General features: G+C 32.9%; 13 protein-coding genes and 2 long non-coding RNA genes across 18 annotated transcripts; 7 read left to right on the top strand and 8 right to left on the bottom strand.

The window, feature by feature from the left end:
* Positions 1-3,680: 3,680 nt before the first annotated feature.
* On the bottom strand, positions 3,681-7,702 carry LOC135131686 (uncharacterized). The gene is made up of 2 exons (XM_064059531.1): positions 7,482-7,702; positions 3,681-3,801 (listed from the first exon to the last, which is right to left on the bottom strand). The coding sequence occupies exons 1-2, from the start codon at positions 7,700-7,702 to the stop codon at positions 3,681-3,683; spliced, it is 342 nt and encodes a 113-aa protein (XP_063915601.1).
* Positions 7,703-14,573: 6,871 nt separating this feature from the next.
* LOC135131685 (uncharacterized) lies at positions 14,574-19,243 on the bottom strand. The gene is made up of 7 exons (XM_064059530.1): positions 18,910-19,243; positions 15,827-16,076; positions 15,300-15,778; positions 15,146-15,250; positions 14,992-15,097; positions 14,777-14,932; positions 14,574-14,630 (listed from the first exon to the last, which is right to left on the bottom strand). The coding sequence occupies exons 2-7, from the start codon at positions 16,034-16,036 to the stop codon at positions 14,574-14,576; spliced, it is 1,113 nt and encodes a 370-aa protein (XP_063915600.1). The 5' UTR covers positions 16,037-16,076; positions 18,910-19,243.
* LOC135131683 (uncharacterized) lies at positions 16,819-18,926 on the top strand. Its single transcript, XM_064059529.1, has 4 exons — positions 16,819-17,623; positions 17,681-18,165; positions 18,225-18,329; positions 18,378-18,926. Exons 1-4 carry the CDS (start codon positions 17,411-17,413, stop codon positions 18,694-18,696), a joined length of 1,122 nt encoding a protein of 373 aa, XP_063915599.1. The 5' UTR covers positions 16,819-17,410; the 3' UTR covers positions 18,697-18,926.
* Positions 19,244-20,516: 1,273 nt separating the features above from the next.
* On the top strand, positions 20,517-21,097 carry LOC135131735 (uncharacterized). The gene is made up of 3 exons (XR_010280931.1): positions 20,517-20,628; positions 20,693-20,818; positions 20,871-21,097. It is a non-coding gene; the product is annotated as an uncharacterized LOC135131735 (long non-coding RNA).
* On the bottom strand, positions 20,955-42,451 carry LOC135131734 (odorant receptor 98a-like). 2 transcript variants are annotated; one of them, XM_064059584.1, is made up of 4 exons: positions 41,885-42,451; positions 21,610-21,715; positions 21,394-21,552; positions 20,955-21,339 (listed from the first exon to the last, which is right to left on the bottom strand). In XM_064059584.1, the coding sequence occupies exons 1-4, from the start codon at positions 42,415-42,417 to the stop codon at positions 21,283-21,285; spliced, it is 855 nt and encodes a 284-aa protein (XP_063915654.1). In that variant the 5' UTR covers positions 42,418-42,451; the 3' UTR covers positions 20,955-21,282. The 2 variants fall into 2 exon arrangements, with proteins under 2 accessions (XP_063915654.1, XP_063915653.1); XM_064059583.1 differs by having other exon boundaries at positions 20,955-21,552.
* On the top strand, positions 25,045-33,441 carry LOC135132922 (uncharacterized). The gene is made up of 7 exons (XM_064061147.1): positions 25,045-25,888; positions 26,303-26,397; positions 26,476-26,659; positions 26,816-26,901; positions 27,157-32,417; positions 32,473-32,669; positions 32,721-33,441. The coding sequence occupies exons 1-5, from the start codon at positions 25,045-25,047 to the stop codon at positions 28,423-28,425; spliced, it is 2,478 nt and encodes an 825-aa protein (XP_063917217.1). The 3' UTR covers positions 28,426-32,417; positions 32,473-32,669; positions 32,721-33,441.
* On the top strand, positions 40,300-41,051 carry LOC135131736 (uncharacterized). The gene is made up of 3 exons (XR_010280932.1): positions 40,300-40,394; positions 40,459-40,584; positions 40,987-41,051. It is a non-coding gene; the product is annotated as an uncharacterized LOC135131736 (long non-coding RNA).
* A 3,644-nt stretch (positions 42,452-46,095) lies between the features above and the next one.
* Positions 46,096-46,998, bottom strand: LOC135131682 (carboxypeptidase N subunit 2-like). Its single transcript, XM_064059528.1, has one exon. The coding sequence runs from the start codon at positions 46,996-46,998 to the stop codon at positions 46,096-46,098; it is 903 nt and encodes a 300-aa protein (XP_063915598.1).
* A 1,196-nt stretch (positions 46,999-48,194) lies between these two features.
* On the bottom strand, positions 48,195-49,589 carry LOC135131733 (leucine-rich repeat protein SHOC-2-like). Its single transcript, XM_064059582.1, has one exon. It carries the CDS (start codon positions 49,527-49,529, stop codon positions 48,342-48,344), a length of 1,188 nt encoding a protein of 395 aa, XP_063915652.1. The 5' UTR covers positions 49,530-49,589; the 3' UTR covers positions 48,195-48,341.
* An 8,171-nt stretch (positions 49,590-57,760) lies between these two features.
* LOC135132336 (reversion-inducing cysteine-rich protein with Kazal motifs) lies at positions 57,761-195,553 on the top strand. Its single transcript, XM_064060406.1, has 9 exons — positions 57,761-57,965; positions 72,637-72,689; positions 135,847-135,930; positions 161,902-161,938; positions 192,066-192,425; positions 192,473-192,856; positions 192,912-193,863; positions 193,993-194,147; positions 194,202-195,553. Exons 1-9 carry the CDS (start codon positions 57,881-57,883, stop codon positions 194,960-194,962), a joined length of 2,871 nt encoding a protein of 956 aa, XP_063916476.1. The 5' UTR covers positions 57,761-57,880; the 3' UTR covers positions 194,963-195,553.
* LOC135132878 (uncharacterized) lies at positions 153,924-155,192 on the top strand. The gene is made up of 2 exons (XM_064061092.1): positions 153,924-153,955; positions 154,005-155,192. The coding sequence occupies exon 2, from the start codon at positions 154,005-154,007 to the stop codon at positions 155,073-155,075; it is 1,071 nt and encodes a 356-aa protein (XP_063917162.1). The 5' UTR covers positions 153,924-153,955; the 3' UTR covers positions 155,076-155,192.
* Positions 195,554-200,644: 5,091 nt separating the features above from the next.
* LOC135132465 (mitochondrial glycine transporter A-like) lies at positions 200,645-203,285 on the bottom strand. 2 transcript variants are annotated; one of them, XM_064060574.1, is made up of 4 exons: positions 202,919-203,285; positions 202,178-202,290; positions 201,678-201,768; positions 200,645-201,599 (listed from the first exon to the last, which is right to left on the bottom strand). In XM_064060574.1, the coding sequence occupies exons 1-4, from the start codon at positions 203,015-203,017 to the stop codon at positions 200,964-200,966; spliced, it is 939 nt and encodes a 312-aa protein (XP_063916644.1). In that variant the 5' UTR covers positions 203,018-203,285; the 3' UTR covers positions 200,645-200,963. The 2 variants fall into 2 exon arrangements, with proteins under 2 accessions (XP_063916644.1, XP_063916645.1); XM_064060575.1 differs by lacking the exon at positions 202,919-203,285 and adding an exon at positions 202,374-202,874.
* Positions 203,286-208,866: 5,581 nt separating this feature from the next.
* LOC135133152 (tetratricopeptide repeat protein 39C-like) lies at positions 208,867-216,915 on the bottom strand. Of its 2 annotated transcripts, none has more exons than XM_064061438.1 (8): positions 216,558-216,915; positions 210,781-211,123; positions 210,341-210,731; positions 210,081-210,290; positions 209,865-210,033; positions 209,364-209,811; positions 209,097-209,317; positions 208,867-209,051 (listed from the first exon to the last, which is right to left on the bottom strand). In XM_064061438.1, the coding sequence occupies exons 1-8, from the start codon at positions 216,741-216,743 to the stop codon at positions 208,944-208,946; spliced, it is 2,076 nt and encodes a 691-aa protein (XP_063917508.1). In that variant the 5' UTR covers positions 216,744-216,915; the 3' UTR covers positions 208,867-208,943. The 2 variants fall into 2 exon arrangements, with proteins under 2 accessions (XP_063917508.1, XP_063917509.1); XM_064061439.1 differs by having other exon boundaries at positions 210,620-210,731.
* Positions 216,916-217,036: 121 nt separating this feature from the next.
* Positions 217,037-225,696, bottom strand: LOC135133153 (apyrase). Its single transcript, XM_064061440.1, has 4 exons — positions 224,929-225,696; positions 217,660-217,807; positions 217,373-217,606; positions 217,037-217,322 (listed from the first exon to the last, which is right to left on the bottom strand). The coding sequence occupies exons 1-4, from the start codon at positions 225,528-225,530 to the stop codon at positions 217,119-217,121; spliced, it is 1,188 nt and encodes a 395-aa protein (XP_063917510.1). The 5' UTR covers positions 225,531-225,696; the 3' UTR covers positions 217,037-217,118.
* Positions 225,697-225,877: 181 nt separating this feature from the next.
* Positions 225,878-229,132, top strand: LOC135133154 (luc7-like protein 3). Its single transcript, XM_064061441.1, has 6 exons — positions 225,878-226,083; positions 226,131-226,570; positions 226,710-227,042; positions 227,089-227,252; positions 227,302-227,374; positions 228,875-229,132. The coding sequence occupies exons 1-5, from the start codon at positions 225,979-225,981 to the stop codon at positions 227,331-227,333; spliced, it is 1,074 nt and encodes a 357-aa protein (XP_063917511.1). The 5' UTR covers positions 225,878-225,978; the 3' UTR covers positions 227,334-227,374; positions 228,875-229,132.
* The last annotated feature ends 6,986 nt before the right edge of the window (positions 229,133-236,118 follow it).

The raw sequence follows: 236,118 nt of genomic DNA, 5'->3' as shown, positions 1-236,118 counted from the left end.
CCGGTTCAGTCTACAACTTTTTCTTTGATTGAAACCGAGAAAATTGTCAATGAGGTCTCGGAAAGGGAGAGACGCAAGAATAATGTAATTATTTACGGATGTACTGAAGGAAAGTGTAAAACTAATGCTGAGCAGTTGAATGTTGATACGGTCTTTGTTAAAGATATGTTGTCGAGTTTGGGTATTAATGATACGGACAATTTAAAAATTAGCAGACTTGGAAAATTTGATGCAACCAAAGATGATAGACGTCGTCCAATTAGAGTAACACTGCATTCTGAAAATTCTGTTATGTTGGTTCTACGAGCTTCAAAACAGTTAAAGACCTCTAACAACTGGAAAAACATTTATCTATCGAAAGATCGCACACCTATGCAGTTAGAAATCCATCGTAATATTAGAAATGAACTGCATCAACGTCTGGCTAATGGGGAATCTAATCTGCGGATCAATTACAAAAATGGAATTCCTAACATTGTTTCTTCGTTAAACTAACTTCGCCTAACAGGTCACTGGTTTCGATTGAAATATATTACCAAAATGTGCGTGGATTAAGGTCTAAACTCCAATCGTTTTATAAAAATGTATCTGAATGTTTTTTTTATGTAATAATTATAACGGAAACTTGGCTAAATGATTCGTTTCTTAATTCTGAACTGTGTCCATCTTTTTATAATGTAATCAGAAATGATAGAAAATGTTCAATAATTGATCGAATTATTGGTGGTGGAGTATTAATTTTATTTTCCAAAACTGTTACATATTCTGTAGTAGACACGACGTGTATTGCAGAATTAGTACCCGCTATAGACTTGATTGTATGTAATTGTTTTTGTAATACTTTTCAGTTTTATTTAGCAGCTGTTTATATTCCTCCAAATATCTCATGTAGTGAGTTTGAGTCATTTTTTGAAGCTCTGGAAATATTATTATTGAACAAGCCCACACTGTTTATTGGAGATTTTAACTTGGCAAATTTTAACAATAATTTAACTTATAATACACCAGGCAGTAAAAACCACGTATTTTCAACTTTTTCCAGTTCCCTAAATTTTATTCAGCATAATTGCATATTTAATACCCACAACAGACTTTTGGACTTAATCTTGTCAAATTTTGATGGTTCAGTTAACGTATCTCATGAAAATTACCCAATTGTACCAGAAGATATACACCATCCCTCTTTGTCAATGATTGTGAAATTTCCCAACTCTGCAAAAGTTAGTAATTTTCCATCTGGTAACAACTTAAGATATAATTTCAGGAAAGCTAATTACGTAAATTTATATAATGATATTCTTGTTACTGACTGGTCTTCTCTAAGCTTTACCAATGACGTGAATGCCTGTGTGAATCTTTTCTACGATAAATTATACAGTATCTTACACTCTTCTGTTCCTGAGTTTCATGTAGTTAAATCAACGTACCCTTCTTGGTTTAATAAGAATTTAATATCCACTTTGAAACTGAAAGATTATTATAGGAAGAAATGGAAAAAAACATCTAGTGAGTTTTATCATAGTGAGTTTAAAAGACTTCGGGCTATTTGCAAGCAGTTAATAAATTCAGCTTATCAAGCTTACCTTAGTTCAATTGAGCAGTCGTTGTATACCTGTCCTCAAAATATGTGGAAATATGCTCAGGCAAAAAAAGGTACGACTCGCATTCCTGGGAAACTGTCACATAATGGAAATGAATATGACCATCCTCAACAAATAGTAGATATATTTGCAGAAAATTTTTCAAGCATGTACAAATCCAAACTTGATGTTTCACTTACTGATGTTGTCACAAATAATTCCTCCTTTATAATGCAAAATGTTTCTGAAGAAGAAGTTTTGTCTGTTATGTCATCTTTCCCTAACAAATTAACTGCTGGTGATGACCTAATACCTAGTTTTATTATACGTGACACAAGATTCGCATTGGCTAGACCTCTTACTACAATTTTTAACTTAGCTATAAAATCATCCACCTTCCCTGACACTTGGAAGATAGCCAGAATTACTCCCGTATACAAAAAAGGTGATGCTTCTATGATAAAAAACTACAGACCTATTTCTATACTTTCGAATTTTGCTAAAATTTTTGAGATACTCATTTATAGAAATATTTATCACAATGTTAAAAGTCTCATCTCTATACATCAACATGGATTTTTACCTGGACGATCTACAATCACTAATTTAGCTATAATAAGTCAATTCATTTCACAACAAATAGATAAGAATGGACAAGTCGATGTCGTCTATACTGATTTTTCCTGTGCGTTTGATTCCATTGATCATCATGTTCTTTTATGTAAATTAAGTTGGTTTGGATTTGCATATAGTTTCTTAAAGCTAATGGAGTCTTACCTTGACTCCCGACAAAATTATGTTTTCTACAATGGTTTTCAATCTAAAAATTTTGTTTCCACCTCTGGAGTGCCACAAGGGTCTAATTTAGGGCCTTTACTTTTTGTAGTGTTTGTCAACGATCTTTTGGACTCATTACGTTGTAAAGTGTTAGCATATGCTGATGATATAAAACTATACTCCTCAATAAGATGCTTAGATGATAGCATTTTGCTTCAAAATAATCTTGAAAGGATGGTAGACTGGTGCAAAGAATTCAAATTACTATTAAATACTGATAAATGTTTCATTATGACCTATACAAAAAAATTAAATCCAGTTTGCTTTTCGTATCTTATAAACGATAAATCAATTAAAAAAATACAGTTAGTAAAAGATCTAGGTATCACATTTGACTCACATTTATCGTTTACTCAACATATGCATAATATATGTCTATCTTCTTCGAAAATGCTTGGCTTTACATTTCGACTTACAAAAGATTTCACTGACCCACAACTAATGAAAATGTTATACTTCTCATTTGTTCGAAGTAAACTAGAGTATGGGTCTATTATCTGGTATCCGTATTATGAATCACATAGACTTGCCATAGAAAAAGTTCAACGTCGTTTTTTAAAATGTTTATCGTTTAGAATAGATGGAATCTATCCAATTAGGGGAATAGAATATAATTTGTTATTAGCACGACACCAAATTCATAGCTTAAGTAGCAGAAGACAATTGTACAGTGCTAATTTTTTATGGAATTTAATTCAGGGAAAAATTGACTGTCCTATTTTATTGGCCAATGTTAATTTTCACGTACCACGTATCGTCTCACGTCATGCATCTTCATTTCTGCCTTCAATACCAAGAACAAATCAACTACGTAAAGCCCCACTGGAACATATGTATCAGAATGTGAAAAAGTTTTATGATGATGTATTTTTTTGTAAAATGAATCAGCTGCGTTAAATTGTTGTTTTTATTATTAATGTTAATTTAATTATACACGTATTGCATGGTAGGCATAGTGTGTTGGTTTTGATCCTTACGATCCTTAAATTGTTAGTTATTTTATTTAATTTTTTATTTTTATTTATTATTGATTTATATTGTCCTGTAATAGGGTTATCTGTTGGGCAATAAAGGTTATTATTATTATTATTATTATTATTATTTATTGATTCACAATAGTGTTCACAAAAGTAAAAAACGATGCTGCATTTTTCACCACCTTAAAAAAGATTATGAATGTTTATTACGTAACTATTACGTTTTATTGTCAGATAGTTAAAAATAAGGTTTACAGAAGACAAAAAATGTGTAAGAATAATATTTTTAACTACCTGAAAAAAGCAAAAATGGCATTTTAATACACACCACTGTGAAACTGTTCAAGTCCAAATTTCGGAAACCCGCTAGTGTTAGACAAGCGGCCCGTTGAGATCTTTGCATTACTATGATTGTTCCCAGCTTACTTTGGGACGTGTTAAAAAGCCAGTCTTGGTAAAATACTTCATCGGAAATTTCAAGTGACTAAAATATAGATTGTAGCAAATAACACTTATTTCTAACACAGATTTATAACATACCCAAGATGAGATGAGATCACCGATAAAGCAGTACATCCACACTTGCAAAAAATACAAAATTATATAAGGCAAATATTTTACCAAGTGTTCGAAATCCGGTGGCATCCTAAAAGAAAGTTAGTCAAAATCAAACCTGGAATTAACTGAAATTTACCCATTTTCTATCAAAAGATAGGAGGCAAAACAGAGACCGAAAGTAAAACTAAACTGTTGATGCATCAGCATCAGCGAATAAACACGATCAACGGATTCAGTAAACCTAAAATCACCACATTTAGATAAAGCATTCAAAAACTAGTTCTTCATACTTTAGCAAAAATCTGTGGTGCTCGGTTGCCTTTCTAAATCTTTCTTCACTATTCCACTGGGTGCGAATAGGCGAATTTCCAAAAGCAGCTTTAACCATCTTCAGCTCCGACAAAATGTGAGCTATTATATAAAAAAACACTCCGTCGTATCCACACACGACGGACAGAATTACAAAAAGATATACAAGGTGAAACACGAAATAAAAGATACGAAATTTGAAGTTCAGACCATGGGTTTCACCGTAACTCAGCGTCATTGGTTGTTCGTTAAAAATCGCACCCAGTATGTATTGTACAGCTGAAAAATATAACAAGCGCCTATACATTTGAAAACTTTTCTCTAAAAGTTTATGAATTTTCGAATTCGTGTTGTCGTGAGGGTCTCCAAATTCGTCCAATTCCCAAAAGTGTGCGCTTTCCTTTAGAATCACTTTTAGTTTGTTCTTGTGTTTAGTGACAACGAAAAATCTGCATGCGACCTGTAAGCGAAAATTGTACTACGAGTATAATAAATAATGTTTTGTTACCTGGTGGTAGGGACTTAACAGTTCGCACCCACGAATAATTGTAGCTTTATTAAAATTCGTTGACAACTCCAAACATGACTAAATCACCACACATTGATAAATAATAACAGACAAAATTCTCTTGATACATGACGAATTTTCTGTTTGATAAGGGCTAAGTCCTAAGTTTATTACAAATCGTAGAGGTTCTGAAAACTGTACTTTGGCCATCGTACTTCGTAGATGAACTGAATTCTCGCCGCAGAACTGGCTTTTAAATAAGTTATTAATAGCACAATCGTAGTGAATTAACCCAATATTTAAAAAAACGGAACTATAATTTTATCAAAAATTATTTATGGTGGCGTTACGAAGACAAAGAACAAAGGGCTAAGCAAAATTATTTATTATAGAACTCTTATACATATGTATGCAATATTTTTGGTCGGAAATTGAAAAATTCCCAAAATTCAATTGTTGAAAAATTGAGAAATCGAAAAACCGAGATGTCGAGAAATCGACAATTCAAAATATCGAAAAACTGAAATATTAAAAGACTTGGAAAACGGAACATGAGAAAATCTTATTGATTTGACAATGTAAAATTTTAAAAACCGAAAAACTGAGATATCGAATTAAAACATTTTGAAAAGATCGAAAAATTGAAAAATCGAAAAATTTGAGAATTTTAAAAATCGAAAAATCAAAATTTAGATAAGCGAAAAACTGAGCAATCGAAAAATAAAGAAATCGGCAAACCACAACATCTTAAAGTTAAAAAACATGAAAGGCTGAAAATTCCAGAAATAAAAAAAAATCCCAAAATAAAACAATTGAGAAAATGAAAACCTGAACAATCGAAAATCGAAAATTCAAAAAACGAAAAAACGAGAAATCGAAAACTGGAGAATTCAAAAATTTAAAAAAAACGAAAAATTGAAGACTAGATAAATTGTAAAAGTAAGAAATCGAAAATTCCCAAAAACTGAAATGTAGAAAAATTGGGAAATTGGAAAATTGAATAACCGAAAAACTGAAAATCTGAAAAATCAAAAAATTGGGAAGCTGAACAATCGAAACATCGAAATCTTGAAAAATCAAAAAAAATTGGAAACCAAAAAATTTAAGAACCGAGAAGCCGAAAAATCGTAGTATCGAGAAATCAGAACATTAAAAAATGTATAAACTGAAATATCGAAAAATGTAAAATTTAAGACATTGAAGAATTAAAATATCGAAAAATTTAATATTCGATAAAGCGAAGAATCGAGAAATCGAAACATTATAAAATCGGGAAATTGAAAAATCGAAAAATCAAAGACAAGAAGTTCGAAATTTGAAAAATCAAAAAATGAAAAAACCGAGAAATCCAGAAATCGAAAAATGGGAACTAAAACTTAAATATCGAAAAATTGATAAATGGATAAATAAATAAAATAAAACTCGAAAATCAATAAATTAAAAAAAATTTAAAAGTGCAAATAATCCCAAAACTGAAACACTGAAAAATTGAAATAAGGAGAGGGTCAACCGATGGACTCGATTACAATACCTTCTTCGCTTACGCACGGAAAAAAATCGAGAAATCGAAGTCGTAAAATGGAAAATTTGAAAAATCAAAGAGTCAAATATTTAAAAAATTTGAAAAACTGAAAAACTTAAAAATCGGAAAATGGAAGAAATAAAAAAGATCGAAAAGTCGAGAAATCGGGAAATGAGATTATCAAAAAATAGAAAAAGCTTAAAGTTCGCGTTTATAAAAAAAAAACGTCGAGTAAAGATGAAAGTAGGACTCGATTACAATACTTCCTTAACTTACGCTCGGGAAGTAAAAATATTGTCGGAAATATTTTCTCATACTCAGATTTCATGCTCGGTCTTCAAAATTAACCCTTCAGTCGCTAACATTCACGTAGCTACTGAATGTGAGAGACGATGTTTATTGGATTAAAAGGAGAAAAAAGGGTAATGAAACTAAATACAATGCTTAACACAAATTTACTCACTTGATGAAAAATTTTATTTACGACTATAGAACATTATTGAACATACATAACCAAAATCTACTGTCATCTAGATAGGGAAATAGTTACGCTAGCTTCATTTATTTACCATGGTATTTACAAAAGTAAAAAACGATGCTGCACTTTTCATAACCTAAAAAATATTATTTTTATGTACCTACTGAGGTACTGACGATGCTTAAAATCGGGTTGATACCCAATACCAACCACTGTAAAGTTTTGCAAATCCAGATTTCGAAAACCCCCCAGTGTTATACGTGCAGAACGTTGACTTCTTTGTATTATTACGATTTTATCCATTATATTTTGGTATGTTCTGGGCAGAAGCCAGTCCTCGTAAAATACTTGATCTGTAATTTCCAGTGACTGAAAAACCATCCACATTTCGGTATCCCAAAAACCAAAGTTTTTTGTCATATATTTTAGAAATTCTACAACTTACCCAAGAAGTAATGAGATCACCTGCAAAACAGAGCATCCACAGTCCTGAACAATACGTCACAATATAAGGAACATATCTTGTTATTTGCTGATAATCCGGCGGCATCCTCAAAACAAAAAGTAAATTTAAACCAACTTACAAAATTACATTTTTGCTCCTCACCCATTTTCAAGCAAGAGATAAGAAGCAAAACACAAGGCAAAAATATAACAAAACTGTTGACACAGCAGCATAAAGGAATATACTTTGTTAACACTTTCCACAAACCTGAAATAAAGATAATTAGACAACGAATTCAAAACGTTAACTTCACACAACTGTAACACAAATATGTGGTGTTCAGTTGCCCTTCGAAATCTTTTTTCGTGGTTCCACTGCGGCTGAATGTTAGAGTTTTCAAAAGCAACCTTAATCAACTTCATTTCTGATAAAATGTGGCCCACCATGTAAAAAAATAGCCCATCAAATCCCAACACGATATAGAACATTACAGTAATATAGAGAGTATGAGCACTAAAATAGAAGAGCCAAAGTCGCAACTCTAGACCTTGTGTTTCTCCATAACTTAATATCATGGGTTTATGGCTAACTATGGCAGATGTTGCGTACTGAGCAAGCACAACAAAAACTAAACGCCGGTAGAATCGAAAACATGTTTCCAAAATTCGATGATATTTGGAATTAGGACGTTGATAAAGTTCTCCAAACATATGTAAGGGCCAAAATTTTTCGCTTTCTTTAATAAGAACTTTTATTTTTTTCGAGTGCTTCAGTAGAACAAGAAATTTGCACCAAATCTGGAAACAAATAAACAAGTCTGCAAAAATAATCACAGTGATTTTTTTTTACTTGGGAATAAGGAAGTAGGACTTCGAATGCTCGCACCATTGTGTTCTTGTTGAAGTTGGTGAAAAGTTCTAAACATATTGACGTCCCAACAAACAAGCAGATAATTAAACACAGAACTTTCTTTATGTGTGAGAAATTGTCTGTCTGAAAAGGGTTAAACCCTATTCTGGTTAAAAATCGCAAAGGTTCTGAAAACTGTACTTTACTCATGGTAATAACTGCACAAATGAACTGCGCTGCAGCAGGAACGAGTTATGAATCGAATAGTCACGTTAAAATATCGTCATGTTTTTGTGAAAACAGAACTGTAATCTAATCCGAAATTATTTATGGTGGTGTTATTACTTGTAATGGCAATGGGCAAAAGACCAATGAAATTATAGCATATTGCGTGTGTGCGCATTGGTTTAAAAATTTATAAATTATTAGTAAATTAAAGAAATAGACACTGTAATTTCTTCAGAGCTTTGGAGCTTTGTTGATTTCTAATTTCTTTTGAACTAAGCGAAAATTCTTTTTTTTTTTCGATTTTGATTATTTTTTTTTGTTTGGAATAAACATCACTAGATAAAAATATAAAAGACTTATTGTGTCACAATAAAAAGAGAAAAACAATTTAAAGCAGGTATTACAAATAATTTAATATTAAAATTTTTATAAGAAAATTGGTCTAAAGAGTTTAGACAGTACTTCCCTCGCTGTCGGAAACTTGACGACTGCATGCCTATTGTGTTTTTTTTCTCGTTACATTTTTGTAGTGGGAATTTAAAAAAAAATTGCGATGACGTCATCAACATTTTTGCAAGGACACGTATATCAGTTGGGATAGATGTAGTGTAATACTAAGAATAAAATTATTATATTCTCAAATTTTCGGGAAAATGAATTGGATCGTTTGAATATTGATTTGTAATAATCAATAAAATAACGAAACAATTTACTCACGTATACCTACGTATCAGAGGCAACTGAAAATCGTGTATGTATAAACATTCTTAATTTAAGATGACAGGCGTAACAGCATACGTGAGAACCAAACACAGAAACTGTAAACAAAACGACCGTCGGTTTTATTGCTTCGACTTCCGCTTATTATATAAAACATTGGGTTTTATTTTAATTCTTGACGGTGAAATTCACAATTGGTTGATTATAAACATGTCTATTTCACATTCGCGGAATCAAGTGAACGCATAAAACAAATGCAGGTCTGTAATGTTAAAGTCGATGTAAATAAGCGTGCTACCCTTATGTTTCAACCGAGTTTTTCCTTTAACAAATTTTGTGTCTACCAAATTGGGTTGGTTGGGGTGTAATACTAATAATAAGTGTTGCCTTTAATTTAATCAATAAAATAAATTGACTTCATTAATTTTTTTGAACCACCTCTTAAGAAAATCTAAAAAATATGAATGGAATGATAAATCACAAGTACAAACTCATCATATTTTTTGCATTTTAGAGAGGATTTATTCAGCAAAATTTAAGGGTGACGTCATCAATTTTTTTAGGAGGGATGAACAAATACATTTTGAACAAAAGTTTACCATGCTTATAATAACTTTAAAATATTCCCAAGATTTCAAAGCATTCGGTTTTGTAATTCCTGATTAAATCGATAAAATAAATTCACGCCTTCATTAATTTTTTTTGAGTCACCCTGCATATGCAAATCCAAAAATATGAATGGAATGATAAATCACAAGTACAGACTCATCATATTTTGTACATTTTAGATACGATTTATTCGGAAAACTTTTGAGCTGACGTCATCAGTTTTTTGTAGAAGATAACCAAATATATTTTGACTAAAAATTTATTATGCTCTTTATAACCTTAAAACATCTGCAAGATTTCAAAGCATTCGGTTTTGTAGTTCCTGATTAAATCAATAAAATAAATTTACGCATTCATTAATTTTTTTGAGTCACTCTGTATATGCAAATCCAAAAAATATGAATGGAGTGATAAATGACAAGTACAGGCTCATCATATTTTGTACATTTTAGATATGATTTATTCGGCAAACTTTCGAGCTGACGTCATCAAGTTTTTGGAGGGGATAAGCAAATATATTTTGACTAAACATTTATTATGCTCTTTATGACCTTAAAACATCTGCAAGATTTCAGAGCATTCGGTTTTGTAGTTCCTGATTAAATCAATAAAATATATTTACGCATTCATTAATTTTTTTGAGTCACCCTGTATATGCAAATCCAAAAAATATGAATGGAGTGATAGTTCACAAGTACAGACTCATCATATTTTGTACATTTTAGATATGATTTATTCCACAAACTTTTGAGCTGACGTCATCAAGTTTTTGGAGGGGATAAGCAAATATTTTTTGACTAAAGATTTATGATGCTCTTTATAGCCTTAAAACATCTGCAACATTTCAAAGCATTCTGGTTAGCAGATTAAAAATTAAATTTCAAAATGTTGTTTTATAATTTTGATTTTTTTTCCAAAAATCTGGACGTTTCGGGTGAAAAGTCGATTCAGAGTTGTAAACTACATGTGTAGGACTATGTTATTTTATACAATTGAAAACCCATTTACTATGTACAATTTTGAAGTGACGTCATCGCTTTAGTGGTGGGGATGATTCGACAAATTTTGGTTAGCGTTTTACCATCTACATGATATTCTTAATATAAGTACAAAATTTCACAACAATCGGTCGAGTACTTTCGGAGATTATCTGTCTAATAAAAATCCGTGACAACAGACGGACAGACGGACAGACGGACAGACGGACGGACAGACGGACAGACGGACAGACGGACAGACGGACAGACAGACGGAAATGGGAGACCTATTTCTTCGTCTTCTAGGGGTCATGAAAGATCGAGAAAACGTAAAAGTAGAGAGTCGGCCGACGGACTCGATTACAATACTTCCTTTGCTTACGCTCGGGAAGTAAAAAACCATAATTTCGGTTATTTTTCCCATAATAGACCTATTGTCAAAATATTATACTCATTATATACCAAAGTGTTTCCTTTTTGTACGAGTTGAGTGGGTACAACGAAGAAAATAAAATTTTAAATTTGAAAGTCTTCATAATACGTAAGTATTTTTTTATTTTAAAATTTTACAACAATTACTCCAGTAATTTCGGAGATAGTTGACAGGTGACAGACAGACGGAAAAGGGAAATTGCCACTTTGGTGTTATTGAAGCTTAAAATGAAATTAGACATCTGTCAAAATGAATCAAGCGAAAAGCTATAATTTCAGGATTGAAACTGAAAGAAGAAAGTCAGAATTCTAGTCAGTTCGTGAAGAATCTAGACGAATTTTGTACACAAAAATTAGGATATTAGTAATTTTGTTTTACTACGAGAAAAACCTAACAAAAGAATTTGGAAGATGACAAAATATTGTTACAATGATCGTTGATTTAAAATCGGCGTAGGTTAAACTCAACAATTTATTTCTTAATAACTCGAATTACACGAGTGATTACTTATTACACAGCGGTGGCCTCTATTTAAACCTATACGTTCATCTCGTGAGTTCGAGAACGCCGCTTCGAGGGTTTTCTGGGTTGTACATCGCGACTTCCGCTTCCATCACCGCCGTAGATACCAGAATAAACACATACATACTAGAAGGCCCATAGACGTCGTACCGGGGCGGCGTATGGGTTTCTTTCGTAACACTATGAAATTAGACATTCATTAAAATGTTATATGTAAAAACAGAGAATTTCAGGATTGAAACTCAAAAATTGGCAAAGGGTTATTTTGACAGAACTTTTTTTGAAATACAATAAAACATATTCAGCTTTTTCGGAAAATCACAAAATTCATAAACGGATTTACTTTACCATGTTTCCGATAACCTTAAAAAGTGCAGTCAAAGTTAAATTGTAAAATGTTTTTATACAGTTTTGATTTTTTTTATTCTGAAAACTTGCACGGATTCATAAGCTACAAGTGGAGGAGTATGTTATTTTATAAAATTTTACTTGACTATGCAGAAAAAGTTAAACTTGTTTTAAATCTTAGATTCTACGACTTGTCAAAATATAATTTAATTCCCACTGTACCGTAAATAAAATAAGTCAGTGAAATAGAGAAAAAAGGTGGGCGGAGCTGAGATTAGCTTTTTGCTTAAGCAGTAGCCCCGTCCAGTGAGAAACTCTTCATTCCAGTGACTATTCTTATTATTATGCAGTCTTGCCTTACCAAATACTAGACCCGCCCACCCGGCCTCTATTTTCTTAAAGTCCATGCCATCTGCCAAAATGAGTCTTATCTTAGCATGTACTAGGCCCGCCCACCCACCCTCTCTTTTCTTGGAGGGTATGTCATTTACCAAAATCAGTTTATCTTAACGAATACTAACAAAAAAAATGAAAAATTGAAAAAATGCAGTTCGGAAAATTGAAGACGTCAAAAATTGACAAATCGAAAAGTGAATAATTAAAAACTGAAAACTCGTGAAATTCTTTCTTCAAGGCCACTTTTTACTTTGTTTTAAATCTTAGATTCTACCGCTTGTCAAAATTTTACATTTTACAGAAAATAAAATAAGTAAGTAAGCGAAATAGAGAAAAGAGGTGGGCGCGGCGGAGTTAGGTTTTTTCTAAAGAGTCTTATAAGCAAATAGTAGGCCCGCCCACTGACCCCCCTCTTCATTCCAGGACTACTCTTAATACTGTTTAGTTTTACTTTAGCAAGTACTGTCCCCGCCCACCCACCCCCTCTTTTTTTGAGGATATGTCATTTGCCAAATTAGTCTTATCTTAGCATATACTAGGCCCGCCCACCCGCCCTCTATTTTCTTGGAGGGTGTCATTTGTAGTAGAATTCAATTCCCAGTATACAGTAAATAAAATAAATCAGTGAAAAGGAGAAGAAAGGTGGGCGGGGCTAGTACTTGTTAAGATACGACTGATTTTGTCAAATGACTTCTCTGAGAAAATAAAGGGCGGGTGGGCGGTGCTAGCACTTGCTAAGATAGGCTGATTTTGGCAAATGACATAGTCTTTAAGAAAATAAGGGCCGGGTGGGTGGGGCTAGTACCTGTCAAGGTGAGACTAATTTTGGTAAATGGACAAATTTTGGTTAATCTACACGATTTTCTTAATATACATATAAGATTTGACAACAAGCGGTCCGGTAGTTTAGAAGATTATCTGTCTAATAAAAATCGACGCAGACGCGGACAGGCGGCAGACGACAGACGACAGACGGCAGACATTCAGACGAAAAGAAATTTTTCTTTGAGTAGGAGAAGGCAATAACACAAGAAATTCAAGAACAAACTGTGACTGGAATTTAAGAAAAATTAAAACGATTGACGAAATTCAGTCGAGGTTCTAGAATTTTAGAATTGGTCTTTTCAAAAATGACTTGAAAGACGAAAATTTTGAGGGTAAACTCTATCAATGAAGAAAGTTGAAGATACAAAAGATATCCCATAGAGTGACTCGAGTTGTTACAATGAATTCAATCTTCAGATGAAAGATAAAAAAAAAAGTAAAAATCAGTGAAAACGGATTGAATTTAGTCACTATATCTTTAAGATATCTGAAACAAACAACAGAAAGAATTTTCAACTGTTTCAACATTGGGTAAGAAGACCAGAAAGGGAGGTAATGGAGTCGAAGAAAAGAAGAAATGATTCATAACAATAAAGGAGGATAAGACAGCTGTACTAAAGACAGTGAAGGAAGGGTTAAAATGATTAGTTCCAACTTTAGCAGTTGGAGGTTAGCATCTAACCATAGAAGCATAATTAGAGAAAAATATGAAAGATTTTTATTAAATTTCTCTGTACGAGTATAATCGCATATTTAGTAGATGTAAATATGAAAAATGAATTGAAATTGATATAATTCATTCTCCATACTTCTAATCGGTATCTTTATTTGCCAAGAACATTCATTTATGTTAAAAAAACTTATCGTTACCAGCTATAATGTATTTATTAGTATTAATGACACACACGTGCATTCTTAGTTTAAGTACTACATATAATTAATTTCCGGGTTTGACTATTCACGTAATAATCTTCTAGATTATACGAGATAAAAAAAAATCAGTCTCAAATTATTTAAATAGAACTTCCCACGCCCCTGAAGTCCATTCGAACAAATAAAGCTTCTTCGAAAATAAAAAAAATAATTCTGCCAATTTTATTTCGTTTCTATGACAACCCCTGTAAGTTAAAATAAAGATATGTGTGGCACAAGCACTGACAATGTCAAATATATTGAAAGCAGAAAACGATTAAGCATGTAGCAAGCTGGGTAAGGAGTGATTAAATTGCTTTTTGTGCGAAAATTTGGACTCCTGGTGAAAAGCAAGGCGGATTTATAAACCACAACTATTTTATAAAATTTAAATGGCCTTTGCGGGAAGGAAGATCTATTTTTCCGTACTCTAGGAGTCATGAAACGTCGAAGTCGCTGTTAAATAAAAAATACAGTTATTCTTGTTTCTAATTAAGAATTTATTTTGACAAAACAGTAAACAGTTCATTGTAGATAACTTTATTGATTCACAATAGTGTTCACAAAAGTAAAAAACGATGCTGCATTTTTCACCACCTTAAAAAAGATTATGAATGTTTATTACGTAACTATTACGTTTTATTGTCAGGTAGTTAAAAATAAGGTTTACAGAAGACAAAAAATGTGTAAGAATAATATTTTTAACTACCTGAAAAAAGCAAAAATGGCATTTTAATACACACCACTGTGAAATTGTTCAAGTCCAAATTTCGGAAACCCGCTAGTGTTAGACAAGCGGGCCGTTGAGATCTTTGCATTACTATGATTGTTCCCAGTTTACTTTGGGATGTGTTAAAAAGCCAGTGTTGGTAAAATACTTCATCGGAAATTTCCAGTGACTAAAATATAGATTGTAGCAAATAACACTTATATCAAATAACACAGATTTATAACATACCCAAGATGAGATGAGATCACCGATAAAGCAGTACATCCACACTTGCAAAAAATACAAAATTATATAAGGCAAATATTTTACCAAGTGTTCGAAGTCCGGTGGCATCCTAAAATAAAGTTAGTCGAAATCAAACCTGAAATTAACTGAAATTTACCCATTTTCTATCAAAAGATAGGAGGCAAAACAGAGACCAAAAGTAAAACTAAACTGTTGATGCATCAGCATCAGCGAATAAACACGATCAACGGATTCAGTAAACCTAAAATTACCACATTTAGACAAAGAATTCAAAAACTAGTTCTTCATACTTTAGCAAAAATCTGTGGTGCTCGGTTGCCTTTCTAAATCTTTCTTCACTGTTCCACTGGGTGCGAATAGGCGAATTTCCAAAAGCAGCTTTAACCATCTTCAGCTCCGACAAAATGTGAGCTATTATATAAAAAAAGACTCCGTCGTATCCACACACGACGGTCAGAATTACAAAAAGATATACAAGGTGAAACACGAAATAAAGGATACGAAATTTGAAGTTCAGACCCTGGGTTTCACCGTAACTCAGCGTCATTGGTTGTTCGTTAAAAATCGCACCCAGTATGTACTGTACAGCTGAAAAATATAACAAGCGCCTATACATCTGAAAACTTTTTTCCAAAAGTTTATGAATTTTGGTATTCGTGTTGTCGTGAGGGTCTCCAAATTCGTCCAATTCCCAAAAGTGTGCGCTTTCCTCTAGAAGCACTTTTAGTTTGTTCTTGTGTTTAATGAGAACGAAAAATCTGCATGCGACCTGTAAGCGGAAATTGGACAACAAGTATAATAAACAATGTTTTGTTACCTGGTAGTAGGGACTTAACAATTCGCACCCACGAATAATTGTAGCTTTGTTAAAATTCGTTGACAACTCCAAACATGACGAAATCACCACACATAGGAAAATAACAACACAGAAAATTCTCTTGATACATGACGAATTTTCTGTTTGATAAGGGCTAAATCCTAACTTTATTAAAAATCGTAGAGGTTCTGAAAACTGTACTTTGCCCATCGTACTTCGTCGGTGAACTGAATGCTCGCCGCAGAACTGGCTTTTAAATAAGTTATTAATAGCACAATCGTGGTGAATTAACCCAATATTTAAAAAAACGGAACTATAATTTTATCAAAAATTATTTATGGTAGCGTTACGAAGACAAAGAACAAAATGCTAAGCAAAATTATACATTACTCTATATACTGAGCACTGGTTTTAAATATTCTATTTGCTCTATTTTTGCCACATTTAATGATACTTACTTCGCTTTTGCTACTTCATAAATTAATTAGTTCATTTCATTTATGGCTTTATTATAAGTCAACGTATCGTGATTTTTTATTTTTGATGCCCAAATCAAAGTCACAGGAGTATGTTATTTTATAAAATTTAACAGTATTTACCATGCAGAATCTTGACATGATGTTATTAAATTGTTCGTGGAAGTAATTAGACAAAGCTTGGTTAACGTTTTACCATCTCCACGATACTCCGAAAATACATATAAAATTTGAAGACAATCGCTTCAGTAGTTTCGGAGATTATCTGTCTTATAAAAATTGACACAAATGACAAATACGCGACAGGCGACCGACAGACGGGAACGAAAGACAAATTTTTCTCATACATAGATTTTGTAACTGAGCCAATAATTCTGTTTTTAATTAGTTCCCCAAAAATAAAAGTTTGAAAAAGAACTCAAAATATAATTCTTAAATAACCATTTCATGAAGGATTTTTTTTCTGTGGTATAATATTCCACATTCAGTGTTTTTATCTTCTTGCATTATAAGAACTAAACGAATGCAAAAACTTTGACATCAAGACACAGAATCTTACCGTTTATTTAAATTTTTCTGTTTAGTAATAAATAAAGCCAGTGAAGTATAAGAAAAAAGTGACCTATGAAGGGATTGCGAGATATTCGGTGGTTGCCAAAATCGACTAGGATTAAAAATCAAAGCTGACTCATAAACCACAAGTACAAGAGTATATGATATTATAAAATTTAAATACACATGACAAATGACATGCGTTAAATTTTAATCTTTTGTCCTTAACATAAAAATTTTACAAACGCTTATGCCTGTAAACTTGGTTCAACTAATAGAACACACTCATACATTTTTAACTCAACAAACCCTTAAATACCGAAAATCACGACATGTTCAGCCACACTGCCAATTCCCACGCGAAAATAATTAATTCAGCAATTTAGAGAATTACCCACCCCAACAATTTTTCCATTAAACTTGCAAACCCCGTTCAACTCTAAGCCAATTTAAACCATTAAATATTAACCCCAAAGCACACACTCAAGTCTCAGCCATCAAAAATTAAAGCCCCAATTACGCCACGGCGGTTTTTTTAGTTCAGCAAAAACCCAACATGAGCAAGGTCGACTTTTCAGATCCCCTTTTTTTCTTAAACGTGATCGGAATGCACCCCTTCAAAAATGACCGCGTTTCGAAGTTAAGACGAGCGTTTTCACTCACAGTCTACGCGATCACTATTTTTTCTGGGGTGATGGAGCTCGGCTTTAACTCTGAAGGATTAGAAACGTATGCTCGGGCTTCAGAGTCTATGGTTCCTCAAACACAAGTGAAGAACAAAGACAACACAAATCTGGATTAAATATTATACTCCTATAATTTTCAGCTGGTGGTTAAAATGGTCGTTTTGATAGTCCATAGGAGACAAATTGGGCAACTTTTGAAAGACAGTGGACGATTTTGGGCTTTAGATGTATTTGGATCACAGTACAAAGACAGTTTTAGTAGGGTGCACCATTTCTTAAAACGCTTTTTTCTTCTGTACAAGACCATGATTATTTTCACGTGTTTGCAGTTTTTGGCGGTTAAAATTGTTTTCAAAATAAAGAAACCTGTCTGTATCAGTTATGGAGAGAGTGAAGGACTGGAAGCCCCCTATGAGCAAATGTACCTAATCTTACATATTTCAATTACACTAGTTTCTATTAATGTAATCAATGGTTTTGATGGTCTATTTTTTTATTTTATTGGCCACATATTGTCGGAATTACAGATGGTGAAGGTCGCCTTTGGAAACTACAACATTGGAACTCCGTGGAACGAAAGGACGAGATTTAGAATGACCGCAAAACATCACAGTCGTGTTTTAGAGTACGTTTTTACTAAAACCTTGAGATATTAATGTTATTATTGTTTCAAAATTTTTACAGATTTGTTCAAAATTTCAACAGTGTATTTTCTGTAGTTCTTTTGGTGCAACATATGTCTTGTCTTTTTGGAATATGCTTTGGACTATTTCTTATGAGCAAAGATGGGTGAGTTTAAACTAAAGTATTAGTTAGTGTTTTAATGATGGGTTGTAGATTACCACCAGATGTAGATCGTGCCAGCAAATATATACCCTACATAATTTCGTTTATTCTGCAGACTTTTACTTTTTGTTTTGGAGGCCATATCTTAACCGACTGGTCTTTAGAAATACCGCAAGAAATATTTTACAACGACTGGGACAAAGATTATGATTACGAAAACAGACTAGGGAGGGTAATTTCTATAAAAAGAGGGCAAAAAGCAGCCAAACTAACCCTTGGGGACTTTGGTGCTCTGGATTTAGAAAGTTTTAAACTGGTCAAAACTACCAATCCAGTTGTGGTGAAAGCGAATTTATTATTTGTGTTTTAGGTTATGCAAAAGGCGTTCTCTTTTTTTACTTTTATAAATACAATGATCGCTGAAGGTAACAACTGATCTAGAAATATGAAAATAGTGAAATTTTTGACACATGCACGTGTGGGTATTTACAATTTAGTTATTTTTTCATTTTCGTTATCTGCATTGAAGTTGTTGTGTGAGTTCTTGTAATAATGTGATTAATACTGTTATTAAATTACTTACCTGCTTTATGTGTTTACACATCTCAATTTTATCTGGTTTACAAAAAGCTTATTTTAAGCTCTGGGAACACAAAAGTGAATAATGTTCACACATGACTTTAAAGAATGCAAAAATAGTTCTATTTATACCTTGTTCATGATTTAATTATCGCTATTTATTTAAAGCAAAGTCTTTGAGTGGTGTCCTCGGACTGCATATTTTCCGAATGTTAAATAACAATAATCCTACTAGAATATTTACTGGAAATTAGACCACAGGAGACATGGTGGTAATTGTTGTTTTGGATGGATTTTTTTATTTTTAGTTTTGTTTAAAATATGAGGACGGATTCATAAACCACATCTGTATGAGTATGCTATTTCATAAAATTTAAATAACATTTACTATGGAAAATTTTGATGTGACACTTTGTTAATATTTTAAATCTAAATGATTTTTTGACGTATATTCGAGAGTGCAGTGAAGGCCCATTCAACACAAATAACAAGATTTCCCTGTCTTAAAAGATATTTTTATAACTATGTTAACGCGTAGCGCACGTGTGATATTTCAAGAAAATAATGAATACCTAGTTATAAATAGTAATAAATAAATATGTACAGTGCCGATAATTATCACCAATTTAGCGAATACAATATATTTGAACTGGTATACAGAGTGTTACAAATTTTGTCATGCCATATAATATACCGGGTAAAGAATTTTTAAAAGTTGCGTTTTCTTTTCGTTCATTTAATTCTTAGATAAGTATTTTATGAGGGACATTTTTCTTCTGGGGTATAATAAATTCATACTGTAGGAGTGGTGCAAGCAATTTGTTTTTATATAAATGTACAAGTGAAATATAGGGATTGATGAAGATCAGCGTCCGGATGAAATTCTCGTCACGGGTAGAGTGGAATTGCGGCTCCTTTATCCTGGGCCAATGTAGGGCTGACAACCAATGAACGCGTTTTCGGTGAAAATAAGGTCAATAAATAAATCAACACATTGGTCCAAAACAATTGAATATTTAAATATTACGTCACACATTTTTTTACACTAAGGCTTGTCACAACTAAATAATTATGGAATTTTTCCAGAACGTATCCTTTTATGGGTCTATTTATTCCATAGTCTAGAATATTGTATATACCTCTATGGTAACCTGATAAAAATTCTGAAACTTTGTTCTCTTGGTTCATGTGACAATCATGTTACATCAAAAACTAGCAGTTTGTGTAGTGTGCAGTGACCACAACGAATGAAACACGCGCTATTTACAGAATGATTCACAACACACTGAAGTCACCATGTATTTCGCGAATGGATTAAAATATTAAAAGTGTTAATTTTTCGCTTGAAGTTACAATCACCTAAGAACATTTGCCATCTGCTTGACTTTACAGGATTTAATGTCTTAGCGAAAAGTAACACAGCAACAGTCCGTCATGAATTTAGCTGGAAAATTTACAACGTATGCGTTTGTGTCACCTGTTTTTTATTATTGCATTTAAACTAATCTATACTGACGTACAAAATTTCAAACTTCTTAACCATTTTCCCCACTTATTAAAGTACAAAATATTTGCTCTGGATTAAACTATTGACTCGTGAATTATATTAAGAGTTATATATAGAGAGAGTGTCCGCTAAAGAATCAGTTTCAATTCAAAATGGCCAAATTACTAGTAGTACTCATTGCTTTAAGCTGCATTTTGTTGCCACAGAGCCACTTAGGTGAGCAAACCCATATTCCTCTTTCTTAATATAAACTATAATTTATCAAAAACTATCCTTCCAGTGGCTTCCCTTCAGTGCTATTCTTGCTCAGGGGTGATAAATTCTTATTCCAAATGTACAGATTTGCGTAATGTTCATTCTTCAGTTTGTGGAAGTGATCAAGTTTGTGCTACTTTTGTTTTGCGAAGTATGTATTTAAACATTGTGGTTTTTCGTTTGTTTGATATAGATGTTTCTAGAACCAAATGTAGATGTTTTGCAAAGAAAGTGTGCCCCCAGTACTATATGCAGTGATTTGGAAAGAAAATATCAGCGTAATCCAGTTATTACAGTTAACGAATGTAATGTTTGTAATGAAGATAACTGTAATTCTGCCCCTGCTCTGTAAGTTAATGAAGATCCTGAGATAATTACTGCTGATGTATTTGGTAAATGAATTTAATTAAATATATTGATTGAAAAACTACATTACACTATTTCTTTTATAACGTGTAATTGATAATAATAAGTCAAATCAGACATATCAATGTAAAAAATGTCATGGCCTGTTCTACGTGATTAATAGAATTATAGAAATTCAGTTGACGTCTACACACTTGTGGTGTCCCGAATTGAAAAATTAAATTTCATTATTCATTATTGTCAAAATATTTACTCATCTTGGATCGTGTTGATAAAGGTAAAAAACGAATAAGCGTTTTTTACAACCTGAAAATGTAAAACACAATGATTCAACTCATTTTCAAATTTTAAATTTCTTACCAAAGTGAAGCTAATTAAATCTAACTTTCCAAATCCTCCGAGTGTTAGTTTAGTCGCTACTTGAGCACGATTTATTGCAAAAATTTTTTCATGTTTGTACCCATAAGCCTCAGATTTATCCCATCCGTTGTAAAAAATAGCATCTGCAATTTCTGAAGTCTAGTAACACAAAATTTTATTACTTATTAGTCTACAGAAAAAACTACGATAACTTACCCAACTAATAATCAGAGATCCAATAACACAAAACGTGAAAGTTTGTACAGTAAACGACAAAATGTATGGTATATATTTACACATATGACTTAAATCTGGAGGCATTCTGAAACCATATAGTCAAACAAAATTTTTAAAACTACATACAAAATATTACCCATCTTCCGATAATAAAAATAACCCGAAACATATACCAAACAAGCAGCTTAAGTGTTGCTGTAGAAGCAAGTCCGAGTAAACTTGATTCATATTGTGAATATAGCTCAAAACAAACTGATGATGTTTAATAGAAATCACGAAATCGTTATCCTTGAATTGCACAATTTTGAAAGCACTTTGAAGCATTTGCACTTCAGACAAAATATGTCCGATAAAATAAAAGAACAAACCATCAAACCCAATTATAACATGAAGCACCATAAAAGTCGCAACACAATGAAACACAAAAAGGATCAAATCTACCGTTGGCGAGAAACCTTGAGTTTCTCCATAAGTACTGGCTAGAGGTAAGTCAGATTTGAAAATAATTTTGCGTAGGACATACTGTAAAGTCATCAGTAACATCATACTCTTATACACCCGAAAAAACCTCCCCAGTAATGTGTGAATGTGACCACACTGCCTTTTAAACCGCCCATCAAAACTATCAAGATTCCAAAATTTGGAGCTGCTTTCTATCAATCGCGCCATTTGCGATTTGTAGGTTAGTAAAACTTTGAATTTCTGTAATACCTGCAAGCAAAAATTAAATATTTATGTACTAAAAATTACAAATCGTGTTACTTGATACTGGACGATTAGGGATTCAGATGCCCTTGAACAGGTCTCTATACCCTTAAAGTGGACGAAGAGTTCCAACAGACTTATAATAACGAGAGTCGCAATAATCAAAGGCGACAAACATTTTCTGATTTTTGAAAACTTGTTTTCGATGGATGGATGAAAACCTACAACATGTAGGAACTGCAAAGGCTCCTCAAACTGTACTTTACCCATGATCGTTAGCTCAGGACTCGACTAATGCTCGAGCTATAATTTCAGAAAGTTTAAATCGATTTGCACAAAAACGTTTTCGTGTTCGAACTTTACAGTCTTCAATTAGAAATAAGAAATTTATAAACGATCTCTTATTGACCAATAACTGTTATTACCTGGTCTTAGTCTTCGTATTAACCAAAACTTATCACTGACGTATCAAATTTTATAATAATAAAAGAAGGTGTAAATTTTGATACAAGTTTTATTGGTAAACTAAAATGCCTATAATTATCAATCATATAATTTAACAAGGGCAATTTGTTTATAGTAAAAAGTAGATTGACAAAAATCTTTCTTTGATGAAGACTTCCTAAAATTGTCGAGCAACTTTCTAGGAAGACGATCGTCAGTACATTTGTCACGGTAGGATTTTAGTACAACACAGTATGGAAGCACTCCTGTGCTAAAAACTTCCATATCACACATAGCTTGACGAAGCAATGGTGTAGAATTGTGTAAGATGCGAGCCATTTTGTCGAAGCATTGACAGTTCCAAGGATTACCATGTAAAATGAAAGTTATATTCGTAGCTGAGGATTTAATTGGTTCTAGATTCAAACGTCTGAGTAGGTTGTTTGCTAAAGACAACAACAAGTGTTTATTATTTTTTAGGAATGAAGCAAAAGAAAATTTGACAATATGGTTGTTGTCTAGTTTCAACCGAGCAAGTTTTTTTAAATTTTTAAATTCGGTAGTGATGGAACTAATTTTGTTAAAAGACAAATCCAAAAATTCTAATATATACAATGAATCTATACTGATGTGATTTACTTTATTGTGGCTAAGACTTAATTGAATTATTGTAAAAGCGTGCTGAGATCCAAGTGTAAATGTTTCAAATTTATTGTAATCTAAATTAAGAAAAATCAAACCAACAGGCAGCGAATAATTACCAGTAAGCGGAAATTTATCTTACGGATGCAATTCCCCAGTTGAAGCAAGGTGTGTTTTACGGCGAGTAGCGGGGACGCTTTGATCTGGTCCACAAGGTCGTAGCCAGTGCGTCGCTAGGAGTGTTTACAGCTTGTTAAAAAACTACTTCTATATTACTATATTACTTAAAAAAATAATACTTGATGCCCCTTTTAATTTTTCAAACACAGGACCACAGATTTGTGATCTTGAAATGTTATATTATGTTGATATAGTCCAAAATAAAAATATATTTGTAATCAAAGTATCGCCGCGACAGCACTGGATCTAGCGTATGAAACACAATTCCGCCCGTTGATAATTACGAATGATGGACAAACTGTTTAATAACTAATTTAACAGTGCGACATCTGTAAAAAGAGTCAGTGGAAAGACCGTTTAGGTTGTTATAAGATAAATCAAAAAAACTGCACGAGGAAAATCCAAATCTTCTTATACGCCTCACATTGTTCTTCTTGAGGTGTACACTTTTAAGAGTGATATTCTCTAATGCATCTTTCCTGATAGTAGTCAGATTGTTTCCATACAGAGTTAGATCGCTTAAGCTAGATAGATCACGAACGAATAAAAAAGAGAGCACTTTTTCGAGTTGTCTAACGATGGATAGGCGTTTCAGTCGTACCAGTCCTAGACCCTTGAAATTTTTCCTGGTTAAGGTGTATTTGTAGGATTCATTGCTGGGTTGAATTAATAATTCACGCCAAAAAAAGCGATTGTCGTCGAAACGAACGTCGTGAATTGATTCACAGGTCACTACGTAAGAATTTTTACACTTAGGTGTCACTAATTTTATACTTGTGGCACAGGCGGATAGTAAAAGAAATTGTTTAAACAGAAACATGGTTCCAATTTATGGTTTATTTTTGGTAAAATATCAACTTGACATTGGTAACCTTTTACCAACGAATTGGGTAATTGTCAAAATTAAGTATATATAAGCTGTTCATAAAGGTATACTAGTAATGTGATAACAATAAATTTTCATTTTAATTCAGTTAAAAAAATAGTTCAGTAAGGCAATTTATATACAATATTTTCCAGAACAACAAAATTTTGTTAAACCCAAGAGTCATCAACGCAGTTGAATGACTTCAAGGAAAAACAATCATCACTTTTAGGTAACGCACTCTGGAATTCATGAAAATACTCTTCTGGAGAAACTTCTACTTCGGGACAGTCTTTGTAATACAAAATTGAACCTATCATACAATATGGTCCTGTTCCACTTTCCAGAAATTGTTTGTCGCAGTATCCTAAACGAATCGTAGACGTAGAATTATAAAAAATGTTTATCATTTTATTTGCACATTTACGGTTCCAAGGATTGCCCATTAGTCCAAACTCAATTTGACTGAGCTTAATAACATCCAGATCAAAAGATCTTAGGCGATTATAAGCTAACGAAATACATTTTATTATCCTTCGATTTCTTATCACGTGCATATGTATATCAAAATCCAGATTATGGAAACCGACAACAAAAAAAACACTGAGGAAGTGCCTTCGGGTGCACCGAAAAAAGAAAACCCAGCCAACGTGGGGTCGCAGCCTCCTAGGAGGAAGCGAATTTGCGGGGCTGAGGTAAAAAGGCGGAGGAAGGCTCGTTTGCAGGCGGAGGCGGCGAATACCTACCCGCCGAAACGGGGTCCATCCTCCTCCGGGATACACCCCAAGGGTAAAAGGCAGGCTACGATAGCCAACCCTAAACAACCCGCGGGGAAAAAGACCTCAGGGTCAAAAAAGAGAGTGAGGTCTTCAACCTCCACACCTCCGGCAGCTGAAAAGCAAAAGAGGATGAGGAGGCAGGAGACTACCTCTAGAGAACAGAGCTACAGGGAGGCGGCTGCAAGTCATCTCCGTGTAGCTGTGATTGATGTGCAGCATCCACTTGGTAAGCTGACTGCTGACCAGGTGGGGATAGTACAAAAGGGCCTGATGGGAGCGCTGGACAGGCAACTTGACCAGTGCGTGGCATCAGGTAGACAGGCAGCTACTTTCAGGGGCGTCAAGTATACAGGGGAAATCCTAAGGATAACCTGTGAAGACGAGTTGTCCCTGAAATGGCTGCAACAAACAGTGCGCTCCCTAACACCCTTGTGGGACGGCGCACAACTTAACGTGGTCCCCTTGGCTGAGCTACCAAGGCTGGTGAGGGCGACCCTGTGGATACCGGGACCACCGGTGGATGCAGGAGTCGTACTTTGCCGCCTGGAGGGTCAGAACCAATGGGCCCACGTCAAAAAATGGCTTCTTTTCCATCGCGAGGCCAAACCCGAGGCTGCCTCTCCAGGCAACCTCTTTGTGTTTGGTCTTGGGATGGATGAGGCCAAGATAATCAGGGAGAGAGAGGGCAGAATCAACTATATGCTGTCCTCTTTCAACCTGAAACTCAAGGAGAACGAGGCGTCGGCTCAGGAAGGGCGGACCCCTATGGAAGAGGTAGAAACCCCAGGGGATGAAGCCTCTACCAGTGAGGGCGGGCCCGCCTGAGACATATGCCTCGTGTCTCCTAGGACAGGTATGGGATTTTTTTTTGTTGCAGAGATGGCGCTGCAGCAGATAAATTTCATTTAGATTAACCTGCAGCATTGTCGCATGGCGACGACTGTTTTGTGTCGTCGTCTAGACAAGATGCAGAACACTATAGCAATAATCCAAGAACCATTGATAGTAAAATCCAGGATCGTAGGGTTGAGCAATTTAAATGGCACTGTTGTTTCAGATACCACAATAGAATCTCCAAGGACATGCATCTACATTCCCAGGAAAATTAAAGCCGTCCTCCTACCTCAGGTCAGCTCCAGGGATGTGACTGCGGTAAATGTTAAGTGTAACATAGAAAGAGGCGAAGAGCAACTGGTAATAGCATCCGTGTACTTACCACAGGGAGCACAGGAATCATGTCCAACATGGGAAATGGCGAACTTGGTGGAACACTGTGATACCGGAAATATAAACCTCATCATCGGTACCGATGCGAATGCCCACTCTCTGCTGTGGGGGAGGAAAGACACTAATGATAGAGGAAGAACACTAGCTGAATATCTTTTATCAACAAATCTAGAGATTCTCAACCGAGGCTGCGAACCAACTTTCGTAACATCGCGTAGTCAGTCAGTAATAGATATTACACTGGCTACATGGGATATCTCACAATATATAATGGGATGGCACGTCTCTAAAAAGGCGTCAGTGTCAGACCATAGATGAATCAGCTATACATTAAAATGTATAGACATGGAGACAAAGACGTACAAGAATCCTAGGCTGACGAACTGGGCTTTATACAACGAAGACCTGGACGACAGACTGGGGACCTCCGTGCAGTCTATACCAACCGAATACAGATCGACAGAAGACATAGAGAAAACCTTGACCATTATCAACGACTCTCTAATGTCAGCGTATGAGAAAAGTTGCCCCCTAAAGAAGGAAGGTCTGGGCAAAGGTACACCATGGTGGAACCGAAGGCTCAGCCTACTTCAATCGGGGCTAAGAAAACTTTTCAATAGAGCAAAAAACACTAAGAAAACTGAAGACTGGGAAGCCTATAAAGAGCACCGGAAAGAGTTTAAGAAAGAATTAAGAAAGAGGAAACGGGAAACGTGGAGATCCTTCTGCAGCGACGTAACGTCGACTGCTTCGGCCACAAGGCTGAAGAGAGTTCTCTCGAAGGACCACACACATCAACTAGGTTTCCTAAAGAAAGAAGATGGCACCTTTACAGCCACCTTAGAAGAGTCCGCAGACCTTTTGCTGCAGACCATGTTTCCAGGCAGCACAAGGACTACCTCCCATTCCAAAAGGGATGTAGCCGGTACTCAACCTTCCCCGAAGGACTGGGCGCTGGCGGCAAAAATAGTCACGGAGGCAAGACTGGAGTGGGCAGTGGACAGCTTTTCCCCATATAAATCTCCAGGAGTTGACGGTATTTATCCCGCCCTCCTGCAGAGGGGAATGAGCAGACTACGCCCTATTTTGTTGCCAATGCTTCGGGCGTGTCTGACTTTCAGCTACATACCGAATGCATGGCGAAAAGTAAAGGTTATCTTTATACCTAAGCCAGGACGACAAGATTACACCTTGGCTAAATCCTACAGACCAATTAGCTTAACATCATTCTTGCTGAAAACGCTAGAAAGACTAAGCGAAAAAGAGATTCGGGAGACTGCTTTGAGCAAGCAACCTCTACATCCGAACCAACATGTCTACATCCAAAGAAGATCCACCGATACGACCCTACACACAGTTGTAAACCGTATAGAGTGGGCGATGGAGAACAAACTCTTCACCTTAGGAATGTTTTTGGATATTGAAGGAGCGTTTGATAAAACGACCTTCAAAAGCATAGAACTAGCCCTACGAAAGCACGACGTGGACCCCACCCTAAGTAGGTGGGTGGCCGGTATGCTGAGGAATAGGGAAGTAATGATTAATGTAGGTGGCACTGAGATCGAGGCTGTTGTAGACAGGGGATGTCCTCAGAGAGGAGTTCTCTCTCCTGTACTGTGGGATACTGTCGTTGACAGCCTGATACGACGCCTCAATGATCTTGGTTACCACACAATTGGATACGCGGACAATCTAGTCATTCTGCTAACGGGAAAAAGCGCAGATACATTATGTGAGATAATGCAAACTGCAGTAAAAATAGTCGAGGAATGGTGCAGCAGGCATACCCTCTCCGTTAATGGAGAAAAGACGAAACTAATCCTGTTCACTAGGAAAAGGAAAATTGGCACACTACAGATGCCAAAAATATTTAACGCTTCAACTTTCGCACGAAGTCAAATACCTGGGAGTTGTATTGGACTGGCGGCTGAATTGGAAGAAGCATGTAGATGATAAAGTGGTAAAGGCACGCTCGGCTGTTTGGCAATGTCGTAGGGTGGTGGGAAGGTCGTGGGGTTTAAATCCCAAGATCGCCCTCTGGATCTACACGGCAATAGTCAGACCGCTGCTGTGCTAAGCTCTAGTTTGGTGGCCCAGAGCTAGACAAAAAACAACAGCCCTGCAACTTGAACACGTTCAGAGAATGGCGTGTCTCAGTGTTACAGGAGCAATGAGGACCACTCCCACAACGGCTCTGGAGACTCTTCTTTGCTTAGCACCTCTTAACCTTTACATAGAGGAAGCGGCAATGACGACGTCTCTAAGACTTCACTCTCTGGGAGTATGGAACAAGCAAGGCCGCATAAGCACACTCGTACGGGGGCGTTCAACAGAATACCCTTGTTAAGGATGGGTTGTGACCGAATGGGCACAAAATTAATATATGAGAAGACATATAGAATATCAATGAATGATAATTCAAAAGGACGAGCCGACATAGATACCTATGTCGATGGTACCAAAACAGATAGTGGTTCAGGAGCCGGCATCTACTCCGAACAACTGAACGCACAAATCAGTGTACGTCTCGGCACCCACACGTTTGTCTTACAAACAGAACTGATGGGAATAATGCTGGGAGCTAGAATCATTGCTGAACGTGAAATCGGCAACAAATCAATACGCATACTTACTGACAGCAAGTCTGCACTACTAGCCCTGGACAGCTGTATGGTTCGATCCGGGCTGGTTTGGGAGTGCAGACAAACGCTTAAGTATGTAACGCAAAGGAATAGTGTGGAACTTTGTTGGATCAAAGGATACAGTGGCAACGAAGGAAACGAGAGGGCAGATGAGATGGCGAAGCGAGCCGCGCGCATGCCCTTCTGGGGACCCGAACCGGAAATCATGCCTTTGGTCGCCCTCTCGAACGAAGTCGTAAAGCAATATACCCAGAGAGGCCATGAGCAGATATGGGTGATGTTGAGCAGCTGTGGGCATAGTAGAGCTTGTATGGCGACACCAGACCGTAAGTTGATGAAATTTTATCTCTCACTTTCAACGGACAAACTGCGTAAACTGATAGGATTCCTTACGAAACATTACCAGTTTAACAAACATCTACATACGATAGGGGTGGTAACAGACCCAATCTGTCCTGGATGCAATGAAGAAGAGGAAACAGCTGAGCACATTCTTCGTGAGTGTCCAGCCCTAGCCTCCTACAGGGAATTCATACTAGGGGACATCTGGCCTAGTATAGCAAATATCAGGGAGTTTCCACCCTCTGCATTATTCAAGTACATTCAAGCAGTTGGGTGGCTTGACGAGTAGAAAAGCGGGAAAACACCCTGATATGGACTTGGGGAAGGTACAATGGGCCCAAAGGCGAGGCCTAAGTGCCGGCTGGCCACAGTCAGCCCCCATAAATTAAGAATCCAGAATCCAGAATATGTATATCAAATGTGTATAAATTATTGAAAGATAGATCTAATGTTTCTATGCTGCTGTAAAGATGGAATACATCGACTGTATATAGTTTGTTGTGACTAAGTTTAAGATCTGTAACCGTCGAGCTCCTATTTAAATTTGGTAACGAGAAACTTTGAAATTCGTTGTACTCTAAATTTAAAAATTTTAAACCCAAAGGCATCGCATTACCCTCTATTTTCGACAGTTTGTTGTGCGTTATCACCAGTTTTTTAATAACAGAACCCTGGAAAATTTCGCTGATTAGAGTCCGTAGGCTATTATGGGATAAGTCGACAGTGTCAATTTTACAAAACGATATACTTAAACTTTCCATGTGTTCGATAGCATTGTTCCTCAGATCTAGTTCTTCTAGTTTTTCCAGTTTTGTAAACGTTTTCGCTTCTAGAGTTTTCAGGTCGTTATCATACAGAGTGATACGTGTTATTGACTCAAACTGGTCAAAAAATAATGGCTCAATTTTGTTCACGTGATTTACAATAATCAGTCGTCGTAAATGTGGGATAGTATTTAGATTACGTTGTGTTAAGCTTAGATGAAATACTCCTATTGTGTTTTGGATTAATAGTTCCGTCCAAAAGTGCCTTTCACTAGATGCCATAACGTCTTCAAGTGAGTTACATATCACCATGAACGAATCTTCACATACACAAGACACAACGTTTACCTTCAATAGGTTGGTAAAAATTAACAAAGAAACAACTCTTAGGAACATTATTGTCGATGTTCTTTAGTTCTGTGATTACAATGTAGTGCGATTTATCTTAAAAGTGAGTTTCATGAGACGTATAAATTTCAACATAATTATAAAATGGAATTAGCAGTGACAGCATAACAATAATAAAAAAGTATTTAACCCATGGTACTGCAGAGACCAATATTAACTTCCTTATTTTTCTTGATACATATTAATGATCTACATTTCAGTGCTAAGAACAGATGTGTTATCTATGCAGATGGCACCACCATGTCTTCTGCTCATTTATGTACTTACTTTCTTTATGATGACGTTAGTGCTATTACGTCACTGATATTTTTAAACAAAAAACTCTGTTTTTTCCAAATATTTTCGAAGAAGGGTAGAAATTTAACACAAAACGCAAATAAATATCTTTAATTCAGTAACCCAAATAACAACATATTTTTTAATAGAACTAACAGGTGATTAACTTCTGGGTATAGCCCAAGGCTATGAATAACAGTCATCACTTTTAGGCAACGCGCTCTGGAAATGATGAAAATACTTTTCTGGAAAATTTTCTACTTTGGGACAGTCTTCGTTATATCACATTGTTTCCATAATGCACTATGGCGCTGCTCCACTTTGCAAAAATCTTTTGTCACACAAACTTTGGCCAATCATGGACGTAGAGTTATTGAGAACCTTTTTTATTAATTTGCTTGCACATTTGCAGTTCCAAGGATTGATTGCCCATTAGTGCAAACTCAATACCACTCCCCTTAAATACATCCACATCAAAAGATCTTAGACGATTGTAAGCTAACGAAATAAATTTTATATTTTATATTGTGTCGGTTTCTAAGCAAGGACAGAGACGTGTATAAATTGTTGAAGGATACATCTAAAGCTTCTATCTTGTTGGAAATACGAAATACATCGACTGTATATAGTTTGTTGTGACTAAGTTTGACATCTGTAACAGTTTCTGTCCGCTTTAACTTTGATAACGAAAAAGTTTCAAATTCCTTGTAATTTAAATTTAAAAATTTCAAATCAAAAGGCATCGCATTATCTTGTATGTTCAAGAGTTTGTTGTGTGTTATCACCAACTTTCTAACAACAGAACCCTGGAAAATGCCGTTGATAAGGATTTGCAGACTGTTATGTGATAAATCAACAGTGCCAATTTTGCAAAACGATACACTTATATTTTCCATGTGTTCGATAGCATTGTTTCTCAAATCCAGTTCTTCTAACCTTTCCAGTCTTGTAAACGTTTACCTTCAGCATAAATAGATTGGTGAAAATTAAGAAAAAATAACTCTTAAGAACACTATTGTCAATGTTCTGTAGTTCTATGAGTAACGTAGTGCGATTTATTTTAAAAGTAAGGGTCATGAGACAGCATTGCAAAATATCTAATCAGTATTTATAGAATGTTCGTAATGTAAATGTATAAATTTAGACAGAATTATAAAAATTTGCCTTTTTCACAAAACTGCAATGCTTACCTCCAAATTTAAGAAAAATATACCATATTAATAAACTTGGCTCTGTTTGTGAGCCAACATAATACAAGGAAAGGTGGCACACTGCAAAATTATACTTAGTTCATAATATATACAGGTCATGGAATGTTGATAAGAGTGGATACCCATAATGCATTTGTCGTTTCTCAGAACTATAAAAGAAGAGTGATGGCATGAGACGAAATTACAACACGAGATCTTTTCACAAGAAGCAAATTGAACTCTAATAATTATGAAAAGTTTTGATACATTAATTTCTGGAATTATCTTCCTTACTTTAAATTATGCAAAATGTCAGGACGTGGGTAAGTACTCTAACTCAAACGCATTGTAAACATCACCCAATTTTTCCGTTTTTAGATTATTACTGGAGGGACTACAATGGCGTAGTTCCATTCGATGCGTTTCCAGCTGGTAGAGACATAAATGGAAATGATACTTACATTGGGCAAGTATATGTTCATTTACTTGGTCTTTTTGTTGGTCAGATAATACCAGGAACAACCCAAGTAGATGTACCTTGCTATGGCGTAGTAAAACGTGATTATCTCGTTAAGGTATACAAACTGTCAAAATTATGACTGGGGAGCTAAAATTTAAGCTTTTAGATTCTGTGTACCCAACATAAGGAAAATTTTCGTTGGTTATCGACAACATCGACGTCGTTCAATGTAGATACCATCGACAAACACGCAGTGGTGGGAGGATACGACCATTTTTTTAACAAAGGAGCACTAAATATTGGACGTGTCATGCATCAAGGAATTTTGAAAATTGGTCAAGTTGCATCCTATACAGTAGAGCACGTTTATTTTTATTTTGCCCACAAGTACATAGTGCAAAAAGCTAAAGCATATCATGTCTTAATTTACGATAAAAATGAAGTTTCACTAATAAATCCTAGGACATTAATTGTTCCAGAATAACAAATTGATTGCATAGATTATTTTTATGGTGTTCTCACTTAACAAATATGTCTATATCGTTCAATATATCGCAGAAACTGTCGTTGCAAGCTTTTTTAAAATTGTCCAACACATAATTGGAAATCTTTTCTTCAGAACATGTGGGATTATGATCAACTATGCAGTATGGGTTTTTTCCAGATGCAAGAATCCGGGAATCAGAAGTTGTTGTGGTGATATTGTAATTGCGAATCAGTTCAAAAATTTCGTCCATACATTTGCAATTCCAGGGATTTTCAAAGAGTGTCGTAGTGATTTCTATATTCTGTATCCTACGTAAATCTATATTTCTTAACCAATTGTGAGCCAGCATTATGAAGAACTGATCTTTAATATTCTCAATAAACGGTATGGTGAAAACAAACTTTTGTATTTTATTGCTGCTCAAGTCCAGATATTTTCAGTTTCGTAAACTGTTGAACTTTGAACTGATTATTTGAAGAAAAGGTCGATTCTTCTTTAGTGACGTAAGTTGATCGAGATCTGGAACGTTGTTAAGCTTGTTGTTGCGGACTGTAAAAACAAAAAAAAAATAATTCTGCGAATTTTATTTATGTTTTATAACAACCCCCCTAAGTTAAAATAAAGATATGAGTGGACTGGTAGTGTACAGGTAGAGAAGCATGTTCTGCAGTGGCTCAAATAACACCCCCCGCATTCCCTGCTCTGTGGAGGGTGAAGTCCGCACACGAACTGACAATGTCAAACATATTTAAAGCAGACACCCAACGTGAAAAAATATGTTATCGATATATGCTTATCGTCGATTATTATTAGAGATGTACCGACTGTAGATCTGGCCGACTATCCGACTAGCCGATTGTTCGGCCAGTAAAAACCGACTAGTCGGCCGACTGTTCGGCTTTGCTAAAACCGGTTTACAAATGCGACAGCCAGGGTCTTTTTTTTTTCTATTTCTCTGACTACCTTAAAATTTTGTTTTATTTTAATAAAAGGAATAACTAAAGTTCCTTTGTTTTCCAAAAAATGTGTTAAATTTGTTTGGATAATTAATTTTTTCAGTAACTCACTACAAAAATAAAGAACAACACCATTTTGGACCAGTTGATGTGTGGGTATTGTTGGTGATTTAAAAGCGACGGTACGGTTTTCAGATTTTATTTCGTTCTTTACTGTTCGAGAGTGTCAGGGAGAAGAAGGAAGGGTGTTTTATAGTGAACCAAGAGCTATAAGGTTATATGGCCATCATAAAATCATCCCATTGTGTCGAAGTTAAGTTGTTTACAATAGAAAAGGTTTTAGGGTCGTAAATAACGAGTCCACTACAGCTCGACCGGCTCTTGCGGTTTCGTTCAGGGGCGGATTTCACTAAATATGAAAATCCACCACTCCACTATTTCTTTCCTACCTGCAGCCGCTGAGGGTTCCGAAATAACCACTCGCTTTGAAAGCCGGCCCTGTTAAATATGAGCAAGAAATGTTTAGAAGATGATTTATTGCCAACCGGTAAGCTTATTAGTGCGAACCACACAAAGGGGGTATTTATTTGCGGTCAACTAATTTTATAATGGCCATATAACCTTATACCTCTTGGTTCACTATATATTCTTTGCTCCATGGTCAAAACTAATCTTTTTACGATCTTGTTTACACAAATGGCGTAAAAGTGGAGATTGGTATGTAGGGACTTAGCAAAGGAAACGAGGTAAATTATTCATTCTTTCGTATCTACAAGCGCCTCATTAACAGTGTGAGCCTTCAAAAAAGTTCTGAATGAAAAAACATCTTTGGTTTTATCATGGATTAAAGATAATTCAGAACTAATTTGTAGTGACCAAAAAATTTTCTGCAAAGAATGCAGTAAACACCAATAAAGATTAATTGTTAATATATAATTTCAAATTTCTTTGCACCAAATTTATAAAAAATATATATATTTAATTTTTTAAACAATCAAACGTAATGAAAATAATACTTTTCCACTTAAAATTGTAACGAGAGTTTTTTCACGATTTCATTGATTATGATAAATCTATCAATTTTTAATTTGATAGTTGTAATAATTTTAAAGCCATTTTTTATTTAAAAAAAAAAATGACGTGTGTAACACGTTTTGAAAGCCATTTTTTTCACTCGTTTAATTTAACTTTAAACTTGTGAGAAAAAAGCATGAATCACTTACTTGAGTGTCTAATTAATAAGACGAATAATCCAAATGAACGTTACAGTAGCATACCGACGAAATATGTGTTAGCATTAAAAAAAATATTTTACAATATTTTCACTTTTTTGCACTTTGGTTTAGTCGGAAATGAGCCTAATAGTTACTGTTTTTATGGAACTCGTATGTATTTATTTTGAGACTTTTTTAGAAATAATGAAATTTTTGAGAATATAGCACTTTATTTTAATTTCCTCATTCATAACAATTACTTATTTTCTCTATCAACGCCATCATTTTTCGCCTGCGATCAATTGTCGCATGCGACCAGTTGTACTTGCGACGAATTGTGTTGCGATGAATTGTGACTGCGACCAGTTGTCGCTGCGACCAATTGACGCTGTGATCAGTTGTTTGCGATCAATTGTCGCGCGACGAATTGTGCCCGACGAATTGACGCGTACCCCACAATGGATGCCCCTGGTTGCTTGTAGGTCACAATGGATGACACTCTGAACTAATGGGGTTCAAAGCAGCTGCAAGACGTCTGCACTTTCACCGTTTATTCTCTTACCTTAACAGCATTTAACCGTCTGCATGATATTTCTAAAATACATAAAAAATTTAACAACAATCGGTCCAGCAGTTTTGGAGAATACATGTTTAATAAAAATGGATACACACAAAGGGACAGAGAGACAGACGGAAACGGGATACTACATTTTTCATTCTCTAAGGATCTTGAAACTTAGAGAAAATATAAAAGTGGCCATTCCTTCAATTGGCTCTATTACTATATTTTCTTAGTTTACGCTTGGGAGGTAGCAAGAACTATGATAGTAACCGTTACATACCCAGCTTCCTACATGCTTAATCGTCGAATTCTTTCAATACATAAACATAAATAATAATTAGGGATGTACCGACTAGTGGCCGACAGGTCGGATAAGCCGACTATTCGGTCGTTTTTCATCGTCGGCTGGCAATCGGCGACTGGTCGGCTAAACAGCCGATCCGTCGGCTTTTTTAATTAAAATTAAAATAGTATATAAAACAATTAAACCCGCTTTACAGAACCTCAATTAAATATTTAATTGCGATTTAATTTTTAGCCCCGCGTTAAAGTACCATGTGACCGACTCTACGCCAATCAGACGTCGCTAATGGCCTTGTTGAATGCGCGATCAACTTAATCTCAGTTAAAATATTGCATCTGTAGGAACAAGAGTTCCCACAAAATCAGGTGTTCTACCTGAGGGCATTCATAGTTCATAGTAATTGTAAAAATGTAAATACTTCCGGTCTTTCGTCTACCTGCCCTACGCTCCTACACACTTTCTCTTCTCGTTTCTAGACTTTTCTATACTCCTTCTTTACCTACTTCCACCTCTTCGAAACCGAGCTTACCTGTGTACCATTTTATAGTGAACCAAGAGGTATAAGGTTATATGGCCATTATAAAATTAGTTGACCGCAAATAAATACCCCCTTTGTGTGGTTCGCACTAATAAGCTTACCGGTTGGCAATAAATCATCTTCTAAACATTTCTTGCTCATATTTAACAGGGCCGGCTTTCAAAGCGAGTGGTTATTTCGGAACCCTCAGCGGCTGCAGGTAGCAAAGAAATAGTGGAGTGGTGGATTTTCATATTTAGTGAAATCCGCCCCTGAACGAAACCGCAAGAGCCGGTCGAGCTGTAGTGGACTCGTTATTTACGACCCTAAAACCTTTTCTATTGTAAACAACTTAACTTCGACACAATGGGATGATTTTATGATGGCCATATAACCTTATAGCTCTTGGTTCACTATACTCATACTGGAGGAAGTGCCAGACTTAAAATTATGGTTTCGAGCCAAACCGGTAAAGTGTCATAAACAGAACCCCTCATTACACAGATAAGACTGCCGATGACAGTGACGTACAGTTTTTTTTTTTTTTTGAAGCGGCGAAGTTTCTTGAATAAAACAACGCACATAACAGATTTATATTATCTAAAATTAATATTATTTAAAATATTTAAATCAGCCAATACATCACGAGTAACAAGTAATACAAACAGTGAATACCGTTAAAAAGTAGAAACAACCAGGATGACGACGCCACTGAGTAGTGGTTATTCGCAATAGCGTGACTAATTTTTAGCTTGGGAAGTTTGAAAAGTTTATTGAGGGGCATTTCACTCGGAAGGGTGACTATTCACTCAGAAATATTTGCCTAATCTGCCGGATGTAGGTGAGCAGATGTAAACTGCAGCTTTAATCTTGTCCAGCCCATGTTGTAAATTTTTGTAGGATGCAAAGGACGGAGAATAATAAAATCAGGTAGCAGCACGTAGCAGGGTCATTTATGGAAAATTGCGAACCAATTATTTCTTCCCTTTTTTTAGATCTAAGAGCTGTTTTACACGTCACAGAAATATCTAGAATTGTCAAAATGACATTGCCAAACTCAAAGCAATCATGGATTAAGCATTTCATTTTAAATTCAGTTAGTGTCAAGTGGTACACGGTATTCGTATTTTGGGTTGCGTAAAAATAATTTTCAGAAGTAATTTTCTCGTGACTTACCCTGTATATGTATTTTTTCCACCCACATATGGTACAACTGAATTTTTGTTCAGTACAATACTCTTCACATAATAATAATTAAAAAGTCAGTTTTTAGTTGCATAAGTACCTACATTTCTTAGATTTCCCGGTGACACAAAATTATTCTTGACGCTCTAACAAAAGTTTTTGCAATATATATTTACAATACACCGAAACCTTTCTCAAACCCTGTAAAAGATCCGCTGCAATTTGCAAGGGATTAAAATAAATATTATATCCTTCCAGTGCATATGGATACTATAGATGTACTATTAGTTCATAAATTTTATTGTTTTGTGACATGTATAAAGGCAAGAATAGACAATAGAGACAATTCTGTATCAAAATGTGTTAAAATTTAAAGGTTGTTAAACATATGATTTTTTAAATAATCGTATGATAAATCTAGTTAAGAACAATAAACACTTTCTTTATGTTGAGTACTTATTATAATGAAGCTAGTTCCTGTAATATAATAGGTAAAATAAGCAACGACATAAATAGTAACAATCTCTTAAAAAAAATTAACCAAAATGACAATTTATTAATAAAAAATATTATGTAACAAGGTGTTTACGCTCGTATTTTTTAGTTTTTAAAGTACAACTACAAACTTCGTCACTTATCTATATTCAAATTGTTTTTAAGTCGATATTTACACCTTACCTCATTGCTAAATTTATTGCAACTTAAAATTCAGAATACAAAATATTTAGTTTTAATAAAAGAAAATACTTCCCGATGAATTTTACCTTGCGATCAATTGACGCTACGATAAATTTACGTGCGATCAAATGTCGCTGCGATCAATTTACGTGCGATCAGTTGTGGCTGCGATCAATTGTCGCCGCGATCAATTGTCGCGTGTGACCAATTGTGCTGCGACGAGTTGTTTGCGATCAATTGTCGCGCGATCAGTTGGTTGCGACCAGTTGTTGTAGAATCCCATTGTGGCCTACAAGTTGGTCATCCAATGACGCGTTCACCGCTTTGGATCGGGTCACAAGCAAAATGCAAGACGCCACCACATTTTTTGGGTCTACGAACCGCATACCCATCAACTAGATAGGGTAATTTCTATAAAAAGGGGGCAAAAACCAGCCAAACTTCCCCTTGGGGACAATTGGATTCTACAAATACAATTGTGGTGAAAGCGAATTTATTATTTGTGTTTTAGGTTATGCAAAAGGGTTCTCTTTTTTCACTTTTATTAATACAATGATCGCTGAAGATAACAAAAACTGATCCTGAAATATGAAAATAATGAAAATTTTGACACATGCGCTCGTGGTTATTTACTGTTGGGTTATTTTTTTCATTTTCGTTATCTGCTGCTCCTCCTTCACTGAAGTTGTTGTGTCAGTTCTTGTAATAATATGATTAATACTGTTATTAAATTACTTACCTGCTTTATGTGTTTACACATCTCAATTTTATCTGGTTTACAAAAAGCTTATTTTAAGCTCTGGGAACACAAAAGTGAATAATGTTCATACATGACTTTAAAAAATGCAAAAATAATTTTATTTATACCTTTAGTTATTGTTATTTATTTAAAGCTTTACTTTGAGTGGTGTCCTCGGACTATGTATGTTCCGAATATTAAATAATAATAGTCCAGGACACATGATGGTAATAGTTGCTATAACAAGATTTCCCTAGGTTACGCTCGGAAAGTAACAAGTTCGAGAGGAGTATATTTAATTGTTAAAATTTTAATTCTAAAATGATTTTTATATACTTAATATATCTACGTATAAATATTATGTTGTTTTGAACATTAAATTAAATTTGTTGACTATGCATATTTGCCTAATATTGTTGACAAAAGGAACAATTTTTTGTCTAAATATTTGCGGCCGAAGGCCCATTCAACACAAATGACAGGATTTCGATGTCTTAAATATTTACACATATTTTTTTACACCAAGGGTTTTGATTGGACAATATGACACATCTAAAAAATTATTGAATTTTTCCAGAACTTATTCCTATTTATTCCATAGTCTAGAATATTGTATATACATACCTACCTCTATTTTAACCTGATAAAAATTTTGTAACTTTGTTCTCTTGGTTCATGTGACAATAAAGTTACTTCAAAAACTTGCAGAATGTGTAGTGTGTGGTGTCCACGACTATTTACAGAATGATTCACAACACATTGAAATCACCATTTATTTTACGAATGGATTAAAATATTAAAAGTGTTAGTTTTTCGCTTAAAGTTACAATTACCTAAGAACATTTGCCACCTGCTTAACTTTAGAGGGTTTAATGTCTTAGCGAAAAGTAACACAGCAACAGCCCGTCATTATGAATTTAGCTGGAAAATTTACAACGTTGCGTATGTTTCACTTGTTTTTTATTATTGCATTTAAACTAATCTATACTGACGTACGAAATTCCAAACTTCATAACTATTTTCCCACTTAATAAAGTACAAAATATTTACTCTGGATTAAACTATTGACTCTTGAATTATATCAAGAATTATATATAGAGAGAGTGACCGCTAAAAAATCAGTTTCAATTCAAAATGGCCAAACTACTGGTAGTACTCATTGCTTTAGGCTGCATTTTGTTGCCACAAAGCCATTTAGGTGAGCAAACTCATATTCCTCTTTCTTAATATAAACTATAATTTACCAACAATTATCTTTTCAGTGGCTTCTCTTCAGTGCTATTCTTGCTCAGGGGTGATAAATTCTATTTCTGAATGTACAAATTTGCTTAATGTTTATCCCTCAATTTGTGGAAGTGATCAAGTTTGTGCCACCTTCGTTTTGCACAGTATGTACTTAAGCATTGTGGTTTTTCGTTTGTTTGACATAATAGTAATTTACGCAACTAGTTCGGGATAGCCTGCTTCCCGCATGAACGCTTGTTTGAGGCACGACCGAAGGGAGTGCCGCATTTGCGTGAATGCGGGAAGCAGGCTCACGAACGTGTTGTGTACAATATTTTTTGCGACGAATAAACCTTTAAACTGAAGAGATTAACTGTGAGTTATTTATAAACAACGCCATTGACAGCGCCGTCAACACGTCACAATGTTGACACTACCCGAGTATTTTAAGGTTACCATGGCAACGGGAAGTTAAATGCACGTGTGCGGGAAGTTCGACCTCCCGCACTCTGGTGAATGCGCGAAAGCTATCAAAAAAGGTCATGAGTGCAAAAAGATGTTTTCAGAATCAACTGCAGACATTTTGCACAGAAAATGTGCTTCCAGTAATATATGCAATGATTTGGAAATACAGTATCAGCGTAATCCAGTTGTTACAGTTAAAGAATGTAACGTTTGTAATGAAGATAACTGTAATTCTGCCCCTGCTCTGTAAGTTAATGAAGATTTGAGATAATTACTACTGATGTATTTGGTAAATGAATTTAATTAAATAAATTGATTGAAAAACTACATTAAACTATTTCTTTTATAACGTGCAATTGATAATAATAAGTCAAAGTCAGATATATCAGTGTTAAGGCTATTACCATGGCCTGTTCCAACGGTTAAAAAAAATATATAGAAATTCACTTACGTCTACTCTTGTGGTGTCCCGATTTGAAAAATTAAATTTCATTATTCATTATTTTCAAAATATTTACTCATCTTGGACCGTGTTGATAAAGGTAAAAAAAGAATAAGCATTTTTTACAACCTGAAAATGTAAAACACAATTCTTTAACACCTTTTCACATTTGAAATTACTTACCAAAGGGAAGCTAATTAAATCTAACTTTCCAAATCCTCCGAGTGTTAGTTTACCCGCTACTTGAGGACGATTTATTGCAAACATTTTTTCATGTTTGTATCCATAGGCCTCAGATTTATCCCACCCGTTCTAAAAAATAGCATCTGCAATTTCTGAAGTCTAGTAACACAAAATTTTGTCGCTTATTAGATTACAGAAAAAAGCTACAATGACTTGCCCAGCTAATAATCAGAGATCCAATAACACAAAACGTGAAAGTTTGTACAGTAAACGACAAAATGTATGGTATATATTTACACATATGACTTAAATCTGGTGGCATTCTGAAACCGTATGGTCAAACAAAATTTTTAAAACTACATACAAAATATTACCCATCTTCTGATAATAAAAATAACCCAAAACATATACCAAACAAGCAGCTTACGTGTTGGTGGAGAAGCAAGTTTGAGTAAACTTGATTCATACTGTGAATATAGCTCAAAACAAACTGATGATGTTTAATAGAAATCACTAAATCGTTATCCTTGAACTGCACAATCTTGAAAGCACTTTGAAGCATTTTCACCTCAGACAAAATATGCCCGATAAAATAAAAGAACAAGCCATCAAACCCAACTATAACATGAAGCACCGTAAAAGTCGCAACACAGTGAAACACAAAAAGGATAAAATCCACTTTTGGCGAGAAACCTTGACTTTCTCCATAAGTAATAGTTAGAGGTAAGTCAGATTTGAAAATAATTTTGCGTAGGACATACTGTAAAGTCATCAGTACCATCATACTCTTATGCACCCGAAAAAACCTCCCCAGTAATGTGTAGATGTGACCACACTCCGTTTTAAACCGCCCATCAAAATTATCGAGATTCCAGAATTTCGAGCTGCTTTCTTTCAATTGCGCCATTTGCGATTTGTAGGTTAGTAAAACTTTGAATTTGTGTAATACCTGCAAGCAAAAATTAAACATCTATGTACTAAAAATTAAAAACCGTGTTACTTGGTACTGGACCATTAGGGATTCAGATGCCCTTGAACACGTCTCTATACCCTTAAAGTGGACAATGAGTTCCAATAGACTTACAATGATGAGAGTCACAATAATCAAAGGCGACAAACATTTTCTGATTTTTGAAAACTTGTTTTCGATGGATGGATAAAAACCTACAACATGTAGGAACTGCAAAGGCTCCTCAAACTGTACTTTACCCATGATCGTTAGCTCAGGACTCGACTAATGCTCGAGCTATAATTTCAGAAAGTTTAAATCGATTTGCACAAAAACGTTTTCGTGTTCGAACTTTTCAGTCTTCAATTAGAAATTAGAAATTTATAAACGATCTCTTATTGACCAATAACTGTTATTACCTGGTCTTAATCTTCGTATTAACCAAAACTTATCACTGACGTATCAAATTTTATAATAATAAAAGAAGGTGTAAATTTTGATACAAGTTTTATTGGTAAACTAAAATGCCTATAATTATCAATCATATAATTTAACAAGGGCAATTTGTTTATAGTAAAAAGTAGATTGACAAAAATCTTTCTTTGATGAAGACTTCCTAAAATTGTCGAGCAACTTTCTAGGAAGACGATCGTCAGTACATTTGTCACGGTAGGATTTTAGTACAACACAGTATGGAAGCACTCCTGTGGTAAAAACTTCCATATCACACATAGCTTGTCGAAGCAATAGTGTAGAATTGTGTAAGATGCGAGCCATTTTGTCGAAGCATTGACAGTTCCAAGGATTACCATGTAAAATGAAAGTTATATTCGTAGCTGAGGATTTAATTGGTTCTAGATTCAAACGTCTGAGTTGGTTGTTTGCTAAAGACAACAACAAGTGTTTATCATTTTTTAGAAATGAAGCAAAAGAAAATTTGACAATATGGTTGTTGTCTAGTTTCAACCGAGTAAGTTTTGTTAAATTTTTAAATTCGGTAGTGATCGAACTAATTTTGTTAAAAGATAAATCTAAAAATTGTAACATATACAGTGAATCTATATTGAGGTGTTTTAATTTATTGTGGCTAAGGCTTAATTGAATTATTGTGAAAGCGTGCTGAGCTCCAAGTGTAAATGTTTCAAATTTATTATAATCTAAATTAAGAAAATTCAAACTAACAGGCAGCGAATAATTACGAATGTTGGACAAACTGTTATGTTTAATAACTAATTTAACAATACGACATCTGTAAAAAGAGTCAGTGGAAAGACCGTTTAGGTTGTTATAAGATAAATCAACTTCGTAAAAACTGCACGAAGAAAATCCAAATCTTCTTATACGCCTCACATTGTTCTTCTTGAGGTGTACACTTTTAAGAGAGATATTCTCTAATGCATTTTTCCTGATAGTAGTCAGATTGTTTCCATACAGAGTTAGATCGCTTAAGCTAGACATATCACGGACGAATAAAAAAGAGTGCACCTTTTCGACTTGTCTAACGATGGATAGGCGTTTCAGTCGTACCAATCCTAGATCCTTGAAAATTTTCCGGGTTAAAGTGTATTTGTAGGATTCATTGCTGGGTTGAATTAATAATTCACGCCAAAAAAAGCGATTGCCGTCGAAACGAACGTCGTGAATTGATTCACAGGTCACTACGTAAGAATTTTTACACTTAGGTGTCACTAATTTTATACTTATGGCACAGGCGGAAAGTAAAAGAAATTGTTTAAACAGAAACATGGTTCTAATTTCTGGTTTATTTTTGGTAAAATATCAACTTGACATTGGTAACCTTTTATCAACGAATTGGGTAATTGTCAAAATTAACTATATATAAGCTGTTCATAAAGGTATACTAGTAATGTGATAACAATAAGTTTTCATTTTAATTCAGTTAAAAAAATAGTTCAGTAAGGCAATTTATATACAATATTTTCCAGAACAACAAATTTTTGTTAAACCCAAGAGGCATCAACGCAGTTGAATGACTTCAAGGAAAAACAATAATCACTTTTAGGTAACGCACTCTGGAATTCATGAAAATACTCTTCTGGAAAAACTTCTTCTTCGGGACAGTCTTTGTAATACAAAATTGGACCTATCATACAATATGGTCCTGTTCCACTTTCCAGAAATTTTTTGTCGCAGTATCCTAAACGAATCGTAGACGTAGAATTATAAAAAATGTTTATCATTTTATTTGCACATTTACAGTTCCAAGGATTGCCCATTAGTCCAAACTCAATTTGACTGAGCTTAATAACATCCAGATCAAAAGATCTTAGGCGATTATAAGCTAACGAAATACATTTTATTATCCTTCGATTTCTTATCACATGCAGATCTATATCAAATGTGTATAAATTATTGAAAGATAGATCTAATGTTTCTATGCTGCTGTAAAGATGAAATACATCGACTGTATATAGTTTATTGTGACTAAGTTTAAGATCTGTAACCGTCGAGGTCCTATTTAAATCTGGTAACGAGAAACTTTGAAATTCGTTGTACTCTAAATTTAAAAATTGTAAACCCAAAGGCATCGCATTACCCTCTATTTTCGAGAGTTTGTTGTGCGTTATCACCAGTTTTTTAATAACAGAACCCTGGAAAATTTCGCTGATTAGAGTTTGCAGGCTATTATGGGATAAATCGACAGTGTCAATTTTACAAAACGATATACTTAAACTTTCCATGTGTTCGATAGCATTGTTCCTCAGATCTAGTTCTTCTAGTTTTTCCAGTTTTGTAAACGTTTTCGCTTCTAGAGTTTTCAGGTCGTTATCATACAGAGTGATACGTGTTATTGACTCAAACTGGTCAAAAAATAATGGCTCAATTTTGTTCACGTGATTTACAATAATCAGTCGTCGTAAATGTGGGATGTTATTTAGATTACGTTTTGTTAAGCTTAGATGAAATACTCCTATAGTGTTTTGGATTAATAGTTCCGTCCAAAAGTACCTTTCACTTGATGCCATAACGTCTTCAAGGGAGTTACATATCACCATGAACGAATCTTCACATACACAAGACACAACGTTTACCTTAAATAAGTTGGTAAAAATTAAAAAAGAAATAACTGTTAGAAACATTATTGTTGATGTTATGTAGTTCTGTGATTACAATGTAGTACGATTTATCTTAAAAGTGAGGGTCATGAGACAGCATTACAAAATATCTATTATCTAATTAGTGTTTATAAAGTGTTCATAATGTAGATGTATAAATGTCAACATAATTATAAAATGGAATTAGTAGTGACAGCATAACAATAATAAAAAAGTATTTAATCCATGGTACTGCAGAGATCAGTATTACCTTCCTCATTTTTCTTGATACATATTAATGATTTACATTTCAGTGCTAAGAACAGATGTGTTATCTATGCAGATGTCTTCTGCTCATTTATGTACTTACTTTTTTTACTGATGACGTTGTGCTATTACGTCACTGATATTTTCAAACAAAAACAGTCTGTATTTTCCGAATATTTTCGGCGAAGGATAGAAATTTAACGCAAAAAGCAAATCAATATCTTTAATTTACTTAGTAACCCAAATAACAACATATTTTTTGATAGGACTAACAGGTGGTTAACTTCTGGAAATAGTCCACTTTCTATTAAACTCAAGGAGGCCATGAATAACAGTCATCACTTTTAGGCAACGCACTCTGGAAATGATGAAAATACTCTTCTGGAAAAATTTCTACTTTGGGACAGTCTTCATTATACCACATTGTTCCCATAATGCAATATGGCGCTGCTCCACTTTGCAGAAATTTTTTGTCACACAAACTTTGGCGAATCATGGACGTAGAGTTATTGAAAACCTTTATTAATTTGTTTGCACATTTGCAGTTCCAAGGATTGCCCATTACTGTAAAATCAATACCACTCCCCTTAAATACATCCACATCAAAAGATCTTAGACGATTGTAAGCTAACGAAATAAATTTTATATTGTGTCGGTTTCTAAGCATGGATGGAGTTATAGGAAACGTGTATAAATTGTTGAAGGATACATCTAAAGCTTCTATCTTGTTGGAAATATGAAATACTTCGACTGTATATAGTTTGTTGTGACTAAGTTTGACATCTGTAACACTTTCTGTCCGCTTTAACTTTGATAACGAAAAAGTTTGAAATTCGTTGTAATTTAAATTTAAAACTTTCAAATGAAAAGGCATCGCATTATGTTGTATGTCCAAGAGTTTGTTGTGTGTTATCACCAACTTCCTAACAACAGAACCCTTGAAAATGTCGTTGATTAGGATTCGCAGACTGTTATGTGATAAATCAACAGTGTCAATTTTGCAAAACGATACACTTAAACTTTCCATGTGTTCGATAGCATTGTTTCTCAAATCCAGTTCTTCTAACCTTTCCAGTCTTGTAAACGTGTTTGCCTCTAGAGTTTTCAGCTCGTTATCATACAGTGTGATACGTGTTATCAACTCAAACTGGCCAAAAAATAGTGGTTCAATTTTGTTCAGGTGATTTACAATAATCAGTCGTCTTAAATGTGGCATATTGTTTAAATTACTTTTTGTTAGGTTTACATGAAATATTCCTATTGTGTTCTGGATTAACAGTTCCGTCCAAAAGTACTTTTCGCTTAATGCCATAACGTCTTCAAGTGAGGTACATATCACCATAAACGAATCTACACATGCACAAGACACAACGTTTACCTTAAGCAGATTGGTAAAAATTAAGAAAAAAATAACTTTTAGGAACATTATTGTCGATGTTCTTTAGTTCTGTGATTACAATGTAGTGTGATTTATTTTAAAATAAAGGGTCATGTTTGTCATGAGACACCAAAATATCTAATCAGTGTTTATAGAGTGTTCATAATCTAAATGTAAAAATTTAGACAGGATTAATGAATATTAATGGACTGGCTCTGTTTGAGTCAAAATAATATATGGAAAGGTGGCACACTGCAATCGTTATATCTGTAACAGATGGAATTGTAAAATTATATTTAATAATATATACAGGTCAAGGAATTGATAAGAGTGGATAAACCGTGCTACCGATAATGCTTCAAAGCTATGAAAAATTGACTGAAGATTGGTGTCATGAGACGAAATTACAACACGAGATCTTTTCATAACAGAATGAACCAAAACGAAGTCTAAAACGGTGTCGTTATGAAAAGTTTTAGTATAATAATTTCAGGAATTATCTTGCTTACTTTGAATGATGCTAAATGTCAAGACGTGGGTAAGTACTCTGACTCAAACGCATTGTGAACATCATCCAAATTTTCCGTTCTTAGATTATTACTGGAGGGACTACAATGGCGTAGTTCCATTCGATGCATTTCCAGGTGGTACAGACATAAATGGAAATGATACTTACATTGGGCAAGTATATGTTCATGGACATGGTCTTTTTATTGGTCAGATAATACCAGGAACAACACAAGTAGATGTAGCTTGCTATGGTGTAAAAAAACGTGATTATATTGTTAAGGTATACAAACTGTCAAAATTATGACCGCGGCACTAGAATTTAAGTTTTAGATTCTATGTACCCAACATAAGGACAATTTTAGTTGGTTATCGACAACATGGACGTCGTTCCATGTAGATACCATCAATAAACACGCAGTTGTGGGAGGATACGACCATGTTGGTAACAAAGGAGCACTAAATATTGGACGTGTCATGCATCAAGGAATTTTGAAAATTGGTCAAGTTGCATCATTTAGAGTAGAACAAGTTTATTTTTATTTTGCCCATAAGAACAGAATGGAAAAAGCTAAAGCATTTGAGGTTTTAATTTACGATAAAAATGAAGGGTCACTAATAAATCCTAGAACATTCATTGTTACAGAATAAGACCTAATATTTTTATAGTGTACTTATTTAACAAAAATGTCTATATCGTTAAATATATCGCAGATGCTGTCGTTGCAAGCCTTTACGAAATTGTCCAACACATAATTCGGAATCTTTTCTTCAGAACAAGAGGGATTATCATCAACTATGCAGTATGGATTTTTTCCAGCAGCAAAAATCCGGGAATCACACGCTGTTGTGGTGATATTGTGGTTGCGAATCAGTTGAAAAATTGCGTCCATGCATTTGCAATTCCAGGGATTTCCGAACAGTGTTGTAGTGATTTCTGTATTCTGTATCCTACGTAAATCTAGATTTCTTAACTTATTGTGAGCCAGCAGTAGGAAGAACTGATCTTTAATATTCTGAATAAACGGTGCGGTGAAAATAAACTTTTCTATTTTATTGCTGCTCAAATCCAGATATTTTAAGTTTCGTAAACTGTTGAACTCTGAACTGACTGTTTGAATCCCGTTGAAAGAAAGATCGAGCTTTTTTAGTGACGTAAGTTGATCGAGATTTGGAACGTTGTCCAGCTTGTTGTTGCTGACTGTAAGTTCCTCCAGTTGTTTAAGGTTGTTGATTTCTTGCGGTAGAGAATTCAAACTGTTACCGTCCAAATGAAGATTCTTCAAATCTCGTGGGAGGGAATATAATTCTACATTCCACAGTCTGTTGTTAGTGATTTTTAATGTAGTTATTTTACATTTTTTAAACAAATCTGTTGGTAGTAATTGTATCTGATTATAGGAGAGATCGAGCACTTCAATTGTTGATAAAACAAAAGCGTTCTTTTCCAGGTGGTCAATATTGTTGTTCTCCAGAGCTAGTTTCAGTAAATTCCGAAAGCCAACAAACGTTTGTTTTTTTATAGTTGGCAAGTTGTTTCCATAGAGAATCAGTTGTTGTAAATTTTTGCAGTAAGTAAAGGCATTCTTTTGTATTTGTGATAACTGTTGGATGATTATTAACCACTTTAAATTGGATAGGTCGCGGTTTAGTTGTAGCGATGTTAATGTGTAGCGAGGTTTATCGTCATTGTAGTCTTTTTGTTGAATTAGTAGTTCACTCCATGTTTTCCTCTTTGGGTTGTACGGAACATCTGATAAATTGTCACATATCACAACAAAGGAGTTTTGGCAGGAGCTATTTATCAACTGGATATTTACAAAACACAATAGAGCTAACAAACCAACTTGGAACAGAAACATTTTGCAATAAATTCGGTGGATGATGAGCTGCGGTTTTAGTGACACTAAGTTGTTGGGTAATTCCGATAACTAATGACCTTACACCCGTCGGGAAAATACTATCAACGGTGTCTAAAATAACTTTTAATTTTTTAGGCTATATTTAGTCGTTTGTGATATTATACATATTTGCTACATTTTATGGAAGTGTTAAATAAATTCGCTTTTGTTTAAATAGGTAGGTATACTATCAGCGACATTTGTAAATCTCAAGATCGCACAATAATGTTAATATATTTATTTACCTGATTAGCAAATATTGAGAATATTGCAATGCAACGCTTTTAAAACTTAAACTACGACATAGAGATGGGAAATATCGTTACTTTGGTGTACTCGTACGTATTCGTTACTTTTTAAAAAAGTAATCGTTATTTATAATCGTTACTTCGGGTATTGATTACTCAGTGAAACTCGCTTTGGTTTGGTTTTATTGCGGTATGAAAATATCTAATAATTTATGAAATGATAAAAAAAATATATTTAAATCGTAAAAAATACAAAAATAAATCAAATAATATGTATTACATAGAATAAAAAAAAAAACAAAAACAAAAAACTCACTTTATAAATCTATTATTATTTAGTAACTTTAGTTACTTCATTAAATTTTTGTTAGAGAGTAATCAAGAGTTAAGCCCGAAGGCCCGAACTAACAAAAGGCCGCATTATTTTTAACTTATTCCTTTTTCTATATTCAACATTCAACTCAACTTGAAAGCGAAGTGTTAGTAAATAAAAGTAAGGGTATTTGATTTATAGATTTAGGAGGTCGGTAGTTCTCGGTATTTCGGCAATCGGTTCTCGATTCCTTAGTATTTGAGTCCAGAATGCATACTCGAAATCATGAAATGATCAGTAATCATTGACGAATAGTAACGATTACTTTTCAACTTCGGTACTCGGTAGTTCGGGTCTCATCGTGTACCGAATACTTTGTAACGAATAGTTACTACCCGTCCCACCTCTACTACGACACTGTCAAAATTTTGGAATTTAAATTAGGGTTTTGAGACATGCAAACGTCTCCGACTATAGACGTAGACCTTGAAGACGATTATTCAATTTATAGTTTGCTATTAATTTGGGGATCTCGTCATCTTTCAATTTGTTTAAATTACAAAAGAGAGCAGTGAGAATTGTTGCGGGTATTTTAGTTGATATATTTTCAAATGTGTTAAGCAGACTGGTTCGTTTGATTTTATTACTGAGTGACTAATAAATAATGTTTCTAATTTTTGTTGTCAGGTTGGCAACATATTTAAAATTTTATGGCTGCATACATGATTTTAATTTAAATTTTAGTCATTAACTCGGCAAATATCAAATTCTGATTCGTTTTAGCATGCTAACATTGCTGCCAATAATTTAGTAATTGTCAGCCGGTGCTTTCAGTATTTACTGACAAAATAATGTGTGTTAATTGGGTTGCCTATACGAAACTATATTAACGCAATGCTGGAACACTTGAAATGATACTCCTGAAATGTCACTTTTATTACATTACAGACTTCCGTTATATTCTATTTAATTTGTTATTTTTTATTGTAGAGAAGCAAAAGATCAGGAGACGCAGTCGCTGTTAGAACCTTCGTCTCCATCTTCACACAATCAATAATAATGTAGGAACAAATAAATTTGTATATATTTTGTAATAAAATGTGATAAGTGATAAGTTCCTTACCTCGACATGTTATTTTGTGCATGTCCGCCTAACCAACATTTTGTGCAATATAACCACAGTATAGATATCAATACTGTGATATAACTAAACAGTTTAACGGTAGGCAACCAGTCCTACTTTAGTCCATGACAGGATGCATAACAATATCTTCATGCTTGGGTATGATGGAGCATCACTGTTCCAGTTTTTCTCTAGCTTCCACAGTATTTCAATTTCGTAAGCTATGATTTAGTTTTCAGCTTCAATGTTGGCGTTGGCGAAACTAGATTTCTTTGATTGTACTTCGCTTATTTGGACTGCATTTAATATACTTTCCACTTCTTGTAATTTGATTTCCTCTTTTTCATTATTTTGTTCTTCTGTTTCATGTCTTTCTATAGTTTTCAGGGGCGGATGGGACCTGCGCGGGAAAAATTCGGATCGGCGATTTCCAGACAGCCCCTGCTCTTGTTTTTTGTCTTTAAAGTAATTTGAAAGAATCTCGGGGACCGTTTGTATATATTTTATTTCTGGAGTACATGCAGGAATCTCGAGGACCTCTTGTGTTTTGTTTTTGAAGTAGGTTTAAAACAATCTCGGAGACTCCTTGTGTCTGGTATTTGAAGTAGTTTGAAAGAATCTTGGGATTCCTTGTCTTGTTTCTGAAATAATTTGAAAGAATTTCGGGAACCGCTTTTGTTTTTAAAATAGTTTGAAAGAATCTCGGGCACTTCTTGCGTCTGGTTATTGAAGTAGTTTAAAAGAATCTCGGAGACCTCTTTTGTTTTGGTGTGGCAAGTAGTTTGAAAGAATATCGGAGACCCTTTGTGCCAGATTTTTGAAATAGTTTTAAATCTCCGAAAATCTCTTGTGCTTGGTTTTTAAGTAGCTTAAAGAAATTGCTGGCACCCATTTTGTTTTGTTTTTGAAGTAGTTTAAACAAATCTCGGGGACTTCTTGTGTTTTTTAAAATAAAGTAAAATGAAAGAATCTCCACAACCCATTGTGTATTGTTTTTGATGTAGTTTGAAAGAATCTCCGAGATCTTTTGTGTCTGATATTTGAAGTAGTTTGAAAGAGTTTCGGGGACCTCTTTTATTTTGGTTTTGAAGTAGTTTTAAAGCATCTTCAGGATCGCTTGTGTCTGGTTTTTGAAGTAGTTTGAAAGTATCTCGGGAATTCCTTGCCTCGTGTTGAAGTAGTTTGAAAAAATCTAGGAACCCCCTTTTGTTTTGGTTTGGAAGTAATTTGAAATAATGGGGGGGGGGCTCTTGTGTAGTTATATAGTGGGGCTTCTAGACCAGGTCAAATGAGGTCAAACTGGTCCAGCAGCCCCATTACTTTTTATCGATCGTTCATTGATCTCTGAGGTCGGTCATCGTCTTATCCTCTGTTGAGCTGATCTCGGGTAGTGTCGTACTTGGCACATGTCGATTGTCATCGTCTAGTCCTCGGTTGACCTGAGTTGAATTTTATGTGAAAATACCAAAAACCCATCAAAAAATATACAATTAAACAAGCACCAACAGACACCAAACAGCATAAAAAGCAAGAAACAAAGAGCATTAAAAAAGAAAAATAAAACATCAAAAAACATCAAACTTTGTTTAGAAATTATGTTTTTGTTCACGTTTTGACTGAATTTTATGTGAAACCACCAAAAAAAACATCAAAAATAAAAACATCAAACAACCATCAACAGATACCAAAAATCTTCAAAAACCGAATGAAAATCATCAAAGCAGTTTAGTTTTTGAAGTAGTTTGAAAGAATTTTGGGTAGCCTTTGTGCCTTGTTTTTGAAGTAGTTTTGAAAGAATCTCGGGGACCCTTTGTGTTTTGTTTTTGAAGTAGTTTGAAGGAATCTCGGGAATCCCTTGTATCTGGCTTTTGAAGTCGTTTGAAAGAACCTTAGGAATCTGTTTGTTTTGTTTTTGAAGTAGTTTGAAAAATCTTGGAGATTCCTTATATCTAGTTTTTTAAGTATGTGGAAAAATTCTTAGGAATCCCTTGTGCCTGGTTTTTGAAGTAGGTAGTTTGAACAAATTTCGGGAACACTTTTGTTTTGAAAGAATCTTGAGAAATCCTTATCTATTTTTTTAAATTAATTTGAAGGAATCTCGGGGATCTTTTTTGTTTTGTTTTTGAAGTAGTTTGAAAGAATCTCGAGGGCCTCTTGCTCCTGGTTTTTGAATCAGTTTAAAAGAATCTCTGAATCACTTTTGTTTTGTTCTTGCCGTAGTTTGAAAGAATTTTGGAGATCCCTCGTCTTTTTTTAAGCAATTTGAATAAATCTGGGGTACCTCTTTTGTTTTGTTTTAGAAGTAGTTTGAAAGAATCTTGGAACCCCTTGTGTCTGGTTTTTAAAGAAGTTTCAAACAATCTTTAGAACCCCCTTAGTTTTGTTTCTGAAGTAATTTGAAAGAGTCTTGGGTATTCTTTGTGTCTGGTTTTTGAAGTAGTTTTGAAAGAATCTTGGGAATTGCTTATGCTTGGTCTTTGAAGTAGTTGAAAAAATTCTTGGGGATCCCTTGTGCCTGGTTTTTGAAGTAAGTAGTTTGAAAGAACTTCGGGGATACATTTGTTTTGAAAGAATCTTGAGGATTCGTTGTCTTTTTTTTAAGTAATTTGAAGGAATCTCGGGAACCACTTTTGTTTTGTTTTTGAAGTAGTTTGAAATAATCTCGAGGGCATCTTGTGTTTAGCTTTTGAAGTAATTTGAAGGAATCTCGTGGACCCCTTTTGTTTTGTTTTAGAAGTAGTTGGAACGAATCTTAAAACCCCTGGTATCCTTTATGCCTGGTTTTTGAAGTAGTTTTAAAAGAATCTTGGGGACCCTTTATGTTTTGTTTCTGAAGTAGTTTGAAAGAATTTCGGGGATCCCTTGTGCACGGTTTTTGAAGTAGTTTGTAAGAATCTCGGGAATTTTTGTCTCTGGATTTTAAAGAAGTTTGAAGAAATCTAGGGGACTTCTTTTATTTTGATTTTTAAGTAGTTTGAAAGAATCTCGGGGATTGATTGTGTTTGGCTTTTGAATTAGTTTGAAGGAATCTTGGCAATCTATTTCTTTTGTTTTTGCAGTAGTTTGAAAAAATATTGGAGATTTTTTATGCCTGGTTTTTGAAGTAGTTGGAAAAATTCTTGGGACCACTTTTGTTTTGGAAGAATCTTGAGGATTCGTTGTTTTTTTTAAGTTATTTTGAAGAAATCTCGGGGACCTGTTTTGTTTTGTTTTTGACGTAGTTTGAAAGAATCTTGGGTATTCTTTGTGCCTGGTTTTTGAAGTAGTTTTAAAAAAATCTTGGGTATCCTTTGTTTTGTTTTTGAAGTAGTTTGAAGGAATCTCGGGGACTCTTTTTGTTTTATTTTTGAAGTAGTTTGAAAGAATCTCGGGAATTTTTGTCTTTAGTTTTTGGAGTATGTAGTTTGAAGGAATCTCGGGGACCTCTTTTGTTTTTTTTTTGAAGTATTTTGAAAGAATCTTGGGTATCCTGAGTGGCTAGTTATTGAAGTAGATTGTAAGAATCTTGGAAACATTTTGTGTATGGTTTTTGAAGTAGTTTGAAGGAATCTCGTAAAGTCCTTTGATTTTGTTTTTGAAGTAGTTTAAAAGAATCTCTGGAATCCACTGTGTCTGGTTTTTGAAGTAGTTTTAAAAGAATCTTAGGGACTTTTTATGTTTTGTTTTTGAAGTAGTTTGAAAAAATTTTCGGGGATCCCTTGTGTACGATTTTTGAAATAGTTTGTAAGAACCTCGGGAATTTTTGTCTCTGGTTTTTAAAGAAGTTTGAAAGTATCTCGGGGACTTCTTTTGTTTTGACTTTTAAGTAGTTTGAAAGAATCTCGGGAATTCATTGTGTTTGGCTTTTGAAGTAGTTTGAAAGAATCTTGGCAATTGATTTCTTTTGTTTTTGAAGTAGTTTGAAAAATTTTGGAGATTCCTTATGTCTAGTTTTTTAAGTATATGGAAAAATTCTTAGGAATCCCTTGTGCCTGGTTTTTGAAGTAGTTTCAAAGAATCTCCAGAACCCCCTTAGTTTTGTTTCTGAAGTAATTTGAAAGGCTTTTGGGTATTCTTTGTGTCTGGTTTTTGAAGTAGTTTTGAAAGAATTTCGGGGACACTTTTCTTTTGAAAGAATCTTGAGGATCCGTTGTCTTTTTTTTTAAAGTAATTTCAAGGAATCTCGGGAACCACTTCGGTTTTATTTTTGAAGTAGTTTGAAAGAATCCCGAGGGCATCTTGTGTTTGGTTTTTGAGGTAATTTGAAGGAATCTTGTGGACCCCTTTTGATTTGTTTTAGAAGTAGTTGGAACGAATCTTAAAACCCCTTGTATCTGGTTTTTAAAGTACGAGTAGTTTCAAAGAATCCCCAGAACTCCCTTAGTTTTGTTTTTGAAGTATTATGAAAGAATCTTGGGTGTCCTTTATACCTGGTTTTTGAAGTAGTTTGAAAGAATTTCGAGGATCCCTTGTGTACGGATTTTGAAGTAGTTTGTAAGAATCTCAAGAATTTTTGTCTCTGGATTTTAAAGAAGTTTGAAGGAATCTCGGAGATTTCTTTTGTTTGATGTTTAAGTAGTTTGAAAGAATCTTGGCAACCTATTTCTTTTGTTTTTGAAGTAGTTTGAAAAAATCTTGGAGATTCTTTATACCTGGTTTTTGAAGTAGTTCGAAAAATTCTTGGGGACACTTTTGTTTTGGAAGAAAGTTATTTTGAAGAAATCTCGGGGACCTGTTTTGTTTTGTTTGTGTAGTTTGAAAAAATCTTGGGTATTCTTTGTGCCTGGTTTTTGAAGCAGTTTTAAAAAAATCTTGGGTACCCTTTATGTTTTGTTTTTGAACTAGTTTGAAGGAATCTCGGGGATTCCGTGTGTGTTTTTTTTTTTTTGAAGTAGTTTGAAAGGATCTCAGGGATCCCTTGTGTCCGATTTTTGATGTACTTGTAGTTTGTAAGAATCTCGGGAATTTTTGTCTCTAGTTTTTGAAGTATGAGGGAATCGCGGGGACCTGTTTTGTTTTGCTTTTGAAGTATTTTGAAAGAATCTCCAAGGCATCTTGTGTCTAGTTTTTAAAGTAGTTTCAAAGAATATCGGGAATCTCTTTTGTTTTGTTTTTGAAGTAGTTTGAAAGAATTTTATGGACCTTTTTTATTTTGAGTAGTCTAAAAAAATTTCGGGGATCCATCATGTCTGGTTTTGCAAGTGGTTTAAAATAATCTAATAATTTTAAGTACAGAGTTTGAAAAAGTCTCGCGAACCTTTTGTCTCTGGTTTTTGAAGTAGTTAGAAAGAATCTTGGGGACCCCTTTTGTTTTGGGTTTAAAGTAGTTTGAAAGAATCTCAAGAACCCCTTGTGTTTGGTTTTTGAAGTACATAATTTGTAACAATTTCGGGAATCTTTTGTCTTGTTTTTGAAGTAATTAGAAAAAAAATCTCTGAATCCCGTGACTGTGTTGTTTGTTTGTCTGTCTGTCTCTTTGTTTTCGGATTATAGTAATAATCTTTTCATCTAGTTAATATTTCGTCATCTACTTTTGACGTTCTCTAGTGCTTTTTAAATATTTCTTCCACAGAGTTTTCTTCTTTCAGCCCGTTTGTTTCATTTTCATTTACAATTTAATAACTGTCAAAATTCAAAAAGTTGTGTGGTCAAAACATGTTATATTGTTCGTAAGTTTCACGAACAGTCTGATCATATTAGTCAGAGTAGGTTAGCACAAGTAGATCAGAGTAGTGCAGGTAGTTTTTCAAGAGATGGGAGCCTAGTCGGTAGTCACGCTACACTTGATTTTTGAAGGTTTGTCTTTAATAGAATCTTCAAAAACCATAGCTGCCTCGAATGGTGTTTTTTTTGCTCTCTCAAAAGTTGCATATCATTACTTAATAGAAATCTTATCTGAGTGGCGGTCATTTCCGGGTTAGTGGTGGGGTCTAAAAATAATTTTAACAATTATAAAGTCTGTTGATTTGACACCTAGAAATATCCGTGTGATATATAGGGTTATTTAAGTAGTCGTCACATAAATAACGCTAGTGATAAACCAAGCAAAATTTTAATTTAAATCACTGTTCATACCACAGAGCCGTCCAACTGTCAATGCAAATTACAAGCTATGTAAATAAAAATAATTATGTAAAATTATGTACATAAGATATTGTCACATAAAATAAACTACAATTATATTTCTTTGTTGTTTTATGCCCCCAGGCACCACGTTGTTACCGCAGACCCGTTCTCGTATTTAAAACGTACATTGTCACATAGTTCACTATCGAACCTCCGACAGCTCCAACAATGTTCAAAAGTCAAGTGCAATCCCTAAAAATAAAAACATCCGGCAACAGGTTGCCAAACTCGCAACAGCCATTTTTTATTGTTCAATAAAGAAATTTTGCAACATGACAAGCCGTATAAAGCGCCACTAAAAAAAGTTTATTTATTAACATTCTGGTTGTTATTCGCACTTGTGGGTGGTTTTGAATCAGGATTCTCCCCGCTCCACCACTGCATTTGAATACCAGCTCTCGGCATCCCACCAGCTCACGACTTCTGTCTCTTCTTGTTTACTTTTAGAAATTCAGTCGCTCAACAGTCGTCGATATGAGTGTGTGACGGTTTCCCCTGCAAACGCGCGTTCACGTGCTTTACCATGATGTCGGTTCAGACTTACGAAAGTGCCGTTTTTTGCGTTTTTATCTATTTGATTGTGGCTTGTGACGGGATATCTGCACAAGGTGAGTCGATGAAAAAGTTTCGAACGTCGTGCGCTGAAAATCAGAGTTGAAAGAAATTTGTCATTGGAAATTTCAAAAAGTGGTCAAATTTGCTGCACACTCGCATCGTAACGTTGACTTTTAGGCATAGATGGACGTAACGTCAAAGTGACAAGTTGATTATAATTGCCGTTTCGACAAGGCGGCAAAAATAACGCCTACTTTGACGTGACAGTCATTATATGACATTCCGTACCTCCTACTTTTAACTGGAAAAATTTGCAAAGCACCCTAGACTGTATAACTGACAGTTTATTAATTCAAATGAAAAGTGGTATTTATGTAAAACAAAGATGACAATCATTTAATTAAAGACTATATTTACATATAAGCAAAAGAAATAAAAACATCAATTTCAAATTTATATACAAATTAACTCGATTTTACATGTATAAAGAAACATTTAAAAAATTGTATTCATCTATTCATCACTGCAGAAAATTAATCACTAGTTTTGGTTGAAAAATGTTCCTTATATATATGTAGTTCTGAAAAAAACAGTGACAAACAATTTTAGGAATTCTTTCTTCGCAAATATTTTCAATAAATTTCTGAAACGAATAATGAACTTAGTAATATTGAAAAATGGTATTCCTAAAATTTATTGTTATCCTATTTTTACATAATGCATAATGGATAACTCAAATTACATAGTAATTTTTGACTGTGGCTTCATATTTTACTCAAATACAACAAAGTAGTAACAAAGTTAACGTTTACTACATTCTGTAACACACTCTGACTCTCGAAAATTAGATAGATATTTTTTCCAAACAGTTCGATACAATCTAAATACAGTGGAAGCAGAATATCAAAATCATAAAATTTCGCTACCTCAGTACGTAATTTTAAGGATTCGAAAAATTCTAACAACCAAATAAATACTTATCTTGTGATAAATTGGGGAACTGATCATTTTTAAGATGATGTCACCTTAAAAATGATCAATTAATTAAAATTTCGGTACCTCAGTACGTAGTTTTAAGAATTCGAAAAATTCTAACAACTAAATAAGTAATTATCTTGTGATAAATTGAGGAATTAATCATTTTTAAGTTGATGTCACCCATTTTTGCAGAGAATGAGGAAATCATGAATAGTTATAAAGCGTATGAAATCAGAGAGTAATCTTTGAGTATGGCTTTATATTTTATTCAAAAACAATAAAATAATAAGAAGATTAGTTATAGGTTATAGCACATTCTGACAATCGAAAAGTAGATAGAGAAATATTTTCTCCAATTAGACATCTAGATGTTATAGATCTAGTTGAAACAGAACCATGATGATGTTAAATAATACGTCAAAATCATAAAATTTTAGTACCTAAGTATATTAAAAATTAAGAGTTTTGTTTTTCACCTCGTATATTTGTTAAAAAAAAAGCATTAATTTTTAAGTTTTTAGGTTCCCACGATTTCGGTAATTTTGACGTAATTTGGCAAATTCCGGGTGATAATGTCATAGAGCATATTAATGTGAAGAATGCAAGTATAATGCCGGATTTTTAACAAAGAATTCCAGTGATTTTAAGGAAATTTCAGTGCACAAAGTAATTTTAAGAATCAGGTAACTAAATATTTTCTAGAAAAGTATAGTAATTCCCACGAATTTCAGTAATTCTAAAATAATTCTTCAAATTCCGGATAATATTGCGAAAGCGCATAATAATTTAAAGAAAGTAAGTATAATTCCGGAACTTCTAAACGGAATTCTAGAGAATTTCGAAGAATTTTAAATAAATTTCAATCATTTCCGTGTAGAAAGTAATTTTAAGAATTCGAAAAACTAAATAAGTTCTAGAAAAAAATTTGATTCCGGATAGTTCCAAATCCATTAAAATTCGAGTAATTCCGGCGAATTTCAGTAATTCTACAATAATTTTTCGCGTAATAATGCTAAGGAGCGGAATAATGTGACGAAAGTATTATTCCGGAAATTCTGGAAAGAATTCCAAAAAATTTAAATAAATTTCAACAATTTCAGTATACAATCTTAAAAATTCGAAAACTAAATGTCTTCTAAAAAAGGTCCAGGAGTTGATCATTTCCAATGTTGCGAATAATATAATTTCACACATATATAGCTCCAAAACAATTGAAATTTTAGTAATTCCCACGAACTTCAGTAATTTTAAAATAATTTTTCAAATTCCGGGTAATAATGTTAAAGATCTTTATAATGTGAAGAATGTAAGCATAATTCCGGAAGTTTTACAAAGAATTTTAGCGAATTCCAAAGCATTTTAAACAAATTTCAGTGTACAAAGTCATTTTAAGGATCAGGTAACTAAATATTTTCTAGAAAAATCTAACATTTCCCACGAATTCCAATAAACCTAAAATAATTCGCCAAATTCCGGGTAATAACGCCAAGGAACATAATAATGTCAAGAAAGGAAGTGTAATTCCGGAATTTATGAAGAGAATTCCAAAGAATTTAAATCAATTTCAACAATTTATACATACAGTTTTAAGAATTCGAAAACTAAATATCTTCTAAAAAAAGTCCAGGAGTTGATCATTTCAAATGTTGGCAATAATATATTTCTGATTACGAATAGTCCCAAAACCATTGAAATTCTACTAATACCTACGAATTTTAGTAATTTTAAAATAATTTTTCAAATTCCGGGTAATGTAAAAGGGCAAAATAATCTGAAGAATGTAAATATAATTCTGGAAATTTTACAAAGAATTCCAGCGAATTCCAAAGGATTTTAAGCAAATTTCACTGTACAACGTAATTTTAAGAACCAGATAACTACATATTTTCTAAAGAAGTCTAATATTTCCCACGAATTTCAGTAATTCTAAAATAATTCTTCAAATTCCGGATAATAATTCGAAAGAGCGCAATAATTTGAAGAAAGTAACTATAATTCCGGAACTTCCAAACAGAATTCCAGAGAATTTCAAAGAATTTTAAATCTATTTCAATCATTTCCGTGTAGAGAGTAATTTTAAGGATTCAAAAATTAAATGCTCTAAAAAAAAATAGATTGCGGAGAGTTCTAAATCCATTGCAATTCGGGTAATTCCGGTGAATTTCAGTAATTCTACAATAATTCATCAAATTCCGGGTAATAATGCCAAGGAGCATTAATAATGTGAAGAAAAGAAGTATAATTCCGAAATTTTTGAAAAGAATTCCGGGGAATACCAAAGAATTTAAATAGATTTCAACTATTTCAGTATGCAGTTTTAAGAATTCGAAAACTAAATATCTTCTAAAAAAAGTCTAGGAGTTGATTATTTCCAATGTTGGCAATAATATATTTCTGATTATGAATAGTCCCAAAACCATTGAAATTCTATTAATAAATATTTTTCTATTTCAATCATTTCCGTGTAGAGAGTAATTTTAAGGATTCAAAAATTAAATTCTCTAAAAAAAATTAGATTGCGGAGAGTTCTAAATCCATTGAAATTCGGGTAATTCCGGTGAATTTCAGTAATTCTACAATAATTCGTCAAATTCTGGGTAATAATGCCAAGGAGCATAATGATGTGAAGAAAAGAAGTATAATTCCTGAATTTTTGCAAAGAATTTCGGGGAATACCAAAGAATTTAAATAAATTTCAACTATTTCAATAAGTATACAGTTTTAAGAATTCGAAAACTAAATACATATCTTCTAAAAAAAGTCTAGGAGTTGATCATTTCCAATGTTGGCAATAATATATTTCTGATTATGAATAGTCCTAAAACCATTGAAATTCTATTAATAAATATTTTTCTATTTCAATCATTTCCGTGTAGAGAGTAATTTTAAGGATTCAAAAATTAAATGCTCTAAAAAAATTAGATTGCGGAGAGTTCTAAATCCATTGAAATTCGGGTAATTCCGGTGAATTTCAGTAATTCTACAATAATTCGTCAAATTCCGGGTAATAATGCCAAGGAGCATAATGATGTGAAGAAAAGAAGTATAATTCCGGAATTTTTGAAAAGAATTCCGGGGAATACCAAAGAATTTAAATAGATTTCAACTATTTCAGTATACAGTTTTAAGAATTCGAAAACTAAATATCTTCTAAAAAAAGTCTAGGAGTTCATGATTTCCAATGTTGGCAATAATGTATTTCTGATTATGAATAGCCCCAAAACCATTGAAATTCTAGTAATTCCTACGAATTTTAGCAATTCCAAAATAATTTTTCAAATTCCGGATAATGTAAAAGAGCAAAATAATCTGAAGAATGTAAATATAATTCTGGAAATTTTACAAAGAATTCCAGCGAATTCCAAAGTATTTTAAGCAAATTTCACTGTACAACGTAATTTTAAAAACTAGATAACTATAAATTTTCTAAAGAAGTCTAGTATTTCCCACGAATTTCAGTAATTTTAGAATAATTCTTCAAATTCCGGATAATAATTCGAAAGAGCGCAATAATTTGAAGAAAGTAACTAAGGTATAATTCCGGAACTTCCAAACAGAATTCCAGGGAATTTCAAAGAATTTTAAATCAATTTCAATAATTTCAATGCACAAAGGAATTTTAAGAATTGGAAAACTAAATATCTTCTTAAAAAAAGTCCACATTACGAATAGTTCCAAAACGTGAATTTCAGTAACTCTAAAGTAATTCTTTATATCCTGAGTAATAATGTCGACGAGCATAATATTGTGAAGAGAGTAAGTATAATTCTGGAATTTTTGAAAAGATTTCCAGGAAATTCCAAAGAATTTTAATACATTTCAACAATTTCAGCATACAATTTTAAAAATTCGAAAAATAAATATCTTCCAAAAAAGTCCAGAAGTTGCCAATAAATACATATAATTCCAATTATGAATACTTCCAAAACCATTGAAATTCTAGTAATTACCGCGAATTTCAGTAATTGTAAAATAATTCTTCAAACTCCGGGTAATAACATGAAAGAGCATAATAATTTGAAGAAAGTGCATACAATTCCGTAACTTCAAGAAAGAATTCCAAAGAATTTTAAATCAATTCCAATAATTTCAACGCACAAAGCAATTTTAAAAGTTCGAAAACTAAATATCTTCTAAAAAAACAGATTACATAGTTCGAAAACCATTAAAATTGCAGTAATTCCCGTGAATTTCAGAAAATCGTAAAGTAATTCTTCAGATGCTGGGTAATAATGTCGAAGATCATAATAATGTCAAGAGAGTATGTATGATTTCGGAATTTCTGAAAAGAATTCCAGGGAATTATAAAGAATTTAAATAAATTTCAACAATTTCAGTATAAGATTTTAGGAATTCGAAAACTAAATATCTTCTATAAATGTCCAGGAGTTGATCTTTTCCAGAGTTGCGAATAATACATATAATTTCAAAAATGAATAGTCACCAAACCACTGAAATTCTAGTAATTACCGCGAGTTTCAGTAATTCTAATATAATTCTCCCAACTCCGGTAATAACGTGAAAGAGCATAATAATTTGAAGAAAGTACGTACAATTCCGGAACTTCTAGAAAGAATTCCAAAGAATTTTAAAACAAATTTAATAATTTCAATGCACAAATGAAGTTTAAGACTTCCAGGGAATTTCAAAGAATTTTAATAAATTTAAACAATTTCAGTATACGATTTTAAGAATTCGAAAACTAAATATCTTCTAAAAATGTCCAGGAGGTGATCTTTTCCAGAGATGCGAATAATACATATAATTCTAATTATGAATAGTCCCAAAACCATTGAAATTCTAATAATTACAGCGAATTTCAGTGATTCTAAAATAATTCCTGAAATTCCGGGTAATAATGCGGAAGAGCATAATAATTTGAAGAAAGTACCTACAATTCCGGAACTTCTAGAAAAATTCCCACAAATTCCAAATAATTTAAATAAATTTCGCGAATTTCAGTGTACAAAATAATTTTAAGAATTCGAAAACTAAATATCCTTTAAAAAAGTTGAAAAACCAGTAAATTTTAGTAATTCGCGCGAATTCAGTATTTCTTAAGTAAATTCGAAATTCCGTCTAAATATGCCAAACAGCACAATAATGTGAAAAGAGCTCGGAAAAGAGTAACTATAATTCTGAAATGTTTGAAAAGAATCTCATGGAATTCCAAAGAATTTTAAATAAATTTTAATAATTCTAGTGTCCAGTACTTTGAAAAAATCGAAAACTACATATCTTCTAAAAAATGCAGGAGTTCATTATTTCCGATAATAAAATGCCTGTTATGAAAAGGAATTTTAAATATATTTCATTAATTTCAGTGTAATTTTAAGAATTCGAAAATTTCAGTAATTCGAAAACATAATATTCAGAAGAAAAGACGCAGATCAAAAAGAATTTCAACGAATTCCGAAGAATGCCTGTAATGTTCTAAATAAATTTCAATAAATCTAGTGTATGGGAAATAATTCTAACAATTCGGAAAATTCAATATGAAATACAAAAATTAATAAGAATTAATTAAGATTATTTTTTTTCAACTTTCATAACGCTTTTGACTTTTTTTTTCATTAATACTGTAATAAAATGAACAAACACAATTTCAAAGAACCGTGGTAATTCCAAATAATTTCTAATAATTCCAACATGTGCAAACCAATTTCAAGAAGTTTAAAACTTCAGTTAAAAATTAATAATTCCGAAAACATATTTTTTTAATTTTATTAAAGCTTGTAGTGGAATTCCGTGATGAGCAGCGTCGAGGGACTGGCATTTCCAGAATCGGGAGCAATATATCTGTAATTCTGATTATTTCCAGAAATAGGGTCAACTGTCACCCTGAAGCTGCAATAATTCGTGTGAATTCTATTTCTATTTCACTAAAAATAAGTACATCATTTATTCCAGTGATTTCTATGTTTATTATTTATTTTGAAGTTGACGAAAATAATATAAATAAATATATGAAAATAAAAAAGTGCTTCAAATTTAAAACTAAAACGAATACCGTGTAAGAATCAATCTAGAAAAGAAGAACAAGTTTTTTCTGGTTTCTATCCCCCCGCAAAAATCCATCGCTTTGCATAATAAATAATCCCTGACGAGGTGTAATGCATGATGAGTGGTTAATGGCATTCGTATCTCTGAAATGGCACAATAAGAATTAAACATCCGAGTATCTGGCGCCGTTGTTATTAAAAGACCAGAATATATTATTGGAACGGAGTGAGAAGTCCCTTATTTAATTAACAATGTCATAAATAAGCAGTAATTAACGTTCTTGCCAGCTGGGCTCTTAAATTATTTAATTATTTTTATATGTCCTCAATGGCTCGGCCTGTTAGTCGACACCGCATTAACGTTAATATTTGAAGAGGTGATTATACACATCGATTTTAGGGACGAAACTGGATCAAGTTTATCCTCCCATGAAAAGTCGATGCTGTCAGCTCTGGAAGTTTTGGTGGCCCAGTATTCTCTTCAATTAAAACCGTCGCTTTGTGTAACTAAATAGCACGGCCTGTTTCAAGCAAGGCTACACGAGTTTATTTACGCTGTTTTTTCATTCGGTTTCAGTTTTATGAAGATTCCAAACATTAAATTTATGACCTGTTTGATGATTTATGACCGACTTTTACTCGTTTACACAATGAGTCATAGTGTTTTTTGTCCGGGTTTAATATAAAATCTGGTCGAATGGTTCAGGAAGGGTCGATAAAGGACGGTTAATTTTTAATTGTTTCTGAGCTGATCACCCCAATTCTTTATCGACGCTAGTAGCGTTGAAAATTTACCATTATGGCTTCCTTCGAACTTTTATCGAGAAGTATTTTTAGACGGCTTTGCTTAGAGGCGGTTGTTTTTAATAAACGAGTAATTAATTTTTATTAAAAAGTTAAATTTATTGCTGTTTAGAAACAAGTATTAATGATAATTTATGTCTTATTTTTAGTTTTAGTGAATATTAAGATTTTATTTTTTTGTTATCTATGAATGGAAACATTTCAAGCCTAATCAATCCGTTTGCATAAAATTAATTAAAGTGCAATTAAAAATAATTTATGATCACGCATGACTCGGAAACATGGAACGCATTATTGAGTAAGAATTACATATATTAACTGATACCATCCACTAGAGATAAAAGTTTCTGGTTTCGAAAATCCTTTTACACTCTCGTGTAATAAAGTCCAAGAATTTTGCAAAATTAACTCTCTGTGAACTAACGGTTGAAAGAAAATTTCTAATAAAAATTTTATTGACAGTTAAAACTTTAGTGCCTATGCCTAATAAAACTTTAAATAAGTTAAAACTTTGTGTTAATAACTGGCTATTGATTGATTTCAACATCGTAAAATATGCTAGCATAAAATTTTGATGTGATTTGTTCCACACGTGATACTGAAGAACTAGAAATAACTTAATCATAGCAAGTTTCTAAATTTAAAGTTTCAAAACCGCCACGGTCTATATATTTATTGTGCTAACGTTCTTATTTCTAAAGCCATAAATATCTTTGCTTATTGTTTGCTGTCATTTTAAGTGAGACCAATTTATCAAGTTCACATGTAGCGAAAGAATGGCCAGCCATTATCGACACCGCCCAAAAGCGAGGAGAATGTCGTCATTAGTCATGATGGTTAAATACATAGGGACGAAACAATGGCACTGAATGTTTTTTTTTTGCTTTGTTTTTACAAAATTCGGTTGTTTTAATGAGGTCCAAATAATTTGAGTCGAAAATAATACAGCATCCATTTTTTTCAGACGTGTTAGTTATTATCCCCGCAACACCGAACAGATTTAGCACATTTTTGTGACGTTTCAACATGTGTGAATGCTTTACAAATCGCGTTAGAATTTTAGCTTCACGTTTTCTCGATGTTTTATGAGTCCAAGAGTGCGAAAATAAAATTACATACTCTTGTACTTGTAGTTTATGAATCCGCCTTGAGATTTTAAAATTGCATCATCTCATTTTATACGAAGAGCACTCTCGTCGCATTCTTGCGATGCATAAACATAAACAATCGAAGTTAGGCATGTAATGTAATTTTCGTTTTTTTAAATATCTGATATTTCGTTTTTGAAGGAGAAATCAAAATATTTTAAAAACCGAAAAATTGAAAAATCAAGAATTTTAAAAATCTAAAAAACCAAATATTCAAAAATAAAAATATCGCAAAATTAAAAATGTCTAAAAATTAAGAAATCGAGAAATCGAAAAGTCGGAAAATTAGCATACACCTTAAAAAAATTAAAAATCCGGAAATCGAAATATCAAAAAGTTTAAGACATCGAACTGAAAACTGAAACTGAAAAATAAGAAAAAACGAGAAATCGAGAAATTGAAAAATCTCCAAACTATACTCTCACAAAATTGACAAATCGAAACATCAAAACATTGAAAAATTGGAAAATCGAAAATGCCAAAAGTCGAAGATTCTAAAAACCGAGAAATCGAAAAATTAAACTTCCGAGACAACGAAACAGAAAAAGATGGAGAAAATGAGAAATCGACAATTCTAGAAGTCGAAAAATCGGAAAATCGGGAAATTAAAACAGTCCAAAATTGAAACATTTTGAATTAAAAAAAAATCGATAAATCAAAAGTCGGAGAATGGAAAATCAGGAAATTGAACAATCGAATCATTGAAATCTCGATAAATCGAGAATCGAAAAATTGAAAAACTCAAAAATTAAAAAATCGAATAACTGAAAAATTTAAAATTTTAAAAAATCGATAAATCGAAAATTGGAAAATGGAAAAATCGAGAAATTGAATAACAGAAACATCGAAATTTTGATTAATCAAGAATCGAAAAATTGAAAAATTGAGACATTGGAAAATTAAAGAATTGAACAATTGAGAAACTGAAACATTGAAGAATTGAAAAATTAAAATTTCGTATTTTTTGATTTTTCAGTTTTTTGATGTTTCAATTGAAAAATCTCCAAACTGAATTCTCGAAAATTGAAACATCTAGAAGTCGAAACATAAAAAGATCGAGAAACTGAGAAATAGAAAATTCTAGACGTCGAAAAATCTAAAAATCCAGGAATTGGAACAGTCCAAATTAATTTTTGAAAAATTTAAAATAAAAAAAATCGATCAATGAAAAATCGGAAAATCGAAAAATCGGGAAATTGAATAATAGAAACATCGAAATCTCGATTAATCCAAGAATTGAAAAATTGAAAATTGAAACATTGGAAAATTGAAGAATTGAACAATTGAAAAATTGAAACATTGAAAAACTGAAAAATCAATATTTCGTGTTTTTGATTTTTCAGTTTTTCGATGTTTCAATCGAGATATTGAAAAATCTCCAAACTGAATTCTCGAAAATTGGAAAATCGACACATCGAAAAATTGAAACATTTAGAAATCGGAACATAAAAGAGCGAGAAAATGAGAAATCCGGAAATTGAAACAGTCCAAATTAATTTTTGAAAAATTTAAAATAAAAAAATCGATAAATGAAAAATCGGAAAAAGGAAAAAAGAAAAATTGAATAATAGAAACATCGAAATCTCGAATAATCCAAGAATCGAAAAATTGAAAAGTTGAAACATTGGAAAATTTCGTGATTTTGATTTTTCAGTTTTTCGATGTTTCAATCGAGATATTGAAAAATCCCCAAACTGAATTCTCGAAAATTGGAAAATCGAAACATCGAAAAATTGAAACATCTAGAAATCGAAACATACAAGAGCGAGAAAATGAGAAATCGATTATCCTAGAAGTTGAAAAATCGAAAAATCGAGATATTGAAACAGCCCAAATTAATTTTTGAAAAATTTAAAATGAAAAAAATCGATAAATGAAAAATCGGAAAATGGATAAATCGAAAAATCGGGAAATTGAATAATCGAAACATCGAAATCTAGATTAATCTAAGATCGAAAAATTGAAAAGTTGAAACATTGGAAAATTGAAGAGTTGAACAATTGAAAAATTGAAAAATCGAGAAAATGAAAATTTCGTGTTTTTGATTTTCCAGTTTTTCGATGTTTCAATCGAGATATTGAAAAATTTCCAAACTGAATTCTGGAAAATTGAAAAATCGAAGCGTCGAAAAATTGAAACATCTAGAAATCGAAACATAAAAGCGAGAAACTGAGAAATCGAAAATTCTAGAATTTGAAAAATCTAAAAATCGAGGAATTGAAACCGTCCAAGTTAATTTTTGAAAAATTTAAATTAAAAAAAAAAATCGATAAATCAAAAATCGGAGAATGGAACAATCGAAACATCGAAATCTTTATAAATCGAGAATTGAAAAGTTGAAAAACTGGAAAAAGTGAAAAAATTAAAAATCGAAAGTTTAGAAAATCCAAAATTTAAAAATTGAAAAAATTGATAATAGAAAAATCGTAGAAATAAAAAATCGAGAAATCGAGAAATTTAAAATTTAAAAAATCCAAAAATTAAAATATCGAAAAATTGAAGAATCAGAAGATTGAAAAATCGGGAAATCGAAAAATTCAAACAAGGGACGGTCGAAAAATTGCGAATTTTAAAAACCGAAACATTGGAAAATCAAGGAGTTTAAAAATGGAAAATTTGAAAAATCAAAAATTCAAAAAATTGAAAAACCGAAAATTCGAAATCCTGAAAATCGATAAATCGAGCAGTTGAAATATCAAAAAGTCGAAAACGTATTTATTTAATACATCGAAAAATTGAAAATGTAGAAAAATTGAAAAATCGAAAACTTGAAACCCTAGAAATTGAAAATTTCCTTAAACTGAATTCTCGAAAAATTGAAAAATTGAAACATCGAGAAATCAAATCATAAAAAGAACGACAAATTGAGAAATGGACAATTCTAGAAGTCGAAAAATCGAGAAATTAAAATAGCCAAAAATTGAAAAATCAATAAGTAAAAAATTTAAAATTTTAGAAAATCGATAAATCGAAAAAGGAAAATGGATAAACCGAAAAATCGGGAAATTGTACAGTCGAAACATCGAAATTTCAATAAATCCAGAATCAAAAATTAGAAACTTTAAAAGATCGAAAACTGAAAAATTGAAAGATCCAGAAATCGAAAAAATGAAAATTCAGGAATTTCAAAAATCGAAAATTTGAAAAAACAAGAATTTTTAAAACCCAAAAAATCGCAAGCCGAAGAATGAAAAGATCGGGTAATCGAAACATCAAAGAATCGAAAAATCTAATTATTAAAAAAAAAAATCCGAAAATTAAAATATCGAAAATTTAAAAATTCTGCAGAATTGACAAATCGAAAAGTCGAAAAATTGAAATATTAAAAATTTAAAAATTGGGAAATCGAAACGTCAATAAATTTAAGAAATCGGATAACTGAAAACCCAAATAAACTGAAACATCAAAAAAACGAGAAATTGAGAAATTTAAAACCCCCCAAACTAAAATATCAGAAAAACGAGAAATGGAGAAATTGAAAAACCCCCAAACTAAATCTCGAAAAATGGAAAAATTTAAACATCGAAAAATCGAATCATTGAAAGATCGAGAAATTGAGAAATCGATAATTCTAGAAGTCGAAAAATTGAAAAATCGAGAAGTTAAAATAGCCCAAAATCTAATTTTTTGTAAAAAATTTAAAATAAAAAAAAATTGATACATCGAAATCCGGATTTGGGAAAAACCGAAAAATTGGGAAATTGTACAATCGAAACATCGAAATTTTAATAAATCGAGAATCATAAAATTAAAAAATTGAAAAACTTAAAAATTTAGAAACCGAAGAAATGAAAAATCAAGAATTTTTAAAATCGAAAAGTTGAAAAACCGAAAAATCGAAATCCGAAGAATGCAATGATCGAGCAATCCAAACATCAAAAAATCGAAAAACCTATTTATTAAAAAAATTAAAATATCGAAAAACTGAAAATGTTGCAAAATTGAGAAACCGAAAACTTGAAAAATCCAGAAATCGAAAAGTCGGAAAATTGAAATATAAAAAAAAATTTAAAAGCGGAAAATGGAAACGTCAAAAAATTTAAGAAATCGAACAACTGAAAACCCAAAAAAATTGAAAAATCAAAAAGACGGGAAATCGAGAATTGAAAAGTCCCCAAAATGAATTCTTGAAAAATTGATACATCAAGAAATCGAAACAAAAAGGTCGAGAAATTGAGAAATCAACAATTCTAGAAGTCGAAAAATCGAAAGATCGAGAAATTAAAATAGTGCAAAATCGAAAAATTAAAAAAAAATTAATTTAAATAAAATATATAAATCGAAAATGGGAAAATGGAAAAATCAAAAAACTGGGAAATTGAAAAATTGAAAAATCGAAAAACTGAAAAATTTTAACAATTGAAAAAATTAAAAACCTCAAAATTGAGAACTCGAAAAATCTAAAATTTTAAAATTCAAAAAATTAAAAATTATCTAAAACTTAAAAATTGGAAAAATTGACAATAGAAAAATCGAAGAAGTGAAAAATCGAGAAATAGAAAAATCTAAAAATAAAAAAAATCTAAAATTCGTAAAATCGAAAAATCTACAATTTAAAAAATCGGTTAAAGGTTGTTTCCCGCGCCCGTGAAGCACAGTACAACAAATCCAGCTTTTTTAAAAGATTCTAATATTTAATCTTGCAAATTTGATTTTTTTGCAAATCTATAGGAATACATAAAAAATTTAACAACAGTCGTAGTTTCGGAAATATGTGTCTAATAAAAATCGACACAGACAGATATACAAACAGACAGACAGGCGACAGGCAAATGAAAACGGGCGACCTATTTTTCGTGTTCTAGGGGTCATGAAACGTCGACAAAACGTAAAAGTAGTCGGTTACGATACTTGTATGTATCGCAGGTGAAGCAAAAAATGGTCAAATAAAAATATTAAAAAAGGTACGATGACTAAGAAAACGCTTTACTACAAAAAAATTTAAACTTGGTCGGAGAGTAAGTAAATTTTACAATGACCTTTTAGCGTATCCGTACATGGGGCTCCACGCTGGTAAATCCGGTCCTGTCCGTGCATAATTTTTGGGTTCCGTTACGCAAAAACGCTTCCGAATTTGGCGTCCACAGTCTGTATTCTCCACAGCTGCCGTTCGTCCCGCTCAAGATAAACGGCAACCTCTTGCATCCGCGTTAAAAATCCAAAGAATGTTGCAAGCAAGATGTAAAGCTGTCTGTAGACACCTGATTAATTTCTGTTAAAAGTCGACCTTGGTTACGTGATCGTTTTACTTTTTTCCAATTACATTCCGGTACGGAATAATAAGTTTAATAATTTATTATGGTAATAAGCTCACGTGAACCTTTCCGCGTGCTGGAGCCCCGGAATGCCAATAAATGTCGCTCAAACAATCGCCTCCGATCGTTTGTTCTATTTTATAGTTTCACTTTCGTCGACAGAAGCCCATCATTCATCCAGTCACGTTTTGCTCTCAGTGATAACTTACTCCAGCTGGCCAATTTGGCGAAAGAAGAAAACAGTGATTGACAGGCCATTATGGGCATAAATAAGCCCCCGGCCCGACAACTTGTTAGTTAACCTTTCCGATCGCAGGAATATGCAAATTATTAATATGCCATCGCGCATTCACAATTTATTGACGCAATTTAATTTGCTCGAGCGCTTTTGCTCGTTTTTTCCGAATTTTGCAATTTGTTTTCGAATGGTTGATTTATTCCGCCACGACTCGCCTGTCAAAAAACAACTCAATTATAAGTTGATGATTGATGTGACAAATGTGAGCTTTTTTGCTGAGACGGTTTTATGTGTTGCAGATTTAATGTGCTGTTCGCATACCACGGGCTCCTGCAGAAGTGTGTGCGAGAAGGTGAGTCAATCTTCATTTTTGGGTGGAAATGGACTATGCAAATTGAATGGGACGGGTTTCGAGAGGAATTGCTTTTATCGAGGTGCACCTCTGGAACGCGATTGACGAGCTTGTACGCCGAAATGAATGTCATCAACCAGAACAAACACCGGACTCGACTTTTTTCGACTCGACATCGCCTCGCGAGCTGAGATTTAGTCGAAGTTAAGCTCGTTAATGCGAAAACAAAACGCAACTGGTTTTGGACAAGGCGCGATCGGTGCGAAATAACAGAACTTAAATTAATGGGACGCTTGATTTGCACAAAAACTTTGCAAGCTTTAAAGCCAGTTTTGATTAACTGTGCGTGGTTTTGGCTCAATTTGAGTTGGCAAGGACGTCTTCAATATCCTGATATGTTAAAAGCTTCGAACATGTTCTGGAAAAAAGCTTAGGAATAAATTATGTAACGAAGCATTCATTCCACTTCAACTTGACCTTTAAGACGCTAGGTTAGTCGGTTTAGACAACCTTTGTTTGCTGTAAAGTGTACACGCTGAGTCGCTATGCGCGATACCTCATTAATTATTATTATTAAAATCATACAAAAATTGGATTAAGGTAGGTCAGGTGAGGTTAGGATAGGTTAGGGTTGAGCTCAAAGTGAGCCAGAATCCTCACCATATACTACTAGAAGTTACTCAGGAGCTAGTAACCTGGTTTAGACTACCTGTGTTATTCAATTTTCAGGATTAAAAAAAATATATATTTTCAAACCGAATGTTTCAATTTCAGTAAACACGCTACATTTTTCAATCAGCTTGTCGAAATCCATACCCCAGAATTTTTATAATTTTCCCAAAAGCTCAATTTTTCCTGTATGAAAGTTTTGACATTTTGCCGAGTAAGTATTTTCAATAATTATGATTCATTTCTGCAAAAATTTCAACCATTTTTCCAGAATCGTCGAAATGAAAAATTATAATTCTTGAGATATTCTAAAAACCCGAATTTGAAATTGCTTCTTTTGAAAATCTTGGTTCGAGATCGTCGACATGCTATATTTTTCGAATCGACTTCCCAAAATCATGTTTCAGATTTTTTGTGGATTTTTAGTCAATTTTCCTGAAAGTTCAATTTTGCAATACCCTCCAGTACCCGAAAATTTGACGTTCCTCCTAGTAGCTTCGAAAATTACCAAAAGAGTTCCTTTTCCAAATTTCTTCATTCTTAAGTGTTTTTTGGCTTTACATGTCGTCTAAAATTTCAACTATTCTTCCAGAATTGTCAAAATGAAATATTACATTTTTTAAGATATTTTAAAAATTTGAGTTTGAAATCGAATATTTCCCGGATTTTTTGAGCAAACTTTTCGAAAAATTTAACTTTTCAAAATCTACCCTCCTGCATGAAATTTTTGACATTTTCCCGAGAGTTTTTGAAAATTACAGAAGGAGTTCATTTTGCTGATTTCGACCTCTTCAAGTGTTTTTCGGATTCTTTTCTGCGAAAATTTAATTAATTTTTCTAGAATCGTCAAAATAAAGAAAATATAATTCTTTAGATATTTTAAAAATTCGACTTTGAAACTGCATATTTTGAAAATCTTGGTTCGGGGTCGTCAACATGTTATATTTTTCGATTCGACTTCCCTAAATCTATGTCTCAGATTTTTTTGTGGATTTTTAGTCAATTCTTCTAAAAGTTCGATTTTTCAATACACTTCAATACCTATGAAATTTTTTAAGTTCCTCCGAGTAGCTTCGAAAATTGCTGAAAGAGCTCCTTTTCCAAATTTCGACATCCTTAAGTGTTTTTTGGCTTTACATGTCTCCAATTTCAACTGTTCTTCCAGAATTGTCAAAATGAAATATTACGTTTTTTAAGATATTTTAAAAATTTGAGTTTGAAATCGAATATTTCCCGGATTTTTTGGGCAAATTTTTCGAAAAATTCAACTTTTCAAAATCTACCCTCCTGTATGAAATTTTTGACATTTTCCCGAGTGTTTTTGAAAATTACAGGAGGTTCATTATGCTGATTTCCACTTCTTCAAGTGTTTTTCGGATTCTTTTATACGAAAATTTAAATAATTTTTCTAGAATCGTCAAAATAAAGAAAATATAATTCTTTGGATATTTTAAAAATTCGACTTTGAAACTGGCTATTTTGAAAATCTTGGTTCGGGGTCGTCAATATGCTATATTTTTCGATTCGACTTCCCAAAATCTATGTCTCAGATTTTTTTGTGGATTTTTAGTCAATTCTTCTAAAAGTTCAATTTTTCAATACTCTCCAATACCTATGAAATTTTTGACGTTCCTCCTAGTAGCTTCGAAAATTACCGAAAGAGCTCCTTTTCCAAATTTCGACATCCTTTAGTGTATTTTGGCTTTACATGTCGTCTAAAATTTCAACTATTCTTCCAGAATTGTCAAAATGAAATATTACGTTTTTTTGAGATATTTTAAAAATTTGAGTTTGAAATCGAATATTTCCCGGATTTTTTGGGCAAATTTTTCGAAAAATTCAGCTTTTCAAAATCTACCCTCTTGTATGAAATTTTTGACATTTTCCCGAGTGTTTTTGAAAATTACAGAATGTTCATTTTGCTGATTTCGACTTCTTCAAGTGTTTTTCGGATTCTTTTCTGCGAAAATTTAAATAATTTTTCTAGAATCGTCAAAATAAAAAATATATAATTCTTGAGATATTCTAAAAATTCGACTTTGAAACTGCATATTTTGAAAATCTGGGTTCGGGGTCGTCAACATGCTATATTTTTCGATTCGACTTCCCAAAATCTATGTCTCAGATTTTTTTGTGGATTTTTAGTCACTTCTTCTAAAAGTTCAACTTTTCAATAGTCTCCAGTACCTATGAAATTTTTGACGTTCCTCTTAGTAGCTTCGAAAATTACCGAAAGAGCTCCTTTTCCAAATTTCGACATCGTTTAGTGTTTTTTGGCTTTACATGTCGTCTAAAATTTCAACTATTCTTCCAGAATTGTCAAAATGAAATATTACGTTTTTTAAGATATTTTAAAAATTTGAGTTTGAAATCGAATATTTCCCGGATTTTTTGGGCAAATTTTTCGAAAAATTCAACTTTTCAAAATCCACCCTCCTCTATGAAATTTTTGACATTTTCCCGAGTATTTTTGAAAATTACAGAAGGTTCATTTTGCTGATTTCGACTTCTTCAAGTGTTTTTCGGATTCTTTTCTGCGAAAATTTAAATAATTTTTCTAGAATCGTCAAAACAAAGAAAATGTAATTCTTGAGATATTTTAAAAATTCGACTTTAAAACTGCATATTTTGAAAATCTAGGTCAATATGTTATATTTTTCTCATTTGCCAAAATCAGCTTTATCTTGGAAGCTACTAGTACCGCCCACGCACCCTATCTTGTTTTAGGAGGTACATATGTCATTGCCGAAATTAGTTTTATCTTAGCAAATACTGATGACTAATTTTTCAAAAATTACATTTAACGTTTACATGATATTCATAATACACATACAAAATTTGACAGCAATTGGTCCAGTAGTTTCAAAGGTTACTCGTCTTATAAAACTAGATACAGACACTCGACAAACAGACAGACAGACAGATGGAAACGGCATCGAAAAACGAAAAGGCGAAAAATCCAAAAAAGTGAAAAATCAAAAATTTAAAAATTTGGAAAATGGAAAGACCAAGCAATGAAAACATAAAAACAATAAATCGAAAAATGAAAATATAGAAAAATTGAAAACTCGAAAAATTGAAAAATTCCCAAAACTGAAATGTTGAAAAACTAAGAAAACAAAAACTTGAAAAATCGAGCTATCCAAATAAAGCAAAGTCGAAAATTTTTAAAAATCGAGCCACAAAAATGTCGAAAAATCGAAAATTTGGAAAATCGAAATGATGAAAATCCAGAAACTGAGAAATCGAGAAATTGGAAAATCGCGAAATGGAAACATCAAAAGATCGAAAAATCGAAAAATTGAGAAATTGAAATAGTCCAAAATCGAAAAAGGGGAAAAGTCAAAAACGAAAGATCGACCAATCGAAAATTGAAAAATCAAAATTGTCTAAAATCGAAATTCACAAAGTCGAAAAGTCGAGAGATCGAAAAATTGAAAAATTTAAACTTAAAAAAGCCCACAAATCGAAAAACTGAAAAATTAATTCCGAAAAATTGAAAAACCAAAAAATAGATAGATATAGATTGAGAAATCGAAACAACAAAAAAGTTAAAAATCTAAAATTTAAAAATTCGAAAATTTGAAAATTTAGAAAATTGAGAAATCAAAACATCAACAAATCCAAAAATGAAAAAATTTAAATATCGAAAAATGTAAGATTTAAAAAGTCACAAAATTTTGAAAAGTCGAATAAGTAGAAAATAACAAAAATCGAAATATTGAAAAATCCCAAAATGTAAACATTGAAAATTTGAGAAGTTGATAAATTGGAAAGACGAAAAATCGAAAAGTTGGAAAATTAAAAAATTGCCAAAAACTGAAAAATTGGCAAATCGAAAATTCAGACGCACAAAAAGTTGAAAAAGTTGAAAGCTCTAAAAATTGAAATATTTAAATATTGAAAACTTGAAGAATTAAAAAAGAAAAATCATAAAACTGAAATATCGGAAAATTGAGAAATCGAAAAATTGAAAAATCACGAAATCAAAACGTCGAGAAGTCGAGATGTCGAAAAAGCGAAATATGTAATCCAAAATCGAAAAATGGAAAAATTCAAAACTGAAAAATTTAAGCTACAAAAAACCGATAAATCGAAAAACTGAAAAAGCTAAAAACGAGAAGGCAAAAAATCGAAGGATTGAGAAATCGAAACAACAAAAAAGTGAAAAGTTTAAAATTTAAAAATTCGAAAAATTGAAAATTTAGAAAAATAAAACATCAACGAATCAAAAAATCAAAAAATTGAAAAATCGAAGAATGTAAGATTTAAAAAGTCGCAACATTTTGAAAAATCGAATAACTAAAAAATCAAAAAAACAGAAAGTCGAAAAATGTAAAAATTTTAAAATCGTAAAATTGAAAAATCCCAAAACTTACAGATTGAAAATTTGAGAAATGGAAAAATTAGGAAATCGAGAAATCCGAAAATTAAAAAATCGATCAATCGAGAAATTGAGAAATCTAAAAATGCAAAAATTGAGAAATCTAAAAATCCAAAAATTTCGAAACGCCAAAAATTGAAAAATTTGAAAAATCGAAAAATTGAAACATTAAAAGATCTAGAGTCGAGCAGTGGAAAAACTGAAAAACTAATTCCGAAAAATTAAAAAATCGGTAAATCTAAAAACGAGAAGGCGAAAAAGAAATATTGAAAAACTGAAAATTTTCAAAATCGAAGCATTGAAAAGTTCCAAAATTGAAAAACCCTAAAATTTTAATGTATATCGAAAATTTGAGAAATAGAAAAGACGAAAAATCAAAAGTCGAAAAATCAAAAATCGATTCAACTAGAAATTGAAAAATCGAAAATCCAAAAATTAAAAACGCCGAAAGTTGAAAAATTGAAAAATCGAATAATTTAAGAATCGAAAAATTGAAAAATCGTAAAACTGAAATATCGGAGAATTGAGAAATCGAGGAATTGAAAAATTGACAAATTGAAAAATCCCAAAACTGAAATAACGAAAAATTGGAAAATTGAAAATTTAGAATCATAAAAAGTTGAAAAATTTAAAACCACCAAAAATTGCAAAAATTTGAAAATCGAAAAACTGAAAAATCAAGAAAGAAAAATCGTACAACTGAAAATTCCTAAATTTCAAAAATCGAGCAATTCAATCGACAACTGAAATATAGAAAAATTGAAGTAATCAAAAAATCCAGAAATTGAGAAATCAAAAATCGGAAAGCCAAAAAATTGAAAAAATGTTATTCAATTTTAAGTTATTTCTCCGAAAGCCTATATCTGAAATAAAAGTGACTATTGTAAAATTGGACATGACGTCATTCCATTGTTGGTGGGGATGATCAGGCAAATTTTGATTCGTTTTTACCATTGAAAAACAAAATTCGACAACAATCGGGCCGGCAATTTCGGATATTATCTGTCTAATAAAAAGCGGACAGACAGACAGACGGACGGCCGGAAACGGGAGCCATGTTTTTTCGTACCCAAGGGGTCAGTAAACATCAAGAAAACATAAAAAAGTTGTTATACAATTTGCATTTTTTGCGAAACTTTGGATGATTAGTGTAAAAAAATCAAAGCGGATTCATAAACCACAAAAAGAGGTGTATGTAGTTTAGAATATTATCTGTTGGTCCCATGAGGGTAACCCTTCATAACCCATCGTGTTAAGTTGCAGTTTATGTAAGTAACTACGCTTGAATTAACATAATGTACGTTATCATTTATCAGTTGTGGTTCTTTCAATATTGTCCTCCATAAAGCTGAGTTTATAATGCGATTTATATCTAATGAACCCTCTTACCATACAGTTACACGTGAAGGTTAATCGCTCCGACGTGAGGATCACTATCTTGTTTTGAAAGATACATAAAATTAACTAATAGGGTGGTAAGTTTCTGCAACGTTGTTTTCGTTATTTTTGTCAAATAGTACTCCCGATATATTTTACGATTCCTCTGAACTTTTAAAAGTTTTTGAATTCAAAAATACATATAAAATTTTATTTAATGGAAGAGTTACAGTTTCATTATTAACGCAACAAGTACTAAAATAAATCTCAACAATCCTGAAATAAAAAAGTACTTAAATCCGGATCTGAAGTACCTAGTTGTAAAATCCAAGTGTTCTGTTCTAGAAATAAAACGATACAAGTTTAATCACTGTATAAATAACTTGTAGTAGCGTGCAATTTTTCATTCATTAAAATGTTAAAATTACGCAACGAAAAAAATAAGTGAAACATCCAGTAGAATCGTAAATAGTTAGATTGGAGACCTAAATGAATCTCACTACGCAAAAACGTTTCTTCCGGAGTCCGCAGGAAATGAATAATCATCCATTATCAGCAGTTTGAACTCTGTATAGTTTCATTTAAATAGGCAAAAAATGCAGATAAAGACGTTAATGGGAATTCTTTAGAAATACTAACAAAAATATTTTTTTAATAAAAAATCTTGTAAAATTGTGCACGGTTTTGACATCTGTGTATCAGAAAGTCTACAAAAATGCAAATCTCGCTTGAAATTCCACAGTCCATTTTCGAGCAGCGCCACCACTATTCTCCATACTTTTATCGCTTTTCGTTTCACGATATTTCAATTTATTACGCCAATAAAATGTTTAGTATCAGCCTAGACAACCTAAACCGCATTCAAACAAGCAAAACCTTGCACCGTGGCATTTCACTATCATAATTTAGCCACGCTGGAAAGATAAAAACCAACGCAGCGATAATTGCCGACACCCATCTGTTTGTAAAATAAACCAGAAACTTCCTTCTAAGCTCACTAACGTCTTTATCCGTACCACACTCACTGGTCGTGGACTAATATTTGAACAGAGATTAGAACGGCAGTGTTAAATTGTTTTCTCTTGATTCTACTAATTATTATTTATCTTTGTGCTCAAACATGTTTATCCATATCTGTAATTTATGCTTACGGTTTGGTTTGATAACCTCTTATCGTCAGAGGTCCGCTTAATGCGGTTTACTGCAGAGGTCTGACTTGGGGCCTTCACTGTGTTTTATGACGTCACGGTCTGACTACTTCATTAAACCAATTACTGTTTGCTAGTTATGCGGGGGTGACTTGTTTACACTACTTCAGTAAAATCCCTTGTTACATATTTATTTAATTTAATTTATTGAAACTAATTAATTTTTTAGTGGCGCTGCTGCATAAATTTACCATAAATTACGCCTTAAGTGTATTATAATTGTAACACTGACTTTAATAATGCGTTTTATTGCATTCTTTTGTTGCCTTGTACTAATTAATTCAGTGCAAAGGCGGCCACCATACGGGTTATAAAAATGCAGTTTAGGTAGGCACTGGTTTTATTGTGGTGCTACTTTTGGCTAACACAGTTTAATGAACCGGCTAAGTTTATATCAATCAGATTCGTTTTTTGTTACTTGAGTTAGTTTTGTTTGAAGCGTGTTGTTTCAGCTTGTTAGTTTATCGGTTTATCGGTTGTTAACGTTCTCTAGAACAAGTGGCATGGTCTGTTTGAAAACTTCTCTACCGTGTTATGTTTATGGATGTATTGTTTAATTTTACGCAAATTCGACAAAGTTTGTGTGATATGGTTTCTACGATTTAGTTTGCTTCTGAGAGAAACCGGTTTACATATTCGTCTTCTTTGCAGTATTATTATAGGACAATGATTTTTTTTTAGTAAATACTTATTTGATAATTTTTAGAAGTGACGTCATCGATCTTTTAGAGGGGTTAAATTAGCATATTGTTATGTTGTAATCTTTAACGCAGCCTTGTTTTGCTAAAAATGATTGTTGATTTAAAGGTCCAGATCATAAAATGACAAAAAACACATAAATCTAGATTTACAAACGGTTTTATTATATTTAAAACCTAAAATATCTCTAAATTAATAAGCCGTCTTTATGTGTTTTTAGGAGGAGATATTGTATAATTTTACCAATTTGTTTGTTATGACTTAAAGTTATGAAAAAACAGAATATTTTAAAATTATAGAAAAAAGAGCAAGAGATTTTCTTTTTTTACATCAAATAGTTTTTGATTTTAACTTGATTTTTTTGTAATTTGCGGGTATTCTTTCAAAATTCTCGGGAGTTGTTTATTTAATTTCATGATTTTTACTTCTCGAACGTAAACTAAGGAAGTATTGTGATAGGGTCCATCCGACGAATGCCTACTTTCATGTTTTCTCGATATTTCATGAATCCTAGTCAGATAATCGTCGAAACTACTAGACCGATTGTTGTCAAATTTTGTATGTATACCTATTGGAAAAATCATGCAGATGGTAAAACGCTGACCAAAATTTAGCTAATCATTCCAATCAACAGCGGGGGCGATTTTCGGACAACTGTTTTAAAAACTCAATTCTTTAATGAAAATTATGGAAATTTCGACCTTTTTTCCATTACCTTCGGAAATTAATTAGTTTTCGACCTCATTTGTTCAAAAACTCCTACCATTTTTCCAAAATCGCCCAGTGAAATATGGCAATTTATAGTATGTAAGAAAAAAATTGAATTTAAACCGACTATTTGTAAAATTTTGCTCCGGGATCATAAACACGATATTTTTTTGGAATCAGAACGTCGAAATTTATGTCACATTTTTTTTATTTTTTAGACAACTTTTTCAAAGGTCTAATTATGAAAATTTCGACCTGTTGAAATCTGGTTCGAAACCTTCGAAAACTCCTACTATTTTTCCAGAATCATGCAATGAAATGTCCATTTTTGGATTTTTTTTTTTAATTTAACACTCAAATCGAACATTTCGCAAAACTTGGTCCAACACAATAAGCACTCAGTATTTTTCGAATAAGTTCGTCAAGATCTACCTACATCCAAGATTTTTTTTGAGGATGCTTAGGCCATTTTTTTAATACAAAATTTTTGATTTAAGAGATACCACATTTTGGTCTATTCCCGACCACTTTCGCAAAATACCTAAAGAGATTTTTGTAGATTTTGATATTCCACTTTCTTTAGGTATTTCCTATATGAAATATGACCATATTTAAGATTAAAAAAGAAAAAATTCAAACGCAATGTTTTGAAAATCTTTTAGAATCAACTCGTCGAGATTTATATAATAGAATTTCATTCAGATGCTTAGGCAATTTTTTGAAAGATTAATTTTTTTTATACAAAATTTTTATATTAGGAGTACTTATAATAATTTTTATCTTTTCTCGAGCACTTTTGAGAAGTACTTAAAGAGATTTTTTGTAGATTTTGACATTCGGAAGTTATTTTCGGCTTCAGTTTTTCAAAAAATCCAATAGTTTATTAAGAATCAGCTATATGGCCATATTTGGGATTAAAAAATATATTTTCACACACAATATTTCGAAAATCATGGTCTATTACCTTAAACGCGCTTTGTTTTCACAATTAGCTCGTCGAGATTTATATCAGTTTTTTTTGCGGATGCTTAGGTAATTTTTCTGGAAAATGTTTTTTTTTAAATACAAAATTTTCGGGTCTGACAATTTTAACCTTTTTTCAAGAAATACCCAGAGATTTTCTATAGATGTCGACGTCAATAAATTACTTTAGGCCTCATTTCTTCGAAAACTTCTACTATTTTTCCAGAATCGTCAAATGAAATGTCAATTTTTGAATTTTTTAGAAAGATTTGATTTTCAAATTGAATATTTCGCAAAAGTTGATCCAACACAATAAGCATGCAATATTTTTCGAACAAACTCGGCAAGATATACATATTTTCAAGATTTTTTTGAGGATGTATAAGCCATTTTTTAAGAGGTCAATTTAATACAAAATTTTGATTAAAGGGATACGACATTTTTGACTTTTAAAGAGATTTTTTGCAAATTTTGACATCCGAAAGTTATTTTCAGCTTCAATTTTTCGGAAACTCCTATCGATTTTTAAAAATCGCTTATATGAGGTATGGCCATATTCAGGATAAAAAAAATCATACCCAATATTTCGAAAATCTTGATCTGGGTTCATAAACAATTTTTCGAAAACTTATCAGACTACCGTTATTGAGAAGTTGTCCATGAGAAATATGACCATACTCAGGATTAAAAAAAAATTCAAACCAAATGCATATTTACAAAATCTTGGTCGTTACGTTGATCCGTGAATAAAAATCGGCGTGGTTTAAAATCAACAATTTATTTTTCAATAATTCAAATTTATAATATACCCCAAAGAGATTTTCTATCGATTCCGACGTCGATAAATTACTTTTGGCTTCCTTTTTTCGAAAATTCCTGCTGTTTTTCAGGCATCGCCCAATGCAATGTCAATTTTTGGATTTTAAAAAATTTTGATTTTCAAATCGATTATTTCGAAAAACTAGGTCCAACACAATAAGCACGCAAGGTTTTTCGAATAAGCTTGTCAAGATCTACCTTCATCCAAGATTTTTTTGAGTATGCTTAGGCTATTTTTTAAGAGCTCAATTTTTTAATACAAAATTTTAATACGATATTTTTGATTTTTTCCAAGCAATTTCAAAAACTACCTAAAGAGTTTTTTTTGTAAATTTTGACATCCGGAAGTCATTTTCAGCTTCAATTTTTGAAAACTCTTCTCGTTTTTTAAGAAGCGTCTATATGATATATGGCCATATTTATTTATAAAAAAAAACACAATATTTCGAAAATCTTGGTCTGGGATCATAAACGCGCTATTTTTTTAGAGTCAGCTCGTCGAGATTTCCATCACAGAGTTTCATGTGGATGCTTGCTTACGTAATTTTTCTGGAAGATTAATTCTTTTAATACAAAATTTTGGGTGAGGGCTATGACATTTTTGATTTTTTCTCCAGCACCTTCGAAAAGTAGCTAAAGAGATTTTTACATTTCGACGTCGGGAAATTAATTTCGGCCTTATTTATTCGAATCAATTTTTTAATTATTTTTTTAAATTAAATTTTCAAATCGAATATTTCGCCAATCTTAGTCCGAAACCATAGGCACGCAATGTTTTTCGAGTAAACATATTAGAATTTTTGTGGATGATGAGGCAGTTTTTCAAGAAGTTAATCTTTTAATATAAAATTTTTATTTAAAAGCTACGCCATTTTTGATATTTTTCAGAGCACTTTCGAAAAATACCTAAAGAAATTTTTTTGTATATTTCGCGATCCGGAAGTTATAATCGCCCTTAATTTTCCGAAAACTTCTATCGTTTTTTAAGAACTGTCTATATGAAATGTGTTCACATTTAGGATTAAAAAATCAAATTCAATATTTCGAAAATCTTGGTCTGGGATCATTAACGCGCTGTTTTTTTAGAATCAGCTCGACGTGATTTCTATCGTAGAATGTCATTTGGATACTTGCTTACGCAATTTTGCTGGAAGATTAATTTTTTTAATACAAAATTTTAATGTGAGGGGTATGGCATTTTTGAATACCAAGATTTTTTTTTAGATTTCGACGTTGCGAAATTACTTTCGTCCTTATTTATTCGAGAACTTGTATTATTTTTCCAGAGTAGTTTAATGAAATGTCCCTTTTTTTAAATTGATGTTCAAATTGAATATTTCGCAAATTTTGATCCGAGACCCTCAGCTCGAAATGTGTTTCGAATAAGCTCGTCAAAAAATCTACATTTTTTTTCTTAGACAATTTTTCTAGGAGGTCAGTTTTTTAATACAAAATTTTGATACAAAGGTTGTGACATTTTGGAACTTTTCCCGAGCACTTTCAAAAAATATCCAAACAGATTTTTTTAGATTTCGACATCCTGAAGTTGTAACCGCCTTCAATTTTCCGAAAACTTCTAATTTTTGATATTTTTCCGAGGAGGTTCGAAAAACACTTCAAGAGATTTTAAACGCGCTATGTTTTTACAATCAACTCGTCGAAATTTATGTCTCAGATTTTTTTGTAGATGCTTAGGCAATTTTTCTGGAAGATACTTTTTTTTAATACAAAATTTTGATATGTGGAGTACAACAATTTTGACATTTTCTAGAGCATTTTTGAGAAATCCCAAAGACATCGTCAATAAATTACTTCCGGCCGCATTTCTTCGAAAACTCACCGTATTTTTCCAGAATCACCCAATGAAATTTTGGATTTTTCAAAAAATTGGATTTTTAATTCTAAAATTTCGCAAAACTTGGTCCGACACAATAAGCACACAATGTTTTTCGAATAAGCTGGTCAAGATCTACTGACATCCAAGAGTTTTTCGAGGATGCTTAAGTCATTTTTTAAGAGGTGATTTTTTTAATACAAAATTTTGATTTAAGGAATACGACATTTTTGATCTTTTCCCGAGCCACTTTGAAAAATTCATAAAGAGATTTATTGTGAATTTCAACATCCGGAAGTTATTTTCGACTTCAGTTTTCCAAAAACGCCTACCGGTTTTATAAGAGTCGCTTATATAAATATATAATAATGGCCACATTTAGGATAAAAAAAATCAAACCCAATATTTCGAAAATCTTGGTCTAGGGCCATAAACTCGTTGTTTTTCGAATCAACCCGTTGAGAGATTTATATCGCAGAATATTTTGTGGATGCTGCAGCAGTTTTTCTGAAAGATTAATTTTTTTAATATAAAATTTTGATGTGAGATGTATTACATTTTCTGATGTTTTCCCGAGCATTTGCAAAACATACCTACAGATCTTTTTTGATAAATTTGGGAAACGATAAATTACTTTCTGCCTCATTTCTTTGAAAACACTATTTGTCCAAAATAGTTTAACAAATTGTCAAATTTTGGATTTTTTAAAGAATTTGATTTTCAAATCTAATATTTCGCAAAACTTGGTCCGACTCAATAAGCACACAATGTTTTTCGAACAAGCTGGTCAAAATGTACCTATATCCAAGATTTTTTTGAAGACGTTTGCCCTATTTTTAAAAGGTCAATTTTTTAATACAAAATTTTGATTTAAGGAGTACGATATTTTTAATCTTCTCCCGAGCACTTTTGAAAAAATATTAAAGAGATTTTTTGTGGATTTCAACATCCGGAAGTTATTTTCGGCTTCAGTTTTCCAAAAACTCCTACCGGTTTTATAACAATCGTTTATATAAAATATGGCGCCACATTTAGATTTAAAAAAAAAATATAATTTCAAACCCAATATTTGGAAAATCTTGGTCTAGGACCACAAACGCGCTCTTTTTCAAATCAGCTCCTTGAGATGAATATCACAGAATATTTTGTGAATGCTTCTGAAATTTTTCTGAAAGATTAATTTTTTTAATACAAAATTTTGATATGAGGTGTATGACATTTTTGATGTTTTCCCGAGCACGTTCAAAACATCCCCACAGATCTTCTTTGATAAATTTGGGAAACGACAAATTACTTTCTGCCTCATTTCTTTGAAAACTCTTACTATTTGTCCAAATAGTTTAATAAAATGTCAAATTTTGGATTTTTTAAAGAATTTGATTTTCAAATCTAATATTTCGCAAAACTTGGTCCGACCCAATAAGCACACAATGTTTTTCGAATAAGGTGGTCAAGATGTACCTATATCCAAGATCTTTTTGGGGATGCTTAGGCCATTTTTAAGAGGTGAATTTTTTAATGCAAAATTTTGATCTAAGGAATACGACATTTTTTATCTTTTTTCGAGCGATTGTGAAAAATTCTAAAAGTGATTTTTTGTGGATTTCAACATCCGGAAGTTATTTTCGGCTTCAGTTTTCCAAAAACTCCTATCTGTTTTATAAGAATCGCTTATATAAAATATGGCCACATTTGGAATTAAAAAAAAATTCAAATTAAAAATTAGGAAAATCTGGATCTAGGACTGTTTTTCGAATCAGCCCGTTGAGATTTATATCGCAGAATATTTTGTGAATACTTTGGCAATTTTTCTGGAAGGTAATTTTTAATATGAGGGCTATGATATTTTTTATCTTTGATTTTCAAATCTAATATTCCGCAAATCTTGGTTCGAGGCCACAAGCACACAATATTTTTCGAATAAACTCGTCGACATCAACATTAAAGAAACTTTTAGTCAATTTTTTAATATAAAATTTTGATTTAAGGTGTACGACATTTTTGATATTTTCCTGGGTATTTTCGAAAAATACCTAAACAGATTTTTTTGTAGATTTTGACATCTGGAAGGCTACAGTTTTTCAAAAACTCCTACTATTTTTCCAAAATCGCCCAATGAAATGTTAATTTTTGGATTATTTTTAAAAATTTGATTTTCAAATCGAATATTCCGCAAAACTTGGTTCAACACCATAAGCACGCAATGTTTTTTGAATAAGCTTGTCAAGATTTACCTACATCCCACAATTTTTTGAGGATGCTTAGACCATTTTTCTAACAGGTCAATTTGTTAATACAAAATTTTGATATCAGCGATATGACATTTTTGACCTTCTCCCGAGCACTGTGTACCAATAAAGACTTTTTGTAGATTTCGATATCTGAATGTTATTTTCGGCTTCAACTTTTCGAAAATTCCTATCGTTTTTTAAGAAGCGCCTATGCAAAATATGGGCACATTTAGGTCTCACAAAATATTTTGTGGGTGCTTCGTTAATTTTTCTGAAAGATACATTTCTTTTTAATGCAAAATGTTGATATGAGGGGTACGATATTTTTTATCTTTTCTCGCGCACTTTCGAAAAACACCCAAAGAGATTTTTTTTATAGGTTTCGACGTCGAGAAATTACTTTCGGCCTTATTATTTCGAAAACTCGCAGTAATTTTCCAGAATAGCTTAATGGAAGGTCAATTGATTTTTGTGTTTTTTTTTTTCAAATTTGATTTTCAAATAATTTGCCAATCTTAGTCCGAGGCCATAAGCCGACAATATTTTTCGGCTAAGCTCGTCAAGAGCTAGTTCGCAGACTTTTTTGGGGGTGCTTAGGCCATTTTTCTAAGGTATCAATTGTTTAATACAAAAATTTGGTTCAAGGGGACGACATTTTTGATCTTTTCTTGAGCATTTTTTGATTTTGACATCCAAAAGTTATTTTCGACTTCAGTTTTTCGAAAACTCCTATCGTTTTTTAAGAATCGGCTATATGAAATATGGCCATATTCAGAATTTAAACAAATTGTTGTTCTGGGACCATTTATATGTCAAAATTTTTTGTATAATAGTCCATGTTAAAATGATTTAAATGTTTTACAGTAATATGCCCCTACAAAAGTTTCCTCTAGACATCTAAATTTTCGCAAAAAAATCCAAATTGTATTATCACTTTTTTATATACAGTTGTCTTGTTCGAAGCGCTGACTGGGTGGTTTCTATAGATAAAAATATAGATAATAAGGTTCAGATAAAAAAAAAACTTAAACTGTGAACCTTATTATCTATATTTTTTTATAGATTAAATTTAAGGAACGTACAACTCAGTCTTTTATTATTAGTATTACAGTGTACGTGTCCGTTTTAGTGACAAGTGCACTCCTGACCAACAAGTGTATTTTCGTAACATAGTGCGTTCGAACCATAGACAGTGGCGGATTATGGGTAATTAAATATGAATTGCTGATGAATTTAAAAAAAACCTTGTTCGATAAAATTGTAAAACATATTGTCATTAAAGCAAAATTTATTGAATTGTACTTAAGGGGTGTCGAAATAACCTTCGGCCAACTTTTACTTTAAATGAATGAAAAAACCGTACGGTACACGACAACTCTAATACACAATAACGCATTCAGGTCTGTTTCGGCGACACTATCCCCAGAAACTCGTGGAATTTTTAATGAACCATTGTGGATTGGATCGAACATCGGCTCGGCCGGTAATAAAGTTCTTATTAATTCCGATCGAAACAATGCCGGCCCTCCTCGGCTCGCATAATTAAATATTAAAATTGCAAATGCTCTACCAGCTAGTTATGAAGAGGTATTACGTCGATAAATTATTAAACAATTACCACCCACAACGTACTTGTAATTGCGAGTTTGCTAAACGTTCGCCTAACGTGACCGGATGTATGGCGCTGGCTCGGCTCAGAAGGGTTCCGGTGATGTATGTTAGCAGAATAAGAGATTGTCATTTACTCGATGCAAAAATGCACCTTGCGTTTTCCCGTGTGGGGGGTTGGAGGAACTGACATGATTTATTAGCGCTGCTACGACGGCTGAAAGCTGAGGCTATGCCATGCGATCCTTCTCCGTTTGCAGTCGACCTAAAATCGAAAGTGACTTTGGTCTTGACTTGCTAACGAAGGAACGATGAAATTACTGAGAGGCGTTGATTGAGGGTTTATTTAAATGTGGAGGCGAGGAGGAATTTCAGTCATTTTGAGTTCAAATTGTACAAGAATTTAATCTCATTGTTAAGACGGTACTTAGTCTAGGCTTTATACTTTCGTTGACCTTGTTATAGAAACTATTTAAAGAAATGTGTAATCATAAGAACCTTCCTTGCTCCTGAAGTGCAGACCAACAAGTCCCGTTTCTCTGAAAATTATTTGCGATTTTTGTTTCCTAATAACCTCTATTAAAGTAAAAATCAGTGGCATAAATAACACTCCCGCAGCATTTTTGACAAGAATTTTTCAATTCTTCATTTTTTGTTTTCCTTAGTTTTTCGATTTGCAATTTTTCGAGCTGTTTAGTTTAAATTTTTCAGTTTTTCAATTTTCCAACTTTTGAATTTTTCAATTTTTAATTATTCAGTTTTTCGATTTGCACATTCTCGTTTCAGTTTTTTATTTCCTTTATTTTTTCAATCATGTATTTGATTTTTCAGCGTTTCAATTTTAAAATTTTCTATTCTTTAATTTTAATATCTTCAGTTTTTCGTTACTTAAGTATGTAATTCTTCAATTTTTAGATCTTTTAATTTTTCATTTCTTCAAATTTTCAATTTGCAGTTTTTCGTTTCGGTTTTTAATTTTCTTAATTTATACAATTTTTCAATGTTCGCCTTTTATAATTTTTTTTTCAATTTCAATTTTTCCGATTTTTCGATATGCAATCCTTTATTTTTGAATTTTTCACTTTTTCAATTTTCCAACTTCTGGATATTTCAATTTTTAGATTCTGCGATTTTTTCAATTTAAATTTTCACCAGTTTTCAATTTTTAATATTTCAATTCTTCGAAGATTAAATTTTTCGTCACTTTAATCTTTGTATTTATAATTTTTCATTTCGATTTTTTATTTTCTTTATTTTTCCAAATTTTTCCTTTTTTCAATTTTAGATTTTTCAGTTTCATGACTTTTCAATTTTTCATTTCTTCAATTTTTTATTTGCAATTTTTCCACTTTAGGATTTTAAATTTCTCCATTTTTCAATTTCTCAATTTTAAATTTTTCGATTCTTCAATTTTTCATTTCTTCAAATTTTCGACTTGCAATTTTTTGTTTCGGTTTTTCATTCTCTTTATTTTTACAATTTTTCGATTTTTCACTGTTCTGATTTTATAATTTTTTGTTTTTCCAGTTTCAATTTTTCGTTTCTTTAGGTTTTCGATCTGCAGTTTTTTTTTGTTTCTTCAATTTTATCATATGCAACTCTTCGAGTTTTCATTCTTGACTTTTTCAGTTTTCCGATTTTCCAAATTTTGGATTTTTCAATTTTTCGATTTACAATTTCGCAAGTTTTCAATTTTTTAATTTTTCTCGTCTTCGGGTTTCGTGATTTGCAAGTTTTCGTTTTTTATTTTCTTTATCTTTTCAATTTTTCGGTTTCTCAACGGTCTAATTTTATAATTTTACTTTATTCAGCGAAATTTTTCAACTTTTAGATTTTTTAATTTTTCGTTTTTTCAGTTTTAGATTCTTCAATTTCATAATTTTGATTTTTCAGTTTTTCGTGTCTTCAGTTTTTGTTTTCAATTTTTCTAGTTTTCATTTCAAATAATATGTAATAATAATAATTTTTAAAATATTTCACCTTTTTTCCATTTTTCAGTGTTTCAGTTTTATAATTTTTTGTTTTTTCAATTTTTCTATTTTCAGTTTTTCATTTCTCAAATTTTCGTTGTGCAATTTTTTGTTTCAGTTTTTTATTTTCTTTATTTTCACAATTTTTCGATTTTTCAGTGTTTCAACTTTATAATTTTTGGTTTTTTCAATTTTAATCTTTTCAGTTTCTTGTTTCTTCACTTTTTCAATTTGACGATTTTAGAATTTTTCAATTTTTCGATTCTTCAGTTTTTCATTTCTTTAAATTTTCGTTTTGCAATTTTTTGTTTCAGTTTTTATTTTCTTATTTTCACAATTTTTCGAGTTTTAAGTTAATTTTATAATTTTTAGTTTTTTCAATTTTAATTTTTTAGAGTTTCGCTCCTTCACTGTTTCTTTTTTACGATTTTAGAATTTTTCACTTTTTCGATTCTTCAGTTTTTCATTGCTTCAAATTTTCGTTTTTGTAATTTTTTATTTCAGTTATTTATTTTCTTTATTGTCACAATTTTTGATCATTCATTGTTTCAATTTTTTCAATTTTAAGCTTTTCAGTTTCTCGTTTCTTATTTTTTTAATTTTACGATTTTGGAAATTTTCAATTTTTCGGTTTTTTTCAATTTTAATCCTTTCAGTACCTCGTTTCTTCATTTTTTCAATTTTACAGTTTAGTATTTTTCAATTTTTCGATTCTTCAGTTTTTCATTTCTTCAAATTTTCGTTATGCAATTTTTTGTTCCATTTTTTTTTCTTTAGTTTCAGAATTTTTGTATTTTTCATTGTATCAATTTTATAATTTGTGGTTTTTTCAATTTTAATTTTTTCAGTTTCTCGTTTCTTCAATTTTTTGATTTATGATTTTTAATTTTTTTGTTTCTTCATTTTATATAATATAAGTAAATACGATTCCAACAACTGTTTTCACAGTCATGATACACGAAACAAATCAAAACTAATTACACCCTATCACCGTTTAAAAAAGTGTCAAATTGGACCTAATTATCTCTCTATTAAGTTTTATAATATTCTACCAGAATCGGTGAAAAGCTTGCCATTGCCTAGATGTAAAAGCTTCATCAAATCTTTTTTAATTAAAAAGGCTTTCTACAGTTATGAAGAATTTTTAAAATGTAAAATTGTGATGTTTGACTAAGATCTTTGTTACAAGAATAATATAACATTGTATGTATACATTTTAATGACGTGTATAAGCAATTTAAGTGCAAAAATACGAAATAAATTATTATTATTATTATTACTATTATAGATTTTGCAATTTTCGATTTAAAATTTCTCGAGCTAAGTTTTTCAATTTTTAGTTTTTCAGTTTTTTGATTCTTTAATTTTTTATTTCTTCAAATTTTGGATTTGCAGTTTTTCGTTTAGGTTTTTTATTTTCTTTATTTTTAACGTTTTTCAGTTTTTCAATGTTCCCTTTTTATAATATTTCGTTTTTTCAACTTCGATTTTCTTAATTCAGATTTTTCAGTTTTTCGTGTCTTCAATTTTTCGATTTGCAATTTTTCGTTTCGGTTTTTTTTTTATTCTTTCAAATATTCTATTTTTCAGTTTTAGACATTTTAACCGTCTTTTCTATTTTAGATTTTTCCTAATAAATATAATTTAAAAAAGTTTTCACTTTTTCAGTTTGACGATTTCTAGAATTTTTCCATTTTTCAATTAATGGATTTTTAAACTTTTTCACTTATTCGATTTTTAATTTTTTCGTTTCTCAATATTTAATTTTTCAATTTTTTGATCTTTCAGTGTTCAATTTTGACGATTCTAAAATTTTTCGATTCTACAGTTTTTGGGTTTTCCAATTTTTCGATTTGATCCGTTTTTTATTCTTTCAAATTTTTTGACTTTCAAGTTTCCCGATTTTTAGTTTTCAATGTTTCAATTTTTCGTTTCTTAATTCTTCGATTAGCAATTTTTCGATTATCAAATTTTTCGTTTTTTCAGTTTTTCAATTTTTCATTTTTTCAAATTTTCATTTCTGTCTTTTATTTCTTTAGTTTTTTCAATTTTTCGGTTTTTCTATGCTCTGATTTCATAATTTTTCTTTTTTTCAATGTGAAAATTTTTAATTTTTGGATTTTTCAATTTTTCGATTTGCAATTTTTCGTTTCAGTTTTTTATTTTCTTTATTTTTTAAATTATTCCATTTTTCAGTTTTAGACATTTTAATTGTTCGTTTTCTCTATTTAAGATTTTTCAGTGTCTCGATTTTTCAATTTTTCGTTTCTTCAATTTTTGATCTGCAAGTTTTTTAGGTTCTTTTTTCACTTTAAGTACGTAATAATACATATAATTTAAAAAAGTTTTCATTTTTTCAATTTGAAGATTTCTAGAATTTTTCCATTTTTCAATTAATTGATTTTATTTTTTTTATTTATTCGATTTTTAATTTTTTCCTTTCTCGATATTTAATTTTTCAATTTTTCATTGTTACAGTTTTTCGATTTTACAATTTCTGGATTTTCCAACTTTTCCATTCGATTCCTTTTTTCGTTTTTTCTTCTTTCAAATGCTTCGGTTTGTATGTTTCTCGATTTTTAGTTTTCAGGGTTTCAATTTTTCGGGTCTTCAGTTCTTCGGTTCGCAATTTTTCGTTTTTTCAGTTTTTCAATTTTTCATTTCTTCAAATTTTCGATTTGCAAATTTTCGTTTCGATTTTTTATTTCTTTATTTTTTCAATGTTTCGGTTTTTCAATATTCTTATTTTATATATTTTTTCAATGTGAAATTTTTCAATTTTTTGATTTGCAATTTTTCGTTTCGATTTTTAATTTTCTGTAGTTGTTCAATTATTCCATTTTTCAATTGTAGACAATTTATTTAAATGCTCATTTTTTCAATTTTTTGATTTTTCAGTTTATCGATTTTTCAATTTTTCGTTTCTTCAATTTTTGATTTGCAGTTTTTTATTTTTTTTTATTTTAGGTATGTAATAATAATAATTATAACTTAAAAAATCTTTCGCTTTCCAATTTGATGATTTCTATAATTTTTCCATTTTTCAATTATTCGATTTTATTTTTTTTTAATTTATTCGTTTTTTAATTTTTTCGTTTCTCGATATTTAATTTTTCAATTTTTCAATCTTTTGGTATTACAATTTTTCGATTTTACAATTTTTGGGTTTTCCAATTGTTCGATATGATTCGTTTTTCTTTCCTTCAAATTTTTCGATTCATTATTTTTTTCGATTTTTAAGTTCCTCAATTTTTAGTTTTCAGTTTTAATTTTTCGTTTCTCCAGTTCTCCGAATTTTTCGATTTTCCACTTTTTCTATTTTTTCGTTTTTTCAGCTTTTCAGTTTTTCAATTTCTTCCCTTTTTTGATTTTTAATTTTTCGATTATTCAGTTTTCGAATCAAAAAAATGAAAAATTACAAAATTGTAGAATTGAAAGTTCAAAAATGAAAACATGAAAAAATATAAAATGAGAACTTTGTAAAGTCTAATAAAAACGGGAAATCATCAACTTTACAAATTGAAGAAACAAAAAATTCAAAAATCGAAAGATTAAAAATTAAAAATTTCGAGAAAGTGAAAAAACGAAATATGCATTGTACAACGGAAATATTGAAAATTAAAGAAATCGGAAAATTGGGTAACTGGAAATCCAAAAATTGCAAATTTGAAAAATTTTAAAATAGGAAAAAACTGACTGAAAGGATGAAATTTTCAAAAATTGAATTAACGAAAAATTATAAAAACGAAAAATTGTGACAAAATCCAGAAAATGAAAATTAAAAAACCGAGAGAATGAAAAATAAAAAAAACTTGAAACTTTCTAGAAAAATTATGTCAATTTGCGAATTTGACTTTTTTAATAAAAACCCATATACATCAAAACAAATAAATGTAAAGATAATTTTGTGATGACGTCATCCAAATTTATACATGTATGTCATATAATATTTTTTTTGATTCACATTGTATTACATTAATATTGATATAGAGTCATACTACGATTTTCCATATTTCAGAGGATTTATTAGGCTAAAATTAGGAGATGACGTCATCCCATTGGTGGTGGGGAGGATTAGTCACATTTTGGATAGAATGTTACCATCCACATGATATTCCTAATATACATACAAAATTTAACAACAATCGGTCCAGTAGTTTCGGAGATATGTGTCTCATTAAAATTGACACAGGCGACAGACAGACAGACCGATGGACTGACGGGAAGAGATCTTGAAAGTCGAAAAAACATGAAAGAGACAAGTCGTTCGTTGGATTAGATAAAAAAAAACGAAAACCACCCAAGATTAACCTGTGGCTTTGATAAATGGTAGTGTAACCCAGCCACAAATTATGTAAAATCTTGCGGGCCTCCTACCATCACCATGACTCAGATCAACGCCAATCCACAAACTTCATTAGAAATTCCACGATTTTGACGAACGAAACCGACTCGAATGCGTTATTGTCTATTAAACTTAATATGCTTTATCAGCAAGACGGAGGGTCAAAGAACCCAGCAATAACGACCCATTAGCGCAATTATTCAAAGGCAGGGACGTTGGTTTGGACAAATCCTACATATTGTTTTGGGTACGGGCTCCAAGATATTCCGAAAATAATAACAAGATCAAAGAATGGCGAAAATATCAACAGTATATCAAAAGAGTGTTGGCTGCTTTGTTGTTTTAGGTGTGATAAATATGCTTTGGAGTTTCATCTTTTTTTACGGACACGGCTGCTCGTATATCTCGGTTATTTATTAAAAAAATACGTACGAGTAAGAGACGTGCAGAGAGCAGGCCAAAGACTTTATAGCCAGAAATACATTTTGGAATTTTGCCAAGTCGCGACCGGTCGCTAAATCTAAATCATCACTTTTATTCGTTTTTCATTCTTGAACGAGTGTAACTTAACGAAGTGCTACCTATGTTGAGGTACACCTGGTTCGGTGTAACTTTACGGTGGAAGTCGAAATGGCGCCACGAGAATCAAAATCGGGGATTTTGGGGTTTTGGGTCAGGTTTCAGACGAATTCCAGGTGGTAAATTTAGCGGCGAGTTAACCAAACACGTTAACTAAATGAGACTGGCGGTTAATTATAACACAATATTAAGACTTTACGGAAACATAAATACGACAGGAAATTACATTCTGAAAGATAGTAAGCTAAGCAGAACCACTCAAGTTGTTTGCATTCTTGAGAATGGTGAAATTGAGTCGTTTGGTGTTAAAATTCACTTAACATTATCACGTTAACTCAAGATATTTAATAATTTAACGCTTCAGGTATGTGCAAGTAATTTTCGACAAAGGTGCTAACTGGTTTGAACTAGTTCTTATCGTGGTAATTTTTGTAAAATTACTACTTTGTAACTGGAGATAATTTTGATGGAATTCATAATTGTATGGTTAACGTTTTATTTTTCTCTTTATCTGTCTATAAATAAGTCAAAAAGTCGCCATTCTTATGAAATGCGTAGACGCAAATTTTTGCGTTCGTAATGGTACGACGTTAACGAATGTGACTTTTAAATGGTGAACATATGTAACTGTTTAAAAAAAAGTTTATACACAACGTAATAAATTTTGAATGAAAACAAGTTATCAAGTTGTTATGACACATTTATTCATCTATTTATGTACATTTTTTTTTAAATGATGTTTTTGAGTCAAGAGAATAAGAGCAATATGAAGTAATGTTGTCGTTAAATCGTCTTTAATGTCATATTTTATCTTTTTTGTAGTATTGTTTTTAGTGTGTTAAACTCTTATCTCCGTTTGTTTTTTCTCTTTCTGTTTTGTTGTCTTTCATCTGAATTTTTTTTCCCCCTCACTCAAATTTTTTCTCTTCATATTCACCTTCTTTTGAACTTTTTCTACCTTTTCTTCATATATCTCTATATTTCAACTCCATATATTTATCCGTTTCCCTTCAATTTTCCATATCCCTGCTTGGTTTGGTCCTTTTTCTATAAAACGAGCTAAACTTTTGGAGTAAATACATAGAGTAGGTCTAAGTAGATAACCTTGACTTAGACCCTCAGCAGTTCAAAGTTGTTGTACTATGTCTAAATCTTACAGTTTTTCCTAAATATCACATAGTTCTCTTATCTAGGCCCTCAAAAGCCCTTTCAGGTCTAACGTTTAGATTTCTATTTACTAAATACACATAGGTAAAACTTTAACCTAGCGTCTTCATTTCTCCACATTTATTTTTTACATAGTTCGTTTTTCTATTCTAATATTTCTCATTTTTTCTTTTTATCATTAAAAAAGTATTCATTGAATGTTACTGATTAGAACATTACATTGCTTACGTTGTCTATGCTTTCTATTTCGCACTGGTTGCTGTAAGTCGCGTAGGAAATGAGATCATTTCTTGTAGATATAATAAGACACTGGTGTTAGCTTGAGTGACAGGCATGAACTAATCTAAATTCTTCGTTATAAAGTAGCAATAATTATTGTTTCATTGCTGCAATTAAAATTAATTAACAGACGAAATTCGTTACCAGTTAATAGTCGTTAGGTGTGATTATCATAACATAACTATTTAGTAATTAATCGGGTAATTAGTCAACTTGTTAAAAAATAAACTAGCTCTAGATTAATGTAGAACTAATTAGTTAAGTATGGTTTCAGCGGAGAAATTATTACCTTAGTGGTTGTTCAGTGTGGTTAACTATAATTAATTAGTAATTCATTGGGTAATTAGTGCAATAATCGAAAAATTAATTAATACGACATGAATAGCTGTTAATAGATATAGGTAAAACATTTTCACCTCAAAACAAAGAATAAAAAGCCTTATCTCCAGATTCTCACTAATTAATGAAAAAATAGTAATAAAGTAGTAATTAGTTGAGTTAGTGTTGTTTCAATGGAGTAATTAAAATTAATTATAAAGAACAAAATGCATTACCAGCTAAAGTTCATTCACTGTGATTAGCAATAATTAATTAGTGATTAATTGGGTAAGTAGTCTAATAATCGAAAAATTAACCAATACGAAAGCAGTGTTAGTAGATTTAAGTAAAAGATTTTCGTCTGACAACAAAAAATAAAAAACTTTAGTTCGAGATTTTCATTAAACAACAAAAAAATAGTAACAAAGTAGCAATTAGTTTCATGCAGCAGTTAAAACTAATTATAAAGGACAAAATGTATTACCAGCTAATGGTCGTTCAGAGTGATTAACAATAAATACTATTTAGTAATTAATTGTGTAATTAGTCCAATAGTCGTAAAATTAACCAGTAAGAGAGAAATAACGGTCAGCAGATTTAGGTAAAAGATTTTCACTTCGAAAAAAAAAAATACAATGCTTTAGCTCAATATTCTCAAAACTACAAAAAATAGTAATAAGGTAGTAATTAGTGAAGTATTGTTTCAATTGAGCAATTAAACTTAATTACTGGACGACAGTTATCCCGATTTAATGGTCATCCAGTGTTATTAACACTAATTAATTAGTAATTAATCACTAATTAGTCCTATAATTGAAAACATAGCCAACACGAGAGAAATAACTGTTACTAGATTTAGATAAAAAACTTTATCTCAAAACAAAAAAACAAAATGCTTTAGGTCAAGATTAATAGTAGTAAAGTAGTACTTAGCTGAGTAAATTTTCAGTGAAGTAATTAAAATTAATTATAAAAGAAGAAATGTGTTACCAGTTAATGATCGTTCGTTGTAATTATGATTAGCAATAATTAATTAATTAGTAATTAATTGGGTAATTAGTCTAATAATCGAAAAATTAACCAAAACGAGAGAGGTGTTAATAGATTTAGGTAAAAGATTTTCTTCTCAAAACAAAAAAATAATTTTAAAGAACAAAATGTATTACCAGCTAATGGTCGTTCAATGTGATTAACATAACTAATTAGTAATTAGTTGAGTAGTTATTACAATAAACGAAAAATTAATCAACACAAGTAAATTAACAGTTACTAGATGTAGGTAAAAGATTTTAACCTCAAAACAAAAATAAAATTCTTTAGTTTCTTTAGTTCAAGATTCTCATTAAGCAACAAAAAAATAGTAATAAAATAGTAATTAGTGAAGTATTGTTTCAACTAGGCAATTAAAATTAATTACTGGACGAACTTTCCATTTAATGGTCGTCCAGTGTTAGTAACAATAATTAATTAGTAATTAATTGCATAATTAGTATCATAATAGAAAAATTAACCAATACGAGAGAAATAACTGCTTCAAAATTTTCATCTTGAAACAATAAATAAAAAGCTTTAGCAAGATTGTCATTAAAAATAACAAGAAAATAGTAATAAGATAGTAGTAATTAGTTAAGTATTGCTTCAATGGAGTAATTAAAATTATGTATAAAGAATGAAATGTATTAGCAGCTAATGGTCGTTTAGTTGATTAACAATAATTAATTGGAATTTAATTTGTTAATTAATTGGGTAATTAGTCTAATAATCGACTAATTAATCAATATGAGAGAAAACGAGTTGTACGTTTAGGTAAAATATTTTCATCTCAAAGCAAAAAATATTAAAAAATTTGTAGCTCATGATTTTCATTAAACAACAAAAACTAGTAGTCAATAAAGTATAAAGGACGAAATTTGATACCAGTTAATGGTCGTTCAGTGTAATTAATTGGGTAATTAGTCCAATAATCAAAAAGTGAATCAAATACGCGAGAAATAAAGGTTAGTAGATTTAGTAAAAGATTTTCCTTTCGCAACAATAAAAATATCTTCAGTAAACAACAAAATAGAGTAATAAAGTAGTAAATTAGTGAATTATTGTTTCAACTGGGTAATTAAAATTAATTACTAGATGAAATTTATCTCCATTTAATGGTTGTCCAGTGTTAGTAACACTAATTAATTAGTGGTTAATTGCATAATTAGTACCATAATAGAAAACTTAGCCAACATGAGAGAAATAACTGTTACTAGATTTAGATATCTCAAAACAAAAAATAAAAAGCTTTAGGTCAAGATTAATAGTAGTAAATTAGTAATTAGCTGAGTAATGTTGCAATGGATTAATTAAAATTAATTATAAAGGACGAAATGTATTACCAGCTAATGGTCGTTCAGTGTGATTTACGATTATTATTAGCAATTAACTGGGTAATTGGTCCAATAATCTAAAAATTAACCAATACGAAAGAAATACCTGTTAGTTCATTTAGGTAAAAATGTTCATCTTAAAACAAAGAATAAGATCAAAGTGTTAATTAATTAACAAAAAATAGTAATAAAGTAGTACTTAGTGTATGTTGTTTCAATGTAATAATTAAAATTAATTATAGAAAGAAATGTATTACCAGCTAATGGTCGTTCATTGTGATTAGTACTAATTAATTAGTAATTAATTAAGTAAGTAGTCTATTAATCGAAAAATTAACCAAAATGAGAGAAATAACTGTTTTAAGATTTTCATCTTAAAACAAAAATAAAAAGCTTTCGCAAAACTCTAATTAAATAACAAAAAATAGTAATAAAGTAGTAATTAGTTAAATTTTGCTTCAATGGAATAATTAAAATTATTTACAAAGGATGAAATGTATCACCAGCTAATGGTCATTTAGTTGATTAACAATAATTAATTATTAATTAATTCCGTAATTAGTCCAATAATTGAATAACTAACCAATATGAGAGAAATAACTGTTTGGACGTTTAGGTAAAAGATTTTCACCTAAAAACAAAAAATATTAAAAAATTTTTAGCTCATGATTCTCATTAAACAACAAAAATTAATAGTCAGTAAAATATTAATTAGTTAAATATTGTTTCAGTGGAGTATTTAAAATTAATTAAAAAACGAAATTTGTTACCGGTCGTCCATAATTATTTAGTAATTAATCGGGTAATTAGTCCACTCATTGAAAAATTAACTAATTCGAGAGAGGGTGTTGGCAGATTTTCATCCGAAAACAAAAAATAAAAAAATTTATCTCTTGATTTTATTTAAGCAAGCAGATTGCCTGAAAACTGAAATGATTATTTTTTTTAGTTCAATATGGACACTGACATAGATCCAATTTTACTTGTTTTTAGCGTTTCGCAGGTTTTATTAGGACGTAATCTTTAAAACCACCAAACCGACTATTTGGAATTTTTTAATGTAGGATTAAACAGTAATATTTTGGGGGGACATAAAGCAATTTCCGAATACAGGAGAAAAAATTGAAAAATTCAAACAAATTCAGTTTTTTGCTTAACGCTTTTGTTATACCTTGATTTTTTTTTTTTAATTTCAACAGTACTACGCAAAATTTTTGAATTGAGTTGGAGATGGGTAAATTTGGTGACTGTTGAAAGAACCCCTCACATTTATGTTGGGGTTGTGTAAATAAGTCAAATCTTGTATGAAACAGCCCTTCTTTGTTCAACTTTTACAATAGCATGATATCTTCTAATCTAAAAAAATAAATCAAAAGTTCCTCTGACCCTTCGTGATCTTAACCTGAATCAAACCGCCGTTAATGTCATCATTACGAACACACTAGAAACACTCGTATAATCAGATCTAAATTATCCACTGATCTTTATGAATAATTTATTAATGATAAACAGCCGTGGACCTGACGGACGATTTTGTGGTTCAAGCTGCACCATACGTCCCCGCTCTTGTTTTCCCAAGCCTTTTTATTCGAATTCCCCCAATCACAGCCCCCCATCTCCACATTACTCCTTTCCGTTTTTATTTTCTCAACCTGCGAGTCCTCCACCGGAACGCACTGTACACCGCTGCAACCCGCCGCCTCTCCACCGCCAAGTACCACCGGCCCCTTTGATCTTCAAAGCGTCGATGCGTCGGAACACTCTGAGCTTTATCGGATGTTTCCACAGAAATGTGGAAAGTCGTTTAGGATCGTAAGCTAATAAATCCACGTTAGGCGTATGTTTGTTTTAACTACATAATTTGTAGAGCCGCCGTTTATTTCGGGAGCTTTTTTATCAACTCGGTGGCTTATCCCGCTATTTATTTTCGTTTATCTCACGACACACGAGACGCGATTCCGCCACACCAACGAGCTCCCAATCATAATCATAAAAACATGTGTTCCCTGTGAACTGCGTAACTTAATCCGGCATTAATCAGAAGGAAAAAAGGGAAAGAAGACGCCGGCTGGACCATGTGTGTAGTACTTTTTGATATCGTACGCGTTCGTTCGGACGGTGAATCGTAAATTTTCTCGCTTTGTGGATTCGGCTGGCTGGTTCGCAATGATCCTTCAAAATGGTTGTGGTCTTTCTGGATTTCAAGCGGGCGATTGGGGCCGGGAGGACAGATGCTGACACTTGAGACGCCAAGATGGTGGCATTTCCGCGAAGACGCAATTGTCACATTTGTATAGACCACTTCTTGTGGAACGAGAATAGACGGATTTTTTACATGAGTGGTAAGACGTGGGACCACAAGCGATCCCTGCGAAACTCTTTTTTGACGTCTGTGATAAAGCGCGACACATTGTGTGAAAGGCGAGGGACGAAGGTGGTGCCGTGAGTCTATCCGCTCACTCATATTTCGGTGGTCGCAAATCACTAGCACTTAAGTCAAAAGTCACACTTTACGAATTTACACGTTTTGATGGAGAAAGTAGGGGGATGAAAGTGGGTCCCTGCGGCTGTTTTTTTTAATTAATTGGCGCGGTGTTTGTGTGAAGGCGGCCCGCAAATAAAGTGCAGAGTACTGAACGGTGGCACTAAATATACTCGGCACTTAACATTCTTGTCTCTCTATGATGTTGCTTTACGAAATTTAAAATACCAAACACGTAATTATTCAAATAACAACACAACAGCCATAATTCGTCGTGCCAGTAGCTGTAAACAAAGAATTTCTGTGTTTTATTTATGTTGGTTTGTGAACATACGTTATTACCGAAATGATTTTGCGTAAGTAGTTTTGGCATTGTTTTTAATGGGTGTTAGGGGCTTTGGTCATGTTTAAAAATAGTAAAAGAAAGTTTGAGTTTCGTTTGGGATTTTCCGTTCCCTTGGAATCTTATTGTTTGACGATGACAATGATAAATAATATATGAATAATAATGGATGGACAAATAAAAATAGACGTTTGAGTGACTTGTCAAAGTCAAACAATGTATTGTTTATGTGAAATGTTGAAATATAAAATAACAGTTGTGGGTTATAGAAGAGATGTTTCAATTTTCTTTTGAAGTTTTGGGAAGGCTGGCCGACCGCCAAAATGTGAATGAATAGTGTTACAAAATTTGGTTTTAAATATATTGCATAGCTTTGTTTTCCGGATTGGAGAGTGAATTAGCCAATAAATCTCAAGGGAGAATGTAGTTTTTATGGAAAACCGTCTAAATTTCGACGTTATCGCACTAAATATTTTCAGTTGGCTGAAATAATGGAGTATAAACATTTGCATACATTTTTATTTCTCGACGTTTCACAACTCGAAAAAGTAGGTCTTTCGTTTCTTTCTGTCATCTGCTGGTTATTTTTGGACTGATTGTTATGAAATTTTAGCTGTATTTTAAAAATATCTTGTAGAATGTAAAACGTTAGCTAATTGCTTAATAATTCCCTCCAACGAATTGATGACGTCGTCTCACAATTTTGCTAAATAAATTGAATCTAAATTTTAGAACATATCTAATATGTTTTTGTGGTGACATTGAGATCTTTGGGAAAAAACTGAAATTGTACACGAATATTTTGTAATTTAACTCGAAAACTACAAAACGCGTTGCCGTGGAATCTTATAAATGTTTGAAGGACATAAAATGTAGAACTCGGGAAACATTGGTGTTTTATTTATGACAGAGTTTGAAAGAATCTTGGAGCTCCGAGTGTTTTTTTTTTAAGAATGTGAAATAATCCTCGGAGCCCTTGTGTTTTATTCTTAAAGATTTGGAAAAAATGTAATTGCCCTGGTGTGTTATTTTTGAAAGAATTTGAAAGAATCTTGGGAACCACTAGCGTTCCTTTTTTCAAGAATGTGAGAAAATCTCTGGGGTCGCTTGCGATTTGTCGATGCAGGAGTATCTCGGGTGTTTTATTTTTGAAAATGTTTGAAAGAATCTTGTAGATATTAGGAACCGATAGTGTATTTTTTAAATTGTGAAAAAATCTGAGAGGCCCCTTGTGTTTTATTTTTGAAAGAATCCTTGGACCTGTGGTGTTTTATTTTTGAAAATGTTTGAAAGAATCTTGTGGACCTTAGGAGCCATAGTGGATTTTTGTATCATTGTGAAGATATCTCTGAAGCCAATTTTATTTTATTTTGAAAGAATCAGAGAAAATCCCTGAAATCCCGGTGTTCTATTTTTGAAAGAGTTTGAAAGAATCTTAGGAACCCCTAGTGTCTCTCTCTTCAAGAATGTAAAATAATCCCTGGAGTCCCTTGAGTTTTATCTATTAAAGAGTTTGACAAAAATTTTGGGGTGTCATAATGTTTTTTTTTAAGAATGTGCAGGATCTTCAGAACCTTCTGGTGTTTTATTTTTGAAAGAATCCTTGACCCATGGTGCTTTATTTTTGAGAGAATTTGAAAGAATCTTGGAGACCTCTAGTGTCTGTCTTTTCGAGAATGTAAAAGAATTCCTGGAGTTCCTCGAGTTTTATCTATTAAAGAGTTTGAAAAAATGTTGGGCTGTCATAGTGTTTTGAAGTTCTGAAGCTTCTGATGTTTGATTTTTGAAAGAATCACTGACCCCTGGGGTTTTATTTTGGAAAGCGTTGAAAGAATATTAGGAGTCGGTAGTCTATTTTTTTTAAATTGTGAAAAAATCCCTGAGGCCATTTATCTTTTATTTTTAAAGAATTTGAGGAAATTTCAGAGACCCCTGATATCTTGTTTTTGAAAGAGTTTAAAAAAAACTTGTGTTTTTGTCTATGAGGGAGTTTAAAAGAATCATAGGGGCCTATAGTGTCTTTTTTTAAAGAATATGAAAGAATTCTGGGACCTCTGGTGTTTTAGTTTTGAAAGAATCTTGTGGGTCTTTAGATTCTTTTTTGAAAAGGTTTGAAAGAATTTTGTAGTCGATAATGTATTTTTTTAAGAATGGGGGCGAATCTCCGAGGCCAAAGGTGTTTTGTTTTTGAAAGTGTTTGAAATAATGTTGTGGACATTTGGTTTCTTTCTTTTATAAGAATTCGAAAGAATCTTAGAAGCTGATATGTTTTTTTTTTTTTAATGTGAAAGAATATCTGATGCCCCTTGATTTTTATTTTTGAATGAATTTGAAAGAACCCAAGATTCTTGTCTCTCTCTTTTCAAGAATGTGAAAGAATCCCTGGGATTCCTTGAGTTTTATCTATTAAAGGGTTTGAAAAAAAAGAATGGAGTGTCGTAGTGTTCCTTTTTGAAGAATGTGAAGGGATTTCTGAAGCTTTTGGTGTTTTATATTTGAAAGAGTCCCTAACCCCTGGTGTTTTATTTTTGAAAGGGCTCTAAAAAAATCTTGTGTTTTGTCTATGAAGGAGTTTGGAAAATCTTAGGGGCTTTATGAAATTCTGGGACCTCTGGTGTTTTATTTTTGAAGAATCTGTGGGTCTTTAGATTCTTTTTTTGAAAGAGTTTGAAAGAACTTTGGAACCGATAGTGTATTTTTTTGAGAATGGGAAAGAATCTCAGTGGCAAAAGGTGTTTTATTTTTTAAAGAGTTTGAAAAAATCTTTGGAACCCGTAGTGCCTTTTTTTCAAGAATGGAAAAGAACCTCTGGTGTCTTTTGTGTTTTGTCTATGAAGGAAAGAATCGTAATAGCTCATGATGTCTTTTTTCAAAGAATGTGAGAAAAAGTCGGAAACTTCTGGTGTTTTTTATTTGAAAGAATCCTCGGAACTCCTGCTGTTTTATTTTTGAAAGTTTTTGAAATAATGTTGTGGACATTTGGTTTCTTTTTTTTTGTAGAAGAACTTGAAAGAATCTTAGAAGCCGATATGTTTTTTACGAGTGTGCCCTTTGTGTTTTATTTTCAAAGAATTAGAAAAAATCTCAAAAACCTCTAGTGTTTTATTTTTGAAAAAATTTGCAAGAATCTTGGGGACCCCTAGTGTCTTTCTTTTCAAGAGTGTGAAAGATTCCAGGGGTTCCTTGAGTTTTATCTATTAAAGAGTTTGAAAAAAAATTCAGGTGTCATAGTGGTTTGTTTTTTAAAGAACGTGAAAGAACTTATGACGCTTCTAGTGTTTTATTTTTGAAAGAATCTTTGAGCCCTGGTATTTTATTTTTTAAAGCGTTTGAAAGAATATTAGGAGTCGGTAGTGTATTTAATTAAAATTGTGAAAAAATCTCTGGGGTCCTTCGTGTTTTATTTTTAGAGAATTTGAAAGAATCTTGGGGACTCCTAGTGTCTCTCTTTTCAAAAATGTGAAAGAACCTCTGGGGTCCCTTGAGTTTTATCTATATATGTATTAAAGGTTTTGGTGTTTTATTTTTGAAAGAGGTTGAAAAAAGTCTTGTGTTTTGTATATGAAGGAGTTTGGAAGAATCTTCGGGGCTTTTAATGTCTTTCTTTAAAGAATATGAAAGAAATTCTGGGACCTCTGGTGTTTTATTTTTGAAAGAATCTTGTGGGTCTTTAGATTGTTTTTTGAAAGAGTTTGAAAGAACTTTGGGGCCTTTAGTGTATGTTTTAAGATGTGGAAGAATCTCAGAGGCCAAAGGTGTTGTATTTTTTAAAGAGTTTGAAAGAATCATGTGAACCCGTAGTGTTTTTTTTTTTTCAAGAATGTGAAAGAATCTCTGGTGTCTCTTGTGTTTTGTCTATGAAGGAAAGAATCGCAGTAGCTCATGACGTCTTTTTTTTAAAGAATGTGAGAAAAAGTCGGAAGCTTCTGGTGTTTTATATTTGAAAGAATCCTCGGAACTCCTGGTCTTTTATTTTTGAATGTGTTTGAAATAATGTTGTGGAGATTTGGTTTCTTCTTTTTTGAAGTGAAAAAATCTTAGAAGGCGATGGTCTGTTTTTCTAAGAATGTGAAACAAGCTCTAAGGCCCCTTGTGTTTTATTTTTGAAGGAGTGAAATAGTCTTGAGGGCCCTTGGTTTTTTTTTGAGAGAACATATGGGTCCCTGGTGCTAGGATTTTAAAGAATTTGAAAAAATCTGGGGAATCCTTAGATCCTGGTGTTTTGTTTTTGAAAGAGTTTGAAAGGATTTTAGAATGTTAAACAATCTCAGTAGCCGTCAATGTATTTTTTTTTCGAATCTCTGACACCCGATTCAATTATTTTAGTTATTTTAATGAAATAATTTGAAAAAATCTCAGCGACTCCTGCTGTTTTATTTTTGAAAAAATCCTCGGGACTTTTGGAAGTGTTGCTTTTGGAATAGTTTGAAGAAATTTTCGACACTCGTAGTAGCCTCCTTATATTAACTTCAGGAGTACACTTAACAAAAGAAAAAAGAAAAAAATTACAAACACTATCAAATTTATAATTTATCTAAAAAACTGAATTTGTTTTTTTTTGCTAGTTCTGCAGGGCTAAAGAAGTTCTGCCTACATAACTTTAGACCCTTTTTTAAAAAAAGTGTTTGTTACATTAATTTTACATTACTATTTTGTTTTATACTCTTCTTATGAAGAAGCGCGGACAAATAAGAAAAATAGGGTGAAAATTAATGAGAGAAAAGTGGTTCGAATGTGCACTAAACACGCCTAAACCCACAAAACACAGGAAAGGACAATATCAAAGAAATTATTGATTATTCCAGCAAAGAGATAAAACATCAGACATCCTGTACATAAATATCTCGTAGCACGTATTTTAAAATTTACCACGACTTCAAAAACCCCTATTAATTACAAACGTCTCCACAAAGTCCTCCCTCTGTCTTGCACGTAAAGCGGGTATTTCCTAGAAAGCACCCGCTCATATATTATTCGGAATAGGTATTTATTCAACCGGCATCGAAGTAGGAGTATTCTCACAACGCGACATGTTCTTCATATTGATAGTCGCATAATGGCCGCACTTAACCATTAATATTAATGAGGCAGGAGCAAGACACTATCCATAAAACAGTTTTATTGGTTTAGAAGGAACAATACAAATGAGAAGTGGATTAAAGCCGGAATGTTCGTGTCTTATTAGTTATTACCGACACGTGCAGCGCCAGAATTTGACGGAAACTCAGTTAGAAATCGGAAAAAGTATTTAGTTAGTTTTTCCTCTTGATGTTCACTCCTCCGCTTTCGCAACAGCTGCACCGCCAATACATTCGATGATGGAATTAAAGAGATCCAGTAAATCGAGCCTACAATTCCATTCATTGCTTTTTCTTGCACGTTTCCGCCTTGAGTGACAGATTTAACCGTGCCTAAAGACCCCATGCCGGTCTTATTTATGCTACCAGAAAGAGCCGGTAATCCTACACTAAACACTCGACAATCGTTGCATTGTGTGCCTGAAATGCTGCTATTCACCCGTTTTTCACGATTTTTCATTGTGGAAATAGCCGAAATGGGGCGCTAATTGTTGGTATTAAATGCTGCATTGACGAACACATGTGTAAATTTGGAAGAGGCGTTGTCGAGGAGCAAGATGACATCTCGTAGTTGATGTGTTTAGTATTCCGAAGATTAATGCTTCTTGGAAATTATTTCCTAAAACCATTTCCTGCATTATTTCGTTATTTGAATGCTTATTTTTTATTCTAGTCGCTGGTTTGGTTGGGAATTATTCATCAGTTAAATTTAGTTCGCTGCGGCGGTTTTTCCAATCTTGAGTAGTGTGTCGTCTTTTACAGTATTACAACGGAGGCATTGGAGCGATGAATTTAATTTAACAGTGCAATTGTTTGAAGCTAACCACATTTTTTTTCGTAGCGCAAACAGTTTTTCTAACTCCTGTTACAATACAATAAAATTTCCAAAATAAATCCAAACTGATTTATTATGCCATCATCGTGATTTCTCTCAGTTCTATTCTCTCTCAAAACATCCTGTGCCCGACGAACACAATTTATTTATCGAAGGTGCCACTATTTTTAAGCCCAACAAAATAACCCTTTTCTTCCCGTCCAAAATTTTGAACAGATGCTCTTGTCAGGCCATACCAACATCACTTTGATAAATCAACTCCTGCTGGCAACAAACTAGCGTGTGAATAATGTGCTTTCCAGCCGATAGGAACAATATAAAGCCCCTCACTTAAGAAAATGTGTGGCTCGGCGATGAAATCCGTTAATTCTGTTTAGACTGTAGCAATTATTTGTAAACACTCATTAACCCAACGCAAACACGTCGACATTAATGGGGTTGTTACATGATGCAACAATGAAAAATGGCCCCGTTGTATTCAAACCAGTGTCACCAACCCGAAATTAGCCGCTCAGGCAGTGGCGGAGCGAAAGGGTGTGAAGTGAGTGGAATTGTTTTTGAGTGTGGACATCCGGCTCAACGGACTGAAAGTTCTTTTCTTGACAACATTAAGTGGTCATGCGAAAAATGTTTGCACAGTTGTGTTTAGGGTTTTTCCGTGATCGAGATAGTTGCCAATGCTGAAGAAACACTAACAACTTTATTTGTTATTAAACCGCTAGATGTGACTGTTAAAACAAGTAAATATAAACCGTATTTGACATTAAACAAATCTGAGAATTGTAATGTTAAACAAATAATTTATTTTTACATGGAAAAAATCCAAATGGATTACCCAAGATTAACTATAATTCCTGTCTTGTTTTATTACAAAATCTAAAATGTTTCAGACGGGTAGGAGTTTCCAAAAGACAGTAGTCATTCATTTTTGCAGTAAACTACATCAATATGAGACCTAAACGGTCAGCTGTAGGAGTGTTCTTAATTGGTTAGACGCTTGTTTCCTTGATATTTATAAAAAAGATTAATCATTTATTCACTTATCCCGCCTGCACCCACTAATTTTGAGATTATTGATGGCTCGCCTTTTTTATAAAGTTGTGTTTTTTTTTCTGATCTTTATTCTTCGTGTGCTTTTTTTTAGTATCATTGCATATTCTACGTTGTCCTAATTTTTTTTCAGTATTTCCAATTTCTTGGTTTATCCGATTCTATTTTTCACAAAATCTTCATGTTTGTGCTAGTGAATTGTCTAAAGGGCAAAGTTTAACACCTATAATTTACCACCACCTTAGTTTACAGCTACTTACATATTCTATGCTTTTCTTAACTTGTATTTTTTTTTAGGTTCATTTATCTCATTTCGGTATAGTTGTTCTTAATTCAAGAATGCGCTTTTGCTTTAATTTTTGTTTTTACCTATTCTTGAGAAAAAGCGTCCGGGTGAATTATGGTTAACGCGGATTCATGAACTACAACTAAAGGAGCATATTATTTTATAACATTTAAATAATGTTTAATGTAACGGATGTTCAACTGAAAAAAAACCTCAGAATAAGCGTTGGAATTTCATTTGACACAAACATCCATTTGGCGGAAACATAACCTTACATTTTAAAACAAGTTTCTGTCACATTAAAATGTGAGGTTAGGTTTCTGCCAAATGTATGTTATAATATAAGAACAGATATTTCCTTTGTGTCAAATGAAAGTCCAAAGTCTATTCTGAGTGATTTTTCAACCGAACACCCGTTACAGATTTTTGAGGTACATCATCAAAATGTTGGTGCACATGATTATAGATGTAAATTTTGGTTACCGTTTTACCCTCTACACGATATTCATAACATACATCTAAAATTTGAGGACACTCGTTGCAGTATTTCAAATAAAAATCGATATAGATGGCGGACAGACTGCAGACAGGCAGACAGACAGACGGAAATCGAAGATCTATTGTATCACACTCTAAGAATCACGAAACATCAAAAAAACGTGCAATTAGCCATTAGTTGGATGGACCTTACTCGGGAAGTGAAAAAAATATATGAAAATACAATTTTAAAGTCACTTTTTCGTTAAGTCTCGGTAGGTTGTACACCTGAATTTGTTCATTTTTTTTTACTCTTTTTATCTTAATCATTCCGAAAAATTCGAAAGAATCCAAACAATCCAAAACGTCCAAAAAGCAAAAAATCCAGAAACCCCAAAAAATGCAACAATTGTAAGAAACTTAAAAAACGCAATAATCCAGAAAATCGAAAATACACACAATATAAAAAAAAATCAAAAAATTCAGAGAATTTAAAAAGTCCAAAAAATTAAAGGAATCCAAAAAACTCAAAAACTCCAATAATTCCAAATCCGAAAAAATCCAAAAAAATAAAAAATTCAACGAAATTAAAAAAATCTAAGGAAATCCATGAGAATTAAAACAAAAACAAAATATCCAAAAAAATCCAAAAAATCCAAAGAATCCGAAAAGTTCAAAAAGCAAGAGTTTCAAAAAATCCAAAAAATCAAACAAATCTAAGAAACTCGAGAAAACTGAAGAACTTCAATAATTCCAAGATTTCAAACAAATCGAAAATATCTGAAACATCGGAAAAATTCGACAAATCCGAAAAAAATACAAGAAGCCAAAAAATCCAACATTCAAAAAAATCCAAGGAAATCCAAAAGAATTAAAAAAACAAAAAAAAATCTAAAAAATCCAAAGAACACAAAAACTAGCAATGACAAACATTCCAAAAAATCCAAAAACCGCAAGAAATGCGAGAAATGTAAGACTCAAAAAATCCAGAAAATCTAAAATATCCATAATATAAAAAAAATCAAAAGGTTTAAAGAATTTAAAAAGTCCAAAATATCAAACAAATCCAAGAAACTCAAGAAAGCTCAAGAAGTCCTATAATTCCAAGATTCCAAACAAATCGAAAATATCTGAAACATCCGAAAAATTCGACAAAACTGAAAAAATCCAACAAACCAAAAAATCCAACAAATCCACAAAAAAATCCAAGGAATAAAAAGAAGAAGAATAAAAGAATTCAAAAAAATTTAAAAATTCCAAAAAAATCAAACAAATCCAAGAAACTCAAGAAAACTCAAGAACTCCAAGATTCTAACCCAATCAAAAATATCTGAAACATCCGAAAAATTTGACAAATCCGAAAATATCCAAAAAACCAAAAAATCCAACATCCAAAAAAAATAAAGAAAATCCACATGAATTAAAAAAAAACAGTACATTAAAAAAAAATCGAAGAATCCAAAAAGTTCAAAAAGCAAGAACGCTAAAAAAATCCAAAAACCCCAAGAAATGCAAGAATCCCAAGAAACAAAAAATCCAATAACCCAGAAAATCGAAAATATCCATAATATAAAAAAATTTCAAAAACTCAAAGAATTTAGGAAATCCTAAAAAATCAAACGAACCCAAGAAACTTAAAAAAATTCAAGAACTCCAATAATTCTAAGATTCCAGACAAGTCGAAAATATCCGAAACATCCGAAAATTCCAAAAACTTAAAAAAATCCGTAAAATCCAAAAAATCCAAAGAATCAAAGAAGTTCAAAATGCAAAACTTCCAAAAAATCCAAAAACCCCAAGAAATGTAAGAAATTCAAAAAATACAATAATCCAGAAAATCTAAAATATCCACAATACATATATAAAAGAATTCAAAAAATTTTAAAATTCTAAAAAAATCAAACAAATCCAAGAAACTCAAGAAAACTCAAGAACTCCAATAATTCCAAGATTCTAAAGAAATCAAAAATATCTGAAACATACGAAAAATCCCACAAATCCGAAAATATCCATAAAACCAAAAAATCGAACAAATCCAAAAAAATTAAAGGAAATCCACATGAATTAAAAAAAAAAACAAGGAAATTCAAAAAAATCCGAAGAATCCAAAAAGTTCAAAAAGTAAGAATTGCAAAAAAATCCAAAAACTCCAAAAAATGCAAGAACTCCAAGAAACAAAAATCCAATAACCCAGAAAATCAAAAATATCCACATTAAAAAAAATAATAAAAAAATCAAATAATTTAGGAAACCCTAAAAATCAAACAAACCCAAGAAACTCAAAAAAATTCAAGAACTCCAATAATTCCAATATTCCAGACAAATCGAAAATATCCGAAACATCCGAAAATTCCAAAAAATTTAAAAAATCCGTAAAATCCGAAAAACATTCGTTTAATCATCCCCACCAACAATTTGATGACGGCATCTCAAAACTGTGCTTAGTAAATGCCATTTAGATTTTATAAAATAATAAAGCCCTGTACTTGTGGTTTATGAATTCGCCTTCACTTTTTATTCTAGGCGTCCAGATTACCCATTTGTAAGAGATATTAAATTGACTCCTCTATTGTTAGAAGAAACTCAAGTAAAAGGTGCTGCAATTTCAAAATTATTATCTTCTTGACGTCTTATATCTTTGACTACACAGTTTATTAGTTTATGGTTCTGTTTTTAGGACGTTCTTTCTTTTTGTGAGTTATGTTATGAAGTTGCTTCCAAAATGTTTTGATTTGTCATACTTTTCTTACATCGTTGCCACAACACCTTCATCTTATTGTCCATCTATTCTTTAATATGACCTAACCTGCCGTGATTTGACTTGATCTGGCCTGACTTGACTTGACTTGATTTGACTTGATTTGACCTGATTTTAAGTAATTGACCTGACCTGAACTATCGTGATCTGACTTGACCCGATCAAACCTCACTTGACCTAATCCGACCTAGCCTGACTTGACCTGACCTGCCCTGACTGTCGTGGTCTGGCCAGACCTGACCTGACCTGGTTGTCCAGACCTAACCTGACTTGACCTGATCTGACCTGACTTGGCCTGAACTGACCTGACCTGAATTATCGTGACCTGATCTGATCCGATTAGACCCTGACCTGCACAATTGTGACCTGACTTAAAATGAGTACTTTTTCAGTTTTGAAGAGCTTGCTTTCTTAATCGCATGTTGAATTATTAAAACTAGATGGTTTTTGTGAGATTATGTTTTAAATACAGATTTTTTATTTTCCACTTTTTAACAAGAACAGTGCAAGAAGTAGCTTCCAGTAGACGATGCAATTATTTCAGTATTTATAAAATTTTGAAAAAGCCTTTTTGACCCGTATAGTTTCCATATAGCGACCTCCTTTCCGGAATGAAATTCTGCCCCGCCACTGCCACTCATTCCAGGTATTGTAATTGACCCATCCATCGGAATTTTTTCGAGGTGCGTCATTTTATGCAAACGACCCGGTATCGACAGACCCTCCCGTCACATAAAATAAATTGTAGATGCGTATCTGCAAGACTCCAACCTTCATTGAACAAACGCTCCATTACCATAAGCCCCGGCGACTTCCGCCCTCGCGACACCCAGAACCTTCCAAAACCACCATCTCTGGAAGCCGGTTTAATTCCATTTTCACCTCCCAGGCACGTAAACGTCGCTGTAAATTACGCGCAGGCCCAAATAAAATTTCAGACGTTTACTGCTTTAAAATAAACAAAGATCGTTAAGATCATGTGAAATTTTTAATACTTTAACACTTGTTAACCTCGCAGCCCATAAAAGCTCTCAGGTTTATTTATTCGCTCGCATGGCGGAAAATTGAACTCGCACCTCTTTATGGGCGCTATTATCGTAACAACCCTTTCATACGCACTCGATTACAAGTCCATTGGTCTGGGCGTAAGAAAGGGGCCACTTGTGGCACCGCGCGGAACGCGGGGTGCTATTCAGCCGTCATGGAACTGCCATAACACTCGAAGCTAGCGAACGGCTAATCTATAGGTTTCACAATATAGGTCCCAGAACCGCCCCATGGGGAACACATTCGAGTGTGATTAATTTAAGTCTGATGGAAGGATTGTCATTGTTGCACCATATCTGCGGCCTTGAAGTCGTGTTCCGGATACAACAGGATGACTGATAGTGAAGGTGATAAGTGGCTAATGCAAATGTGTACCACCAGGTTTATCTTTGTTTTTTTTTTGCAAATTACGTGAAGTGGAGGTAATTGGTATGTGTGAAGGTTGTTTCCGCTTTTTGATACGATCAGTTCATTTAAATATTTACGTCGTTTAAAGAAACATACGGTAGGTGTCGATTCTTCCGATGGCTGAGTTATAATGGGAAAGGACTTGTTATTAGTTAATCAAAGTATCAAATGATGGCGTGAGAAATGTAAGGTCAACGAGTTAAATGGCATCGTATTGTCATCATTATTTTACGCTAATGACGAAAATGACGTCTGATTGTACTAATTTTGTAATAAAATTTTGGATAAATGGATGTGTTTGGGGAATTAAGGAAAGAATTTTAAGGTTCGGTTGTTATTGTGTGAGTGGTAATGCATTTTTAGGTGATGAATGTCACCTTGTTTCGCGTGTGTCCAGTCTTATAATTTAAAAGTCTCTAGTAATCACTTTGTTTTCAAATAATTCTGCCTAAAAGAAGCAGGGTTATTGTTACGAATGTCTGATCAGATGGTTATCTGTCATCTGTTGGTAGCTGTATTAGGAAGATAATATCAGCAATGACCGAACGTATTACTTTATTATTAATTTTAGGTGATGTTAATTAAGATTCTTGTCCAGGTGATAGAACGCTAATCGAACTTGATTTATCATCCTCGCTGAAAAATCGATGACGTCATTTAAAAATACTGTCTATTAGTGAACATTTTAAACTAAGTTTAAGTCATCAAATTTTACAGTTTTTGTGACAATCAGATACTTAGGTACGTATCAGATTTCTTCGCCGTTTAGTAAAAGTCAAACATTGTGGTTGAGTGGTTTTTAAGGTAACAATACCATGCTTAGCAAACATCTAAATGTAAACACAGTGTCAGATATCAGGTTTTCAATTTAGCCGCTTCGGTGAGTATTTGAAGAAACATCAAATAAAGCGAGGACGCCAAAATCAAAGACTCATCCTTGCTAGCTTATCTACAATCAAACATAAAATTAGTTGTGTTTTGAAGTTCTGACTTAAAAGTCGGATTCTGCTAATTCGGTAGATGGACTTGACGATTATACGTAGAATTTTCCAGGCCTGAGAGTTGATGATCTCATCTCAAAAAATTATTAAATCGATCTACGTGAAAAATACCTGGTGAAATGCGGTAGTGCTTATGTTTCAGCATTAAGTTTTATTTTTTATAATTGCTAAAATAATGCTTCTGAGACGAGGAAAATTTTATTTAAATAACATTGAACCTGAATGTTTTTTGTTGAGCAACCGATTCGAATACAGTTGAAGAAAAATATTATAATTTATATTTTTAATATTTTCAGCAGTTTCAGAATCATCCTGAAACGACTGTAATATTTGAAAATGATTAATTGCCCTGTTTGTTTACCAGATTTTTTTTCTGTTTATTTAAGTAATTTCCTTCTCATTTTTTCTACAGACGAGTCGTAACTTTTGTTCATATTGTGTTTTATTGTTCACACTTTAATTGTTTTTCTGTGTTTTAATATTTTCGTTTTCTTATTTCCTTTTATTTTCTACTATTTTGCGTTTTCTTTTACTTTTTTAGTAATTAGTTTTTTCTTCTCGCTTATGTTCGCTTGTTCTTTATATCTGCATTGATTCTACGACAACTGGTCGCAAACAATTGATCGTGCGACAATTGATCGCAAGCAACTCGTCGCAGCACAATTGGTCGCACGCGACAATTGATCGCGGCGACAATTGATCGCAGCGACAATTGATCGCACGTAAATTGATCGCAGCGACAATAGATCGTACGTAAATTTATCGCAGCGTCAATTGATCGCAAGGTAAAATTCATCGGGAAGTATTTTCTTTTATTAAAACTAAATATTTTGTATTCTGAATTTTAAGTTGCAATAAATTTAGCAATCAGGTAAGGTGTAAATATCGAATTAAAAACAATTTGAATATAGATAAGTGACGAAGTTTGTAGTTGCACTTTAAAAATTAAAAAATACGAGCGTAAACACCTTGTTACATAAGATTTTTTATTAATAAATTGTCATTTTGGTTATTTTTTTTAAGAGATTGTTACTATTTATCTCGTTGCTTATTTTACCTATTATATTATAGGAACTAGCTTCATTATAATTTGTACCCAACATAAAAACAAGTGTTTATTGTTCTTAACTAGATTACAATTATTTAAAAAATCATATTTTTAATAACCTTTAAATTTTAACACATTTTGATACAGAATTGCCTCTATTGTCTATTCTTGTCTTTATACATATCACCAAACAATAAAATTTATGAACTAATAGTACATCTAGAGTATCCATATGCAGCGAATGTAAATTCCACTGGACGGATATAATACTTATTTTAATCCCTTGTGAATTGCAACGGATCTTTTACAGGGTTTGAGAAAGATTTACGTGTATTGTAAATATATATTGCAAAAACTTTTGTAATAGCGTCGAGCATAATTTTGTGTTACCGGGAAATCTAAGAAATGTACTTATGCAACTAAAAACTTACTTTTTAATTATTATTATGTGACTTGTATTGTACTGAAGAAAAATTCAGTTGTACCATATGTGGGTGTAAAAAATACATATACAGGGTTAGTCACGAGAAAATTATTTCTGAAAATTATTTTTACGCAACCCAAAATACGAATACCATGTACCACTTGATACTAACTGAATTTAAAATGAAATGCTGAATTCATGATTGCTTTGAGTTTGGCAATGTCATTTTGACAATTCTGGAGAAGGAGGTTACGCGAGTGTCCATGGTGGGACCGCAGCCAGTTGGAGATCTCCGCTGGCGCCGCTAATAAGTTTGTCAGGGCTTGCTTCGAGTGCCTCTTGATCTTTTGCAACCGATTAATGACGAGAAAATTATTTCTAAAAATTCCTTTTACGACAGATATCTCTGTGACGTGTAAAACAGATCTCAGATCTAAAAAAAAGGAAGAAATAATTGGTTCGTAGTTTTCCATGAATGACCCTACTACGGCTGCTACCTGATTATTCTTCTCCGCACTTTGCATCCTACAAAAATTTACAACATGGGCTGGACCTTAGATCATATAATAAATAGATACCAATACTTAAACTGAAAGCTGTGACTAGACATGAAGCTATCTGTTGTCGTTTTCTACGTCAAGGGGAGTAGTATAATGCTATCCTTGTGTGATCACCACATCTTCATCTTTGTTATATGCATTTCAGCTGTATATGTCTATTTCACTTCCATCCTTGTACCGCACCAGTGCAACAAATCGCTTTTGACAGATGTTTCTTTTAACCTCTCTTTCGAGTTGTTGTACAAAAAATAATTTTAGAATTTAGAACAAAGATCCTATTTTAAGTGATGTAATCATAAAGGATCACAATTGCTGCCCAATAATTTACTATTCCTTTCGTTATCTACTGTGAATTATTTATAAAATCAAGCTGTCAACATATTTCGTATGAAGCTAGTTCAGACATACTTCCTAAAATTTAGGCGCGCAAAATTCAAATAGTGATCAGGCAAGGATAGCTTCATTGTAATCCCTCCATGCATAAGAGAGATGTGTGACAGGAGGATGTCGTCACAGGCTCTCCTAGGGAACGAACACGGCGTGGTGGTATCTATTTATTATATGATCTAAGGGCTGGACAAGCCCACCTACCTACGTCCGGCAGATTAGGCAAATAATTCTGAATGAATAGTCGGCCTTCCGAGTGAAATGCCCCTCAATAAGCTTTTCAAACTTCCCAAGCTAAAAATTAGTCACGCCATTGCAAATAACCACTACTCAGTGGCGTCGTCATCCTGGTTGTTTCTACTTTTTAACGGTATTCACTGTTTGTATTACTTGTTACTCGTGATGTATTGATTTATTTAAATATTTTAAATAATAACAATTAATAGAAAATATAAATCTGTTGTGTGTTGTTTTATTCAACAAATTTTATTCCATGAGCCGCTTCAAAAAAAAAACACTGTACGTCACTGTCATCGGGAGTCTTATCTGGGTAATGGGGGGTACTGTTTATAACACTTTACCGGTTTGGCTCGAAACCATCATTTTAAGTCTGGTACTTCCTCCAGTATGAGTATATTCCTTTGCTCCATGGTCAAAACTAATATTTTACGATCTTGTTTACAGAAATGGCGTAAAAGTGGAGATTGGTATGTAGGTACTTGCAAAGGGAACGAGATAAATTATTCATTATTTCGTATCTACAAGCGTCTTATTAACAGTGTGAGCGTTCAAAAAAGTTCTGAATGAAAAAACATCTTTGGTTTTATCATGGATTAAAGATAATCCAGAACTAATTTGTAGTGAGCAAAAAATTGTCTGCAAAGAATGCAATAAACTCCAAGATTAATTGTTAATATATAAATTCAAATTTCTTTGCACCAAATTTATTAAAAAATATATACAGGGTTAGTCACGAGAGAATTACTTCTGAAAATTATTTTTACGCAACCCAAAATACGAATACCATGTACCATTTGATACTAACTGAATTTAAAATGAAATGCTTAATCCATGATTGCTTTGAGTTTGACAATCTCATTTTGACAATTGTGCAAAAGGAGGTTACGCGAGTGTCCATGGTGGTACCGCAGCCAGTCGGAAATCTCCTCGGGCGCCGCTAATAAATTTGTCAGTGTGCCTCTTGATCTTTTGCAACCGATTAATCAAGAGAAAATTATTTCTAAAAATTCCTTTTACGGCATTTTATTCAAAGGTTAGAACACAAACTCAAACAAGTAAGTAAATAATTTAACTACTAATCTGTTGAAAATGTTGGGCATTTTGGGGGGATGCTACGGCTTTTTTGTAAATGGATGGCCGAAGAAGTCCAGAGGTTGCGGATTTGCACTTCGAAGAGGCTCTAGGTGACGCAGAGATAGCGAATTAACACATGCACATTAGCGGCGAACAACATTGGTAGAGCACTTACGGCTTCAGTATAGCCCAGATTGATCTGACTGTATGTCGTCGATCCAATGGGGCTCTAGAGGCGAGTCAACGATGAAAAAAAATGTTAAAAATTAATTAACGTCAAAGTGACACTGTCGAAGTCAAAGCAATCATGGATTAGGCATTTCATTTTAAATTTAGATAATATAATAGGGTATAGTGTTTCCACCGATAGATTAGCTGACAGAAAAGTCACCAAATAGACCGCTATAAAAAGTAGTGCCAAAGGCGCTTTATTTGAAATATAAGGAGATTTGAAAATAATGTTCAACTACGTAAAATTACTTTTCATAATAACACAATTTATTTCCAACAGACAATATTATCTATACTGGAACATACACTTCGAATAACATTACGTACTTTATATTGAAGTAACAACCTCCGTAGGTCATCTTAAATTAAAATTTTCCTTCTTGAAAAATGAATACGCATTGGCAATCATTTTCTGTGCCACGATGTTGTCAACAACAGTCATACTACACCGGGTTTAAGGGGGCTACAAAATATAATGGTATATAATGATTGCACAGAATAAATCAACAAGTCACTCTTGCGTAATTATGAATTTTATTCGTAATGTCTTCCATGAGGTCCATTTGAAACGTTTTTTGACACAAACAACTTAACCTAAAATGTCCAAACTTCAGCCACTATACCAAAAACAGCACAAAGGTCTATAATATCATACCTAACAAATCAAAACAAATAAAAAAAACACAAACACTAAACGCAAAAAACACACTTTTTAACTTTTTGAACCAAAATTTTAAATTAACGTCAATTAGCTGATCGACCAAAACACAGGTTAAACGAAACCGGCCGACTGGCGCAGGCATAGAGGCGTAGGAAATTCGTTGCGCGGGAAAAGGAACGTTGGTTGCCAACTTAAACTACAACTTTTTAACTGCTTTAAGCGTATAATGTTAGTATATTTTGGATTCTCTGGTTGGCGATTGTGAATTCAAAATTTTCCAATCTATCGTTGGAAATATGTAGGATATTAGTATTTTGGGTTGCGTAAAAATAATTTTCAGAAGTAATTCTCTCGTGACTAACCCTGTATATTTAATTTTTTAAACTATCAAACGTAATGAAAATAATACTTTTTCACTTAAAACTGTAACGAGAGTTTTTTCACGATTTATCTATAACTTTTTAATTTGATAGTTGTAATAATTTTAAAACCATTTTTTATTAAAGAAAAATGACGTCTAACACGTTTTGAAAGCTATTTTTTTAACTCGTTTAATTGACAAACTTTAAACTTGTGAGAAGAAAAGCTTGAATCACTTACTTGAGCGTCTAATCAATAAGACGAATAATCCAAATAAACATTACAGTAGCATACCGACGAGATGTGTCAGCATTAAAAAAAATATTTTACAATATTTTCACTTTTTTGCACTTTGATTTAGTCGGAAATGAGCCTAATAGTTACTGTTTTTATGGAACTGGTATGTATTTATTTTGACACTTTTTTTAGAAATAATGAAATTTTTGAGAATATAGCACATTATTTTATTTTCCTCATTCATAACAATTACTTATTTCTCTATAAACGCTATCATTTTTTGCCTGCGATCAATTGTCGCATGCGACCAGTTGTACATGCGAAGAATTGTGTTGCGATCAATTGTGACTGCGATCAGTTGTCGTTGCGACCAGTTGTCGCTGCGACCAATTGACGCTGCGATCAGTTGTTTGCGATCAATTGTCGCGCGACGAATTGTGCACGACGAATTGACGCGGTACCATCTGCATTACACTTTTCTTGTCCTCTGTTATGGATTTTCACAGAATATGTTTTTTTCATTCGGTCCTTTTTTTATGTAGACTCCTTTTGTTGTTATCGTGGCTTTTGAAAAAAATCATCACTCTAGATTTATTGTGTTCTATTGTTATTGTTTAATTGTTTTCCTTTGTGTTTCAATTCTTTCATTCTCTTATCTTCTTCTATTTTTTACTATTTTGCGTAATATCATGACTTTGGGTTTTTTTGCCTTAGACTACTCTTGAATATTTTGAAGTGAGTTTTCACTGTTTTGTTTGACTTTTTTTAGTTATTAGTTTTTTGTTCTCGCTTATGTTCAGTTGTTTTTCATATCTGCATTACACTTTTCTTGTCCTCTTTTGTAGATTTTTCGCAAAGTATGATTTTTTCGTTGTTGTGGCTTTTGGAGAAAAAATCACTGTAGATATATCGTCGCCTGAGAACTTGTTTGATCTAAAGACCAGAGCGCACTCAGGCCAATATCGTCTCTAAGCGATTTGTCTATAAGCCAATTTTTGTTAGAGCTGATCTGATACGCATCCACTCCGACGAACTAACCCGTTTCGACCATCTGGTCAGACTTTACAACGAATAAGTGAACAAAGCTCAGGTTTTTTGATTTTTCGATTTTTTAAGCTTACGTTTTTTCGACTTTGCTTTCTTAGTTTTTCGATTTGTCGTTTTTCTAATTTTTTAATTTCTCAATTTTTTTGGATATTTGAGTTTTGGAATTTTTCAATATTTCGATTTTTCGACTTTTCGATTTTTGGACTCCTGGATTTTTAATTATTGGATTTTTCAATTTTGTTTCTGTTTTATCTTTGGATTTCTCATTTCAACTTTTCGATGTCTCAATTTTCCAATTTTCCGAACTTTTAAATTTTCTTTTTTTCCAATTTTTCTTTTTTAAAATTTTTCAATTTTTTGATTTCTCGATTTATCGAATGTTTCAATGTTTTGATTGTTCAATTTCTTGAGTTATCAATTTTTCAATTTTTAACTTTTCTTCTCGGCTTTCCACTATTTCTCGATGTCTCAGTTTTTGAATTTTTCCATGTTTCGATTTTTGGATTTCTCAGTTATTCGATTTTTTACTTTTGGGCTTTTCAATTTTTCGATTTTCCGATTTTTACATCTTTCGATTTTTCAATTTTTTAAATTCTGGAGTTTAGATTTCTCGATTTGTCGATTTTTTTGTTTTTAGATTTTTAAGTTTTAGATTTACAAATTTTTATTTTTTGATGTTTGGATTTCTAGATTTTTCAATTTAGGGATGTTTTCAATTTTGGATTTTTCGATTTCCCGATTTTTTGATTTTTAGTCCATCAGATTTCTATTTTCGATTTTTTTTTTGATTTTTTGATGTTTCCATTTCTCCATTTTTTAATTTTTCAAATTTTGACGGTTCTGAATTTTCAATTTTCCGATTTCTCAATTAATCTATTTTTTGATTTTCCCATTTCTCGACTTCCCAAAGTTTCATTTTTTCAGTTCTACAGTTCTTCAATTTTTCAGGTTTTTGTTTTTTTCATGTTTTTTCAATTTTTCGGTTATTTAAGTTTACTATTTTTCGACTTTGCCTTTTTGACTTTTTGATTTCCCAATTTTTCAAGTTTTTAATTTCCCAATTATTGGATATTTCGTTCAGTTTGGCATTTTTTAGTATTTCGACTTTTCAATTTTTCGAGTTCTGAATTTTTCGATTTCTCGACTTTTTACTTTTTGGATTTTCAATTTTTCGTTTTTTGAACTTTCGGTTTTTCAAATGTTCGACTGTTTTAACTTTTCAATTTTCAATTTTTCGATTTTTCAATTTGATGCGATTTTTCAATCATCCGATTTTTCAATTTCTCAATTTTTTAAATTCTGGAGTTTCGATTTCTCGATTTGTCGATTTTTTTGTTTTTAGATTTTTAAATTTTAGATTTACAAATTTTTGTTTTTTGATTTTTTGATATTCGGTATTTTTGTCGATTTTTCAATTTTTTAAATTTAGATTTCCCGACTTTCTTATTTTTTAGTCCTTTAGATTTCTATTTTTCAATTTTTCAAATTTTGACGTTGCTAAATTTTCAGGTTTCCGATTTCTCAACTAATCTATTTTTATTTTCTCATTTTTGGACTTCTCGATTTTTCGACTTTGCTTTTTTGGTTTTTCGATTTTTCAATTTTCCAATTCTTTTATTTCTCAATTTTTGGATATTTCTTTCAGTTTTGGGATTTTCCAGTACTTTAATTCTTCGTCTTTTCGATTTTTCGAGTTCGGAATTTTTCGATTCTTTATTTTTCGGATTTTCAGTTTTTCGTTTTTTAAACTTTAGATTTTTCAATTTTTCGACTGTTCTATATTTAGATTTCGCAATTTTTCAATTTCTCGAGTTTTCAGTTTTTCTTTATTTTAATTTTTCAAGTTTTTGAGATCTCGTTTTATCGAGATTCGGATGTTTCGATGTTTTGATTGTTCAATCTCTCGGTTTATCAATTTGTCCATTTTTAACTTTTCGATTTTGGCCTATTTCGGTTTCTCAATTTTTCGATTTCTCGATGTGCTAGTTTTGAAATTTTTCTATGTTTCGATTTTTCGATTTTTTACTTTTCGGCTTTTCGATTTTAGAATTAACTGATTTTTCAATTTTCCAATTTTTGAAATTTTCGAGTTTCAATTTCTTTATTTGTTGATTTGTGAATTTTCGATTTTTAAATTTTCGATTTTCGAATTTTTATTTTTTTGATTTTTTGATGTTTCCGTTTCCCCATTTTTCAATTTTACGATACATATTTTAAGTTTTTAAATTTTGACGTCTCTGAATTTTCAGTTTTCCGATTTTTCAATTTTCAATTTTTTGATTTTCCCATTTCTCGACTTCTCAAAGTTTAGATTTTGTCAATTCACCGGTTTTTTAAATTTGTGATTTTTCGACTTTGCTTTTTTGACTTTTCGATTTCCCAATTTTTCATGTTTTTAATTTCCCAATTTTTGTATATTTCGTTCAATTTTGTGACGTTTCTGTTTTGGCATTTTTTAGTATTTCGACTGTTTTATATTTCGATTTCTCAATTTTTCAACTTTTCGATGTTTTAACTTTTCAATTTTTAAAATTTTATGATTTTCAATTTCTCGAGTTTTCACTTCTAAGTGTATTTCAATTTTTAGAATTTCTAAACGTTTAGAGTTGACATTGGCCTGAGCACGCTCTGGTCTGTAAATCCAACAAGTTCTCAGGCGACGATATAATGTTTTAGTGTCCATAGTTTAATTGTTTTTGTTCGTGTTTCATTTTTTCATTCTCTTATCTCCATTTATTTTCTACATTTTTGCGTAACTTGTCTTAGCTTTTTTGTATTGGAGTTTTTTTCAAGTATTTGTATTCTTAACTTTTCTAGTTGATCAATATTGTTATCGTTCTATGATATTTGATTCAATTTTTTTGTATTTTGTTTGGATTTTTTCGCAGACTACGTTTTTTTTTTCATTTTGTCCCCATTTTTTATGTAGATTTCTTTCGTTGTCGTTCTCGTGACTTTTGTAAAAATTATTGTTATTGTTTAATTGTTTTTCTTTGTGGCCAATTCTTTAATTCTCTTATCTTCTTTCATTTTCTACTATTTTGCGTAGTATCATGTCTTAGCTTTCTTGCCTTACATTAATCTTAAATATTCGTCTTTTTTAACTTTTCTAGTTGATGCAATATTGTTGTCGTTTTGTGATATGTGCTTCACGTTTCTTGTTTTTTTTTCTTTTGATGTTTTCCTGCCCCACCATGTCTACCTCTTTCACTTTTTTATTTATCATTTACTTTTGTAGGGTCGCGACTTTATCGTTATTTATTATACAAGTCAAATATAGGGATTAATGGATGGAATTGCGCTAATTTACACACTCCGGGCGGTATTCTCGTCACGGGTGGATTGAATTGTGGCTCTCTGTGTGATCTGCTCGTCATAGAAAGAATTGCGTCAGTCGCGGCAGTAAGTGCAGTTTGTAAGCCCTCTTAATCTTCTTTATTATATCGTTTCGGATGGAGTAGAATTGCGGCTCTCTGTCCATAATTTTCTGGTTTTTTGCCATAGACAAATCTTTTTTATTGAGCAATATTCGCGTCGCTTTGAGACGTTTACTTCATGTTCCTTGATTTTTCTTCTCATTTTATTTTGTCTGTTTCTGCACAATTATCTCTGTCATCTTCACGATTTTCTTTCACTTTTTCGTTATCCGCAACCATTTTTCTGTTCCTGCGTATGTTTAATTTTATTTTATTCACAATTATCGATGAGTAAATTTTGCAATTATCGTTCTCTTAATTTCTTCTTTTCTGATTTTCTTAATTATTTAGCTGTTTCGTCCGACATGTCCTCTCCTATTTCCAACCCTTTACATACCATTGTCATAGGTGTCTGTCCTGAAATTCTCCCCACATTTTTGGAATTGTTTCAAACCACAAAATGACTATTTTAAATAATTGTAAATGCGATTAGTTTAATCTTCAGTTTCCTTAGGCCGCTTAGTGTAATCTTCTTATCATTAGATTGCTCTTCACACTTCACACGAATCCAAATCCTCCTTAACACCACAACGACAATAAAAAAATAAAGATGGTGACCTTTAACTTAAGCTGAAACAGAAAAGAGCATTTTCCGAAAATGATTCTACTTTGAAAACAACTACCAAAGTTTTTCAATGGAATCAAATTTATTTTGAATTGTTAAATTTCCATTCCATTTATTATCCTTCATCGTTTTTCGCAAGAATGGTATAATAAATCATGATATTGCGAATCCTGATGGCTCCAGGGCCTTAAAGTCCTCTTTTTCTGTGCTTGAACCCAGAAACTATTTACATTTCAATTACTTTACGTTGTGGTTGACATTGGCTTCCAAAAAAGGTTTAAACTGTTGGTAGATTGACAAATTGTTTGTCGTTCCAATAAATTATCATACGAACTCGTAATTCTTATTTTACGAATCGCATTCGCCCGTACTGGAAAATTCATTATCTATTTATTTATGTAAATTACCAAACCAGATTGAAACGCATATTTTACTCGCGTACGATTTTGGAAGTAATGAATTCTGCCAAGTCGTTGCTTCGAAAACGTTGGAGGGTATTCGCAATTTTATTTATTTTCCAACTCATTATAAATCGTATAATGTAAAATAAAATCACCAGTCACGTTTCTTCGTATATCACAAGCCCATAAACGTCCAAAGGTCAATCTTATCAGATAATTGTTCCGAATTTTTGCGGCTACCACATGTTCCGAACTAATTTATCAAACATGTCTATCCACGCTTCTCCAATAATAATCAATTACGATATAGCCGAACATAATTCAGATTAAAAAATCTATGTTAACATATTAATTGGTTACTGACACAAATATTTGTTTTTGTAACGTCAACACTAAGCATGAAGTTTCTGTTTAAAAATAGCCAGTGATGCATTTTGGAATTTGAAATAAGGACGTCTTTTCGGTGAACTGTTAATCTCGTACATGTGTGTTTCCTGCATCAGTTTATGAAAAATTGTCATTCAATTATAAATTCGGATAATTCCGGGCCTTCAGCGAGAGGAAATGTATCCCATTTATCTTTCAGCGCGCTTGAAATAACCGAACTCTTACATCTGCTGGTATCTTCGTGTTCGGAAGAACTGCTACCACCATAGAAAACACTTAACGAAACACTAAACACTCGATAAACCGAAGAATAACATTCCTCTGGCAGCATATAATTCAGATATCACCGGAGAATGGTACCATTGATAAATTGGGAATATTTTAACCTGGCGTGAAGCAATTGCGACACGTAGACCGTGGGCTGGTAAAAATAAAAGGTCCTTTACGAAATCTACATAAACACAGCCATCATAAATATACGCTGCGACTCTCAGGAAGATAGAATATATGGTATTTCTCACGCTGGGCTCCACATGTGAGCGACCATCCAAAAAAAAGCCCATCGCACATCGTATCTCCGCACTGCGAAATGTATCCTTTTATTGAAACGGATTTAATGAATTATGGGCAGTTTTACGACGCCTGGGAGGAATTTATTATCGCGATTATCTCCGGCTATCTGCTAATAAAAGTCACTTTTTACTTCTCTCTATTAATCGAATGAGAAAAACCGTTTTCGTTTCGACTCCTGACGCTTTGACAGCTCCATTTTTATAGATCATCAACAGCGTATGTTATTGATCGTGTTGTTCGACAATGGACGAAGAGTGGTCTTGGGGCTACTCGCCTTCGTGGGCCGGATTGTGCAACAATTTCGATGGGAATGTGCCCCACGCACTTGTCGCGATAAATAAAATTGATATGTTTATGTAAAGAAGTGGACACTAAGACGTGTTCGGATAATTAATTGAATTATTCAATAGCAGGTAGGGCCTCCGACAAGTATCTCCACAGAAAACAAAAGAAAAGTCGAGAGAATAAGATGAAGGTCGGTAAACACCATGACAGATGGGAGTGCGTTCGATGTGTAGCTTCTCGTTGGGGTGTCGTACCTGCTGAGACCATCTTACATTTATCTGTGTCTTTTATCGGAACGACGATTTTAATCATATTGGTTTTTTAGCCTTGAAGGGGCTCTCACTTGAGCTAGAGACACGGACTGGTACTTGGTACTAAAAGGTTTTCGAAAAAGTTAACAATGGGTGGATGGTAATTACCGCGATTGCTCAATGTGACTGAAAATAGAAATCGAGAATTGCAAGTGACATGTGAAATCAATTTGTCTTTATAATAAGCATGATTTCTCTACGTCTCTAATTCTATCATTTAAACCGACTCTCGATTGTCGTCGTACTTTTGATTGAGTGAGTAGTAATTGATGCTTCTACTTTATTGCATAAGTCACCTTTTAATGATATTTATTTTCAGTCAGCTTGACCTTCGTTTCGAGATTTTTCTTTTTGATCTGCCAATCTTTTTAAAATTCCCTTTCGTTTTCAAGATTGTGTTTATTTACTTATTCATTTGAAGTGTTATTCGTCATACAGGTACTTTAGATTTGAATGATATAAATAAGTGCACTCTACGTCTCTTCCTGATAAAATTTAACTGCAATCTGAATTATGTTCTGAATCTCCAAATCAGTGTGGTGTTTTAGTAAAATTTCAAAATTTGTGGACACGAATTTGATATTTTACATTTTTACAAAAAAAAAAACATTTGAGATTCTTACAAATTCTTCCAAAAAAGGAGACTAAGGGACTACAAAATTCTTTCAAAGTCTTTCCAAATACAAAGTGCCAACCTAAGATTTTTTCACATTCTTTAAAAAAAGAAAAACGCTAGGGGCCTCCCAAGATTTTTTTAAACTCTCTTGAAAATAGCATCAGGGATCACTAAGATTCCTTCACATTCTCTAAAAAATCGGTCAAAGTAAAGTAAGGAACTCTTTCAAAAAACAATCTAAAACACGTATAAGATTCTTTCACATTCTTTAAAAAAATTGTCAAAATTATTTAGGCAACCCTTTCAAAAAAAAAAAAAAAAACAAAGAGAACAAAATTTTGTTGAACTCTTTTTAAGAAATAAAACACCAACAACTCTAAAGATTGACAAGATTCTTCCACTTTTTTGGAAAACTAGAGACCCTCAAGATTTTTTCAAACTCTTAAAAAGAAAAGGAAAAAAGGCACAAAGGACCCTTAAGATTCTTTTAAAATAAAAAAAAGGGACCTCAGAATTTTTTTCACATTTTTTTTATAAACAGACATTATAATCCATTAAAATTCTTTCAAAAAAGGACACTAGAAGAAGTAAGACTTTTTTATATTTAAAAAAAAAATGTCAAAATTATTTAGGCAACTCTTTCAAAAAAAGACATTAAGAGATAACCAAAATGTTTCAATCCAAAGGAAAAAAACAGCATGGACCCCTAAGATTCTTTTAAACTCTTTAAAAAATAAAACACCATGGTACTTGTGAATTATTTCAAAATAAAAAAAGAGGCCTTAGAAGTTCTCTCACTTTCTTTAAAAACAGACATTATAAGTCATTAGGATTCTTTCAAGCTCTTTCAAAAATAAAACACCAGGAGCCGCTAAGATTTTTCGAATTCTTTCAAAAAAAGAACACTAAAAGACGTAAGATTTTTTAACATTTTTGAAGAAATTTATCAAAATTATTTAGGCAACTGTTTAAAAAAAAAACATAAGAGACAACAAAATTTTTTGAATCTCTTTTCAGAAATATAACACCAGAAACACTAAAAAAAGGCAAGATGCTTCTACTTTTTGGGAAATTAAGACTGTAGAAATCCTCAAGATTTTTTTAAACGCTTTCAAAAAAAAGGAAAAAAGACACCAAGGAGCTCTAAGATTCTTTCAAATTCTTTCAAAAATAAAACACTTTGGAACCCGTGGAGTCTTTCAAAATAAAAAAAAGGCCCCAAAGTTTCTTTCACATTCTTTAAAAACAGATATTAGAAGACATTAAGATTCTTTGAAGCTCTTTCAAAAATAAAACACCAGGGGCTCTTTAGATTTTTTCAAATTCTTAAAAAAAGAAACACCAGAGGACGTAATATTCTTTCAAATTTTTTCAAAATTATTTAAGCAACAGTTTCAATAATAGACATTAAGGGACAACAACATTTTTTGAATCTCTTTTCAGAAATAAAAACCAGAAACCCTAAAGAAAGACAAGATTTTTCCATTTTTTTGGAAAATAAAACACTAGAGACCCTCAGATTTTTTCAAACTCTTTCAACACGAGGAAAAAAGACACTAAGGACCTCTAAGATTCCTTTAAACTCTTTCAAAAATAAAACACCATGGGACCCGTGAATTCTTTCAAAATAAAAAAGAGGCCTTAGAATTTCTTTCACATTCTTTAAAAACAATCATTATAAGACATTAAGATTCTATCAAGATCTTTCAAAAATAAAACACTAGGGGCTCCTAAAATTTTTTCAAATTCTTTCAAAAAAAAAACACTACAAGACGCAAGATTCTTTTACATTTTTGAAAAGAATTGTCAAAATTATTTAGGCACCTCTTTCAAAAAAAGACATTAAGAGACAACAAGATTTTTTCCATCTCTTTTTTCAGAAGTAAAACAACAGAAACCGCAAATAATGACACAAGTTTTCCAGTTTTTTGGAAAATAAGGCACTATAAACCTTCAAGATCTTTTCAAACGCTTTCAAAAAAAGGAAAAAAAGACACAAAGGACCGCTAAGATTCTTTCAAACTCTTTCAAAAATAAAACACTATGGGACCTGTAGATTCTTTCAAAATAAAAAAGGAGGCCCCAAAATTTCTTTCACATTCTTTAAAGAAACAGATATTATAAGACATTAAGATTCCTTCAAGTTCTTTCAAAAATAAAACACCAGAGGCTCTTTCGATTTTTCAAATTCTTTCAAAAAAGAACACTAAAAGACGTAAGATTCTTTCAAATTTTTGAAAACAATTTGACAAAATTATTTAGGCAACTCTTTCAATAAAAGACATTAAGAGACAACAAAATTTCTTGAATCTCTTTCCAGAAATAGAACACCAGAAACCCTAAACAAAGACAAGATTTTTCCACTTTTTTGGAAAATAAAACACTAGAGACCCTCAAATTTTTTCAGATTCTTTCAACACGAGAGAAATAGACACTAAGAAACCCTAAGATTCCTTTGAAATCTTTCAAGAATAAAACACTATGGGACCCGTGAATTCTTTCAAAACAGAGAAAGAAACCTCAGAATTTCGTTCACATTCTTTAAAAACAGACATTATAAGACTCTCTCAAGCTCTGTCAAAAATAAAACACCAGGGGCCCCTAAGATTTGTTCAAATTCTTTCAAAAAAGGAGACTAGAAGAAGTAAGAGTTTTTACATTTTTGAAAAAAATTGTCAAAATCATTTAGGCAACTCTTTCAAAAAAAAAACATTAAGGGAAAACAGGATTTTTTCCATTGCTTTTCAGAAATAAAATATCAGAAACCCCAAAGAAAGACACGAGTTTTCCAGTTTTTTGGAAAATAAGACACTAGAGATCTTTAAGATCTTTTCAAACGCTTTAAAAAAAAGGGAAAAAGACACGAAGGACCTCTAAGATTCTTTCAAACAGTTTCAAAAATAAAACACCATAGGACCCAAAATTTCTTTCACATTTTTTAAAAACAGACATCATAAGACATTAAGATTCCTTCAAGTTCTTTCAAAAATAAAACACCAGGGGCTCTTTCGATTTTTCAAATTCTTTCAAAAAAAGAACTCTAAAAGACGTAAGATTCTTTCAAATTTTTGAAAAAATTTGACAAAATTATTTAGGCAACTCTTTCAATAAAAGACATTAAGAGTCAACACAATTTTTAAATCTCTTTTCAGAAATAGAATACCAGAAACACTAAAAAAATACAAGATCCTTCTACTTTTTGGGTAATTAAGACAGTAGAAATCCTCAACATTTTTTTAAACGCTTTCAAAAAAAGGAAAAAAGACTCCAAAATTCTTTCAAAAATAAAACACCATGGAACTCGTGGATTCTTTCAAAATAAAAAAGGAGGCCCCAAAATTTCTTTCACATTCTTTAAAAACAGATATTATAAGACATTAAGATTCCTTCAAGTTCTTTAAAAAATAAAACACCAGGGGCTCTTTGGATTTTTCAAATTCTTTCAATAAAAGACATTAAGAGACAACAAAATTTTTTGAATCTCTTTTCAGAAATAGAACACCAGAAACCCTAAAGAAAGACAATATTATTCCACTTTTTTGGAAAATAAAACACTAGAGACCCTCAGTTTTTTTCAGATTCTTTCAACACGAGGAAAAAAGACACTAAGGACCCCTAAGATTCCTTTAAACTCTTTCAAAAATAAAACACCAGGGGCCTTTAAGATATTTTTAAATTCTTTCAAAAAAGAACACTAGCGGACGTAAGATTCTTTCACATTTTTGAAAAAATTTGTCACAATTTTTTAGGCAACTCTAAGGCAACATTAAGAGACAACAACATTTTTTCAATCTCTTCAGAAATAAAACACCAGAAATCCCAAAGAAAAACAACATTCTTCCACTTTTTTGGAAAATAAGATACTAGAGATTCTCAAGATTTTCAAACTCTTTCAAAAAAAAAAAGAAAAAAAGAGGTTTCAAAATTTCTTCCACATTCTTTAAAAACAGGGATTATAAGTCATTAAGATTCTTTCAAGCTCTTTCAAAAATAAAACACCAGAGGCCCCTAAGATTTTTTCAAATTCTTTCAAAAATAGAACACCAGGGAACACTAAAATTCTTTCACATTGTTTAAAAAATTGGTCTAAGACCTTCATAAATAGAAAAAAAGATAGCCAGGGTCCCAAATGCTTTGGAAAACAAAACCGTAGATTTTTTCAAATTCTAAAGAAAAACATCAGGGAACACCAACATTCTTTCATATTTCTGAATAAATAAGTTTAAGTTATTTAAGCAACTTAGGAAGGTACCAATGGACTTTAAAACACCAGAGACCCCAAAGATTCTTTCAGATTCGTTAAAAAAGACACTAGGGGTCACGAGGACTCTTTCAAACTCTTAGAAAAGACACTTGGAGCCCTTAAGATCCATTCAAACGCCTTTAAAAACCGAAGATCAGGGGACTCAGATTCTTTCAAACTCTTTCAAGAGTAACACCAGTGTGATCAAGATTCGTTCATGTTCTTGAAAAGATTTGTCTAAATTATTTATACAATCTTTTAAAAAAAGATACTAAGGGACAACATTCTTTCAAACTCTTTTCAAAAATAAAACACTAGAGCCTCCAAAGATTCCTTCAGACTCTTTAAACCAAAATGACATTAAGGCTCGTTTAGAATCTTGCAAATTCTTTCAAAAAGACAGACTTGGGGTCGCCAAGAGTTTTTCAAACTCTTTCAGAAAAAAACACCAAAGACCCCTAAGAAGAAGACACCAGAGGCCTCGTAGTTTTTTTTAAACACTTTCAAATATAAAACACCTGGGGGTCCTCGAGATTGTTTCATTCTTGAAAAAAAAAAAACACTCAACGCCATTAGGATGTTCTTAAACGCTTTCGTAACACGAGGAGCACCAAAGATGTTTTCAAAATTTTTCAAAATAAAAGGCCTTCAAAGTTCGTTCAAATACAAAAAAAGGTGTAAATTATTTAGGCAATATGTCAAAAAAAGATACTAAGAGACTACAAAATTCTTTCTCTTCAAAAATAAAACAGCAGGGACCCTAGAGATTATTTCACATTCTTCAAAACAGAAAGACAGTAGAGGCCCCTCTTTCAAACTCGTTTCAAAAACAAAACATCAGGGGTCCCAAAGATTCCTCCACGTTCTTTAAAACAAAAGGACACCAAGGCCCCTGAAGAATTTTTCAAAAAGAGAGACTTGGGGCTGCCAAGACTTTTTCAAACTCTTTCAGAAAAAAACACCAAAGACCCCTAAGATTCTTTCAAACGCATTCAAAAGCAAAACGCCAGAGGGCCTCGTAGATTCTTTGAAGACACTTTCAGGTATAAAACATAAGAAGTCTTAGAGATTCTTTCACATTCTTGAAAAAATTGATCTACGTTATTTAGGCAATTCTTTCAAGAAAAAAAAATCTAGGTCCCCTAAGATTCCTTCAAACACCTTCACAAACAATTATTAGTGGTACAAAACATTAGGGACCCGAAAGGTTCTTTCAGATTTTTTGAAAAAAAAGCCTAGGGACCACAAAATTCGTTTAAACTCTTTCAAAAACAAAACACCAGGATCCTCAGAGATTATTTTATATTAAAAAAAATGGTTCTAAGTTATTTAAATAAAATTTCCATTGCCCCTTAAGCCAGTTTTCTAAAATAAATGATAAAATTTGATGCTGGAACTTTTAGTTTCCTTTTTGATAACCCCGTACGCTAAAATAAAAAGTAGATCTGAAACACGAAACTACAGATTTCCTTAATAATGACTTTGCATAGGTAGAGTATAATATATATAAGAAGGGTAATGTTTTCCCAGAATTTCTGGAGATGAGATAAACCGTCTTTAGTTGTAGTAAGCTTTTTACCATATGCTTAAAATTTCACAACGACCGTGCCAGTAGTTTCAGATTTTACTTATATAATAAAATCATCAAGAGACGAAAAACAGGCGGAAACGGGACCTACTTTTTCATATTCTAGGAGCAATGAAACGTCGAGAAAAGAGGCGGACTAGCCATTCGTCAAATGGACCCTAGTGCAAAAAAAATTGAAATAAATTTTAAACCACAAGTAAATGAGCAAAACTATGATGCGCACTAAAAATTATATTTATTTATCATAATTTAACTGACGTCATCAATTTTTTGAAGGGAAGAAACACAAATATTCTGGTAATAATTGCATAAATTATTTTGTCACTGACCCCGACATTTTGAGGTGAAATAATGTTAACAGGGTATTTAATAACGACAAAAATCTGAAATGAAAATGGAGTGCTAGTTAATATAGAAACAAGATTTTCCATTTTCAAGCTTGGGTATCTTCGGTATTTATTAATTATGATTTTGATTTCATTTCTTCTTTATTTGTTTCTTCTTCAGTTTTTAAAAACCTATTATTAAATCCGTTGCATGTTTTTTCAATTCCGTCTCTGGAATCTCGTTCCTTTAAATCCACCTTCTTCTTTTTGCTCAAAAATCCCCCGTCAAGGTTTAAATTCGAACCCACTACCGAATCTTCCTTTCAATCTCAGCAGAAACCTGACAATTTAATCAGTATACATTTAACAACTTATTTCTGAAAAACGAACTCGAATTAACGTGTGTTAATTTAAGCTACGTAAACAAGTAGTTGTTTTTTGAATAAAACAACCTGAACCGAATTCAGCAGCTTTAAATCGGCGAATCAATCAAACCAGTAAATTATATTCGATCCCCTCGGGTTACTTTCACGCGCTTGTTATAAATTCAATAACAGTCCTAACGGACTAATGGCGCATAAAGAATTCCAGGTGTTAACTGCTAATACTAATAACCATCTAAATTTAGCCTTAATAAGAGCGCTCCAACTTGAATAAACAGCAAGAGGCTGTTGGTCTTATTATAACATCCAAAGTAAACAAGTTATTGATACGGATATTAAAGTCAGCACTCGCCTAAAAACGATCTAACGCCTTTCTAAATATAAACCGTCCGCCTTCGGATTTTATAACGAATTCCAATTAAGTTGTTCGGTTTTATTGTTTCAGATATCATTAGCGCAACTAGCCGCCGATGGCCGCTTGAGGAACCAGACGATCCAAGAAGTACAGAAATTCTGTTCCCCTCAGCTGGTAAGGCATCTTGTAGTTGTCACTTAACTAAACGTTTGATTGATGTGCTAGAGATAACGCCGGTTTTTAGAAATAGCTGGTCTTGGATGTCATTTCTTTTAAGACCTGCGATATTTTTAAAATACCTTGTTTACGGCCTACGATATTTCACGCGGGTTATCGTTAAGTGTTCGAGATGGCTGATAAGGAACGAATAAAATATTTCAATTTATTGTTCGGGAAGGATTATTGTCTCGAACGGAGTTTTATTACTTCATTTGTGTGGCAAACTGCGAGCAACGGCCGGATAATGTTCGAGTGTCAAAATGCAGAGTGGCTGGTGTCAACCGGGGTTAGCGGACCTCACATACAGTCGAATTTCTGCTCAGCGGACGCGATAAATACTAGCAAATTTAACGAAGGTAATAATTGTTCTCCAAGTTAGTGAAATATATATGTGATTGTTTAAAGTAACTTATAAGTTACTAGTGAAATTAAAACCTTCTAATTTTAACCCGTTAATATATGAAAAATTCAAATATGTACTTATAAACCAAAACATTTTTATTTTGTTAGCTTTTTCATGCTTCACAGGATCTTGTTTTTTTTTGTTTACTTAAGTGTTATTTAAAACTGAACTTTATATACCTGACTCATTAAGCACATGTTCCTCGATATTTTGTTAATTTTTAGAAATCCAAAAATCAGTCAAAAATTACAGTGTGGTTCTTTGAGCAGCATACACTGATTTTTTTTTTTTGATTTATTCAGATCGTTCTATTTGAGGCGTAACGTACAACGTCTTGTTTTTATATAGAATCATCTATATAAAACACACTCTCATCAGCTTCTTCTTAGTGCTTAGTACTTTTGAAACTCCAACGCGACGTTGTCACGTCATTCCAATTTTTTTTATTTTTTACTTCTCGAGCGTAAGCGAAGGAAGTTTTGTAATCGAGTCCGTCGACCGATAAAATAAAACTTTATTTTTACGTTTTTTCAACTTTTCATGATCCCGACAGTATGAAGAAATAGGTATCCCGTTTCCTTCTGTCTGTCTGTACGTCTGTCTGCCCGTCTGTCTGCGTGTCTGTCTGCCTGTCTGTCGTCCCGGATTTTTATTAGACAAATAATCTCCGAAAGTACTGGGCCGATTGTTATCAAATTTTGTATTTGTATTAGGACTATCATGTAAATGTTAAAACGGTAACCAAAATTTGTCTAATCATACCCACCAATAATGTGATGATGTGAATTCAAAATTGTACATAGTAAATGGGTTTGAAATCGTATAATATAACGTAGTCCTACACACGTAGTTCATGACGCCGTGTTGATTTTTTACCCGAAATGTCCAGATTTTTGGAAAAAAAATCAAAACTGTAAAACAATATTTTGCTATTTAATTTTGAATCTGCAACCCCGAATGCTTTGGAATCTTGCAAATGTTTTAAAGTTATTGTAAGCATGGTAAATTGTTAATAAAAATGTATCTGTTTATTCCCCCCAAAAATTGATGACGTTATCTCAGGGTGGGTGGGCGTTTCTAGTACTTGATAAGGTAAGACTGTTTTGGACAAATGACATCTCTGTCAAAAGAATAGAGGGCGGGTGGGCGGTGCTAGCATTTTATAAGATATGACTTATTTTGACACTTTTGACATTTTCGACAATTTTTCAACCATTTTCGAAAATTAACTGGATATTTTATTGTAGATTTCGACATCCAGGAGGTATTTTCGGCTTTGTTTCTTCGAAAATTTCTATCGTTCTCCCAAAATGGCTAATTGAAATATAGCAGTTTTACAGTTCCAGTAGCAAGTAGTTTAACAAAAAATTTACCAATAACGCTTTTTTTTCTATTTTTTTGACATCTCTGTCAAATGACTTATTTTGACACTTTTGACATTTTCGACAATTTTTCAACCATTTTCGAAAGTTAACTAGATATTTTATTGTAGATTTCGACATCCAGGAGGTATTTTCGGCTTTGTTGCTTCGAAAATTTCTACCGTTCTTCCAAAATCGCCAATTGAAATACTTATAGCAGTTTTTACAGTTCCAGTAGCAAGTAGTTTAACAAAAATTTACGGTTAACGCTTTTTTGTTTTTTTCACATCCTAGATTCTATTAATTTCCACTACCACTCCATAGGAGAACATAATTAGCCCCGCCCACCCACCCTGCCCTCATTTCAGTGATTAATTTTAACCGATCTGAATAAATGAATGATCTTATACTGAGCAGAAATAAAATTCATTCTGAGGATGAGAAGGTGGGCGGGGCTTTTACTTGCTAAGATAAAACTGATTTTGACAAATGACATAGCCTCCAAAGAAATACAGGGCGGCTGGGCGGGGCTAGTACTTGGTAAGACAAGACGGTTTTTGGCAGATGACATATCTGCCAAGAGAATAGAGGAGGAGTGGGCGGGCCTAGCATTTTATAAGATATGATTGATTTTGGCACTTTTCACATTTTCGACCATTTTCTAAAATTAGCTGGACATTTTATTGTAGTTGAAACACTTGTTCAAAAAATACTTTGTGTCTGAGCACATTTTTGCTCTTTTTTAATAAAAAATCTAAAATATTAAAAAAATACAAGGTGTTACTTCAAACTTTTTTTAAGTATTTCAGAAGTAATGCTTAATTTTCCGTCGCTCTGTGTATATATAATATCGTATTATCGTAAAAAAAGTTCCCTAGCAAGCAGGGAAATTTATTTTCAAGATACTATTGTAGGCATTGTTGCTGTTTGACACTTTGACAGTTTTTTCACCTTGTCCAACTGGACAAGGAACGTGGTATTGTTGCCAACGTATTTTTTTAAACATTAAATTTCAAAGCTTACTAGCAGACTTTGTTTCAGTAATATGGTACCATAATGTCCTGAACTATACTTATAATAAGGAAGAGGATTTCAGCAACATGACGACACGGTTAATGTAGGTATACTTTGAAGACATCGATAAAAATACTTTGATGATTAGACAATGACCAATAAAGTCAATTGTTAATAAACTAAACGGTGAATTAAAAAAAACAAATATAACAAATTTCCAACTCACATTTATTACAATATTACAAGTTAAGTATTTTGTAATTCACATATAATCTACATCAAACCCCTATTATACCCATGTAAGCAGCTTTTATTTCCTCAATCCTGGCGGGATCACAGTTTTTATCAGCATGCAACTCCAAAACTATTTTCCTAAACCTGTTCTTCACTTCGTCGATAGAAGCTTGAGGGTCCAGTCCCAAAACAGAATGGAAATTTTTTCCGTGTACCACATCTTTAACAACAACTTCACCTATATCTTTTCCCTCACTCAAAATTTTCTTCATCATCTCCAGCATCTGAGCCGCTACTTTAGAACAAATTTCGTCAACAACTTCCTCAACGTTGTTGTCACTTTCGCCACCACTTAGTTTCTTGTCAAGCTCTTCCGCAAAGAACGTCCCGTAACGAAGAAGTTCTGACAAATCAATTCCAGCAGTGACAGCGATGGATAAAATTTGGACTTTTGAAGCAGACAATTTGAGCTTCTTCTTCAACATACTTATTAGTTTAGGAGCGAACTTTTGCACCTTCTCTTCAAAGAAATTCATTTCCAAAAAGTCTTCAACAGCTGCGTCTATCTCTTCACGTTTCGTGGCTTTTAGTGTCTGGAGCACTGATTCATGTTGCAGGGATGTCTTAAGGGATTGTGTAATTTTTTCTAAAATTGTTGATGTAAAGTTATGTAAAGCTTTATCTACGAGCGGTTCGACAATTTGAGTTTTAACAATCGACTGTGTTAAAGATTTCGCGGTTTGTTTAGAAACCGTTTTTACAAAATCGACGAGAAGGTCTGTTCTAGTCATTTCCTCAAGGTTCCCAATTAGACCTTCCAATTCGTTTAATTTCTTTAGACCTCCTAGTTTGTTCAGTTCGTCTAAGTTATTCGCGTTTTTCAGTTGTTGCATTTTGTTTAATTGTGCAGCTTTGCTCAACTTATTGAATTTTGCTACTTCAAGAAGCTTCTCTAGATATTTTTGGAGCTTTTCCACAAGCTTCGCTAACGACTCACAAACTTTCTTGAATTTGGTAGCTCCTTTCAAAAAGGTTGTCAATTTACGACAATAATTGATAGCTTTTTTTAGTATTCTGGTGCACTGTGTGACTGCACTGAACCCAAGAGTGACAAGTGACTTTCCATATGAAATAAATTTCGTTTTCATGTAGTCATGTGTGTTGACCTCTTCTGGAATTATGATGGCCATTACCACGTCGATTATTGCTCCGGAAATTAGATCTGCTGCTTGACCACACACTGTACCAAATGCTGGTGGGAAAATTAATCCTATGCAAAGTAGACTAATCCCTGCTATAATTTCAGATCTAGCTGCATCGATTACCACATCAGGAACATCAGGAATTTCTTTCAAACAATATAGTGCATCTACACCGATTGATTGGAGCTCAGTTAACTCACTATCAAAAAGTACTTCTTTAATCGCGGGATCAGCTTTTTCTAGATTTTCTAAAAATGTTGGTACCTTTCCTCCAATGTCTAATTGTACAGACCGGTCTTTAAGCTTTTCTAGTAGTTCATCAATATTTTGTTGGTGAATTTTTAAAGCGAAATATCTTGAACAAATGTGATCCACAAAAGGATTATCTTCGGTTACTAATATGTTCTTTAATTCTTCACTCAAATTTTCTTCTGCATTGAAAAACTGATTTTTGAAGTAATTCATTTCCGTTTCAATAGATATCTTAGCTTTATTTAAGTATTCACTTGCTTCCTTTTTGTAGGCTTCGGTGTCATGTGTTTCAATAAAAAAAATTTTACCAATTGCTTTCTTGAATCTTTCTTTAAATTGTTCTCCGTTAAGAATAGCAACTTCAAACAGTTTTACATTCGCCCCTATCAGCAGTTCAGCGTGGTTTTTACCCACGGCAATGGCATGCTTTAATTCTTCCATAGCTTTCTCTGTGTTGTCAGTTTCAAGATAAAATTCAGATAACCCTATGCTATAGAAAGGGTTGTGACTAATTTTCCCATTTGTAATAGCATCCGCTTCTTTCAAGAAACTATGAAACGCGTCATCAACCTTGACGCCTTGTATATTCTCTATATTATAGTTTTTCTTTTCCAACCAAAACGCCCAAAATTCCTTCATATCGTTGGCTACAAACTCATCTTCTCTTTGACTTTTCCCGTCTTTCCACTGTCTGTAAAATTTGGAAAACTGTTTAAATAAATCGTCTTTGAAAGCTAACTCTTTAACAAGAACTTTGTTTATATCTTCTAATCGCCTTTTTTCCAGATTGTCGCGTTCTCTCTTGATCTGTTCGAAGTCTGCGTTCGCATTGATTTCAAGTTCATCAACTTCACTCTGTCTTATTACCAATTGACCACTACCACTGTTACCCTGTCGTGATGTTCTTCCAAAAGCTTGATCTTCCACTCTTTTATTGCAAGGGAGGAAAGCAACGAGAACATGGAGACCACCAGTTTCTTCAAGGCTTCCTTCAGTACGGAAGTTGGTACCACGACCAGCGATATTTGTAGCAAGAATGATGTCTCCTACCTTCACTTTCTCTCCAGTTTCTTCGGCGTCATCTTCATTAGAATAGATTCGAACTCGGAAATCTTTACACTGCAGCAGGTTCAGATTTTCTTCAATGGTTAGTAGATCTTGCTCGGTCTCAAAGATGGCCAAAACTGCTCGTTGTTGGTCGATTTTTTTCAAAATTTCAATGGTTGTTTGGGTAGACCATAAATCATCACTCACTACCACTCCACACAGTTCTTCAAATTTCTTTTCCTTGTAAGTTGGTAGTTTGGCGTAACTAACCTTATAAATGTGTGCAAGAAGGTCTTGTTCCGCTCGAGAACCCAGAGTACCCGTTAATCCAAAGATATTCTTAGAGTCATAGTTTTTAATGTAACCGATATTTGAGATGAAACTACTAGTCAAACTTTCAAATGTTAAATACAGATTGTGTTTAAGTTGTACGAATTGGTGAAGACCATTTGACCAGATAGTGTTCTTCATAGTAACTCCTGTGTTAAGATAGTCAACAGGTGCAACAAACTTTTCTTTAGTAGCCTCGTTCTCTAGTATCCTATATTGCTGGTGCTCATGACAGTTATACTTAGCGTGAATAGCGTTCTTGATCCAAGTGTCCAGTTTACTTTCTATGTAGTGTTTAAGGTGCAGTGGTACTAATGGAACATTTGTCGGATTGGAATCTTTTATTTTTTTCTTTAAAACCTCGTGCTCATCTTCAGCCATGTCTTCAATAAACCTTTCGTACTCCTCTTCACTCGGAGACCCCTCGAGGAACTTTGTAAATTTCGATTGGTTTTCTTTCACAAACTCTGCCTCAGCCTTGTATAAAGCTTGCCATATTTTGATATAGATGTACCTCAAACATTCCATGCCCGGAAACGGTGACGCTAGTTTGGCAATGTGTCCCCCATTATCCACCAGCATACTGTCAACTTCATCCAGTATCACCTGTCCAAAAGGTCTGTTTCTTCGTATGGTGTACCCCTCGAACGAATCTTTGAGATAATCAAACTGGAAGTTGCTGATAGTCCCATACAGAATATCAGCGATATACCCAATTTTGCTTTCACCATTTGTAGAAGGGTTGTTAGTCGAGACTGTCAAATTGAAGACGGAGTAAAAGGTTTCGGTTTCTTTTACGCCATCATCAGCCAAAAGGGGATTACTGGTAATGACGTCTACTTTAAACCCTTGCAGTGCTTTCACGACTGCCAGCAACGAAACGATGTTAGTTTTGCCTTCACCTGTTTGGATTTGGCACAAACGCCCTTGGTTTTCTTGTTTGTGCAGAAAAATCAAAGCAGCTAAAATTTGCGTGTCACGAAGACGAAAGCCTCCAGACAATAGATTGAAAGCTCTGTCCATTATAGCGATCGCTTCAGAAATATCGTCTGTGCTGCCTGTTAAGTGACCTTTTATTTGAACAGCCCATGTACGAATGTCTTCAATATTTTTACGCTTCCATTGTGCATACTTGCTTTTCACGAGGTGATATTTTGCTTCGATTTCTTCTTTGTCTTGCTGTTGTTCACTTGAATCTTCTGTTTTTTCTTTATCTTGATTTGGGTCGACGGGATAGGGGTCCATTCCCAGACGCATTTCTTCCATTAATTGATCGAAGGGCGTGCAAGCATCTGGTGAAGGTTTCTTCAATTCTGGAAGTTCTTGAATAATGTCGCTAATACTTCTCGGTACCAGTTTATCTTCACCTTTTGGGCCTTTTTCTTTGTCGAATTTATAATATGACTTCAATTTATCAGCATCGAGGTGCAAAACTTTACTTATGAACTCCAAAGCTTTATACAAGGTGTCATCTACTTCTATGTTGTTCAAAAGTTTTAGAACGTTCTGCAACTTTTTCATTTCTGACGGAAATTTTTTTTCAATCTGAAAGCTGTATTCAAGTTCGTCTTCTGCTTTGTCTATTTTAAAAGAATCCTTAATCTTTTCCAGATTTTCCTTACTGTAACAGGCCTTTCTGGCTTTCAGAATCCTTTCGTGGTCAATTTCTTCTTTCTTTAACTCTTCTTCAAAAATTGTATTATAATCATCCGTAAATTCTAACGACGGAATACTGTTAAAAAACTCTCGCAGTTCTTCAAGAAACTCTTTGTTTTTGCTTAACTCGTTTACGCCGTTATTCACATTCCACAACTTATCTTGATTAAGGTCAGCGGTGCTGTAAAACTTCTGTTGCAAAAACTCATTCGCAAACTTCTGCGCGTCTTTCTTTATGCCATTTAGGAAAATCGTCAGATTTCTCACGCAAACGGGACCATAACTATAATCTTCATCTACTCTATGACCTCTCTCTGTGTTGGCCAAGATATCCACACTTACAAGCTTTCTTCTTAAACGGTCTTCAAGATTCTGACTAATATTACAGCCAGAAGAATCCTTGTACAGCACCTTCTTTGTCTTTTTTTCAGTAAGCAAACAAAACAGCACCCAGCAGTTTTTGGACTTACCATAAATGAAGAACACAGGCTTAGGATCTTTGGTCAATGCTTCGTCAAATTCATCTATGTTTTCAAAAACTTGTAGCTGTGTTTTGCAGTCGTAGCCAGCCCTTTGTAGAAGGGATTCTGCTGTTGTCACAATATCATTTTTCTCGTATGGGCTACGACCGAATAGCTTGGCTAAAGTTGCTTCTTGTGCTTCAGGGAAGATTTTGTGCGATTGAAAACCGGCATCGGCGATTTCTTGTCGCTCTCGATCGTGCGATTCTTTATCGCCACGAATCATATTTTTAATATCGACTGAAAAATATTATATGTACTATTAATAAAATATATTGAGCGTGCTGTACTACTTGCAAGTAGTTAAACCAAAATTGAAGAAATGAATAAATAAATAAATAAATAAATAAAGTAACAATCATCTCACCTTGTTGATATATCACTTAACGCAGGTGTATTGGATCTAGGTGAACTGTTTGTTGTTAAGTTCTTTTATTTATATGATTGCTTTATCATATGTCTTATCTTGATAACATTTTTCTATTATAACTATGTCAAATTATAATGTTGTTTGAATTTGACGAAGAACATAAAAATACATTATGATTTAAAAATTGCAAAGATTACGACTGTATCGTCAGTTTGGAGGTACTTAAGATCAAAATCAGTACAATTAAATTAAGTTATAATCATGACCTCATCCAATGTATTCCTAGAATTTTTGATTTGCGATAGTATTGAAATGGTTATCAGCACTTATAATATTAAAAAAATATATTATAGGCCTCCTGATCATTCCTAAATTTAAACTTAAAAAGTTTCCTGTCCTGTCCTACCTTCGGCCAAACTAGAACATTGTATTCGTCCATTGTCGCTACCTTTGCAACTCAATGTGACTACAAGTCTCCTACGGTCAACATAGTGCAACCTATTATTCTGGAAAAATTGGGAAATTTTACTAATAAATACGGTTTGGCTCCTACTCAACAGTATGGATTTACTAAAGCTAGATCTGTTGAGGTAAATTTGTTATCTTGCCTGAATGACTAGGCATTCAGATGTAGATGACTCCGAAAATTTGGAGGTGTTGGATTTAGCTTTTTTGTTAAGCAATTGGTGAAATTCCATAGATGCACTTAACGCTGAAATTAAAATCTTAGGTGGTAAGACAACCTGTTTGCATGAATAGGATGCTTTCTTACTAAAAGAAAATTTTTCGTCAAAGTTAGACCAACTTTCACTGATTCGTATGATGTACTAAGTGAAGTGCCCATGGGGATCAAATTGAGTAAATATTACTAGAGACCTTAAAACAAGGCTAAGTTAGATAAATATTCTTATAATACCAGGTGACTATTAAGCAAATTTATGTATGGGCAATTCTGAATTATTGGAATCCGCGCTAATACGTCAGTTCACAGTTGTCTATTTTGACATGGGCACGCTTAACAAACATATTGATGTTGAGACCATGGCAGCTGTCATTAGTGTTACTTTGACATCAACTACATATGCCATCGTAAAATTTTAAATAAGTTGCCAACCAGACAAAAAAATCACAAGGATTAATAGTCACTCGGTATATATCTAATATACAGGATGTTATTGAAAGGTAGGTACAACAAAATTGAAAAACTTATTTTGTGTTATCAAAATTATGAGGGGAAAATTTACCCCTATCCAAACTTTTTAGACGCTACTGAAGGCTAAAGTTAATTTATTTTAGTAAATCCTAGCAATTGTAACAATAATAAAAAAACCCTTTTGTTTCTATAGAAACGAAAGGGATTATCAGAGGCGTACAACGAATTTGGACATAAATTTTAATAATTTGTATCTCTAAAAGGAGAACAATTTTACCTGAAGTTTTTTTTAATTTTAGCAGCCATACTTTGAGACCAATTGCCGATTTTATTTCGTACGTACCTTTCGATAACACGCTGTATATTAGATTTTGAAGTTCAGGAAATATTCTAAAAAAATATATATTGGTGAAAAGAGATTTAAATGGGCCAATAAGGGGAAAAATACGATTTCCAAATTATAAAAATACCAATTGCAATATGTCATTGGCAGTTTAAAGCCACTTAAGATTTATATCAATACAATTAAATTAAATCATAATAATGACCTATTTATAAAACTCATGTTGTGTTTCTGGTAAACAAATGATTGATTTTGCGATACTATTCAAATTCTTATCAGTACTTAATGATGTTAAAAAGATCTATGATATTTATTCACTTCGTTCTGAAACTCTTGCCGGTTCGTCATCATTTTTGTAGTATTTAAGTTGGAGAACTCGTTGAACTTTTAGTACACCCATAGAGTTTGCACAGCTTCAAACATACTTCAAGGCAAATAATTCTGTAAGAACTTGATTGAAAATTTGACACTTATTTTTAGATGCTGACCAAAGAAACTCATCTTTGTATTAAAAATGAAACAGAGGTTGACATCATTAATACGAGTGTATCGGGTACAGACAACTACGATTGGGACAAAGGCGCAGGTCCTCACAGAAATTTCGTTGGCGTCAGAATTAATGCAAAAACAAGCGTGTCAAAAAGGGAAGAAGTTAGAAAGCATGCATCAAATTGTCCATTTACCATGACGCTACATTTCCAAGATGGCACTAAAGATATTTTCAGAATTAACCAAAAGTTTGCTATCGGTGATGATGGTGCAGATTTCTCTCACCAGGTTAAATCCCATGAAATTTTCTATTCGCGTGATGACAAAACACTTGTTATCTCTGTAAAATAGATCTCAGTCCAATCAGAAGAACTTATAGGCGAACATATACGCAAAGGCTACACCTATAAACTATATCTTGATGTTGTTTGTTAGTACTATTTTTTTTTTACTGTTTAAACTACCTTGTTCTTTACCAATATAGAAGGTGACGCTCTTATAGCAAGTATAGCTCAGTGGTAGAGTAACTCCTTCATATAATTTTATAGTGTAAGTTTAATCAAAATCGTTTTGTAAACAAAAAATGTAAATCCCCCAGATTCTAATACGAAAGTAAAGAATTTCAGGGATACTAACTTTAAAATAAACAAACATCTATTTTATTCCGACATTTTATTCCGAAACATACGAACAACTCAAAAAGTTAAAAGCTGAAATTTTTGATAATTGTCAGTGTAAATAGTCGCTAACGGTTTTCGTATGACTTTTGCACATAGGTTTGGCACATTTTGACTGTCTCGACTCTGAGTCACACAAAGATCTAATCAGAAACTTAAGAAAATCGAAAAAATTTACTAGACTGTCACACTGTGATGTTCAAAAACGCAACGTAAGTAAACGCAAGGGGGTCAGAATAACTCATCAGAAAAAATAGCATCTTTTACTGAAAGTTCTATACAACATTTTTTGGTTTATTGAAATATTGTCGTGGGAAACTAACTTTTAGAAAAATCTGGAGACACTGTTCCGTAAAACCAAAATTTTCCAGAGTTGCTAAATTTATATTTCTCAGTATCAATAGAATGACCACCTAGGTTTTCAGATCTGACACCTCTCGATTTATTTTTATGGGGAGATTTAAAAAGTCGTGTTTACATGAACAGGCCCGATAATTTAAACGACTTTAAAACACAAAGTCGTCATGAAATGACTCGTATAACTCGCCAGATTATTGAAAATTTCGTCAATCAGGTCGACCATCGTTGGGTTTGTATCAGATTGTGAATGGGGAACAGTTTGAGCAGTTTCTATAGCATATTTTTTTTCCAATGTATTGTTCTGTTTATTTAACATTTATCATTAAAGTCAAGTTTATTTTGTTTGTAATATCAATTTTCTCAATGTTTTTGTAATGCAACTCCTACATCAATTTACATTTTCATATGCAGAGAAATAATGCAATTAAAATGGTACATTCCGATAAAAAAAAAACATTGACGACGTCAGAAACTTTTACAAATTCGACGTATTTTATTTTGCTGCACTTTTTATGAATTTATGCATTACTTTATCATACATCTTTTGTCTAGATACTTTTGAGCGTGACTGGCTGGAGTTATTTAATATATTTTTTATCGTAAAGAGTAAAGACCCTTTTTTGGTTTTAGAGATGAGTCAACTATTATGGAAATAATGAAGTAAAAGTGGTAAATAAATAAAGGGAGACATTTAAGAAAGATTTGAGAACTAATAATAATTAATAAAATTGTTACGTTGCTCGCTGAATAAAATAGGTATGGGTAAAACTCAACAATTTATTACTTAATAACTCCAGTTTACACGACTATGCGATTATGTACTAAATAATCTCAGCGCAGCTTCTCTTGACTCAACTGGTTGAACGAATGAATAATCGTTCCCGAAGGCGGCCTCTATTTAAACCCACACTTCGGCGATCGAGGTTTTTCCTGAATGGGTATTCGCGACTTCCGCTTCCAGGCTTTTTGAGCGCTGCTTCGAGACTTCTCTGGGCCCATCGCGACATCTGCTTCCAGGCTTTCCTTTACATACTAGAAGACCCATAAGCGACGTTCAGGGAAAAATCTAAAAAAGGAACTAGATTAGACAAAAGAGATTTAAATGAGCGAAAATTACCAAATTATCTTTCGTCTTTTACCGACCAACTCCCAAAAAAGTCATGAATAACGTGATTTAAAAACTGAAAAAAATCCGATAACAACATGACATTAGTATTGACTAATTGTTTAAAAACACTTAAGATCAATATCAAAATAATTATGTGCAGTTATGGATAATAATCTATTTATAAAACTCATGTAAGAGGTTACTAATAAAGAAAAAGATTTATATATACTATTCAAATTCTTGTCACCACTTAATAATATTAAAAAGGTTTATGACAATTCGTTCACATAATTCTGAGAACCCTTGTAGGTTTATCATTATTTTTGTAGTATAAAGTTTGCACACCACCACCAAACATTTATAGGTAAATAATGTAAGAAATTGACTGAAAATTTGACCCATATTTTTAAACGCTTACCAAAAAAACTCGTTTTTGTATTAAAAATGAAACAGAGGTAAACATCCTTAAAACTAGTGTGTCGAGTACAGCTGACTACGATATTTCGTTGGCGTCAGAATCAATGCAAAAACAAGCGTCTCAAGACGAGAAAAAGTTTGAAAGCATGCATCAAATTATCCATTTATCATGACGTCACACTTCCAAGTCAGGAGGTGTTTTCCGAATTAACGAAAATCCAATGAAATTTGCCATATTTTGATGTAGATGTATCTCAAACATTATCCACACGCATACTGTCGACTGCATCCAGAATCACCTGTCCAAAAGGTCTGTTTCCTCATATGGTGTACCCTTCGAATGAATCTTTGAGATAATCAAACTGAAAGTTACTAATAGGCCCATATGGAATATCAGCAAGATACTCATTTTTGCTTTACCATTTGTCTTTTACGCCATCATTTCGTCCACTTTAAACCCCCTTGCAGTGCTTTCACGACTGCCAGCAACGAAATGATGTTAGTTTTGCCTTCGCCTGTTTAGATTTGGCACAAACGCCTTGATTTTCTCGTTTGTGCAGAAAAACCAAAGCAGCCAAAATATGCATGTCACGAAAACAAAAGCTCTGTCCATTAGGGCGATCGCTTCACAAATATCATCTGAGTTGCCTGTTAAGTGACTTTTTATTTGAACAGCCCGTGTATGAATGTCTTTAAGCTTTTTACACTTCTATTGTGCATATCTGCTTTTCACGAGGTGATATGTAGCTTCGATTCCTTCTTTGTCTTGTTATTCACTTGAATCTTCTGTTTCCTCTCTATCTTGTTTTGGGTCAACGGGATAGGGATCCATTCCCAGACGCATTTTTTCCATTAACTGATCGAAGGGCGTGCAAGCATCTGGTGAAGGTTTCTTCATTTCTGGAAGTTCTTGAATAATGTCGCTAAGAATACTCGGTACCAGTTGATCTTCAACTTTTATGTCTTCTTCTTTGCGGGATTTATAAAATTACTTTAATTTATCAGCATCGAGGTGCAAAACTTTACTTATGCTTTACACAAATTGTCATCAACTTCGATGTTGTTCAAAAGTTCTAAAACGGCCTGCAACTTCTTCATTTCTGACCATTCGGTTTTATAGTTCCTGATTAAATCAGTTAAATACATGCACGCATTCATTGATTTTTTTGAGTCACCTGCAAACCAAAAAAATATGAATGAAGTGATAAATCACAAGTACAGACTCATCATCATATTTTGTACATTTTAGATTTATTCGGCAAACTTTTGTGCTGACGTCATCAATTTTTTGGAGGGGATAAGTAAATATTTTGTGATTAAACTTTTATCATGTTTATCATAACTGCAAATCATTTGCAAAATTTCAAAGCATTCGGTTTTGCAGATTCCAAATTAAATGTCAAAATGTTGCTTCCTAATTTTAATTTTTTTTTCCAAAAAGGTGGACGCTTCGGGTAAAATCTCAATTCAGAGTCATAAATTACGTGTGTAATACTATGTTACAATCGGCCCAGTACTTTCAGAGATTGTCTGTCTGATAAAAATCCGGGACGGCAAACAGACGGACAGACTGATGGACAGACAGACGGAAACGGGAGACCTATTTCTTCGTCCTCTAGGGATCATGATATGTCGAAAAAATGCAAAAGTAGAAAGTCCACCGACAGACTTGATTACAATACTTCCGTTGCTTACGCTCGGGAAGTAAAAAAATATAGTAGTCAAAAGAGATTTAAATGGACCAAGACTACCGAAATATCTTTTATTTTTTACAGGCAAGTCAAAAAACATTCTTATTAATAAGTCATTGGTATTGGCAGTTTAAAGCCACTTAAGATTTATATCAATACAATTAAATTAAATCATAATAATGACCTATTTATAAAACTCATGTTGCGTTTCTGGTAAACAAATAATTGATTTTGCGATACTATTCAAATTCTTATCAGCACTTAATGATGTTAAAAAGATCTATGATATTTATTCACTTCGTTCTGAGAACTCTTGCCGGTTCGTCATCATTTTTGTAGTATTTAAGTTGAAGAACTCGTTGAACTTTTAGTACACCCATAGAGTTTGCACAGCATCAAATATACTTCAAGGTAAATAATTCGGTAAGAGCTTGACTGAAAATTTGACACATATTTTTAGATGTTTACAAAAGAAACTCATCTTTGTATTAAAAATGAAACAGATATTGACATCGTTAATACGAGTGTATCGGGTACAGATAACTTCGATTGGGACCACGGTGCAGGTCCTCACAGAAATTTCGTTGGCGTCAGAATTAATGCAAGAAAAAGCGTGTCAAGGAGAGAAGAAGTTAACAGGCATGCATCAAATTGTCCATTTACCATGACGTTACACTTTCAAGATGGCACTAAAGATATTTTCAGAATTAACCAAAAGTTTGCTATCGATGATGCTGATGCAGGTTTCTCTCACCGGAGTAAATGTCATGAAATTTCCTATTGGCGTGATGGCAAAACGCTTGTTATCTGCGTCAACCATACCAAACGAGTACAAACGGACACAGTATATGCGCTGACATAAGCGCAAACACTAAACTTGTAAACTAAGCACATTTTAATATTGTTAATACTTTTTAATTATTTTCTCTTCGAGCTTAGCGAAACAAGTTAGTATTGTATCGAGTCCCTCAACCGTCTTATTATATTGCATAATTAACGTCACCGATGTTGTATGAAAAAATATACTCTTGTACTTGTGGTTTATATCTTGATTTTATTTATTACTATTATATTTTATTGTTTGAACTGTCTTGTTCTTGCCAATATAGAACGTAACGCTCTTATAGCAAGTAAGTATAACCAAGTGGCAGAGTAACTCCTTTGTAATTGCCTTCATATAATTTTAAAGTGTCATTTTAATCAAAATTCTTTTGTAAACAATAAAAATGTAAATCTCCGAATTCTAATACGAAAGTAAAGAATTTCAGGGATACTTACTTTAAAATAAACAAACATGTATTTTATTCCAACATTTTATTTCGAAACATACGAACAAATGAAAAAGTTAAAAGCTGAAATTTTTGATAATTGTCAGTGAAAATAGTTTTCGCTAACGGTTTTGTATAACTTACACCTAGGTTTTGTACATTTTCACTGTCACGACTCTGAAGCTAATCAGAAAAGTCGAAAAAATCAATGTCATCATTAACTGAAAGTTCTATACAATATTTTTTTAAGTAATTGAAATATTGGTGTAGGGACGTGACGTTCCTTAAAACCAAAATTTTTCAAAGTTGCTGAAAATACATTCTTCGGAATCAATTTGACCCCTCCCCCCGGGCCAAGGGGTTTAATGTTTAAAAACATGTCTAGCCTTTCATTTTACTTTCCATGTTCAAAAAAATTTTGCGTCAAATTGGTAAAGGTTATGACGTCATCAATGATTTCTTTAAATGAGACGCTGTAATTTTGATCGGATTATTTGATAAATCTTATTTTTCTACATATGAAAATGTAGCTTGATGTAGGACTTGCATAACAAAAAAAATCGAGAAAATTAATAACAAATGAAATAAACATGATATGAAATCCAAACAAGTAAAAATTGAAACAAAAATCTTTCAAAGAGAATCTCTTTTGTCAGTTCCTTAAGTTGGTTTAATAAAATAAAGAATACATTTTGGCTGTATGCAATCTGGTAGTTTGAGACTTGTAAACAAATATGTTTTTTGTTTATCTATATTTCTGTCAAAGTCGCATAAAATGGCTCGTTTAACCGAAAAGAGAAGCAATCCTAATTTATGGCGATAGGTTTCGAAGTCATCAAGAAGTGTGTTCACCGAAGCACATTTTGAACGACCACCAATTGCTAGAAGCACAATTAGTAGAATTGTTGCAAAATTTAATCAAACAAAAAACGTGAGAGATGTTCCAAGATGTGGAAGACCACAAATAAACGATAACACCAAGTTGAATCTCTTGTTACCATTGGAACGACGGAATGGCCTTACAAGAAAATGTTAGCCAGTCGTTTGTGGTAAAGTTTTTAAAAAAAGAGAAACTGCAACCATATAAAGTTTAACCCATCCATGAACTATCAGAAGATGACCCTGACAGACGATGGAAATTTTGTGAAAGCTTTATGTAACATTGTGACGATAATCCCAATTTTTTAAATAGTGTCGTATTTTCGGATGAAGCAACATTTTACTAAAGTCGATAGAACTGCCATTACTGGGCTCGAGAACAACCTCATTGGGTTCAAGACACACACCCAATGTCCCTAAAAAATTAATGTTTGGGTGGGAATAATAAACAGAAGATTCATTGGCCCCTACCTTTTTCACGTAAATTTAACAGCAGGTCGATATTTAGATCATCTGACGTTAATATTGAATGACTGTTTAAAGACACTTAAAATCAATGTCACGTAAATTTAACAGCAGGTCGATATTTAGATCATCTGACGTTAATATTGAATGACTGTTTAAAGACACTTAAAATCAATGTCAAAACAATTAAATTAAGTCATGATAATGATCTATTTATAATTATAAAACTGATATAATATGTTTCTAGTGAAAAAAATTTTGCAATACTATTCAAATTCTTATCAGCACTTAATAATATCAAAAAGATCTAAGATATTTATTTACATAATTCTGAGAAGAGAACTCTTTTAGACTCGTCATTATTTTTGTAGTATAAACTTTGCACACCATCAAACATACTTGAAGGTAAATAATTCTGTAAGAAATTGACTGAAAATTTCATACATATTGTTAGATGCTTAACAAAGAAACTCGTCTTTATATTAAAAATGAAACAGAGGTTAACATCCTTAAAATAAGTGTATCCAGTACAGCTGACTACGATTAGGACAACGGTGCAGGTCCTCATAGAAATTTCGTCGGCGATTAAATTGATTGATTGATTTTACGATACTATTCAAATTCTTATCATTCTGAGAACTCTTGCCGGTTCGTCATTTTTTTTGTAGTATTTAAGTAGGAGAACTCGTTGAAATTTTAGTACACCCATAGAGTTTGCATAGCATCAAACATACTTCAAGGTAAATAATTCTGTAAGAACTTGATTGAAAATTTGACACATATTTTTAGATGCGGACCAAAAAAACTCTTCTTTGTATTAAAAATGAAACAACGGTTGACATCATTAAGACGAGTGTATCGGGTACAGATTCCTTCGATTGGGACAAAGGTGCAGGTCCTCACAGAAATTTCGTTGGCGTCAAAATTAATGCAAAAAAAAGCATGTTAAGGAGAGAAGAAGTTAATAGGCATGCATCAAATTGTCCATTTACCATGACGTTACACTTCCAAGATGGCACTAAAGATATTTTCAGAATTAACCAAAAGTTTGCTATCAATGATGCTGATGCAGGTTTCTCTCACCGGACTAAATCTCATGAAATTTCCTATTGGCGTGATGACATAACGCTTGTTATCTCCGTAAAACATACCCAACAACAACTAGAAGATATGTTAGCCGAAAAGCTACGCAAAGATGCAGCCCGACTGCTACAGCAAAAACAGTACGAAGCAACTTTAAAACAACTAGACGAAGCTCTTAGCCATGCCAATCAAGCATCAACCAAGACCAACATTCATAACGACCAAGCTAAGGTTTTATATCAGTATGGTTTGAGTCTAATGACCGAAGGCTTCGATCTGGAAGCCAAAAACAACGCCCAAGAGGCTGAGAAAAAGTTCAATGATGCTAAAGCAAAGTTACAAAGAGCCGAGTCTTTGCACCACGACACCAACCACCAGACGAACATCAACCTCATTAATTTGAAAATCGAAGCAAATAAAATTTTCAACGAAGCTTCGAAGCAGGAGAAGGAAGCTTACGATTTGTTCACGATTGCCAGGAAATCCGGGATATTTAATGATTACGCTTCGGCCCAAAATAAATATAAAGAGGTGTCAGCTAAGTATGAAGAAGCGTTGAAGAAATTTGAAGAAGGGGCCAAGACTAATTCGAAATTTGGCGAGTGTGTAAACATTACCAAAGAAGAAATTGAAGCAATAGAGAAAGTGGTTGACGATATTGATAAAGCGCAACTAAGTTATACTATGAGTCAGGTTCAGGTCAGTGATGATAAAGAAGAAGAGAATGAAGAAGCCCAACAGGTTAATACAAATCTTCAGGAACAAATCGACGCCTAAAGTACTTATAGAACGCTTACAGTTTAACAAACTAATTACATGTACATAGTTTCTAATGCATCTGTTAAAATAATAAAACCTTGTCTATTCATAGAAAATAAAAATAATTTGGGCTAATGTTTTGTCAAAATTGTTAAACGCATAAACACTTGAAACCAAATTAATTATGAAAATTACACATTTCACGAAAACATCGTGATTAATTTAAGATTCCAATTTACGTGTTTAAACCGCTTTAAAAAAGTTTCACTGTATTAAACTAGTGTGCTTAAAATGGCACCAGTTTCTGAAACCAGATGGTATTTTTTAATGGAAAACTACAACAACTATTGAATAACGGACACATAAATATTTGCATGTAAAAAATAATCTGTGCATATTTTTCCGAAAAGTGTTCCAGTTAAGATTTGAATTTGTGACTACATGATTAGCACACATCAATCGCCTCCTAAAAACAAAAAAAAACTAATTCCCGAAAGTTAACAGAAAGATTATTATAATAATTATGAATTTAACAGATGAAAAGATTAAACTGTTGTTTTACCTTGCGTTTAATCCTGATGTTCTTAAGGAACCTGTTTAACAAGACTTTTATTAATTATTGATAGATTGGAGATAGGAGCTTTCAAAATAGTAGCACGGTCACTAAACAAGCGCTAGCCGTTTCATAATTTTTTACCGCATTCGTTTTTTAATGCAAATTTCACGCAGAAAAACAACCGTAATTTTGAATAATTTCCTACTACATCAAATTCTTACGATTTCCTTGCCCATCGACGCGGCAATAATTTTGTTTTAGCTGGTCGTTTCATGTCTGCAAGGTCTTAACATGAAAACGCATTTTTATTAATTTAGTGTCGTCAAAAATAAACTCTAAATCTAGCGTAGACGGCTTGCATTCGCAACGGAAGCTCAATTCTTTCCACCGCCACCACGCGTTATTCTTTTTCTGCCTTCATTCAACAGCGGCTGCAGCTACACCCAAGCACGTCATCTCGTGTTTACGTCGTTTGGACAATATGAAGTTATTCTAAGCCAATTAGCCTCATTTAGAGGCCTGCATTAAGCTCTTAAAATTGCTCCGCCCACTCTGAGACCATTACCAATTTGTCAATTGGGGCCGCAAACCTTCTCCCTCGAGTGGCATAATATTTATGGGTCTACCTCACAAGTGGCTGTCGAAGACATGGTGCAGAAGCGAAAATCCCGAGCACTTCAGGTTCGTGCACCCTAAACAGTGGAGGAGGTATCGGAATGTTGAAACCGAAAGAGAAGATCAAATAATAATATTTTTTAACAACTGCATAAAATTCTTTGTCTGTGCTACGAGTTTTGACCGTGTCATCTTCAGATTTATTTATTTTTTTGTTTTTTAATTAATTTTTGGTAAAATTTTATTTTCTGTTGCTTCTGGTTCGTTATTTATAATCACTGAGATCAATTGTGGCTCGTTATGCATAGGTCACTGTAAATTAGAGGTTAATTGGTCACACAATATAATCAGTTAATATTGATACTACGGATTACAGTAATTTTAGATTTTTGAAACAATTCATTGTCTTGTTATTGCTAAAATGAAAATTAGTCTAAACTTATTTAGGCAGAACTTTACAACTGAAATTTAATGTCGACGAGCACCATTTTTGTGAAGTAATTGTGATTAAAATTCACGGCGTGTTCATAAACCACAAGTACAGGAATATATTATTTTATCAAAATTAAATAGTAGTTACTGACGTCACTTTATCAAATTGTTAGTGGGGATCCTTACACAAATTTTAGTTAGCGTTTCGCCATCTATGCGGTATTCTTAACATACCTACATTTAATTTTGACAACAATCGATCCGGTAGTTTCGTAGATAATTATTTATCTAATTAAAATCAACACACCTACTATTTTTCCATACTCTAGGGGTCATGAAACGTCGAGAAAACATGAAAATAGTCATTCACCCGATTGACCCTATTACAATACTTCTTTAGCTAACCGTCGGCAAGTAAAAGTGGCATACAGGTGAACATTTATTGTCAAATACTATATCGATTGAACTTTTTAAGCTGGATGAAATTTGTTATTCTCAAAACTGACCTAAATTTTATTTTTTTTTTGTGCTGTAATAAGAATTCGTTGATACCAATTGAAACAATAATTGTTGATCATGTTGTACAAAATATAAGTTATAAGTATCTGTTTGGTATAAAATCCACCTTTCATTCTAAAAATAAAGTAAATCACTTAAACACAAGACGGGGTGGGTGGGCGAGGCTAAGTATATTCTTCTGTCGAATGGGAGTGGAAACTAATAGAACCTAGGATGTGAAAAACGTAAAAAAAAGCGGTAATCGTAACAGTATAAAGAACTAAAAAAGTAATTTCTTGTATAAAAAATTATTTCTTATTTCAGAAGAAAAAAAAAAGAAAACGAATGGGTGGGTGGGCGGGGCTAGGTTTTACTTTTCTTTACTGAGTCTTTTATGCATAAGCAATAGTCCCGCCCACCCACCCCCTCTTCGTTCTAGTGACTACTCGTAATACTGTTAACTAATTATTATTTTATTACAATCTTATACAAATCCATTGGTGAGAAAATAAATGAGAGGTGTGAATCATATTTACAAACCAATATTGGTGATGCTCCTCCCACTCGCACAAGCTCCACCTTTCCTTACAAAGTATTTTATAAGCAAGCAGTAGCCCCGCCCACCCACCCCCTCTTCGTTCTAGTAACTGTATTTAATATTGTTCAGTCATATTTTAGCAAGTAGTAGCCCCACCCACTCGCCCTCTATTTTCTTAGAGGGTGTTATTTGTCCAAATCGCTCTTATCTTGGTAGGGACTATATAATATATACAATATGGGCGGGGCTAAGTATATTCTTCTGCCGAATAGGAGTGGAAACTAATAGAATCTAGGATGTGAAAAACGTAAAAAAGCAATAGTCGTAACTGTTTTATATAGAGAACTAAAAAAGTAATTTCTTGTATAAAAAATTGATTTCTTATTTCAGTAAAAAAAGAAAACGGACGGGTGGGTGGGCGGGGCTAGGTTTTATTTTTCTTTACTGAGTCTTTTATAAACCGGCAATAGCCCCGCCCACCCACCCCTTCTTCGTTCTAGTGACTACTCGTAATACTATTAACTAATGAGAACATTATTATTTTATTGGAATCTTAGACAAATCCATTAAACCGTTGGTGAGAAAGTAGATGAGAGGTGAGAATCATATTTACAAAGCAATATTGCTGATGCTCCTCCCACTCGCACAAGCTCCACCTTTCTTACAGAGTATTTTATAAGCAAGCAGTAACCCCGCCCACCTACCCCCTCTTCATTCTAGTAACTATCAAGTACGAGCCCCACCTACCCGCCGTCTATTTTCTAAGAGGGTGTAATAACATACCAAGATAAGAACGATCTGGACATATTTGTCCAGATCGTTCTTATCTTGGTAGGTACTATATAATAAATACAATATGGGCGGGGCTAAGTATATTCTTCTCTCGAATGGGAATGGAAACTAATTGAACCTAGGATGTGAAAAACGTAAATAAAGCGCTAATTGTAACTGTTTTATATAAAGAACTAAAAAAGTAATTTCTTGTATAAAAATTTATTTCTTATTTCAGAAAAAAAAAGAAAACGGACGGGTGGGTGGGCGGGGTTAGATTTTACTTTTCTTCGCTGAGTCTTTTTTATAGACAGGCAATAGCCCCGCTCACTCACCCGCTCTTCGTTCTAATAACTACTCGTAACACCGTTAATTAATGACAACATTATTATTTTATTAGAAATTTATTAATCTATTGGTGAGAAAATAGATGAAAGGTGAGAATTATATTTACAAAGCAATATTGCTGATGCTCCTCCCACTCGCACAAGCTCCACCTTTTCTTAAGAGTATTTTATAAGCAAGCAGCACTTAATATTGTTCAGTCATATCTTAGCAACTACTAGCCCCACCCACCCGCCCGCCCTCTATTTTCTTAGAGGGTGTTATTTGTTCAAATGGGTCTTATCTTGGTAGGTACTATATAATATATACAATATTTATTTGGCGTCGGTTTAATAATGCATAGATAGTTGACAGATTTTTGTTCTCAAATGATGGCAGGTTTCACAGCTCGTAAAATTCGAAAATCCAGGTTTACCGTTTCCGCTTGTCTGCGTTCTGTAGACGATTTTATTATGCGAATACGAATTATCAGAAAATTCCCGTACCAGTTGTACTTGGAGTCACTGCCGCGATTACACCCAATGACGCAATTCCTTCTACAACGAGCGATTTATTCAGGGAGCCGCAATTCAACTCCACCCGTGACGAGAAGCATTTAATTACCCTGCCTCTACATGTGTTTAAATTATTATTAAATAAAGTTAAAATCGTGCAAATACCGCGTGACACAAATGAGTGAGTCTGTTGACGGTCCTGGATTTTTAGTTGAAATCGATATTATGATGTTTTCTATAATTTCCGGTTGGTAGCTGTCAAGATTGACAGATTGTTGACATTTTTAAATTCACAAAATGTATTCAAAACATGACCTAAATATATCACATGTCACGATTGACATATCCCTCACAGAATTACTTTAGTTATACCAACGTAGACGCAAGAAAAGTAATGCCAACAGGCTCAGTCATTTCTGATCACGTGGTATTTGCACATTGTTTTTTAAAAACACTTTCTATCTGTTATATAGCATTTTCCTCTTCTTTTATAAAGAATTTAAATCTGTAGATAATAATATATAAGGTAACACGTTTAAAAAATACAACTATGGTGCGTCCACTCGGAACACTCTGTATATTATTTCAAGAATTCACCGGAAATGTTAATCTTTCGCTGTCAGACCGCTACTTGTGGTGTAAATTTCCTATTTTTCTTTGTAAATTATGTCAACTTGGTTTTTGGCGGTTTCAGTTGCACTGCTAACGCACGTGTCATGCGTGTCATGGCCAACTAGAGCAGAAATTAAAAAAAATCATACGGTACTACATCTTACAGGTGTTTTTAAGAATTATTTAGTGTATTTTAAGACGACGTCATCAACTTTTCGAATGAATAAAAAAATAGATTTTACTTAACGTCCTGTAATTTTTAATGTTGATAGTAAAATTTGGTTCTACAAGCATTGTTTGATTATAAACATCATATGTAAAGTCAAAATAGGAATCCAATGAAAAACCACACGGAAAAGTAAAATAAAAGTTAAAAAAACTAGTTCCAATTTTTACTTCCAGAGCGTAAGCTAAGGATGTATTGTAATAGGGTCCATCCGGCGAATGGCTACTTTCATGTTTTCTCGAAGTTTCTCTAGAGTATATATCTGTTACGAATAACCTAATACATTTTCGAATTAAAATGCACACATTTTGTCATTATTACATAAATTTAGGTATTAGAAATTTCCTTATTTTAAGAAGTTCAAAAAAATAATGAATTAATTTTTTCATTTTCAGGTACACTGATTCTGAATTTTTAAACACGTTTTTTTTTTGGTTCTCAAACACTTAACATGCTTAAATTTATAACCACACAGGGTTTTAATTTTTAATTTTCCAATGATCTGAGTGAACGTCGAACCATTTTCTTTTTTTATTTTAAGGATAAATTAAGAAAATATATATTGAAGTAACTTGTTAACTGGGTCAATAGAATAGTTCACTCTAAATCTGATCCTGAAAATTTCATATTTTGAACATTTTAAACGTAGAATATTTAAAAAAATTTGAAAATATCATCATTTTTGAAAAATATGAATAAACTTTTTTTTAAGCTTGTGGGATGGCAGAATTACAAAAACAAATTACTTTTTTAGAGTGAAATAGGTCACTGTTGGCGTTTTTTGAAACTTTTGTAACATTATTCTAATTCATGATAAAAAAACAATAACTCAAAAATTAAAAACAAAAATTTCGAATGAATTTTTTTCAAAAACCGAAATCCAAGAACCAAAAACGATCGATTTTTATAAATTCACGATAAACAGAAACCGTCGCCAATTTTACTTACGATAAAGTAACTTTAAAAAACCATTTTAAAATTTTATTTCCTCGCCTCCCAAGCACTACAGATACTGACCGTACCCATGCTAATACCTATACGAAATTTTGCTTTCTACAGTTTGGAAATCCCTAGTGATAAAACAGTTTTCTTGTTTACAAAATCAGTCAACATTTTAAGATTGATTTTCTTTAAATGCAGCTGGTTGTAAAGATGTTTAGTCCACATTATTATGGACACATTCCATTTAAAATCTGGGTTAGAAACCTAAATTTTCCAAAATCTAAGAGTACATAAAGACGAAAATTGCGTCCATGCAAATTGACAATCATACAAAGGTATAAAATTAACGAGATACTCGTGCTTAACAAGTGCCAGTTGTTTTGAACAGAAAATGTACTTTATTTTCATTAACCTTGGACTCTTCTTGACGTAAATTCATTGCAAACGTTTGCCATTAATTGATAGCGTGAATTAGTGTAAGTAACGATAATCATTTCGTTCCTAACTCGAACTATCACACCTTTAGCACTCTCTGTTTTCCCGGAGACGTAACTAACATTCCTCCAGCCGTTGCCACTGCTGCCAACAGCCACGACTTAATTAATTTTGCTCCGGTAAGCCTAACAACCAGCATAAATTTAATGCGATTGTAAAATCAGAATCGTTAAAAGATCCTGACGACCACTCCGTGAAAATGAATTTAATGTCTTTGTCGTGTTCCACCATCCAGCGTGGGTAACGCGAGAAATCGCAAATAAACCATCGCACACGATGCTATCTCAGTTTAATTAACCAATAAATTGCATCTTTTGCAGAGCACATTTTGGGAGTGCCTCAACGCCACGTTCAAAGGTAAGTCATTTTCCTCCGAAATTTGCATTTTCGTATCATTTAAATAAAGAATTAATTAAAAAACAACACATGTCGTAAATAATACAGGTTTAACAGTTCGAACAAATTAATAGACACGTTTAATTTAATTTATAGAGACAGGTTAGGTGTGTTTAACGCTGATTTTTTGATTTATGTTATTAATTCTGCGGTTTTTTGGCGCGATCGAGCGGTGCTAAATCCGACGTCTTGACAGACGGCGAGGGAAAGGCGTGTTAAAGCACTTTTGGCGAATTAAATTTAGATAAGGGGTTATTTTCTGCCCGCGCTGCCAGGAAAATATTTTTAAAATATTGGGTGCTTAACAGCGTGGTGTCACAAAGACATTCGAAAGTGCAACATGTGGGTAGGAATTATGATATGGATTTAAATAGACACTTAAAAATGAATAATTCAGCGACGCTATATATGGACAATTCCATACCGGACCGGATAAACGCGACCTCGGCTTTATGGATTTTTCCCAAAAGAGGAGGAATTGTATCAAATTCAAAGCTGAGTCAATCAAGTCGAATCATTTCGGAGACTAAATTATTAGGGAGATACAAATAAAACGCCTACGACGACGCCGAAGATTTTTTCACAAAAAAGTTCACGCGTTTCGCCAACAATGTTGACATCTGAAAGCTAAAGTTTACGTATTTTCAACTGAATACAGATTATTTGAAGCTTTTGTAGATCAAGTCAGAGATCACTTTACTCAAAAATGCAGAAACAGTTTTACAAAACGTAATTTTTAAAAATAAAGTCAAAAATGTTTCAATGATGTAGCAATTTTAAGAGCTTTAATACAAACATTTTGTGAATTCTATTTTTGTCTATTGGAGAATACTTCAATTTTGATTTAGAGATGTTTTATCAAAGTATTATCTAAGAGTCTCAACAAGTTAGTAAATATTATAGTAAGTTTTACTGGAGTCAATTTTTTAGTAAGTTATAAAGTTAAGAGTCTCTCAAGTTAAGTACTTCCGATAAAATAAACTACACTGAAGTACAATGCAATTACAATAAAAAATAGAAGAATCTTGATATCCCAAATATAGTCGTTATTGATAGTTAAAAACTGATGAACAAATTATATATATATATAAAATTATCTGAAAACAAAGATAGTGTGTTTAACTGAGATGCTGGTCTTTTCCTCCTACTCTTCTTGGTTCAATCTGATGACGAATGTTAATTTCTTATAAAATTTCCCGAATTAAACTAGAAAGGTGGTAACAAAAAATGTGTAATAATAGTGTGCGATCAACAAAAGTCGTCTTGCTGCTGTCAGCGCCACCTAGGGGACGATTTTTATTGGCCACACTACATTAATAAATAAATTTTCATTCTTTGTAAAATAGATATAATACTAAAATAAAAGATTCATATTGCAGAAGTTAATACATATTCATAAAGTAGGATTCTACATATTTTGAGAAAGCAGTTAGCAGACTTCAAAAAAAGTGTACAAAAAAATACAAATTCACTGTAAATCTAAATTGGAAAAAAATGTGAACAATTATAGTGAGGGGAAGTTAAAAATACCCAAGTAGTATCTTGTAAATGAAACATCCTGTATATTTTCACAGATTTAGATTATTTATGGAAAACGGAAAAAATAATTTTCGAAATATTTACGTTTCAATGGAAAAAATCTCACGTTTAAAAATTGACAACTCCACCATTTTTAACAATGGAGGTCTAATTTTTAGTCCCATTGTTCTATGTATAAAAAAATCAACACCTATTTATACAGGCTGATTAAATTTCCAAATTGTTAGCTAATGGGACACCTGTATTTTACAATATTTTCGAACTTGTTCTACGAAACTATTAGATTAAACGTAACAATATACAGGGTGTCTGTATAAAAAAACTATCTTAGTCTTCAATTCATATACACTTGTGAAAGCTAGGGATCGTTTTATGCCAGATTCCAAACCTCCATCTTTAAACAGGGTACATATCAGTTTTTTTCTAAAACTATAAAAATATAGGTATATGGTATTACTTTTAAAAAATACGTTCGAAGCACAATAGAACAAATCCCGCTTTTTCTAAAAATTATAAAATTTGATTTTGCGAAATTTTATTCATTTTATAATAGCCCTTATAATTTGAAAAATATAGATAACAATCGCAGTGTAGGAAAAAAAGTAGCCAGAATTTTTTGGGTAGATCTAGATATACACGGTAAACAATGAAGGCGGATTCATAAACCACAAGTACAGGAGTACATTTTCTAAATTTAAGTGGTATATACTATGTAAAATTTTGAGGTGATGTGATCAAATTGTTGGTGGGGATAATCAGACAAATTTTGATTAGAGTTTCATCGTCTACATGATAATAATAATATGTGTATTTATAAAATTGGACTCCAGTTTGTCTAATAAAAATCACCACAGCCGACAGACGACAGACAAATGAAAACGGAGGACCTATTGTTCACAGTCTTCATTTTCGACAATTTTCGAAACTTAACTGACGACGTTTTCTTATATGAGATTTCAACCTCTAAAAGTTAGTTTCGATTTATTCAGAGTTGCCCATTCAAATATTGCCATTTTTTGGATTAAAAAATATATTTTTTTAAACCGATTTTTTAAAATTCTGCTCCGGATGCATTAGCACGCTATTTTTTTTTCAATCAGTACGATGAAATGTATATCCCAGAATTGTTTGGGAATTTTTTGGGAACTTTTAAAAACAAAACTTTGAAAATTTCGGTCAATGTTCGAAAATTTTGGAAACTAAAGATGTTTTATTATAGATTTCGGCCTCATTTCTTCAAAAATTCCTACCATTTCCCAAAATCGCCCAGCCAATATTACAATTTTTTGGATTAAAAAATATAAATACTCTATATTTTTTCAAGCCGGATATTTTTAAATCTTGCTCTAAATGCATAAACACGCCCATCCGATTATTACAATTTTTCATACATATACACGCTATTTTTTTGATATCAACACAACGAAATCTTTATCCTAGAATTTTTTGACATTTTTTGGCAATGTTTTCCATCCAAGAATGATCATTTTTTAATTAAAAAATATGTGTATATTTTCAAACCGAATACTTTTAAATCTTGCCTCAAATGCATAAACACGTCAAGTTTTTGAAATAAATACAACGAAATGTATATCTGGAATTTTTTTTGGAATTTTACGGCAACCTTTATTGAATTATACTGAAAATTTTGGCCATTTTCGAAACTTAACCAAAGACATTTGCTTATAAATTTCCACATCCAGAAGTTAATTTCGGCCTCATTTCTGCGAAAATTCATACTATTTTTCCAGAATCACCCATCGAAATATTGCCATTTTTTTTTAAATTAAAAAAAAAACAAATTTTTAAACCGAATATTTTTAAGTCCTGCCCCTGATGCATAAACATGCTATTTCTTCAAATAAACACGGCGAAATCTATACCCCACAATTTTTTGGAATTTTTTGACAACTTTCTCCATTCAAAAATTGCCATTTTTGGATTTAAAAAAGTGTAATCTTTCAAACCGAATATTTTTAGATTTTGCCCCGGATATATAAACACACCATTTTTTTAAAATCAGCACGACGAAATCTTTGTGCCAGCATTTTTTGGAAATTTTTTTGGAACTTTTTAAAAACAAAATTAAAAAATTTAGTCCAATTTTCGACAATTTTCGAAGCCTTTCTAAAGACATTTTCTTATAGGTTTCTAACCCCCGAAGTTAGTTGAGGCCTCATTTCTTCGATATATCTTGTCATTGTTTCAGAATCGCCCATTCAAATATTGCCATTTTTTGAATTTAAAACAAAATGGATTTTCGAACCTAATATTTTTAAATCTTGCCTTGCATACGAAAACACACTATGTTTTTGAAATCAGCACAATAAAATCTATATGTATCTCAGAATTTTTGGGAATTTTTAGCAACTTTTTTAAAAGCAAAACTCAAAATTTCGGCCAATTTTCGACAATTTTCGAAACTTAAAGACATTTTCTTGTAGACAACGACTTGCAGAAGTTAGTTTCTGCCTCATTTTTTCGGAAATTTCTACCATTTTTTAGAATCGCCCATTCAAATATTAGGTACCATTTTTTTAGTAAAAAAAAAAAATTCAAAACAAATATTTTTAAATCTTCCCCCTGATGCATAACCACTTTTTTTGTAAATCAACACGACGAAATCTATATCCCAGTATTTTTTCGGATTTTTGAGCAACTTTTTCCAATCAAATATTGGCATTTTTGGATTTAAAAAATATACATATTCTCAAACCGAATATTTTTAAATATTGCCCCGGATACATAAGTACGTTATATATTTTTTTTTAAATCAACACCACGTAATATATACCCCAGAATTTTTTGTGATTTTTTGTCAACTTTTTCCATACATACAAAAATTGCCATTCTCGAATTTAGAAAACATATATTTTTTCAAGACGAATATTTTTAAATCTTGCACTGGACGTATAAACACGCATTTTTTTTGAGTCAACACGATGAAATCTGTGCCCCAGATTTTTTTGGAACTTTATAAAAGCAAAATATGAAAATTTCGACCAATTTTCGAAGCTTAACTAAAGATAATTTCGTATAGATTTCGACCTCCAGAGTCATTTCTTCGATATCTCCTGTCATTGTTTAAGAATCGCCCATTCAAAGATTGCAATTTTCTTCGATTTAAGACAAAATTTTTTTTTCAAACCGAATATTTTTAAATCATGTCCAGACAGAAAGCATAAACACCCTATATTTTTGAAATCAGTACGACAAAATCTATATCCCCGAATTGTTTGCGAATTTTTTGGTAGCTTTGAAAATTTCGGCCAATTTTCGACAATTCTTGAAATTTAAATTACCACAAACATGGAAAAACAACGATGAAAAGACGACGAAACAAAAAACTTAAAAAAAGAAAGTGGGCGATAAGACAAGGGATACAGTGAGCAAGAAAAACGAATACAGAAATGTCTCACTAAAGGATAAAAATAGTCCAAAAAAAAAAGATGGAATAAAACAGATATGACAAGAACAAAAGTGAAAAAAACAGATTTCATAACACAAATTTAACTACATTTAAAAATTTGAAAAATTATTGAAAGAAGTAGCTGAATCTTGTGTAATAAGTACTAATTAACATGCAAACTTTCCTACATTCGAGAGTAACTAAGCTTCTGAATTCTGGAACCCCTAAACACCCTCATCACACAATGACACTCCAGCTTCAATAACCCCTCGAAACCTCCACGGCGCATCATTTAAATACCGTCTCCGTGCCAAAGTCGTGGGCAGCAGACAACTAGTTTCGATACGGAATTCTATCGTTGCATACGATTACGTGCCTCTCCGTTCACGTTATACAAAAATGAGATTACCATATTCGATGACATGTCATAATTTTTAATGTTACCTTTGTGTGTTGGTACAATGCGAACCTGCCCATCGACATGGACAAATAAGTCTGGCTTTATTATTGAATTTGTGGCGACCGTGCCTTCGATCATTATCGTTGGTTCTTATTAAAGTCCCAGCGTTGTTCGGGACCATCCAGTTCGCTCCGCAAGAGACCCAGCACGAAGGCGCGCCACCGCTTGGGCCATAAATCCACCGGTGGACATCTGGGCACGTTGCAGATTCAAGTAGCCTCGTATCGCACATCTGTAAATAAACCACTATGTCGAAGAGGCGGAACGTGGGGGGAGCAGGGAGCGTGCCCGATGCCCTTTGGAGATTCCAGCGGGTGCACCTGACCGTCGGACGAGAAAAAGGTAGAGGGCTGGGGGTATGGTCTGAGTAATCTGCGAGGAGGTTACGTAGGTCATGTGGAAGGTGCGATATGGTGGCAGGTCGTTGGGAAAAAGCGAACAGATGGTAGTTTTAGTAATGATGTGTGTGGAGGAAAGTGTACCTGCATGTATGGATGGGTGGACCGAAAATGATTAATCCTCCAGTGGGTATTTATTTAACTGAGAGACATTTTTACTGCGTCCTCGACAGTGTTTGTTAGGATGTGTGGCCATAATTACCGTTGTTGTGGGTAGGTCGGTATTCGGGCAATTTTCTCTTCGTAATTTAACACTTAATGGATAAATAAAAGCGTTAAAAAGGCACTGCAATAAATATTTTTGTATTAAAAGGTTAAACATGTTTTCAAAGTCGCTACTGTTTTTACTGCTGCCAGTTAAAAGCACTACCAGTTCCGAAACATGATTTTTTATGTAATAATTTTCAAAGGTTCAAAAAATAAATACTACCGTGTGGGGTTTCTATTTTTTAAATTTTATTAAACATTTCAAATGCAGTCTTGTATTGAAGTGACAATTTTGCGAATAGAATGGTTCTAGGAAGCTCTTTTCATCCACTTCTAATCTTACGTCTGCCAATAATCCCACTGCTGACACCAATGTGACAGCTGATGTGGATTCTGATGTGAATTTTTCTCGTTTTTGTCAAGGTCAAAGTCTAACAAACTTATCAAGCATTTGTTTTTCTCTAAAGTTCATCGTCAATGTAACTGCTATTGACTACAAATTAATTTTCTGATGACTATTTTTTTTTTCTTTCTCAAACTATCAACTTTTTTTATTACGCCTTAACCGGATCAGACATTACTCCTTATTTTAAATATTGCTGTTAGTCATTTCGTTGTTCTTGTTGTTTTGAACAATACTAACCAATTCGACAACTGACCAAATTGCCGTTTTGTTTTGTAAGGCATAGTACAAGATGAAAAGTACATTGTTCTATTTCTACGGAAGAATGTTCAAAAAATGCGTTGAGAATCTTTTTTTGCCAATTGCATTAACAGCTTCACTATATCTTCCAAACAATGTTCCTGATCTTTGTCTATTATTCCTGTTGTAATCTCGTTTATTCATCAGTGTCAATATTATCAATAACTTCTCTATTTCTTCAAAAAAATGGTCCAGATCTCTGTAGATTATCCTGTTATCATCTCTTTCTTACTGTCACATTCAATTAACAATTATTTAGATTTGCTTCTATATTTTCTTCTTGCGTGGAATATTCTAGAACTCCATTATGCACTTTTTGGATCGACCCTTTATTTAATAAGGAAACTTCTACATTCCTAAGGTAAAGAAAACTTTGAATAAAATGTTCCACAAATATATCATTTATTCGTCAACCAAATCAGTAATTACTCTGTTTCTTCAAAAGAATGGTCCAGACCTTTTTTTATCTCTATTTTAATTTCTTCATTATTTTCACGTTTAGTTAATAATGACTTAGATTTACTTCTACCCTGTCTAGAAATTAATTGAGAATCTTTTTAGTCTGACCCTGCAACAGTTCTAGACTTTTGGGTTAATATTGTTCTCAAATGTAGTTCTAAAACTGTCAACTGCATCAGTAACTTTTCCATTTCTTCGATGTCTTCATCAGATTTTTCTAAATTATTGATGTTGTAATCTTTTTCCTTTAGCAGTGACTTAGATTTGCTTCTGCATGTCATCAGTGGAATGTTTTATAAATCTATTGTGATACTATTTAGTCGGCCCTTTTTTTAATGGAAAAACTGTTCTACAATCTCGGGGTAATGTTTTATTTGAATAGAATGTTCCATAAATATTTCAATTCTTCGTCAACCAGATCAGTAACTTTTCTATTTGTTTGAAAGAATGTTGCAGTTCTTTGTCGCTTATTCCATTTGTAATCTTGTCCTACTACCATGTTTATCTGATAGTGACTTAGATCTTCTTCTATACCGTCTTCACCAGTAAAAAATATTCTAAAAATCCATTGAAAATCTTCTTGTTTGGCCCTTTAGTTGCCGGCAGAAGAGTTCTACACTCTCAGCGTAATGTTTTTCTTCAATAGAATGTTCTACCCTTGATTCATTTCTTTGTCAAAAAAAGAGTGCTCCAGCTCTTTACAGATTATCTCTGTTTTAATTTTTTTTCTACTGCCACATTCAGTTAATAACGCCTTAGATTTTGTTCTATCCTGTCTTCATCATTAGAACAGTCTAGAAATGAATTGAGGATCTTTTTACTAGGCTTTTTTTTCATGGCAGAAATGTTCTACACTTTCAGCGTAATATTATTCTCAAATATAATGTTCTAAAACTGCGCCAGTAACTTCTCTATTTCTTCTTTGTGTTCACCAAATTTTTCTAGATTGTCGTTGTTGTAATCTTGTTTCTTTAGAAATGACTTAGATTTGCTCCTGTACTGTCTTCACCAGTGAAATGTTTTATAAATCCATTGTGATTCTACTTAGTCGGCCCTTTTTTAATGGAAAAACTGTTCTACACTCTCGGGGTAATGTTTTACTTGAATAGAATGTTCCATAAATATTTCAATTCTTGGTCAACCAGATCAGTAACGTTTCTATTTCTTTGAAAGAATGTTGCAGTTCTTTGTCGCTTATTCCATTTGTAATCTTTTCCTACTACCATGTTTATCTGATAGTGACTTAGATCTTCTTCTATATCGTCTTTACCAGTGAAAAATATTCTAAAAATCCATTGAAAATCTTTTTATTTGGCCCTTTAGTTAACGGCAGAAGAGTTCTACACTCTCAGCGTAATGTTTTTCTTCAATAGAATGTTCTACCCTTGATTCATTTCTTCGTCAAAAAAAGAGTGCCCAGCTCTTTACAGATTATCTCTGTTTTAATTTTTTTTCTACTGCCACATTCAGTTAATAACGCTTTAGATTTTGTTCTATCCTGTTTTCATCATTAGAACAGTCTAGAAATGAATTGAGGATCTTTTTAGTAGGCTCTTTTTTTCGTTGCAGAAATATTCTACACTCTCAGCGTAACATTCTGCTCAAATATAATGTTCTAAAACTGCGCCAGTAACTTCTCTATTTCTTCGTTGTGTTCACCAAATTTTTCTAGATTCTCGTTGTTATAATCTTTTTTCTTTAGAAATGACTTAGATTTGCTCCTGTACTGTCTTCATCAGTGAAATGTTTTATAAATGTATTGTGATTCTATTTAGTCGGCCCTTTTTTTAATGGAAAAACTGTTCCACACTGTCGGGGTAATGTTTTACTTGGATAGAATGTTCTATAAATATTTCAATTCTTCGTCAACCAAATCAGTAACTTTCCTATTTCTTTGAAAGAATGTTGCAGTTCTTTGTCGCTTATTCCGTTTGTAATCTTGTCCTACTACCATGTTTATCTGATAGTAACTTAGATCTTCTTCTCTACCGTCTTCACCATGAAAAATATTCTAAAAATCCATTGAAAATCTTTTTGTTTGGCCCTTTAGTTGACGGCAGAAGAGTTCTACACTCTCAGCGTAATGTTTTTCTTCAATAGAATGTTCTACCCTTGATTCATTTCTTCGTCAAAAAAAGAGTGCTCCAGCTCTTTACAGATTATCTCTGTTTTAATTTTTTTTCTAAGTATTGCCACATTCAGTTAACAACGCCTTAGATTTTGTTCTATCCTGTCTTCATCATTAGAACAGTCTAGAAATGAATTGAGGATCTTTTTAGTAGGCTCTTTTTTTCATGGCAGAAATGTTCTACACCCTCAGCGCCATAATCTTCTCAAATAGAATATTCTAAAGCTGCGCCAATTTCTTCTTTGTGTTCACCAAATTTTTCTAGATTCTCGTTGTTGTAATCTTTTTCCTTTAGCAATGACTTAGATTTGCTTGTGTACTGTCTTCATCAGTGGAATGTGTTATAAATTTGTTGTGAATCTTCTTAGTCGGTTCTTTATATAATGGCAAAACTGTTATACGCTTTCAAGGTAATGATTTCTTTGAATAAAATGTTTCACATATATTTCAGTTCTTCGTCAAAGAGTTCAATAACTTTTCTTCGAAATAATTTTCCAGTTCTTTGTCACTTATTCCATTTGCAATCCTCTTCCTACCACCAAATTTATTTGACAATGACTTAGATCTTCTATAGTGCCTTCACCAGTGGAAAATGTTCCAAAGATCCATTGAAAATATTTCTGTCCGGCCCTTTAGTGATAGCAGAACACTCGTACACTCTCAGGTTAATGTTTGTCGTTAATAGAATGTTCCACGACTGATTCAGTTCCTCGTCAACCATATAAGGACCTTCTCGATTTCTTCAAAAGAATGTTCCAGATCTTTGTAGATTACCCTTGTTGTAATAACTTCCTTACTGCGACATTCACTTAACAATAACTTAGATTATATTCTGTGTTCATGAATAGAATATTCTGGAAATCAATTGAGAATCTTTTTAGTCGACCCTTTTTTAATGACAGAACTGTTCTACACTCTCTGGGTAATGGTCTTCTCGAATAAAATATTCTAAATCTGACAACTGCGCTAGTAACTTCTGTATTTCTTCACTGTCTTCACCAGATCTTATTTCTACAGTGTCATCACCAGATCTTTGTAGAGTATGGTTGTTGTATTTTTTTTTTTTAACAATGACCTAGATATGCTTCTGTACTGTCTTCATAAGTGGAAAATTTTATAAATCTATTGTGAATCTTCTTAGTCGGTTTTTTATTTAATTGCAAAACTGTTTTACACCTTCAGGGTAATGATTTCTTTGAATAAAATGTTCCGCAAATATTTCAGTTTTTCGTCAAACAATTCAGTAACTTTTCTATTCCTGCGAAATAATTTTCCAGTTCTTTGTTGCTCATTTCATTTGTAATTTTCTTTCTACTACCAAATTTACTTGACAATGACTTTGATCTTCTATACTGTCTTCACCAGAGGAAAATGTTCTAAAAATCCTTTGAAAATATTTTTGTTTGGCCCTTTATTTGATGGTAGAACAGTTCTGCACTCTCAGGGTAATGTTTTTCTTCCATAGAATGTTCCACGACAAGTTCAGTTCTTCATTAACTATATAAGTAACTTCTCGATTTCCTGAAAAAAGTGCTTCAGATCTTTACAGATTATCTCTGTTTTAGTTTCTTTCCTATTGACACATGCAGTTGACAGTGCCTTAGATTTGCTTCTATTCTGTCTTCATCAATAGAATGTTCTGGAAATTAATTGAAAATCCTTTTAGTCGACCCTTTTTTAATGGCAGAACTGTTCTACACTCTCTGGGTAATGTTCTTCTCAAATGAAATGTTATAAAAATGTCAACCGCCCCAGTAACTTCTCTCTTTGTTCACTATCTCCACCAGTTCTTATTTCTTCGCTGTCTTCACCATATCTTTGTAGATTATGGTTATTGTAACCTTTTTCTTTTAACAATGACATAGAATTGCTTCTGTACTGTCTTCATCAGTGGAATGTTTTATAAATCTATTGTGAATCTTCTTAGTCGGTTCTTTATTTAATTGCAGAACTGTTCTACACTTTCAGGGTAATAATTTCTTTGAATAAAATGTTCCGCAAATATTTCAGTTCTTCGTCAAACAATTCAGTAACTTTTCTATTCCTGCGAAATAATTTTCCAGTTCTTTGTCGCTCATTTCATTTGTAATCTTCTTTCTACTACCAAATTTACTTGACAATGATTTTGATCTTCTATACTGTCTTCACCAGAGGAAAATGTTCTAAAAATCCATTGAAAATATTTTTGTCTGGCCCTTTATTTGATGGCAGAACAGTTCTGCACTCTCAGGATAATGTTTTTCTTCAATAGAATGTTCCACGACAAGTTCAGTTCTTCATTAACCATATAAGTAACTTCTCGATTTCCTGAAAAAAGTGCTTCAGATCTTTACAGATTATCTCTGTTTTAGTTTCTTTCCTATTGCCACATGCAGTTGACAGTGCCTTAGATTTGCTTCTATTCTGTCTTCATCAATAGAATGTTCTGGAAATTAATTGAAAATCCTTTTAGTCGACCATTTTTTTAATGGCAGAACTGTTCTACACTCTCTGGGTAATGTTCTTCTCAAATGAAATGTTATAAAAATGTCAACCGCACCAGTAACTTCTCTCTTTGTTCACTATCTCCACCAGTTCTTATTTCTTCGCTGTCTTCATTATATCTTTGTAGATTATGGTTGTTGTAATCTTTTTCTTTTAACAATGACATAGATTTGCTTCTGTACTGTCGTCATCAGTGAAATGTTTTATAAATCTATTGTGAATTTTCTTAGTCGGTTCTTTATTTAATTGCAAAACTGTTTGTTCTACACTTTCAGGGTAATGATTTCTTTCAATAAAATGTTCCGCAAATGTTTCAGTTCTTCGTCAAACAATTCAGTAACTTTCTGCGAAATAATTTTCCAGTTCTTTGTCGCTCATTCCATTTGTAATCTTCTTTCTACTAACAAATTTACTTGTTGATCGTCTATACTGTCTTCACCAGAGGAAAATGTTCTAAAAATCCATTGAAAATATTTTTGTTTGGCCCTTTATTTGATGGCAGAACAGTTCTGCACTCTCAACGTAATGTTTTTCTTCAATAGAATGTTCCACGACAGGTTCAGTTCTTCGTTAACCATATAAGTAACTTCTCGATTTCCTGAAAAAAGTGCTCCAGATCTTTACAGATTATCTGTTTTAGTTTCTTTCCTATTGCCACATGCAGTTAACAGTGCCTTAGATTTGCTTCTATTCTATCTTCATCAATAGAATGTTCTGGAAATCAATTGAGAATCTTTTTAGTCGACCCTTTTTTAATGGCAGAACTGTTCTACACTCTCTGGGTAATGTTCTTCTCGAAAGAAATGTTCTCAAATTGTCAACTAGACCAGTAACTTCTCTATTTCTTCACTATCTTCACCATACCTTATTTCTTCATTGTCTTCACCAGATTTTTCTAGATTAGGGTAATGTTTTTCTTAAATAAAATTTCCACAAATATTTCAGTTCTTTCTCAACCATATCAGTAACTTTTCTATTTCTTTTAAAGAAGCTTCCACTTCTTCGTCGCTTTTTCCATTTGTAAATTGTTCCTACTGCCATGGAGACTTGACAATAACCTAGATCTTCTTCTACACTCGCAGGGTAATATTTTTCTTCAATAGAATGTTCCACGACTGGTTCAGTTCTTCGTCAATCATATCAGCAATTTCTCGATTTCTTCAAAAGAATATTCCAGATCTTTATAGATTATCCATGTTTTAATATCCTTCCTACTGCCACATTCACTTAACAATAATTTACTATCTTCATCAGTGGAATGTTCTAAAAATCCATTGTGAATCTTCTGTTCTTCACGAATGAAATGTTCTAAAACTGTTGATCGCACCAGTAACTTCTCTATTTCTTCGTTTTCTTCACCAGATTTTTCTAGATTATCGTTATTGTAATCTGTTTGTTTTAACAGTGACTCAGATTTGCTTCCGTACTATCTTCATCAGGAGAATATTCTAAAAATCCATTGGGAATCTCTTCTTTCCCCACTTTATTTGACGGCAGAACTCTACAACTCTCTGGATAGTGTTTTCTGGAATGAAATGTTCTAGAACTGTGTTCAGTTTTTCGTCAAGTTGGTAGGAAATCCAAATTGAGCTACTTGATCAGAATTGCTTTGAACGTTACCGTCAGTTTTGAAATTATCTAGAATTTCGTCTAAAATCCCTACATGCACCTGCTTTATACTGAAATTTCTCAGATTTACCTTGTTTTTTTTTTTGTTTAAATTTCTATTCATTGCCTAATAGAAACTGTCTAGACTATTCTAAAATTTCAATTTTATGGCAAAATTGTCCTGGACTATTTTTATTCACTTTTGTAAATTTTACCTAAAAAAGAACAAACTTTCACTAAACTCTGTACATTTTTGATTCCCAATGGAATTGTCTTTTAAATGTCGCCGATTATGTTTTGTCAACTTAATTCCCCTAGGATAGATTGGTACCGAAACGGTAAAAGTAAAAACATATCATTTCTTAATTTAATTAACAATTATTTCACTAACACGTTTTGCACGGTGAAATTATTATGCCTATTACATCACTCGAACCTATTTTTATTCCATGTGGACTTTCGTGCCATGCAATAAATGCACATATGGAGTAATATTTCCACACAATTTTAAGTTTTTCTATTTGACATTATTAACACAATAACAGGATGATGCTACAAAATACAACCCCTTTTATTACACCCCAAAGAGTCGACCACTATAAAACTAAGGTGTGATCATTTAACTGTACGAGCAAACGAGTAATTAATATATTAGATGTGTTTGTTTAATTACCTGTAAAATTATTATGCGCATAAATTGAAACCAAGCGACTGAAAAACCTAGACTTGTAGCGTAACGTGTCTAATTTTATTCTATTTGCATCTCTACAGGCAGGAATATTTAAATAGATTTGATGAGCAAAGTTCTAGACTTCTTATTTTATTAATTCCTTCCTTCGTGTTTCATTCTCACTTTTCTTTTCCGAAAGGCTTGTAAAAGTGAGGTGTGTTTTACCTTCATTGTCTGTTTTTTTTTTGTTGTAATAAAATTTTGAAAATGTCCTGAATATTATTATAAATTAAGAGAAAGTTAAAATTGTTTAACAAACACGAACGAAAGTTGAACCAAACGACTATACTCACCTATCAAAACTAGAAGAACCAGTCGACCGGCGCGAAAAAACCGCACGATTTATGTCCGCCATATACAAGAAAATTAGACTAGAAGAACACTTTGTTGAAAAATTACCAAATACAATTCCATAAACAAAAAGCCATTTAAATGCCAATGCTCTCGAAAACCGGTAAATGTGGGAGTCGGAATAACTATTGTTGCATAAATCTATCGAACGTTCAACTGATAACCGAAAAGCACAAATCTATCACAACTAAAATAATTGCATATTCCGTTTTGGTAAATATAAATCCGGGACGTATAAATTTTTGAGTGATGAATAAACGGATGGGCATGATTGATGAAACCTGGCAAAAGCTTGATAAATACGCCAGTTCCGCTCCATGGAGTATGTTAATCTCCAAGTCGAACGATGTTGTCGCAATTTATGAAAATTAATTTTACGTCCTCACAACGTGTATTTTCTGCCTTTGCTCATTTGCTTGGTAATTCCTGTGCAGTGGAATAAATGCCCGGATCACGTGCGAGTATAAAATTTGCAATTAGAAACTTTGTATGGCGTGTAATTGTTGGGTGGATGGTTATTTACAAATTGATAAATACGAGGCTTGCAGGAAGTGTATATTTGGCAGTTGCTGTTACAGTGTAGAGTGAGCAGGTGTCTTGGTGAAAATTTTCAGTGGCGATGGTTCGAAAACTTTTCCTATTTTTGTTTGAATTTTTTAGTTTTGCTATCGTTATTGTTACCCATATTCTTCTTTTGTATAATTTACATTTATTTTTTATTTTCATCTCAAAATTTTTCGTACGAAAATGTAAACAAATAAAATGAACTCAACATTTTTTAAACATCTCTTCCACAAAGTTTATGATGACACATCTAAGAAACTCCTAATTAAGTTATTTGTAGGAAAATGTCCTTGAGACACAACGTTGTTTGTGCTTTAGCAGTATATTAATATTTTTTAAATTTTTTTCACATGTGTTCTACGTACTGCTACGTTCGATGTATCAAAATTAACATACTCGTTTCCAGTAAAAGTTGATGACGTCATAAAAAATTGTATTAATAAAATCTTACTTGGAACATGCAACATAACGTGTTATTTTCTCCCTGTGGAATAATAAACCATGTTGATTTTTATTGAAACATGTTTTGCAACATGTTCAAAAGACTAGATGATCGACTTTTCTAAGCTTTTTTAGTAAAATACTAACTAAAATTGATTTAATGATTACAAAACCGTATCCTTTCCAAAAAACTGATGACGTCATTTCAAAAACACAACGTGTTACACTGTTTGTCAAAAAAGTTTTCGTTCTAATAAAATCCCAGACAGACATACGACAAACAGACGGAAACGGGGACTTATTTTTTCCTTCTCTAGGGGCCATGAACGTCGAGGTTCCACTCCACAATTAAATATATAGTTTTAGGTGGGTCTCAGCGGTCTAAATTTATTAGCAATTATACTAATTACTCTAAAACGACCTCTACTATAGAGGGAAAATATAAAAAGTAGAAGACAGTGGGTGGCAAATTGAAAAAACATGGTGTTAGCTAATTGGTGTTCTAAATTTATTAGCAACACTAAGATCGTTCAAAATTCTTTCATATTGTTTAAAAAAAACACCAACAGTCCCCAGATTCTTATATAGTCTATTAAATATTTTAAACATAAAAGACAGTCCAGAGATTCTGTCAAAAACAAAATTTTAGGACCTCCCCAAGATTCTTTAAAATTCAATCAAAAACAAATGGTCCTAAAGATTCTCTTATATTCATTCCAAAAAAAAAAACACCAAGGTTGTTTACGATCATTTCATGAGTGTCCTAAAACCCATCAAGGGTCCCCAAGATTTTTCCATATTTTTACAATAATATAAAATAAAGCATCAGGAATCTTTTTCTTTCCAAAAAAAGAACATCGGGCTGTTCCAAGATTATTTAAAAAAAATTAAACGTAAAAGGCACTAGGACTTCTGAGATCCATTGAGGAACAACATTTCAGGACCTCCCCAATATTCTTTAAATCCTTAATGGTGCTCAAGATTATTTTACTCTTTCACAAAAACACCTGAAGATTCTTTTATATTCTTTCCACAAAAAAACACCAGGGTTCCCGAAGATCCTTTTAAAAGTTTTAAAGATAAAAGGTACTAGGACTTTTGACCCCCCATTCAAAAACAAAATTTCATTTCTTACATATTTTTTCCAAAAAAAAAAAAACAGAACACCAAGGTTGTTTAATATTTTTTCATATTACTTCAAAAAAAAACAAAGGTCTCCAAAAATCCGGTGAATTTTTTAAAAGCAAAAAAAGGTTTTTTAAAATTTATCCAAAAATAGATCTTCAATGGTCCTCATTTTTTAATTTACTTTTAATCATAAAATAAACTAGAACTTCCGAAATCCATTCAAAAATAAATTTTCAGGAGCTCCCAAGATTCTTCTATTTTTGTATGTTTTCAAAAAAAAGCACGAGATTAGGTATTTTATTTTTTCGAAAAAAAAAACATCATGGTTCCCCAAGATTCTTTTTAATATTTATAAACATAAAAGACACTATGAGCCCAAAAATTCTTTCAAAAATAAAATTTGAATATCTCCCAAAAATTCTTTAAAATACAACCAAAAATATATCATCAAGGTTCCTCAAAATTCTTTCATATTTTTTCTCAAAAAAAAAAAAAACGTCGAGATTATTCAACACTGATTTATATTTAAAAAACAAACCAGGGGTTCTCAAGATTCTTTCTAATATTTTAAGCACAAAAAAACACTTAGATTTCTGCAATCCATTCAAAAACAAAAAAAAAACACGGGGTTCTCAAGATTCTTTTATCTTAAAAAAAGAACACCAGGCTCCCGCAAGATTCATTTTAAAATTTTAAGCATAAAAACACTAGAAATACCGAAATTTTTTCAAAAATAAAATTCCAGACTTTCCAAAGATTCTTTCAAATATTTTAAAATAAAAGATACGGGATTTCGAAGATTCTTTCAAAAACAACATTTCAGGACCTCTCAAAAATTCATTAAAATTCATTCAAAACAGATCATCAATGGTTTCTCAAGATTCTTTCAGTCGTTTAAAAAAAAATCACGAAGGATCTCCAAGATTCTTTCATATTTAAAAAAAGGACGAGTTCTCAATTTTTGTTTGTATTTTAAACATAAAAGACACTAGAAATCCTGAAATTCTTTCCAAAACAAAATTGCAGCATTTTCCAAAGATTCTTTCAAATTCATTCAAAAACATTATCAAGGATTCTTTCATATTCCTTAAACAAAAAAAAAACCCAAGGATCCTCAAGATTCGTGTATGTATATTATTTCCAAAAAATGACAAGATTTCTCCAAGATTCTTTCAAATATTTTAAAATAAAAGATACGGGATTTCGAAGATTCTTTCAAAAACAACATTTCAGGACCTCTCAAAAATTCATTAAAATTCATTCAAAACAGATCATCAATGGTTTCTCAAGATTCTTTCAGTCGTTTAAAAAAAAATCACGAAGGACCTCCAAGATCCTTTCATATTTAAAAAAAGGACGAGTTCTCATTTTTTTTTTTATATTTTAAACATAAAAGACACTAGAAATCCTGAAATTCTTTCCAAAACAAAATCGCAGCATTTTCCAAAGATTCTTTCAAATTCATTCAAAAACATTATCAACGATTCTTTCATATTCCTTAAACAAAAAAAAAAAAACACCAAGGATCCTCAAGATTCGTATATATTATTTCCAAAACAAAATCCAGGATTTTCCAAAGATTCTTTCAGATTGATTCAAAAACATTATCAAGGATTCTTCCATGTTCCTTCAAAAAAAAATTCAGTAAGGATCCTCAAGATTCGTGTATGTATATTATTTCCAAAAAATGACCAGATTTCTCCAAGATTCTTTAAAATATTTTAAAACAAAAGATACAGGATTTCGAACATTTTTTCAAAAATAAAATTTCAGGACCTCTCAGAAATTCTTTAAAATTCATTCAAAACAGATCATCAATGGTTCCTGAAGATTCTTTCATTGTCCTTAAAAAAAACACCAAGGGCCTCCAAGATTCTTTCATATTTAAAAAAAAGACCGAGTACTCCAGATTCTTTTTAATATTTTAAATATAAAAGGCCCTAGAAATCCTGAAATTCTTTCCAAAACAAAATTGCAGGATTTTCCAAAGATTCTTTCATATTCCTTAAACAAAAAATAACACCAAGGATCCTCAAGATTCGTATATATTATTTTCAAAAAAAAATACCAGATTCCTCCAAGATTCTTTCAAATATTTTAAACATAAAAGACACTAGAAATCCTGAAATTCTTTCCGATACAAAATTGCAGATTTTACAAAGATTCTTTCAAATTCATTCAAAAATATTATCAAGGATTCTTTCATATTTCTTAAAAAGTAAGAATCCTCAAGATTCGTGTATATTATTTCCAAAAAATTACCAGATTCCTCCAAGATTCTTTCAAATATTTTAAAATAAAAGTTACAGGATTTCGGAGATTCTTTCAAAAACAACATTTCAGGACCTCTCAAAATTCTTTAGAATTCATTCAAAACAGATCATCAATGGTTTCTCAAGATTCTTTCATAGTCCTTTAAAATAAAATCACCAAGGACCTCCAAGTTTCTTTCATATTAAAAAAAAGGACGAGTTCTCATTTTTTTTTTTATATTTTAAACATAAAAAACACTAGAAATCCTAAAATTCTTTCCAAAACAAAATTGCAGAATTTTCCAAAGATTCTTTCAAATTCATTCAAAAACATTATCAAGGATTCTTTCATATTCCTTCAAAAAAAAAAACAGTAAGAATCCTCAATATTCGTGTATATTATTTCCAAAAAATTACCAGATTCCTTCAAGATCCTTTCAAATATTTTAAAATAAAAGATACAGGATTTCGGAGATTCTTTCAAAAACAACATTTCAGGACCTCTCAAAAATTCTTTAAAACTCATTCAAAACAGATCCTCAATGGTTCCTCAAGATTTTTTCATAGTCCTTTGAACAAAAATCACCAAGAACCTCCAAGATCCGTTCATATTTTAAAAAAAGGACGAGTTCTCAAATTTTGTTTAATATTTTAAACATAAAAGACACTAGAAATCCTGAAATTCTTTCCAAAACAAAATTGCAGGATTTTCCAAAGATTCTTTCAAAATCATTCAAAAACATTATTAAGGATTCTTTCATATTCCTTAAAAAAAAACAGTAAGGATCCTCAAGATTCGTGTATATTATTTCCAAAAAATTACCAGATTCCTTCAAGATCCTTTCAAATATTTTAAAATAAAAGATACAGGATTTCGGAGATTCTTTCAAAAACAACATTTCAGGGCCTCTCAAAATTCTTTAGAATTTATTCAAAACAGATCATCAATGGTTTCTCAAGATTCTTTCATAGTCCTTTAAAAAAAAATCACCAAGGACCTCCAAGTTTCTTTCATATTAAAAAAAAAGGACGAGTTCTCATTTTTTTTTTTATATTTTAAACATAAAAGACACTAGAAATCCTGAAATTCTTTCCAAAACAAAATTGCAGGATTTTCCAAAGATTCTTTCAAATTGATTCAAAAACATTATCAAGGATTCTTTCATATTTCTTCAAAAAAAAAACAGTAAGGATCCTCAAGATTCATGTATATTATTTCCAAAAAATGACCAGATTTCTCCAAGATTCTTTAAAATATTTTAAAACAAAAGATACAGGATTTCGAACATTCTTTCAAAAATAAAATTTCAGGACCTCTCAGAAATTCTTTAAAATTCATTCAAAACAGATCATTAATGGTTCCTGAAGATTCTTTCATTGTCCTTAAAAAAAAACACCAAGGGCCTCCAAGATTCTTTTTAATATTTTAAACATAAAAGACCCTAGAAATCCTGAAAATCTTTCCAAAACAAAATTGCAGGATTTTCCAAAGATTTATTCATATTCCTTAAACAAAAAATAACACCAAGGATCCTCAAGATACGTATATATTATTTCCAAAAATAATACCAGATTCCTCCAAGATTCATTCAAATATTTTAAACATAAAAGACACTAGAAATCCTGAAATTCTTTCCGAAACAAAATTGCAAAGATTCTTTCAAATTCATTCAAAAAAATTATCAAGGATTCTTTCATATTCCTTCAAAAAAAAAAAAAAAAAACAGTAAGGATCCTCAAGATTCGTGTATATTATTTCCAAAAAATTACTAGATTCCTTCAAGATCCTTTCAAATATTTTAAAATAAAAGATATAGGATTTCGGAGATTCTTTCAAAAACAATATTTCAGGACCTCTCAAAATTCTTTATAATTCATTCAAAACAGATCATCAATGGTTTCTCAAGATTATTTCATAGTCCTTTAAAAAAAAATCACCAAGGACCTCCAAGATTCTTTCATATTTAAAAAAAAATGACGAGTTCTCAAATTTTGTTTTAATGTTTTAAACATCAAAGACACTAAAAATTCTGAAATTCTTTCCAAAACAAAATTGCGGGATTTTCCAAAGATTCTTTCAAATTCATTCAAAAACGTTATCAAGAATTATTTCATATTCTTTCAAAAAAAAAAATAAAACTAAGGATCCTCAAGATTCGTGTACATTATTTCCAAAAAATGACCAAATTCCTCTAAGATTCTTTCAAATATTTTAAAATAAAAGGCACAGGAGTCCGGAAATTCTTTCAAAAACAAAATTTCAGATCATCAATTGTCTTCAAAATTTTTTCTTACTATTTAAAAAAAAATCACCAAGATCGTTCAAGATTCTTTCATAGTTCTTGAAAAAAAATCACCAGCGGTCTCCAACACCAGGGGGGCACCAAGATTTTAAATATTTCAAACATAGAAGGCACTAGGAGTTTGAGATTTTATTAAAAACTAAATTTCAGGACCACTCCAAGTAGACGTAAAAAGTAAAATACAGTGGGTAACAAATTGAAAAAATATAATAATAGCTGGTGCCTAGTGTTCTAAATTTATTGTAATAAATTACACGTTTACAAAGGAGCGCCTATAATAAAAAACAATGTGAAGTAACTGTGGATATGTCGCAGGGGTCAGTATTGGCCCTTAATCGATTCATCTTAAACACGAACGATCTGAAAACATTTGAATTATCATGAGTAAAGTGTAACGATTTAATTATCTAAATATTCAGAGAAAGTAACATTTATGCACCACTAATGATTTCGTTAAAGTTTCAATTACATAAAATTTCAAAGTGTAAATATTTTCTCCATTACTATGATGCTTCAAAAATGGAACGAGTTTGGATAATTAAAAATATTATTTTGTAACCAAAATTTCACTAAACGTTATATATTAATGTACAGTAAGAGCCTCGAGGAAATTATGCGATTTCTTTATCAACTTTAACGAGTATAAATTATTTATTTTGAAGTTAACGACCGAATATTTAATGACTTTAAAGTGATTACGAAAACAAATACTTCTATCATTTTAACACAGTCTCGAAAGATAAACTTGTTTTTTTATTTCAGGAGTGTAAGCTAGCGAATTATTATAATAGTGTCTGTCCATCGAGCGATACATGACCCCTAAAGCACGAAAAAGTAGGTCTCTCGTTTCTATCTCTCGTCTATCTGTACCGACTTTTGTTAGACAGATAATTCGGTAACCAGACTGTTGCCAGATTATATTATGTATGTTAAGAAATTTTATAAAATAACGTCTCTTGTACCTGTGGTTTACGAATCCGCCTTGAGTTTTTACTACAACTACGTACTATTTTTCGAGATAAGTGCCGCTGTAAACAGTGAGGACCACTTAAAGAAAGTATGATAAAATGAAAATTTCCGAAACTAAGACAGTATAAATTCCTCGCCAGCAAGAGGACGAAATTTCCAGTACCCCGGTGAGTGGCAGCAATAATCATATCTTTAATAAGCAACAGTTATCTCAGACATCTCCAAATGCGATGCTAATTGAAATGCAGGCATTGAAATTCAAAAATTCCAAAAAAATGGCTTAAAAATGCCTGCATCTCCCCTGCATAAATTTCGTTATCTCACTAGTTGACCATTTCGCATTCGAACGTGTGTCTGCATCTCCGTATCAATTAACTCCAATCCAGCCTCATTAACCAACCGAAGATCCTACAACAGATCCGAGCCAATTTTAATTGTCGAACCCTCGACTTCAAATTAACTACACCATAACTCCCAGTCAGATAAGCGTCGAAGCTCATATTTACACAACTCATTTTAATTAATTTTCTGCATACCCAACAAGCTCAAAACCACCATAAACATATTTACCCAATAATTTATTTACCTACGTGCATACCTAATTATAAGTGTACACCAGCAATGTTAATAACTCAATCCCGACTTGGCTTTAATTAAATGAAAAATAATCTATAAGCCTGTATCGAGCCGAGATAACCTCCCGACATTTTTATCTTGCCTTTGGCTCTTCAGCCAGATCCAGTGTACGGCGACACGAAATTCGTGTGCTGCATGAACCACAAACAATAAATGCGACATGTTTACACGGCAGTAAAGAGCCGATCGTGAGCTTTGGCAACTTCCAGACGGCGGTTTCTGTACGGTTCGAAATTTCCTGCAGATGCCGGCGTCGAAGTTTTCAATTACGCGGAGTTACGATACGACCAACTGACTCGAAATGAACTCGTACAGACGTCACTCGTTCCGGAGTGTTGAAGGTTCATTAATCATGGTAAGATGGTTCGACGGACCGTCGATGCATATAAACAAGGGACTTCCAGTAATTGTGGTAAACTGTGTGGAAGCAAGACGCGTTATGTTTGTCACGGATAATGGAAGCTTGTGTGGCGCTGAGGCGATGTACCGAATGCTAAGTCATATACAGGGTGGTCGAAAGTGAACGCCAGACGTTGGTTTTGATTAAACATAACACAAAATTTGCAAAAAAATCATTACTGTAGATATTTCAATCACCCATTCTGCGCCACTGCCTTTGATTCGAAATCAAGACGGATTCATAAACCACAAATAAAGTGTGTTATTTTGTAAAATTTAAATATCCACCCTACAGGCTCGAAAATGCAAAAAAAAGGTAAAATTTTTGCTAAACACAAAAACAATTTTCTGGGCGGAATAAGTTAGCTGCTGGGGTCTGAGAGACCGATAAAATGGACGATGTCATTTTTATAAGTAGCAGAATATACAAAATCAAAATAATTCACGAAACTCCTAGTAAAATGTAGATTGAAAATTTACAGTGAAATGTATAGTTTTGGAAATTTCGTTCTACCCCACACAATTTGATTGGCAATAACAAGACGGACAGCAGTACAATAGCAAGAAATATTTACAACTTAAAGTTGTCGCGTGCCGATTATCCCCAGATGTTAGAAAGCAGAATCCAGGTCCGGACAGGGCTCATCGTTACCCACGAACAAAAATAAATTATTTTATGAATACAAGTATCTGTTAAATGTTCTCCGACAAATTCGGGCGAAATGGTGTGAGGCATAAATATTTCTTACCATTATACTGTTGTCCGTCTCGTTATTGTCAGTAAAATTTTATAGGGTAGAAAGAAATTTCCAAAACTATGTAATACGATAGATTATAAAATGGTATGACACAACTTTGATTTTTTTTTTCAAAAATCGAGGATATTAAAAATCAAGGGAATTTCATGTATGGGTACAGGAATACGAGTATGATACGAAAAATTAAAAATTGAAAAATTCATAAATCGAAAAATGTTTAAAATAGGGACAAAATGATCAACAAAATAATTGAAACATCGAAATCTCGATAAATCGGGAAATCTAAAAATTGAAAAATCGAGATAATGAGAAATCGAAAAATCGAAAGGATAAAATTTAAAAATTTGAAAAACTGAAAACAGAAATAGCAAGTATTAGCCCCGCCGACCCGCCCTTTATTTTCTTAGAGGATGTGTCATTCGCCAAAATTAGTCTTACCTTTGCACGGACTAACCCCGCCTACCCGCCCTTTATTTTCTTAGAGGGTATTTCATTTATCAAAATGAGTCTTATATTTAGTCGTATCCCGTTTTGATTATCCATCCTTATTGCCTCAGAAGAAATAATTTCACGAGTTTTCGGTATTTAATTATTCAATTTTTCGATTGTTCAATTTTTGACGTCTTGAATTTTTCGAAGTGGAATTTTTCAATTTGTAATATTTTTTTTATTAGTTTCTGCTAAGATAAGAGTGATTTTAACAAATAACACTCTCTAAGAAAATAGAGGGCGGGTGGGCGGGCCTCGTGTATGCTAAGATAAGACTAATTTTGGCAAATGACATCCTCTAAAAAAAGAGGGGGCGGGTGGGCGACGTTAGTACTTGCTAACATAAAACTAAACAATATTAAGAGTAGTCCTGGAATGAAGAGGGGATCGGTGCGAAAACACACTCTGTTAACTTGTTTATATTTGGTCCAGCGCGGAGTGTGGGGAAATCGGGTGGACGGTCAAACAATTGCTCCAAAAGTATGAGAGACGATGTACCTATTTTAGTGAGTGCAATATACGTATAACAAAAATATAGATAATACCGGTCACAATGTAAATCAAAACGGATTCATAAACCACAAGTAAAGTGTGTTATTTTGTAAAATTCAAATGGCGTTTATTAAGAGAAAAATCCACCCAACAGACTCGAAAATGCAAAGAAAACGGTAAAATTTTTGCTAGACATGAAATTTTAACACGATAGTGTGTAGTGTTTGGTATTAGCATTGGAACAACCTGTATAATAAAACATACATGATGTAGAGGTAGTGTGAAGTTAAACAAAAATCTAAAAATGAGTTGCTAGAATACAAAGTAGAATTACTTTTCCATTTTATAGCCTTACAATTTCGAAACGGTTCAAGATACGAACTTCCGGAATACATCATTCGATTACTTGAAGTTTTTTAGTCACAAAAACAATTTTCTGGTTGGAATAAGTTAGCTGCTGGGGTCTAAGAGACCGATAAGATGGACGATGTCATTTTTTAAGTAGCAGAATATACAAAATCAAAAAAATTCACGAAACTCCTAATAAAATGTAGATTGAAAATTTACAGTGAAATGTATAGTTTTAGAAATTTTATTCTACCCTATAAAATTTTATTGGCAATAACGAGACGGACAGTAGTACAATAGCAAGAGATATTTACAATCTAAAGTTGTCGCGTGGCGATTTTCCCCAGATGTTAGAAAGGAGAATAATCCAGGTCCGGACAGTGACAATCGTTACTAACGAATGAAAGTGAGCATTCTTATTTTATGAATACAAGTACCTGCTAAATGTTCTCCGACAAATTCGCGTGAACTGCTGTGGCCCATAAATATTTTTTACCATTGTACTATTGTCCGTCTCGTTATTGTTAGTAAAAATTAATAGGGTAGAAAGAAATTTCCAAAACTATGTAATACGATAGATCATGAAATGGTATGATACAATTTTGATTTTTCTTTTTTTCAAAAATCGTTGATTCTAAAAATCAAGGGAATTTCATGTATGGGTACAGGAATACGAGTATGTTACGAAAAATTAAAAATTGAAAAATTCATAAATCGAAAAAAAATTTAAATGGGGACAAAATGATCAATAAAAAAATTGAAACATCGAAATCTTGATAAATCGGGAAATCCAAAAACTGAAAAATCGAGATATTGACAAATGGAAAGATCGAGAAATTGAGAAATCGAAAAATCGAAAGGCTAAAATTTAAAAATTCGAAAAACTGAAGCAGGTATTAGCCCCGCCCACCCACCCTTTATTTTCCTGGTATGTCACTAACGAAAATCCGTTTTATCTTAGCAAGTACTAGCCCCGCCCATCCGCCCCTTATATTGTTAGAGGGTATTTCATTTGTCAAAACCAGTTTTATCTTCAGTCGTATTCCGTTTGTATCATTCATTCTTATTGGCTCTAAAGAAATAATTTCACGAGGTTTCAGTATTTATTTATTTATTAAATTTTTCGATTGTTCAATCTTCGACGTCTTCAATTTTTCAATTTGTAATATTTTTTTGTTACTACTTGCTAAGATAAGAGTGATTTTAACAAATGACACCCTCTAAGAAAATAAAGGGCGGGTGGGCGGGCCTAGTATGTGCTAAGATAAGACTAATTTTGGCAAATGACATATCGTCTAAAAAAAGAGGGGGCGGGTGGGCGGGGCTAGTACTTGCTAACATAAAGCTAAACAATATTAAGAGTAGTCACTGGAATGAAGAAGGGGTAGCTGGGCGGGGATACTGCTTGCTTATAAGACTCTTTAGAAAAAACCTAAACTCTATTTCGCTTACTTATTTTATTTTCTGTAAAATGTAAAATTATGACAAGCGGTAGAAGCTAAGATTGAAAACAAAGTAAAAAGTGATGACTCCCACCCACGTCTAATCCGTTTTGATGATTCATTCTTATTGGCTCTAAAGAAAGAACTTCACGAGTTTTCAATTTTGAACTATTCAGTTTTTTGATTTTTCAATTTTAAAATTATAAAATCGAAAGAAATATTGAGAAAATAAATGAAATGTGAAAACGAGAAATTGTGATATAAAATCGAGAAAATGAAAATTAGAAAATCGGGAAAATGAAAAACAAAAATCAAGAACTATTTACTATGCAAAATTTTGAGATGACGGCATTAAAGCATTGGTGGGGATAATCGGACAAATTTTGGTTAGCGTTTTACCATCGATACGATATTCCTAAAATCCGTACAAAATTTCACAAGAATCAGTCCAGTAGTTTCGGAAATTATGTGTGTAATAAAAACATGAAATGGAGCTTTGTTTTCTAAGTGCAGCTATGTACATTAATTACTCTCAACGACCTCTGCAATACAGGGAATATGTTGAAAGTGGATAACAAATTAAAAATAAATGTTTGCGTCACCCTGTGTACGTAATTCTAAAAAAATGATAAATATAGACTGTAAGTAAGTTTAAGTTTATTCGGATAAATTTCGACTCAAGATTTACAATGCCTTAAACCGTTTCCAAAATTTCAAATCATTCCATTTTGTAGTTTCAAAGTAAAATTGCCAACTGTTGTTACACAATTTTGATTTTATCTTCAAAAGTCTGGGTCTAAAATTTGACAGAAACTTAATATTTCGAAAAAATCTTGGTCCGATATCATTAACAGGTTGTTTTTCGGGTCGACTTGTCTGTATCTCAGAATTTTCTATGAATTTCAACTAACTCCAAAAGCTCAATTTTTAATACATAAGTATATGAAATTTATAAAAAAAATTGATATTTTTCTGAACACTTTCGAAAATTGTTTAAAGATATCGATATTTTGAAGTGTTTTTCGGCTTCATTTCTTTGAAAATTCCTACCATTATTTTAAAATCGCCAAAATGAAAAACGGCAATTTTTGGGATATTTGAAAAATTCGAATTTGAATTTTTGTGGATTTTTAGGTAACTTCGCGAAAGCTCAATTTTTCAAAAACTTTTCGACAATTTCTCGAGCACTTTCAAAAATTAATTAAAGAGTTCCTTTGATTTTCGCCTTCATTTCTTCGAGAATTTCTACTATTTACCCAGAATCCCCAAAATGACACATTGTAATTGGATTATTTTCAAAATTTGACTAAAAGTAACTCGATTTATCTTAAATACGAAACAACCAGTGCGGTCCGTTCAGAACACAATTTTTTTTTACCCTGTTTTAAAGGTATATTTAAAAAGTAACATTTTTCAGACTTTCCCCCGATTTTAAAAATTTGCCTTCGTCTTATGAAGCTGGGCTGAATTTCAAGACAAACGATCAATGTGAAGCCCACGACACTTTTTTATATTGAATGCAACCAAGTTAAATACACAAATTTTTAAATACAAATAATTAAATTCAGTAACTATTCCACAACAAAATTGACAACAAATAAATAATTGGAAAATAACTTAAGCTGTGCTATAAACATTATTATTATTATACTCCTAATAATTAAAACAAATTTAAATTACCTCATAAACTAGCTTTACATTTTTTAATTCTTTTTTTATTTCAACTTTTACTGCTGTAGATATTTCCTCTCGAATAATCAATCAGTTATTATAATAGACCCACTTATAGAGATCCTGCCAATACACCCTGGTGGCGTAAAGGTGAACTCATAGCTTAAGTTTGTTTTCAGCGGCACTAGTCAGTCCAGGGCTTGGCACTGAGGTACGCCACCCCCACGCGATATCGACAACCTTAAACATTCGCCGAAATACCTTGAATATCTTCTTTTTTATACCGGAAAAACCTCTACAAGAGCCTCCAGAAAATCATGCGTATCCATTTATAAACTTAAACCAAACGAGTACATATATAATACCGGAGGATTATTAATGATTCAAAAACATTGTTATATTGGCAATTCTGACAAAAAAAATTACAAACATTAAAATAAGCACTCGATATTTCTTATGGCTGTGTTTTCTCCAAATTATAAAATTTTAAATCTTTAATACTTATTTTAAAACTCCGGTAGAAAGCGGCTACTGTCCTCTTCAGCGAAATGGAAAACTTTTTTTTGTTCGATCTCTTTTCAAAAATGGGGTAATCTTTAATATTTTATCGTTCTAATTGTTTATCTGATGACATAATAATAATAATGATGATGATAACGGCGATAACAGTGATAATAACGACAATGGAGATATTGGAGATAATATCGATCGTGAAGATACAGCGATAATAATGACGATAATGATAATAAATAATAATATTGATAGTAAATTTTTATTAGTTTTACTGGATACAAAAATAACCTTCCAGTTATAAACAGTTTTTTGTTGGCGCGCAATTTATCACTCAAGATGGATTGATAACAAAGTATTGCAAATTTTCTGGAAATGCTACTAGTTTATAAATCTGCATTGTCAATATTGATTTACTAGCAACAGGTGCAGAATTTAATATTAATATTATGTTAATTAGGGTTACGTTGCCCACATTATAAGTCTGTTTACAATTGGGCAACATGTGAAGGCAATTTAGTATTGAAAACGTCTTATCACACTGTCGATGTCTTGATAAATGACAATGGTTTTGACAATGAAACAGGATGTCGTAATTGCAACAATTTTAACAGTAATATTTTAATTTTTGATTATATTATATTAAATGACAATAGTACAACTAAATAAAATCTTACTTCTGTCAAATTGATCGAGGTCATTATTTTAACCTCTTCGCAAAATTCAACATACTAGTAAATTAAAGTGTTCCAGATCGTAAAAAACCGCAAAAGTATAAAAAACCACTTGGATATCGCTGTTAAAGGAAAGTACTTTTTATAGCACAATGCGTGCGGAAAATTGAAGAATCTTTTGAAGCACATAATTAATTCTCCTTAATTTGGCATCATGGGTTCTTAACATGAAATAAAATATTTAATGTTCATGCTTGATAACATAATTCTGACCGCCTCAAACTGTAATTAATTAATACATGTTGTAATGAGCTTGTTAATGGCAATAAATTCCACACAAGCGCCTTTCTAGTTGTTTATAGACGTATTTATTAGTTATCTTTCTCGCTAACTAACTACATGTACATTTATTGAAGAACTTATTAAGCCAATCAATTACTCCTCAGTAAGTTTTGATTTTCATGACTACATACACACGAAGAAAATCTCTTATCATGAAAGATAGATAAACCTTTCATACTTAATTATTCTTCCAGACATGTCGCGGGGCGAATCCTGGTCCGGCCGTTTTTGCTGCCCCATCCCACAAAGCAGCAGCTGTCGAAAGGCCTGCATCACCGCAACCTCCTCCTCCGACCTAATCCACGGTTGTCGCCAAAGCGACGAAATCGACTTCTTCGGCTGCCTCGAAAGACAAAAGAACGGCGAAACCTGCTGCAGCAACTCCAAAAGCGACGACTGCCACAGAGTTTGCCGCGAAATCTTCCGCAGCCGCTGGACCCCGAGCTCCTCCCTCAGACTAAAAGTACAAGAAACGTGCGAGAAAAACAGCCCCAAAGTGATGGAGTGTGTCAAGGACTTCATTAAAGTGACACCAGCGAAGAATTTACACAAAAGTAAGTACTCGGGATGCGCTTGGGTTGTTCTAACGAGGTGTTCACAGAAATGCATTGCTGCGATATGTCCAACCACAGCAAGTGCCGCGAAGCGTGTAAGAAACTGCTGTCTACGAAGAACATTACCCTTCAGGAGACCATAGATGGGTTGCAGATGGGCGGCTGTGGGCTGCCGCTACCGCAGGAGTACTTCTGGTCGTGTTTTTTCAAACCTGCGGAAACTGCGACCACTTCGGTTGAAGTGTCGCGGATTGAAAGAGTTGGAATGGATTCGGCTAAGTGGATGTGTTGCCAGAAGGCGTCCAGTCATTCGTGCCAGAAATTGTGTACCAAGACGTTCACGAAGTTTTGGTCGACGTCTTGGGATGAGTTCCACAATAAGTGTCTCACTCAGGTTGCTGAGGAGAACTTGAGGAATTGCATAGATGAAGGTAAGTTCCTACACATACCTAAGTCAATCTTTACTAAGGCCAGTCATGTTTCTAGTGGATGAACCTTGCGAACTTGGTTGCGATGGTCTCAGCTTTTGTACCAACTTCAACAACAGACCCACTGAACTTTTCCGTTCTTGTAACTCGGAAGCGGATGAGGCGGCCCGTAACGATGTCGCTGTGTGGCAATTCCAGAACAAATTGACCCTACCGGGGTTAATTCTCCCGTTGAAGAACATCTCCCAGTGTTCTCCAAACGTCTGGAAGACAGTCGCTTGCACCCTTCAGATCAAACCATGTTCCCGACACTCCCACGCTAATCAAATTTGTCGAGACGTCTGTCTGGATATTCTTTCCAAGTGTGTGGACTGGACCAGAATAACGCCCGAACATTCAGCTGAAACCATCTGTGCTGGTTTGTCTCCGGAAGACCCGACTGTGTCTTGTATAAGTCTTCAGAAATTTCTGCATCCTTCTGAACACGGTTACCAACGAATCAACGACCAAGTTTTCTCACCGTGCAAGGGTAACCCGTGCAAGTCCCACGAGATTTGTCTACTAAACAAGAACTGCATCCTTGGTGGCAACTGTTTACCGTATACGTGTGTCCCGGGGTGTAAACTGGGTGAAGTTAGTGAGTACATGGTACCGGATGGTACTTACGTCCGCATTCCCATCCACAGCAACAATAAACCGAAAGGTTGCTTGAAGATTTGTAAGTGTAATAAGGGAAAGATCGAGGAGTGTCAGCCGTTGTTATGTGTATCTTTGACTCCGTGTCTGTTGGGTACACAGTACCATCCGCTGCATGGGACTTCGTTCGAAATGGACTGTAAGACGTGCAGTTGTTTCGCTGGTGAAGTGATTTGTAGTAAGAGGCAGTGCGAAAGTAACGCTCTTACTGGAGAAAATACCGCTTATACGTCGTTGCCTTGCAATTGTTTGCCTCACTACGTCCCGGTGTGTGGGAAAGATGGGAACAACTACCCGTCGGCGTGTTTAGCAAAGTAAGTAACTAAACCACTGTTAAAATTTCACTATTATAATTCGTGTCAGTACCTGAAAGTCTGTAATAAGTTTGCCGTCCCATTACCCGCCACATAAACAAAGTCACTCACGACCACGATTTGTTTCAGGTGTGCTGGCTTAAGCGATTCCGATATCGAACCAGCCCCCTGCGAAGACCCCTGCCGTTCCCATAACTGTCCAATTGGTCATAAATGCGTTCCTCGACCCCAAATCTGCTTATTCTTAATGGAACACCACAAAGACTGCAAACAGTACGAGTGCGGTAAGTACCTCCACTCCATTATCGAGCCGCCCTTCCACCAAACCACTTTTCCAGTGAACGGTACCACCAACTGCCACAGCCTGCCAAAGTCGCCCGTTTGCAGCATGAACAACTCCGAGTACGAAAACTCCTGCATGCTAGCCCACCACAACGCTCGCCTCGCCTACCACGGGCCGTGTTTGAAAAACTGCCGCCACGATGGGGTGGTTTGCGGCATCAACGGTCGTACCTACATCTCCGAGTGCGCGGCTTGGGCGGATATGGTTTCTGTGGACTACATGGGCCGGTGCCGGATGGTCGGGCTGATCGGGGATACCAAGAGCGAGCAGTGCCCCGACGTCAAGTGTGCCCCTTTACCCGATCCGCACTGCTTGGGGATCACGCCCCCGGGAGCTTGTTGCCCCATCTGCGGCGGCGCCTTGAGACTGCTCTACTCCAAGAACCAGATCCACCGGGCGCTGTACGCCTTGAAGAACTCCGATACTGAGTCGCTGACGCTGAAGGCCATGTTGAAGGCCCTGGATAGGCAGATTCATGTGGCCCGGTGCGTCCTTCGGGGCTACTTGACCGTAGAGATGGACGTTTTTATCGCCGTGCAGACGACCGAGAAGAACCCGTCGGGTTTGCAGCTCGAGGCGTGCGTCCGGGAGGCCGAGAAAATCGCGAGTTTGATAAACATGCAAAGTCCGAGGATAGTCAGCGAGTTGAGTTTGAGTTCTTTGACTCTGGCTAGTGTCGTTCATGTGAGTTCGGCTGCTGGTTTGAGGGTCACTACCCTACTTTTAGCGGTGCTTTTGTTGTTGAAATTTGTTTGATACCTAGAGCTGTTACCAAAAATTTGACAAATTTTGATCTCAGTTTCAATGAGTTTAGTTTCTGATTGTTGACAAAAAGGCCAAATATTGTACCAAAGAATTATTATGACTATGTATTGTGCCATCTCGCTATTTCTGTCGCGTTTAACAATTAGCAGTCTGTATTTATAGACCGTTTACAAAGAAACTCGGATCGTTAAGCAAATTATGCAAGCGACTGGATTTAGACGGATAAGTAACAGATGTGGCCTTATTTTTCTTGTTTAAAAGTTCAAAAGGTACTGATATGTAATTAAGACAGCATTATTAAGTGCCAAAACGAAGTCATGTCGGGCCAGTTTCTATGCGATTCTGTGATATGTACTATATGTAAATACTTTTAAGATGTTATTTTATTCAAAGTTATTAACGGATGTAAATAACAAATGTACATAAAAAGAGATTTTATACTGCTTCATTTATCGTACACTTGTAGGTTTAACGATTTTGTGATTGTAAGTTTATTTTCAAATCTGTAATATTATTTGCAACAGTGTAACGTTTAAACCAAATCGTTTTTGTAATTTATTGAAATTAAATTATTTAAAATTCTGACTGATTTTTTCTTCGTTCATACGGGACATATAAACCTTGAAATGGTATTATTATTTGTCTTTTCCGAAGCTTTCGTGCTAATAAAATATGAGGTGCCACATTTTTCACTGGTCACAATTATTCTAATCAACAACTCTGCGACATAACGTCCACATGAATCGGGTGTTTCATAGACATGAAAATAAATAAGATAATCGCCTATGATTTGACGAATAGCCTGCTTTGTTTTTTGAAACGTAGTTGTCCATATAGTATTTCTTAAAATACTCCCATCGCAAATAAGGTAGCTGGGTAAACACCTAGTCTACGGCAGAAGAAATCTGGGATTACGGGTAAACCTTCACGCAAAGTCGACCCCACCACCCCGTGTGCGTCCCATGCAACCCCCGCGTTTATTAAGGTTAGACTTTAAATTTCCTGGATTTCGGCGATATTAAGTGGAAACAGAGTATTATAATTGCAAGGGAGAAAATCGAACAAAACTAAATTATGGTACACTTGGTCAACTATTCAAACAAAGAATTTACACGATGTTAAATTATGCCACACTTTATCAATGATTCAAGCAAAGAATTTACATGATGTTAAATTATACCATGATCCAAGCGACTGATTACTTAAAAATTAGCTTTGAGACTTTATATCGTGGTATCGTGGACTGGCCCCAGTTTATCCCAAACAAACACATGATAAATAAACAAAAAATACATCCCTCGTCGCGAGAAATACGTCTCGGTAATGTCTTGATGATAACTACCTAAGAAAAAAAAAAAAATCTCCCCCGTCCCTCAGTCCACGATTTTATGAATTCTACCACACTTTCCATGGTCCTTTTACCCAAAGTGAAACAACGTTAAGTTAATTTAACTGCCGTACATGAACTATTAGCAATTTTGTATGAGTAATTAAGAAGTGTTATAATTTATAATGTAACACTTAAGTATAAGTATCTAGAAAGCTTATTTATAACTTGATAAACAAAAGAAATAAGCGAATTTCATGAAATCTTCTAGCAAGTGCTTTATCTGAACAATCTCATGACTGTTACATTATGTTAGAAGCAGTAACGATTAAAATCTTAACATAAACTGTGAATGTACAGACAATAAACCAAATTTACACTATGTGTTAGCATCGGTCGAAACTTCACATATTTCGGATTAGAAAAACAGCAAGAATTAATTAAGCTTTTGGGGGAAACTGTGGCGTCGCCATCGATACGATTTATTTTCGTTAAACAAAGGCTCTTCTTTTTTCTAACTACCAAACCAACTGAACTTAATCTAGCTACCTTACCGCGTGATTTCACTCACACCAAACAAAAAAACCGTGACGCATCTTAGTCCTCTACCAAGCAAGTCAACTTCACTGCCAACCCTCTCACCAGATTACTACCCTAGAGGAGATACCAACTACCAGACAAACGGACTGAACTTGCAGATGGTTGTCTATGTTTAACAACTTTCTTTTTTCTAATGCGAAATTTTATTCTAATTTGGACACCACAATACTCTTTCTTAATCAGAGAATACCCCCACTATTATTGTATATGTTCCTAATCTAAGATTTTGACGAACAGGAATAACATTTCAAGCCGCCATTTCGTGGTGCAGTGAGCGCGTAATTTAATACTTAGATCGTATTGTGGGTTGCCTATCTTAGGCGCAGCTTTATTGTTAAATAACCGGTTATTCTCAAAAATAGACTTAACTACTGAATATTTATCGAGGCACTTTCCGGCTACCTGTTCACTAACAAGTAAAAACTGTATTTTTGTCCGTACGACTGACAGTTAAAAAATATGTTGATCCTGTAAACGGGATGTAATTTTTTTTTTCAATTTTTAGCAAGAGGACAGTGCTATTTAAAGATCAAGATTAGTTTATATATGACAATTTTCGGAAAATTTGCAAAAATTACCAAAACATAGTGTGATAACTCAAGCTTCCCGCCTTTAAATTGACCTGGAAAAAAGTTTGAAAGGCTCGCGAAAAATTCAAAAATTCAAAATTTGGCCTTGGCTGTGATCGTTTAACGAAAAGGGAACCTACGTTGTGTTTTTTTTTTTGAAAAGTGGCGGGACGACGTTCTGTCATGCTAACGAGCATACACTGCGTGTGAGTCGAGAGCGCAAAAAATAACGGACAAAAATTTGGGAGGAGCTGAAATGGCACCCTTCCTTAGGAGGAAAAGAAGCGAAGTGACTTGGACGTGCCCTTCTGGCGGCCCAACAAGGCCAAGTCGCCATCGTTCCTCATCTCCAAAAACCCTCTAGGGCTATATTCAGAGACATATTACATTTCAAACACTTAAAAATATGAAAGAAAAGACACTCGCGAATTGAAAGATATACACATATGATAAACGAACAAACACAAAATCCTGCACATCTGTTTGGAATCACTGCAAATATTTGAATATCACAAGTTTAATAAAAACAAGGCAAAATCTGAATTAAAGTAACTGAATGCAAATACACAAGTTATTACGGGCGTGTGGCGTCAAATGTTAAGGTTACGGCAGTTAACAGGAGCACAACCTGGGGCGTTCTAGCATAAGCGGAGTTTGGGGCCCCCGGTTCGGGCTGGTCTCCCCCTCCACGGTGTTTCTATCTATTGGCAAGCCTACCGCTCAGCATCCCTCTATCTAACGAAGAAACATACCGCGCAGCCCAGGCCGTTTCGGTCGAAAACTGTTGGTTGGAATGTCAAGTGCTATAAATAAGTTGACAGCTTCACGTCGTCCAGACCGTTCCCACTGACTCTATACAAAGCAATGACAAATCTCGATAGCCACCACTGGGAGCCGCGCCCTGCGCTTCTGCTACGTGTGTCAGTGTTATTTAACCTCAGTTCCATTTTTAAAGGTTCAATTTCTTATGACTCTGATATTACCAACAACTGAGCAAATGTTAAAGTTTCAAAGAGCAATAAATAACATTTAAATGCGTCATACAATCTTGTGAAATTTTAAACAACAAATAATTCTTATGTGAGATAAAAATTGAACATCAGATAATTTATACGGTGGAAACATTCATCAACAAAATATTTACAAAACAAAACTTAGCAAAGATTTATGAAACAAAAGATCTGGCGTGAAATCAACTTGTCCAAATAGAAATTATTATGGGAGGTTAAAACTGCAGTGAATGAAATTTACGTTCAATTGAAAATTATAGTTACAACAAAGGAAAATTACTGAGGTTAAAATTGTGAGATTAGAGAAATATTGTAAGAGGTGAAAGTTTGCAAAGTTAACAAAATTTACATGAGATTAATATTTGCCACACTTTATCAACGATACAAACAAAGAGTGTACATTGTGTTAAATTATGTCATGATCTAAGTGATTGGTTACTTAAAAAAAAGCAATTTACTTTGAGGGTTTAGAATACCGCGAACTGGTTACCCCAACAAAACACATAATAAACAAACACAAAAATATTCAGTCATCGTTGCGAGGAAAAAACGTCTCGGTGATGTAAATTTTTATCGTTGCAAGAAACTACTTCGATGGTGTTATTTTATTTTAGCCTCGTTGATGTTATCAATCTCTAGCGTTGCGAGGACATGCCTAGATGAAGCAATCAATCTGTAGCGTTTTGAGGACATGCCTCGATGAAGTAATCAATTTGTAGTGTTGTGAGGACAAGCCCCGATGATGTAATCATGATAACGACGGTAATAATGATGATAACCGCCTAAGGGAGGGAATTATTTTAACCCCTCGCCAGTTTGCAGTATAATGAATTTTGTTTAACTGCTGTAAATGAACTATTAGCAATCTTGTATGAAGAATTAAGAAGTGTTATAATGTAATACTTACGTATATGCATCCAGAAACCTAGTCGTAATTAAACAACAAAGGTGTTTTCCTGACTAAGTGAATTTCATGAAATCTTCTAACAAGTGGTTTATTTAAAGAATCCTGAGTGTTAAATTGTGTTTGCACTACCTGACGATTAAGAAAAAATAACTTGGTTGCTGAATTTACAAACAATAAAACAAATTTACAGCACGTGTTCTGCGTTGAAAGGTCGCATGTTTTTTTTTTATTAAAACCCACAAGAATCAGCCGCGCGGTTTGGGGAAAACTGTGTCGTCATAGAAATTACGATTGATTGTCGTTAAACAAAGGCTTCCTCCCTTTTATTAACTACCAAACCAACTAATTTAAACTTAGCTACTGACAGCGTCTTTTCACCAACTGCTACACCCAACAGAACGATAATGACTCGCGCTTTCGACATGCTGCTTTCACTACGTGCATATTTGGTTGCCTATGTTTAACGATTTTTTTGATTGAATTCCTTCTTTCAAATTCAAATTATTCAAATGTGATTTCGCGCCACTGTTAATTAATTTCAGCGCGAAAATTTTGATTTAAATTCGGTCATCACAATAGTAAAAATAAAATGGTCCTGACAGGCCTCATCCGTGAATCCATGTACCTAACAAGTGAGTTACCCTTGCAACGAAGGGATATAGAATATTGCTATAAGTATGAGAGTATGATACACCCTGAGGAGCTTTTTGTATTTGTTTATTTATGCTTTTAACCTAAAAACTGATGTTTGTTACCAAACTGTCAAAAGCAAATAGCTATTTTACTTAAAAAAAATAATAGTAAAATAACCTTTAACAGACCATTTCATAATTGTATTGCTCGTTGCGTTTTGAATATTTGAGAGGAAATACACTGTATCGTGGAGATAGAATGGTATTCATGGTATAAATGGTACAAAATGTAACAGAAAGAACACATGATTTTGGAAAAATGTAATAACAATTGTATTTGTGTGGTTTTGATGACTTCGTAAATGCTTAGATTTGTGCATGAACATTGTCAGATCAGTTTTTTTCATTACGTACTCGTTAAACGGTAAGTAAGTAAGCTGAGAAAACACTGCCTGCTATTGGTCCACAGTTTTTCCGGTCACAACTAGTACCCGGTGGCTAGTTCTTCAGTGATCATTTGATTGGTTGTTGCGAAAACTACAGATAACAGTTAAAAATAAGAAGATTGTCTGTTGATAAACATAAATAAAAATGCGATACACCAAGGTCGCACAGAGAACGCCGGTCATAATCAACAATAAAATTTATTTAACAAAATATACAACCACTAATAACATACAACAGAATCACAAAAATAATACTGTAAATTTTTGTGATCCAAAAATACAATATCGTTTATCCAGTAGTAAAAGTCATACATCCAATAAAAATAGTAAATAATCGGTTACAAGTAGTGCAGTATACATAAAAACGAGGCATGATAAACATAAACCCAATAATCTTATCACCTACTCCCTGTAACGCATCTCCCCAGGCACCAAAGATACCCATGATATGTATAAACTCTTCAAATCAGGCTACCACACCCAATTCAAAGTACCACTGCGCTACTTTAACCCTATCGACTTCGACAGCCGCTCATAGACCGTCCAGGCCATAGCGGCCATCAAAGTCCTCCTCAGCATCCTCGGAACCATCCCCTTGAAGTACCCCTTGACCCCGTACTTCCCATGCACGTACACCACGACCGACCACAACCCGTTGAACTTATTCGGATACAGCTGCATTTTGGTCTTCAGGACGTCAGCCGGCTGGGTGACGACCGAAGCCAAAATGCCCGCCGTTATCCCGCACGAAAAGTGCACCGGCGACGCCAACGACGAGTCGAACACCTCCCGGGGCACCAGCAGCTTGGCCTGCGTGTAGAACATCAAGTAGAGTCCTGAGAAGGGCGCGTCCCGGAACAGCGTCGGGATCAGGCCGCAGGTCATGCCGCGCAGTCCCTCGGTCCGGTAGATCTCCCGCAGAGCGGAGGTCACCCCGCTGTAGCCGTAGACGCCGCTCTCGAAGCGGGTCTTCACCACGGTGATGGGGATCAAGGCCACTCCGCTCATGCAGCGGGAGATCATGCCCAGAGCGACTGACTCGAGCGGACTTGGAGTCGTGTCCGCAAAAAATTGCGTTTTTAGATAATCGAGGGAGCAGAAGTAGAGGCCAACGCCGGGGACGCAGCGGGTTATAGACTGGAAGGAAAAAACGTTATCGAAAAGGCTCGGTCAACATGATAAAGAGCGATTAGGAGCTATTAATAGGGGACCTACCGGTGTCATTCCCCGCCAGAGGCCGCGCAGATGCTCCTGCTGGAGGATGGTGGCGAAGATGGTGACCATCCGCGTGCCGCCATTGTGGCTTCTGCAAAAAAGGGTTTTTGTGTTACATAGATTTGTATTAGACAATTCTAACCTCCTTCGTATCATTCATGCTTTCTAAGGTCACGAAACCGAAAAACTATGAATACCACCCTGTATACATCGTATCAGTCACTTATTTAGTCATTAAGAAACTTGTAATGACAGTGCATAGTGGGGGTAAACAAACACATAACATTCAATATTTATTAGTCAGTGTGAAAGTTAATATATTGTGCGCAAAGGTGTAATAGACTTGGCAATAATTTCAGACATTTTTGCTTAAGTGACCAAGAGTCACCTGTCTGTTAAGCACAGCATAACTACCGACCGTAATTATTATGTTGTTTATGTAAACTGTGACCTTGAGTGCCGTTTTTCCACGAATTAAAAATCCATCAGTGTAAACTTACAATAGGGTAGTGGGGTTCTGCAGACGGGTTTTCACCAAGTCTAAGGGTTGAAACAAAATCGTGGAGAAGGTTCCTGAGAAGGACCCAGCCAGGAAAGCTTTTACCATAGGATACTGTAAGAAAATCTATTTTAGTACCACTATCTATGGGTAAGTACATACATGTAAACAATTGTATTAATTAAATATTAACTTACACTGCTAACGATATCCATTTTTGGATAAGGTACTGATAACTAGTCTTCAAGTCGAAATTGCCTCTAATATTAGTCACGCTTTCAAAGAAATCAGACAAATTCAGAGGTTTGAAATACTACTCTCGTATTCTGAAGAAGGGACTCCTGGTTCCCTAGATTTCGACGGTCGTATCAGAGTAGTCGGAATAATAGATGGGGTTAACACGGAATTTATCGGCAATGGTCATTTTCATGAAGATACTTGTTAGCTGCATTTATATAAACTTATGAACAACCGAAGAAAACGACAATTATAAATAAAAAATATATATATAATTGTAAAGCCTGTCGTTTGGGGCAAGCTTTATTCACTACTCCGTGTTAAAAAAAAACCGAAACTTCGGAAGGATCGAAACGTGACGGAAGCACAGTGAAGACTGACTGTCATTGCTCCAAGTCCCTATTTATACTCACTCGATAAGGTCAAAACAAGACCCCCAGTGAACTTAAGACTACTTATCAATTTTTTCCGGCACTGCGACCTATTTGGTTATCGCTATACTTACATCTTGTAAAAATGTTTGTGTGCCTTTGGGGGGCAAAACGTGACCCCCCGGCGGCTGGAAAATAACATTAATGTTCTCATTGAGGTCTTCCGTTTGCATTGCTTATCATTTTCGGGTGTAAATAGCTGTAGGGGTTAATTTCACAAATTTTTGACTTATCTGATCATTAATAGGTGTCACGATTATTTAAGGTTATGTTTATGTAAGGAAGTCAGGTGACAATGACACGACCTTTGGGTATGTGTTATCAATTCTCCGAACGTAAATAATGCGATAATGGTGCACTTTCGCATGCAAAATCTTTAGATTTGCATCAATTGCATTAAAAATTATGACCCTAGATATAGTGTTTCAAGGTTAGGAGTGCGACAGGCATGTCAGTGCACTGGTGCGAAAATGCATAAAAGGTGTTCCATTAGCCCGAAATCTCGCTAGTCATAAAGGGGTAAATTTTGAAAAATATAATATAGATTTCGTCAACCAAAAATTCTCGAACGTATCAATTGCGACACACTTGTTTATTGCAAGCGTCTGAAACAGATATTTACGTTTATTCATGTTTCATAATTAGTAAGTGATAATTTTTGACCATTTTGTTCGTTTTTGGCGGTTTAAAAAGCGCCAAAATAGTTTCGGGGTGAGGCCTTCACGCCTCCACTGTTTGCAAAACAAGCAGCCTTTACCACTTTTTTATTTATAAAATTTCCTTGTTCTTAATTTCATTCACGTAAAAGTCACATGTTTATCGCAAGTCAAATGTCAGTGTTAATGCTACAGGGGGTCTGTTATCTCTTTCGGGGGTTAAAGTTTAAGCAAACAGAAAATTTCTACATTTACGAACGTTGTTGCTGCTTGGATTGAGTCGTTACGTAAAATGCGACGACAAAAAAATATCGATGGTGTGACTTTTCGGAGAAATTTCACTAAAAATAGACAGGGATTTTGCCACAATTTAGAAACGTGTAGGAGTAAACACAACTTATGGAAAATTTTGTATTTGTCGCACTTTTGTGATAATGGGTGAACAAATAACTGTGAAAAACAAAATAAATGCGGATATTTAATTAGCAACTGCTTAACATTGACATCATTCTTAATCTCTTGGCTAAAAAGAGTTATTTCAGTTGACTAGATTTAATTAGAAAGGCTAGACATAAATCAGAATTATAGATATATAGTAAAAAAGGACTTACTTGTCTATAATCGGCCATTTTTGTCTACCGAATTGAAATAAAATCACACAAAGAACTATGGAGCACACCACTTCGAAGTTCACAATGGGATCAAGTACAATGATTGGCTAAGGGTAATAATTTATATGTAGGTACGAAATAGTCACGTGACCTATTGAACTGTTTCGAAAATGTTATCATAAAAAACGTTTGTAATAGTTTGGTGTGAAAACAAGATATTCTTATCTTCTTTGCTGGGGGCCTGGGAGTCGGGAGGTTAAATACTACACTTGATTACTAAATTTAATGTTCTTATTATCTTGCGTCTTAATGTTTTGTTATTTCGCGTGATTTAAAAATGGAAATAATTGGCCACTTTTCGAGTTTATTTTCCGAAAAAAGTGCCCTTGTTGGCTCGAAAGTTGAAGTGCAAAACGACAGTTAGCGATTATGATTAAAAAATAGAAAATAAATTGAGGAAGTATAGATTGGCTTTTTTATTTATCGCTGACTCAGATTACGCTAAGTTCATGCCTCTAGACGAAAACATCATCCGCTAAAATTAGAAAAATCGTAATATTTGTTGCGAAGTTAGATAACTGGGAGCTGGTTGGTCAACGGTGTCATTTTTTCAAGTTTGGGGAAAATGTGGCACACAAGCACCTACTGTTGAATTAAGTTGGTACCAAATAAAACTCATATAGGGCTTATTTTTACACTGATAAGTTGGTAGTACACAAAACTTCAAATTTGAAATTTTATGAGAAAAATGTCAAAATAAAATAAATAAAAACAACATGTTTTGAATGAAAACCATGATCATCCTAACCTCAGGGATTTTGGCACCACATCTAGCCACAAAAGTCTCCCCAGACAATGTTGCCAGTTGAGTTTTCGTACTATGTTGCCGGTTGAGTGGTCTTTTATAGTTTGCCTTTGTTTTTTCTTAATATGCATAGTCATCTTTTTACAACAAGAAACTTAGAACATGGTTAAAATGGTAAATTTGTTTAGGGAAATATAATTTGTGCAGTTACCCCTCGGTCTGACAACGAACAAAAAAATTATCGGAATTGAGATAGGGTGGGTGGGCGGGGCTTATAGTCTGCCTCCTCTTACTATTGTTAATTAATGACAACGTTAATATCTTGTTAGAATTTTGGGCAAAACTGTTAAATTTTATAAAGTTACATTTTTTACTCTTAGCAACCAAATTTTTTGAAAAAATTAACACTGTATAACCATATTTTACAATTTAACTTAAAAATTACAAAAACGGAATGCTGTGAAATCATGGAAATATTTTAAGATTATTTGAAACATGTTAAAATTAAAGATGTTAGTAAATAAAAAAGCAGTGTGTTTTAATTGCTTTAAGACAGGTATATCTTTTTTTTGTTTTAAAACATTTTTTTAATTATTTTTTTGAAGTACCTTTTTCACATAATTCAGTACACAGAGCAACAATTTGCATTATTTAATATGTAGTTAAACAAATACAAATAAATAAATAAACAAATAATGGAAAAAATGACACAACAGCGAATTTAAAAATTTTTGAAATTTTTAAGGAAACTAACCGTGGAAACTATGACTCTATTAAATAACAAATATCCTCGATCACTCATTTTATTGGACGAAAAGTAGATTTTTTATATTAATAAATAGCAGAATCTAATCAACAAAGGTAAAACTAATTCCACCCACCTCCACCTTTGAATTTCATTGGCTTAACTGAATTTTATTTTGTCAAGGGGTCGAAATACTTAAAAAAACTTCAAAGTGGCCCCTCCCACCCACCCGGTTTTCTTCTCGATCACTCATTTTATTGGACGAAAAGTGGATTTTATATTGATACATTGTAGAATCTGAATAAAAAAGGTAAACTTAATCCCACCCACCTCCAATTTGGAATTTCATTGGCCTATTTTAGTTTCTGTGAGACGAAGATTGAATTTTATTTTGTTAAGTGGTCGAAAAAAACTTCAAAGTGCCCCTCCCCCTACCCCATCCCACCCTTCCCGTTTTCCTCTTGATCACTCATTTTATTGGATGAAAAATAGAATTTGTGTTGATAAATAGTGGAATCTAAATAAAAAATGTAAAACTAATTCCACCCACCTTCACATTTCACTTTCATTGGCTAATTTTAATTACTGTGAGATGAAGATTGAATTTTATTTTGTCAAGTGGTTGAACTTCGATCCATAATATATAATAATATATAATAATAATACTAAATGTAACATATGTAGTAACTAATAAATAATAATCCATATTTCCTTGCCAAAATGTACCATTTTAACCATAGCTTAAGTTTCATGTTATGAAAAGAAGTCTACACATATTAAAACAAAAGGCAAAATGTAAGCCCGCCCACCCGCCCTATCGCAATTGTGATGATTTCTTTTATTCGCCGTGAACCAAGACAAGAGTGATTTTGGCAAATGAGATACCTTCTAAGAAAAGAGAGGGTGGGTGGGCGAGGCTAATACTTACTAAGATAAGAGTGATTTTGGCAAATGAGATACCCTCTGAGAAAAGATAGGGTGGGTGGGCGGGGCTACTACCTGTTACGACAAGAATGATTTTGGCAAATGAGAAACCCTCTAAGGAGCTTAACTGCAGAACACTTATTTCTTTACAAGAAATTAAAAACATGCTCTTGAGTATCGTGTTGTTCAAAGAGTACTATGTATATTAAGAAAAAAAGGCAAACTATTAACACCGCCCACCCACCCCATCTCAAATGTGATGATTTTTTTATCCTTAAAAACTTAAAACACGTTTAAAATGGTAATTTTTTGGAAGGAAATATGGATTTTGCAATTAGGCTCCGCCCGTAGGTCTGCAACGAATGAAAACTTCATTACTATTTAGATCAGGGGAGGTATATAAATCACTCTTATCTTAGCAAGTATTAGCCCCGCCCACCCACCCTCTCTTTTCTTAGAGGCTACCTTATTTGCCAAAATCACTCTTGTCTTGGTTTACGGCGAATAAAAAAAAAACATCACAATTGAAATAGGGTGGGTGGGCGGGGCTTATAGTGTGCCTTTTTTCTTAATATACGTAGTCGGCTTTTCAGAACAAGAAACTTAAAACATGTTTAAAATGGTAAATTCTTGATGACAAATATGAATCTTGCAATTAAGCCCCGCCCCTCGATCTGACAACGAATGAAAAATTCATCACAATTGGGAATTGAGAGGGGGGGCAGTTGTGGGTCGGGCTTAATTTTTGGCTTTAATTTTTTCTTAATATACATAATATTCTTTGAAACACGATACTGAAAAACATGTTTTATATGGTAATTTCTTCTAGAAAAACAATACGAGTTTTGCAATTAATTTCTGCTTCTTTTGCTCTCGACGATTAAAAAAAATTATCACAATTGGAATAGGGTAGGTGGGCGGGGCTTATTGTTTGACTTTTATCTTAATATTGTCACGAAACTGCTAGTTGCCCTAGTTATGTAAAGATTGCCTCATGCCATGCTTGTGGGATGTCAGCAAAAACCTCTTTTTGCTGGCATTACGGAAGCTTAGGTGGGGGGAGTGCGGACTGACGAAAGGGGCAGTCGGTACTAACTAGGGACAGGGGAAGGAAAAAAGTGAGAGAAGTGAAGTGACGCACCGTACCCCCTAAGGATGGAATTTGTAATGTAAGTTGAAATATATTTAGTTTATTTAATGTATTTGGGATTTTTATTCTTAACGTCGGATCGGGTAATTATCCTTAGCTCTACCAATCTCTCCCCCGACCCGGTCGTGACAATATACGTAGTCGTCTTTTCAGAACAGAAAACGTAAAACCTATTTAAAATGGTGAATTCTTGATGACAAATATGCATAAAAAAAATCATCACAATTGAGATAGGGTGGGTGGGCGGGGCTTATATTTTCCCTTTTTTCTAAATATGTGTAGACTTATTTCGACAACAAAAAACTTATAACATGTCTAAAATGGTAAATTTTTGTAGTAATCAACTCAAAGCTTCCACTTTTTAATTTACTTGAAACTGTTAACAAAAAAAAAAACACAAAAAACAAAAAACCATTCCATTTAATAAAAACGGTTTTCTAACATGTCTATGGAAATGGTAGTGGATCAAATTGATGAAGATTTTACCCTAGCAAACCAAAAAGACTCAAAAACGGTTTTGTCGTAACATTTATTTTATCATTCGAATTATAATAACTTCAATTACACATAACATACAAATAAATTTCTCTAACAAATAAATTCAAAATGTGCAAATTTGGACGGACATCAAAATATTAAAATACAACAATAATAATGATAATAAAATATCAAATACGTAACACATTTCAACGACCCTTCTAAGATACTTAGGGTCGTTGTCTGCTCTAGCTCTTTGAAATCATACAAACCTCCATGAGCTAAATTTGTACTAAGTAAAGTACCAAAAATATATAACTAATCTATCTTTGTGAAAGAAGTAGACAAAAAATATGTTTAGAATGCACTGTTATTGTATATGAACAGGTCTTCTGTGGTTTACTTAGCTCATATAGCTGTATATATTTTCGCAAAACTTGCAGGTTAACCTCAGCTCCGAGCATACAGATACAACTTCAGTTAAAACTGAGTACTGTTTTTTGTTTTCTGTATTGACTGTGCGTATACTGATAGAAGTATACTCATGTCCACTCTACAGTGTGAGTCAATTCCAAAAAACAAAACGTAGAGTTAGCTTACATTTACTATTAGTTATTAAGTGCACTAGATAATTTAGTAAGAAAACACTGATGGTATAAAATTATTTTTAAATATTGCAAATAGCTCTATGTTACATTTCGTTAACTTCGTAAATATTGTCTAACTTTGGTCTACAAGTGCTTCAGCATTGAGTGGACTCTTATATTGAGCCTCTGCTCGAAATCATAATCCTTGTAACAAGAAATATTCTGTAGAAGCGTTTTACCCTCGGCTTTGGTCTAAAACCCAAAATTAGTTACAATCAAACCCACCAACTCACCTACTTCGTTTGTTTTGATCATCAAAGCTCCTAGCTCGTAGTGCGAAAAAGCTGAAATGTGAGCATCGACGGCATTACTGGGCAAATCCTTCCTCAGCTCTAGACACAACTTAAAGTTTTCGATCCCCTTAGGGTACTGCCTCTGGATGCAGTAGCAACAACCTAGAATCAGTTTCGACAGACCCAACATCGGCTCGTTTCCACTAGTCGGAACTGCTTCGCAGTCTGCAAAAAACCGTTTTAACCTCACTTTAACAAAACCCAAACGGACCTAGTTTGATATTTTCTATGTTTTGGGCTGAACAACTTGGTAACGCGTTCCAGAGATACAGCATTTCGTAGAGGAGCAGTTTCCAGAAAATGGATGGTAACTTGGAGAGATCGTCATCGTTGGACGGACAACATTTAGCTCTTCGGGCTAAAAATTCATCGAGCTGATTGCCTCTGTTGGTTGGAGTCGTGTTTTTGATTTCTTTAATGGTGGTTAAGTTGGTGAGGTTTTGACAGGAACCGCAGCATATGGCCGCTAGGTAGCTGTAGAAGGCTCGGCTCCATCTGCTCCAGGACTTGAGGTAGGTGAAGGTACTTTCTGCGCTGCAGTAGTCGAGTTGGATTAGGTGGCACCAGCCGACTTCGTGCATCGCTAGGATCTTAATTTCTCTTTGAGCGGCGTGGTCAACGGACGATTGGAACGATTTAAGAGCATTTGGTATGTCGGACTGCAACCAATCACTATTAGTAACACATTGATAATAATTGTCGTGGTACTCACGCTCAGTCTGTTGACTCTTCCTTTAAAGAAAAGAAATAGAGCTGAGAGTCCATATTCCGTCTCTGATTCTTGTAGTAGCTGCGTGGCTGCGTTAGCCCCCGCCTGGACGTTACTCCCATCCAGAGCATAAAAAGGCCTCACTATCGTGTGGTACCACAACAGCGACAACCTAGAATAAACGGGTGAGATTTGGTACTACCACACGTGTGTACAGACGTGGCTAGAGGCGCCCTCATGTCCACCCCTTCTCTGGCATACATCAAACACGAAACACCGTTTTGTCTGTTCCCGCCAAAACCCAAAAAATTGGTGAGTTTTAGCAGAGATGGTGGCAGTAATGATATACCTAACTGGAATAGACCATACCCAAAGGACACCGCTCCCATCAATCTTTCAATCGTAGGTTTATCAATCTGGGCTCCTTTCCTACAAGTTCCAGGTTTACATTGTGGTACTAGCGCTTTTCCGGTACTCACAGTTTTTCTGTAGGTGAGAATAGATGAAAAGTGGAAGTGAGGTAGGCTAGTGATAGCGAACTGGTGAAAGAACTCCAGTCCGTTTTGTGAACGTGTTTGGATAAGGCGCTGTTGACCGAAAACGACTTCTTTAGAAACGTCATCGCAGAAGCGTCTATGCTACTTCTGCTGCAGTTGTTTTTCATGGAGTTGGGAGTGGAAGCTCCGGAAGAGTCGTGTTGGGAGTGGGTGTGATGGGACAAGATGGCGGAATGGGAGTAAGGGATTTTTTTAATATACCCGTTGGGGGGTGGATCGGGTTCGGATTTCGTCGCTTCGGAGCTCGGGGGGCTGCTTTCAACACTACCGGGAGTACTAACAGGGGTGGTGCTCGTGGTTTCCATAACCGCCTCTACAAAACAAACTTTAAACCTAGTTGACATTCTATACGATAGTAGTACCTGGCAACTGCTTGTCATTGTCGCCGATTATCTCTTTATACAGTTGGAGTATCTCCTGGTAGGTGCTCTGGTACACCTTCCAAGCCTTCCTCAACACCCACCCGCCTTTAAAGTACCCCGAAATGTCTTGCTGTAAGAACGTTAAAATCGCTAAACACACTTGGGAATCCGCTAGAATGATTTGAGTTTCCAGAGTTTGAGCCAGTGAACTGTTATCACTAGAACCGAAGGCTTTCTTCATTGATTTAAACCACCCGTTCTCTGAAGTGCACTTCCGTTCAACCTCTTTGAGGACAGATGTCGCTAAATTGAGCTTATCTTCTTCGAAGGTCATTAAGGCATCCTGCAATTGATTTGGTACTAGTGCGAAAATTATAGAGGCGGTTAAAGTTCCTAGATTACTAGTGGTACTAGTTTTAGTAATCTTAGAACTTTAGAGTCGGTAGCGTGAAAAAGAAAAATCGAAAAACTCAGAATCAAAAAAATGGAGAAATTGAGGAATCCAACAATCGAAAACAACGAAAATCGAAAATTGAGAACTTGAAAAATCAAAGTATCAAAAATCGAAAAATCCAGAAGTCGAAAATCGAAAAAATGAAAAATTGACAAATCGAGAAATTGAGAATATGAAAAATTGAAGAAACAAAAATTGAGAATTCGAAGAATCGAGAAATTGAAGAACCAAAATTTTGAGGAATTGGGAAATCGAGAAAACTAGATCTCGAGAACTCGAAAAATTGAAACATCGAAAACCGGAAAAAATTAAAATTGGGCATTCGAAAAATCGAACATTGGAAAAATCAAAACAGAAATTTGAAAAATCTAAAAATCGAGAAATTGAGAGCTCGGAAAATTGAATCAAAATGAAAATTCCAAAAATCAAAAAACCGAACAATCGAAAATTCGAGTTTTCGAGAAAATGAAAAATCGAGAATTCGAAAAATCAAAATGAAAATTCGAAAAATCCAAAAATCAAGAAATTTTAAAAATGGAGAAACTGAGACATGAGAAATCGAACAATAAAAAAACTGAGAATTCGAAAAATGCAGAACCAAAAATTTGGGAAATTTGGTAAATCGAGAAAATTAGAATTCGAGAATTTGAAAAATCGAAACATCGAAAAACCGAAAAATCGAGAATTGAGAACTAGAAAAATCGAAAAATGCAAAATCAAAAAACGGAGAAATTGGGAAATCGACTAATTTAAAGCTCGAAAAAAAGAAAAATCTGGATATCGAAAATCGAAAAATCACAATGAAAATTCGGCAGATCGATAAATAGAAATCGAATCGAAAAATTGAGAATGCGAAAAATCGCCAAATTAAAATGGAAATCGGAAAAATTCAGAAATCGAAAATAATACAGAAATTGAAAATGAAAAAAACTGAGAAATTGAGAAATCTAGAACTTGAGAAATCGAGAAATTGAGAATTCGAAAAATTGAAGAAACAAAAAATTGGGAATCGGGACATTGAAAAACCAAAAATTTGAGAAATTGAGAAATTGGGAAATCGAGAAAACTAGAATTCAACGACTTGGAAAATTGAAATATCAAAACAAAACAAAAAAACGAAAAATTGAGAATTCGAGACAGCAAAAAATTGAAAATTAATAAGTTCTAAAAATATAAAAATAATAAATCTTAGAAATTAAGTACTCGGACAATTAAAAAATCAAAACATCGAAAATTCAAAAAATTAAATACTTGAAGAAACGAAAAATTGAGAATTCGAGAAATCGAGAAATTCGAAAAATCGATAAATCGAAAAATCTAAACATCGAAATACCGGGAAATCGCAAAAGAGACAAATCTAAATATCGAAAATTCGAACCAAAAAATTGAAAATTCGAAAAATCGAATGATCAAAATGAAAATTTGAAAAATCGAAAAATTCAGAAATTCAGAATCAAAAAATGGGGAAATTGAGAAATCGAGAAATCGAAAAATCCAAAAATGGAGAACCAACAATTTGAGAAACTGAGAAATTGGGAAATCGAGAAAACCAGATTTCGAGAATTCGAAACTGGAAAATGACAACCGAAACATTAAAAATTGAGAAGTCGGAAAATTGAAAATTCGATAAATCAAAAATTTGAAAAATCTACACATCGAAAATCAAGAAATTGAAAACTCAGAATATTGAAAAATCAAAATGAAAATTCTAAAAATCGAGAAATTGAAAAATGCATAATCAAAAAGTGGAGAAACTGAGAGATGAGAAATCGAGAAATTGAGAAATCGAAAAATAAAAAATGGAGAATTCGAAACATCGAAAATTACAGAACCAAAAATTCGAGAAACTGGGAAATCGGCAAATTGAGAAATCAAGAAAACTCGAGGATTGGAAAAACTGGACTTTGAAAAAACGAAAAATTGAGATTTCGAAAAAGTAAAAAGTAAAAATTTGAAAAATTTAAAAATCGAGAAATTGAGCTCGGAAAATTGAAAACTGAAAAAATGGAAAATCAGAAAAATCGAAATTTCGAAAAATCTGAACATCGAAAAACCGAAAAATCGAGAATTGAGAACCCAAAATATCAAAATATCGAAAATCGAACAATCGAGAACGTGAAAATTCGAAAAATCAGAATCAAAATTCCAAAATCGAAAGATGGAGGAATTGAAAAATGTAGAGTCCCGAAAAATTAATAATCGAGAAATCGAAAAAACGAAAAATGCAGGACCAAAAATTTAAGATATTGAGAGATTGGGTAACCAAGAAATTGATAAATCGAGAAAACTAGAATTCGAGATATCGAAAAAACGAAAACTTGAGTATTCGAAAAATCTAAAAATTGAAAATCCAGAAATTGAGCACTCAGATAATTGAAATATTAAAAAATTGAAAATTCCAAAAATCGAAAAACGAAACAATTGAAGAAACGAAAAATTGAGAATTTGAAAAATTGAAAAATCTAAACATCGAACAATCGAAAAAATGAGAATTCGAAAATTCAAAATAAAAATTCGAAAATCGAGAAATCGAAAAATAAAAAAAATTGAATTAAAAAAAAAAGAGGAATTGAAAAGTAGAAAAATGCAGTACCAAAAATTGGGAAATTGGGAAATCGAGAAATCAAGAAGGCAAAAATTTTTAAAATCTAAAAAACGAAAAATTGAGAACTCCAAAAGGTGAAAATCCAAAACAATTGAGAATTTAAGGAATCGAAAAATCGAGAAAGCGAAAAATACAGAATAAAAAATTTGAGAAATTGAATAATAGAGAAATTGATAAATCGAGAAAATTAGAAATCGAAAACTCGGAAAATTGAAACATCGAAAAAACGAAAAATTGAGAATTCGAAAAATCTAAAAATAGAAAATCCAGAAATTGAGAACTCAAAAAATTGAAAAATTAAAAAATTGAAAATTTGAAAAATCAAACAATTGAAAAAACGAAAAATTGAGAATTCAAAAAATCGAAAAATTTGATAAATCGAAAAATCTAAACATGGAAAAACCGAATAATCCAGAATTGAGAACTCGAAAAAGCGAAAATCGAACAATCACAAAAGTAAAAATTCGAAAAATCAAAATTTGAAAATTGAATGATTGAGAAAACGAAAAATGCGGATTCAAAAAATGGAGACATTGAGAAACCGAAAACTCGAAAAACCAAGAAATTGGGAATCCGAAAAATTGACAATCCAGAAATTGAAAGATCAAAAAATGCAGAACCAAAAATTTGAGAAATTGGATAATCGAGAAAACTAGAATTCGAGAACTCGAAAAATTGAAATATCGAAAAAACGAAAAATTGAGAATTCGAAAAATCTAACAATAGAAAATCCAGAAATTGAGAACTCAAAAAATTGAAATTAAAAAATTGAAAATTCGAAAAATCAAACAATTGAAAAAACGAAAAATTGAGAATTCGAAAAATCGAAAAATCTAAACATGGAAAAACCGAATAACCCAGAATTGAGAGCTCGAAAAGTCGAAAATCGAACATCACAAAAGTGAAAATTCGAAAAATCAAAATTCGAAAATCGAATGATGAGAAAACGAAAAATGCGGATTCAAAAAATGGAGACATTGAGAAACCGAAAACTCGAAAAACCAAGACATTGAAAATCCGAAAAATCGAAAAATTGACAATCCAGAAATTGAAAGACCAAAAAATGCAGAACCAAAAATTTGAGAAATTGGATAATCGAGAAAACTAGAATTCGAGAACTCGAAAAATGGAAATATCGAAGAAACGAAAAATTGGGAATTCGAAAAATCTAAAAATAGGAAATCCAGAAATTGAGAACTCAAAAAATCGAAAAATTAAAAAATTGAAAATTCGAAAAATCAAACAGTTGAAAAAACGAAAAATTGAGAATTCGAAAAATCGAAAAATTTAAACATGGAAAAACCGAATAATCCAGAATTGAGAACTCGAAAAAGCGAAAATCGAACAATCACATAAGTGAAAATTCGAAAAATCAAAATTTGAAAATCGAATGATTGAGAAAACGAAAAATGCGGATTCAAAAAATGGAGACATTGAGAACCCGAAAACTCGAAAAACCAAAAAATGCAGAACCAAAAATTTGAGAAATTGGATAATCGAGAAAACTGGAATTCGAGAACTTGAAAAATTGAAATATCGAAGAAACGAAAAATTGAGAATTCGGAAAATCTAAAAATAGAAAATTCGAAAAATCAAAAAATTGAATATTTGAAAAATCGAAAAATCTAAACATCGAACAACCGAAAAATCAAGAAAAGAGAACTCGAAAAATCGAAATAAAAATTCGAAAATTCAGAAATTCACAATATAAAATGGAAAAACTGAGAAATCAAGAACTTCACAAATCGAAGAATGCAGAACCAAAAATTTGAGAGACTGAAAAAATAAGCTAGAGCATTCGAAAAATGGAAACATCGAAAAACCGGAAAATCACACAACCGAAAAAATAGAGAAATTGACAAATCAAGAACTCAAAAAATCGAGAAGTTGAGAAATCGAAAAATCAAAAAATTTGGAATTCAAAAATCGAGAAGTCAAAACATGCAAAACCAAAAATCGAGAAATTTAGAACTCGAAAAATTGAAAAATCAAAAAATGAAAATTCATTTGAACAAGTGAATTTTTACAAAATTTTGCAAGGACACGTGTAGCAAATTTTGGAAAAATGGAGTGAGGCGTTTTTGATTTACTCAATACAATAAATTGCCTCATTCATAATTTTTTTAAACAACCCTCACCCTGTATAAGTAATTCTAAAAACTATGATAAACCATAAGTATAGAGTCATAATATTTTGCATATTTCAGAGAGAATTTATTCGGCAAAATTTTGTGGAGGGGATAAACAAATAAATTTTAATTAACAATTTACCATAATTACGATAACTTTAAAATGTTTACAAGATTTCAGAGCATTCGATCTTCTATTTCCAAAGTCAAGTTGCAAAATGTTATACAATTTTTACGATTGTAAATTTTGAAGATGTCTTCCCATTGGTGGTGGGGATAATTATCCAAATTTTGGTTAGAATTTTACCACGATATTTTAAATTTTAAAACACGAAAATTCCTCGACGGACTAAAAATAAAGGCGGATTCATAAACAACCAGAATGGAAGTATGTTATTTAGTGAATCTGGCAAAATGTATATTTTCTGGACCAATAAAACATTAAAACAAAAAAGAAGTGATTATGAAACCATGATCCAGAAATTATTGTTTTCTCTATTTTTAAAATTGTTGCCGAGAAAAACGACCTTTAGCTGCGCCAATAGTGCGACTTTTTTCCACGGCCGTCACCACAACACACAAAAATTACCATAAAAGCTGCGAAGGAATATCCTGCGCACATGGTTATATTATCTGGGTATCGGGAAAAGAGCTCTTGAGCCTCTCTCGCATTGTTGTTTATTAGCAGCTTAATCCCCCGTTTCGCCAGCACCCAGTCAGGCACTTCTTCGTCGCAAACCACGTTCGCCTTGTGCTCGTTTATTCCTGAAGCCATGCTAGTTTCGTCCCGATGGGGTGATCGATCAGTGGTATTGAAGCATGTTTTGGTTATTGTACTTGTTGGAGGGACTGCTGGTGGTTAATTACACTCACTAAAATTTAACGGGACGAATAACCGAAAACAAAACGTTTATTTTGACAGATGTGTCAATGCCACACTACTTGAAGGGGTGTTCATTCATGGTTTACTACGTGAATTATCGATTTCCACCCCTTTACGTCCCGGAAGGTGGCGCAGTGTTGTGTTTAGGAATTTCGGGCGCGGAGTGGGGGAAGGAAATGAATGGAGAATCGTGATTTTTTATTTAAATAAACAATAATTTACAAATATATTACAAAATTGCATGTACAATGTTCTATGTAAGGAATGCTAAATGAACTCGAGTCCTTCGTACTTCAAATCGGACATATAAAAATCGTCTAGTAATACTTCGCCGTGGATTGTGAAGGACGTGATGTAAGTTGAGGTCTTGCCGTCGAGTTCTTCGGTTCGCAAGGCCACAATGACCTGATCTTCTGAAGACGGGATGAATTTGAAACTGGAGAAACCTCTCGTGGGTTTGGAGTTCAAAATCTGCGAAAATCTCACTAGATACACACTAAACTCACCAAACTCAAACTCACTTGGGTTGTTTTAACATCGTAGAGATCCTCATTTGTGCTTATTAAAACCGAACACCCTCTGTGTTCGTCCAAGGATTCGTTGTATTGCTCTTTACTGCATCGTCTTGGTAAAAAGAACCAACGTCGGTGAACATCGGACCATACGCCACTTTCGTGGATCATATAGCCGGGCCAGTATATGCCCAGGACTTCCCGGAGGCGCTTAAACTCATCCACCCAATTCAGATGAGTCACCTAAAACCTGAGTTAAAATTTTTCATAAATCGTATAAAAGTGGAGATATTCACTTGACCCTTCGTCGTTATGGTTTTCACAAACTGGGGGTTGTGGTTTACTAATTGTCCACTGGGTGTTGTCCACTCTTTTCCCATGGAGCCCACGTATAAAACCTCGTCTTTGACGGTGGCCCACTCGGATTTGAAACCCTTGGTGTTTCTGTTAACAGCAAAAATTCGTGAAATTCATCTCCAATAATTACATTTAGAGTGTAATAAAGTTTATTGGTTTCATACGGTGGCGTTTGTAATTTTTAAGTGCGGTAATAAAATCGTGTTGATTAAAATTGTACTTTGAAGCTACTTAAAGATTTAATTAGGAGGACTAGATAAGAGCTCCAAAGTTTATTTTCAATTAAGCGTATTTTTAGTGAAACGTCATCTTATGAAAATAAATCTGCTATAGGCACAGTTGCAAGTAAATGTCACACTACAATTTTGATATTTGCACGGATATAAAAGTGTCTAGTGGTCGAAATTGACATTTTACTGTAAAATTTATTTTTAAATTTAAATTCGACCTTCAAATTGACATTTCATTAAAAATCGACAATCGAGAACTTGAGAACTCGGAAAATTGAAAAATTAAAATTAAAATTCGAAAAATTGAGAAACTGAAAATCGACAAATCGGGAAATGCAGAAACAACAATTTGAGAAATGGAGAAATCAAGAGATTAAGAAATCGGGAAAAATAGAATTCGAAAACTCGAAATATTGAAGCATCAAAAAATCGCACAACAGAGAATTGAGAATTCGAAAAATCGAACATTCGAAAACTCTAAAAATCGAAAATCAGCTAATCGAGAAATTGAGAATTCGGAAAATTGAAAAAACGAAAAATTGAGAACAGGAAAAATCTAAATATCGAAAAACCAAAAAATTGAGGATTGAGAACTCGTAAAACCCTAAATATGGAAAATCTAAAACCCAAAAATCGAAAAATCATAACATCGAAAAACGCAAAAATCGAAAAAATATTCAATTATAATATAACAAGTGATATGATTATTATCGATAATATTTCGAGTGAAACCGAGCTGCAGATTCAACGAGTGCGAAGCACGAGTTGAATGTGCTGCTTCGGTTTCACGAGCCATATCTTCGATTATTAATCATATCACGAGTTATATTCAACATGAGAATATAATAAATGAACACATTTTTTGATAATAGAATTGATTTCGTCGTTTTGAGCTTGCCCCCAACGTTGGCAAGCCATAAAAGACAAAAAAATTTATGAAATTCTAAAATTTGTCAATTTGACAGTTTTTAAATTTAGGTAGCAACAGACCACAATAAGGCAATAAAATTATTATCGCTGTGATAGACATGTAACTAAGGGCATGAACAAATTCTATTGGAAGAAATGGGATCATGTGTTACATGAATTATATTCTCAATAAAAAAAACGGAAAACTGAAAATTCGGAAAATCGAAACCTCAAATTGAAAATACCGAAAATTGCAAAAACCGAAAAATCAAATTGAAAATTCGAAAAATCAAGATGATAATTCCAAAAATGGAGAAATTGAAACTCGGGGAATCGGAAAATGCAGAATCAAAAAATGGAGAAATTCAGAAATCGGGAACTCGAGAATTCGAAAAATCAACAAATTGAGAATTCAAAAAATTGAGAAATCGAAAAATGTAGAACCAAAAACTTGAAAAATTGGTGCATCAAGAGTTCTCAGAAAATCGGAAAATGCAGAATCAAAAAATTGAAAAAATTAAATCGAGAACTCGTGAAATCGAGAATTCGAGTAATCGAAAAATGCAGAACAAAAATTTGAAAAATGGAGAAATCAAGAAATTAAGAAATCTAGAAATAGAATTCGAGAACTCGAAATATTGAAGCATAAAAAAATCGCACGTTGGAGAATTGAGAATTCCAAAAATCGAAAATTCGAAAACTCTAAAAATCGAAAATCAGCTAATCGAGAAATTGAGAATTCGGAAAATTGAAAAATCAAAAAATTGAAATTCGAAAAATCGAAAAATCCAAAAATCAGACGATCGAAAAAACGAAAAATTATGAACAGGAAAAATCTAAATATTGAAAAACCAAAAAATCGAGGATTGAGAACTCGTAAAACCCAAAATACGGAAAATCTAAAACCCAAAAATCGAAGTCATAACATCGAAAAACGCAAAAATCTGTTAGCGGTGAGCCTCATTGCCAACACCAATTCCCCTGCTACGCCACTGTCTTTATTTAACTGAGGTCGCAGAAGGTCAGAAAGGGCTGGTACGACGGAGGCGGTGCGAGAGGGTTGTTAAGTGGCGCTAGCGAAGATATGTTGGATGGCATTGCGTTGTGAACTATCACTAAATAGAGTTGTGTTTTCGTGAAGCCGCTGTTTTTGTTAAAATAAGCCCCCCGCGCTATTATCAGCTATTAAATCGAAAAAATACTCAATAAAAAAAAAACAGGAAAACAGAAAATTCGGAAAATTAAAAACTCAAATTGAAAATATTGAAAATTCCAAAAATCGAAAAATCAAATTGCAAATTCGAAAAATCAAGATGAAAATTCCAAAAATGGAGAAATTGAAACCCGGGGAATCGGAAAATAGAGAATCAAAAAATGGAGAAATTCAGAAATCGAGAACTCGAGAATTCGAAAAATCAACACATTGAGAATTCAAAAAATCGAGAAATCGAAAAATGTAGAACCAAAAATTTGAAAAATTGGTGCATCAAGAAATTGTAAAACCAAAAAAAAAAAAACAAAAATTGAGAATTCTAGAAATCTCGTAATTGGGAACTTAGAAAACTGAAAAATCCAAAAATTGAAAATTCGAAAAATCGAGAAATCGGTAAATAGTGTCAAAAAATGGAAAAATTAAGAAATCGAGAATTCGAAAAATTGAAAAATGCAGAACCTAGAAATGGAGAACATTGAGAAATCGAGAAAACTAGAATTCGAGAACTCGGAAAATTGAATCATCTAAAAATCGCACAACCCAAAATACGAAAAACTGAGAATTCGAAAAATCTAAAATTTGGAAAATTGAATAAATCAGAAAATTGAAATTCAAAAATGGAGAAATCCAAAAATCAAACAATTAAAAAAAAACGGAAAATTGAGAATAGGAAAAATCTAAATGCCGAAAAAAAATCGAGAATTGAGAACCCATAAAATCCAAAATATGGAAAATCTAAAAACCAAAAAATCGAAAAATCATACAATCAACAAAAAAAAACGTAAAATTGAGAATTCGAAAAATCGGAAAATCCAAACATCGAAAAATGGAAAAATCGAAAAAATATCAATAGAAAAAAAACGAAAAACTGAAAATTCGGAAAATCAAAAGTTCAATTAAAAATTTGAAAAATCATGATGAAAATTGGAAAAATCAAGAAATTGAAACTCGGGAAATCGGAAAATGCAGAATCAAAAAATGGAGAAATTCAGAAATCGAAAACTCGAGAATTCGGAAAATCAAAAAATTGAGAATTCTAAAAATCGAGAAATCGAAAAATGCAGAACCAAAAATGTGAAAAATTGGGGTGTCGAGAAATTGTAAAACCCAAAATATGGAAAATCTAAAACCCAAAAATCGAAAAATCATAACATCGAAAAACGGAAAAATCGAAAAAATATTCCATAAAAAAAGGAAAACTGAAAATTCGGAAAATCGAGACCTCAAATTGAAAATACCGAAAATTGCAAAAACAGAAAAATCAAATTGAAAATTCGAAAAATCAAGATGATAATTCCAAAAATGGAGAAATTCAGAAATCGAGAACTCGAGAATTCGAAAAATCACCAAATTGAGAATTCAAAAAATCGAGGAATCGAAAAATGTAGACCCAAAAATTTGAAAAATCAATCGGAAAATTCAAACATCGAAAAATGTAAAAATCGAAAAAAACATTCAATAAAAAAAAAAACGAAAAACTGAAAATTCGGAGAATCCAAAACTCAGATTAAAAATTTGAAAAATCAAGGTAAAAATTGAAACTCGGGAAATCGGAAAATGCACAATCAAAAAATTGACAAATTCAGAAATCGAGAACTCGAGAATTCGAAAAATCCAAAAAATTGAGAAGTCTAAAAATCGAGAAATGCAGAACCAAAAATGTGAAAAATTGGGGTGTCGAGAAATTGTAAAACCAAAAAAAAAATCGAAAAATTGGGAATTCGGAAAATCGAAAATTGGAAAACTCGTAACGTTTAAAAATCGAAAGTTGGGAAATCGAAAAACTGAGAAATCGGTAAATGCAGAATCAAAAAATGGAAAAATTGAGAATTCAAAAAACCGAAAAATCTAATCGACGAAAAACCGAAAAATTGAGAAATCCAAAAACCGAAAATCGAAAAATCAAGATGAAAATTCGAAAATCGAAAATTCGGAAAATGCAGAATAAAAAAAATGGAGAAATTAAAAATCGAGGATTTGAGCAAAGGAGAATTCGAAAAGTCGATAAATCGAAAAATGCAGAATGCAAAAATTGCGAAATCGAGAAAACTAGAATTAGATAATTCGGACAATTGAAACATTGAAAAACCGTAAAAATCGCACAACCAAAAAAGCGTAAAATTAAGATTTCTAAAAATTAAAATGAAAATTCGAAAAATCAAAAGATCCAAAAAATCGGACAAATGAAAATACGAAAAATTGAGAATTAGAAAAATCTAAATATCGAAAAACCGAAAAATCGAGAACTGAGAATACGAAAAATTGAAATTTCGAAAATTGAAAAATCCAAAAATCGAAAAATCATACAATAAAAAAAACAACGAGAAACTGAGAATTCGGATAATCGAAAAATTAAAACGAAAATTCGAAAAATCAAGATGAAAATTCGAAAAATCGGAAATTCTAAACATCGAAAAATCGAGAATTGAGAATTAAAAAAATCGAAAATCGAAAGACCCAAAAAATCATACATTCAACAAAAAAAAAAACGAAAAATTGAGAATTCAAAAAGTCAAAAATTCAAAAATCGAAAAAATATTCAACAAAAAAAATGAAAAACTGAAAATTCCGAAAACCGAAAAGATGACAATTCGAAATATCGAAAAATCAAAAAATACAGCATCAAAAAATGGAGAAATTAAGAAATCGGGGACTCGAGAAATCGAGAATTCGAAAAATGCAGAACCCAAAAATGAAAAAATTGCGAAATTGAAAAATCGAGAAAACTAGAATTAGAGAACTCGAAAAATTGGGAATTTGAAAAACCAAAATGAAAATTCGAAAAATCAAGAAATCCAAAAATCAGACAATTGAAAAAACGAAAAATTGAGAATTGGAAAAATCTAAATATCGAAACCGAAAAATCGAGAACTGAGAACACGAAAAATCGAAATCTCCAAAACTGAAAAATCCAAAAATCGAAAAATCATATAATAAAAAAAAACGAAAGACAGAATTCGGAAAATCGAAAAATCAAGATGAAAATTCGAAAAATCTAACATCGAAAAATCGAAAAACGGGAATTGAGAACTCGAAAAATCGAAAAACCCAAAAATCATACATTCAACAAAAAAAAAACGAAAATTTGAGAATTCGAAAAATTGAAAAATCTAAACATCGAAAAATCCACAAATCGAAAAAAGATTCAATAAAAATTCGGAAAACAATTTGAAAAATCATGAAATCGAATCGAAAAATCAGAAAATGGGGAAATTAAGAAATCGAGAACTCGAGAAATCGAGCTTTCGAAATATCGAAACATTGAAAAATGCAGAACCAAAAATGAAAAAATTTCGAAATTGAGAAACTGAGAAATCGAGACAAATAGAACTCGAAAAATTGAAACCTCGAAAAACCGAAAAATAAAATAACCAAAAAAAAAATTGAGAAATAGAAAAATCGAAAATTTTAAAAATCAGACAATTAAAAAAACGAAAAATTGAGAATTCGAATATTCTAAAAATCGAGAAATCGAAAAAATCGGAAAAACGCAGAATCAAAAAAGGGAAATAAAGAACTCGAGAAATCGGGAATTCGAAAAATCGGGAAATCCAAAAATGCAGAACCCAAAAATGGATAAATTGGGAAGTTGAGAAATCGAGAAAACTAGAATTCGGGAACTCCAAAAATCGAAAATCGGGAAATCGAAAAATTGAGAATTAGGAAAATTGAAAAATCAAAAAACTGAGAATTGAGAACTCAAACAATCGAAAATAACGAAAATTGGAAATTTAAAAAATCATACAATCAACATTAAAAAAAACGGAAAATTGAGAATTCGAAAAATCAAAATAAAAAGTCGGAAAATCGAAGTATTGAAAATTCGAACAATGAAAAAAATGAAAAATTGAGGATTCGAAAACTCGAAAAATCAAGATGAAAGTTTAAAAATCGAGAAAATGGAAACCGAAAAATGCAAAACCAAAAAAAAAAAATGGAGAAATCGATTACTCGAGAAATCGAAAATTCGAAAAAATAAAAGAATTGAGAAATCGAAAAATGCAGAACTAAAAATTTGGAAAATGGAGAACTCGAAAAATGCAGAAGCAAAAATTTGACAAATTGGGAAACCGAAAAATTGAGAAATCGAGAATTTCGCAAAATGGAAAAAGTTAACTATTTAAATTAAACGACCAGATTAGAGCTCCAAAGTTTATTGTCAATTAAGCATATCTTCAATGAAACGTCATTTAATGAAAACAAATCTATTATTGATATTGTGGCAAGCAAATGTCGCATCATAATTCTCAAATTCAATTCCCGACCTTGAAATTGACACTCCAAAACAAAATAAAACGTACAAAAACGAACCTGAATAAACTAAATTAATGCAGAAATCGATTATTTGAGATAACAAATGATTAATGACGACCAACATTGAACGTCAATTTAGCACACGGTAAAAATACTGATAATAATTTATTGAAAATAATAAATCAAATCAGTGTTGCGAAGATGTATTTAATCAATTTAAACATTCAATTGCGTCAATGAGGCATTTTTCTAGGTTTTGTTTTCTAGTTCAAATTTTTTTGTAAATAAAAATCTTCCAAATGTGCTTTTTTTATTTACGCTCTTTTTTTGCTGCCTGAGAACACAGTCCACCATCTTTTTTCATTTCTGACATTCCAAAACAAAACACAGGTGAGCATTTTGACAAAATGTCTGGTGTCAAAAATGTTAATGAATGTCATGCTTACATAAATGGATCTTCTAACACAAGTGTCATACAAAGTATTAAAAATTGGCGGGAAATTAAATTTAGTGTTTGTTTTTATTTCAGGGATATTTATTTTTAACCAACATAATAAATCAAATGTGGTGACTTTAAAAAAAAAAATAGTACCCATACTCACTTGCCATCTCCGTCCATCAGCAGCACCCATGGAATCGCCTTATCATTTATAATCTCAAACACCAACCCCGTCCGATCATCAAACGTCAACAACCTCCCATCGAAAACAACCAACTCCGACAATTCCATCCCCCTTCCTTTATGTGAGTAGCTCGTAGTAAGTCTAATCGGACTAGTGCGATCCCACGTGACCACCACAGTGTGCCTAGTCGGACTGTAGCTCAAATACCCCCTCATAAAGTGTGAATACCACTCATTCTTGTCACTGTCACTTCTCGAATTAGTGTCCAAATCAGCAATAACACCTATCCGAAACGTATGCATGGAACTAGTTTTAATAGGACTAGTCAAAGGATACGTGTAATTATAACTGCTACTTCTCAGCACGCTGCCCGAGCTGCCCCCTTTCCTGGGGAACATGTACAAAATGATCAAAACAAACAGTCCGATGAACGCCACTATCGAAATGAACTGCGTCTGGCCACGTATCGTTCGATTGACGATTCTGTAAGCGGGCTGTGCTCGTAGTGCTTTTCTCCAATCTTTTGAGGAACCCATCTCGTCGTCGGAGAGAAGTTGCATGCGTAAGTGATTTGGTTCCATTAATTTGATGCTTCATTAAGTAGCGGTGTGTATCACAAGGAGTTTGAATTTTTCTAAGTGATAAGGTTTACACGTATCGACATTATCACAGCTAGATTACTGGTAAATTTGTATTTTTAATTTCAACATTGCAACTTAACCTCTTTGGCAACTGTCAGCGTGACAGTCTGGTGAGTTGGCACGGATTGGAGCGGCAACTGTTGGACAGTGATATCCCCAAAACCCGACACTTGTACCGCATTTTTCGCCTTTGACGCTCAATGTGGTGGTTTTTATCATTCAGATTGTTGTTAGTAGAGTGCACGGTGCGGGTTTTCGTCAAGTCTCACCTTTTTTTAAGTAAAAATTCAATTAAAGTTAATTTAGTGTACCAATTTTAAAGACGAAAATTCCTAATTATTGACATTGACATATTGACAAATCAACAAAAGTCAAAAGGTTGTTAAAAATGGCTGTGCTAGCGGCAGCACAGCTTCTAGATGAGTTAATGGGGCGAAACCGCAACGTAGCCCCCAATGAGAAAGTCAAAGAACTGAATTGGGAAGACCCGGAGGTGAGTTATAAAATAAACCGGACTTTAACCTAACCTCACTCTTCCAGTATTGCAAATACTTTATGGTGAAGTTCTGCCCCCACGACCTGTTCGTGAACACGCGCGCCGACTTAGGCGCTTGCTCGAAAGTGCACGATGAAGAAGTTCGCAAGATGTTCCAACAGGCGAAGCCCCATCGCAAAATCCACTACCAAGAAGAGTTCATCCGGTTCTGTTCATCCATGATTAACGAAGTCGAACGCAAAATACAGAAGGGAAAAATGCGGCTGGCGCTCAGCGGAAAGTCTGAGCTACCCTCAATATCGCCAGCGCAGTCCCAGAAAAATCAAGAACAGATCAAAATCCTGAACGAGAGGATCAATGGGCTGGAGGCCGAAGCCGAGCAAGCGGGCACTGATGGTAATGTTGAACAAGCCCAGGGTTTAATGAAATTGTGCGACCAACTGAAAGAGGAGAGGGATGCTTTGAGGAAACAAATTGAAAACGGGTAAGTAATTGATGTAAACGAGTCATCAAGTGGGCCATGAAATTAATTTTTAATTGTAATTGTGTTGGCAGTGCCGCTGTTTGACAGTTCGTTACAAATATTGTGGAAAACATTTTGATTCAGAGTTGGCCTCTTTCAGGCACTGGAACGCCACTGCCGAGTTGGCAGCCGCCCAGGAGAAACAAATGGAAGTCTGTCAAGTCTGCGGTGCTTTTCTTATCGTGGGCGACGCCCAGCAGCGTATCGACGACCATCTGATGGGCAAACAGCACGTGGGTTTTGCCCGTTTGAAGCAGGCTCTGGACGAAATTACCGCCGTTGTTCAAACCGCCAAAGAGGAGCGGCGTCTGGGTAGAAGCAGAGTGGGCTCTGAAGAGAGACGTAGTCGTGAGTCCGAGCGCGAGCGTGAGAGAGAAAGAGACAGAGAAAAGAGGAGGGAGAAGGATTTGGAAAGGAATCGGTCAGAGCACAGGTGAGTGGGGGGTTTGCGTGACGAGGTGTTATCGAGCTATTAACAGGTCAGATAAAGAGAAAGATAGGAGAGATAAAGATAAAGAAAGAGAGAAGGAGAGGAAGGAAAGGGAGAGGAGAGACAGAGAGGCACGGAGGAGTAAGGAAAGAGAACGTGAGAGGGAGAAGGAGAGAGAACGGGAGAGGAAGCATCGCTCTGACCGGGATTCCGGTGAGTTTAAAATTTTGTGAGGCGTGGTTGACTAAAACGGTTTGTGTAGGAAGGAGTCGACATCATGCATATCGACGTTGAGTTGGTTCTCTCCGTTAGACCAGTAAGATCAAGCACTCCAGGTAGGTGGCTTTCTAGTTTACGTTTTAAATTTGTTTTTCAGCTGTCCTACAGGTTAGTGATTGTATAAGTGTCCTTAATTTTTTGTATTTTTTATAAGATATTTCGATTGCTTTTTCATTTTGAAGGGCAGATTTTTTAGTAGAATACCTACAAAAAGTTACTGCGATTTTCTAGGTTATGTGATTGAAGTAAGTTGAGAACTTGAAGAATGTGATAATGGCTTATATTTTTTTATTTGGTTGATACAGTAGAAATAATTAACGGAGTTGCGAAGAATGCAAGCCTTTATTATTTTTTTTTTAAAAGGATAATTTTATTTTTGTAAGTGTTCTACGACATTTTATGTGCAAGATGTATTCTTCACAACAATTGGACATATAAATGTGTTTTATTTGTCTTCTTTTATTGAATTTGGTGGAATAATAAGTTAAGACAAATAAGAAAATGAAAACAAAAAGAGGGAAAATATTAAATAAAAATGAAGACAAAAAAATCTACAATTTAACAGGTTTTTTTTAATAAACAGATTTTTGGAGTTGTTACTCCTTGGTGTGGAATTTGGTTAAAAGTTTCCCAGGATTGAATCAGAGATCTCAAATTTCTTTTCAGGTTTCCATCTTGCATTACTTGTTGACAGATAACTAAAAACTTAAGACATCGAAAATGACATGAATTATTGACGTAATTTTTAATTTGACAGTTGTTTGGCTGTAGTTGTGAACCTGGACAAGAAACGCGTTAGTGGTGCCAACATAATTTTTTTAACGTTAAATTTCCAAGGTTGCTAGACAATGTTTTTGTTTAAAGTATATTTTAAGGTCCGGATACATTAGTATGTTGTTTGTCAACGGGTCCGTAAATTGTATTTGCGCCTTTACAATACATTTTAGTTATTTTCAAGAAAACTTCTTCAATGAAGAAATAATTTTGTGAGTTGTTGTGTTTGTTGTTGCAACGCGAAGTCCAATTGTTGTGTTGATCTTCAATGAAAACCACAATTTCAAAATTATACCGGTCTTTGCTAATGCCTTGTGAAATTCCTGCGTGTGAACAGGAACGGTTGATTCCACTTTTTTTTCTTATGAGTTTTCAGCTGTATTCAGGTATCGATCGAGATGGTGTCGCCACTTGGTCACACTCACACATTCGGTTGTTTTTGTACTTACCTGACATTTTAAACGAGGTATTTATACATTGCACATAGGAGTACTACTCCATGCGACGTCGGTTTTATCCACCCGCTTTAGAATCGTTCCACTTGCAAAAAATCTGGTGAGAGCGGTGGCTAAAACCCGACTTTCGCTGTGTTAGCTCAAAACAATTACGTCGTTGTACCGAGGTATTTATCATGTTTCGGAGGAACGACTTTGAGTGGAGTCTTGTGATTTTGATGTTGGTAGTGCTGGGTGCTGAAAGTCGTTCCGGCCGAACTAGTCGGTCAATCATCCATAAACCACTGTCTCGTATCAGCGTCTCATCACTGGTCTGGATTTTTGCAGTTGGCAACAAACAGGTGAGGTTAACAAGCCATTACCAAGTACCAAGATGTTGATGTTTCTTTCGATTGCTCTCCGACTGGTCCGTTTTGGTCTTCTGTGCAATGAGGTGATGATTGTGTTTCCATTTTTTTATTTTAAAAACGTTTGTTTAAATGGAAGCACAGTTTTTTATACTCTTGTAAATTATTGTAGGTTAGGATATGTTAAAACAACTTTATTGTATGACAATTTAAGAATAAATATCAGTGACGTTGTTAATTTGTTGCCCCGGCGTCCTCACCTCTTCCGGTTAGATTTTAACATTAAGCGACCTTACCACATTTGGCTTAAATTAAGTGTACTTATACTGACATAAGTATAACAAAGTATCTTTATCAAGTTTAACAAAACCAGATAAATTTTAGAAATTAGAACTATAATGTTCAAGTAGATTAATTTTATTTTGGAATATAAAATTGAAACAAAAAACTCTGAAAACTTCATGTGAACAATTTGTTTATAAGCTAAAATTTCTGTACAGAAAAATTTACAGCTGAATTTGAAAGAAATAGTTTCGATCAAACCAGAGATATGTAAAAGACTAGATACAGATATTTAATGTTCTCGTGGACATACGTTTAGGCCCAAGATGTCAGTGTACGTTTATATCTCCCTCTTTTTCTCTAGCACGTACAATGGTAATCCGATATCTGAAGGTCTCGCTCTGTACGGCGCAACCAATCAGTTGGCGCAACGTTTGTCGTTGATGCCGTTCTTGTGTTTGTGCCGGTCCCTGTCAGACCAATCAGACTGTGGGTGGTTATGATTATTTACAATTGCCGCCATCAGAACGGGCCAATAACAAGACAACCACCTTTTAGAGAGTGATGGATGTAGCCTACACTTGGCAATCCATAGTACTGGTGCTGATATAGAAAAGGATAGGCGACACAAAGTATTGCTACTCTTAGATCATAGATGTTGGCCCTAGATCGGGAAAGCTATAACTGCATCTGTCTTTTACATATCTCTGGATCAAACCAAGTAAGGCGTCAAACGTAGGAGTGTTCTTAGTTCGTTGTTGTTGAGCATGCGCACACACACGTGATGACATGATTTTTATGGAGACGCCACGTTTGTAGAACAAAAATCCCCATAAAGAAAATGTTTGTGAAAAATGTATTCGAATGAACTTCAGAGTATAACTTGATAATAAAGTAAAATAAATCACCCGGAAGTCCATGCAGTAGAAGGATGTCTATTAGAGAATCTGTTTATAGATAGGTTGGTTTCACGTATGGTTTTGTTACATGTATATAATTGGTTGCATACATATTTTACAGAGTTTAATTTATGTAAATGTAATATTGAAAACCACATATTAGAACAGTATCATATACAATAAAAAAGTCGTTCGGTGGTTATGGTATGTGTTTTAAAAAATACTGAGTGACTATTAATGTTTGCGATTTTTTTGTTAGGTTGGTAATATTTTTAAAATTTAATTATGACTTACTTGATTGTCAAATTGATATTTATGACACTAAATCAGTGGCTGTCATCGTCTTAACCAATCAACACGTTTGTTATGCCTGCATGTGTCAAAATTGACAACCGTGAACCTACATACTAACATGGTAACCATAGTTGCCACTAATTCAGAATTGCTAACCTAAAAATTTGTTTTAAATGTCTGGTTCTGAAAAGAAAATGTAAGCCCCGCCCACCCGCCCTATCTCAATTGTGATGATTTTTTTTAATCGTCGAGAGCCAAAGGAGCGGAATTTAATTGCAAAATCCTTATTATTTCTCTATAAGAAATTACCATGTATATTAAAGAAAAAATTAAAGCCAAATATTAAGCCCCACCCATACCTGCCCTGAAGTTTTCATTCGTTGGCAGACCTAGGGGCGGAGTTTAATTGCAAACTTCATATTTCCTTACAAAAATTTACCATTTTAAACGTATTTTAAGTTTCTAAGGATAAAAAAAAATCATTACAGTTGAAATGGTGTGGATAGGCGGAGTTTATATTTTTGCCTTTTTTTCTTAATATACATGGTATTTTTTGAATAACAAGATACTGAAAAAAAATTCTTGTAAAGAAATAACTATTTTGCAGTTAAGATCCGCCCCCTTGATTCACGGCGAATAAAAAAAATCATCACAATTGAGACTGGGCGGGTGGGCGGGCTTACATTTTGATTTTTTGTTTTAATATGTGTAGACTTCTTTTCACAACATGAAATTTAAAACAACTTTACTAACACTTTCAATGTTAAAAAGTAACATAGTCTTGAACTTGTGGTTTAAGAATCTGCGTTGAATTTTTATCCTCTACCTTGAGATTTTTCGGTTATTCGGCTTTTCGATTTCTTGCTTTTTCAACTTTCGAATTGTCAGTTTATCGAAATTTTAGTTTTGGGAATTATCAGTTTATTTATTATTCAATTTTTGGATTATACAATTTCTCAATTTTTCAATTTCTCGATTTTCGGTTTTTCGATTTCTCAATTTTCCGATGTTAGTTTTACGTTTTTTTAATTGTTCGATTTTTCAATTTTTGACTTTTATATTCTCAATTTTTCGATTTTTCATTTAATTGATGTTTTCTCATTTCTTGACTTTCGGCTGTTTCAATTTTTCAGTTTTTCAATTCTTCAATGTTTTAATTTTTCAGTTTTTGGACATATCGGTTTTGGGATTTTTCAGTTTATTATTCATTTTTCGATTTTACAATTTCTCAATTTTTCAATTCCATGATATTCGATTTTTTGATTTCTCGATTTTTCGATGTTTCAATATTACGATTTTTCAATTTTTCTCTTCAATTTTACGATTTTTAAATATTTCGATTTTTCAATTTTTGACTTTTCTAAATTCTCACTTTTTCGATTTCTCAATTAATCGATGTTTTGATTTTCCCATTTCTTGGTTTTCGAATGCTACGATTTTCCAGTTCAATTTTTCGATTTTTAAGGTTTTTGATTTTTCACTTTTTCATTTTTTTTAAGGTTTCGATATTTTGACTTCACTTTTCTGATTTTTTGATTTCTCAATTTTTTAATTTTAGATTCTGAGTTTTTGGATATTTCAGTTTTGGAATTTTTCTGTTTTTCCATTCGTCAGTTTTTCTTTCATTTTTCAGTTTTGACTTCAGTTGAGACTTTAAGATTTTTGACTCCCGGATTTTTCGATGTGTCGATTTTTTTATTTTTTAGATTTGTCAATTTTTTGATTTTTAAATTTTTCGATATTTTAATTTTTCAATTAGTAAAATTTTAGGTTTTTCGATTTCTCGATTTTTCATTTCAGTTCTTCGATATTTCAATTTTTCAAGTTTGACTTCTATAAACTCTTAATTTTTCGATTTTTCTGTTAATCAATGTCCATTTTTTGACTTTCGAGTGTTTCGATTGTCCTGTTTTTCCATTCTTCAATTCTTAGATTTTTCAGGTTTTTAATTTTTCAATTTTTCAATTTTTTAAGGTTTCGATTTTTCGACTTCACTCTTGATTTTTCGATTTCTCAATTTTTCGATTTTTTAGATTCTCAGTTTTTGCATTTTTCAGTTTTCGGATTTTTCAGATTTTCCATTTTCAGTTTTTCTTTCATTTTTCAGTTTTTCGATAATTTAGTTTTGGGATTTTTCAATAGTTCGATTCTTCGACTTTTCGATTTTTGGCTTCTGAATTTTTTTGATTTTTAAATTTTAGATTTTTCAATTTTTTTATATTTTAATTTTTCAATTTGTAAAATTTTAGGTTTTTCGATTTATCGATTTTTTATTTCAGTTCTTCGATATTTTTCTGTTTTTCTTTAATTTTTTTCAATATTTGGATTCTTCGACTTTAAGATTTTTAACTCCTGGAGTTTTCGATGTGTCGATTTTTTTTACCTTTTCGATTTTTCAATTTTTTGATTTTTAAATTTTAGATTTTTCAATTTTTTGATATTTTAATTTTTCAAGTTTTCGAATTTTTCAAATGTTTAGATTTCTTAATCTTTCGATTTTTCGACTTTCTGGTTTTAGATTTTCTGTTTTTTAATGTCGTTTTTTCAATTTTTCGATTTTTCAATTTTTCAAATTTGACATTTATAAACTCTCAATTTTTCGACTTTTCAATTAATCGGTGTCCATTTCTTGACTTGACGTCTTTCGATTTTCCTGTTCTTCAATTCTTCAATTGTTAGACTTTTCAGGTTTTTGATTTTTCAATTTTTCGATTTCTTAAGGTTTCGATTTTTCGGGTGACGGAAAATTTATCGAAACACAAATTATCGAAAACAAAATATCGAATACATTTTATCGAAAAAGAAAATATCGAAAGTGCAATTTATCGAAATACAAGTTGTCGAAAGTACAATTTATCGAAACACAAATTATCGAAAGGACAAATTATCGAAACACAAGTTGTCGAAAGTACAATTTATCGAAACACAAATTATCGAAAGGACAAAATAGCGAAACATAATTTATCGAAACGACAAAATATCGAAACTACAAAATATCGAAAAAATTATAGAAGATGCAAAATTTCGAATTAACGAACAAGAACAAGGGACCTTTATTATAAATTTAAAGCAACATTTTTCAAATAGTTAATAACAAAATCGCCTGTCTCTTCATATTCCTCTCGAAATCGACTGACGATCACTTGCAATCTTTTATTCTTATCTTTGTACTTTTTTCTTTGCGGTTCTTGATTACCGGCGTTGGACTGATTGGTCTTAAATTCTGTAAGCGACTGTTCCCGCAAAAGTCCCTCCAAGAATTTCCAAATCGATGGTTTTTTGGCGTGGAACTGATTATGCAGGGTTCTGTGCCAGGCTTCAACGAAATTGTTGGTATTTGGATAATGTTCGATAATTGAATCAAAGAAGTTCCACAGAATGTGCTTAAATTTAGGATCCTTCCTCGGCATTCTTGGGTGTTTGCATTTTTTTTAAATTTCAGTCAAATGCAATCAATTTTTTTTTACTTCGATAATTTTGCTTCGATCTCGGCTTCGACTTTTTGTATTTTTGATAATTTGTGCTTTAGATAATTTGTTTTTCGGTATTTTGTAGTTTCGATAATTTGTACTTCGATAAATTATGTTTCGATAAATTGTTCTTTCGATAATTTGTGTTTCGATAAATTGTTCTTTCGATAACTTGTGTTTCGATAAATTGTACTTTCGATAAATTGTGTTTCGAATAATTGTACTTTCGATAAATTGCACTTTCGATATTTTGTTTTTCGATAAAATGTATTCGATATTTTGTTTTCGATAATTTGTGTTTCGATAAATTTTCCGCCACCCGATTTTTCGAGTTCACTTTTTGATTTTTCGATTTTTCAATTTTTCGATTTTTTAGATTCTCAGCTTTTGCATATTTCAGTTTTCGGATTTTTCAGTTTTTCTTTTATTTTTTAGTTTTTCGATATTTCAGTTTTGGGATTTTTCAATATTTCGATTCTTCTTCCGTTTTTTGGTTTCTGAATTTTTCGATGTGTCGATTTTTTACTTTTTCAATTTTTGAATTTTTGATATTTTAATTTCAGTTCTTCGATATTTAAATTTTTCAAATTTTTGAATTTTTCAAATGTTTCGATTTCTTAATCTTTCGATTTTTCGACTTCCGGTTTTAGATTTTGTTTTTCAATTTTTCGTTCAAAGTTTCATTTTTTTAATTTTTCGATTTGTCGACTTCCCGGTTTTAGATTTTCTGTTTCTCAGTTTTTCGTTCTTTCAAATTTTCAATTTTTTAATTTTTCAATTTTTGGACATTTCAGTTTTGGAATTTTTCACTTTTTGTTTCATTTTTCAATTTTTTGAAATTTTAGTTTTGGGATTTTTCACTTTATTATTTAGTTTTTCGATTTTACAATTTCTCAATCTTTCAATTCCACGATATTCAATTTTTTGATTTCTCAATTTTCCGATGTTTCAATATTACGTTTTTCCAATTTTTCTCCTCTTCAATTTTACGATTTTTAAATATTTCGATTTTTCAATTTTTCAATTTTTGACTTTTCTAAATTCTCAATTTTTCGATATTTCAATTAACTGATGTTTTGATTTTCCCATTTTTTGATTTTCGACTGTTTCGATTTTCCAGTTCTTCAATTTTTCGATTTTTAAGGTTTTTGATTTTTCACTTTTTCGATTTTTTTAAGGTTTCGATATTTTGACTTCACTTTTCTGATTTTTCGATTTCTCAATATTTATTTTTAGATTGTGAGTTTTTGGATATTTCAGTTTTGGGATTTTTCAATATTTGGATTCTTCGACTTCGATTTTTACTTTTTTGATTTTTCAATTTTTTGATTTTTAAACTTTAGATTTTTTAATTTTTTGATATTTTAATTTTTCAATTTGTAAAATTTTAGATTTTTCCATTTCTCAATTTTTCATATCAGTTCTTCGATATTTTAATTTTTCAAGTGTTCCAATTTTTCAAATGTATGGATTTTTCGACTTCCTGGTTTTAGATTTTCTGTTTTTTCAGTTGTCGTTTTTTCAAATTTTCGATTTTTTTCAATTTTTCAAATTTGACTTTTATAAACTCTTATTTTTCGATTTTTCATCCATTTCTTGACTTTCGAGTGTTTCAATTTTCCTGTTTTTCAATTCTTCAATTGTTAGCTTTTCAGGTTTTTGATTTTTTAATTTTTCGATTTTTTAGATTCACAGTTTTTGCATATTTCAATTCTTCCATTTTCAGTTTTTCTTTCATTTTTCAGTTTTTCGATATTTCAGTTTTGGGATTTTTCAATATTTTGATTCTTCGACTTTTCGATTTTTGGCTTCTGAATTTTTCGATGTGTTGATTTTTTTTCTTTTTTCGATTTTTCAATTTTTGATATTTAACTCAAATTAAACAGTTCTTCGATATTTCAATTTTTCAAGTTCTTGAATTTTTCAAATGTTTCGATTTCTTAATTTTTCGATTTTTCCACTTCCGGTTTTAGATTCTCTGTTTTTCAATTTTTCCTTGTTTCAAATTTTCGATTTTTTTAATTTTTCAATTTTTCGATATTTGAGTGATTTGATTTCCCGATTAACGAGATTTGATGGTTCAGTTTCTCGATTTATCAGTTTTTCAATTTATAACTTTTCGAATTTTATTTTGGCCTATTTCGGTTTCTCAGTTTTTTCAGTTTTCCGTTTTTCGTTTTTTTTCCACTTTTCCAATTTTTCAACCTTTAACTTTTTGTTTTTTTCGATTTCTCAATTTTTCAATTTTTCGAATTTTTAAATTTTTTGATTTCTCGATT

Source organism: Zophobas morio, unplaced genomic scaffold, assembly GCF_036711695.1.
Source record: "Zophobas morio isolate AGI-343-1 ecotype UQ-CSIRO unplaced genomic scaffold, CSIRO_AGI_Zmor_V1 ptg000021l, whole genome shotgun sequence".
NCBI classification, from domain to species: domain Eukaryota; kingdom Metazoa; phylum Arthropoda; class Insecta; order Coleoptera; family Tenebrionidae; genus Zophobas; species Zophobas morio.
The sequence above is the reverse complement of the archived record's forward strand: the minus strand, read 5'-3'. Positions and strand labels throughout refer to the sequence as shown.

Coding starts and splice junctions, on each gene's coding strand:
- LOC135131686 (XM_064059531.1), bottom strand. CDS start 7,702: ATGTTCTATATCGTGTTGGGATTTGATGGGCTATTTTTTTACATGGTG. Junction 3,802..7,481: donor TCTAATTATCTTTATTTCAG/GTTTGTGGAAAG, acceptor GGGAACAATCAT/AGTAATGCAAAGATCTCAAC.
- LOC135131685 (XM_064059530.1), bottom strand. CDS start 16,036: ATGGGCAAAGTACAGTTTTCAGAACCTCTACGATTTTTAATAAAGTTA. Junction 15,251..15,299: donor CACCACAGATTTTTGCTAAA/GTATGAAGAACT, acceptor TGGTAATTTTAG/GTTTACTGAATCCGTTGATC. Junction 15,098..15,145: donor TATCTTTTGATAGAAAATGG/GTAAATTTCAGT, acceptor ACTTTATTTTAG/GATGCCACCGGACTTCGAAC.
- LOC135131683 (XM_064059529.1), top strand. CDS start 17,411: ATGAGCAAGGTCGACTTTTCAGATCCCCTTTTTTTCTTAAACGTGATC. Junction 17,624..17,680: donor CTATGGTTCCTCAAACACAA/GTGAAGAACAAA, acceptor TATAATTTTCAG/CTGGTGGTTAAAATGGTCGT. Junction 18,330..18,377: donor TTTCTTATGAGCAAAGATGG/GTGAGTTTAAAC, acceptor GATGGGTTGTAG/ATTACCACCAGATGTAGATC.
- LOC135132922 (XM_064061147.1), top strand. CDS start 25,045: ATGGAAACCGACAACAAAAAAAACACTGAGGAAGTGCCTTCGGGTGCA. Junction 26,660..26,815: donor TCTAGAGATTCTCAACCGAG/GCTGCGAACCAA, acceptor TAAAATGTATAG/ACATGGAGACAAAGACGTAC. Junction 26,902..27,156: donor ACGACAGACTGGGGACCTCC/GTGCAGTCTATA, acceptor AAAGAGTTTAAG/AAAGAATTAAGAAAGAGGAA.
- LOC135131734 (XM_064059583.1), bottom strand. CDS start 42,417: ATGGCGCAATTGAAAGAAAGCAGCTCGAAATTCTGGAATCTCGATAAT. Junction 21,716..41,884: donor TTTTTATTATCAGAAGATGG/GTAATATTTTGT, acceptor ATATGGTTTCAG/AATGCCTCCAGATTTAAGTC. Junction 21,553..21,609: donor GATCTCTGATTATTAGTTGG/GTAAGTTATCGT, acceptor TTGTGTTACTAG/ACTTCAGAAATTGCAGATGC.
- LOC135131682 (XM_064059528.1), bottom strand. CDS start 46,998: ATGCCACATTTAAGACGACTGATTATTGTAAATCACCTGAACAAAATT.
- LOC135131733 (XM_064059582.1), bottom strand. CDS start 49,529: ATGTTTCTGTTCCAAGTTGGTTTGTTAGCTCTATTGTGTTTTGTAAAT.
- LOC135132336 (XM_064060406.1), top strand. CDS start 57,881: ATGATGTCGGTTCAGACTTACGAAAGTGCCGTTTTTTGCGTTTTTATC. Junction 72,690..135,846: donor GCAGAAGTGTGTGCGAGAAG/GTGAGTCAATCT, acceptor TTATTGTTTCAG/ATATCATTAGCGCAACTAGC. Junction 194,148..194,201: donor CTGCAAACAGTACGAGTGCG/GTAAGTACCTCC, acceptor CCACTTTTCCAG/TGAACGGTACCACCAACTGC.
- LOC135132878 (XM_064061092.1), top strand. CDS start 154,005: ATGCGGACCAAAAAAACTCTTCTTTGTATTAAAAATGAAACAACGGTT.
- LOC135132465 (XM_064060574.1), bottom strand. CDS start 203,017: ATGCAAACGGAAGACCTCAATGAGAACATTAATGTTATTTTCCAGCCG. Junction 202,291..202,918: donor CACAAACATTTTTACAAGAT/GTAAGTATAGCG, acceptor ATTTTCTTACAG/TATCCTATGGTAAAAGCTTT. Junction 201,600..201,677: donor TCTGGCGGGGAATGACACCG/GTAGGTCCCCTA, acceptor TTTTCCTTCCAG/TCTATAACCCGCTGCGTCCC.
- LOC135133152 (XM_064061438.1), bottom strand. CDS start 216,743: ATGGCTTCAGGAATAAACGAGCACAAGGCGAACGTGGTTTGCGACGAA. Junction 210,732..210,780: donor CAATGACAAGCAGTTGCCAG/GTACTACTATCG, acceptor TTTGTTTTGTAG/AGGCGGTTATGGAAACCACG. Junction 209,318..209,363: donor CATAGAAAATATCAAACTAG/GTCCGTTTGGGT, acceptor GGTTTTTTGCAG/ACTGCGAAGCAGTTCCGACT.
- LOC135133153 (XM_064061440.1), bottom strand. CDS start 225,530: ATGGAACCAAATCACTTACGCATGCAACTTCTCTCCGACGACGAGATG. Junction 217,808..224,928: donor CTGATGGACGGAGATGGCAA/GTGAGTATGGGT, acceptor TGCTGTTAACAG/AAACACCAAGGGTTTCAAAT. Junction 217,323..217,372: donor ACGATGTTAAAACAACCCAA/GTGAGTTTGAGT, acceptor AGATTTTCGCAG/ATTTTGAACTCCAAACCCAC.
- LOC135133154 (XM_064061441.1), top strand. CDS start 225,979: ATGGCTGTGCTAGCGGCAGCACAGCTTCTAGATGAGTTAATGGGGCGA. Junction 226,084..226,130: donor TGAATTGGGAAGACCCGGAG/GTGAGTTATAAA, acceptor TCACTCTTCCAG/TATTGCAAATACTTTATGGT. Junction 227,043..227,088: donor AGGAATCGGTCAGAGCACAG/GTGAGTGGGGGG, acceptor AGCTATTAACAG/GTCAGATAAAGAGAAAGATA.